General features: G+C 31.8%; 19 protein-coding genes, 1 long non-coding RNA gene and 1 pseudogene across 29 annotated transcripts; 11 read left to right on the forward strand and 10 right to left on the reverse strand.

Moving 5' to 3' along the window:
* Positions 1-27501: 27501 nt before the first annotated feature.
* Positions 27502-29384, reverse strand: LOC123199100. The gene is made up of 4 exons (XM_044613944.1): positions 29202-29384; positions 28428-28559; positions 27877-28124; positions 27502-27790 (listed from the first exon to the last, which is right to left on the reverse strand). The coding sequence occupies exons 1-4, from the start codon at positions 29382-29384 to the stop codon at positions 27502-27504; spliced, it is 852 nt and encodes a 283-aa protein (XP_044469879.1).
* A 72154-nt stretch (positions 29385-101538) lies between these two features.
* LOC123199145 (ankyrin repeat-containing protein ITN1-like) lies at positions 101539-104023 on the reverse strand. Its single transcript, XM_044614023.1, has 4 exons — positions 103885-104023; positions 103062-103550; positions 102427-102977; positions 101539-102126 (listed from the first exon to the last, which is right to left on the reverse strand). Exons 1-4 carry the CDS (start codon positions 104021-104023, stop codon positions 101539-101541), a joined length of 1767 nt encoding a protein of 588 aa, XP_044469958.1.
* Positions 104024-109536: 5513 nt separating this feature from the next.
* LOC123199153 lies at positions 109537-127946 on the reverse strand. The gene is made up of 6 exons (XM_044614032.1): positions 127781-127946; positions 127067-127558; positions 126376-126926; positions 125755-126246; positions 109826-109999; positions 109537-109683 (listed from the first exon to the last, which is right to left on the reverse strand). Exons 1-6 carry the CDS (start codon positions 127944-127946, stop codon positions 109537-109539), a joined length of 2022 nt encoding a protein of 673 aa, XP_044469967.1.
* Positions 127947-133384: 5438 nt separating this feature from the next.
* Positions 133385-137033, reverse strand: LOC123200106 (N-acylphosphatidylethanolamine synthase-like). Of its 5 annotated transcripts, XM_044615248.1 has the most exons (7): positions 136898-137033; positions 136566-136781; positions 136345-136472; positions 136155-136240; positions 135251-135388; positions 134762-135049; positions 133385-133688 (listed from the first exon to the last, which is right to left on the reverse strand). In XM_044615248.1, the coding sequence occupies exons 2-6, from the start codon at positions 136772-136774 to the stop codon at positions 134765-134767; spliced, it is 846 nt and encodes a 281-aa protein (XP_044471183.1). In that variant the 5' UTR covers positions 136775-136781; positions 136898-137033; the 3' UTR covers positions 133385-133688; positions 134762-134764. The 5 variants fall into 5 exon arrangements, with proteins under 5 accessions (XP_044471183.1, XP_044471174.1, XP_044471164.1 ...); XM_044615239.1 differs by lacking the exon at positions 133385-133688 and having other exon boundaries at positions 134231-135049; positions 136566-136776; XM_044615229.1 differs by lacking the exon at positions 133385-133688 and having other exon boundaries at positions 134231-135049.
* A 4320-nt stretch (positions 137034-141353) lies between these two features.
* LOC123199159 (mediator of RNA polymerase II transcription subunit 22a-like) lies at positions 141354-142468 on the forward strand. Its single transcript, XM_044614041.1, has 3 exons — positions 141354-141494; positions 141935-142000; positions 142155-142468. Exons 1-3 carry the CDS (start codon positions 141354-141356, stop codon positions 142374-142376), a joined length of 429 nt encoding a protein of 142 aa, XP_044469976.1. The 3' UTR covers positions 142377-142468.
* A 1061-nt stretch (positions 142469-143529) lies between these two features.
* LOC123209680 (chloride channel protein CLC-e) lies at positions 143530-149244 on the forward strand. The gene is made up of 6 exons (XM_044627811.1): positions 143530-144314; positions 144563-144772; positions 145669-146135; positions 146942-147502; positions 148084-148289; positions 148546-149244. The coding sequence occupies exons 1-6, from the start codon at positions 143600-143602 to the stop codon at positions 148574-148576; spliced, it is 2190 nt and encodes a 729-aa protein (XP_044483746.1). The 5' UTR covers positions 143530-143599; the 3' UTR covers positions 148577-149244.
* Positions 149245-149397: 153 nt separating this feature from the next.
* On the reverse strand, positions 149398-151343 carry LOC123209682 (alpha-ketoglutarate-dependent dioxygenase alkB homolog 6). The gene is made up of 7 exons (XM_044627813.1): positions 151129-151343; positions 151002-151062; positions 150852-150890; positions 150401-150513; positions 150014-150260; positions 149887-149933; positions 149398-149762 (listed from the first exon to the last, which is right to left on the reverse strand). The coding sequence occupies exons 1-7, from the start codon at positions 151234-151236 to the stop codon at positions 149577-149579; spliced, it is 801 nt and encodes a 266-aa protein (XP_044483748.1). The 5' UTR covers positions 151237-151343; the 3' UTR covers positions 149398-149576.
* Positions 151344-151514: 171 nt separating this feature from the next.
* Positions 151515-152559, forward strand: LOC123209681 (pentatricopeptide repeat-containing protein At4g38150-like). The gene has a single exon (XM_044627812.1). The coding sequence runs from the start codon at positions 151595-151597 to the stop codon at positions 152414-152416; it is 822 nt and encodes a 273-aa protein (XP_044483747.1). The 5' UTR covers positions 151515-151594; the 3' UTR covers positions 152417-152559.
* Positions 152560-153227: 668 nt separating this feature from the next.
* LOC123209679 (DEAD-box ATP-dependent RNA helicase 3, chloroplastic) lies at positions 153228-158053 on the reverse strand. The gene is made up of 10 exons (XM_044627810.1): positions 157536-158053; positions 157001-157137; positions 156503-156914; positions 156228-156326; positions 155697-155921; positions 155111-155488; positions 154617-154760; positions 154427-154522; positions 153956-154218; positions 153228-153686 (listed from the first exon to the last, which is right to left on the reverse strand). Exons 1-10 carry the CDS (start codon positions 157926-157928, stop codon positions 153611-153613), a joined length of 2223 nt encoding a protein of 740 aa, XP_044483745.1. The 5' UTR covers positions 157929-158053; the 3' UTR covers positions 153228-153610.
* A 2478-nt stretch (positions 158054-160531) lies between these two features.
* Positions 160532-167868, reverse strand: LOC123209735. Its single transcript, XR_006501120.1, has 4 exons — positions 167605-167868; positions 161117-161244; positions 160941-161036; positions 160532-160825 (listed from the first exon to the last, which is right to left on the reverse strand). It is a non-coding gene; the product is annotated as an uncharacterized LOC123209735 (long non-coding RNA).
* Positions 167869-170024: 2156 nt separating this feature from the next.
* On the forward strand, positions 170025-175519 carry LOC123209328 (transmembrane protein 184B-like). 3 transcript variants are annotated; one of them, XM_044627313.1, is made up of 8 exons: positions 170025-170135; positions 170207-170294; positions 170386-170561; positions 170820-170893; positions 173186-173335; positions 173480-173765; positions 174473-174706; positions 174815-175519. In XM_044627313.1, the coding sequence occupies exons 3-8, from the start codon at positions 170406-170408 to the stop codon at positions 175145-175147; spliced, it is 1233 nt and encodes a 410-aa protein (XP_044483248.1). In that variant the 5' UTR covers positions 170025-170135; positions 170207-170294; positions 170386-170405; the 3' UTR covers positions 175148-175519. The 3 variants fall into 3 exon arrangements, with proteins under 3 accessions (XP_044483248.1, XP_044483247.1, XP_044483249.1); XM_044627312.1 differs by having other exon boundaries at positions 170048-170294; XM_044627314.1 differs by having other exon boundaries at positions 170048-170294; positions 173480-173606.
* A 2391-nt stretch (positions 175520-177910) lies between these two features.
* On the forward strand, positions 177911-179142 carry LOC123199486. The gene has a single exon (XM_044614516.1). It carries the CDS (start codon positions 178488-178490, stop codon positions 178815-178817), a length of 330 nt encoding a protein of 109 aa, XP_044470451.1. The 5' UTR covers positions 177911-178487; the 3' UTR covers positions 178818-179142.
* A 7084-nt stretch (positions 179143-186226) lies between these two features.
* On the forward strand, positions 186227-187481 carry LOC123201604. The gene has a single exon (XM_044617181.1). The coding sequence runs from the start codon at positions 186503-186505 to the stop codon at positions 186989-186991; it is 489 nt and encodes a 162-aa protein (XP_044473116.1). The 5' UTR covers positions 186227-186502; the 3' UTR covers positions 186992-187481.
* A 3261-nt stretch (positions 187482-190742) lies between these two features.
* LOC123208390 (phytochrome A1) lies at positions 190743-199609 on the forward strand. 2 transcript variants are annotated; one of them, XR_006500776.1, is made up of 7 exons: positions 190743-191044; positions 191811-193869; positions 194237-195056; positions 196261-196551; positions 196677-196977; positions 197586-197747; positions 198135-199609. XR_006500776.1 is itself a non-coding variant. In XM_044625867.1 (5 exons), exons 2-5 carry the CDS (start codon positions 191817-191819, stop codon positions 196885-196887), a joined length of 3375 nt encoding a protein of 1124 aa, XP_044481802.1. In that variant the 5' UTR covers positions 190743-191044; positions 191811-191816; the 3' UTR covers positions 196888-197099. The 2 variants fall into 2 exon arrangements, 1 of the variants encoding a protein (XP_044481802.1); XM_044625867.1 differs by lacking the exons at positions 197586-197747; positions 198135-199609 and having other exon boundaries at positions 196677-197099.
* A 702-nt stretch (positions 199610-200311) lies between these two features.
* LOC123208391 (germin-like protein 5-1) lies at positions 200312-201580 on the reverse strand. Its single transcript, XM_044625868.1, has 2 exons — positions 201284-201580; positions 200312-200991 (listed from the first exon to the last, which is right to left on the reverse strand). The coding sequence occupies exons 1-2, from the start codon at positions 201393-201395 to the stop codon at positions 200456-200458; spliced, it is 648 nt and encodes a 215-aa protein (XP_044481803.1). The 5' UTR covers positions 201396-201580; the 3' UTR covers positions 200312-200455.
* A 9337-nt stretch (positions 201581-210917) lies between these two features.
* On the forward strand, positions 210918-211810 carry LOC123209779 (heavy metal-associated isoprenylated plant protein 43-like). The gene is made up of 3 exons (XM_044627917.1): positions 210918-210998; positions 211107-211182; positions 211353-211810. Exons 1-3 carry the CDS (start codon positions 210993-210995, stop codon positions 211646-211648), a joined length of 378 nt encoding a protein of 125 aa, XP_044483852.1. The 5' UTR covers positions 210918-210992; the 3' UTR covers positions 211649-211810.
* Positions 211811-221693: 9883 nt separating this feature from the next.
* Positions 221694-223116, forward strand: LOC123199174 (heavy metal-associated isoprenylated plant protein 2-like). Its single transcript, XM_044614057.1, has 4 exons — positions 221694-221783; positions 222505-222561; positions 222655-222730; positions 222857-223116. The coding sequence occupies exons 1-4, from the start codon at positions 221694-221696 to the stop codon at positions 223114-223116; spliced, it is 483 nt and encodes a 160-aa protein (XP_044469992.1).
* Positions 223117-226393: 3277 nt separating this feature from the next.
* Positions 226394-244125, forward strand: LOC123199182 (annotated as a pseudogene).
* Positions 244126-244139: 14 nt separating this feature from the next.
* Positions 244140-246540, reverse strand: LOC123199219 (pentatricopeptide repeat-containing protein At3g56550). Its single transcript, XM_044614151.1, has one exon. It carries the CDS (start codon positions 246246-246248, stop codon positions 244506-244508), a length of 1743 nt encoding a protein of 580 aa, XP_044470086.1. The 5' UTR covers positions 246249-246540; the 3' UTR covers positions 244140-244505.
* Positions 246541-247199: 659 nt separating this feature from the next.
* LOC123196930 (flap endonuclease 1) lies at positions 247200-252497 on the reverse strand. Of its 3 annotated transcripts, none has more exons than XM_044611093.1 (18): positions 252362-252497; positions 252141-252257; positions 251924-251982; positions 251740-251799; positions 251554-251607; positions 251409-251457; positions 250942-250989; positions 250777-250842; positions 250543-250593; positions 250178-250297; positions 250018-250102; positions 249834-249915; positions 249045-249159; positions 248892-248948; positions 248733-248779; positions 248598-248652; positions 248096-248270; positions 247200-247515 (listed from the first exon to the last, which is right to left on the reverse strand). In XM_044611093.1, the coding sequence occupies exons 1-17, from the start codon at positions 252371-252373 to the stop codon at positions 248097-248099; spliced, it is 1251 nt and encodes a 416-aa protein (XP_044467028.1). In that variant the 5' UTR covers positions 252374-252497; the 3' UTR covers positions 247200-247515; position 248096. The 3 variants fall into 3 exon arrangements, with proteins under 3 accessions (XP_044467028.1, XP_044467018.1, XP_044467035.1); XM_044611083.1 differs by having other exon boundaries at positions 248091-248270; XM_044611100.1 differs by lacking the exon at positions 248096-248270.
* Positions 252498-257961: 5464 nt separating this feature from the next.
* Positions 257962-263008, forward strand: LOC123199199 (protein NRT1/ PTR FAMILY 4.6-like). The gene is made up of 7 exons (XM_044614093.1): positions 257962-258046; positions 259437-259540; positions 259622-259694; positions 259794-260011; positions 260098-260520; positions 260601-260725; positions 261831-263008. Exons 1-7 carry the CDS (start codon positions 257962-257964, stop codon positions 263002-263004), a joined length of 2202 nt encoding a protein of 733 aa, XP_044470028.1. The 3' UTR covers positions 263005-263008.
* Positions 263009-270793: the final 7785 nt, after the last annotated feature.

The raw sequence follows: 270793 nt of genomic DNA on the forward strand, positions 1-270793 counted from the left end.
GGTTCAATACTTTGAAATATACATGTTTGACAATTAAGTTGATTGAGTTGATGTGTCACTATGACATATGTGCAAACTTATGAACAAAGAATCATTGCTATGGACGATTATAAAGTTTTGGACTATTTCCCTTTATGTAAATGTTCGCTAACTATCAGAACATTTTAATACCAATTATTCTTGCAAAACAATAGAATTTCTTTTGATAAGCAAAAATGGAACACAAAATGTTCTTAATTAAAAAATGAATTAAAAGAAAAATATATAAAATATTTAGAAATAACAAACAGAAGCTTCTATTTTCGCAAAACCCAAAATACATGTGATATTTTACTAGAGTACATTGATCCAACTTGAAACAAATTAAAACATAATATAATACGACTAGACATCATTATAACATCACACAATTCAAACACGTCTCAGTATGGTAGACACATACTGATACTTGTTAAACATGGAGCTGTTAACTGGCATGTTTAACATTATTCATTACCAGCGGGCTTTTTTGTATTTCGATATTTCATAGATTTGTCATCCCTGTGGTTCTTACGTTGGCTAGGTGAGCTTTCTGCTCTAGCTACCTTTTCTGTACCAGGAGTTTCCGTAGATTTCTCACCCTTGTTCTTATTACGTTTGCTGGATGACCATTTTCTTCCAACAACTTTTTCTGTACTTGGATTTTCAGTATGTTTGTTATCCCCAGACTTCTCACCTGGTCTGGTCATTCTTTTGGTCGAGGATATTCTTGGAATGAAGCATGAGAACGATTTTTGATGCTTATGCATGTCTGAATATATTGAAGAATCAAAAATTTTGACTATGTTTCTGGAACACTTTTGTAAATTTAATTAAAATTATCATTGATCAAATTATTTCCTAAATAATATTAACTGTTTTTTTAATTATTTTATCATACTTTAATCAGTTATGTTATGGGTTTGAGGAACCATAATTAACTCTTGGTTATGAATTATGTTATTCTGTCCTCTGTTTTATCAAATAAACTGCAACTAACTACTTTTATATTCTTTTTCCAACGTGACACACATGAACAGATTCAAATGAATATTAATCAACTATTATATTTTGACTTGACTAAGTAATAATAATAATAAAAATAAAAAGTAAAGCTTGTGTAAATGAACAAAAAGTGTTACATAGAGCGTGGATGTTATACAGCTAAAGAAATTATGTTTGACAATGAATAAGAGAAGCCACTAACATACCACTTCTCTGCGTGACCAAATAAAGTATTGATACATTAGTTTCTTTTATCAAAATGATTCCATTACTTTATTTTTTTAAAACAAAATTTCCTATTATAATTTACAATACGTTTCTTTTTTAGGGTATGTAGAACAAGTGACACATGAACGTATATGGTGGTAAACACACCCACGTTCTTTTAGATGTGAATAGTCCCTATGTAAGTGTAACATCCCATTCTAGAACAACCCCTTAACAGTAATTAATTAAAAATTTTTTTTAATAATGATAACCATCAAATACAATTTGATGTTTATGAGAAATCATCACATAATACTTATTGGAATACAAAAAGAAATTATGTCAAAATGTTTCAAAATAGAATTCAGTGAATATAAATAAATTGATAGTTTCGGAATGCATAGATTTCATAAAGTAAATTATTGTGAAAATGATCGGAATAGAATTAAAATAACTATAGCCAAAGCGCAGTTCAACGTGCTGATCGACTCGCCTCCCCGCCTGCCCCATTGTTTTTCCTACCTGTAACACCCCAAAACAAATATTTAAATTGTAAAACTCAGTAGAACTTCTTAAGGAATTCATTATTTCTTATCGATATTCTCAACAGAGTCTCACCGTCACATGTGTCTATAACGCACTCCACTGGACACCCATCCCAGGTGTATTGTATGTCTATTTTCATAAAATTTGAACACCTATCTCAGGTGTTGCTCTCATTATCACTACATATCAAAGTAATTTCTATATTCAGAATCGAAATATCTCATCAATCGATTCGATTATATATAAACCAGGATATCACATGAACTTGCTCACAATAAAAATGTATAACTATACAAGAATTTAATTCATTAAGGAGACGTAACTAATATATATATATATATATATATATATATAGCTGTCAAATTTGTTCATTAAAAAAAAACGCCTTGCCTGTCTAGAATAAATATACCAGGATGCACTGTGAGCTAATTAAATAATAAAAGAAATTAAATAGCCTGCAGCCTCACTTTTAAGAAACTAGTGCCTTGAATCCGTCTATGTTAATCTGACAAATTACAGCTATAAACAGTAACTATGCCTAGCATTCTTTTGATAATATATATATATTTTTTTTTCTTCTGTAATATAAACTTGGAAGAAAAACTGGGATTTAGGCTTTCAGAGAGGAGAAAGAAAGCGAAATATTGACGCATAGGTTTGAATTTGGAGGAAGCCGTGTGCGTTATACGACTGGAAGTGCAGTGCAACATGGCAGACCTAACACCACTGCCGACGGTAACCAAGTCAAGGCACTGCCAAGCATATCCCGACTCTCCGATAACAAGCAACACAAATCATTTCCAACACAACATGTATCACCACCATTTATATTGATCACCCAGCGTAGATAAAATATACAAACACAGCAGGTGAGATATTTTAATTAAAAATCTAAGAGCAGAAAATGGCAGAAGGTGGCCAACATTTTCTTCTTTCTGGAAACCCCTCATATTCTCTTTCGTTGCATGTTTAAGCACTATTCCCACATCCTCACCACTTAACCAACTCCAACTTACATTTGTAATCATGTTTCTAATCTTATATATATCTGTATATACACATACACGCACCTCATGCATATACAATTACTGTAACTGAACCCCTGAAAATATTCATAAACATATGCAGCAAACACAAACCAGATTTACAGATACTGATGCAAAAAAAGGAAATAATGGAATCTAAAGCCTACCTCTCCTCCAGCGTTCACGTCCGTCTTTACGTGGCAATAGCCTACTCGGTGATTTCTTTCCCCAACCGGCGAACAGAAGATTCTTCTTTCTCTTTTACTGCGCAAGAATAGATGTTGGCAATATGACAAATTCTGTAGTGGGAAAAAGAAATTTTTTTTTTCTTTTTGTGGAGAGAAAACCCACGGAAAAAAAAAACAGTCCAGTGATAAGGCTTCAGAAACTGTTTCCTTTCTTTATGCCATTTCCCCTCCAAACGCCTTCCAGAAGAATCATGCTCAGCAAGCGTTACTCATCCAAACATAAATTGAATTGAAAAAGGATGCGTTACAACACGCTTGGAGGAAGCGCTTGCACAATTAGTGAAAACAGAATCTACGTTTCCCATATAAAATCACTTTACTTAAACAAGAAACATATAAATATATATATTTATTCAAATAATTAATGAAATGACCGAATTGCCCCTTTATTAATTTAAGGGTATTACATTAAGGAGAGTGAACGAGCATGTCTTCTATTTTTGCACTAGGATGAAGCACTCCATCATTAACTCTATGTTGGATTTTTGTTCTTGAGGTGACGGATACAATGGCTACGGATTTCGATTTCTAGGCCGGAATACTGGAGGTGTTAGCCTAAAATTCTAATTCGGATTGGAGCTGGAAGCTTGATTATTCCATTAGAACGCTAGGCGATTTTTCCAATCAGGATTGTATTTGTTTGTATATGGATATCCTTGTAGAAAAAATATAATTGACTCTTTATATTTAGACTTGATCAGCAGACCAGATTTTATATATATACATATCACCGCTTTGAATTTGTAATTTAATGCATGCATGTTATACAGCTTAAGAAATTACGTTCGACAATAAATATATCATGCGATTAACATATCACTTCTCTGCATGACCAAATAAAGTATTGATAAATCAATTTCTTTTAACAAATTGATTCCATTATAGTCTTTTTCAAAACAAAATTTTCTATTACAATTTACAGTATTTTTTTAATTGCACTAATTTACACATATTTGAGTTCATGATTAATGTCTTCACATAATTTTTAATTGCTTTTAAATAAAAACCCTAACACAAAAGCTAGTAAATAGTATTAATGCCGTAGTAATCCCTTCAAGGAAAATTCTAAAATAGCATGAGAACATTTCTTTATGTGTTGCGACTGGGCATGTATTCAAATTCAAGGGCGGCCAAGCTAAATATTTCTATGATGTAATTACAAAAAAAAAAAATGGTGATGAAATATTAAGATTCATAGATAAATGTATAGGTAAAAGTTAAGGGGAAATAAAAAGTTGGATGTTGGGTTCTCCAATTGTATATAAAATAGTCAGTTTCTTCTCTTGTATATGAGTTGCATTCAACTTGACTTCATAAAGTTAAAACTCATTAGTAATAGACTTTGATCTTGACTTTTAGCGGCTTTTATCTTTATAGGCCTAATCTCTTTATTTATTTTTCTTTTAGTTTTGGTCAAAGGACAATTTCCCACCCAAGGTATGCTTTTTTTGCAAATTACCCCCTATTAACTTTGAAAAGTCCATTTACCTACCCATAGGCTATTAAAAAAAAGTCAGGTTGACAGATTCAAGGACAAAATCGTCATTTTATCTGTAATATTAAAAATAAACTGAAATTTAATTTTTTTTTACCCCCAAACCCTAACAACTAACAATTTTCTCCCAACCCAAGTTTTCAAAAACAACATTTTCCCCCCTAGGGTTTCCAAACTTTCGATTGAATTTTTTGACAATGACCAACGATCTCCAGGTGACGTCTCCTCTTTCTAACTGTGCGACGTCTTCCCCTCTTAGGCTTCATCGTCGACAAAGACGTCATACAGCGTCGGAAGTATACGACCGAAATGAGGGACCGTCAGAGAGGGAGAGTAGGTGCTTAGAGATCGCCAGTCGTCATCGAAAAAATTGGATCTTAAGGTTTAGAAACCCTAGGGGTGAAAATGCAGTTTTGAAAATTTGGGTTGGGGAAAAGTGTTAGTTTTTAGGGTTTGAGGAGAAAAAATGATATGATCAACGGACTCAGTTAAGTTTAATGGCCCATGAGTGGTTAAATGAGATTTTCAAAGTTAACGGGGGGAATTTGGAAAAAAAAAGCATATTTTGGGTGGGAAATAGTCCTTTGGCCTTTAGTTTTCAAAAACCAACACATTGGACAACGATGACATATCTTGATACTTTCTTCTCGCCTCCTCATTCAAAATAACACCCTTAACAAAGTTTATAAAACTAACCCTACTTGGAGCTTAATTTGAAGGCAAGACAATAAAAATTTTCTAAATATCCAAAAGAGCCGTAAATAGCCACAATCTGCTTTGATTTACTTAGGAATTAGGATAAAAGTGATTAATATAAATTAGGGTAGGATTTTAGTTATCAAAACTAGTCGGGCTTTACTATTAATTTTCGAGTGTAATATGACTCATTGATAATTAAGTCATTTTGGAGTCTTCTGGATTCAAGTTCTTTTTGAATTTCTTAGGTATTTTTAGAATGAATGATATGTTTTTTTGTTTCAATATGTTGTACGCATTCTCACCCTCTAAGTTACGATATAATAATAATAAAATCTCTTGGAAATTTTTTAAAAACCAAACACTTTCTTGTCGTTAATGAACTGATAGTTAACGTTGACATTTACCTTCTTGTTTCCGAAACCTCAGTTTTTATTATTTTATCAAACTTTAAGGAACTAATGCACTTACCTTGCATAACATCGGCAGCATAATAATTAGTTTGGTTCATGCAATGGCTCAAAAACATTCTGCTACATTTGATACGAACAAAACCTAGATCTACATCGGTCTGAACTTTAAAGAGTCAATTCCAAATTTGATTGAAAAATATTGTTATTTGGATAATATTTGAACTAACTCAAATTTAAATATTTGAATCACTTTAAGCTCGATTAGTTTTATGAAAATAAATTCAATCTTTGATTCAAACTTAATTTAATTAATGAACTCAAATTCAACATCGAATAATTAAGATCGAATTCAACCTATTTCTATTTATGTAAATGTTCACTAACAATTACAACATTTTAATGCCAATTATTCTTGCGAAACAATAGAATTTCCTTTGATAAGCAGAAATGGAACACAAAATGTTCTTAATTAAAAAAATAAGTAAAAGAAAAATATATGAAATATTTAGAAACAAGAAACAGAAACATTTATTTTCGCCAAATTCAAAATACATATGATCTTTTACGGGAGTACTTTGATCCATCATGAAACAAACTGAAACATAAAATGATACGACTAGACATTATTAGAACATCGCACAATTCAAACACGTATCAGTATGGTAGACACATACTGATATTTATTCAATAGAATTATGGTAGACACATACTGATACTTGTTAAACATGAAGTTGTTACCTGACATGTTTAACATTTTTTTTTTCCAACGGCTTTTTTTGAATCGTGAATTTCCGTAGGTTTGTCATCCTTGGGGTCCCTACGTTGGCCGGGTGAGATTTTTGTTCCAGCGACGCTTTCTGTATTTGCAATTTCCACAGGTTTCCGACCCTTGGGCTTATTATGTTTGCTGGATGAGCATTCTCCGCCAACCGCTTCTTGTGCACTTGGATTTTTCGTAGGTTTGTTATCCTCGGACTTCTCATTTGGTCTGGCCATTCTATATTCTTGGAATAGAGGATGAGAATGATTTTTGATGCTTATGCATGCCTATATATATTGAAGAATCAAAAATTTTGACTATGTTTCAGAAACATTTTTGTAAAGTTAAGTAATATTATAATTGATCAAATTATTTCATAAATAATATTAACTATTTTTTAAATTATTTTATCATACTTTAATCAGTTATGTTATGGGTTTGAGGAACCATAATTAAATCTTGGTTATGAATTATGTTATTGGGTCATCTGTTTTATCAAATATACTGCAACTAACCACTTTATGTTCTTTTTCTAACATAACACACACATGAACAGATTCAAATGAATATTAATCAACTATTATATTTTGACTTGACTAAGTAATAATAAAAATAAAAATAAAAAGTAAAGCTCATATAAATGAACAAAAAGTGTTACATAGAGCGTGGATGTTATACAGCTTAAGAAATTATGTTTTACAATGAATAAGAGGAGCCACTAACGTACCACTTCTCTGCATGACCCAATAAAGTATTGATACATTAATTTTTTTTTTATCAATATGATTCTACTATTTTTATTTTTTAAACAAAATTTCCTATTACAATTTACAGTATGTTTTTTCTTTAGGATATATAAAACAAGTGATACATGAACATGTATGGTGGTAAACACATCTATGTTCTTTTAGGTATGAATAGTCACTGTGTGAAGAGAGTGAACGAGCATGTCTTTTATTTTTGCACTAGGTTGAAGCTCTCCATCATTAACTCTGTGTTGGACTTTTGTTCTTGAGGTGACGGATACAATGGCTATGGATTTGGATTTCTAGGCTGGAATGCTAGAGGTGTTAGCCTAAAATTCTAATTCGGATTGGAGGTGGGAACTTGATTATTCCATTAGAAGGCTAGGTGATTTTTCCAATCAGGATTGTATTTGTTTGAATATGGATTTCATTGTAGAAAAAATATAATTAACCCCATATATTTAGACGTGATCAAGTGAACAGATTTTATACATATACATATCACCGCTTTGAATTTGTAATTTAATGCATGCATGTTATACAGCTTAAGAATTTACGTTTGACCATGAATATAACGTGCCATTAACATACCACTTCTCTGCATGACCAAATAAAGTATTGATATATCAATTTCTTTTAACAGACTGATTCCACTATAGTCTTTTTCTAAACAAAATTTTCTATTACAATTTACAGTATTTTTTAAATTACTCTAATCTACACATATTTGAGTTCATGATTAATGTCTTCACATAATTTTTAATTGCTTTTAATTAAATACCTTAAAACAAGTGCTACTAAATAGTATCTATATCGTTGTAATCCCTTCAAGGAAAATTCTAAGATAGCGTGAGAATATTTCTTTATGTGTTGTGACTGGGCATTTATTCAATATCAAGGGCGGCCAAGCTAAATATTTCTATGATGTAATTAGAAGAAAAAAATCAAATATGATGATGAAATATTAAGATTCATAGGTAAATGTATATGTAAAAGTTAAGGGGAAACAAAAAATTGGATTATTTGTTCTCTAATTGTATATAAAATAGTCAATTTCTTTTTCAGTATATGAGTTGTAATCGACTTGACTTCATAGAGTTAAACTCATTAGTAATAGACTTTGATCTTGACATGTTGTGGCTTTTATCTCCATTATTGTAATCTCTCTATTTATTTCTCTCTCGATTCTCAAATACCAATCCATTGGATTGCAATGACATATCTTGATACTTTTTTCTCATCTCTTTCAAAACAGCACCTTTGACAAGGTTCATAAAGCTAACCCATTTTGGAGCTTAATTTGTAAGCAAGACAAAAAAAATATTCTAAATATATGAAAGAGCCGTAAGTAGCTACAACCCACTTTGATTTACTTAGGAATTTGGACAGAAGTGATTAATTTAAATTAAGGTAGGATTTTAGTTATCAAAACTGGTCGGGTTTTACTCATTAATATTCTAGTATAATATTACTTATTATAATTAAGTCATTTTGGAGTCTTTTGGATTCCGGTTCCTTTTAAATTTCTTAGGTAATTTTTAGAATGAATGATATGTGTCTTTGTTTCAATGTGTTGTACGCAGTCTCGCCCTGAGTTATGGTATAATAATAAAAAAATCCCTTCGAAATTTTTTAAAAACCAAACACTTTCTTGTCATTAATGAACTGCTAGTTAACGTTGACATTTACCTTGTCGTTACCGAAAGCATATTAATTAGTTTGGTTCATGCAATGGCTCAAAAACATCATGCCGCATTTGATGCGAACAAAACCTAGTTCTACACCAGTCTGAACTTTAAAGAGTCAATTCCAAATTTGATTGAAAAATCATTGTTTTTTGGATTATTTTCAAACCAACTTAAATTTGAATATTTAAACCAATTCGAACTCGATTTATTTTATAAAAATAAATTTAATCTTTGACTCAAACTCAATTTAATTGATGAACTCAAATTCAACATTGAATAATTAAGATTGAATTCAACCTATTTCTATTTATGTGAATGTTCACTAACTTTTAGAACATTTTAATACCAATTATTCTTGCGAAACGATAGAATTTCTTTTGATAAGCAAAAATGGAACACAAAATGTTCTTAATTAAAAAATGAATTAAAAGAAAAATATATGAAATATTTAAAGACAAAAAACAGAAAAGTTTATTTTCTCTAAATCCAATATACATATGATATTTTATGGGAGTACTTTGATCCAACATGAAACAAATTAAAACATAATATAAGACGATTAGACATTATTAGAACATCCCACAATTCAAACACGTATCAGTATGGTAGACACATACTGATATTTATTCAACAAAATTATGGTAGACACATATTGATACTTGTTAAACATGAAGTTGTTACCGGACATGTTTAACATTTATTTTTTCAACGGTTTTTTTTTTATCTGGGATTTCCATAGATTTGTCATCCTTGGTGTCCTTACGTTGGCTGGGTGAGATTTTTGTTCCAGCAACGCTTTCTGAATTTGGAGTTTCCGTAGATTTCTCACCCTTGGGCTTATTATGTTTGTTGGATGAGCATTCTCTTCCAGCAGCTTTTTGTGCACTTGGATTTTCCGTAGGTTTGTTATCCTCGAACTTCTCATCTAGTCTGGTCATTCTTTTGGTAGTGGATATTCTTAGAATAGAGGATGGGAATGATTTTTAATGCTTACGCATGTCTACAAGTATTGAAGAATAAAAAATTTTGACTATGTTTCCGAAATATTTTCGTAAATTTAATTTATATTATAATTGATCAAATTCTTTCCTGAATAATACCAACTATTTTTTTAATTATTTTATCATACTTTAATCAGTTATGTTATGCGTTTGAGGAACCATAATTCAATCTAGACTGGAATACTAGAGGTGTCAGCCTAAAATTCTAGTTCGGATTGGAGGTGGAAGTTTGACTATTCCATTAGAAGACAAGATGATTTTTCCAATAAGGATCGTATTTGTTTGAATATGGATTTCCTTGTAGAAAAAATATAATTAACCCTTTATATTTAGACGTAATCAAGTTAACAGATTTTATATATATACATATCACCGCTTTGAATTTGTAATTTAATGCATGCATGTTATACCGCTTAAGAAATTACGTTTGACAACCAATATAACGTGCGATTAACATGCCACTTCTCTGCATGACCAAATAAAGTATTGATATATCAATTTACTTTAACAAATTGATTCCATTACAGTCTTTTTCTAAGCAAAATTTTCTATTACAACTTACAGTATTTTTTTAATTACACTAATTTACACAGATTTGAGTTCATGATTAAATGTCTTCACATAATTTTTAATTGCTTTTAATTAAATACATTAACACAAGTGCTACTAAATAGTATTTATACCGTTGTAATCCCTTCAAGGAAAATTATAAGATAGCATGAGAATATTTCTTCATGTGTTGTGACTGGGCATGTATTCAATTTCAAGGGCGGCCAAGCTAAATATTTCTATGATGTAATTAGAAAAAAAAATCAAATATGATGATGAAATATTAAGTTCCATAGATAAATGTATATGTAAAAGTTAAGGGAAAACAAAAACTTGGATTATTTGTTCTCTAATTGTATATAAAATAGTCAATTCCTTTTCTTGGACATTAGTTGTATTCAACTTGACTTCATAGAGTTAAAATCATTAGTAATGGACTTCGATTTTGATTTGTTGTGGCTTTTATCTCTGTAAATCTAATCTCCCTATTTGTTTCTCCCTCATTTTTCAAAAACCAATTCATTGGATTGCGATAACATATCTTGATACTTTCTTCTCATCTCTTCATTCAAAATAGCACCCTTGACAAGGTTCATAAAACTAACCCTACTTGGAACTTAATTTGTAAGCAAGACATCTAAATATACAAAAGAGCCATAAGTAGCCACAACCCACTTTAATTTACTTAGGAATTAGGATAAAAGTGATTAATTTAAATTAGGGCAGGATTTTGAGTTATCAAAACTGGTCGGGTTTTACTCATTAATATTCTAGTATAATATTACTCATTATAATTAAGTTATTTTGGAGTCTTTTGGATTCAATTTCTTAGGTATTTTTAGGATGAATGATATGTGACTTTGTTTCAATATGTTGCACGCAATCTCACCCTCTGAGTTATGATATAATAATTTCCTAGATAACATTAACTATTTTTTTCAATTATTTTATCATACTTTAATCAGTTATGTTATGGGTTTGAGGAACCATAATTAAATCTTGTTTATGAATTATGTTATTGTGTCATATGTTTTATCAAATATACTGCAACTAACTAATTTATATTCTTTTTCTAACATAACGCACACGTGAACAGATTCAAATGAATATTAATCAACTATTATATTTTGACTTGACTAAGCAATATAAATGAACAAAAAGTGTTACACAGAGCGTGCATGTTTTACAGCTTAAGAAATTATGTTTGACAATAAATAAGAGGAGCCACTAACATACCACTTCTCTGCATGACCCAATAAAGTACTGATACATTATATTCTTTTGTCAAAATGATTCTACTATTTTATTTTTTTAAACAAAATTTCCCATAACAATTTATAATATTTTTTTTAAGGGTATGTAAAACAAGTGATACATAACCGTGTATAGTTATAAACACAGCTGTGATTTTTTAGATTTGAATGGTCCCTATGTAAGGAGAGTGAACGAGCATGTCTTCTATTTTTACACTAGGATGAAGCTGTCCATCATTAACTCTGTTGGATTTTTGTTCTTGTGGTGGCAGATACAATGGCTACAGATTTGGATTTCTAGGCTGGAATACTAGAGGTGTTAGCCTAAAATTCTAATTCGGATTGGAGGTGGAAACTTGATTATTCCATTAGAAGGCTAGGTGAATTTTCCAATAAGGATTGTATTTGTTTGAACATGGATTTCGTTCTAGAAAAAATATAATTAACCCCTTATATTTAGACGTGACCAAGTGAACAGATTTTGTATATGTACATATCACCGCTTGGAATTTGTAATTTAATGCATGCACCGCTTTGAATTTGAATATGGATTTCACATAATTTTTAATTGCTTTTAATTAAATAGCTTAACACAAATGCTAGTAAAGATATCTTCTGGTTGACTAAGTTCAATGAACACGCCTACAACGTGCTCTCATATGTTGTACTAAATTGTCTACAAACAGCTTTGACGCATGAAAACTGTAGCCACCTTTCAGTAAAATCACTCAACACTATGAAAATCTAATCACCAATACAAGTGCTCTTAGTTATACTAATGTTAAAATTATGGAAGTTTCTAGAATAACGACTTAATGTGTGCACAAAATTCTTACGACCATTTTAAAGGCATATTATTCACACAATCATATAATTAAAATACATATAAATTAAATAAAAATAAACCTTTTTTTTGATAAATAATATAAAATTATAGTTATGACCATTAAAGGCGAGCAGCTCTAAAACACCTACCCTAACAATCTCTCATTTACACTGTAGTCAATCAATCATATATCTAATATGGTATCTGACTACATCTCTATCATGTTTTTACTACAATAGATGTTTTGTCAATAGGTCAACCAAATTGACATATGTGTCAATCCTCACTATTTGTATATCACTATGTTGAATGATTTCTCAAATCAAGTGTTAATGTCTAAGTATATGATTGGACCTATGATGAGACTATGGCTCTTTTGCCTAAATAATGGCTTCATTGTCATCATAAAAAGGCTTAATGTGTTTAGCAATGCTTGGAACCACTCAAGTTCTATCATGAATTTCTTCATCCATGCATACAACTTTTTTAATCGCTCCTAAAAAAACAATGTACTCGAACTTTTTTGTAGAATCAGCTATTATACTTTTCTTAGAGTTTCTTCAACATATTACACCACTATTCAAAAAAAGACAAATCTCGATTGAAATTTAAAACCATCTCGATCAGTATTAAAACTAGCATCATTGTAGCCTCCTACACTGAGTTCGAAATCTCTTTCATAAACCAAGAATGCATCATCAATTGTTTTTAGAGAAATACTTACATAATCAAGTCTTTACCGATTGCAAGTTTGGTATGTCATTTCCAATAATCAATATGTCAACAATAAACAATATTAGAAATGCTATTATAATCCCACTGGTCGTCTTATACACACAGTTCATCTTCATTTTTTTATGAATTCAAACTCATGAACAACTTCATCAAAGAGAATGTTTCCTTTAGTCAAAGCTTCCTTAAGTCTATAAATAGACCTTTATAGCTTACATACCATCCCTATGTATTTAGCAAGAACGAAACCATCAGGTTGTGTCATATGGATGGCCTTTACAAAGTTATTATTCGTCTTGACATCTATTTGAAAGATTTCATAATCATGGTAAACTACTATAGCAAGCACAATCTTGATAGACTCAAGCATAACAATTGGCAAAAATGCTTATCATAGTCAATGTTATACTTTTGAGTGAAACCTTTGGCAACCAACTATGCTTTATATGTATACACATTACCTTCTATGTAGGTTTTCTTTTTGAAAATCTACTTGCACCCTATAGGTTTTACCTTTTTAGAAATATCTACCAAAGACCATACTTAGTTCTAGTATATGAAGTTTATTTCAGATTTCTTGGGTTCCAATCATTTTTTCAAATTCTAGACTTGAAACAACTTTATTATAGGTCATGGATTCGACATTATTGATAACCAATACATCACCTACTGAGTTAGGAGAAAACCAAATCTTTTAACTCGTGACGTACTCATGTAAACCAATGTAACTCTTGCGTTCATTGAGGTGGTTCATTTTGTTCCACATGAGGTAGAGAAACCTCTTTACTATGATCAACCATCTACAATGGCACATCATCTTATATACAAACTGTGGTATCTCATGGTATTAGAACTTCATTAAATTCCACATTTTTACCACTAGTCTTATTGAGAATAAATTCTTTCTCAAGAAAGATGCTAGTATGAGCAATAAAGACTTTGTACTCTTTCAGGTGGTAGATGTAGTATCCCTTAGTTTCCTTCGAGTATCTCACAAAGATACACTTTTTGAATTTGGCACTCAACTTATTTGAAGTCAATGTCTTGACATAAGTTTCACAATCTCAAATCTTCAAATAATATAGATTGGGCTTTCACCCAATCCATAACTTGTATGGACTATTGACCATAAATTCATATGAGACATGGTTTAATGTGTAAGCATCAGTTTCCAAGGCATGACCCCAAAAAGACATAGGTAGATTAGTGAACTCATTATGAACTTAACCATTTCCATCAAGGTCTTGTTTCTCTATTCAAATACACCATTATATTGTGACATACCAAAAGGTGTGAGTTAAGACATTATCCCATTTTTCCTTAGGTATTCTCTGAATTCATCACTTTGGTACCCACCTCTTTGATCACTTTGGAGGATTTTGATTTGTTTCCCAAACTACTTTTTCACCTCGTTATTGAATTCTTTAAACATCTCAAATCATTTAAACTTATGTTTCATCAAAAACATATAGTCATATCTACTAAAAATCATCAACAAATATGATGAAGTAGGCTTCCTCATATCTACTATACACTATCATGAGTCCACACATATCGTTGTGTATGATTTCTAACAGCTCAGTCACCTTTTCACTATATCTAATAAAACGTGTTTTAGCCATCTTGCTAATAGGCATGATTCACATTCATCATATGATTAGAAGTTAAATAATCACTAGATTCTTTATTTTAAAAGTCTAGATATACATTTCAGTCCTATGTGGCCTAGCCTACAATGTCACAAATGTGTGGTATTTAGTTCATCTGATTTTATCTGTTTGTTATGTTGCACATTAAAGATTTCATTATCAAGTTTTAGAATATATAAACTATTAGACAATTCAGTTTTTTTATAGAAAATATTGTTTAGGTTGGTGGTTATAGTGGTACTAACAACCAAAAATAAAAATCACTATTTGTTTAACATAGATATAGAAACTAGGTTTCTAGAGACAAAAGTAGCACAATAACAGTTTTTTAATTCTAAAACTATTCTAATAGGCAACCTAAGATAATAAATACCTACGGCTAATGCAACAACTTGTGGTCCATTTCTAATACATTGGTCAACCTCTCTTTTGACAAGCAATCTACTTTGTTGTAGTCCTTCCATATCAAAACAAATATGAGAACTACATCTTGTGTTAACAACCTAGGATGAACAAAGAGAATAGTTCCTAAAGTAGAAGTTTCAATTGTTTTTGTCTTCTAGTTCTCTAAAAAAGTCTTACAATGTCTCCTCCAATGACCAGCTTTGCTAAAAAAAAAGTAGATAATCTTTCCTTTTTCCACACCACCCACAGCTGAATAGTAATGTCAAGCTATTTTTGGCTTTAGGCTTGGATTTGGCCCTACCTTTTCCCTTACCCTTAACTTTGGGTGCCTTGGTTTTAACCATAAGCATGTTATTGAAAATAATCTTATGCAATTCTTGTTCAACTGTCACTAACGTATACAATAAATCCTCAAGGGACTTCTCCTTTTAGTTCAAGTTAAAATTCATGGTAAAACACTAGGTTACCCTCACCCTTGACTTAAGGAGAGATTTCAACACTTGGTTAATGGCAAGTTTATCGTTTATGATGAAACCCAAGCTCACCAACCACTCGATATAGCTAATCATCTTGACCACAAAAAGGCTAACTTGGCCTCCTTTAAAGAGTTTACAATCAAAAAACATAATTGACACCTCATATCATTTGGCCCTCACATAAGTGGTGAACAACTCACAAAGGTGTGCAAGGATGGATGGCGCATCCATCTCGTCATGTTATTTCTAAAACTCAGGTGACATAGAAGTTAACATACGACACTAAGCCTCAATGAAGTCATTTAGATGCTTGTTAAAGTTATCTTTTTGCTCTTGGGTGGCATCTCGACCAGGCTCATAAGACAACAACCTTTCGAGGATTTACAACTTCTTCTCCTAACGTAGTATAATTTGAAGACTTTGGTACCAATTAGTGAAGTTGTTTCATATAAGCTTATTTTCTTTCTCGAGAATTGATCTATAAGTCAAATTGAGTATTTTGCAACTAAATAAATATTTAGCATCTAGTACAAATTAGTCGCACAATAATTGCAAAATCACTATTGAGGAAAATATATAATAACTAGTTTTAAATAGTTGCTAAAAACTGGTTTTTGCACCTAATATCTTAGTTACTAATTATAATTTAAATAGTTGCAATTGAGCCTAAATAACCATTCATTTTAGTCATTAAAGAATGTCAATAGCAACCAAAAATTTAGAAGCAAATGAATATGTTTAACAACTAAACAAATTAGACACAATTAAGTGTTGTTAACAACTAAAAAACTTGGTTGCAAATGAATGTCCTTTGCAACTAAAAAAATAAACACAAATGAATGTCACTAACAACTAAAAAATTTAATTGGAAGTGAATGTCAATAGCAACTAAAAAATTTAGCGACAGATGAACATTATTAGCAACTAAATCAATTTAGTTATATAATGTATTCTTTAATGTATTACTGGTATAAGACGAAATTATATTTATTTATTGAGCCATCTGTTTTACTATTGATTCAAGAATCCACTTGTTCCCAATGGATTTTCAACCTGGCAATAAGTCAACCAAAACTTAGAATTAGTTTGTTTTCTATGTATTTCATCTCTTCTTTCAATGCATCTCAATATTTTTCTTATCAAAGAATGAAACAACTTTTTTTTATGATTTTAGGTTCTTTATCATCTTGAGGAATGGATATGAAAATCTTGTTTTCAATTTAAAATGTCATTAGAGTACTTTCAGACGTCCACTCATATGCAATTTAGGATTTATACTCCCATTATCTGAAATATATTAAAGTTTAATTTCAATGCTTCTACTAGGATGAGATGAATGAAACAAGCAATTGAGGATCATTGCTCCTGCTATCTGAAATAGGTTAGAGCTCAATTGTATTTGCTCCTACTGTCTGAAATAAGCATAGGTATTATTTTTAAGGACTCAACTAATTATCACTAAGATGTACCTATGCTCATTATTCTCTTGTCTCATTCAAATGAAACCTTTTTATCAACGTTAGCCCTATTAAGAAAAATATCCTCTATAAATGTATCATTTCTTAATACAATTTTAGTTAATCTTCCAGCGAAATCCTCCTTAATGAATATATACCCTTTAGACTACTCAACGTATCTAATAAAGATACATTCTTTTCTTTTCAGTCCTAGTTTTTCAAACTTATGGAAAAAACTATAGATAAGAATTGCTAACCATTAAGGTTGCAATTAATTAACTCAGGTTTTCTACCTAACCATAACTCATAAGGAGTGGAAGTAACTGAATTAGTAAGTATTCGATTAAGTACAAGCAGCTGTTAATGTCATATCATCACAAAGTGATGTTAGTGTTTTGTTTGCGTCATCATTAACCTAACCATTTCTAATAGAGTTCAATTACTCTTCTTTGCTACACTATTTAGTTGCTAAGTTTTTGGAACCATTGATTGTCGTACTATTCTTTTTTCATTACTCAGTTCTTCGAACTTTTTAGACAAATACTCAAGACTTTGATCAGTTATTAAAACTCTTATTCATTTTGTCTAATTGATTCTCAACCTTAATTACATACACAGTGACTAAAGTAGTCTATTGCTTCTGACTCATAAGAGATCAAACAGACAAGACCGAATTGAGTATTATCATCAACACATGTAATGAAATTTGAGCTACCTTCTCAAACTTTACATTCAAAGGAAAAACATATACCTAAGTATGTAAATTGCAAGAAAGTCAAACTCTTATAACTTTGTCAAATGGTTTTCTAAAAGTTTTTCTTATTGGGCAATGCACACACATGGGTAGTTCTATTTATGTGAAAGTTCTTAATAAACTTTTGTAAGCTAATTTATTCAACCTATCTTAGCCACCATGCCTTAATCTAGTATATCATATATTTGCATTTATATCCATATATATAAGAGAAGCAAATAATAAAAAACTTTACATTATCAAAATGTAAGATGACAAATATCATATAACCATTCAACTGACAAACCAAATCCATAGAAATCAATTCTATATCATTTTGATAAAACACCCAAAGAAATTCAAATTATATCCTAGTTTTAAAAAGAATAAGTACTTTGACCATGATTCATCGAATATTTGGAGTATATTGGATTTTATGTAGGTATAGGATTTGACCATCTTGCAAAACTCATTTGCTCATGTCTATTCCTTTTACTATAACTCTTGTATTGTTGCCTACATACATTCAATTCACTTTCTTCAAAATTCGATGGAAATCTACTAAAGACCCTCTATCATGAGTTACTTGGTCAATGGTTTTTGTGTTTATAATCCACGTAAGATAATACTTAGTTAATTTCATCATACTAGAAAATAAAGTTTATCACTTTATGTAGAATGAGACAATTTCATTTTCAATTCTATTCATTCATAGATAAAATAATTCTCATTATTTTTATTGTAACTATTCATTTTGTTTTTGTCTCTTCTTTTAGTACTTTTGTCACTCTCTTATTTCAATTCATTGTTCTTATTCTTTGAGCATTATATGACGTCCTTCTCCTATTTGGACTTAGGCCACTTACTTCTAAAATTTTTGGAACTCAACTCTACAACGTATGCATGAGTACCATGTCTAACTACCTCAAGGGTGCTTATCCTTTATTCTATCTGGCAAGAACAACTAACAAAAGTCTTTCTATCCATATTGTGGGTCATATGCACTTCATACGCTTCTACTTTTAGAAAGAGATCACTCAACTACATTAACCTATTGTTTATTTGTTAAGTTACGCCTAACTAACTTCAGTTCCATAATCATATTGTATATTTAATCAAATTTAACAATCAACTACCTTCATTTGGGGACTGCAATTCAACACTTATGACATATGCAGTTAAGCATTACTGGTACTCATATACCAGATCGTTATTCATAAAATTGACTGAGATATCAAAACCATATTTATGGTATATGCAGTTGAGCATTACTAGTATTCATATATCAGATTGTTATTCATAAAACTGACTAAGATATCACATGAAGTGAATCTTGTTTCTTACATGCATGATGTGCATCCACATCATGTTTGCATAAGGCACCATTTGGGTTTCTATCCTTTGGTTAACTGTAACTCTATCTTAATCTAATCTACGACCTCCAAAGCCTTTTGCTTATCTAAGATATTGAGCATTTTAAAAGTCACACGTTGGATTTATCCCTATTTAGTATCATTTTCATTCAAATCAGTCATCATTTCCTATGATGCAATAATTAACTAGATCACAAAGACATATATCAAACACAACTCAATCAGTGTAATCAAAATACACATCAAATATCATAATTACACATTAAAATTTAAAATATCTCACATAAAGTACAAAACTGAAAATTTACTATATTCCCAATTATCTTCCATAACACAAATGCTTGATATTTTAAAATTTAATCTAATTGTGTCAATATTAATTTTGGATGAGAATTTCACTAAATTTTACCAATCTCATAATTCCTACATAAAAAAAATATATAATATTATTTATTATGCTGAAAAAGGGGAACAAAAGATTACGTGCCAAGAGAGTTTTAATTTTGGATTTTATTTATTTATTTATTTATGATAAAAATATTAATTCAATTTAAGTATTAATTCAAATAATAAATTTATGTGTATCTATTTTTAGTGTACAATTTATGTACACAATTGATGTATTATTATGTGATTGAATGATTTTGAATTAAAGATAAAATAACGCTTAATCACATAATAACACATCATTTGTATACATAAATTATGTACCAAAAATAGATACACATAATATTGCTCTATTTCAAATTTAAATATTAAATATTTATTGAATTAGTTAGTGTGTATATATATATATTATACAATTATTTATTTAATTCTAATTTGGTAAAATATGCATACAAGTATTTATTCAATTTAGTTACTATAATATATAAATATTTAGTCAAATCAAAGTCACGTGGTCACTAGATTTTTTAATGTTATTATTACGCTAAAGCCTTTGAGAAACATTTAGTTTAAGTAATATTTTATTATTAAAAATAAAATATTATTGAAAAAATAGATTATTTAGAAAATTATTAGTGTTTGATAAATATTTGTATATATAAATTATTATTGTGTCTGATTAGAGATAGTAAAAAAAAATAATACATTATTTTATTTAAATATCATTGATATAATTATTTTAAAATATTATTCATGTTACTTATTATATTAATTGATTACAGTGAAATTAGTAATTTTATTACTTCTTATAATACATGTTATATCACCACTGTTAATATGAAATTACCATAATTTTTAATATCAGAAATTAAAAAAAAATTACCAAAATAATATTTATTTGTCTTTAATCAAACAACCCTTTCAAATGAGGAAGGGAAATTGACATGTGCTAGAATGACTAAAAAAAAGTTGTTAAAAATTTATCATTTTGGGCCATAAAAATAAATCTTAAGTTTCCTAAGAAAAAAATTAAGGTTTCATCCCCTAAATTTATTATTTTGGGACTAAATAAAGATTTTATCCTTAAAGATAACATTGTGGGATGAAATTAAAATTATCCTAAAACATAAATCTTAGGACAAAAAAAAATCATGTCCAAAATTGTTATCCCATAAATTATTATTCTGGGATAAAAATAAAATTGTCTTCAAAATTATCATTCAAGGACAAATTAGAAATATTCTTAAAAATAAATCTTAAGTTTCTAGGATGAAATTAAGAGTTCGTCGCCTAAAATTATCAACATGAAACGAAATTAAGATTTTATTCCTAAAAGTAATATTTTAAGACAAAATTAAATTCGTTCATAAAAATAAATCCTACCTTTTTGGAGACCAAATTAAGAGTTTGTCTACTAAAATTATCATTCTAAAACAAAAATAAAATCGTTCTTAAAATTATTATTTTGAGACAATATTAAAAATATTCTTAAAAATAAATCTTTACTTATTGGGGACGAAATTAAGATTTTGTCTCATAAAATAATAATTTTGGAGCAAAATTAAAATTTCTTCCCTAAAATAACTTCTAAGATGAAATTAAAATTATCCTTAAAAATAAATCTTACATTTTTGGGGTCAAATTTAAAGTTTCATCACCTAAAATTATCATTTTTGGAGAAAAATAAAATCTTTCCCGAAAGTGACTTTTTGAAACGAAATTAAATAACCTCTAAAAATAAATTCTAAGCTTTTTGGAACGAAATTAAGATTTCGTCTCTTAAAATTATCATTTTAAGATAAAAATAAAATCATTCCTAAAATTATCATTTTGGGACGATATTAAAAATGTCTTTAAAAATAAATATTAACTTATTGAGGATGAAATTAGGATTTTGTTCCCTCAAATTATTATTTTGGAATAAATTAAGGTTTTGTCTCTAAAAATAATATTTTGAGACAAAATTAAAATCGCCTTTAAATTGAATCAATTTAACGTGCATGTTTTTTCTCTTTACTATATATATTTATTTGTTTGTTGTGATTTTTCACTTTATTGATTCTAACCTTGAAGATGTAATCATAGTTGGACTTGTGGTATTGATGATAACAATAATATTAAAAAATATATAATTTCATCTCATTTTTCTTTTAGGTTTTGAAATTTGACATTTTACCCCAAGCCTTAACCTTGAAAAGTGGCTTCCTCCTTCTCCTAAATCCCTAGGTTTTTTGTTTCACCTCTTTGGCCATTAGCAACTGTTGGTTTCCAACCTAAACCTAGCCACTATCTTCATCATTGTCTTTCTCTTCTCCTAGGGACAACAAACAATTAATTCAGCTTAAATCTAGGGATAACGCTCATCATCCAGATGAAGATTTTGCCCTTTGAGAGAGAAATTTTGGTGAGGGAGGCCATCGTTTGTTGTAGGAAGTGGCCAAATTTCATGATATCAAACCCTAGGGGAAAAGTAAATTTTTCGTAACTTAATCCTAGAAAAATTGTTAGTTTTTTAAACTAAGGAAAGAGAATGAAATAAAATTTTATTTATTTTAATATTAATAGAAAAATAACGATTTTACTCATAACTCTAATAGATTTTTCTTGGGTTTGTGGAAATAGACTAAACCTTGGATAAGTATTTAGGTTTTTCAACTCTCGCAGATGTATTTTTGTCTTTTCACCAAACCTTGGGTGGGAAAATAGTCCTTTGGCCATAAAAAAAAAATCATTCCTCACAAAATACTAAAGGAACACAAAAACTTTTGTATTTAAAAAAGAATTCAAACAATTAAAAAGAAAAGAAATATAAAAAAATTCCTTTCCACACCAAGAGTTCCTGAATCAAATACAAATATCTTTGTACAATTGAGATTTAAAGTAAATTAACTCAAATCAAGATTATATCCACCACAAAACAAATAAAAACATAAATTAACTAAAACTTGACAGAGATACATGCATACATATATGAAAATTCAAACTCGTACGAACATGGTTGAAATGATTGTTATAACCAATATTTTATTAAGAAGAAAGATCAAACTAAGAAGGTTGTAGACGCTCATGAAGAGCTTTTCTTACTAGCAAACTAACGGATAGTTACCCACGCCCCCTGTTATCAACGGGTGAAGCTATCCACTAACCATTATTGAAAACGGTTCACTTGATTCAAATATAAAGAGAGTGAGATTTAACTAGTTTGTTCATCTCTTTACAATAAATACATAAACCAATCTAGTGATTTAGAAATATCAATTTTGTGTTTTCTATAATCAGAATTGTCACTGAGAGATATTGTCAACTTATCGAAGACTGATCACCATATATACATGTGTGTGTGTGAAATAAATGAAAGATAGTAATGTTTAGAAGAACTAAAATCTTAGAATTTATTTTTCTTTATTAACATACTGACATCTATTCAATGAAAAACTTAAATAAAAGACACATAACATGAACGTACAACTTGAGAATTCACAATCACATAATACAATTTTATTTGTGTTCTCTAGCATTGTCTTTGGTGAGAGAAACCCTAAAATTGATGAGTAGTTTAATACAAATCTTAGAAGGCCATACTGTGACAAACCAAATATAAACATTGCCTTTTCTATTTATGTATATTAATCATTCAAACAAAATAACTTATATAGAATAGAAAATTTGCATATCAAATACAAGCATATAGAGTACACAATTAATTGAAAAAAAAAAATAGAGCATAGAAAAGCATCCAAATATTTATACACAAAACGAATTAAATAAAATAATTACATATGTAAATTTAGAAACTGTATCGATTAGAAAAAGCAAGGATTAACAAAGTTGAAATAGCGAGAGATGATTAAAAATGTAGAGATAAACAAATTACCAATTAGAAAAGCATTAAAACTAGGTTAAGGATACATCGTTCTACTGCTTCAATCTCTCTACCATTAGATAAACAAAGAAGGAATTAAAGAAAGAATCAAAGAAAAATAGTGTAAACTCTATTGTGTAGCCTTGAGAAAAATAATGAAGACATATTAGCATACAAAGAGAGACTTCTAAGTTTTTGAGCGTAGGAGAAACAGAGTAAAAAGGTCACAAAAGACTCCGTGACGAGAGAGTCTTAATTTTGGCTTTTATTTATTTATTTAATTTTGATAAAAATATTAATTCAATTAATAAGATTCAACTTAAGTCTTAGTTCAAATTTAAATATTAAATATTTGTTAAGTAATATTAGCATATATAAATTTTCATAATATTGAATTAGTTAGTATATATATATAGAGTACAATTATTTATTTAATTCTAGTTTAATAAAATATATAAACAAGTATTTATTCAATTTATTTACTAAAATATATGAATATTTTACTCAAATCAAAAATCACACTTGGTCACTAGATTTTTTAATGTCATTGTTTTGCTAAAGGCCAAAGGACTATTTCAAATCCAAGGTTTAGAGAAACGACAAATTCTCACATATTAACTTTTAAAAATTTAAATATTTATTCATCTATTACAATTCACTATAAAAGTTAAGAGTAAAATTGTTATTTAATTAAAAATATTAAAAAATTAAAAAATTATTACATTTCTCTTTAGGTTTAAAAGTCTAGCAATTTTTTCTTACTCAAAATTTGTAAAGTTGCATTTTGCCCTCTAGGTTTTGATTTTTCACAATAACCAGTCTCTGGTAACCACTGCAAGAAGGTCGTCGACCAGCCTTTCCACCACCTCCCTCCCCCGTGGTTTTCTAATGTGAAAACTACTAAAAATTTGGTTGAAATGATTGGATAATGTCACATAGATCTGTACAACACCACAAAGATCTGTGTGTCGCCAAACTAATGTCAAAGTGGCCAAACAATGCACAGATTTGTGCAATGTTGCCTCACCATTTTGATTGGATTTTCAGTGGTTTCCACATCGAGAAACCACTGGGGAGAGAGGCGATGGGAAGGCTAGCTGATAGCCTTCTTGGATTGGTCGCCGAAAAGTGGATATTGGAAAAAATCAAACCCTAGGAAGGAAAATACAAATTTTCAAATATTGGATTGGGGGAAGTGTTAGATTTTTAAACCGAAGAGGAAATCTGATAATTTATTAATTTTATTAATATTTTTAACTAAATAACAATTTTACTCTTAATTCTAACTGTGAATTTTAGCAGATAGGTGGATATTTGAGTTTTTAACAATTAACAGATAGAAATTTGTCTTTTCACTTAACCCTTAAAATGAGGGAGGGAAATTGATATGTCATTTGCTGGAATGAGTGAAAAAAAGTTGTTCAAAAATTATCATTTTGGGCCATCAAAATAAATCTTAAGTTTTTTGAGACGCAATTAAGATTTTGTCCCCAAACATTATTTTTTTGTGACTAAACAAAAATTTCATCTCTAAAAGTAACATTTTGAGACGAAATTAAAATCGTCCCAAAATATAAATCCTACGTTTTTAGTAACGAAATTAAAATTTCATCCTTCTAAAATTATTATTCTAAGACAAAAAAAATTCGTCCCCAAAATTATCATTCTAGGACAAAATTGAGAGTTTGTCCCATAAAATTATCATTCTAGGACAAATTGAGAGTTTGTCCACAAAATTAAGATTTCGTATGTAAAAGCAACATGTTAAGATAAAATTAAAATCATCCCTAAAAATAAATCTTACGTTTTTTTAGACTAAATTAAAATTTTTTCCACTAAAATTATCATTCTATGAGAAAAATAAAATTGTCCCTAAAATTACAATTTTGGGATGATATCAAAAATATCTTTAAAAAAGAAATCTTAACTTATTGGGATAAAATTAAAATTTTTGTCCCCTAAAATAATTATTTTAGAACAAAATTAAGATTTCATCTCTAAAAGTAACATTTGAGATAAAATTAAAATCATTCCTAAAAATAAATCATACGATGTTGGGGATGAAATTGAAGTTTCGTCCCCTAAAATTGTCATTCTGGGATAAAAATAAAGTTGTCTTTAAAAATGACATTATGAGATAAAATTAAAATAACCCCTAAAAATAAATTCTACACTCTTTGGAATGAAATTAAGTATTCATCCCTTAAAATTATCATTCTGGAATAAAAATAACATTACCTGTAAAATTATCATTTTAGGACGATATTAAAAATATCCTTAAAAATAAATCTTAACTTATTGCTGATAAAATTATGATTTCGTCCCCTAAAATTATCAATTTGGGACAAAATAAAAATTTTGTCCTTAAAAGTAACATTCTAGGATGAAATTAAAATCGTCTCTAAATTGAATAAATATAAATTGCATGTTTTTTCTCTTTACTCTATATATATTTGTTTGCTGTGACTTTTTTTACTTATTTATTCCAACCTTGAAGACATAATCATAGTTTGGCTTGTGTTATGGATGATAGGGTATAAAAAAAAGGTCAAAAGACTATTTCCTAAACACTTATCTATTCCTAAGCTTCTGTTAAAATTATCATTAAATATAAAAGTAAAATCGTGATTATAATAATAGTATTTAAAAATATATAATTTTATCTGATTATTCCCCAGGTTTTAAAATTTGACATTTCACCCCAAGCCTCAACCTTGAAAAATGACTTTCCCCTCCTCCCAAATCCCTAGGTTTTTTGCTTCACCTCTCTAGTCATTGGCAACTATCGATTTCCAACCTAAACCCAACCATCGTCTTCATCGTTGCCTTTCTCTTCTCCTAGGGACGACAAACAATTAATTCACCCTAAACCTAGGGACGATGTTCATCGTCCAGATGAGAGTTTTGTTCTTCGTTTGTCAGAGGATGTGGCCAGATCTCAAGATATCAAACCCTCGGGGGAAATGTGAATTTTTCAAAACTTAATCTTGAAAAAAATTGTTAGTTTTCTAAACCAAGGAAGGGAAATAAAATATAATTTTATTTATTTTAATATTAATGATAAATTAACGATTTTATTCATAACCCTAATAGAAATTTCTTGGGTGTGTGGAAATGGACTAAACTTTGGATAAATATTTAGGTTTTTAAACTCTCGCAAATATATTTTTGTCTTTTCACTAAACTTTAGTGGGAAAATAGTCCTTTGGCTATAAAAAAAAAAAAAGATTCATCCCACACCAAATACTAATGGAACACAAAATGTTCTATATTTTTTAAAAGAATTCAAACAATTAAAAAGAAAAGATATATAAAAATTTCCTTCCCACACCAAATAGGAACATAAGGTGTTTTACAAGAGAACCTGAATCAAATACAAATATCTTTGTACAATTGAGATTTAAAGTAAATCAATCCATAATTAACTAGAACATCACATAGATATATGCATACACATATGAAGATTCAAACTCATACCAACATGATAGAAACGACTATTATAAGCAATATTTCATTAAGAAGAAACATCAGACTAAGAAGGTTGTAGACGCTCATCAAGATATTTGCTTATTGACAAACTAACGGATAGTTAGCCGCATCCATTTTTATCACTGGGAGGTAAAGCTATCTACTAACCATTATTGAAAATGGTTGACTTGATTCAAATATAAAGAGTGCGAGATTTAACTAGTTTGTGTTTTCTATAATCAGAATTGCCATTGAGAGATATTATCAACCTATCAAAGACTGATTCACCATATATATATATATATATATATATGTGTGTGTGTGCGTGTGAAATGAATGAAATATAGCAATGTTTAGAAGAACTAAAATCTTAGAATTTATTTTTCTTCATTAACATACTGGCATCTATTCAATGAAAAATTGAAACAAAAGACACATAACATGAATGTACAACTTGAGAATTTGAAATCACATAATACAACTTTATTTGAGTTCTCTAGCATTGTCTTGGCGTAGGGAAACCCTAAAACGGACTGATGAGTAGTACAATACATCTCTTAAAAGGCCATAGTGTGACAAACTAAATATAAACACAGGAAAAATTACAAATATAGTAGCAAGAATCCGGATTACATTTGGTCTATGGTGATCATAAGCTATGAAAATGCTTGGAATGAAAGCTAGCATCATGGCTGCTATAGATATGAACAATGTCAAGACTCCAACCACCAACTTAAGTGGTAATGACCTATAAAAATCATTTTCTGTGTAACTGGACATAAGAATAGTCAAGAACATTAGTATTGAAATTGAAGAAGAAGATAACGCAGTCGCATCTGCCATGACAAAAAATGATACATAATACTTCTTCGATGAATAGGTATGCCATCATTAGAATTGTTACCTCCGGCTACATTGAAAGCCGCTGGAAAAGCAACAATAGCGATGATTGTTGCCACAAGCATGCATTGGTTAGCTGTGTCTCTCATCCACTTTTCTCCATTTTTAAGTAAATCTTCATGAATACTAGTGAACAACTCGCGCGGTGTTTTGCCAGTTTTGTTTTTTAACTCTCTAAATGAAGGCATTACAAGCCTTTCAACATCCTAAAACATAGTCAAGCATCATATTATACAACAAGTTGGTGATAAACTATATGGGATAACAACACATCATAGTATCCAACTATTTAATGAATCAAACTTTTAAATTTTCCTATAAAATGGATCAAACTTTCAGCATTTCAACAAACACGTTTAGTATTACTTGTTTTGTCTTGTCTTGATCCATAAAATGGGAAATTTTAAAATTTCAGTTCGACTTATTTAATAGGAAAATGTGATGGTTCAAACCTTTGTTATGCCTAGATAAACAAAATAAATAAATAAGCAAAAAAAGATTAAACATACCTTGAACATTTGCAACTCTCGCTGCATTTCTAGAGCTGCACCTGGCAGAGTATTGACTGGTTTTGGATTTGGGTATTTTGCAGCTAGATGCAGTAAGCTATTGCTATCCTTATCTAAATAAGATGCTAACAACTGTTTTTTAAAGCCTATGTTATGAATTAATTTGAATAAATCGTCATAACGATGCATGATTGCAATGTGAAAGATGGTGCGTTGATGATCATCCTTTTGATGAACCAGATTAGGATAAATGCTGATGAGTTCAGCTAAGAATATAAAGTTCCCTAGGTGAGCTGCATCGAAAAATATATCTCTGTGATCATTAAAGTAACTCCCGACTTGGTTGCCCTCTTTTCCAATATTTTCGTCCAAAGAAGTTGAATCAACTTTCGAGCTTGATTTAACAAGTCACTTTTGCTACTTTGGTCCAACAGATGCAAGGGCGTCAAAGCCAGCCTATGCAAGGGTGTCAAAGGACACTCGCCATGCATGTAAGAATTTGTAGCCAGTTCATTTTCATTATCATGGTTTAGCAATTCCAACGCAAGATCCGCGAAATTCATACAAATATTTGTAAGGAAACGGAAAAAAAAATGCAATTGATTTAGCAAGAAAATAAATCCGTGAATACTTACCATACAATGTAGTATCAATGCTTACAAAAAATATTTGTTTTTTGTCGAACCCAGTCAATATACTTACCGTTTTGCAGCCTGAGGTCATTATCTGTCATCAATTCAATCATCTTCTCCACAAAGTCAGTTTGTTTTGCACCTGTGCTACATGAAAAATTGTTTCTTGTCCCTCTGTGATAGCGGCACTTGTTAGCCTCATCGAAGAATTATCATTAATCAGACTTTTAGCTTCCTCTATATTTCCTTCTAGTGCAGCCTTAAGCAGACCCAAACGTAACTGGTGATTTCCTTCATTCCGTTCTTCAAAATCAGGAAGGCACATTAATTGTACAGTATGATGACAATAATAATAAATACATAACCTAGTGAAAAAATACTGTATACATATTTTTTAGTGCATAAATGATGTTATTAAAAGATTAAATGATTTTGAATCGAAAATAAAATAATAAATCATCTATATATTAAAAAATGTGTATATATAACTACTCTTTTTAAGATGCAACGTACCAAATAATCAAAATAATTTCTAAAATATTTATAACTTTAAATAAGCTCTTTTAGCTAATAGATAGGAGAGAGAGCTGACCCTCAAGCAAATTAAGGGAAGGTGACCACACATTGTGGTTCCGATTTTGCTCCGAAGAAGAACATAACCCAGGTTCACTTGATTGTGCCATATCTTGTTTCGTCCAATGAACAACAATTTCAACATGGTGGCATGCCATTACTACTACACAAATTGTATTCATTGTTAGTACATATATACTTTTAATTGTTTGCTAATGAGAAGAAAGATTTCAATCTTATTGGGTCCTAACATTGCATGCACATGTGTTATATTCTTGATAAGAGAAAATCTATACTGCAAAGGGATCATATCATTAATAACTTTTATATTAATATTTTCAAAAGAGAAACCCAAAAACTCTTCTCTATTCACACTCTCACCTTGATAGTGTTGGAATATGCAAGGTTTTTTTGTTATTTTTTATTTTTTTGGTTACTTAATTGGAATATGTAAGTTCCATATTGATAAAGAATGAATAATGAAAAGGGTATATAATATACTGGGTAATTCTAGTTAGACTAGTTTAGTCATTTTGATAATTGGGGCTCAAATATGTTAAAACCAATAATTAATAATCCTAAAGGACTTGAATTTTTTAATGACATCAAATCTGCGAACACCAAACAATTGTTCATTCAAAACTCATTTGAACATGGTTGACAGAAGTCAAACCCTTTGGTTAAAAGTCAAGTATGACTTGTTTAAGCATGGTGGGTTGAGCTGAAAGAATATACCTTGGGTTAAAACCCAAGTGAACTCATGAATTTAACCAAAAAGAGCTAGCCCTAAAGTTTAAAGGAGCCACCGCATGCAAGTAACCAGTTGCTCTATTTAAAGTTATGATTAAGGTGATAAAAGCAGAAAATGCAAGTAAATCGTTCGTATATATATCAGTTGCCAGAGTTATGAGTTTGTATTCTTGAAATCTCTGCTTCACCGATGCCCATTTCTAGCTAGTTAGTAATCTTGCCCTATTTGTCTAGCTTACCCATATTCATATTCTTAATTTCTTCATTTATCTTCAATGATATCGATGGGATTTTTCAAACTTCAAATTTAGTGAAAGAGTCTTAGAAAACCATTCTAATGTATAGGCATTGAAGTTCAATAAGTGCCGTAGTTCTTAATGTGTACCACCTTAACAAAATTGTTGAATATATCTCATTTAAAAAAAAAAAATCATAGTTTACAACTCATATCCAATGATATATATATATATATATATATAAAGAAAATTTTGTGAGGATGAAGAAGTCCATAATTGTAAAAATATAAAGCAGAATAATATTTCTAAATACTTACCTCTACAGGAGAACTGGAACTCGATAATGTGAAGTGATACCTCAAAGATGGATGGTGTTACTGAAAAAATATGAACTGTTCAGAGAAATTTATAGGGATCATTGGAAGATAAATTTAAAACAAAAACTTATCCGGGTCCTTCCAAACAGGACCACCAACGAAATTAATATTTCAACTAGCATAATAAATTTAAGGTAAGGTTGTACGCAACGTGATTGTCCTTGGTTAGCTTGAAAGTCTCTTTGTTTTTTTCCGGATTTTGAATTGGTTTGCACACTCGGACAAGAGAAAAAAAAATGACAATTAGCAATTAATCAAAGCTACACAATATTATATCGTTCAGTAACATGGTTTTGTACACTGAATATCCGTCATTATTTCTTTGAACTGTATATAATGTAAACTAAAGTTTCTCTTATTTGAATAATTCAAAATTATAACTGTAACCTAACGTAACTTCTTCATATCCTGGAACTTGAAGGGAATAGCTCTTCAAACATAAGCCACGTCTTAAAACTTTTTATCAATTAATGTTAAGTACTGTAATGCCCCTATGCAAATCTTGCATCAACAAAATGTGGAGGAAACGTTGAATTTATATGTGTATTTCATATTGCTTAAAAATGCTAAGAATACACTAGTTAAACAGACTTTAAGCTCGTGAATTGTTAATAAACATGTTGAATTATAAAATCATGATAAACTATGTGTCAAAATTGAACAATGTTTTGACAATGAACTAAAATTTTAGAATTGTAAAAGCTAGCAAGTTTGGATTTATATTTAAACTGTTCGAATTCAAATTCAGATCTGACAAGTCAAGTTCAAAGTTAAAATTGAGTATGTTTTCATATAATAAATCGAATTCAAACCAATTTTTGATTAAATTGAAAGTGGTTTAACAGGAGTTGATTTTTTTTTAAAAAAAAAAAAGCCTTATGCCTTAATTAAAAACTAATTTGATTTGAATAAGGCTGCACAATCCAAACAATAAAATTTATTTTAAAAAAATATTGCTAATTTATTATTTAAAATACTTATATTTTAAGCACCACATAACTTATTTTTATCCAAAGGTTACTCTTTTCCTAGATTCTCACCCGTTAATTTTAAAAAACTGAAACATCTACTCATATATTAAATTTTGTTGTTACAATCGGTGATTGTTTTTCCTGATGATTTACTCCAGCGCATTGTCAACCACTTCAACTATATTATAAATTTTATGTGTTTTATAAGTTGCAACAATAACTTTATCACCTGCTGTTTTGGTCAACAAGGTCCAAGTTTTATCATCATTTAAAAAGCACATCTAAAAATTATTTGTAGAATCCATCCTCTCCAGCACATCTACGTGTGTGCAAAAATATTTTTTTAGTAATATAGAAAAAAAATGGGTGATGGTGTTAGTGAGAAGAAAACTAAAAAGTAAGGTGGACAAGAAGAAACTCAAGTGAAGCCAGAGAGGAGAGCGATGACCAGGAGACTGCAGTTTCATAGCAAAATAAGGCAAGCTAAGCTTTTCTTGATAGAAAGTGCATATGCAAAGAGTGAATATAGAAGAATATGAAGCCATTTTATATCAAATACGACATCCATATACTATAGAATAATCCTAAACTTACAATGAGAGTATATTCAAATTGAGTTATAAGCTTGATTGTTAATTCTACTCAAATAAGTTTGGTTTAAGTGAGTTTGAACTCAAACTCAAATCTAATAATTTTGTATTGTTGTGTTTGAGTTAAAGTTTGAGCTTTTAAAGTGTTTTATTCTCCAAGTTTGTGAGTATAAAAATTTTAGGTCAAATTGATTAAAATGATGTCATTTTAATCATAATACATCAAAATAATATCATTTTAATCAATTTTCATTTAGTTATAGTATCAAACCGAATTTAACTCAAGTTTGACTAGATATTGTAACTGAACTTGAGCTTAACTCTATTCAAACCATATTAAATTTGTGTTATCTCAAATTCAAACTCAATTTGATTTAAATTCACCTCTATTTATGAAATGCTTATGTTTATAAATTAAGTCAATAAACCGATCCAAAACTCAAACTTGAAAATGGTTAATTCAATGTGCTGACAAGTTTGAGAAAAATCTCAAATAAAATATTATTGAATAAAGAAAATCTGGGATTGCAGTTTCACATGGCACGTGTTCAAGAGTCAACACTATCACCACTAACATAAAAAATAAATTATTGAAATAAATAAAATTATGTTTATATATTATATTAAAAAATATTTAAAATATATATTATTATGTAATTAAAAGTTTTTTAATTAAAAAATAATATTTAATTATATGATGATATATCATTCGAATATAAAATTAATGTATACAAACTTATATTTCTATACCTTAATAATATGTGGTGGCCTATCATATATTAGAAAAGATATAAATAATTTATATAAATTTACTTATATAACTTAATTTGATAATATTTAATAAATAATTTTAAAGTGGTTGGAAAATAAATATCCTCGTAATCTAATTAATTTATATAAATAAATAATATGTGGTGGCCTATCCTATCACATGCACGGAAAAAAACAAAATGAGTTGGTTTCAGTGACAGCCTGTTGGCCATCACATGCATTTAATTAATTATTGGGAAGTTTCTTTTAAGGGAAATTTTAAAAAATGGCCAAAATGCCTTCCCATTAAGCAAAAATAGCCAAAATGCCCAAAATTACTGTTCCAAAAAAAAATGCCTATGACTTTTTTTAATACCAAAACTACCCTTCACCTCATATTTATATAACTCTCCCACTTACTATGGGGTTTTAATGTAATTTTAGATAAATATGAGAGGTTTTTGGATATTTTATATTATAAAGGTATTTTTGAAATTTATTTATTTATTTCAAACTTTTTCTAAAATGTCAAAATTACCTTTCCCTTCATTTATATAACTCCTCTCACTCATTATAGGGGTTAAAATAATTTTAGATAAATATGAGGGGTTTTTGGATATTTTATATTGTAAAGGCAATTTCATTTTTCAACTTTTAGAATTCAAATTTCAGTTCCGTTTTTTCGAATTTCACCGTTTTACGATATATCGATTCGTATTTTTCAGATTTCTGAAGGATTTTCCGTTTCTTGCCATTCTAAGGTTTTTCAACTTTTACAATTCGAATTTCAGTTCCGTTTTTTCGGATTTCATCGTTTTACGAGATATCGACTCGTATTTTTCAAATTTCCGAAGGATTTTTCGTTTGTTGCCATTCTAGGGTTTTTCAACTTTTAGAATTCGACTTTCAGTTTCGTTTTTTCGGATTTTAACGTTTTACGAGATATCGACTCGTATTTTTCAGATTTCTGAAGGATTTTTCGATTGTTGCCATTCTAGGGTTTTTCAATTTTTAGAATTCGAATTTTAGTTCAGTTTTTTCGAATTTCACCGTTTGACGAGATATCGACTCGTATTTTTCAGATTTCAGAAGGATTTTCTGTTTGTTGTCATTCTAGGGTTTTTCAACTTTTAGAATTTGAATTTCAGTTCCGTTTTTTCGGATTTCACCGTTTTACGAGATATCGACTCGTATTTTTCAGATTTCTGAAGGATTTTTCGATTGTTGCCATTCTAGGGTTTTTCAACTTTTAGAATTCAAATTTTAGTTCAGTTTTTTTTAATTTCACCGTTTGACGAGATATCGACTCGTATTTTTCAGATTTCAGAAGGATTTTCTATTTGTTGCCATTATAGGGTTTTTCAACTTTTAGAATTTGAATTTCAGTTCTGTTTTTTCGGATTTCACCGTTTTACGAGATATCGACTCGTATTTTTCAGATTTCCGAAGGATTTTCTGTTTGTTGCCATTCTAGGGTTTTCAACTTTTAGAATTTGAATTTCAGTTTCGTTTTTTCGGATTTCACCATTTTACGAGATATCGACCCGTATTTTTCAGATTTCTGAAGGATTTTTTGATTGTTGCCATTCTAGGGTTTTTCAACTTTTAGAATTCGAATTTTAATTCAGTTTTTTCAAATTTCACCGTTTGACGAGATATCGACTCGTATTTTTCAGATTTCTGAAGGATTTTCCGTTTGTTGTCATTCTAAGGTTTTTCAACTTTTAGAATTTGAATTTCAGTGCCGTTTTTTTGGATTTCACCGTTTTACGAGATATCGACCCGTATTTTTCAGATTTTTGAAGGATTTTTCGATTGTTGCCATTCTAGGGTTTTTCAACTTTTATAATTCGAATTTAAGTTTAGTTTTTTTGAATTTCACTGTTTGACGAGATATCGACTCGTATTTTTCAGATTTCTGAAGGATTTTCCGTTTGTTGCCATTCTAGGGTTTTTCAACTTTTAGAATTTGAATTTCAGTTCTGTTTTTTTGGATTTCACCGTTTTACGAGATATCGACCCGTATTTTTCAGATTTTTGAAGGATTTTTCGATTGTTGTCATTCTAAGGTTTTTCAACTTTTATCATTCGAATTTAAGTTTAGTTTTTTCGAATTTCACCGTTTGACGAGATATCGACTCGTATTTTTCAGATTTCTGAAGGATTTTTCGATTGTTGTCATTCTAGGGTTTTTCAACTTTTAGAATTTGAATTTCAGTTCCGTTTTTTTGGATTTCACCGTTTTACGAGATATCGACTCGTATTTTTTAGATTTTTGAAGGATTTTCTGATTGTTTCCGTTCTAGGGTATTTCAACTTTTAGAATTCGAATTTTAACTTTTAGATAAGGATTTTATTGTTTTTTCATGACAAGATTATTTAAAAAATGAACTCAAATACGATACACATTCATATATAACCACAAATAAAGTATATCATATACATATGAAAATACAATAAATATATACATCTAAACATAGAAATAATGATAAATATACATCTGTGAGCTACTCGATACAATGAAAATACAACTGTGTCGCTAATCGTCGACGCATAGAGGTAGACGACTCTCGGGGAAAAACGTAGCTCCGTGCCAACGCCAAACACTCAAAAAATCACAACATAAAAACGCCACAGTCACCGGAGCCCAACCCCTGCTGAGGGACATCTGACGCTCGATGTAAAGTAAGGGGATCACGTCGTGGAGTCCTCCTAGAAGCTGTCCAAAAAGTCGTCGCCTTTAATAACGCGGGAATAAAGGTCATGTACGGTCGCATGCGCTGCTCCAGAGTCCCTATATTCCCCGAATATGAAACATCTGAATCATACACCGTAATCGACCACTCACAGAAATCTATAACTCCGACGACCCAATGTGCGTTCTCGAAGTTTATAGGGATGAAAACCTATAAACAATGAGACATTTTAGTTACAATTCGTTGTCGTTAACCAATTGAATATAATAGAAATATATATAAACTCTACCTGATCGACCATCCCCCATGGTTTGTACAACAATCCCGGGGTGTACGATGCATCAACCATCCTCGTGAAGAGCCCCGAAAACTCAAACTCTCCAATCGGTATGGTCTGCCAACTCTTCCAGGCCATCTCAATATGACCTCCAAAGAATGTGTGGGCAGTCGTCCAACGTTGTGAGATAGTCGACTGGTGATCGTTCTGCTGTCGACGTAATAAAGCCAAAAAGGAGTCCACATGCTAAAATGGTTTAAACAAGTTCACGTGTTAGTTAGTAATAAATATATCTAGCCTTTTATGAAATTATATAATATAGACAACTCACATCGTCAGTCAACCACTCGCGCAACTCTACAACAAGCCTCCAGAAGCTGGCCTTCGACTTCGACCCGATGAAGTAGGCATCATGTGAGTCGAAAGTCGCAGCGCTGGTGTACCAGGTGAGGAAAGATTCCTCACGCTCAGAGGCAGAGGATGGAATGGTCGTAGGTTGCCGTTTTGCCCTCCCTTTGAGTGGATTCGTATACGGGGTGCGAACCAGCGGACCCTTCCGGATGATCCGGTCACGTGTTATACGAATCATCTGCATGATCCCAAAAAAAATAATTAAATCCAAAATTCATCCTACGTAACAATTAGCATTAATCGATTTATCTTACCTTCTCCAAGTATGCGGGATGAGGTTTAGCTGGAGAATCTTGAATCACGGTCAAGTCCACCACGCGTGCTCCCTCGGCGGACTAGAAAATACAAATTTTGAACATCTCAATGACAAATATATACAACTATTTATATACTAAGTATGATTGATATACCTCAATAGGGATGGGCTCAAAATCGTCCTCCTGGAAGTCCTCCTCCTGTGAACCAATATCCACAATTTTTTTGGTCGAGCTCGGGATATCAGCAAGTAACCATAATCGCTCATCCTGAAAATCAGTCGAAACATCATTAAATAAATAATATAATTGAAAAGACAGATCAATCAATGACAATTTTAAAATAAAGTTAACCTGAACTTCCGGGGAAGGTGTTCGGGGAAAACCCTCGATCAATGCAACAGAAGGACTAGCCGGTGCATCCTCCGGGGCACTACCCTAAGATATTAGTAATAATAACTTAATTAGTGACATTTCAGATATAACAATACTATAATATAATAATGACATTTAACAATAAATATAAATTTGAAATATCATACGGACCTCGTGCGGGTGACGGGATGGTATTACGGTATCAACGGGAGATGTCGGTGGGATATCCTCGCCCCTCTCCTGTGCGAATGTAATAATAGTTGTCAGAATAATAACACTGTAGACATTTTATATAAGTAATAAATTAAAAGTGGTTTTACAACCTGAGCGGCGGAGGCTGGATATGTACGCGTGACGATGTCCTCCAAACGAGTCATATGATCCTCTAATCGAGTCATCTGGGAAGAGACATCGTCACGTAATCGGGTCATCTGGAAAGAGATATCGTCACGAAAACTCGATATCTCACGTAAAATCGTAGCACCCCAATGTGCTAATGTAGCATCTAATGTCGAAAAACTGGGTGGTACGAATGGGGGACACTGCTCGGTGGCATGATGGTCTGTCCGTGGGCTCTGAACAACAGGGGAACATATCGACTGATCCATAACAGGATGCTGAATAGGCTCCTCATGTGTCTCAGAAGTTTCGACGGGTACATCTGAAGGGCCTGAGGATGGAGAAGCCCCGTCTGTAGTAGCGATCGAAACCGAAGAAGATGAGGAAGAATCAGCATCGGGTAAACCGGTGTACTCACGAATCTCAACGTACCACGGTAAACCCTCCTCGATCGATGATGGCTCAAGAGGGAATGTAACATCCTCCTAATGATGAAGATATATAAGTGAAAATAATTGTAACATATAATGAATTAATCGACTTATTAATTAACTAGTACATACCGGATCACCACTGAAAATACGCCCTATATGAGTCCAACTAGGGACGTCTCGTGTACGCCACCTCAACATCCGAGGGGACGAATAGAGATCGACAAGATCAATCCAATCGTGTAACGTCTCTAGAGTCTCGTATATCCAAAACTGTAATATAATCATTTACGATGTAAATAAATCAATTTATATTTTTGTCAATTAATATATATAAATGATAATATAAAACTTACCTGAAATGCGAACAGAAATCCGTAAAGGTCGTATTTACGGATTTCTGGTATCCGTCCAGAACAGACTCTCTCACTCGCCTGTGACATAGAATCTTATGTCATCTGCCACACAACAACGCCCCACAGGTAGGAATTAAACCCGTCCAAATGATCAACTAACTGGAAGTAATCCGTGGACACCTTCTTTCGTCGATCGTTCCCCAACAACACAATGTGAAGAATATATAACAAGGCCATCTTGACAGCGTCAATATCGTCATCCCCCCATGGCCTCGACAAGAAAATATGCTCTAAGTCATGATACTGCACCGTCAAAAAACCTCGAAAGTAAGTATCTCTGATCCGATGTCCGGAAGAGCGAGGCATATATGAAGAGACATCAGTCCGTCGACTAAACGATAGACCTGTGACTAGTGCAAACTCGAACGAACTAAATCTGACATCAACCCCACTAACCCTGAACCAAAACTCGTCTCTGACAGAGGGTCGATGTAACTATCGGAGTAGAAACGCATGAACCAACATCCCGAAGAATTTGGTTTCGGGTAAACGAAGGAGATACCCGAAACATGTCCTCTCAAATAGTCGTAGCTGATCTGGGGTCAATGTAGCAGTAATCCGAGATAATACGGCACACTGTGCACGACATATCGCCTCTGCCCGGAAGTGTCTGGTCTCGTCGGGGATTCACAGCTCGCTGTCAACCCGTCTTCTTTTGTGAGAAATATCCTGAGACAATGTAAAAAATTCGTTAGACATAAGTAAAAACAAATATGTAAACAAATGTATACGTGAAAAAAACATAAAAAGATGAAAAATAGCAAATAATCAAAAAGGAAATGACAAAACTTTAAAAACAAGATTTAACTGCCTGATAACGGAATTGAAATTTGAATTCTGAAAATTGAAAAACCCTAAAATGGGAACAATCGAAAAATGTTTCGAAAATCGAAAAAATACGAGTCGATATATCTAAAAATAGTTAAATCTGAAAAAATGAAACTGAAATTCGAATTCTAAAAGTTGAAAAACCCTAGAATGGAAACAATCGAAAAATCCTTCAAAATTTTGGGAAATACGAGTCCATATCTCGTAAAACGGTTAAATTTGAAAAAACGAAATTGAAATTCGAATTCTAAAAGTTGAAATACCCTAGAATGGCAACAATAAAAAAATCTTTTGGAAATTTGAAAGATAAGAGTCCATATCTCGTAAAAAGGTAAAATTCAAAAAAACAGAATTGAAATTCGAATTCTAAAAGTTGAAATACCCTAGAATGATAAAAATCAAAAAATCCTTTGAAAATCTGAAAAATACGAGTCCATATCTCGTAAATGGTGAAATCTGAAAAAACATAATTGAAATTCGAATTCTAAAAGTTGGAAAACCCTAGAACGGAAACAATCAGAAAATCCTTCGAAAATCTGAAAAATACGAGTCCATATCTCGTAAAATAGTTAAATTCGAAAAACGAAATTGAAATTCGAATTCTAAAAGTTGAAAAATTCTAGAATGGGAGCAATCGAAAAATCCTTCAGAAATCTGGAAAAAACGAGCCCATATCTCGTAAAACGGTTAAATTCGAAAAAAATGAAACTGAAATTCCAATTTTAAAAGTTGAAATAACCTAGAATGACAACAATCGAAAAATTCTTCAAAAATCTGAAAGATACGAGTCCATATCTCGTAAAACGGTTAAATTCGAAGAAACGGAATTGAAATTCGAATTTTAAAAGTTGAAAAACCCTAGAATGGGAACAATCGAAAAATCCTTCGAAAATCTGAAAGATAAGAGTCCATACCTCGTAAAACGATGAAATCCGAAAAACCAAAATTGAAATTCGAATTCTAAAAGTTGAAAAACCCTAGAATGCGAATAATCGAAAAATCCTTCGAAAATCTGAAAGATAAGAGTCCATATCACGTAAAACGGTGAAATCCAAAAAAACGAAATTGAAATTCGAATTCTAAAAGTTGAAAAACCCTAGAATGGAAACAATCGAAAAATCCTTCAAAATTTTGGGAAATACGAGTCCATATCTCGTAAAACGGTTAAATTTGAAAAAACGAAATTGAAATTCGAATTCTAAAAGTTGAAATACCCTAGAATGGCAACAATAAAAAAATCTTTTGGAAATTTGAAAGATAAGAGTCCATATCTCGTAAAACGGTAAAATTCAAAAAAACAGAATTGAAATTCGAATTCTAAAAGTTGAAATACCGTAGAATGATAAAAATCAAAAAATCCTTTGAAAATCTGAAAAATACGAGTCCATATCTCGTAAATGGTGAAATCTGAAAAAACATAATTGAAATTCGAATTCTAAAAGTTGGAAAACCCTAGAACGGAAACAATCAGAAAATCCTTCGAAAATCTGAAAAATACGAGTCCATATCTCGTAAAATAGTTAAATTCGAAAAACGAAATTGAAATTCGAATTCTAAAAGTTGAAAAATTCTAGAATGGGAGCAATCGAAAAATCCTTCAGAAATCTGGAAAAAACGAGCCCATATCTCGTAAAACGGTTAAATTCGAAAAAAATGAAACTGAAATTCCAATTTTAAAAGTTGAAATAACCTAGAATGACAACAATCGAAAAATTCTTCAAAAATCTGAAAGATACAAGTCCATATCTCGTAAAACGGTTAAATTCGAAGAAACGGAATTGAAATTCGAATTTTAAAAGTTGAAAAACCCTAGAATGGGAACAATCGAAAAATCCTTCGAAAATCTGAAAGATAAGAGTCCATACCTCGTAAAACGATGAAATCCGAAAAACCAAAATTGAAATTCGAATTCTAAAAGTTGAAAAACCCTAGAATGCGAACAATCGAAAAATCCTTCGAAAATCTGAAAGATAAGAGTCCATATCACGTAAAACGGTGAAATCCAAAAAAACGAAATTGAAATTCGAATTCTAAAAGTTGAAAAACCCTAGAATGGGAACAATCGAAAAATCCTTCAGAAATCTGAAAAATACGAGTCCATATCTCGTAAAACGATGAAATCCGAAAAAACGAAATTGAAATTCGAATTCTAAAAGTTGAAAAACCCTAGAATGGGAACAATCGAAAAATTCTTCAGAAATCTGAAAAATACGAGTCTATATCTCGTAAAACGATAAAATTTGAAAAAACGGAATTAAAATTCGAATTCTAAAAGTTGAAAAACCCTAGAATGGAAACAATCAAAAAATCCTTCGGAAATCTGAAAAATACGAGTCTATATCTCGTAAAACGATGAAATTAGAAAAAACGGAATTGAAATTCGAATTCTAAAAGTTGAAAAACCCTAGAATGGGAACAATCGAAAAATCCCTCGGAAATCTGAAAAATACGAGTTCATATCTTGTAAAAAGATGAAATTCGAAAAAACGGAATTGAAATTCGAATTCTAAAAGTTGAAAAACCCTAGAACAGAAAAAATGGATATAAAATTCGAAAAGTACACAATCAAAAACCCAAGATAAGAAAAATCTTAATTTACCCCCTCATAAAAACTGAAATTCTAAAAGGTCCACTGTGTTCTAAGGAATTTCCCCAGCTTCCCAATATTTTAAAAAAGCTACTTTTCCCCCCAAAAAACAGCCAATCTTGGCTGAACGTGGGTGCACGATTTTGACGTGGGAAACACTGTTCCCACGTCGGACTGCCGATCTCTTCGGCAGTCATTTTCGGCCAAATTTTGGTCGTTTCAGCCTCCGATTTTCACATAAATCAAATCTACACGTTGTCTAACACAAAACCCCTCAATCAATTCAACAAAAACAACCAAGAATCAAAACATTTTAAGCATTATTCAAACCGTAAACCCTAAAATTTCAATCCGAAAAATCTCAATCAAATCTCTATAATATGAGCAATAATTTGATCCAAACAAGATTAAGGGAGATATACTAACCTTCTTTGCCATTTGTGGGTGCTAGAAATCAAGAAAATCGACGAAAATCAGATCGGCCGTGGGATGAACGTGGTGACGTGAAAATATTTTGAAATTTGAGAGAAATGCACAGTAAATTCGCTAATATTAACGTGGGAAATAGCAATTTTTTTCTGTGTTATATATATGGACATTTTCGTAATTTCGCAAAACTCGCGTTGACGTGATAAATTTCAAAAAAACCCCACGTGGGAAAAGGATTTCTCACGTCACCCCAATTGTTTTAAAAAGCTAATTTCCCCCCCTAAAATAGGCTGAACGTGGGATTATTGATTTTGACGTGGGAAACACTATTCACAGTCGGACTGCCGATCTCTTCGGCAGTCATTTCCGACCAAATTTTGGTCGTTTTAGCCACCGATTTTCACATAAATCGAATCTACACATTGTATAACACAAAACCACACAATTAATTCAACAAAAACAACCAAGAATCAAAACATTTTAAGAATTGTTCAAACCATAAACCCTAAAATTTTAAACCGAAAAATCTCAATCAAATCTCAATAATATGAGCAATAACTTAATCCAAACAAGATTACGGGAGATGTGATAACATTATTTTCCATTTTCGGTTGCCGGAAAGCAAGCAAATCGGCGAAAATGACGTTCGCCGTGAGATTGCCGTGGGATGCGTTAAAAATTCGAATTTTCTTTGAATTGCACAGTAAAAATTTGCTGTGTTTATATATAGGGGCATTTTCGTCATTTCACAAAATTTGGGCATTTTTGTTAAACCTGAATTTTTTGGGTAATTTCGCTTAAACCCCTTTAATTTTGCCTAATTTTTAAAATTTCCCTTCTTTTAATGATATTATTACCTTTGGAATCTGCAATAACTTCGTTTTTAAAGCAAATTCTTGTCTCATGCGAGGACAAAGTCCTATATATAAAATATGCATTCTTTTCCAAGGCGACCGTGATATCTTAGCTGCCCCGATATCTTCTCTATTAATGAATCAACTTGAATGGTAGATAAAATACAATTTACACTTTAAAAATGCATACATATATGCATTAGAAAATGAGCTACAAAATATAAGACTTTGTCCTTTGTTCACTGAAGTCAATCTGGTTTCACCAAAGCCTAGAAAAAAGGTAATAAGCCAATTACTTAACCAACCAACGATGATACCACGTAAGAAAAACAATATCGCACCTTTAAGGGGGAAAGAAAGAGAGAAAGTGAGTACATGATTCATGCACAGCACTATTTAATTACATTATTACATATATCTTTATACACCTAATTGGGAAGGGTTTTAGGTTAATTTCATTTTATTAGCGTTTCTGTTTGAGTTATTCACAACTTTTTTAAGCTGTTTAATCTAATCGTATACACCTAATTGGCATTTAAGAAAGGGAGTCACACCCTAAGTATAGACAGGTGAACAAGAAAAATATTGATCTAAACAATTTTCTTTTTGAAGAATAGAAATCAATTCACAGAATCTTTTGCTGGGAATAGGCTTTCAAAACAACCAATCACCAAAATTTGGATAGTACCTGTATTTCCTATAGGAAAATCTATATTAGTAACTCAAAATCTATGAACTGAAACACAAACATGCCGCATATAACCCCAAGAACACAATATAGAAATATACTTCAACATGAGCATACTATAAAAAGGCTAGGTTACAGACAACCCTGATTCATAAAACTAGCCCTAATGTTTCCCAACTGAGTAATTCCTGAAAACAGTGTCACTAAACAAATTTAGAAACTAATATCAAAATGATCACAACTTGGCATATGGTACTAAAAACACAAAACCCATATAGATGAATTTGTAACCAGAGAAAAGAAAGAATCTTTAGATTTAATTATATAATATTGCGTTTATTATAATCACAATTAGTGAATAAATATGTCAAGATTTATTATTTCTATGATTTCCAGTAACCCCATATTCAACTTTATTGATACATATCATTTTGTCGAAGAAAATATAATTTAATTAATTAGTATACAAGCATGTAAATCATCACACAGCAAGGAAATAGTTTTTATTTCAATGAATTATTCATGGCTAAATCAATAGTCATAAATAACATAGAATAGGGATTCGAAAGTACTCGCCACCTAAATAAAAAACCAAATGATACAAAAAAAATTTACCACCAGCTTAGGAATTCACCACACAATGGAATCCCTCCCAACCAAAGAGATGATACCAACTCACCAATCAAACAAATCTACTTAAGTTAAAAAGAAACTAACTTCTGAATTTTCTGCTCAATGATTTGGCATATGTAGTCTAAATAGTGGTGTGCATGAATCTTGTTCTCCCTTTCCATGTTCTTGTCATTATTGTCTTTCCCCTATAGCAAACTAAATAGTGAATTTTAAACTCAATGCTAGTATTATTCTTCTCCACCCGCTAGCGTTCTCCCTTTTGGTCGACTTATCTCTCCCTTGCAATCGCTTTGCCACCCTCCCTAGTCGTCTTCATCTTTGATGAAGACAACAAGTTAGACAAAAATGACGAAGACGATTTCATTTTTTTTGAGTTGAAGACCACAAGAAGATTGCCAAGAGATCAAGAGGAAGACAGAAGCCAAAAGGAAAAGAAAAAGTCATCGGTCAAAGAAGGGGTTGTCGCCAGAGAGAAGAGATCGAAACCATGAGGGGAAATAGTAACTTTTCAAACCTAGGGTGGGGGAAATTGTTAAATTTTTAAATTTAGGGGAGAAATGAGATAAATTTTTAGTTTTTTTAAATATTTTTGCTAAATAATAATTTTATTTCTAATACTAACTACAAAAATTAATAGATAGATGGTTGTTTAGGATTTTTAAAGCTAGTGGGAAACACTAATCTTTGGGAGGGAATTACTCCTTTGGCCTATCTTTTTTCTAGGTTGTCACTTTAGTGACTATTAAGGAACTGAATTTTCAGATTTTTTTTTTAATTGAAGAAATCAAACATTTATATTTTTCTTTAGAATTGATCAAACTTCCAATTCTTTCTATTAAATGTACTAAACAAATGCATATAGAATTATTTAATTTGTTTTAAAAGTAAAATAATTAGTTTAGTACTCTCAATAAAAAATATGAAAATTTGATCATTTAACAAGAAAAGAACAAAATTTGATCTCTTTAATAGAGAATATATGATAACTGGATAACTTCATGTGCTCTTATTCTAGAAATTAGGGCTTAGTATTAGAAATTGGCTCGACTTGATTCATCTTAGTTTGAATTTGGTTAATTAAAATTTAAGTCAAATCCAAGCTAAAAAATTCGACTCATTTTTTAAGCTAAGCTAAACTTAAGTTAAAAGATGTTTTGCTTGGTTTGACTTGATTTTAGTTTGAATTAATAACTCAAATTGGTAGTTGAAATTCATGTCTCAATTTGATTTGGATTCATAGTTCGAATCAATTCGAATTCATAATTCAAATCGGCTATTTGAATTCATGGTTTTGTTTGATTCAAATTCATGACTCGAATAAATAACTTTATATATTATTAGGGGGAAATAATGTTGTTTTGACAATGAGCTATTAATTCGAATAATCAATTTGAATTATGAATTCAAGTGGAACAAACCCACAAATTTGAACTATTAATTTAAGCAATGAATTCAAAATGAATTAAATTATTTTTCCACAAATACCACATTCCCTACCTAAATTATTTTCCACAAATTTCATAAAAGATCTTACTCCTTCCACATATATTTTAAACCATTTTTTCCCTTTAACTAAGTCTTATCCATGATTAATACGTATTAAGTGACAAAAATAAAACCACTTAAAAATAAAGGACTAATAAGATCAATGTAACTAGCCATTTTATATTATACAAAGAAACAAGCAAATTTAGTGAGGAAAAGATTAAGAACCAACCTGAGAATCTTCTGTTTGTTTGAAGACCTTATCCCTGCAAATAATATAGCAAGATATTTATTTTTCTAAGAGGAAAGAGATTATCATAATTTTAAATAAAAATACTCACTCTCTGGTCCAACAAGTTGCAAAAGAAAAGAAGAGGTAAAAGGCTTGTTTTATATGCAACTTTTGCATCTTAGAATAAAATACTGAGCACACAGAAGAATGTGCTACAGTGATTCTGCCTTCTTTGGTCCGGGGGAGTTCTTTCTTATACTCCACATTGTGTGGCCTCTAATTCCTAAAATGTTATGTTGTGTCATCATCATCATGACATTAGAACTTGACATTAACAAGTTTGGAAATTTTTTTGTCAATGGCTGTAAAAGGAAGCTAGTTCACCAAAATCTATTCCAACGTGACAGTGAATCAAGAAAAATACTACCTCGAGAAAATTTCAAAAAATCTTCAAACTAAAAAATACAAACATTGACAATTAAAGAAAATCAATGAAATTAAATTGTCTTCAACTCTCGGCCTCGTAAAATTGGGCACAGATGAATAAGGAAACTAAATGAACTCCACAATAACAAGTAGAAAAGCAGATATTTAACTAAAGGTAAGCAAAAATCTCTCATAATTGATATTTCACAACAAAGTCATGAAACTAGTCCTCAATTTGAATGAAGTTCAGATCTATCTAGTTATCAGCTTACTAGGGATACAGTTAGGAGGGAAATTAAACTACATTCCAAATATGCACAAGTAGATATCATATCATATGCATTTCATATAGGTGATGCAATTAAAATGAGTGAACCGTTAAATTTTAAGCAAGCTTGTAGAAGTAGTCATAATCATGATTGGACAAAAGTCATGGAACGTGAAATGACCTCTCTACTGAAAAACCAGACTTGGTCTTTATTTGACAAATGTAAGAACATGAAAGTAATAGATTGCAAACGGGTTTTTAAAAGAAAACTTACCTGATATTGGACAAGCTAGATTATGCTATTTATTTATTATTATTATTATTATTTTAATGTTGAGTTACAACAAATGGATGTTATAACTACTTTTTTGAATGTAAGACGTAAAGAACATATCTTCATGGGACAACCTAAGGGTTTTATTAAACATACTACTAAAAATAAGGTTATTTTATTACTTAAATCAATTTATGGATTAAAACAGACCCCTAGACAGTGATGTAAAAGGTTTGACAATTTTGTTTTTGTCTATTGGGTTTTTCATATGCAGTTATGATCACTCTATATATTTCAAATCTGAAAAAGGTAGTTATGTTTACTAATTAATCTATTTTGATGACATGTTTATTGCTTCTAAAGATGTGAATGCATTACATAACTTGAAACACATGTTAAAAATTGAGTTTGAAATGAAGGAGTTAGGTCTTACAAAAAGAATTCTAGGAATGGATATTCTTAGAAACATATTTAAAGGAACTCTTATCTTGTCGCAATCTGGGTATATAAAAAAGTCCCAAAATTGTATAATATGATCAATGCTAAACCTGTGAATGTTTCTACGAGTGCTCATTTTAAATTGAAATCTTTCTTCTGATGAATATGAATTTATGAAGAAAATACCATATTCTAATGTGATTGGAAGCTTAATGTATGCATTGATAGATACTAGATCTAATTAATATATGCAATTAGCTTCATTATCATATTTATGAGTAACCTTGTAAAGAACATTATAATGGAACAAAATAGCTTCTGAAATATTTGAAAGGTTTACTTGATTATGATTTGTTATATAGTTTCTTTTTTGGTAATAAAATATCTACATTTAACAAAAGAGAAGACCCATCTAAGGACGAAAATTACATCCTAAGCTCATCCAATCCGAGTATTAATAGCTAAAAAACTGGTCAGTTTCTTATTAAGGGATACTGTAATTCAGATTTTGCAACTTATCTAGATAGAAGAAGATTTCTAACAGGTTATGTTTTCACCTTTGGTGGGAATATTGTGAGTTGGAAATGTAAGTTGCAACATATTGTCGCACTGTTAGCCACTGGAGCAGATTATATTGTGCTAACTGAAGTTGTAAAAGAAGTATTGTGGCTGAATGGCATTACATTAGAACTTGATTTGATTTACAACACACCAATAGTCTTCAATCACTCACAAAGTGCTATCCCTATTATCTATAGATAATGTATTTCATAAAAGGACCAAACACATTAATGTTAGGCTACGTTTTGTACAGGATGTATTGGCTAATCAACATATGAAAGTTGAGAAAATATTGTCAAATGTCAATCCAATTGACATCCTAACAAAATTTGTGTCTGTGAGTAAGTTTTAGGAAGCCTTGACTTATTCAAAGTGTGTCCTATTTAAAACGTTGTTATGATTGCAAGTGTAGTCTCTAACTAAACTCAAACACCAGTTATAGCCAAGGTGGGGTTTTGTATTGATATAAGGGGCAAATTGTCTTTGTCCGTGGGGAGCTTTATGGTAATTACAAGTGGCAAATTTTTTGACCTAGGACCCAAGGTTGTTGGAATTCTCTAGAATTCCTTCACTCTTTATTTATTCCTCTTTTTGGTTCTTTTGCTCTCTGTTAGGGTTTGGCATTCAAGTGAGAAAACTCTCTGCTTTTGTTCGATCTATGGTACATTTGTTAGTCTATCTATTGTGTGTTTGGTAGAACTCGGTTTTGAATTGTTTTGTTGTCTTGTATACTTAGAATGAAGTCTTTTGGTGCTGTAAGTAGTAACTTTGATTCTTATAGAGACTCGAACCAAGTAAAATCCTTGTTCTTTACTGTTTCTTTATTTGTGCTATATATTCTTGATCTAAATCTTTATCGAATCTTGATTAACATTCGACTGTAGCGATCCTATAAACTAACAAATTAATTAGATTAGAACTTTAATACATGTTGGAGATACTCGATCAGGCTCTCATTTAGATTCTGTTTCTTGCTCACTTAAAATGTTTGATGTAACTTTTGTGGTTCTAATCAACACTGTTAAGGAAGGAGTTTCATACTCTCACCATGGGGGTACAAACTTTGCCTGGAATTAACCGCAATCGTTTAACCTTTTTTTTTTTGGTTTGCATCATATGAAAGCTGTTGTAAAATTTAGTCATTCTCTTTTATTTTCTTTACAACACCAATTTAAAGATATTTTGAATGCTATGCTTCTTGTTTTGAGTACACAAATAATTATCAAGAAATTAAGGGTTCAAGTTGGGATACTTTCTTGTGGTGGATTTTGGTGGATAAAATTAAAATTTCGTCCTTTAACAATGTTTTGTCCCCCAAAATTATTATTTTTTGACTAAACTAATAATCTCCCTAAAATTTAATGCTAAACCTTGGTGGATGAATTAAAATTTCATCCTCTAAAATTATCATTTTGAGATGAAGTTAATAATGTCCCTAAAATTGAATGCTAAACTTTGGTGGACAAAATCAAATTTTTGTCTCTTAAAATTATTTTTCTAGGACAAAAATGAAATTGTCCCCAAACACTATCATATTGGGATGAAACTAAAAATGTCCCTAAAATTGAATATTAAACTTTTGTTGACAAAATTAAATTTTGTCTTCTTAAATTATCATTCTCGGACAAAAATGAAATTGACCTCTAAATATTTTATCCCTAAAATTGAGTGTTAACACATTGTAGACAAAATTTAAAATTTTGACTCCTAAAAGTATTATTCTAGGATGAAACTAGAATCATTCTTAAATATTTCATTATTAAAATAAATATTTGTTGTAATGACTGTCAATTCTTGTCAAGCTTTTTGAATTCTAATTAACGAGACACGAGTTTTGGTTAACCTTTACCTCAGTACATACATTTGTAGCTATTAGGAGTAAACATCATATTGTAATTGATCTTTAACTTCTTTAGTAAAAAGGCAGTTAATAATATAACCTATAGTGGCTTACCTGATATTTGTTTTTATCACTTTTTAGATGCTTGCAGAAAATAGAAAACAGAAACAAACAGAAATGCCTAATCTCAACAACTTACTATTGAGTTAAAATATTTATTCTATATAATCTCAACAACAATAATTAGACTATCATATTGTCACATTTTATACTATATATAATGGTCCTTAGTCAACATGTTTGTATGATTTAGAAACATGGTTTTGAAATATTGATACATGTTTTCATGAGCTAGAATGAGGTATTACATGCCTTTACATGTCATAAGATCCATATAATTTGTTTCACGTGTCGATCCAAGCATTAAATAGCTATCACATACTAGAAAATGGGATTCGCATGCTCTAACATGTCAAAAATAGTGATCCACACTCTGTTATGGGCCAAAACATGGTCCAACATACTAAAAAAATGTCCTTACATGTCAAAATAGTGTTTCACACACTTGCCACGAACAAAAGCTAAGTCACACGTGCCTTGATGTGTTGCCATGCATTAGGAAAACAATCTCACACGTCGATTCAGTTACCTACCATTACTTGATCATTGATTGATGATTGGCCAATCATTGACCATTAATCGGTCAATTGACCCTTAGGTGCTGACCAGTTTAGGTCACTCAATTGATTAGGTGAGTTGACCTATTGATCATTAGGTTTGGGCAACCAAACAATCAGGTAATTGGGTTTTCTCAACCTTATTCCAACTTAGACACCATGAAGAACCCTAATTTCAGCATCTATCAATTTGCCATTCCTAACCCTCAATCAACCAATATAGTATAGAGGTTTTAAAGCCCTCTCATCGATGGTCATGTTTGTATCAACTTCTAGTGTCAATACCATCAAATCCAATGAAATGATGACTTGGGTGTCATTATGTGAGTCTCAGTTTTTGGCTTTGAATTTGTTGATTTTGGTCTATTTTCAAATGTTATTTTTTCAACAAAATATGTAAAAGACATCCAACAGTCATACTAAAATGTTTCAAAGCCTCAATGTCATGCAATTTTGTGGAATTTGATTCATACCCAAAATTTGAATTTCAATAAATTTAATCCAAAAAAACAAAAATATAGAATATGAATATACAGAATCATAGGCATACTTCAACCTAAGCTCTGATACAAATATGAAAATTAAATGCCAAATTGTACAAATTCATAACGTAGGAAATTACGTGCCTAGATTATGTCTAATCTTTCATTGGATGATCCACAACATCTGAAGCATTATTATTTCATATCCACAATACAATTTGCCTTTGAATACTTTGCATTTTTGTTAAAGGAAAAGTCTTTGTATTTGGTGTTCTTCTTTTGACAGAAGAAGAAGAATGTGTTTTGTAATCTATATTCCTAGAGAGGAAGTTTCTACAGTTTTGGGACATTTAAATATGTCACCAACTACTAGCAAGGTAGTTAATCACAAATGGGTAGGGTCGACACTTCATGGGTGGATCCTGATCCAATAATCATAAATGATGAACTTAAATCTAGACTAAGCTTATGTAAATAAAATGTCTTAAATTGGACTAGAAGGCAAAATTGTAATATTGATATAAAGGGCAAATTATCTTTGTTTATGAGAGGCTTTATGGTCATTACATGCGGCAGATTTTTTGACCTAGGCATATAAACCCAATGTTGCTGGAATTCTCAAAAGTTCCTTCACTTTTCATTTACTCTTTATAACACCTCTCTCTAGACACTTATCCCTATCTAGAATATGTACCCTGAGAGAGGTGACCTATCAGACTTCTATAATATGCTATCACAGTTATTAAACGCATTATATTGAAAACAGGCCCACAATTCCAAAAATGTATTATATTATTTAATATGATGATTAAAACACTATCTGAATAACATATATGAAACCATCTAAACATAAATACGAGTCCATACAATTCAATGCAAAACAAACATCTATCAAGTCCAAATGCATCATTACATGTAAAAGAATTCAAATGAATACAATGAATGCTTAAGTAAAGACGTCTAAGCCCTTGCCCTTATATGTCATATTGAGCCATACCGTTAATCTCCTCGCTACCACCCCACTACTCTAGAACCCTACCTAGAAAATCACATAACAAACACATGAGTGAATTTACACTCAATAAGTAGCACAAGTAATAAATGAAGTAATGTCATTTCCTTCATATGAAAATCTATGGATGTTTGACTGTTAGATGCATCATATCTAGCATAAAACAGAAAGACCAAAAACAATTTGTTTTCATATCACATACCTTAAAAATTAGAAGAAACAAACAAAAAGGATTACCTTTTATTCATTTTGTATATTATCATTCTTCTTATGGATAATGGATTCAAGCATTGTAAGGATTGGAGACTTGACTTCTTATGAGGGTAAATCTTGCATTGAAGAAACATAAATTTTGCCCGGAGTAAAAGAAAAGTCGTTAATGATCAAAAGTGTTGTATCATAAAAAAATATAATAGTAATTGGGATTTGGAGAAAATAAAAGTTTCTGTTTGTTGTTTGTAAATGTTTCATATATATTTCTTTTAATTCATGGAATTGATTTTTAAAAAAGAGAACATATTGTGTTCCGTTAATATTAAAATTCTCTGCTTATTAAAAGAATTTCTGTTGTTTCAGAAGAATAATTGATGTTAAAATGTTCTAATAGTTAGTGGACTTTTAAATAAATTGAAATAGGTTGGATTCAATTGTAGTTATTCAAAGTTGAATTCAAGTGCATTGAATAAGCTAAATTTGACGTAACGACTGAGCTCATTTTCATAAAACCAATCGAGTTCGAATTGATTCAAACATTTCAATTCGAATTGGTTTGAATCAAATCCAAATAATAATTATTTTTCCGTCGAGTTAAGAACTAACTCGTTTGAATTTAAATTGATGTAGAATTTGGTTTTGTTCCAACGGCAAAACATTAATCATAAACTCAAATACGTGTAAATTAGTGTAATTAAAAAGAAAACACATATTGTATATTGTAATAGGAAATTTTGTTTAAAAAAAATAATATAATGGAATCATTTTTGTTAAAAGAAATTGATATATCAATACTTTATTTGGTCATGCAGAGAAGTGGTATACTAGTCGCACCTCTTATTTATTGTCAATTGGTAATATTATTTAAGAAAGAATTTGATCAATGATAATATTAATTAAATTTACAAAAATGTTTCAGAAACATAGTCAAAATTTTTGATTCTTCAATATATATAGGCATGCAGAAGCATCAATGATCATACTCATCCTCTATTTCAAGAATATCCACGACCAAAAGAATGGCCAGTTCTGGCGAAAAACATGTGAATTGTCCAACTACAGACGAAGCCGTTGGAAGAGTAGGCATACGAAATCATGGGAATCCTACACAAAATGCCGCTGAAAAAAAAGCCTCAAGCAGCCAAGGTAAGAAGCCCCAAACTCAAGCCGCTGAAAATACTAGTAAGGGTTGCAATTGTGTGATATTGTAGTAATGTCTAGTCGTTTAACAACTACAGAAGAAGCCGCTTGAAATAAATAATGTTAGAGCTTCATGTTTAACAAGTATCAGTATGCGTCTACCATAATTCTATTGAATAAATATCAGTATGTGTCTACCACACTGATATGTGTTTGAATTGTCTAGTCGTATTATATTATTGTTTAATTTGTTTTTGTTGGATCGATGTACTCCGGTAAAATATCATATGTATTTTGGATTTGGAGAAAATAAAAGTTTATGTTTGTTGTTTCTAAATATTTCATATGTTTTTCTTTTAATTCATTTTTAAATTACAGAACATTTCGTACCCCAATTCTGCATATTAAAAGAAACTCTAATAATTGGTATTAAAATGTTCTGATAGTTATTGAACATTTACATAAATAGGTTGAATTTGAAGTTGAATTTAAGCTCATCAAATGAATTGAGTTTGAGTCAGGATTAAGTTTATTTTCATAAAACAAATCAAATTTGAATTAGTTCAAACATCTTAATTCAAGTTAATTCGAATATAATCTAAATGATAATAATTTTTAAGTTGGATTTAAAACTAGCTCTTTTGAGTACAAACCAGTGTAGAACTAGGATTTGTTCAAATCAAATGCAGCAGAATGTTTTTCAGACATTGCATGAACCAAACTGATTATTATGCCTTCGATGTTATGCAAGGTAAGGGCATTAACTCCTTAAAGTATGATAAAATAATAAAAAATTAGGTTTCAGAAATAACAAGGTAAATGTTAAACAGTTCATTAATGACAAGAAACTGTTTGTTTTTTCAAAAATTTCCGAGGGATTTTATTATTATCATATCATAACTCAGAGGGTGAGAGTGCATTTAACATATTGAAACAAAGACATATTATTCGTTCTAAACTACCTAGGAGATTGGGAAAAAAAAAAAAAAACAAGTTTGATGACTAACAGAGAATATCGAAGCATTTAAAAATATATTAAATGTTACGAACTCTTAAGCACTTGAATCCAAAATACTCCAAAATGACTCAATTATGAGGAGTTATATTATACTAGAATATTACTGAGTAAAACCTGATCAGTTTTAATAACTAAAATCCTACCCTCATTTAAATTAATCACTTTTATCCTAATTCCTAAGTAAATTAAATGGTGAATGGAATACTCATAAATATGATTAAATTTATCAATAAAATTAACTTTACTAATTTATCTTATATTTTAAAATAATTAAGTGATTTTGAATTAAAATTAAAAATGAATAAACAGATCACCCACTTGTATTGATATATATTAATTTATATTAATAAGTTAGTGTTATTTATATTCCTTTAAACTTGTGATTAAGGGAAAAAAGTGTCTTTTTCCATCGATGGGATAAAATAGAGAACACAACATCCAAGTTTTTGTTTCCCCTTAACTTTTACATATACATTTATTTATGAATCTTAATAGTTCATCATCATATTTGATATTTTTTTTTTTCTAATTTCATCATATAAATATTTAGGTTGGCCGCCCTTGAAATTGAATACAGGCCCAGTTACAACACATGGTGAAATACTCACATGCTATTTTGGAATTTTCCTTCAAGGGGTCACTGCGTTATAAACAATATTTACTAGAATTTGTGTTAAGGTATTTAATAAAAGGCAATTAAAAATTATGTGAAGACATTAATCATGTACTCAAATATGTGTAAATTAGTGTAATTTAAAAAATACTGTATATTGTAATAGAAAATTTTGTTTAAAAAAAGACAATAATGGAATCAATTTGTTAAAACAAACTGATATATCAATACTTTATTTGGTCATGCAGAGAAGTGGTATGTTAATGGCACTTTATATTTATTGTCAAACATATTTTCTTAAGTTGCATAACATGCATGCATTAAATAACAAATTCAAAGCTGTAATATGTATATATATAAAATCTGTTCACTTGATCACGTCTAAATATAAAGGGTTAATTATATTTTTTCTACAAGAATATGTTCATGTGTGTGTGTTTATAATTAATATATATATATATATATATGTAAATAAAATTAATTATGTTCGAAAAAGAATATAAAATTGTCGGTTCTAGTATATTTGATTCAATAGATGGCACAATACAAAGCCCAGATTCCATTGTAGTTTCTCAAGCACATAACATAACTAATTAATAAATCATTATAGTCTATTTTTTTATTAAACATGAAAAAATTTAACAATAATAGGTTACTTTTCGATATTACTTGAGTGATTTGAACACTTGCGAGTGAGATTACAACAAGTTTTTAGTGTCATCACCGAGGATAGGCATTAGTTAATATTAGTATAATTTGAGACTTTACTTTACTAGGTTTTTTTTTGCAATTTTGGTTTAGTTTTGTTTTTATTTGATCTAATTTTATTTCATTTCAAAGTTAATCACTCTCGTCTTTCTTGTAGGTACCTGAGTAGTTTATGACAAGGTCAAGAACTTCTAAGGGACTAGATTTTGATCTTGAAATTGAAAAAACTCTCAGGCATATAAGAAGAAGCAAGAAAAATAGAAAGGAGGAAGAAGAAGACATTGTCATGGACATGGAGAATCAACACATAAACATGAATAATCAGATAGCACTTTAAGACTATGAAGTTCCTACAGCTCATGACAGTTTTTCTAGTGTTATCAGACCAACAATGGGTTGTTGATAATTTTGAGATTAAGCCATCAATTATCCAGATGATCCAACAAAATCTATTTAGAGGTTTACCGACAGAAAATCCATGCGCACATCTACCAAGGTTATCGCAAATTTGCAATACATCGAAGATTAATGGCATCTCGGATGATGCTATCAAGTTGAGCTTGTTCTCATTCTCACTCAGGGACAAAGCAACGACATGGTTGGATTCAAAAGCTGTAAGAACTTTTGCAACTGGCAAGCCTTGTTGCAAGCTTTCTTGATGAAGTACTTTCCTCTAGGAAAAACAACAAAGCTTAGGAATGATATCACCACCTTTGCTCCATAAGAAAATGAGACATTATATGAAGCCTGGGAAAGATACAAAAAGCTTCAAAGACGATGTTGCATAAAATTTTGTTTTGTTGAAAAACAAACAACCAAACAAAAAGTATGTAAATTAAAAACTACTAACGAACTAAGCAATACCAATTTCTTGCAAAGGTTTGGTATTGCTCCATTATTTTCGAAAACTCTATAGACAAAAAATGAAATCTTATACATTTGTAGATGGAGCTTTAATAGCAACTATCCACATCATGGTCTACTAGACTTGTTAATTATGTAGACATTTTTTAACAAATTATCAAGACATGTTTAGAATAATCTAGAAGTTGCAGTTAGTGGTTTGATAATGGGGAAAACAACTATAGAAGCATTACAGCTCAGTGAAAAGATGACAACCAACAATTTTTGATGGGATGCTAATGGAGCAGCTCATAAGAAACATCTAAGAATCAATGAAGTAAATGGAATCATAATGGTGAATACAAAGTTGGATGCTTAAACGAAATGCTTCAAGAAATTATACATGAAAGCAATGAGTATACCAAGTTGTTAATTGTGTGGAGGACCACATATGAACCTTTAATGTCATCTAATTAATCAGCGTCTTTCAAACCCACTATCGAGTGGGTTAATCTCTTAAATTATAACCAGTGAGGGTAAGAAAATCCATATTCAAACAAATACAATCCTAATTGGAAAAATCACCTAGCTTTCTCATGGCAAGATATGTTGGTGGGAATGAGAAAGGGATGTGTATTGACACAAGTATTGATTTTGAAGGATTCATTGCAAGAATCAACTATCGTCTAAGACTCGATCGAAGTCAGTCAAATGTGCGCATATTTACACTAAGTGATATGAGTCTGATAGAGATTGTAGACGATGATGATGTGGAGTTTTTTATGATTGTAACAAGAAGTTCACAAGGATACACAACTTTAGGTTACCGAGAGTCAGATTGATGGAAAGGACAATCAACAAGGTGAAAATGTTAATGAGGAAGAAAGGGAAAATCATCCGACAGATGAGTGGGCACATCCATAAAGTTTTTAAGAGTTTGGTGAGAATTATGGTATTGATGATGATAATGACAACGACATGGATGAGGATTATGAAACAGAAGATAATGAGTATGGTGTTTTAAGCCAAGATGTTGCCAGAAGCCAAAGTCATGCTTGTAATAAGGAGGTTGAATATAGCACAAGACATCATGGCTTTATGAATATTGGAGCATATCCAAGTCACATTTATAATCCAAATCCATTTCAATAGGTTTCTAAGCCTGTTGTTGATGTTGAGAATGCAGGTATTAGTAATCAGGCAACACAAAGGGGTAACCATATACAAATGATGGATTTTTATAACTCCAAGACAAAATTGAGTGTATTATTCCGAACATATGCCTTAGAGATAGGAATTCAATAAAAGGTTGGTTATTCTAATAACATACAATATGAGCTTAAATACGTATACCCATAATGTAAATGGTGGGCACGAGCAACGAGAGAGCAAGATAAAGACTATTGGGTCTTACAACGTATGGACGAGACCTATATTTGTCCACGAGATCAAATATTGCCACACCATAGATAAGTTAGTGTAGAATCGTTAAGGAACATACTTAAGTTAATGTTTATGGTTGATTGCATTTATCAACCAAAGAAAATTATTCCAAACATGGTAGATAGGTATAGAATTGACATATCCTACATGTAAACAAGGCGTGCCAAAACATATACAATAAATGCATTACGAGGATCTCCAAAATAATCTTTCGGTCTATTACGCGAGTTTGTCATAATTTAGAGCTTAAAAGCCTAGGAACTATGACACGAATTGATATCGATCCAAAAAATATATATAAGTTTTTTTTCATGCGTATAAGGTGTTCTATAAGAGGGTTCCAACAATTATGCTGTCCGGTGATATGCATTGATATTTCACACTTAAAAGGAAAGTATCTTGGGTCTCTTTTCATTGTTGTCATGAAAGATGGTAATAATCAAATTGACCCACTCATATTCGATATTAGGCACAATGAGGGATTAGATACATGGACCCCTTTTTGACATACCTTAGCATATGCATTGGTGATTTGTCGAATTTGGCCATTACTTCATATCACCATCATTTAATAATTTCGTCAGTTATGAATGTAATGCCTCATGCCCGTCATGGGTTTTGTAATTACCACATAAAAGGTAACATGCATTTACAGTTCGAAAAAACTAAACATATTAAAAGATTATTTTGGAAAGTTGTTAATGCATATCACCTCACAGACTTTCAAGCTGCTATAAGTAGAATTTCTAGAGTAAATCCCACTATAACAGCCTATTTGATTGACATTATGTATAAAAGATGGGCGCGTGCTCATTTTAGAGGATAGTGGTACAATATTTTGATGACCAATATTGTTGAGTCCTTTAATGCTTTGACATGGACTGCTCGTGCTTTGCTTATCACCATATTGGTTAAGTTTATTCGAAGCACAATACAACATTAGTTTTTTAATAGGTGAAACATGGCTGGTTTATATGATTAAAATTTTAATGATGTTTCTATTTTTTTCATCGTATTTATGTTAGATGTTTTTTCTAGATGAGAGTTCTCACCTATTAACACCATGGGCTACAAACAAGCTTGCTCGATATGTGTTCAAATTTGTGAACACGGTTGTTAAACCAATCAACATGCAATAATATGAAGTTCATGATTCACGACAACAAGTGTTCATCGTAAATCTTCTATATCGAACATGTGATTATAGGAAATTTCAACTTTTCCAGATTTTGTGTGCACACATTGTAGCTATAGCAAGGTATAATAACTTATCGGACTGTGTAGGCTGGGTCAGTACATATTACTCTACTTAATATTTACGTAAGATGTACGAAGAAGATGTTAATCCATTAGGGGATCAATCAACTTGTGCACCATTAAATATATCTATGTTTTATCCTCCAGTGATAGAACAACGAAGGTCTAGTCATCCTTCCAATCATGTAAAAAAACCTTCATAAGAAGAAGAAGTTTGACAACAATACTATAACCGATGTCATCAACCTGACCATACTCGCTTGAAATGTCAGAGTCCAGCTCCAATGTCGGTGGTTGGCTTGTCTTGCATACCAAGTAACACATGAAGTCAAGATCCTAATAGTCACGATGCAACCCATACGACCGAATAGGTTATCACGGTTAATGTTCTGATTACATCTGATATTATAATTTCAATTATATATTGCATGTTTAATTTAATGTAATTTATTTGTTAGGTTTTGTACAAATTTTAATGTATTGATTTTTTATGTTCAGACTTTTACATGCACGCAATGGTAATGGATCAAAATAGTTGATGGAATTACCATAACATTTATTTGTTAGTCTATCATTTTATGTATATATTTGATTTTTTGCCTATACCATACATCAATAAAACAATAATAAAATGACATCCAATTCATATGCATGGTCGCCCACCTACGCCTTAATTGAATTTCTCGAAGCCTGTATTTTCAGAATCCAATTGAATTTAATAAATACAATCAATTAAGTAAAGTTTGCTAACATATAAATAAACCTATAAGCCTTAAATACTTACTGAAGGCCTTTCCTTGGAATATGGTTATAGCCACGCGTTTTCTTAACCTCCTGAAATGTTTCGATATGAATTAAATGGCTGATCTTGGACAAGTTATTCCATAAACATAAGTAAAAAAACGTCACAGTCTTCGCTTCCTACATCTTATTTTGGCACATCACGAACACACCTGTATTGTAATGTCGATAGAGTATCTGGCAGTTGAATTCTTTTTTATGTATAGAAATTATTCGCCTTCATTAAGTGTGTTAGTGTCCTATATTACATCATTAACTTCTTAACCCTCTCTAAGCTAGTGGTATATTAGGCAGAGTCGTATACATACAACTTTTAATCATTGATATCTAATACGCCACACACCTAATATTAGTTGACGATTTTGAGAGGAATGAAAACCTATCAACCAATGAAGAGAAATAAGTACCAATAATCAAATATATTGTAAACAACTTACAATTGTACACTACCTTGTTAACACTACTCCATGGCCAAAAGAATTCAGTTGACTATTGACATGAGATGCCATTAATTTGATCTAGGAAAAATGTAGGTCATTCCATATTTGCACCCAACCGTTTAAACTCATTGTAGCACTATAGGAGAAGTCCAATGAACTAGGTCAAAATAGTCGTCCAGTTACCATCTAAAAAAGATTTATAGAATATTTCCATGAGAGCTTTGATGTGTTGTGTACATAGATAAATTACATCATAAGTTAAAAGTGATAACTAATATGAACTAATACAAATGAAAGGAATATACCGTGTTTTCCAACCATTGTCTCGGTATTACAATTTAGGTCTACTATGGTTTGTGCATATAGGTAGTCATTTCGGTTAGTCCCCTGAGAAAGACACGTCGAGTGTCATTAGTTGATGTATGATGGTACCACAATAAGAACTCTGAGTAGGCCTTAGCCAATTACAGGTCTAGATGATAGTACTCAGGTATAGGTTGTTTCTTCTTTTTTGCCTTTGTTGGATCTATGAATAGACTGACCAACTGTTTTCCTTTTCATGGCACATATTCGAACGTTGACACTTTTTTAGTTGTCGTTGACTACTGAACATTTGTTGGTTGGTCTTGCACTTGTTATTAGACATAATCGTCTGATGAGTTATCCAACTGGAAAAACAAAAAAATTTATGCTTATCATTATTTTATAACACAACTAATTGAAATAAAAATTAAGTATGGTGGATAATAACCTATATTGATCCTAATGCCTGAACATAAGAATCCTCAAGTCTCGTAATTCTATTATTTAATGATGTCTAGAGTTCTTGTATCTCCCTTCGAATCATCGATGTCTGATGTTGCCATTGCTTCTGCATCTCCTTATGAAACATCGATGTTTGTTTTGCCAATGCGATTGCATATCCCTACAAAACACAGATGCCTGTCACTCCCATTTTGTGCGCATCATTGTAGCTTGCTGGTCCAGTTACTGCTACATCTAAAAGCTGATCTCTTGTCCATGTTCCATTAAGATCTGTTGAATATGGTAATATGATACACCACTCTATGACATCCTCTGAATTGAGTGTCTTGTAGGCTAGTCCCTTTAGTGCTCTCGAGGATAGGAGGCATGGATGACAATATATCTCATCACATTGTCATCACTTAAAACCTATTGTCTTTTATAACATATCTTAAATGCAACTTTTTTCCACCTTTTGGTTAAAAATAAACTTGAAATATAAAATAAATGACCTTGGATAACTAATTGGAAATTCATGAGTCCAGAAGAATGGGCTAGTGACGTCGCCAACTAGTTTTTCATGTTGTTTTTTATATAAAATTTACTTGGATCTTCGTTAACTCATTCCTAGTTTAACTATCAATACTATAACTATATTATAACAATATTAAACAATATAACAATATGAAATCACAACATTAAACAATAGTAAATTTTATTTCACAAGAAATCATAACATAAATCTAGCATATATTCTTTGATTTCCAATTGTGAAACAAGAAAAGATATAACATAAGGGGTATGGATCAACATTAACTTGAATTTGGATGATTTTCTTGCAAGATCTTTTGAAAGATATATGATTTTTTGTGTGAAAAGGCCAACTCCCCTTTTTTTTGCATTTTATAAGGTTGAAGATAAAAGTTGTTAAGGCATTTAGTCAACTTTATGGTATAAATGGTTAATATGTGAAAAGTGAGGTAAATTTGTATAGGCGGACCCATTTTATGGCAAAATTTTCAAAATCTTTTTTTTTTTTAAATTTTCTAAAGAATAAGAATCTTAGTATGGTTTAGTTTAGTAATAAGATTTTTTAATATGGTTTGTTTTAGAGATAATAATCCTAATATATATACACATGTTATTTTCTTATATGATTGTGATAATAATTAATAAGCAAATTCATTTTTTGTAACGAGAGAAGTAAAAAGATATTTAAATAATATTAACTTTATTAGACTTGCCCTTATTTTTTGTGTGCCAAAATAAATTGTGTGTTTTTTCTCTTTACTATTTATATTGATTTAAGTAATTGCTTGCTTTATTGATTATATAACCTTCCTAGTTCATTCCTTATTTATAAAAATTCTATGATATATAAGTCCATGAAAATACTATTGAGATAAATATAATCATTTTTGTTATAACTCAAATCTTAATCTAATCTAACCTAATTTAATTATAACAATAATCTAAAATAAAACAATGCATCAAACTTGGCTAATTCACTAAGGGTGTGTTTGGTTAGAAGGCATTAAAGATTATTCTAGTAATCTATATTTTATTATTTACATTACTTTATTTGATTTATAAGTAATAAAATATTCTGGTAATGTTATATTACCAATGGTAATGTGACAGATTATATAAGAGATAATCTGATTTTCACCTACACGTTAGATATTTAAAGATTATTATGGTAATTTTCATTTTATTATAACTATATTCTTATTTATTAATTTTTTTAAGGCAAAAATAATCTTATTTCAATTAATATAACAAAGGCCAAAGGACTATTTCCCACCCAAGGTATGCTGCATTCTTAAGTTTCCCTCCTTTAACTTTGATAATCCTAAATACCCACCCATGAGCAGTTAAAATTCATGGTAATAAGGGTAAAATCGTTATTTTATCTATAATATTAAAAATAAACTAAAATATAATGATTTTGCCCTCACTACCATTAATTTTAACTATTTATGGGCGGGTATTTGGGATTATCAAAGTTAAAGGAGGGAAACTTGGAAATGCAACATACCTTGGATGGGAAATAGTCCTTTGGCCTTCGTTATATTAATTGAAATAAAATTATTTTTGCCTTAAAAAAGTTAATAAATAAAAATATAGTTATAATAAAATGAAAATTACCATAGTAATCTTTTAATATCTAACGTGTAGGTGGAAATCAGATTATCTCTTATATAATCTGTCACATTACCATTGATAATATAATATTACCAGAATCTTTTATTACTTATAAATCAAATAAGGTAATATAAATAATAAAAAATAGACTACCAGAATAATCTTTAATGCCCTCAAACCAAAAACACCCTTGGTGATTAGCCAAGTTTGATCCATTGTTTTATTTTAGATTATTGTTATAATTAAATTAGGTTAGATTAGATTAAGATTTGAGTTATAACAAAAATGATTATATTTATCTCAATAGTATTTTCATGGACTTATATATCATAGAATTTTTATAAATAAGGAATGAACTAGGAAGGTTATATAATCAATAAAGCAAGCAATTATTTAAATCAATATAAATAGTAAAGAGAAAAAACACACAATTTATTTTGGTACACAAAAAATAAGGGCAAGTCTATTAAAGTTAATATTATTTCAATATCTCTTTACTTCTCTCATTACGAAAAATGAATTTGCTAATTAATTATTATCACAATCATATAAGAAAATAACATGTGTATATATATTAGGATTGTCATCTCTAAAACAACCATACTAAGATTCTTATTGTTTAGAAAATTTAAAAAAAAAAAAAAGATATTAAAAATTTTGCCATAAAATGGTCTGCCTATACAAATTTACCACACTTTTTACATATTAACCATTTATACCATAAAGTTGACTGAATGCCTAAAATACTTTTATCTTCAACCTTATAAAATGCAAAAGAAAGAGGAGTTGGCCTTTCCACACAAAAATTCATATATATTTCAAAAGATCTTGCAAGAAAATCATCCAAATTCAAGTTAATGTTGATCCATACCCCTTATGTTATATCTTTTCTTGTTTAACAATTGAAAATCAAATAATATATGTTAGATTTATGTTGTGATTTCATGTGAAATAAAATTTACTGTTGTTTAATGTTGTGATTTCATGTTGTTATATTGTTTAATATTATTATAATATAGTGATAGTATTGATAGTTAAACTAGGAATGAGTTGATGAAGATCTAGGAAAATTCTATATCAAAAACAACATGAAGAACTAGTTGGCGACGTCACCAGCCCATTCTTCTAGACTCATGAATTTCCAATTATTTATCCAAGGTTATTTATTTTATATTTCAAGTTTATTTTTAACCAAAAGGTGGAAAAAGTTGCATTTAAGATCTGTTATAAAGGACAATAGGTTTTAAGTGATGACAATGTGATGAGATATATTGGTAGGAATAATAAACCAATCTGCATTGTCATGAGTGTTGATTTCCAAGGATTTGTAGAGAAAATATGTTATCATCTCAGAATCAATTGAAGTCTATCAAATGTCCACGTATTTATCCTTGGTGATGCATCAGTGGGTTTGATTGAGATTTTATACGATGATGAACTTGAGTATTTGATCATCGTAACAAGAAGTTTACGAGGATTGACAGAACTCTATGTTATCAAGAATCCTATTGAAAAAAGAGACAATCAACAAGCCGAAGATGTTCATAAAGAAGAAAATAAAGATCATATAATAGATGATTAGACAAAACCACAAAGTTTCTAGGAGCATAGTATGCATCATAGCGATAATGATAATGATGACAATATGAATAAAGATTCTGAAACTAAGGATAATAATGATGATGACGATGATGATGAATTTCTAAGGTTTTATGCTGATGATGACATGTACTACGTGCCAAGCGAAGACGTTGGAAGAAGTCAAAGCAATACTTCTAATGATAAGATTGGATATAGAATGAGACATCATGACTATATAGATATTAAATCATATACAAGTCGCATTCATAATTTGAATTTGTTTTAGTAGGCTCCTAAGCTTGTGTGGATGTTGAGAATGTAGGTATTAATAATTAAGAAACACAAAGAGACAATCATCCAAAAGTAATGAGCTTTTATAATTCGAAGGCAAAATTGAAAACATTATTTTAAACATACACATTAGAGATAAGTACTCAAAGGAAAGTCTATCACTTTGATAAGAAGCAGTATGAGCTTTAATGCATACATGAACAATGTCAATGGCAAGCATAAGAAACTACTACATGTTACAACATATAGATCTTGTACCTATCCGCCATGGCGTATATGTGTCAATGATGTTCTTGACTTGGTTGTTATATTTGATCGTTATCATTCAATCATTATATAGGTGGTGAACATAATGTTTCACGCCTAACATGGTTTTTGTAACTACCATATAAAAAGGTAACATACGTACTTAATTAAAAAAAAAAACATATTGAAAGATTATTTTGGAGAGTTACTAATGCTAAGGCATATCAGATTAGTGACTTTCAATGTACCATGAGTAAAATTACCTAAGTAAATACCATTGCAACAGCTTATTTGGCATATCACAATAGCGACTTTCAATGTGCTAAAGCACATTGCATCAGTGACTTAATTGTCTAAGTCTAGCTCTAGTGCTCATTGTTAGCTCATCCTACGTAGTAAGTCGCAACAGAGGATAATACCATTGCAACCAATTGGACAAAATAGTTTATTGTGGTTTATTTTTTGTATTGATTCGAACTGAAATTTGATGTTCAAATAATTTGCATGTTTATGTTTTTTCTTTGGTATTGTCCATGATTTATTGTATTAATTTCTTTATGGTTTATTTCCAGGTTCTTGTATGTACGGATCACAATGTTTCACAATGAAAAAGTTACAGTCTTCTCAACATCAAGGCCACTAGTCCTACACCAGCCCATCCAAAGTTTTTTACTGATTTGGTGCAACAAACTCTAGTTGAGCTCGAGACAGAATAGTAGCTTCAATGCTTAATTATTTACTCTGTAATTAAGTTATGCAATCAAGTGGCTTAGATTATCCTCATTTATTTCTAACCAAGATTTTAGTATTTATCTTTAATTTAATGTTTTCATAAATTTTGTGATGAGTTATTATTTTGTTGTCTTGACTCGGGTACATGATCACAGGTAAAACTCTTCTTATATATAAGTCACTGAAGTCATTTTCATTTAATATAGTTTACATTTTGTCTCATAGTCACTATATATGTATGATATTTATTTAACTTATCTTATTTATGTATCTCCTCACACATCATCATTCATTATTGTTGAAAAAGTTATTGCCACTCGTCCCACATCAGCCCAGCCTGCTGGTCAAAGTGTCGTGCATTTAAGAGTTGATCATGGATGCATGCTATTTGAGACAGTCCTCTAATACACTGTTATATGAAATCCTTTGAAATAAGTGCCTTGTGAGGAAAGTCCTTTAAGACTCTTGAGGGTAGGAGGCATGAGAGGTAGATATCTGTGGAAGGGATGCCCATACATAATGGAAAGCCTTCTAAGACTCTCAGAGTTGAGAGGTGTGAGAGGTTAACACTTTTCATAAGTCGAACATTAAAGACAATGGGTTGGGAGCCCTATATATAGACAAATGCTCTAGAAACATGAGGTTAGCCACCTATATAAGTTTTAGGGTTTAGGGACCCCAGCAAAATTGAAATAGTGCTAGAGTGGTAGAGGCGTAAGATAGGTAAAAAGGAAAAGAGTTTTTTACCTTTAGCAAGCTACTACAGACACTTTGTTGAGGGATTCACTGAGTTAGCTTAACCCCTCACAGAGTTGACACATAGAGAGATTTCTTTCAGATGGTCAGAGGTTTATGAGTAAAGTTTCTATGAGTCAAATGGGAGATTGATCTTAACTCCTATCCTTCCCTTACTAGAGGAAGATGAAGACTATAATTTATACATAGATGTTTCACATCAGGGTTTGGGAGCAATATTGATATAAAAAGAGAAGATGATAGCTTTTGCTTCTCATCAATTGAAAGAATATGAAACTAGATACCCTACTCATGATCTAGAGTTAGCGATTGTGGTGTTTGCACTTAAGATATGGGTAAAGAGTAACATATACATGAATCACAAAAGCCTTAGATATTTATTCATTTAAAAAGAACTAAACATGAGACAGAAATGGTGGTTGGAGTTGGTAAAAGACTATGATTGCGAGATTAAGTACCACTTAGGTAAAGCCAATGTAGTTATTGATACCCAAAGCAAAAAAGTGTTTTTATCGTAGGTCATCACTCACCATAAGTTACAACAAAAATTAGTGAGAGAGAAGATAAAGGTAATCATTAGTTAGTCAACAAGTCTCTAGATTTAATTAACCTTTTTAGATAAGATTAGTGTAGCATAGGCTTTAAATGAGGGATGTCTACAGATCAAACAATACATGGTCAAGAATACTGAAACTGAGTTTAGTAGGGTAAAATACATTCTAAAGTTTTGAGGGAGAACTTGTGTTCCTCGAGAGCATAGTTTAAGAGATAAGATCTTAGAAGAGGTATACAGTTCCCTTTACATAACCTATCCTAAAAGTGTAAAGATGTATCAGGATCTAAAGAAGATGTTCTAATAGCCAAGAATAAAGAAAACATTGCAAATTTTGTGGCTAAATGTCTTGTATGTCAGTAGGTTAAGGTCGAACATCAGAGGTCATTTGAACTTTTGCAAACTTTTAGCATTCTTAACTAGAAGTGAGAACACATATTAATGGTTTTTGTGATCGAATTATCGAAGGTCAAAGGTGGTTATAATGTATTATAGGTTATAATAGGTCAATTGACCAAGTCAACACATTCCATAACAGTCAGAGACACCACAAGTACAGATCAAATAGTTCAGATCTATATGAGGAAGATTATCCCACTTCTTAGAGTACTAAAAATGATAGTATAAGATCGAGACACTAAATTTGTCTCAATATTTTGACAGAGTATATAGAAGTTCTTGGTTACAAAATTGGCATTTAGCACAACATATCACCCCCAAACGAATGGCCAAACTAAGAAAGTCAATTAAGTGATTGAGGACAAGTTGAAGGCTTGTTGCCAGGACAAAAGAGCAAGTTGGATAAATGTGTTACCTTTGATAGAGTTTGACTATAACAATAGTTTCCAGGCAACCATCAAGATGACTCCTTATGAAGCTTTATATGGCAAGAGATTTAGATCAATATTGCACTAGGATGAGATAAGAGAGAGAGATGTCTTAGCTTAGTTGTTGGGACCTGAGTAGACTTAGATGATGATTAAGGATGTAAGGATGATCAAGGAGAGGATAAGACAAGCCTAAGACTGTTAGAAGAGTTACACATACAAGAAGAGACGTGATTTTGAGTTTCGTGTGGGTGATGAAGTGTTTATCAAAGTAGCCCCCTATAGGCATGTTATAAGATTCAGCAAGAAAGACAAGTTAGCATTAAGATTTATGGGACCCTTTAAGGTATTAGAACATATAGAAAAGGTTGCTTATCGACTTGTGCTACCAACGAGCATAGATCACATTCATAACATGTTCCATGTATCATTATAACATAAATATATCAGAGATCCCACCCATGTGCTCAATGTTGGGGATATCAAGTTAGAGGATAATTTGGTCTATGAAGAGCATTTAGTTCAGATATTAGATAAACGAGTTAAAGAGCTCAAACATAAGCTAATTCCCCTAGTAAAAGTTCATTAGAGGAATCACCGAGTTAAATAGACCACGTGGAAGGTTAAGCTAAATATGCAACAAAGGTTCCCATACTTGTTCAAGTGAATTTTAAGGACAAAATTCATATTAGAGGAAGGATTGTAACACCTATACATAAGTCCAAGGGTATTTCAATCTTTCATTAATTTCTTACAAACCGTGTTTAATGATTTTAAAAGTACACACCCGTGTATAGAGGCATACACGACCATGTATGGTTAGCAAAAAGTTAATAAGTGGATCAAATTATGATCATGGTGAAACAGGTTGTTGCCTTTGTTGTGTAACTAGACACACAACCATGTATGGTTCTATACATACCTGTGTATCACGTCCTAGAGATAAAATAAAAACACAATTAACCCTAATTTTCTTACATTCTTTTACTTTATAGCTACTCAAAAAAGTAAAAGAGTGTAAGAGAGAAGTTTGTGGTCACCTGAAGAGTCATCATCGATTATCAAAATCATCACTTTCGATGAGAGAATCTCAATAAGCATAGAAAGACAAGTGAAATGGCTTCCCTTGTTTGATCATAAACTTTAAGAAGTTTTCTATTATATATACAACCTAAGGTGATTTTGACATAATTTTTATGATCTATTTAGTGAAAGTGATTTCATATGCAAATAAGAAGAACTATATGCATGTCTAGTTCTTGGTTATATGTTTTGGCTTGGATGTTCATTGTTCTTAGGTTTGATGCCATGTAATTTTGTATATATACGTTATGATTAAAAGCATGATGGAAACAATATGTTTATGATACTTAAAGACTATTGTTTATACATTGATTATGTGAATATCACCAAGATCATAATCAAAGAGGCATAGAGACCCTAGGGTAACATTTTCAGATTGTGACACATGGTTATGTATGGTTCTATACACACCTGTGTGTCATTCCAAAAATTTTGAAAGTTCAAAGAACCCACACTTATTCTGAGGGAAGAGATGTACAGTCATATGGTATAAGACACACTTTCATGTATGGTTTTCCAAAAGTGGATATCATGTATCAGAAGACATGTGACTAGTACACGTGAATCCAAGTGCATAGGTATGTACCCAAACCATTTTTTTGTGTGCACCTGTTCTATACATAACGATGTGCTGAGTGTCATACATTCATATAGATAGGCATGAGGCATACTGGTATAGGTAGAGAAGCACATGACCGTGTATCCTTAGAGGAAGTCAAAAGACGTTTCTATTCCTAAGCTATATGCATAAGAGGGGAAATTTACATAAGAAGAATAATGAGCTAATATAGGATAAAAAGTTCAATAAGGACATAAATGAAGTGCTCAATTGTGTGAATGAAATACAAACTCATATCCAATTAAATCCGAGTCATAAAATGCATCATACACTTGGCACCAAGGTATATAGTCACCAAATTCAGTTCAAGTATGCATAGTAAGGATGTGGCTTTTAGATATTCCTCATGTGAACAGCGAGATACACCATATATGTACCCGAGGTAAAGGTCTTCTCTAGATAGTTAGTTAATAGTTTTGATCAGCTTATATGGTAAGGAAGAGAGCTACTATCAAAGATTTTCTCGTGTGATCAGAGTGTCCCAGTTAGATAGCCCAATAAGGTGTTTGGCATGTGTGCAAGGCACTATAGTAGCTTTCACATGAGTATCAGATATGTCGATTCCAGCTTGGATATTTTTAGTTTTCGTGGATGACCCATGTCAAAACACTAAGGTGTCGTAGTGTAACAATAGTTAACTTACAAACGGAACACAAGTTTTATCATCAGATGATTTAATAGCCATGGATGCCAAAAGGTCTCCACTCACTAAGTTTTATTCATGCATTTTCTTTTGTATGTTTTACAGGTAGAGATAAGTAGTAGGGTAAAAGGGATCTAATGGTCAAACAAATAGCTATACGAGGAGAAAAGAGCTTATGTCATTTCAACTTTACCAGACATATATTTAGCATTATTATTATTATTATTACTTTTAGACACATTGGTTAACTTAAGATTTGTATAGTCATTTTATAATAAAGATTTTCATATACTTGTTATTTTATGAGTTTGATTAATAAAGTAGTTATTTTTATTACATCACTTTTTTGCACACTTTATAATTATGATCATGAATTAAAGTTTTTAGATAGTCCAGTTGTGCACGTCTCTTTTGGTATATTTCCATAAAAGATATGTATCTAAAGAAGGGTGTTATAGTTCTTCCCAAAACTATAATAACCGATAACATAATGCATGCTCATCCAACCCTTAAATCCATAAACAACAATCCATTCAACATGTCAAAAAAGGGGAAAGAAACTCACCTGTCGTATTGTCATTGTGTCGTCGGCTACCAATCCTAGATGTTGCATCATCATCGTCAACTATGATCAGTTAAGGCTTTGGCATAGTTGTTGGCTCTGATCGGTGAAGGCTTTGGCTCAATTTATTTCAACCAAAGTTTGTTGTTGCTTCAATTAACGATGAACGAATTTACTAATGACTTGTTGTATCAATCATACAAGAGAATAATGTGTTTATATACTAAGATTTTTATATTTAATTAAACATCAATTAATTATTCTTAAGAAATAATAGAATTACTTTTCATTTAAAAATCAATTCCATGAATTAAAAGAAAAAAATATGAAATATTTTTAGATACCAAACAAGAATTTTTTATTTTCTCCAAACTCTAAATACACACTATCAAGATTTCATCAAATAGTACAAGATCTCTATAGTGAAATCATGTAAAGTAAATTTGAACCCATAGTCAAAATTTCATCAGTTAAAACATAATATAATACAACAATATATTATTAGAACATCATACATACATACATACATACAAAGATGCAATTCAAACACATATAAGTATTACAACAAATTTTATAAAAGATGACAAAAATTTTCATCTCTAAAAGTCAAAAATTCATCTCAATAAGTCACTCATGATGAAAGATCAAATCATTAAAAAAAAGTGCATTACCAAAGGGTAATATCCAAGAAAAAATAAATTGTCCTTAATATTCAATCATTGTGGATGAAATGATGTTTTATCATTAAATGATACACATTTTAAGACAAAATCTTTTGTCTATAAATGAATTAAATTTGATTTCAAATAACTCTTTTTTATCCAAAATAAAAACACATTTAGAGACAAAATTTTTTGTCATTGATTATACAATGAATTGAGGATAATTTCTTTTCATCATTGAATATGTAATGAATTAAGGACAAAAATATTTCATCCTTTATTGTATATTGATTTAGGGACAATTTTTTTCATCTTTGAATGTATAATAAATTAAAGATAAAAATTTTCGCCTTTAATTATACATTGAATTGGGAATAATTTTTTTCATCCTTGAATGTATAATGAATTAGAGGCAAAATTTTTTGTCCTTGATTGTACATTAAATTGGGAACAAATTTTTTCGTCCTTGGATGTATAATGAATAATAAATTAGAAACAAAATTTTTCGTCTTTGACTATACATTGAATTATGAATAAAATTTTTCATCCTTAAATATCGTTTTTGGTTTTTTACTCGAAATCACTCCAATTAGGGTGTGTGTCATCGTCCACATAGTTAGGCACATCCATAATGGTTTCTATCACCAACAGCCTTCGTTAGGGCCTTATTAATGATTTTTTTTCCCTATATTCATTCTTTCTAAGGGTAAATTAGTCGTTTTTAAACTCTCTTACTCATATCCGAACTTCATATTTTCTTTGCTAGCTCTCATGTATTTATTCTTAAATTTTCTCAAAAGTACACAAAAGTGTATCCATCATACACAGTTGTATATGTTATTTAATCCACATAGCGAAAACCCTAAGTAAACAGGTGTGTATCTTTAAGGCAAGGCACATAATCATGTGTCTTATACCACACAGTCGTGTGTCAATTTCCACATCCACACACTAGTGGCATTATTTTAACACGGGGAGAATTTTACCCTAAAAGCACAAGGACATGTGTCCCAAACTTTTTAGACTCCAAATTATCAAAAACCATATCCTCTGACTAACCATATTCACTTTTAGATGTATCTATTACACCACCCAATCAATTAATCAAACTACAAGCATCATTTCACATTTGTGAACCAATAATCATCACAATAATCAAATTCATCCATATAAGTTATCATTACTCCATGCTTTGGCGAACAATGGCAAATAACATCATGCATATACAACCCATAAATGATTCTCATGTCAATACTACCAATCAAGACTCTACAGAACCTCTTTACATTGTCAAACAGTAATATTTCTAGTATCAACACCATATATATACAAATATATAAATTCCAATACATGTTTGAATCATTCATAACATCCTATCATGATATGAGCCAACTAATTAACAATCAATTATTAACTAACAATTCATAAACATCTTTTTTAACCAAATAATAAGTCAAAACCAACAGAATTCAACAAAACCTGCCAAGATCAAAATAGGAAAAGAAACTTCATACTTACCTTTCCTTTATTAATGTTTAGCAAGTCTTCATGTGGCTAAGATTAGTTCCCCACAAGCTTATTTGTCACCCAAGGCTCTAAATCACTCAAAACTTTTTCTTGTCTCTCTATTTTTTTGAAGAAAATATGATGAATAATGAGTCAAACATGTTTCATGATCCTTTTTATTTTCACTCTAGACAACGATGCACAGACATGTATCCTTAACACATGAGTGTGCATGTCGTTACACATTAAAGGCATATTTTGAAATTCCTTTGAAATGCATCCTTATCAATATTCAAATGCATTGACCACATACAAGCATGTAAACCATCATATACAGGCATGTGGATCAACGAAACTTAGCCAAAAATAAAGCAACAAATAAGAAAAGATGATTTTACCCTTTTTCACTATACACACGGGTATGCGGCCTCCCCACACAATCGTGTGTCACCAATTTCACACATATTCAATCACTCAAACATAAATACCAAACACAAGGCTAAAAGACAAAAAAACCTTTGGACATGCCTACAGGTGCTATAATTGTTCATAGGTGGTTCTCATTTCTTTACAACTTACAAACACAACATGACATGTCACTTGTTTTTTTTTCCCTTGGATAACCTAATTAGATCTTGAACATCGTAGTCATCTCAAATTTGATAAGGTAAATCATTTAATGTGCTTGCATTTTGCATAAATAATTATACATCATTATAACTTTGGTCAATATCCATTTGAGAATAGAAAACATCTATCAATATGTTGTAATTGGTTTATAAGTCAACTAACAACCATCTTTGAACCATACCTTCATATTTTAAAATGTTATCAGCTTTAGTAACCCACTGTCCACCATATCTGACCATAAATATTACTTTAACCATCTTCTATAATGATTTATATTCTAATACCACAGGAAAAAAATGATAAATTTACAGTTTTAAATTATAAACAATACAAAGATTGTGGTAGCATCTACAAAATTACCTAAACATGAAAATCATGTTTACTACTGGATTATTACATATTTAAAAAGAAACATAACAATTTAAAAACCTGAATTTTTGTCAAAAACGCACACCCACACACACACACACACACACACATATATATTCACACTCACACACCCACCTATACACACACACACACCATTTTCCAAGAAATCAGCACAATCTAGATTTCATTCAATCTAAACACTAAACTTGTTCATAAGTATAAAAAAAAAAAAAACAGCACATTGTATCAAAAACACAAAGATTTCATTGTGATTTGCTTGAAACTTTCAACATTAATACAAAAAAATGAAACTTCTTCTGTAAAATATAGACTGAGTAAATGAACTAACTTGGAACATGATGATCTTGTATGAAAAGTAACCCAAATTGAATATGATGATCTTGTATTGCTACGGTTGATTTTGTCAATGAAAATTAGTGAAAGAAACTAGAGTTCATAAGGCAATGCTAATGGTATAATGGCCATAAATTTTGGGATTTAGCTAGAAAGGTATAACAAAAACAAAGTTGACTAGAAAGGTATAAGCAGGTTAAAAGGGGGTTATTTTAATTAATTTCTCTTATTGCCCTATCCGACATGTTAAATTCTGCCCTTTGAATCATAAATTCAAAAGCATCTAAACATATGAGTAATTCCTCACATTCATTTACTATTTATTTTTCGCATTCTAGTAATGAAATAGTTAGAATTGTTGACGAAAGTTTCATACCAATTATTGAAAAAGTATCAATAAAAATCTCAAAAAACATTGCACTTAAATTTGTTCTTCATATGCCTAAACTTGCTAGCAAAATCTTATTTGTGAGCAAAACAACTGAAAATCCAGACAATTGTGTTGTCTTTTACAAATCTCTTTGTGAAATCTACGACTATAGCTCAGGAATGATGATTGACAATGCTAGGAAGATAAATGGTCTTTACTACCTTGATACCAATGTTTTTAGTAATAAAAAAGTTCACAACTTGAGAAGTGTTAGTTCTCTTCCTTCTTATGATCAAATAATTCTTTGGCATCATAGATTAAGACATCCTAGTTTTCTATATCTTAAACATTTATTTACATATTTGTTCAAAATAATGAATGTTTCATGCTACTTATACTTCAAAACTGTATTGTGCTTCAAAACCATTTTACTTGATTCATAGTAACATTTGGTTACCCCCCTAAGTCATCACTTTAACCCGAAAAAAATTGTTTGTAACCTTTATTAATGATCATACATGATTATGTTGGATATACTTGATAAGAGAAAAATCTAAAGTAACAAATTTATTTAAAGAATTTTTCAACATGAATGAAAGTCAATTCCAAACAAAAATTGGGATACTTTGTTCCGACAATGGGATGAAATATTTCAATAAAAGTTTAGGAAATTTTTTAAAGAAAAAAGTTATGTAACATTATCAACCTGTTGAGATACCCCTAAACAGAATGGCATTTCTAAATGAAAAAACAAACATTTACTTGAAGTTGACCATGTTATTATATATTTTAACAAATGTTCCTAAATACTTGTGGAGTGAGATTGTTTTAACATCTTATTTGTTTAACAAGATATCCAATCAAATTTTAAAATGCACAACATCATTGGAATGTTTTAAAAAAATTTTCACAAAGTCTATAATACAATTTGTCTACCATTTAAGTTATTTGACTACATGACTTATGTGCATATACATGGTAAATTCATATCTAAACTAGAGGCTAGAGTAGAAAAATTTTGTTTTTATAGGATATGCACCAAATAAAAAAGGCTACAAATGTTGCAACCCCATGTCAAAAAAAATACATGTCAGCATGGATGTCACATTTATTGAAAATGAACCATTTTCCAAAAATTCTCTTTAGAAGGAGAAAGAAAAAGAGGAAGATAATTTTTGGAATGTAGTTTTTCTACCAAACACAATTCTTGAACAAACTTCAACAAACATAAATTCATTTTTTGATCATGGAAAACAAAGCAATCCAAGTTCAACTTTGCCAAACATTATTGATTCACAATCAAGGGGGAAACACTACAACAAAAATAAATTAATTATGAGCTTCTGGTTTATAATAGGAAAAAAATTCATTCAAATGAGAGTGACCTACCTAACACATTAGAACAAGGCCAATCTAAATCTTAGAGTGATGAGCTTACAAATCTTCTAAGTAACTTTTATGCACCAACTTTCACTCTTAATAAGCCTTCAGATCTTGATATTCCTATAACTCTTTGGAAAGGCGTTCGTTCTTGTACCAATCATTCCATTACAAAATATGTGTCTTACAAAATTAAATCTCTCAAAAAACCATAGGGTTTTTACTTATATAATCTTTCACCTGTTTATTCCAAGAAACATACAAGAAGCTTTAGACGATCATAATTGGAAAGCAACAATTTTGAAAGAGATGAATGCTCTAAGGAAAATTTCTACTTGGGAGATAGTTGACTTGCCCAAAGACAAGAAGAATTGTATGATACAAATGGGTGTTCATAGTGAGGTGTGATACAAATGGGAACATAGAAAGATGCAAGACCGACTTAGTGGCCAAAGGCTTTACACAAACTTATTGGATTGATTATCAGAAGACTTTTGCCCCTATTGGAAAGTTAAATTTAATCCAAGTCATACTATCCTTAGTAACAACTTTCAATTGTCCTCTACATTAGTTGGACCATAAAAATGTATTCCCAAATGGAGACATGAAAGAGGCAGTTTTTATGAGTTTATCTCCCAAATTTGAAGAGATATTTAGCACTGGTAAGGTCTATAGGTTAAAAAAGCTCTTATATGGTCCCAAGTAGTCTTCTAAAGCATGGTTCAAATACTCTGGAAAGGCAATAAAAAGTCACATGTAAATTCAAATTCAAGTGGATCATGTAAGATTTATTTGGCAAAACATAATAAAATAAATCATCCAATTATAATCCTAAGATCTATGCATAGATTATAAAATATTGAATTAAACTTTAGGATTTTAGAAATACCTAGATCTTTATGCAATTTGAAACTGAAAAACCTATTGAAATCACCTAAAATTATCTATCAAGATCACCTCTTGATGTGACTAAGTCTTCTACTCCAGAAACCTCCCTAAATGACAACTTTGAATGGGTAAGCTATATTGTATTTATACTGTACTAGGTTTTGGAGTTAGGACCTAGCCAATTTATAGTAGGTTAATTAACCTCCCATTAAGGTCTAATAAACCTTAAGGCCCACACTTGTGCTGTCCACCCAGATCATAACCTTTAAGTGTATTGAGTTTATCTTTATTGATCACTTAAGCTCATCTTTAAACTAGCATTAGACTATTTAATTACCCGGTTTTATTAAACCAATCTTTAGCCTACATCAAGAAATTTCTAACATTCTCCCACTTGGGTAATATTAATTATTTTATTTTATTTTAAGAAAAAGAAAACAATTTTGACTCTCGGGTAATTAACATTTTTAACTTTAAGTAGCCACTATTTTAAAAAACAAAATAGTCCAAAGATAAATTATACTTTAATAAACAATCCAATTAATATGACTGTTAATAATGAACCAAGACATTACTTATGTCTTTTATCAACATAAGATTTTCCTTGATCACAATTACTACTAATCAAATCAACACGGATCAAATTTGGGAGTATGGCAAAAATAACACCCAACAATGTGATCACAAACATGTTCTATATCTCTGTCAATCATCTTTATGATTTCTCTTTAACCTTATATTTCAAGAGAAACAAGAGAAATTCTGTTACTTCCAACGAAGTCTGTATGTTTCAAACTTGCTCGAGACTCGTGAAACATATACATACAACTATCATACTCAAGAGAAACCTTATCTTGAGACACATGTTATACACATCCATAGACAAAATATGTCAATATGATCATGATCAATGAATAAAGAAATAATAAATAACAAAACATATCAATAAAACATTGATAACAAAAAACTCCTACTAACCCTACATGTCAAAAGACCTTAAATACGTTTATATTTTTAATATGACTTTATGAGTTATAGAACTTATTCCTTTGGTTAGGGGTTCAACCTTCATCAACTTTGCATTATATTTTAGCTTAATGTCTCATTTCTTTATGAGGTTTTTTATTGTAATATATTTTATTTTGTATGTTTGAATATACTAGTGGTTTTTTACTTAATTGCACTGCTTTAAAGTTGACACTGAGTAGTTTATTCAAGTAATCCTTCAACCATATGCTTAAGAAACAACTTTATGGTAAGCTACAAATTGAATGTTTATAGTTAAGGCTGCTGCACACTACTACTTAGTACTTTTCCAAATCTGGCTTATTCAACAAGTATAAGATTATATCCTGAAATAGACTTTAGATCATCTTTATAACTACCAAAATTTGATCTTTTGTAAGCATCTCATTACCTCTTAAACCACAATCTAATAATCAACCTTGGATTTGAGAGGTGTAAATCGAGAACCATAAATATAAAAGTAACTTGTATATTCATCAACCTTCAAGTAGTATCATTATAAGAGACATTTCAAATGGATTCCCTTTCAACCTCATTCTTCATACAATGTTTTATGTCAAGCTTATCTCATTTCACAACAGGAATATTGCTTGCCCTACAATTTTTCATGTTGAGCATTTTAAGCACACGTTTCAAGTATGCATTTTAGATAAACCACTAAGTTCACGAGTCCTTTCATAGTGGATCTTCATATCAAGAACAAATGATGTATTTTGAAGATCCTTCACATCATATATCTTAGATAAGATTGAGTTAATCTCATAGAACAAATTCATATTGCCACTATCAATATATTGAACCATACTATAAAATAAATTTGCTCTCACTGATTTTCATATTCCTATATTGATCTATTTCATTTTATATGAAGTTATGAGCCATTGCACTTTATTAAATCTGAGATACTATTGTCAATACATTTATTTAACTATAGATAGACTTCTCAAGATCATATACCAAATGTTTCATCCCTTATGCTTTTGATAAAACTGACTTCACCATACAAACTTCTTTACTAAAGCTTTTATTCAAAGAGACAACTTTGATAATCACCTATTATAACTCTAATCCAAATGAGCTTTCAATGTCATAGGGTCTCCTTTGTTGAGATATGAATATAAAAATTCTTGATGATAGCAAATCATCATTTTATAATAGACAATCCTATCAAAATTTTTATACCTTCATAAACTGTATTTGACTTATCTACTTTAAGATTAGCTGTCAATTATTTAAGGAAATGTCTTTTAAGGTGATCTTAGATTTCATTAGACTTTGTAATCTTTATTGACTCCCACTATTGATTTTAGCCATGACATTATCAAATCTTATAACATTTCAAGAATTGGACGTCAATCACTTTAGTACCTTAATTGGGGTAATAACTTTGACATATATATAAAGAAATCCATTAAGAAAATACTAAGTTATTTTGACAACTTTACCCCATAAACACTTACGCACATTTACTTATCATTGTAACTTTAAGCCTAAGATTAAGTTTTATAGTAATACCATTTTGGAGTCCCAAAATCTTGAAAATTTTAATAAAATATCCATTATGACCATATTTCTAACATTAATGTCCATACAATTTTCAAACCTAAACGTGGACCTCACTTACCTAGCCTTTATCTATTGATCAACTTCACATTTAAAACCTTAACCTTATTTAGTTAATCAAAACTAATACTTCTTATTATTGTTCTTCCTTCATAATTAAGGATCGTTTGAACAACCTAGTCTACCATTAAGGCTCCTTCACTTTATGCATTCTTTATTCAAGAACATTTATGAATTAGATTAATAGTACTTCATATAAGATTATAAACCATAACTAATCTTAATTTGATTGAAGTCAAAAGTAACTCTTATGGTGCCTTTTGAAAACTAACACATATCCATCAATTTTTGACTCCTTTGGGACCATCATACTTTCTTAGAGTCTTACTAATTAAAGAGTATCTCCAATATTGTGAGATATTTAGTAATCCTCAAGATAAACCTCCAATGAGGTAATCATCAAGAGATTCTTTATGACAAGCAACTTTAACTTAATGGATTTCTCCCACTCAACCTTGAATCCTTTTATTCAATTGGGCCTTCATCTTGAGCTTAAATGGTTCATTAACTCACTAGGCCGAAAATATATCCTTAATTAGCAGTGCAAAATCAACTTTTATCTTTAACTCTTTAAAGTTAAAGTCAATTAGGACCTCAATTGTGGCTTTATTATTATTGTTCACAATAATGAAATCTATCAGTGATGGGACGCAATAAGTAATATCATTGGCAACAAATAGCTTGAAAACTTTATAAGTTATTATTCATGAAGGTTCCAGACGCATCATCATATAAGCACATTTGGGTAGATAATACAACATGCAATTAGAATCCTCGAGCATAAGGTTACAAATAAGAAGAATAAATAACTTTTGGAAAGTTTATCACCTTTAGGCAAATAAACCCCCTAGGTTATTGCTCCCTTTCAGACCAATAGAGAAAACATATGTCAATTGAAAAATTACAACCACCTTTGGGTGAATTGAATTTTTCATGACCAATGCAATTTCACAAACAACTTATGCGACCATCAATTTAACACACAATAACCACCTTTGGGCAAGAAATTGTATGTGTTAATTAAAGAATGTCTCTTTCACGGAATATAGAAATTTTACAAGCTTTAATGAATACATCATTTTGGCAATTAAACATTTTGACAACTTACAATAATTTCTATCGAGACTAAATAATATTGCCAAAATTAAGATTTCATGAGATACAATACTAAATTATCTTTGACAATCTTAATTAAGTATTGCAATAAATTTGCATTGGGCAATAATTAAAATAGCTTTAAAACTATATAAGTCATACCTCATAGGGATTCCAGGTGCATCATCATTAAATCAACTTTGAGCAGAAACATGACATGCTATTAGGATCCCAAATACAAGGTTAAAGTCATATGAGGACTTTCTAAACATGTGGTTTTCAAAAGAAATATCACCTTTGGGCAGATAAAACTTTTTAAACCATTGTTCCTCTTCTATTTAATAGGGAAACACATGTTAATTGAATAAGCCCAATCACCTTTGGGTGCATGGAATTCTTTATAACCAGTACATTTTCAAAATTAACCTTACGTATCAAAATCAAAGAATGTATCATTACCAAATGAAAAATTTTGTGAGTCTCAACAATATACCACTTTGGTGATTAACATCATAAGAACTCATAAAATATTCCAATGACACTAAATATTATTGCCCTAAGTAAGATCTCATGAGACATAATACTTTATTGTTTCTAACAATCTTCTTTAAATTGTTGCATTTATCCCAATAAACAATATTTTTTTTTTTTAACTTTAAGGGGGTACTTCATGCCACAATAGTTAACTTAAAATTCAATTCATCTCAAATGGAGGCTTATAAGGTGTCCAGCATGTCTTTATATGTCACAATAAGTCATTCACATACAACCATATACCATGATAAACTATCGATGCACTCATTTGCACTCCTTAAATGCCTTTACACACCAATGTGTGCATAACCAAACTTTTGTGCTCCTACATGCACCCTAGAAAACCATTCACATACACATCAGTACTCTCAAAACCTTTAAAACTCTATCATGTGCAATAACGTGACCTAGAAAAACTTTGAAACCTTATTACATGCGTTGACATACTTTTAGAATACCCTAAAGGCTACTTACACTTACCAAAAATCTACACATTGGTTTAGAGATTGTTAGTTTGCTAATTAAACGATGTCAATATACTACACAAGCCTAAGGAGCCCTTACATACACTATATTGCACTCCAAGGATGTTTCATACACCAACACACTTCATAATCGTTATGCACGCGCTATCACATGCCTCCTATATACACCCATATGATTCACACGCTATCAGAGAGGTCTTACACGCATTAATGCACAACTTATTTACCTGCGTGATAAAACTTTACACGTGAAATACACGTGCCATCAATTGGATTCAAGTAGATAGACTCGGGTACGGTTCTAGAAGTCATTCGACCTGGTTTGACTTTGACCAAATTGATCTAACCTTATGCCATTACGAGCCAAAATTTCATGTTCATACCTGTTGACCCGAGATTTATAGAAACCCTAGGTTACCCAATTCTTCACTTTAATGTCTTAATCTCTAACCTTCGTTCATCTATTCCATCTGATTCTAAAGGGCTTTTAAGGTTTGGCAATCTGCAGTTTATATCGACTGATTAATAAGTCAGATTTGTGCTAGTAAGTAGTAGCAAATTAAGGAAGAGACAATGATGCTGACGGACAGTTTTGCTCCTTGTTCCGGTATCAATCAGTACTTTCGATTGAAGGAGTATGGGTGAGAGGTCATGACTCACCTCGACAGTGGCTCATATGCCTTCAATTTCACTAGAAATTGCACCAAAAATTTGGCTGCATGTGGCAATGATTCAAGTCCAATTTTAGTAGGTAAAAAGCTTTCGATTCAAAATTATACATACCGGATTTAAATTCAATCTCATATTACTAAAATCAGACAATTTATAACACCAATTTCAATATTTGATAGATTAATTTGAATTCCCAATTTCAAAAGTAAACCAAAATAAATCCTAATTGGATTTTAATAAACCCTAATTTGAAATTGAATCAGTCCCAAAAAAAAAAATTAAGCCTTACTCCTGAGTCAGAAAACCTTAATTCAGAAATAGAATTATTAAAGACAATAATTTAAAAAAAAAACTTTAAAACACTAGATTTAAGGTTTTGAAAATATAATTTTAGAGTTTAATTCCCAAATTCAGATTTCATAACCGAATGCATATTTGCTCTGATACCACATGTAAGATTTATTTGGCAAAACATAATAAAATAAGTCATCCAATTATAATCCTAAGATCTACGCATATATCAGAAAATACTGAATTAAACTTTAGAATTTTAGAAATACCTGGATCTTTATGCAATTTGAAACTGAAAAACCTATTGAAATCACCTGAAATTATCTGTTAAGATCATCTCTCGATGTGACTAGGTCTTCTACTCCAGAAATCTCTCTAAATGACAGCTTTGAATGGGTAAGTTATACTGCATTAGGTTTTGGAGTAGGAACCTAACCAATTTATAGTAGGTTAATTGACCCCCCAATAAACCTTAAGGCCCACACTTGTGCTGTCCACCCAGATCATAACCTTTAAATGTATTGAACTTATCTTTATTGATCACTTAAGCTCATCTTTAAACTAGCATTGGACTATTTAACTACCCGATTTTATTAAACCAAAATCATAATTAATGTTAACCCACATCAGGAAATTTCTAATAGATCATACTATGCTCTACAAATATTCAAGTGGAAGAAAAATTGTTGTCTTGATTGTGTATGTGTATGATATAATCTTAACTGGCAATGATAAGGTTGATTGAACTGTAAAAATTAAAGAAAACTCTTGCTAGTGACTTTGAAATCAAGAACTTGGTAGGCTAAAGTATTTCCTTGGGATGGAGTTTGCTAGATCCAAGGAATATATTTTCATATGTCAGTAAAAATACATGTTTGATTTACTTGGTGAGAAAAGTTTGCTAGGATATAAAGTAGTTGAAACAGTAATTGAAATATAAAACCCCCTCTAAAAGTACTATCCTTCGAAGGGAAACGTCATTAAATTGACTATTTTGAGTATCTATTTAATCTAAAACACGTAATAAATTCATGAAATAGTTGAATAAAACCTCATTTATTAAACTTTGAAATATTACTAAAATACACTTGTCAAACCAAGCCGGAAGTGTTCAAAAGTGTCCAATCTTACAAATATAAACTGAAAATCATAATACATATATATATAGTCAAATACAATCATAGAATCAAAATGAAATAAAGAATAATAAAAACTAAAATGACTAGAATGCCCTCACAGCTCTATACCCGTTACCATCACTTGTCTCATAGCCATCATAATCACATGTACCTACACAAATGAAAGTAAGTGAATAAGTAACAAAACACTTAGCAAATAGGATACTATACTATTAACTTTTATTGAATTCTCCAAAATGTCTTTGATCTCTATCCATACAATCTTTGTTATCTAGGTCAGCATTAAACTCTCTAATGATGATGGTGGGTCTTGTATGTAATCTTTGAGTTGAAATTGTACTCTAAAGAATGTCTAGCCTACATATGTTAACTTTTAGATCGAACTATATGTTGTTTGGTCACTGAGGAATCACTCCCTATAAGACACTTTATGGTAGGAGATGTTGTTCTCATTTACACGGAGAGGACCAATCAGGTGTTAGAGGATATATTAAGAGCTTGTTGTTTAGACCATAAGGCTATTTAGGTTAAGATGTTGTCTTTAATGGACTTCGTCTATAATAATAGTTATCAAACAACGATTCAGATAGTGCCCTATGAAGCACCTTATAATAGGATATGTCATTCTCCTCTACACTGGGATGAGTTCCAATGCAATATTGTGTGTCACCCAAAACTCATACCTTAAGTTTTTAATCATGGACAAAGTGGCAATGACATATGAGCATGGCCTCCCTGTATAAGGTCGTGTGTCACCCAAAACTCATACTTTGACTTTTCAATTATACTAAATCTTTCATATAATAATTAATTTTATGGGAGCTCTAAAATGTTCCTCACATTCTCCACATGAGATTATGACATTAGGTTTTACACTAGTTGATGGCAATCTTATTTTTATAATAGGGGCAAAGGATTATTTCCCACCAAAATTTTACCCTAATCTCAAAAATATACACTTGACAAATGAAAAACTCAAACACCCACTCATGGACTAACTTTCTATTAGAATTTTCTATTAGACATAAGGGTAAAATCATCATTTTACCATTAACCCTAAAACCTTAAACATTTCTATCAATTTCTCAACTTAATTTAAAAACTTACAATTTCCTCCAAAATTGAACTTTGAAAAACAGAATTCCCCCCCAGGGTCTTTTCTTACATCTTCGACGATCAAATGCCCTTCCACCGTTGGCTGACATTCCCATCATCTTTTTCTCCAGTCATCAATGTTCATCGGACCAATTTCATTAAATGAAGACAAACTATCTTCATCCAACAAAGAGATGATGATGATTCGTTGTCTTCGTCTCTTTGACTAGACGAAGACGAATCATCTTTATCTAGTTGATGGATCAACATCTAAAGATTCTTTTGATGCTTATCCATCAACCGGATGAAGTGATTCGTCTTCATTTGACCAAAGAGACAAAGACAATGAATCATCTTCGTCTCTTTATCAAACGAAGATGAATTATCTTCGTCTAACAAAATCAGTCTAGTGGGAATGTCGACCGAGGGAGAAGAAGATGATGGAAAGGCCAACCAACTATGAGAAAGGTAATTGATCGCCAAAAATGGAAGAACTTACCTTTGAGGGGGGGAAGCAGTTTTTTAAAGTTTCATAATGGGAGTAAATGTTAGTTTCTAAATTAAGGGGGGGAATGATATAAATTTTTAGGATTTTAAGGTTAAGGGATAAAATGACTATTTTACTCTTTTTTATAATAGAAATTTCTAACAAAAGTTAGTCCACGGGTGGATGTTTGAGTTTTTTATCTGTCATATGTATGTTTTTAAGATTAAGGTAAAATTTGGGTGGGAAATAGTGTTTTGCTCTTTATAATAATAATGTGCAGTAGATTAATCCATTATAATTGAATAATTTTGACTATGTTCAAGATATAGTTAATTAGAAAATTAAATTAAATACCCATTTAACCATTTTATTAAGCAAAAATGCTCATTTTTCCTATTGTTTAGATTCTTTTTTAAATTACGTACAGAACACTTTGTGTTCCATTAGTATTTGGTGAGGGATGAAAATTTTTTTCATAAAATATTATGAGCCAAACTGTGATTATGTCTTCAAGGTTGATTCCATTTAAATTATTTGAGTTTGGAGAGAACGAGTTGAGCTTGAGCTAGAAATTAGACTAGTTTTCATAATATAAGCTAAGTTCGAACCGATTTGAATATTCAAGTTTTAGTGGACTCGAATCAAATCCAAAATAAACTTGTTTTTAAATTGAGTTCAAAACTCAGTTCATTGATCTTGAACCAATCTCGAATTGACTCTTTTAACTTTAAATCGATCTCATATTGGATTTTGTTCGGGTTTAACCCAAATTGGTAATTAACATAAAATATCGAAGAAATGTCAAAACTCACATAAGAATCATAACCTAATCTAAATATTAATCACATGAATCTTCATTCATAAATAAAAAAATTTGTTAAATTAACTGGGGAAATTAAATTAAATGCCTAAAAGTGAGGGGGGCCAAGCAAAATTACCCAAAACTCTTAAAATTAAGCGAAAATGCCCTTTTTGTGAAATAACCAAATTGCCCTTATATAGAAACCAAGAATTTTACATATCTTCCCCATATTTCCCACGGATTCACTGTTGAAATTCAAAGAAAAATCAGGTCTCCCACAAGTCTTCCACAGATGTAGCATTTTTTGTCCTTTCTGTCAACTTTTAGTGTTTTTCGACAATTGAAAATAATAAAAAAGGTTAATACATCGTCCTTACTCTTGTTTAGATCAATTTATTGTTAGGATTATTGAGATTTGAGAGAGATTTTGAGGTTTGAATTTTTAGAGTTCCGATTTTGAACAATGCATAAAATGTTTTGATTCTTGGTTGTTTTGCTTGAAATTCTTGAGAGGTTTTTTGTTACAGGATGTGTAAATTTGATTTGTGTTTAAAATTGGAAACTGAAATGATGATTTTCGATCGGGAAATAGGTTAGAAATAACAAAGATTGGGTTCATAGGAACAGTGGATCCCACTGGTAGGAACAATTGTGTAATAATCTTAGGTATGTTCTAAGGGCATTTATGTCTTTTGATCCTATTTTGAGATATTTCCCATTTTAAATATATATATATATATATATATATATATATATATATAAATACAAAAAGAAAAAGAAAAAGAGATAAAGAGAGAGATAAAGAGGTATATAAAGAGAAAGAAAAAAAGACAAAACAAAAAAACTTCAAGACTTTTCCACCATCTTCCCGTCCATTCTAGTAGCCACCATTCTCCATGCTAATTGCTTTTTTTTTTGTGAAGATAAAAGAAGAACTTGAAAGGGTTTTGGAAGACAAAATAAGAAAAAGAAACAAAGAAGCACTTTGGAAGTCTTGGTAACCAAAAGATCTCCTTCATTTCCCTTCACCTATGATTATATATATTTGATACATGTTATATGAATATGTTAGTATGTTTTAGTATTGATTTAAGGTGATTTTAGTGATAAAGGAAACAAGACAAGGAAGAGGAAGCCAACTTGCAAAAATTAGCTTGAAACAAGGTGAGGGGTATTATCCTTGATATGTTTCATGTTTTATGTTTTTAGTTCCTTAGATCTATATTATAAATGATGATTTTGAAGTTAAGAAATGTTGTTTTGTCATTTGGGGTATCTATGTGTGTGATTTTGTTCATGGCAGAAAGTTTGATAATAGTTACAGTTTTGCCACTGATTTTGTCCCACGTTTTGGCTACCTTATCTAATGAATTATGGGTGCTATTATAGATTTTTAGAAAGCTCATTGAATTATCTTTTCAGTGATATATAACTTGTATGAATTAGAGATCGTTTGGGCTGTTAATTGTCATGACCAAAAAAACTGTCTTACCAAATAAACAGTGAAGATAGTTTTTTGTCACTGACTTCATCCCACATTTTGGTTGTCTTATCTGATGAATCATGAGTTCTATTATAGCTTTTTGGAAATATATTTGAATCATCTTTCAAATTATATATAGTTTGTATGAATTAGAGATCATTTTGACTGTTAAAGATTGTAGAACCAAAAGGACTGTTTTACCAAATAAATAGTGATGACAGTTTTTACCACTGATTTCATCTCATGTTTGACTGCATTATCTATTGAATTATGAGTGTTATTATAGCTTGTTGGAAAGCTCTTTGAATCCTCCTTTCAACGATATATAGCTTGTATAAATTAGAAATCGTTTGGACTGTTAAATTGTATGAAAACAAAGACTGCCCTACCAAATGACAATTCTGTAAACAGTACTTCACAGTTTTTGGAAAGAAAGAAAAGGAGGAGAAAAAGGAAAGGAAAGGAAAGAAATGAGAAAAAAAATAAAAAAAAGGAAAAAACAAGAAAAGGAATTTGGGGCCTAAGATTCAGGGGTCGTTTCAAGTGTATGGTCTAGTGAGTTATAAATAGATTTGTATGGAAGTAAGATTAGTAAGATATAAGCCACGCACGCATGCATGCCCGTAGTAAGGCACGTCCATAGCAGGACATATCCATAATAGGACATAGAGCATGCTCATAGTAGAGCTCAATTCAGATTCAAAAATGGTATAGTGAGAGAAAGGAAGAGAGCTTAAGCTTAGAAAAGTGTCAAATCTCTATAGTCAGCTTCTAAAAAGTATCAAATAAACACCAGATGGGACAAAATATGACCCAAATAGTAAAAAATAAACTAGATTATCCCCTCGATCTTTTATGGAGGTTATGATGTGAGGTTGAGTCCCGAGAGTGAGTTAGAACAGGGAATAAAATAGTTTACTTAATTTTTTCCCCTTACTGAGTGTTCTTATCTCTCATTTCTTTTCCTTTCATGATTGCAGGTACAAGTGATTGAGGTAATTGCGAGGCGGGGTCAGGTCAGCGAAGATAGACCCAGGCTAAAGCAGGTTATCTCTAGTTGTTCTTATTGATTTTTGACCTTTTTGAGATGATTGTATAGTTGTATATGATTACTCCATGTTTTCAGATGTTTTCATATGAGATATATACATCTTTTATTCGCTTCTAGATTTTCAGTTTTCTTAAAATAATTTCTAAATACTTTCAGTAATGAGTTGAGTTCCAAGTAATTTTTTTTAAATAAATAAATAATAGACGCTTCGGATATTAATTCATAACATTTCTCCTCTGATGGGCAGTACTTCTAAGGAGGGATGTTACAAATCGCCTGTAGGATCGAAAGAAATTTTGTTTTTTCAAAATATTGGGGCCCTGGATAAAAGGGGAAAATCCACGGGGGTCTGCGAGAAATTTTACAGTAAACTGTGAGGAGATCTGTAAAAGGCGGGAACTTAGGGGGTTGGGGGGAAATTAACTTTTTAAATCTATAAAGCCCATAAGAGATTAGAAAATTGATAAAGAGGCAAAGGAAAAATATTAGACCTATTTGAGAGGAAAAAAATTATAAAGGGGCAAATTGATTTTTTTCCATCTAGAGTTTTTCGACGTGTAGTTTTCAAATTTCATATCCATTTTTCCTATTTTAGGGTTTTTCGATATATAGTTTTCAAATTTGACGTCATTTTCTTGATTTTTATGCTTTTATAGACACATTTTACAATGTCATTGTGAAATCTCAGATAAATTTTTTGTGTTTTGTCATATTACGCTAATTTAACGTTTCTTTTCGAATTTTTATCATTTTAAAATATATCAATTCATACTTTTCAAATTTTCGAGCGATTTTTTGATTATTGACATTCTAGGGTTTTTTAACGTATGGAATTCGAATTTCAATTCTTTTTTTTATTTTTGTTATTTTAGGATATATCAACTCGTAATTTTTAGATTTTCAAGGGATTTTTCGATTATTGACATTTTAAGATATTTCAATTCCCTTTTTTCGGTTTTTGTTATTTTAGGATATATCAACTCGTACTTTTTAGATTCTGAGAGATTTTTCAATTGTTGACATTCTGGGGTATTTCAACGTATAGAATTTGAATTTCAGTTTTATTTTTTTTATTTTTGTAATTTTAAAATATATCGACTCATATTTTTCAGATTTCAAAGAGATTTTTTTATTATTGACATTCTAAGGTATTTCAACATATAAAATTCAAATTTCAGTTCTGTTTTTTTTATTATTTTCGGATATATCGGCTCGTACTTATCATATTTTTGAGCTATTTTTTGATTGTTCACATTCTAGAGTATTTCAACATATAGAGTTCGAATTTCAATTTCATTTTTTTATTTTTGTCATTTTAGAATATATCAACTCTTACTTTTCAGATTTATGAGGAATTTTTTAATTGTTGACATTCTAAAATATTTCAATGTATAAAATTTGAATTTTAGTTCCGTTTTTTCAATTTTTATCATTTTAGGATATATCGACTCTTACTTTTAAGATTTTCAAGCGATTTTTTGATTGTTAACATTTTAGGGTATTTTAATGTATAGAATTCAAATTTTAGTTCTTTTTTTTTCGATTTTTGTCATTTTAAGATATATCAATTTGTACTTTTCAGATTTCTGAGGGATTTTTCGATTATTGACATTCTAGGGTATTTCAACATATAAAATTCAAATTTTAGTTTAGTTTTTTTTATTTTTGTAATTTTATGATATATCAACTCGTATTTTCAAACTTCAGAAGGATTTTCTGATTGTTGACATTCTAGGTATTTCAACATAAAAAATTCGAATTTTAGTTCTGTTTTTTTTTTTTTGTCATTTTAGAATATATCAACTCGTACTTTTATATTTTTGAGCAATTTTTTTATTGTTGACATTCTAGGGTATTTCAGCGTATAAAGTTTGCATTTCAATTTCATTTTTTGATTTTTGTCATTTTAGGATATATCAACTCTTACTTTTCAGATTTCTAAGAGATTTTCGATTATTGATATTTTAGGATATTTCAATATATAAAATTCGAATTTCATTTCCGTTTTTTCAATTTTTGTCATTTTATGATATATCAACTTGTACATTTTAGATTTAAAAGTAATTTTTCGATTGTTGACATTCTCGGGGATTTCAACATATAGAATTCAAATTTCAGTTTCATTTTTTTATTTTTGTCATTTTGAAATATATCGACTTATACTTTTCAGATTTTTGAGGGATTTTCCATTTGTTGACATTCGCGAATATTTCAACATATAAAACTCGAATTTTAATTCCGTTTTTTCAATTTTTGTCATTTTATGATATATCAATTTGTACTTTTCAGATTTCTGAGCGATTTTTTGATTGTTGACATTCTAAGGTATTTCAACATATAGAATTCGAATTTCAATTTTTTTTTTTTGTAATTTTAAGATATATCAACTCATATTTTTAGATTTCAGAGGGATTTTCTGATTATTGACATTCTAAGTATTTCAACGTATAAAATTCTAATTTCAGTTTTATTTTTTTGATTTTTATCATTTTAGGATATATTGACTCGTACTTTTTAGATTTTTAGTGATTTTTTTATTGTTGACATTCTAGGGTATTTCAGCGTATAGAGTTTGAATTTCAATTTTATTTTTTGATTTTTGTCATTTTAGGATATATCAACTCTTACTTTTCTAATTTCTAAGAGATTTTTTGATTATTGGTATTCTAGGATATTTCAATGTATAGAATTCGAATTTCAGTTTTGTTTTTTCAATTTTTGTCATTTTATGATATATCAACTCGTACTTTTAGATTTAAAAGCAATTTTTTGATTGTTAACATTCTCAGATATTTCAACATATAGAATTCAAATTTCAATTTCGTTTTTTTAATTTTTGTCATTTTGACATATATCAACACATACTTTTCAGATTTTTGAGGGATTTTTCGATTATTGATGTTTTAAGATATTTTAATGTATAGAATTCAAATTTTAGTTTCGTTTTTCAATTTTTATCATTTTAGGATATATCGACTCATACTTTTCAAATTTCTAAAGGATTTTTTTATTGTTGACATTTAGGGTATTTCAATGTATAAAATTTGAATTTGAATTTCATTTTTTTGATTTTTATTATTTTACGATATATCGACTCGCACTTATCAGATTTTCGAGTGATTTTTCAATTGTTGATATTCTAGGGTATTTCAATATATAAAATTCGAATTTCAATTTTGTTTTTTCAATTTTTGTCATTTTAGGATATATTGACTCGTACTTTATAGATTTCTGAGGAATTTTTTTATTTTTTACATTCTAGGGTATTTCAATATATAGAATTCGAATTTCAGTTTTATTTTTTTAATTTTTGTCATTTTAGGATATATCAACTTGTATTTTTCAGATTTTTGATAGATTTTTTTATTATTGACATTCTAGGGTATTTCAAGGTATAGGATCCAAATTTTAGTTCCCTTTTTTTTATTTTTAGTTTCCGAATTTTACCTCTATGTTTTTTTATTTGTCATTTTTTAATCTGTTTTCAACGAAATTCTTACAAACTTTCAAAATTTTTTTCAAGATACTTCTTATAAAAGAAAACGTGTCAAAGACGAGTTATAAATCCCTGATGAGTCATGACACTTTCGAGCAGAGGTAATATGTCATGTCTAGCACACGATCATGTCAAAGATTAAGTCAACATTGACCCCAGAGCAGCTTCGATTATTTGAAAGGACATGTTTCAGACATCTCCTTCCACTCTCAGATATCAAGTTCTCCAAAGTGTTTGTACACTCATTTCTGCTACGACAGCTATACCAAGGTTTAAACAGAGATGAGTTCTAGTTCAAGGTTAATGAGGTGGACATGAGATTCAACCCATACAAGTTTGCTTTGATGACAGCGCTACCATTTAGTCAGCTCACTGCACTTTCATCATATATTCCCTGCTTATTCAAACATCATTTTATTCTAATACAAAGTTAATGTATAGAAACCTATATTTCTAAACAAATAATATTATATATATATATATATATATATATATATATATATATATATTAATCCCTATTTTGTATAAATAAATTGTATAAATTTATTTATATAATTTAATTAAATAATATTTTATTAGATAATTTTGAAGCAATAAACATTCATCACACTTAATTATAGACTGTTTATTTATTTAATAATTCTATTATTATCAAATTAATCAAATCCTAGGCATGCATTAATAATAAGTGGCGGCCACATGACATACAAAGAAAAAACAAATGAGTTGGTTTCCATTAATTATTGGGAAGTGTTTTTAAATGATATTATTACCATTGAAATCTGTTGAGTGATTATAAGCTGATTTTTAATTATAATTATATTTTAAATATTTGTATTTATTCTCAAAATTAATTAATATTTATACATATGCAAATCTCTATCTACAGAGAATTTATATAAAATATTTTATACAAAATAATATTTGTGAATTAGGTTGTCAAGTTGAATTAAACTCAAATTTAAATTTGAGGATAATCGGATGAGTGAATTCGTGAGTTTAAAGCTCCGCTTGAATAAAATATTATAGAATAAAGAAAGACTTAGACAGGTAACCAAAAAAGATGCCTCTTTTCACATGTCATATGCTCATAAGTCAACTTGATCACTGATAACATAAAAATTTTATGATTTTACCTCTGGGAAGACGACCATCTTTCGAGACGAAGACGACAGCTTCGTCTCGTCTGGGAAGACAAAGAACTTCGTCTTTCTCGACAAAGTTCTTCATCTTCCAAGGCTTTTTCGATGCCAATCGGAGGTCCAAATGGGAGAAAAGAGATCGTCGAAAGGAGAGGATGTTTCAAGAGGGAGCAGCCGTCGGCAATAGAGCCAGAGATGTCATCGGAGATTTCAAAACAAAACCCTAAGGTGAAACTGTCATTTTTTAAAACTTAGACTGGGGGAAAATTTTAGTTTTTAAAGTTTAGGAGGACAAAAGGAGAAAAAATTTCAAGGGGTTAGGGTTTTGTTAATTTTAACTGCTTATGGGTGAGTATTTGGTATTATCAAAGATAAAGGGTGGAAACTTGAGATTGCAGCATACCTTGGGTGGGACATAGTCGTTTGGCCTTTATAAAGCGGCCAAAGCACTATCTCCCACCCAAAGCATGCCTTTTTCGCATGTCCACATGTTTTAACTTTAAAAATCTTATTTATTTATCTATAAGTAGTTAAAATTAATGATTTTAAAAATAAAATTATTATTTTATCTATAATATTAAAAATAAACTTAAATTTGAATTTATTTCCCTTTCCCTAAACCCTAAAAACTAATAATATCATTTAACCAAACTTTTCAAAAACAGCGTTTTCCTCTCAGGATTTCTAAACTTTCAGATAAAGTTTTCTAACAAAGAAAAGCTTCTCCGACAATCTCCAGACAATGTACCCAACCTCCAGGGCGACCTCTTTTCGGTAGCACTCTTTCCAACTCGATGGAGATTGTCTTCGTTGACGACAACGAAGACTCAGAGACAAAGAGGGGTCGTCTTCGTTCTCCAACGAAGACCACTCCCACCAAATCAGAAGGAGTGCTGTTAAAAGGAGGACGCGTCATTATGTTCTTGATAAATTCCCCTACCCCTTGTTATGAGTATGCATTTACCTGCAACATTACAATTTTCAGTGACAAAGATGTGCAAGGAAAAACATTCAACATGTTCAAATTCAGCACAAACTTCAGATACTAATATCAGAAAATGGGACATGCCTAATTGGAAGACATATGAAAAAAGAGAATTTTTGAAGTCATATCTTCAGCAGCAAGAACCCATCGAGCCAACTTAGCATTCATGGTGGGAAAAACCTTGAATCCCCACATGACCGGATCATCTAAGTTGTTGAATCATTCATGAAAATAATAAGTAAGAAAATGGAAAAATGATTTGTTAATTTAAAAAAAAAAAACAAAGGAAGAGACCGACGTGGACATGTGATTACTAACAGTGAGGAGAGGTACCCCGCAAGGCCTAGAGTGAACAAGATGAATTAGTGTATCAGCATTGTGAACATAAGTGGTGCTGCAAAAATTGGACACCGTCTTTGCAAATGCTTAAACAGCCATGAACACTAACTTTCTTGGTAATCCTCCCATGTGGTTCGCTCGTGCCGCACATTCCATTTTCCTTCCCATCCCTTCCCTAAAAACTCTAAAACTTAATCTTATCTCTCACTAATTTTGTACCGAGTCATCCATAAAAATAATACAAAAAATAAACAGGTATTCGGAAGCGTAATAGCAGAACAAGATCACATACCAGTCCAGCAACTTTGGTTTGAAGACGATGATTATTTTTAATGTTCAGGTAATTGGCTGGGGTCTCATTCACATTGAATCTGAAGACCTCCCCTCCTTCGTATCCTTGCCTCCTAATGTAACGGAAAATGAAACCTAGAACCAGTTTTCTAGAAACCCACTTTCACTGACTCCTTTGTCTTCTTTCTCCGTTTACGGGTTTTCGGCCCATATCCAAAACACATATATCCATGTGGGCCTTCCAGGGTGCAATATAAAACCCATATAGATAAATTTGTAACCAGAGAAAAGAAAGAATCTTTAGATTTAATTATATAGAATTGCTTATATTATAATCACAATTAATGATTAAATACGTTAAGATGTATTATTTCTATGATTTCCAGCACCCCATTTGCAACTTTATTGATATATAACATTTTGTTGAAGAAAAATATAATTTAATTAATTAGTATTATTATTTCAATGATCACACAGCAACGACATAATTCTTATTTCAATGAATTATTCATGACTAAATCAATAGTCATAAATAACATAGAATAGGGTTTAGAAAGTACTCGCCACCTGAATAAAACACCAAATGATACAAAAAAATTTACCACCAGCTTAGGAATTCACCACTCAATGGAATCCCTCCCAACCAAAGAGATGATACCAACTCACCAATTAAATAAATCTACCTAAGTGAAAAAGAAACTGAAGTTCTGAATTTTCTGCTCAGTGATATGGCATACGTAGTCTGAAGAGTGGTGTGCATGAATCTTATTCTCCCTTTCCATGTTCTAGTCATTATTGTCTTTCTCCTATAGCAAACTAAATAGTAAATTTTAAACTCAATGCTAGTATTATTCTTCTCCACCCATCAGTGTTCTTCCTTCTGGTCGACTTATCTCTCCCTCGTAATCTCCTCGCCACTCTCCTTAGTTGTCTTCATCTTTGATGAAGACAACAAGTCAGGCAAAAATGACAAAGACAATTTCGTTTTTTATTTTTTGAGATGAAGACAACAAGGAGATTGCGAAGAGATCAAAAGGGAGAGAGAAGCCAAAAGGAAAAGAAAAAGTCGTCTGTCAAAAAAGGGGTTGTCGCTAGAGAGAGGAGATCAAAACCTGGAGAAAAATGATAACTTTTCTAACCTAGGGTGGGGGGATTGTTTTGTTAAATTTAGGGGGGCAAACGAGATAAAATTTTAGTTTTTTTAAATATTTTTACTAAATAATGATTTTACCTTTAAGATAAACTGCAAAAATTAACAGATAAGTGGACGTTTTATATTTTCAAAGTTGATGGGTGGGAATTTGGGAAACACTAATCCTTGGGAGGGAATAACTCCTTTGGCCTAGCTTTTTCCTAGGTTGTCACTTTAGTGATTATGATTTGAATTTTTGGATTTTTTTTATTAAAGAACGCAAATATATATATTTTTCTTTAGAATTGATCAAACTTCCAATATTTTCTATTAAATGTACTAAACAAATGCATTTAGGATTATTTAATTTGCTTCAAAAGTAAAATGATTAGTTTTGTACTCTCAATATAAAATAATGAAAATTTGATCATTTAACCAGGAAAATAGGAAAGTTTTGTTGCTTGAATAGTAAACTTTGAAAGTTTCATTGTTTTAACAAGAAAAAAACAAAATTCGATCTCTTTAATAGAGAATATATGATAATTGGATAATTTTATGTGCTCTTATTCTAGAAATTAGGGCTTAGTATTAGAAGTTGGCTCGACTTAGTTTATCCTAGTTTAAATTTGGATGATTAAAATTTGAATCGAATCCAAGCTAAAAGATTTGACTAATTTTTTAAACTAAACCAAACTCGAATTAAAAAATGTTCTACTTGGTTTGGCTTAATTTTGGTTTGAATTCATGGTTCGGATCAACTAGGATTCATGGTTTGGATCAACTCGAATTCATAGTTCAAATTAGTTGTTTGAATTCACGGCTTTGTTTGATTCAAATTCATGACTTAAATCAACAACTTTATATATTATGGGGAAACAATGTTGTTTTGACAATGAGCTACAAATTTGAGTTATAAATTCCAATTATCAATTTGAATCATGAATTTGAGTGGGACTAAACCACAAATTTGAGATATTAATTTAAGCAATGAATTCAAACCGAACTAAATTATTTTTTCCACAAATTTCATAAAAGGTCTTACTCCTTTCACATATCTTTTAGGCCATTTTTTCCCTTTAACTAAGTCTTATACGTGATTAATACCTATTAAGTGACAAAAATAAAACCACTTAAAAAATAAAGGACTAATAAGACCAATGTAAGTAGCCACTTTATATTATACAAAGAAACATGCAAATTTAGTGAGGAAAAGAATAAGAACCAACGTGAGAATCTTTCGTTTGTTTGAAGACCTTATCCCTACAAATAATATAGCAAGATATTTATTTTTCTAAGAGGGGAGAGATTATCATAATTTTAAATAAAAATACTCACTCTCTGGTCCAACAAGTTGCAAAAGAAAAGAAGAGGTGAAAAGCTTGTTTTATATGCAACTTTTGCATCTTAGAATAAAATACAAAGCACACAGAACAATGTGCTACAGTGATTCTGCCTTCTTTGGTCCAGGGGAGTTCTTCCTTACACTCCACATTGTGTGGCCTGTAATTCCTAAAATGTTATGTCGTCATCATCATGACATCAGCACTTGACCTTAACAAATTCGGAAAATTTTTTGTCAATGGCTGTAAAAGGAAGCTAGTTCACCGAAATCTATTCCAACGTGACAATGAATTCAAGAAAAACAATACCTAGAGAAATTAATAGAGCACAGGAGATATAGGAGAGATGTTGGGTTTATCTATATATCTAAGTTTATTTACTTCTCAGTCTATTTGTTTATTAAATTGTCAAAACATCAGGTTATCAGGCTAGAAATATTATATTTACACTATATATAAGATAAATAAATTGCAGAGATAAACAAAGTAGAAATAGAGAGAGATGATGGTAATTGTAGAGATAAACGAATTACGAATTAGAAAAGCACTAAAACTAAGTTAAGGATACACCGTTCTACTCCTTCAATCACTCTATCATTAGACAAACAATGAAGGAATTAAAGAAAGAATCAAATAAAAATGGTGTAAACTCTATCATGTAGCTTTGAGAAAAATAATGAAGGCAAATTAGCTTGCCGAGGAAGACTTCTAGGTTTTTGAGAGTAGGAGAAACAGAGAAAAAGGGGCACAAAAGACTCAGTGCTGAAAGAGTCTTAATTTTGGCTTTTATTTGTTTATTTAATTTGGAGAAAAAAGTTAATTAAATTTAAGTATTAATTCAAATTTAAATATTAAATATTTATGGAATTAGTTAGTGTGTACATATATATATCGTATAATTATTTATTTAATTCTATTTTAGTAAAATATGTAAACAAGTATTTATTCAATTTAATTACTAAAATATATGAATATTTTAGTCAAACTGGAAATCACGTGTGGACACCAGATTTTTTTAATGTTATTATTTTGCTAAAGTCTTTGAGGATATTTACTTTAAATAATGTTTTATTACTAAAAATAAAAGATTATTATAAAGATAAATTACTTAAAAAATTATTAGATATAAATTATTATTTTGTTTGATAAATATTTGTATGTATAAATAATTATTGTGTTTTATTAGAGATAATAAAAAATATCAATATATTATTTTACTTAAATATTTTTTATATAATTATTTTAAAATATTATTCATGTTATTTGTTATATCAATTAAAAAAATTTAATATTATCTTAGTAATTTTTTTAATATCTAATGTGAAGTTAATAATCTTATTACCTCTTATAATATATGTTACATCATCATTGCTATTATAAAATTACCGTCATTTTTAATATCAATAATAAAATATAGAATATCAAAATAATCTTTTCTTCGTCTTTAATTAAACAACCCCTTAAAGGGAGGGAGGGAAATTCACGTGTCAGAATGACTAAAAAGAATTGTTAAAAATTTTATCATTTTGGGTGCCAAAATAAATCTTATGTTTTTAGGGCTGAAAATAAATTTTTATCTCTTAAAATTATTATTCTGAAACAAAAATAAAATTATCATTCAGGGACAAATTAAAAAATCTTTAAAAATAAATCTTAAGTTTTTGGGACAAAATTAAGAGTTCGTACCTTAAAATTATCATCATAGGACAAAATTAAGATTTTGTCCCTAAAAATAATATTCTGAAACAAAATTAAAATCATTCATAAAAATAAACCCTACTTTTCTGGAGACCAAATTAAAATTTTGTCTACTAAAATTATCATTCTAGGACAAAAATAAAATCGCCCTTAAAATTATTATTTTGGAATGATATTAAAATATCCTTACAAATAAATTTTAACTTATTGAGGATAAAATTAAGATTTTTTCTCGTAAAATAATGATTTTGGAATAAAAATTAAAATTTCTTACTTAAAAGTAACATTTTAGATGAAATTAAAATTATCTCTAAACATAAATCCTATGCTTTTTGGGTCAAAATTAAAGTTTTGTTCCATAAAATTATCATTCTAGGACAAAAATAAAATTCTCTTTACAAGTGACATTTAGAAATAAAATTAAAATAGCCCCTAAAAATAAATCCTATGCTTTTTTATTCGAAATTAAGATTTTATCCTTTAAAATTATTATTCTAGGACAAAAATAAAATCATTCATAAAATTATCATTTTGAGATAAAATTAAGATTTTATCCCTAAAAGCAACATTCTAAAATAAAATGAAAATTGTCTCCAAATTGAATCAATATAAATTATGTGTTCTTTCTCACTACTCTATATACATATATATATATATATATATATATATATATATATATATATATATATATATATATATATATATATATATATATATATATATATATATATATATATTTATTTATTTATTTATTTATTTATTTATTTATTTATTTATTTATTTATTTGTATGTATGTATAAACATATTTGTTTGTTGTGATTTTTTACTTTATTGATTCCAACCTTGAAGACATAATTATAGTTTGACTTGCAGTATGGATGATATGGTAAAAGAAAATTTCATCCCACACCAAATACTAATGGAACACAAAATCTTCCGTATTTTAAAAACAATTCAAGCAATTAAAAAGAAAATATATATAAAAAAATCCTTCCCACACCAAGGGTACCTGAATCAAGTACAAATATCTTTCGTATAATTGAGATTTAAAATAGATTAACCCATAATCAAGATTATATCCACGACAAAACAAATAAAAACATAAATTAACTAGAACATAACATAAATATACATATACATATATAAAAATTCAAACTCGTACGAACAAGATAGAAACAATTGTTATAAAAACCTTTTATTAGGAAAAAAGATCAAACTTAGAAGGTTGTATACACTCATAAAAATATTTGCTTATTGACAAACTAATGGATTGTTACCTGCACCACTGTTATCAATGGGTGAAGCTATCCATTAACCGTTACTGAAAATGGTTGACTTGATTCAAATATAAAAAGAGTGAGATTTAACTAGTTTATTCATCTCTTTACAATAAATACATAAACTAATGTAGTGATTTACAAATACCGATTTTAATTTTCCTATAATTAGAATTTTCATTAAGAGATATTGTCAACCTATCAAAGACTGATCACCATATATATGTGTGTGTGCGTGTGTGTGTGAAATGAATGAAAGATAGTAATGTTTAGAAGAACTAAAATCTTAGAATTTATTTTTCTTCATTAACATACAGACATCTATTCAATGAAAAACTAAAGCAAAAGACACATAACATGAATGTACAACCTGAGATTTCAAAATCACATAATACAACTTTATTTGAGTTCTCTAGCATCATCTTGAATGGACAAATGAGTGGTATAATACATCTCTTAAAAGGCCATATTGTGACAAACCAAATATAAACACAGGAAAATTTACAAATATAGTAGCAAGAATAGGGATTACATTTGATCTATGGTGATCATAAGCCATGAAAATGCTTGGAATGAAAGCTAGCATCATGGCTGCTATAGATATGAACAACGTCAAGACTCCAACCACCAACTTAAGTGGTAATGATCTATAAAAATCATTTTCTGCATATCGGGACGTAAGGATAGACAAGAACATTAGTATTGAAATCGAAGAAGAAGATAACGCAATCGCATCTGCCATGACAAAAAAACGATACACAACATTTCTTCGATGAATAGGTATGCCATCATTAGAATTGTTACCTCCGGGTACATTGAAAGCTGCTGGAAAAGCTATAGTAGCGATGATTGTTGCAACAAGTATGCATTGGCTAGCTGTGTCTCTCATCCACTTTTCTCCATTTTTAAGTAAATCTTCATGAGTACTAGTGAACAACTCGCGTGGTGTTTTGCCATTTTTGTTCTTTAACTCTCTAAATGAAGGCATTACAAGCATTTCAACATCCTAAAACATAGGCAAGCATCATGTTATACAATAAGTTGGTGATAAACTAAATGGGATAACAACAAATCAAAGTATCCAACTATTTAATGAATCAAACTTTTAAATTTTTTTATAAAATGGATCAAACTTTCAGCATTTCAACAAACATATTTAGTATAACTTGTTTTGTTTTGTCTTGATCCATTTAATAGAAAATTTAAAATTTTAGTTCAACTCATTTTATAGGAAAATGTAATGGTTCAATACTTTGTTATTCCTAGATAAACAAAATAAATAAATAAGCAATAAAATTATACATACCTTGAAGATTTGCAACTCTCGTTGCATTTCTAGAGCTGCACCTGGCACTATATTGACTGGTTTTGGATTTGGGTATTTTGCAGCTAGATGCAGTAAGCTATTGTTATCCTTATCTAAATAAGATGCTAACAACTGTTTATTAAAGCCTATGTTATGAATTAATTTGAATAAATCGTCATAACGATGCATGATTGCAATGTGAAAGATGGTGCGTTGATGATCATCCTTTTGATGAACCAGATCAGGATAAATGCTGATGAGTTCAGCTAAGAATATGAAGTTCCCTAAGTGAGCTGCATCGAACAATAAATCTCTGTGATCATTAAAGTAACTCCCGACTTGGTTGCCCTCTTTTTCCAATATTTTCGTCCAAAGAAGTTGAACCAACTTTCGAGCTTGATTTAATAAGTCACTTTTGCTACTTCGGTCCAACAGATGCAAGGGCGTCAAAGCCAGCCTATGCAAGGGTGTTAAAGGACACTCGCCATGCATGTAAGAATTTGTAGCTAGTTCATTTTCATTATCATGGTTTAGCAATTCCAACGCAAGATCTGCGAAATTCATACAAATATTTGTAAGGAAACGGAAAAAAAATATAATTGATTTAGCAAGAAAATAAATCCGTGAATACTTACCGTACAATGTTGTATCAATGCTTACAAAAAATATTTGTTTTTTGTCCAACCCAGTCAATATACCATTATTTTTATAATGTCGACGGTATAAAGATAACGCCATTTCCCTTTCTCCAAACAATGCAGCTAAATACAGTGGAGTCATTTGTTTCCCACCACGGATTCCCAGCAGGGTAGGATCCTTTTCCAACATTTTCCCAGCAACTGATTCACTCCCAGCCATAACAGCAAAACAGAAGGCAGTGTTGCCTTTTTCGTTTTGCAGCCTGAGGTCATTATCTGTCATCAAATCAATCATCTTCTCCACAAAGTCAGTTTGTTTTGCACCTGCTGCTACATGAAAAATTGTTTCTTGTCCCTCTGTGATAGCGGCACTTGTTAGCCTCATTGAAGAATTATCATTAATCAGACGTTTAGCTTCCTCTATATTTCCTGCTAGTGCAGCCTTAAGCAGACCCAAACGTAACTGGTGATTTCCTTCATTCCGTTCTTCAAAATCAGGAAGGCACATTAATTGTACAGCATGATGACAATAATAAATACATAATCTAGTGAAAAATATTGTACGTACATATTTTTTAATACATAAATGATGTTATTAAGTAATTAAATGATTTTGAATTAAGAACAAAATAACAAATCATCTATGCATTAAATATATATATATATATATATATATATATATATATATATATATATATATATATATATATATAAAATTGCTCTTTTTAAGATGCAACGTGCCGAATAATCAAAATAATTTCTAAAATATTTATAACTTTAAATAAGCTCTTTTAGCTAATAGATAGGAGAGAGAGCTGACCCTCAAGCAAATTAAGGGAAGGTGACCACTCATTGTGGTTCCTATTTTGCTCCGAAGAAGAACATGACCCAGATTCACTTGATTGTGCCATATCTTGCTTCGTCCAATGAACAACAATTTCAACAGGGTGGCATGCCATTACTACTACACAAATTATATTCATTGTTAGTACATATATAGTTTTAATCATTTGCTAATAAAAAGAAAGATTTCGATCTTATTGGGTCCTAACATTGCATGCACATGTATTATATTCTTGATAAGAGAAACTCTATACTACAAAGGGATCATATCATTAATAACTTTTATATTAATATTTTTAAAAGAGAAACCCAAAAAGTTCAAATTTTGTGATATCGATGTTCATATTCTTAATTTCTTCATTTATCTTCAATGATATCGATGGGATTTTTCAAACTTCAAATTTAGTGAAACAATCTTAGAAAGCCATTCTAAAGTTTAGGCATTGAAGTTCAACAAGTGCTGTAGTTCTTAATGTGTACCACTTTAAGAAAATTCATGCTTAAAAATTGTTGAATATATCTCATTTAAAAAAAAAAATCGTAGTATACAACTCGTATCCAATGATATATATATATAGAAAATTTTGTGAGGATAAAGAAGTCCATAATTGTAAAAATATAAAGCAGAATAATATTTCTAAATACTTACCTCTACAAGAGAACAGGAACTCGATAATGTGAAGTGATACCTCAAAGATAGATGGATGGTGTTACTGAAAAAATATAAACTGTTCAGAGAAATTTATAGGAATCATTGGAAGATAAATTTAAAACAAAAACTTATACGGGTCCTTGCAAAGAGGACCACCAATGAAATTAATATTTCAACTAGCATAATAAATTTAAGCTAAAGTTGTATGCAACGTGATTGTCCTTGGTTAACTTGAAAGTCTCTTTGTTTTTTCCGGATTTTGAATTGGTTGGCACACTCGGACAAGAGAAAAAACAATGAGAATTAGCAATTAATTAAAGGTACACAATATTATATGGTTCAGTAACGTGGTTTTGTACACTGAATTTCCGTCAGTATTAAATTGAAGAATATTTCTTTGAACATGATATAATGTAAACTAGAGTTTCTCTTATTTGAATGACCCAAAATTATAATTGTAACCTAACTAAACTTCTTCATATCTTGGAACTTTAAGTGTATAATGTAAACTAGAGTTTCGCTTATTTGAATAGCTCTTCAAACATAAGCCATGTTTAAGAACTTTTTATCAATTAATGTTAATTATTGTAATGTTTTTATGCAAATCTTTCATCAACAAAGCATGGGAGAAAAGTTAAATTTTTATGTATATTTCACATTGTTTGAAAATACTAAGAATACACTAGTAAAACATACTTGGATAAACATTTTGACAGTTGTTAATAAACATTTTGAGTTAAAAAATCATGATAACTATATGTCAAAAATGGGTATTATTTTGACAATAAGCTAAATTAGTAGACCAAAACTAAGAATTGTAAAAGCTAACAAGTTTGGATTCATATTCAAACTATTCAAATTTGAATTCAAATTAAATAAATCAAGTTTAAAGTTAAAATTGAGTTTGTTTTCATTAAATAAATCGAATTGGAACCAATTTTTTATTCAACTGAAAGTGGTTTAACATGAGTTGAAGTTGAAAAAAGAAAGCCCTATTCCTTAATTAAAAACTAATTTGATTTGGATAAGGCTGTACAATCCAAACAACAAAATTTAAATATTACTAATTTATTATTTAAAATATATTTTATGGGCCAAAAGACTTATTCCCACCCAAGATTACTCTTCACCCAAATTTTCATTCATTAACTTTAAAAAATTTAAGCACCCACCTATATATTAAATTTTGTTATTACTGTCAAAGATAAAATTATTATTTTAAGAATTTATTTTTAAAAAGAACAATTTATTCCAATTTCCTATTTAAATTTTTAAAAACTAACAATTTCTTTCTAACTTAATTAAAAAAGTTACTTTTTTACCCCCACCATCTAGGGTTTTCATATTTTAAGGTTAATAGTTGCTTCTCTCAAAATTCAAAACATTACACTTACATCTCATAAATTCATTCCCTTTTATCCGCGATTATTCTTCTCAATAATTTACTTCAGTGTTTCACCAACCACTCTGACAACACCTTCTCTCTCTTCCCAGTGGTTTCCCGTCATGGAAACCACCAAAAATCTAATTGAAATAGTCGAATCTTGTCACATGAATCTATGCAAATCACACAAATCTGTGTAATGTCATTTGGTTGATCTATGTGTCTCACATAGATCAATGCAACAAAATTTGGTCATTTTAATCAGATTTTTTATGATTTCTATGCTAGAAAACCACCAGAGAGGGAGAGGAGATGCCACTAGAGTAGTTGACAATACGTCAGAATGAATCACTAAGAAGAACATTTGTTAGAAAGAGAGAATGAATTTTTGAGGGTATAATTATAATATGGAAACCGTAGGAACTATAGATGGTAAGGGTGAAAAAATAATTTTTTAAAATTAAGTTAATAGAAAAATTATTAATTTTCAAAACTTAAGTGAGAAATGAGAATAAATTATTTTTTCGAATAAAATCTCCAAATGACCATTTTATGTTTGACAGTAATCACAAAATTTAACAAATTAGTGGGTTTTCGAATTTTTTAAAATTAATAGATGAGAAATTAGAAAAGAGTAATCTTTGAGTGTGAATAAGTTTTTTTAGCCTATTTTAAATTACATGAGGGCATGAAAGAATTCCAACAACATGGCATGTCAGTTATTGTTTATAAAATGAACATTATTCATTAGCAGATGCACATCACAAAACAAATGTCCTCACAGAAAGTATACATTAGAACTAATGCACAACAACCCGACGCCAAATTAGAATAAGAAAGGTAGTCCCAGACATTCTCTCCTCTCTCTCTCTAATAATCGAACTTTTTAATGTTCCATGCGATCTCGTGATTAATGTTGTGAGCTTTGATATATTCTCTTGATCTGCTATCATTAATGCATGCCTTTCTTTTGAAATCCTAGGACATTGGGATGAAATTTAAAAATCCAATTACTTCAACTTCTACTTTCATTCATTTATTCATTCATGTGCTAGACAAAAGTTTTACATTAGAACTGAAATATGTGATAGGATAATGTGATTTTTTTTTTTCTTAATTTAGAATTACCTGATTTAATACTATCATATTAAAATGTATAAATAAACTAATAAGATTTATTTATATATATGTAGTATCACTCATCAAATTAATAATCAATAATAACGGTAGTGTTTAAAAAAGACAAAATAATTAATAAACAATATATCTCACCTGTCATGAGTTGTTTGATTCCATCATAGTTCTATATTAAATATCTATCATAATGGGTCTAAGTAAGTGTTTAAAATTAAAGTGTGAATTCGATATCCACGTGATGCTGCCTTAAACAATACAAGGTTTTTGTTTTAAATAAACGAAACTGAATTTAGAGATTTGAGAATAGATATACTTTTCCATCTCACATGATGCTGCAAGTAATCTATCAACGAAACACCAAAAGCTACCAACTTTACGCTTATGCATCAAAAGCAAAGGTTTAAGTTAAAGTGAATGTTTTGTGCTTTTTATATCTCAAATCATGGCTAATTATTTAATTTGAAACTCCGCTGAGCAGCATGCGTAATCAAAACCGGAAAAGCCAACCTTCAATGAACACTGTTGATTAACATATAAACTCAAACATTAATGGATACTAACCATGTTTAATAAACATATGTCTTGCTGTGGAAATTTACTGGTTATAATCCATGAATAGCAACATTGTGTGCTAAAAGATCTGTTGCGAAAGTTTTGAGCCATGGATAACTCTCAAGAAATCCAGACGTTACTATATGCACTACTTGGATGCAAGTGTACAACATAGACTAACATGTAGTCCTTATTCCTAACCACTAAATATCGCCATTGATATGCACAATCGGCTTACGTTAATTTCAATTTGTTTGCCCACTCGGACAAGAGAAAAAACAATGACAATTAACAATTAATTAAAGATATACAGTATTATATGGTTTAATAAACTGCTTTTGTACACTGAATATCGGTCATTATTAAACTGAAGAATATATCTTTGAACTGTATATAATGTAAACAAGGGTTTCTTTAATTTGAATAATCCAATATTATAATCGTAACCTAATTACACGTTTTCATATCCTAGAACTTTAAGTAATAGTTCTTCAAAAATAAGCCTCGTTTTATCAATTAATGTTAATTATTGTAATGTTCTTATATAAATCTCACATCAACAAATCGTAAGAGAAACGTTGAGTTTGTATATATATCTCATATTATTTAAAAATACTAAGAGAACACTAATTAAACAATAATTAAGCTTCTAAGCTATTAAAAAACATTTTAAACTATAAAACTATAATATATTGATTGTTCAAAGGAAGTAATATTTCAACAGTGAATTAAACTATTAAATTAAACTAAGGGTTGTATTCAAATTTAAACTATTTGAATTCAGATTCAAATCAAACTAACCAAATTCAAAAGTTAAAATTTGATGCGTTTTTATAAAGTAAACCAAATTCCAACTAATTTTAAATTAAAGTGAAAGCGGTTTAACATGAGTTGATGTTAAAAAAAAAAAAAAGCCCCATTTCTTAATTAAAAACTAATTTGATTTGAATAAGGCTGAACAACCCGAACAATCAAATTTAATTTTTTTTAGATATTACTAGTTTATTCTTTAAAACACTTATATTTTAGATGAGAAGAGGGCAACAGTTGGAGCAACATCACACATGCCAGTCATTGTCTTTGAAAAGAAAATTATTCGATAGCAGATGCAGAACCCAAGACGAATGTGCTCACAAAAGGTATATTAGAATTAATGCACAACAACCCTAAAGGGTCCAAGTATCACATGATGCTGCCATAAATAATAGCGGGTTTTTGTTCTAAATAAATGAAATTAAATTTAAAGATATAAGAATGGATGTCCCTTTCCAAACACAAAAATCAAAAGCCAACCCTAAAGAGTCTCACTAGCTACCACTACACATACAATATGCATCAAAAGCAAAAGGTTTAAGCTAAAGTGAATGTTTTATGCTTTTTTATATCTCAAAGCATGCCTAATTAATTAAGTTAAAACTCTGCTTAGCAGCATGCGTAATCAAACCGGAAAAGCCAACTTTCAATTTTTCAAATTCAGAACTCTGTTGATTAACATATAAAATAACTCTCAAGAAATCCAAACGTTACTAGATGCTCTACTTGGATGCAATAATGCAACATATACTCACATGTAGTCCTCATTCCTAACCACTAAATATTGCAATTGATATACACAATCAGCCTACTTTAATTTTACCCACTCACTCTCCGAACCGAATTTTATATATATAACAAAGTATTCCAGTTTGGATAACAATACACCACCACATTACTATACAAAGTATAAATGTTTTTTTGGTTTTGTTACTATCACAAGATGCAGGGATAAGAACAACTCAAAATATGATTTTTTTCCAAGAAACATGGAAACTGGAAATTTAATTAGAGTAACTAAAGTTTTAACGATGCTGATATTGATTCAAATAGCATAATATGCATATTACTGTCAAAGAAACGGAGGTTTGTTACCAATCAGATGATGCAAGGATAACAACAGCTGGCAATTTGAATTTATCTGGCCCACCAGAATTTCCAGTTTGGAACAATGGTGATATGCCTTGAGAAGAAAGAATTGCACCAGTATCTGCATACACCAGCACATTGGCACAGCTCTGAATGTATCTTCAGGTGCAAATAGAAGCCTCACAGTATCTGCCAATAATAGTGGCCTGTTTGCATCCTTGAAATATATATTACACATCACATACTTGTTAATTTTATAGCACGATAATGATGAAGATTTAAATACTTTACCTTCAAGAAAGAAGAAGGCCCCCTCTTGCAGATATAATAGGTCCAGATAGGACAGTTAACCTTCTTTGCTTCCATTTGTGTCAGAAAAAGCTTGACCACATAGAAAACGCCCAATATCAGCAGCCATAAATCCATTATTTCCTTGAGCTCAAAGACCAACTGCATCCATGACACCTGCACTGCAGCCAAAAAAAAAATGGAAAAGCACAATTCATGGTTAAGTTCCATCATACACTCACATCTGACTTGAACAAGTAGGTGGCACATTTGATCCCCTCCTAGTTAGTCATGTCGAACAAGGCCATAACACTCTCAATTGACTCCAACCACTCCTCAACTGCAACTAGATCCTTAGCACCTATAAATTTTTGGGGTTGGTTCATACTTGGCAAACTGTAGATAGAACGCAACTGATTTCTAATTGGGATTGTTGTCTAGGCAGATGTCTCCTCTACTAAGCCTTGTGCCTACATTTGCATTGCTTGAATCGACTTACTAGCCTGAACTAGAGCACCTCTCTACTCCCTTAGCACCTCTCTAATTAATTCTCTAACATCATCAACATTCAAGCCTATCTAAAGAATTGGGGAAACTATCCCCTCACTTTGAGTCCTTGTGGGTTCACTATCTGATCATTTTTAACAATTCTTCTTATAAATGTTATTTTCTTGGAAAACTCAAAACTATAACTCTCCACATAAACTTAGCAAATAATATAAAACTTTATTTATAGTGATCGACTGCAAGTACGGTCAGCATGACATGAGTGATTTATATTCTTACTCTACTTAGCTACACACATCCCTAGCACTTTTTTGGATATCAAAGTCATACTCTGATATCAACTTACAACACCTTTACCTAAAAGTACTTTCCAAAGGAAAATGTCACTAATTAGACCATTTGAGCATGCATACATACTTAAAATTCAATAAAAATATCATTCTTTAAGAATGAAAAAGTATAAAAATACCCTTCCATCAAAATATCAAAAATGTGTCAAAGGATGTCCAAAACACTATAAAACATTATCCATAACATAACATAGTGTCTCATAAATTAGATCTAATCAAAACATATATATACACTAAACAATAATTAAAATGATAGAAATGCCCTCAACAGCTCTATGCCTACTAACCACTTCTTGCCCTACAATCATCACAACTCATGTACTTACACACATATAAGTAGAAGAGTAAGTGATAAAACACTTCGTAAATAGAAGACTCTACTATTAACTTTTACTTATTTTCCAAAATACTCTTGTCTCGACTCATGCTATTTCTGTCATCTGGAATCTGTCACCAAATTTTCATTAGGATGATGATGGGACTTATATCTTGTATTTGTACTCATATTAATATCAAGAACATCTAAGCTACATCTTATAACTCTCAAGTCAAATTATAACTCACTCGATTCCTAAAGAACCACTCATCGGATTCCTAACCGATATGACCATATTATCTTTAGGGTCAACTGTGTCCTACTCGATCATTGATGAATCATTCTTCATATCCCTACTAGTGTGACCATTTTATCTCTCAATTAAAGAATCATCATTTGAAAGCTATGTTTCATAGTTGTACACTAGGTTGATAGGACTAGATCAAATATAAGAATTTGACATCTTAGTCATATAAGCACTCATTGTGTAGTCCACTCGCTTACACCACTATTGACTACTGAATATCATCATAACTAGGCTTTGCTATGAACTGGTACCTTACTACAAGTATGGTGTATTATTGTAGACGTGCCCTACTATAGGTAGTGTAAGGAGATTGTACTCACAATGCCTCCTTGTAATGACCTAAGATGTTTAGCATGCATACATCTCAAGCCATAGATCACCTTGGGCTCATCATAGCTATCATATTTCATGCCTTATTAGAATTTCATCTCTTGAGTACATTAGGTATTATTGCATACCTAAGATCTCTATACTATCTCTTGCGATGACCCATAAACTCTAGTCTAGTTTCTTTTTTCTTTCTTTATTTTACCTTTCATACACAAGTGTGTCATCTTGGATATATGGGCACATATCTTTTTTGTACATGAGACACAATTATCCCCTCAATGGTGTGTTTCTACTATTCTAAATAGGCGGGCATGTTACTTTTGGAACACAGGGTGTGTTAACTCGCCTTAACTTTCTAAATCATACATAACCTTCTTTCATCATGGTCTCTCCCTATGTGAATAAAATCTACCATACACGAGAGTATGTGCCTCTAGACACAAGCATGTGCCTTTTTTCTATACTTAGCATATTTCTTAACTCAACCTTACTTCGATCGTTTTACTTCTCAAGGGTATTTTAGTCATTTTGTCTCATACATAAATCATGTATGAGCAATCTTCATGCTCTAGTTGACCGCTCAATGGTCAATGATGTCCAACAATTGTCGGATCATCAAAAAACTTAATCTATATTCTAGGTTTCACAGATATAAGTGTGTGTCTCATACCATATTGTCATGTGTCAAGCCTATTTTTATTCCTTGTTTGCCTCTATGAAATCCATACTACATGAACCCCATCTCAATGACTTCCAACGAATGTGTAGTGCAAACACTAATCTAGAATTCATCTTAATGAACCACTCACATATATGATTGAAAGTCTCTACTGTAGTCAATATTATTCCATCCGATCATAAAATTCATCAACATCAATTTTAACAACTAACTCAAACATTATCACTAATTCATTCTCCTTTAAATATGAGATATCGCATTCAACCCTTACTAACTACCACATTCAATTCTAGAATCCTAAAGGTGTTGGCCTTAAATTATGACTCATATTATAGATGGTAGCTTGATTATTCCATAAAGGTTGGTTGATTTTTCCAACCAAGATTGTAGCTATTTAAATATGGATTTCCTTATTCCATCTTGTTATAATTTAGGAGATTAACCTACTCGACTATGGGGTTTGAAGGATATCGATTAAATAGATGAAATTAAAGGTTTGTTTGTCTTCCTCCATACATTTAACAACTTGGTATATTTATTGCCTTCATGTCTAATTTCTCGAATCATTTTGTTAGGGCATTCAACTTCACTTTTACCTTTGTGATTCCATTTACTTTACGAATTCCTAGACATTTCTTGTGAGCTCCTCCATCACCATCCCATCAAAAATTGTTGGTTGTCATCTTTTCAATGAAATGTAACATTTTTGTTGTCATTTTTCTCATTATCAAACCACCAATTGCAACTTCTATGTTATTCTTAAATTGTCTTAATAATCTGTAATAATATGTCTACATATTCGATAAAGTTTTTTGTATCTTTCTCAAGCTTCATATATTGTCTCATCTTCCTATAATACAAAGGTGGTAATATCATTCCTAAGCTTCGTTGTTTTTCCTAGAGGAAAGTACTTAATCAAGAAAGTTTGCGACAAGGCTTGCCATGTTATGAAAGTTCTTGGAGCTTTTGAATCCAACCATGTTATTGCTATGTCCCTAAGTGAGAATGAGGACAACCTCAACTTGATAGCATCATCTGATTTGTGAGAATCTTAACAATTGTGTATGCAGATCTTTAATTGAGAAACCTTCAAATAGGTTTTGTTGGATTATCTGGATAATTGATGGCTCAATCTCAAAATTATTAGCTACTAACATAGGCATGATGACATTAGAAAAATCATTGTGAGTTGTAGGTATTGCATAGTCCTAAAGTGTTCTTTGATTATTCATGTTTATATGTTGATTCTCCATATTTGTGACAACGTCTTCTTCTTCCTCCTCTATATTTTGCTTGCTTCTTTTTATAGGCAAGAGAGTTTTTTCAATTTTGAGATCAAAATCTAATGCTCTAGAAGTTCCCCACCTTATCATAAACTACTCAAGTAACTAAAGAAAAAGGAGAGTAATTAATTCTAAAATAAAATAAAAAATTGAATTCAAATTGCAAAAGAATAATAATAATAAATAAAACCTTAGTCTAGTAACTACCGCTAATCATCGGCAAGACATCAAAAACTTGTTGTGATCTTACTTGTAAGTGCACAAGCCAATCAAGTAATAAAGAAAAAGTAATCTACTATTGTTAAATTCCTTCATGTGTGATAGAAAAATAAACTATTGTTATATATTAATTAATGTTATGTGATTTAGAAACAATGATTGAATTTCTTCTGCTAAGCATAAATGAAACAGAAAATGTTCTATAGTTTAAAAATGAATTAAAAGAAAAATATATGAAATGTTTAGGAACAACAAACAAAAACTTTTATTTTCTCCAAAACCAAAATACATGACATTTTACCCAAGTACATCAATCCAACATAAAACAAATTAAGACATAAGATAATACGACTACACACTACCAGAACATCACACATGAATTGAAACACATATTAGTATACTGATACTTGTTCAATGCAAAACTGAAAAAATGACTAATACTCGTTAAACATAAAGTTCTTACCTACTTTGTTTAAGTTAGTTTTTTCTCAACAGCTTAACTTATACATTTAGTTTCCATAGAAGGATTTCTGGGTGGTTGACAAGAATGGAAAGGCATAACAATAGATTGACCTAGGGGTGTTGTACAAATTTCACGAAGTGTTTCCATTGTATAGGTAACACATTGAATATTAACATGGATCTACAAATTGGCATTCTTTTTTTCTTTTATAGGTAAATACATGTACAAAAACCAATTGACCATTCTTTTGGTAGCGGATATTCTTGGAATAGGTAAATACATGATCTTTAATATATATATATATATATATATACACAATAAAATTATGTGCATCCATTTTAAATACACAAATGCATACACTCTTATATATGTCATCACATGAGTGGGTACACATACTATATATATATTGAAACAATAAAATTATGTATACACATTCTTTGTACACACATATAAGGGTATCGAGACGATTGTGCAGGAACTGAATATTGTGCATATAGGGCTACAAACACATTGATTAATGTCATGTTGTGTAAGGTGCATTCGTAATGTTGTGGACAAAAACTCAAAGGCATTATCAAATTGGATGGCTTGCAGTTTACACTGAAGTTGATTCTCCACAAATTTATGAAAGGCAAGAAAAATATTGAGAAATTGAGAGTGAGAAGTAAGTGGATAACACCAAGTGAAACACGAGAAATTATCAATGCAGCACACATAATATTTATAATGATTAAATGAAGTTTCTAGAGATAGATCCCATTTATCAAAATGAACAAGCTAAAAGAGGTGAGATGACCTAGACTGGGCAGGTGGATAAGGAAAACAGTGGTTTTTATTTAGAGCACACTTAATACAAGGATATTTATTTGAGCCAGTAAAGCTTGTACGAGTAGATCACAAAAGCTAAAGTAACTTGTTAGAAGAGTCATGTCCCAAATGGTGATGCCATATAGAAATAAAGGAGGCACTGGATATAGTAAAAGCAAACATTGATGATAAGAGGTTGGATGGAAAGACACAATAGAGACCTTGATCAAGTAGACCTTAAAGAAGAATCTATCTAGCACGTAAAAAAAATAACCTTGAAATGAAAAGGATAAAATTAAAAAATAATAATTGTCATCAATGGAAAATTTAGAAACAGATAACAACTTCTTAGTAATAGAAGGAGCAACTAGCATATCTAACAAAGTAAAGGAAGAAGACTCAAGCATACTTGTGTGGGTAATAGGGAAAGAGACACCATCACCTACTGTGAGTTGCTGAGAGCCCACATATGGTGTAACAATACCTAATGTATTTTTGACAAGATAAAAAGCCCCAGAATCAATATACCATGAGGTAACAACTTTAGTTTAGGGTGAGGAAAGGATAAAAAAGGCATAATGGGCCATTACGGGAGGTAAAATAGATTAGTAAACTTATAGAGGTGGTAGAGGAGAATATGCATACGGAGATAAGAGAAATAAGGGTATTAAGACGGTTTTGTAGGAACTACATGGTATGCATATGGGGTTGTAGACACATTGATGAATGCCATGTTAGGTGAGGTACGTCCATAATGCTATGGACAAAAACTTAGGGGCACTATCACATTGGATAGCCTACAGTCTACGCCAAAGTTGACTCTCCATAAATTTATGAAAGGTGAGAAAAATATTGAGAAACTAAGAGTGAGAAGTAAATGGATAAAACCAAGTGAAATGCGAGAAATCATCAATGAAGCACACATAATATTTATAACCATTAAATGAAGTTTTTAGAGACTGACCCTATACATTAAAATGAACAAGTTGAAAAGGGTGAGATGACCTAGATTGGGTTAGTCAATAAGGAAAATTATGGCTTTTATTTAGAGCACACATAGTATATAGAGATTTATTTGAACAAGTAAAGCTTGTATGAATGGCTCGCAAAAGTTGAATTAACCTGTCAAATGAGGCATGTCTTAAACGGTGATACCATAAAAAAAAAGGGAAGGCACTAGATACAGTATAAGCAAACATTGATGATGAAAGGTTGAATGGAAAGACATGGTAGAGACCTCAACCAAGTGGACCTTGAAAAAGAATCTTTCTGATGTATACAAAAATAGCCTTGAGATAAAAGGGATAAAATAAAAAGACATAATTGTTATCAAAGGTAGTTTAGAAACAGATCGTAACTTCTTAGTAATAAAAGGAACAACTAGCACATCTGACAAAGTAAAGGAAGAAAACTCATGGGTACTTGTATGGGTGATAATAAGAGAGACACCATCACCTATTGTGAGTTGCTAAGATCCTACATATGGTGTAGCAGAAGAGTGGGTACCTAGTGTATTTGTGACATGATGAGAAGCCCTAGAGTCAATATACCATAAGGTAGAAACTTTAGTTAAGGTTGAGGAAAGGAGAGTAGAGGCATAATAGGCCATTGGGGGAGGTAAAGTAAAGTAGTATGCTTGTGGACGTGATGGAAGGGAATATGTTTATAGGGGATAAAGGAAACAAAGGCACTGAGATGGTTGTGTAGGAATTTCATGGTGTGCATGTACGGTTGTAGGAACAAATTGTGGGTTAAAAAGCTCCTTACAAGAAATTGTTACATGTCTTAGTCAATGACAAAGTTGACAAAAAGGGCCACCACCACGTCTACAACTACGCCCCCCACGATGGTTATTTTGAGTCAAGTGAGAAGGAATGGGTAATATGCCTTATCGGTATAATGTTGGAAAAGCTAATGTGGATCAAGAAGAAAAATATCTTAAAGAGTTCTAGTTAGAAAGAAATAGAGGAGGATTTGTGGTTGGGAAACCAAAGTTTTTCAAGGTAGGTAACAAAGGTTATAAGTGAAGGTGGAGTTCTATCAAGGGCAAGATCAAGTCGTCCCTTATAGGATAGCAAGAGACTATGTAAGGCATTATGACTCAATGGTTAGGTTTGGGTATGGATAGATATAGCAGTGGCAAGGCAGAAAACTTATTACTGAGCCTTTGAAAAAAATATGTATGATACTCAGTGTTAGAAATTAGCTCATCAACAGCTTGAAGTTGATCACAAATGGAAATAAACTATTGTATAAACTTCGTGACCGATTGATTACCTTTTTCGTATAAAGTTGCATCCAAAGAGAGGTAGCTCAAGCAATAGATTGAGCAACAGAGGATGTAGCCAGGTAAGACCAAACAGAGGTAGAAGTAGTATGGTTTGACAACTAGATTTTAATGGATTTCAAAGAAGTTGCTAGTAACCAACCAAGTATGATTTGATCACATGTGACCTAAATTGTGTAGGCAAGATTAAATAAGGGAAAAGTGGACAATGGATCAAAATTAGATGGGGCATGCAAAAACTGGGTTGGTGGAGGCACGAAACCATCCACAATAGACATAAGATGGTTTACTTTAAGGAATGGAATAAAAAGTGTTTTCCATACCACATAATTTGTGCCATCAAATTTTTCTTCGATAACAGAAGAGGAGACGACATAGAAAGGTGAAGGAGTAGCCAACAGTATGTTCAGTTGTGTAAAGGAAGTGTCAGTAGTTTTTTGGTTAAGGGAAGTTAGGGTGGCCATTTGAAGTAAGTTCGAAGTTGGTTGGGAAGGGCCTTGAGCGGAGTAGAACATGGCTAATAGAAGAAAGCAGAACCGACAATGGCATTTGTCATGTACTACGATACTAAGTTAAAAGGAACAAATAAGAAAAATAAAGAAAGGAATAATAGTCTAGTCTAGATGCAGTTAAATACAATAGTGCTCATATCATGCTTTTATATGTTTTGGTTTCAACCTTTTTATCTCCCTTATCCATATCCAATTTGAGTGAGGTGTTTATGGGAATGGGTTGCTCTTTGGCTTCTTGCACGTTGAACCTTTTGAAGAGGTCCTTGAAATACGTGGCTTGGTTGAGCATAATTCCTTCCTTCGTTTGTTTGATTTGTAGTCCAAAGAAGTAGTTAAACTCCCCTATTAAGCTCATTTCAAAATCACCCTACATTATCTTAGAAAATTCTCTACAAAGAGACTGATTTATAGCACTGAAGATAATGTCATCAATATAAATTCCTATGTGTTCTTTACAAAAGATTTTTCACATAATTATATACACTTTGGGGATAACATTTAATCCAATATCAAAATTTAAGCTCAGAGAAATCTAATATTTGAACTCGAACTTTAAGTTAAATCTAATATCAAAGTTTAAATTCAAATGTATTTTAATCCAAAGAATCTAAACTCAAACATTTTAAACTCACTTGATCTTATCTAACAATCTTTATAGGGAAATCATATAAAGTAAATTAAAACCATAATCAAGATTTCATCAATTGATCCAACATAAAGCAAATAAACACATAGATGCAATTCATGTTTTTATTAACTGACAGTCTCCATAGTGGATCATATGGAGGCTTTGAAATAATTATAATTAGAACATAATCAATGGCGATGATCATATTTTAAGAATCAAAATTTTATAATCAATATTGTTATATTGATGAGGATATTTATTATTAATATTATGTTTAGCAACTAATAAATATTGTTAAAATGAAGAGGATATTCATCGTTGATATTATGTTTAGTGACTAATAAATATTGTTATGACAGCATGGATATTTATAGTTGATATTATGTTTAATAACCGATAAATATTGTCGTAACAACAAGAATATTCATCATTGATATTATGCATAGTAATTAATAAATATCGCTATAATAATGAGGATATTCATCATTGATATTACTATTTTTAATGACAAGATTTGCACCTCTCACTATTTATATTAACAACGAGACTTTTCTTCTCGTCATTAATACTTTTAGCGGCTAAGGGCATAACAACGATTGATAACGGGATTTTTTCTGTCATTAAAGGTCTTTAACGACGTGAAATGAATTTTTAGCAACTAGTTTTCTTCCCGTTAGAAGTCATTTTTTTTGTAGTGTCTTACTTGTTGAATTCAAAAGAAGACTGAAGCAAAGGGCTAGTACATACTGTAATAGTTGGAGTTCTAACATGGCCTGTTTAAGTATTTTTCAGTAGCTCCTCTTATACCCTTAGTTTTCGCATAAGAACCTTCGGGTGGTGCACGGTCATGGGAAGGCACAACAGTACAATTCTGATACTGACCATTAATAAAACCTTGGGATGGTGTTACATTGTTACATAGATGTTAAGTATTTCGTTAGGACAGACAACGCAATGAATATAAACATGGATCTGCGAAGCCATTCTTCTGCTCGTTGATATGGTTGGAATGAGCTTTGCATGCTTATGCATGTCTATATATATATGTATAGTACAGAAGAAGCAAGCAATAATTTGACCAAGTTTCTGAAAAGATGGATGGTTATTGACTTATTGTATTGTATGGTTAAGTGTCACATTTTTGTAAATTTAATTAATATTACCGCTGACCAAATTAATTCTTTCTTTAATAATAACAAATTTTTTAATGAAAATTAGCTTATACAAGGCAAATTCAAATAACAGATTCCTTCGCCTTCTCTCTAAATAGCTAGTAAGATGCACATAATAATTTAACATCCAATCCATAAAGTTGAATAGTCAAATAACGCTACTTAATTTGATCAAGTCAGAGGTGTAATCAGGAAATTTTTTTCACTCGATCGGGTTAAATTTATGTTTCTTCAATGCAAGATTCACCCTCATAGGAAGTCTCCATTGGTGACAATGCTTGAATTAGTCCATAAGATGAATGATGCATCTGTGACTGAAGTGGGATAATGAGATATTGGTTACTACTCAATCTGAATTGCTGAAGGCTGCAGAGGGAAAAACATTGACAAAAATTTCAGGGCTGTTAGACCAAGTACAGAAAGAAAAGGAAGCAGCAGAAGAAATGGATAATGAAGTACTCTTACTGCAGAGAATTACAAAGTGATAAAAACAAAGATCAGGTAATCCCGTACAACATATGAGCTCGGTTCATTTGAACTCTTTAATAAAAAGAAAAGTCGACCAAAAAAAAAATCATCGATAAACCGGTTTTTTAGTGCGGTACAGAGTTTGAATAATAGTCACCACTTGAGTGAAAAATATAGAAGCATATGCGGCGGTGGTGGTCGTGGTGAGTGATTTTCTCTCATTAACAGCTGCATAAAATAATTAATTTCATAAATTTTCTTTTATACTATGTAAATCAGTAGACTTTGTTTTTGTTTTTATTTTCAAGTAGCCGTGTGGATCAGGTTATTATTGATGTTATCCCTACCCCAATCCGAATGCAGAAATTATTGGAATTAATTGTGGCTTAACTTGTTTTAGGATTGTTTTTTTTTTTCAGGTGCAAAAATTTTTAGTTTGATTTCTCTTAGGGATAGGGCTGACATTGGGTTATGCCAGACTAAGATTAAAATGGATGGGCGGGGCATGCCACAGTCTACGTCAACCCACGAAATGTTAAGCTTTCAGCCATGGATTACAACACGGTGGGTCATGCTTTTGTAGGGTGACCTATAAAAAAATTTTTTTTTTTTTTTTACAAACTGTGTTGGGCCAGCTTATAAGCCTTTCCTTAAGGTCTTGGGCCAGCTCATAAGCGTTTCTCAACTTTTATGATAGCTTTCTCAGCATTAATCTCTTATATTTTAGACAATACATATTAAACTTAATTTTTCTATAATAAATAATATCTACAGATGAAAATCAAATTAATATTTTATATAATAATTTATTCGTATATACATTTATACAATTATAAAATGATGGATATACCAAACATTTTCTCAAAATAGTACATTTTTTTTGAACGAGTGCAAAAATGTGTGAAATGATGCATGAAAGGGTACGGATACGTAAAAGGGTGCGAGAAAGGTTGCAACTGTGTGAAATGGTGCGACAATTTAGAAAGGGTGCTTGAAGGGGTACGGGTAAAAGTGCAGGTGTGTAAAGGGGTGCGAGTATATAAAAAGGTGCATGAAGGGGTGTGGGAATGAGAAAATGTGAAAAGGTGCAAAAAAAAATAATATATATATATATATATATATATATATATATATATATATATATATATATATATATATATATTATTAATTATAATATAATATATAAAATATATTATATATTATATTATTAATATAATATATATTATAAAGCCCCGCACCCTTTTTATAATTTACACACCAGTTTTATATTTTACATACTCGTTTATATTTTTATATATATATTTATATTTTCACGCACCCATTTACATTTTCACACACTCATTTGTATTTTTACGCACCCGTTTGTATTTTCACGTACCCATTTTGTAGTTTCACACACCCCTTCATATTTTTATACACCCGTTCACATTTTTATGCACCCGTTTCTATTTTTACACACCCGTTTTGTATTTTCACCCACCTGTTTTTATTTTTACCCACCCATTTGTATTTTCACGCACCCCTTTGTATTTTCAAGCGTCCGTCTATATTTTCAAGCACCTCTTTACACTTTCACGCACCCTTTCGCATTTTCACACACCCTTTTACACTTTTACGCACCCCTTCACAGTTTCACGCGCCCCTTTACAATTTCAGGCACCCTTGCATAGTTTCACGCCCTATTTATACTTTCACGCATCACTTTAGTGTTATCACACCCTTTCACACACCCCTTTAGTTTATGCCGCACCCTTTCAAAGTATCGCGCCCTTTCACGCACATTTAAAAGGGTGCGTGAAAGGGTATGGGTGTAGCAATTTGGGAAAGATGCGTGAAGGGATGTAGGTGCGAGTGCGAGAAAGAGTGCGACAATTTGAAAAATATGCGTGGAAGAGTGCGACAATTTGGAAATAGTACGTAAAGGGATACGAATGCCTGAAAGGGTACATAAAAGAGTGCGGGTGCATGGAATATAAAAATTATATATATTATATATATATATATATAAAGGGGTGTGAGAGCAAAGGGGTGCGTCCCTCTGCATTTTCCGCACCCCTTTACATATAATATATTATATATTAATAATATATTATATATATAAATATATATTATATAACCTTTATTTATAATCTATTATATATTAATAATATAATATATATATAATAGATTATATATATTATATTAATAATATTATATTATATAATATTATAAATTTGACAAATTTGCAAATTGTCGTACCCTTCACACACCCTTTCCAAATCTTTCCAAATTATCGCACCCTTTCACGCACTATTTCCAAATTTGTCGCACATTTTCACGCACCCGCACCTCTTCATGCACCCTTTCCAAATTTGTCGCACTCTTTCACACACCCACACCCCTTCACGCACCCACAACCCTTCACGCACTCGCAACCCTTCCCGCACCATTTCCAAATTTGTCGTACCCTTTCACGCACCCGCACCCACACCCACACCCCTTCCGTCGCACCCTTTCACACACCTGCAACCCTTCTGGCACCCTTTCCAAATTTTCGCATATTTTCGCACCCGCTCAAAAAAACGCACCGTTTTGAGAAAACATCCGGTATATCCATCATTTTATAATTGTATAAATGTATATAAGAATCAATTATTATATAAAAAAATTAATCTGTTTTTCATCTATAGATATTATTCATTACAGAAAAATTAAATTTAATACGTATCGTCTGAAATATAAGAGATTAATGTTGTGAAAGCTACTATAAAAGCTGAGAAATTAGAAGAGGGGTATTTTTAGAATAAAAAATATGATTTACTTAAAAAGGTAAAAACTAAGAATTCATGTTAAAAAAGGTTTACATAGCAAACAGACTACCTATTTTAATTAATTTCCCTATTTTACTTTATTGATTATATACCATCTCTAATTCTTCGCAAATAAGCTTTTTGTTTAAAGGATACTAAGAAATTATGATTAATCAAATGACATCACGTTTTAGATTAATCGATTATTGTTGAAGTTGAAGCACATTATTGTCATCATGACATGAGATTATGTTGATGGGATGACGCTTGTTACTTGAATAATTTTGATGATCTTTAGGATACGGTTTATTATACAATTTGTTTTATTTGTGAATTAAGCTTCATGTGATAAATATTTAGATTAATATAGGATTCTTCCTTGAATTTTGGCATTTCTCTCATATTTTGTGTTAGTTATCAATTTGGGTCAAATACAAATAAGATTCAATCTGAGATTGGTTTAAGATCAATAAATTGAGATTTAAACTTAGTATGAAAACAATTTTATTTTAAATGTGCTTCAAATTGATTCGAATTGAACTAAACTTGTTTTATGTAAATGAATCTAATTTTTAACTTAAACTCAACTCATTTGATTCAAGCAATTAAAAAGAAAAGATACATAAAAAATTTCGTCCCACACCAAATTCATATGATATTTTAGAAGAATAGTTGAATCAAATACAAATATCTTCATACAATTGAGATATAAAGTAAATAGAATCCATAATCAAGATTATTATATCCACCACAAAACAAATTAATTAAAATAAAGTTAACCAGAACATGACATATATATATATACATATATGAAATTCAAACTCATACCAACACGGTAGACACTGTTATAAACAACAGTTCATTAAGCTGAAAGATCAAATTAAGAAGATTGTAGTACAACTATATTTGAGTTTATCTCTAGCACTATCTTGGCTTAGAGAAATCCTAAAATGGAATTATGAGTAGTACAATACATCTCTCAAAAGACCATAATGTTACAAACCAAATATAAGTAGTGTTGAAGCTAAGTTTAGATCAGTTGCTCATGGAATATGTGCAGGCATGTGGATCAAAAGGTTGTTGAAAGAATTAAAGGTATTTGACTCTACTCTTATGAAAGTGTATTGTGACAATAAAGTTGTCATATCCATCACTCGCAACCCAACATTTCATGATAAAACAAAGCATCTAGAAGTTGACAAATACTTTATCAAAGAAAAACTTGATAATAAGCTCATATGCATGCCCTACATCTTAACTAGCGATCAAATCACTGATATTCTCACAAAGGGACTGCATAAAAGGCAATTGGACAAGTAGATGAGCAAGTTGGCCATGGAAGATATCTTCAAACTAGCTTGAGAAGGAGTGTGGAAAATAAGGAAGATTCAACTATCAAAGTGAAAAATCAAGAAGATTCAACTATCAATAATACTAAATCACTAGCTAATCAATTTTCCTTTATTCTTTTTAACCAAGTCAATTCTTATATTTTTAAGAAATCAAATATGTATATTTGTACATAGTTATTCCTCTTCCTTGGATGTAGGGTTTCGATTTCGAAACCAAAACCAAGTAAATTGTTGTTGTTTCCTCTTATTTGTTGTTTAATTGCATGATTATTGAATAATCAATGATAAAGATCTAAGATTGAACATTAACATCTCTCTTATTCAGTACTTCTATCATTATTTGACATTCTTGCTTTGATTACCTTTCGAGACATGCTAGACTTTTGGTTGTTGAGTATGTCATTAAGTTTGCATTCCATTGCAATATTTTAGCTCCAAAGAAGTAAGATTTTCCAAAGATAATGAAGGCAACAATAGAGTCATCAAATTGTGACAATACTTCGCATTTTAAATAACGAAGATTTTGCAAAATTGATTTGAATCAAATGTCTTGTTGTCAAATGCACCTGAAATTAAAAAGCTTTTGCAATTTTAGATCCTTTAATTTTGCAAGTACTCCAAAATGTTTCTTGCCTTCTGCACATAAGGTTATGACATCATGTTTTACAATTTTTTTGTAATACTGTAGGGTAAATTAATCCATTATAATTGAATAATTTTGACTACTTTCAGGATATAGTTAATTTAACAATTTTTTTTATTTATGAATTAAGATTCATGTGATTAATATTTAGATTAAGCTAGAATTCTTAACGTGAGTTTTGATGTTTCTTCGATATTTTGTGTTAATTACTAATTTAAAAATAAGTTTATTTTGGATTCAGTATGAATTGACTAAAACTTGAATCTTCAAATCAGCGCAAACTTAGCTTATATTATGAAAATTTGTTTAATTTTTAGCTCAATCTCTACTTCAGTCCAAACTCAAATAATTCAAATCGAATCTAACCTTAAAGACATAATCATAGTTTGGCTTGTTATATGGTATAAAAAAAAAATCCCACTCCAAATACTAATGAAACACAAAGTGTTTTGTACGTAATTTAAAAAAGAATCCAAACAATTAAAAAGAAAAGATGTATAGAAAATTCCATCCCACACCAATTACATATGATATTTTACAAGAGTATGTGAATCAAATACAAATATCTTCATTCAAGTAAATCAGAATCAACAATCAAAAGATTATATACACCACACAACAACATAAATCATCATGGCTAACATGAATTTAGAAATTGGGAATTGGAAATCTCATAATAGATAAAAGTTTATTTAAGTTTATCTCTAGCATTATCTTGGCTTAGAGAAGCCCTCAAATGGAATGATGAGTAATACAATACATCTCTCAAAAGATCATATTGTGACAAAGCAAATATAAACACAAGGAAGAATACAAATACAGTACCAAGAATAGGGATTACGTTTGATGTACGGTGATCATAATCCATGAAAAAGCTTGGAATGAAAGCTAGCATCATGGCTGCTATAGATATGAGCAGCGTTAAGAGTCCAGCCACCAACTTAAGTGGTAATGATTTGTAAAAATCATTTACTGCAAAACGGGATGTAAGTATGGACAAGAACAGTAGTATTGAAATCGAAGAAAAAGATAATGTAATTCCATCTGTCATGGTAAAAACACGATCCACAATATTTCTTTGATGAATAGGTATGCCCTTATCATTGTAACCTCCGGATAGTTTGGAAGTCGCCGGAAAAACTATAGTAGCGATGATTGTTGCAACAAGTATGCATTGGCTAGCTGTGGTTCTCATCCATTGTTCTCCGTTTTTCAACAAATCTTCATGTGTACTAGTGAACAACTCACGTGGTGTTTTGCCATTTCTGTTCTGCAACTCTCTATATGAAGGCATTACCAGCAATTCAACATCCTACATTATAGGCATGCATCAGTTTATACAATAAGTTAGTGATAAACTAAATGGGGTGACAACAAATCAAAGTATCCAACTATTCAATAAACCGAACTTTTAAATTTTCCTATAAAATGCCAAACTTACTTTGAATATCTGCAACTCTCGCTGCATTTCTAAAGCTGCACCCGACATAGAGTTGACCAGCTTTGGATTTGGGTATTTTGCAGCTAGATGTAATAAGCTATTGTTATCCTTATCTAAATAAGTTGCTATCAACTGTTTGTTAAAGCCTATCTTATGAATTAATTGGAATAAATCACCGTAACGATACATAATTGCAATGTGAAAGATAGTGCGCTGCTGATCATCCTTTTGATGAACCAGATCAGGATAAAGGCGGATGAGTTCAGCTAAGAATTTGAAGTTCCCTAAATGAGCTGCATCGAACAATAATTCTCTATGTTCATCAAAGTAACTCCAGACTTGGTCACCCATTTTTTCCAATATTTTCTCCCAAAGAAGTTTAACCAACTCTAGAGCCTGATTTAATAAGTCACTTCTGCTACTTTGGTCCAACATATGCAAGGGCGTCAAAGCCAGTTTATGCAACGGTGTCAAAATAGCCTCCCTATGCAGGTAAGAAGTCATAGCCAGTTCATTTTCATTATCAACTTGTAGCAATTCCAATGCAAGATCTAGGAAATTCATCCAAATATTGTAAGGAATTGATAAGGCGTTTGTAATAATTTAACAAAACACGTAAGAGATATTAATTATCGAAAGCATGAAAAAATATAATTGATATAGCAAAAAAAAGTAATCCATAAATACTTACCGTATAAGGTAGTATCAATGCTTGCAAAAAATATTTGTTTTTTGTCCTCGCCAGTCAATATTCCCTTATTTTTATAATGCTGACGGTATAAAAATAATGCCATATCCCTTTGTCCGAACAATGCAGCTAAATACAGTGGAGTCAACTGTTCCCCACCACGGATTTCCAACAGGCTGTAGTCCTTTTCCAACATTTTCTCAGCAACTGATATACTCCCAGCCATAACAGCAAAACAGAAGGCAGTGTTTCCTTTTTCGTTTTGCAGCTTGAGGTCATTATAATTTGCCATCAATTTAATCATCTTCTCCACAAAGTCAGTTTGTTTTGCTCCTGCAGCTACATGAAAAATTGTCTCTTGTCCTTCTGTGATAGCGGCACTCGATAGACTCATTGAAGAATTATCATTAATCAGTCTTTCAGCTTCCTCAGTGTCTCCTTCAAGTGCAGCCTTAAGAAGATCCAAACGTAACTGGTGCTTTACTTTATTCGGTTCTACAAAATCAGCAAGAAAGGCACTTTATTGTATCATTATTAATTCAAAATCGTATAACTGTGCACATGGACTATAAGTTTGAAAAAGGCTCAATAAATCAAAAAAATAGCTTATAAAAACAATATTAAGATGCAACCAAATAATCAAAATAACTTTTAAAAACTTTGAATAATAATAAATAAATTTAACCAAACAAGCTTGATAGGAGAGAGAGAGCTGACCGTCAAGCAAAATAAGGGAAGGTTGCCACTTATTCTGGTTCCTATTTTGCTCCGAACAAGAAGATGAACCAGATTCACTTGATTCTGCCATATCTTGCTTCGTCCAATGAACAACAATTTCAAGTTCCGCCGATAAAGGACTTGAATTTCCCCTTCTTGGCTCCATAACTCCTGTATATATAAATAATGTATAATTTAGAAAGGATAATGCTTGATATTACTCTTCTAACTTCTTTCTTTCTCTAGTCAAGGATGCAACTACCCCTTATATAGGGGCTCCAAATTGTATTAACAGCATATATAGGTAAAATATCTATAGGAGTGCTCCCATCTTATAGGATGAAGAAGATTGGGACGGGTCCTGTCACATAGGCTCAAGATTTAAGTTTTTTTTAATGGAATTGTTAGCCTATGAGTTCATTAAGTTGTCCAATAGATTCCCCCATTGAAAACTTGTGTCTTTCCAAAATTTTATTTATTTTTATCTAATTAAATGTAGAGATTCAAATAAAAGTTAAAGATAGCTGGTAGGTCAGTAGTCAATATTATATTTCAACTAGCAACCACCCACAGGAACAGCGACCAAGGAATGCGTGCCGGTGTTTCAACTTGTGACAGTAAAAAAATCTCTGTTTAACAAGAAATCTCTCTCAATTTTATTATTTATTTTAATAAAATTGTATTTTTAAATATATAAAATAAATATATAATATATAATTATATGATTTGATAATTTTAAGTTAAAGATAAAATGATATTTAATTATATAATTATATAATTATATATTATCTAAAATTGGACAAATAGTATTGCTCTATTTATCACCTGCTGTTTTGGACATCAAGGTCTAAGTTCTATCATCATTAAAAAAGCACATCTAAAAATTATTTATGGAATGGTGATAGTGTTAGTGAGAAGAAAACTGAAAAGTGAGGTGGACAAGAAGAAACTCAAGTGAAGCCAGAGAGAAGAGGGATGAACAGGAGATTGCAGTTTCATAGGAAAATAAGGCAAGCTAAGCTTTTCTTGATAGAAAGTGCATATGCAAAGAGTGAATATGGAATAATATAAAGCCATTTTATATCAAATACGGTATCCATATAAAGTTTGATTGTTAATTCTACTTAAATGAGCTCAGTTTAGATGAGTTTAAATTCAAACTCGAATCTAATAATTTTGTATTGTTGAGCTTAAGTTAAAGTTTGAGTTTTTAGGTGTTTGATTCCCCAAGTTGGTAAGTATAAAAAATTTCAATTCAAATTGATTAAAATGACGTTGTTTTAATTATAACAGATCAAAATAATATCGTTTTAGTCAATTTTCGTTCAGTTATAGTATTAAATCGAACTTGGCTCAAGTTTGATTAGATATTATAGTCGAACTCAAATTTAACTCTACTCAAATTATATCAAACTTGTATTATCTCAAACTCAAATTCAATTTGATTTAAATTCACTTTTATTTACAAAAAGTTTATATAAAATAGCGATTATAAATTAAGTCGATAAATCAAACCAAAACTCAAACTTGAAAATGGTTAATTCAGTGTGCTTACAAGTACCATATTAAGCTCAAATAAAATATTATTGAATAAAGAAAAACTTAAGCACATACTCAAATAGAATACGATGCCTCTTTTCAACACAATCACATGGCACATGCTCAAGAGTCAACACTATCACCAATAACATAAAAAATGTATTATCTAAATAAATAAAATTATATGTATCTACTATTTAAGAAGATATTTAAAAAGTGTTACAATGTAATTAAAAATTTTTAAATTAAAAATATAATAACATTTAATCACATTATGATATATCATTTAAATACAAAGTTAATAAATACAAATTTATATTTTTAAACGAATAATATATATATATATAAAAATATATAAATATATAAACTTATTTAATAATATCTTATTAAATTATTTTAAAATTAAAATAAATAAATATTTATATCACTTACCAAACAAATTGTTTATTTATATTAATAATTTTATTATTATCAAATTAATTAAATCCTTGGCATTCATCTTATATGCATTAATAATATGTGGTTAGTTGTATTGAAATCTGCAATCATTTCGTTTGTAAGGCATATTGTTGGCTCAAACAAGGATAAAGTCGTATAAAATATGTTGAGTGATTATAAGCTGATTTTTAATTATAATTATATTTTAAATATAGGAATAGGACACGAAATGATTTAAATATCAGGGTAACTATTTGTCTTTATTCTCAAATTTTATCTATCAATTATAATTAATGTTTATACATATGCAAACCTGAGCTGCTTCTAAAAATTATATCTCAGAAGGAGAAATGTCTTCCTCAAACAATCATCATCCACAGTAGGGACAAATCAAAATATCTTCAAATTTTTTAAGGTAACGAGTTAGGATTCTTTTTTTTTTATATAATATATCAAAATTAAATTTTATTTTAATAATTATAGAATCAATGATTAAATTTAAAATTTGACTTATTTAATATAATTGTTTTTGTTTTTTCAAAATAATTTGATTTGAATAAAATTTTTTATTACCAATATATATATATCCCATGACAAATTTGTGAAACATTGGAAAATTTTCATTTCTATTAATATATTATATGAGACAAAGATAAATATGACAATAAAGAAGGGGCAGGAAGGGTATCCCCATCCCCATAAGGTGTGACACATCCTCATCCCTCGTAAAAGGAATCCTCATCTTTTACTTGCAAGAGATAATTCTCTCTTCACCCTTTCTCCTTCCTGCCCCCTCTTTAGTCCCCTTGTTTAAATACTATTACAATAATAAAATTATGATAAATAATTAAATTTTTAATTGATATTACATAAATTATACTTTAAAATAGTTAAATTTAAATTGATATTACATAAATATACTTTAAAAATAGTTTTGGGGCAGAGATGAAAAAGGACAAAGATATATCTATCCGGTCGGTGTTTTTGAGGATTATTTTGATTATTATCTTCATCCCCTACTTGTATCGAAGAATAATATATTGTTTTATCAAACATTAGGTGTGAAATAGTCGTTCAACTTATGAATTATAATTATATTATAAAATAATCTTAAACTTATAAAAAAAAAATTCAAATTGAGTTAGCTTAAACTTGATTATTAATCTATTTAAATGAGTTCGTTTTATTTAAATTTGAGTTCAAACTCGAACCTAAAGATTTTGTATTGTTGAACTTGAGTTAGAGTTTGAGCTTTTGGAGTGTTCAGTTTCTTGAACATGTAAGCTTCTAAAATTTTAATTAAAATCAATTAAAATAATATCATTTTAACTAGTACATATAAAATAATATTATTTTGATCAATTTTTGTTTGATTATAATATCAAATCAAATTGAACTCAAACTTAATTTGGTATTGTAATCAAATTTGAGTTCAACTCTATTCAAATGATAACAAACTTATGTTATCCCAAACTGAAACTTCGTTTAAGTTAATTTACCCCTACTTACACAGAGTTTATATAAAATATTTTATACAAAATAATATTTGTGAATTATGCCGTTAAGCCAAACTAAACTTGAGGTTAAACTTGAGGATAGTCAAATGAGTGAACTCACATGTTCAAAGCTCTGCTCGGATAAATTATTATAGAATAAAGAAAGACTTAAGCAGGTAACCAAAAAGATGCTTTTCATGTGGCACATGCTCATGAGTCAACGTTATTACTAACAACATAAAAAATTTATTATTTAAATAAATAAAATTATTTGTATCTATTATATAATAAAATATATAAATAATATATTATTATATAATTAAATAATTTTAAATTAAAAATAAAATAATATTTAATTATATTATAATATATTATTCAAATACAAAGTTAATGTATACAAACTTATATTATTAAATAAATAATATTTTATATATAAATTTATTAATATAATTTAATTTGGTAATATTTAATTAATAATTTTGCAATAAATAACCACGGAATCTAACCAATTTATATAAATAAATCTATATAATTTATTTGTGTAGGTGATTCTGCTATTTCCAAATTAATTAATTAAATCCAGATTCATCTTCTCCAGTGCATTAATAACATGTGGTGGCCCATCACATGCATAAAAAAAAATAAAAATAAAATGATTTGGTTTCAGTGACAGCCTGTCGGCCTATCACATGCATTTAATAAATTATTGGAAAGTTTTTTTTAATGATATTATTACCTTTGCAATCGGCAATCATTTCGTTTACAAAGCATATTGTTGTCTCATGCACCGCAATGCAAGGATAAGGTCCAATAAAATATGCAAGCTGCCCCGGGTATCTTCTCTTTAATGAATCAACTTGAATGGTACATAAAATACAATTTACACTTTGAAAATGCACAAATATATGCATTAGGAAATGAGCTACAAAATATAAAGACTTTGAGCTGCTGTAGACCCACTTCCTCCTTTGTTCATTGTGTTTTCTTTATAAAACCGCCTCCATAGTCACTGAAGTCAATCTCATCTCTTTATGCCCAGCACTATTCAATTACATTATTACATATACCATATTACCATTTCTTTATACACCTAATTGGTAAGGGTTTTAGGTTAATTTTATTTTATTGGCCTTTAAGTTTGAGTTATTCACAGCCTTTTTAAGCTGCTTAATCTAATCGTCTACATCTGTTTTTTGTGATCCTTTCAGACAAATCTTAAATTTTGGGGACAACTTGTTCACTCCTTTGTGATTATGTATATTCTCAAAAGAACAAAAAAATTTGCCCCATACTAAATCCTGGCATGATAAAGCAAGGACTTGATGTCACACAAGGAGTAAGAAAATTTAATATTACTATGATTCTTTTCTCATGAACAAAGTTTACAAGGATGTTAAGACACTTGTACATTCTTATTGTGCAGATATCCAAATACAAATATTACTCTATGATAGACAGATGCATAAAATGTGATTGACTATACCCTATGGAGGGATGATTTATGCTTTTGAGTTCAAAAAAAATCAAAAAGTAAGATTATAGAATGTAAAACATCAATGTTGAATATATTCGCATGATACAATTATCAGCAAAAACACATTCTCTTAGAAAAAAAAATTCTAAATAGAGAGCTCATATGAGTGACCAATATTGGCAATGTTATCAACTGAGAACACAACAACACAGTTTATTTCTTTCTCTTGGCATAAAAATCCTACTAAGTTATAAACAACATGCAGGTCTAGAAAATCATACATGTACTCAAATAATCAGATTAAAAACATCAGGATATTCAGTTGTTTTCTCTTAATTTTATTTATATTTTTTGAAATTTCTTATTGAACTCTAGACTTGAAGAAAAGAAAGGGAGTCACACCCAAACTATAGACAGGTCAACAAGAAAAACTTACAAAGACTTATGCAATCAGGACCTACAAATATTGATCTAAACAATTTTCTTTTTGAAGAATAGAAATCAATTCTCAGAATCTTTTGCTGGGAATAGTCTTTCAAAACAACCAATCACCAAAATTTGGACAGTACCTGTATTTCCTATAGGAAAATCTATATTAATAACTCAAAATCTATGAACTGAAACACAAACATGCCGCATATAACCCCAAGAACACACTATAGAAATATACTTCAACATGAGCATACTATAAAAAGGCTAGGTTACAGACCATGCTTGCGACAACCCTGATTCATAAAACTAGGCTTAATGTTTTCCAACTGAGTAATTCCTGAAAACAGTATCACTAAAAAAAATAGAAGCTAATATCAAAATGATCAAAACTTGGCATATGGTACTAAAAACACAATTTAAATAATAAAAATATAATCCGAAAAATCTCATATGCCCATATTTCCTTATCTGAATTCCTAGATCACAAACCCTACGACTCAAATCTCCCCTTCCTTCCAATCCTTTCCTCCTAAAATCACAAAAACAAAAAAAAAAACAGAAACAAAAACAAAAACAGCAAAAAGACAATAATCTGGTTTATAACCATAAATATGATTATAGTAATAATGCTTATGGAATCAACAAAATTGTTGAATGAAAAACACTAAGCTTTACTGCAAGCAAAAAGCTAAAATCAATTAGATAAAACCCACTTTCACTTTGTCCTTTCTGTTCTTCTCTCTTTTCTCCTATATAAACATGTTTTGTTTACTCCTTTATGGGCCTTGCAGGTCTGGCCCAATACAATATCAATTTATTAAATAATAAATTACATTTATTATTGTAATAAATAGTCATAGAATTATTGAAAAATATTAATAATAACATTATGCGTATATAGCATATATAATAGGGTGACAAATTTTAAATAAGAATAATACAGATATCATTATTTCTGAATCAGGGCAACGAAAAAGATTACGTATAAGAGTTGTAACAGTAATACACATAACTTCACATAAAAAGGAAAAACCGTATACTACCAACAACAATTTTACTACTATACTGTACTCCATACAACAGCTTTCATGAGCTTAAAATTCTGGATTTATAAAATAAGATCATAATCCCACAAATAGATTTAGTTATAACTGAAATTACAATTCAGTTAAAGATATACAATGGACCATACTTCATACAGCCTTGCTTTTTGAAGATGAAACCTCTCATGTAAAAACTAAATTGGGGCTTTTATGATCATTGTTTATCCCTAAACTAAAGCAACAAAAAAAATATGAAGGCGTTATTTTTCTATGGCTCCAAGTCCTAATGTCAAGATTTGAACTTGTTCTTTGCACCAAAGAATAATAATGTGCTTCAAGCTCTTTGAAATTGCACTTATCCCCTCTCCAATTCTTATCAAAATATGTGTTCTTGTTCTAAACGGTTTCTAAGAGATGCAAATCTGGAGAAGATTGCCTTCTGTTTAACTCAGACCAACTTAAGTAGAGAATCAGCTACTATTATTGGACTAACAAGAATGACAGATAAAATACAATTAACACTTCAAAAAAATGAGCTACAATATATAAGATTTTGAACCTTTTACTTCAAAATGCTCCTGCCAAAGCTTCTCAAGTTCTCCATGATAGTCAAAATTTTATCAGAAATGGAAGAGTAAAGATATCTGCGTGCAGCTTCGTCCATTCCATGAGAGTCACTGCCAGGCCATCCCATGCTACAAAGATGTGGATCATGAGACTTGGAAATTGCCAACTGCCTCATTTTGGGAAGGTCAAATTTTATTGGCTCCCCAACAACTATGTTAATGCGCTTATTACACAATGGAAATGGAGCCCTTCGACCAAACATAAAGTTTTCAGGCATCACCTGTGAAATCATGAAGTGTAAAATAAACCAAATCAAGGAATAATGACACATGCACCAAAGTGATATTTTAGAGCTTTTGATACTACATGCCTCTAGATAAATTATTCATAAGCAATTATACAAATTCACTCCTTGATTGAGAGAACTTAATAATTATTTTTTAACCATCAAAATGGACAGAGTTTAAGGAAAAAGCATTACCTCTTGAAAACCATGATGAACAATTGGCACAACTATTGGAGTAACTGGTGCACGATCAATAAGACTAGCAGTTCCCCATTTCAACCGCCGAATTGGTGCATCTTCTTGTGACACTTTTCCTTCAGGAAAAGTATGTAACTGCCCATAAGGGATATGAAATTAAAAATAACCTCAGAGCAGCTACAAACTTGTCATTCTCAAACAAAAAAGGATTAAAGAAAAAAGATTATCACAAGTGTAAAATCTACAACAAATCAAAACAACTTAAACATTGTGAGGAACCCATAATATTAAACAAACATGAACCTTTTATATCAATATACACCAACACACTATAAAAAAAGTCAGCTCCATGTAAATCTGGAAGTTTGGTTGGCCGATCTCTCACTTAAAGATAAATAGCCACAAGATGAAAAATTACTAAAAGTAGACATTATATCTGTCCAACCAATGCTCAATGAGAAACAGAGATTATTTCTCAGCCTGAAAGTGAAAAAATAACTGGGAAAACGGATGATATAGAAAGAGTAAAAAATGTATTGATTATTGAATAATATATCATGTACCATAATATCACATTATTCCCTACTCTAATATCAGTTCCACTAAGCTAAGGTTCTTCTTGATCTCACTCACATTGGATAGAATGGCATTCCGCATGTAACCTTCTGCATAAAGCATCCAATAAGGACGAAAAGTGATAAAAGCAACGGGAAATATATGAATTAGTCGGGCAAGCTATTTATTTAGATTATCAACCAAAATAAACCCAACAACCTATGAAAAAAAATCACAAAACGCTCCTTTTCTGTTATAATTTTTTAAGTATAAATTAGAAGAAACCCGTAAGAAATAGAGCCCAGTCAATCATTGGAGTACAAATTGTGCAATCATAAGTGCATACCCATTCTCCATCACTTAAACGCTTAATTGCTTCATTCATATGTTCTTGATAAATTCCCCCACCCCTTGTGATGGGTATGCATTTACCTGCAACACTACAATTTTCAGTGACAAAATGTGCCAGGAAAAGCATCCAACATGTTCAAATTCAATACAAACTTCAGATACTAATATCAGAAAACGGGACATGCCTAATCGGAAGACATATGAAAAAAGAGGATTTTTGAAGCAAATATCTTCAGCAGCAAGAACCCATCGAGCCAACTTAGCATCCAGGGTGGGAAAACCCTTGAATCCCCACATGACCGGATCATCTAAGCTGCCGAATCATTCATGAAAATAATAATAAGAAAATGGAAAAATGGTTTGTTAATTAAAAAAAAAGAAAACAAAAACAAAGGAAGAGACCGACGTGGACATGTGATTACTAACAGTGAGGAGAGGTACCCCACAAGGCCTAGAGTGAACAAGACGAATTAGTGTATCAGCATTGTGAACATAAGTGGTGTTGAGAAAATTGGCCACCGTCTTTGCAAATGCTCCAACAGCCATGAACACTAACTTTCTTGGTAATCCTCCCATGTGTTTCGCTTGTGCCGCCCATTCCATTTTTGTTCTCATCCCTACCCTAAAATCTCTAAAACTTAATCTTATCTCTCACTAATTTGTACCGAGTCATCCATAAAAATAATACAAAAAATAAACAAGTATCCGGAAGCGTAATAGCAGAATAAGATCACATACCAGTCCAGCAACTTTGGTTTGAAGACGATGATTATTTTTAATGTTCAAGTACTTGGCTGGGGTCTCATTCACATTGAATCTGAAGACCTCCCCTCCTTCTTAACCTTGCCCCCCAAACCAGAAAGAGCCGCAAGGCATAAATGTAATTGCCTTGTCTTCTTCCTCCTTTTATGGGTTTTCGGCCCATATTCAAAATTATATATTAATGTGGGCCTTCGAGGGTGCAATGTAAAACCCATATAGAAAAATTTGTAACTAGAATAAAGAAAGAATGTTTAGATTTAATTATATAGAATTGCTTATATTATAATCACAATTAGTGATTAAATATGTTAAGATTTATTATTTCTATGATTTCCAGTAACTCCATATGCAACTTTATTGATTCATGATCATTTTGTTGAAGAAAAATATAATTTAATTAGTTAGCATACAAGCATGTAAATCATCACACAGCAAGGAAATAATCTTATTTCACTGAATTATTCATGACTAAATCAATATTCTTAAATAACATAGTACGTGCTCCAAATTTTATTTTGTTTTCTTTGTAATTTGAAGTCAAAGCATTCCTACCTAATCCTCCAATTGATAATGATGTATTTCTCTTCTCAGGAATAGGTATGATCCGAATTGTGAAATAGAGATTAGAAAGTACTCGCCACCCAAATAAATACCGAATGAAGCAAAAAACTTACCACCAGCTTAAGAATTCACCACTCAATGGAATCCCTCCCAACCAAAGAGATGATGCCAACTCAACAATCAAATAAATCTACCTAAGTGAAAAAGAAACTAAGTTCTAAATTTCCTGCTCAATGATATGGCATATGCAGTCTCAATAGTAGTGTGCATGAATCTCATTCTCCCTTTCCATGTTCTTGTCATTATTGTTTTTTCTCCTATAGCAAACAAAATAGTGAATTTTAAACACAATGCTAGTATTATTTTTCTCCACCCATCAGCGTTCTCACTTCTGGTCAGCTTATCTCTCCCTTGCCTTTCATAGTCGTTTTCATCTTCGATAAAAACAATAAGTCAGACAAAGACGATTTCATCTTTGTTTAAGATGAAGACAACAAGGAGACTGCCAAGAGACTAGGAGGGAGAGAGAAGTCAGGAGGGAAAGAAAAAGTCAACAGTCAAAGAAGAGATTATTGTTAGAGAGAGGAGATCGAAACGCTAGGGGCAAATTATGACTTTTCAAACCTGGGGTGGAGCTTAGATTTTTGCTAAATGATGATGTTAGATTTTTAGATTTTAGATTTTTAAATTTAAAGAGGGGAATGAGATTTGAAATTTGGTTGATTGAAATTTGAGTTGAATCAAAGCTAAAAGATTCAACTTATTTTTTAAACTAAATCAAACTCGAGTTAAGAGATGTTCAATTTGATTTTGGTTTAAATTCATAATTCAAATTGGTAGTTCAAATTCATGTTTTAATTTTGTTTGGATTCATGGTTCGAATCAATTTGAATTCATAGTTTAAATTGATTATTTGAATTCATGGCTCTGTTTGATTCAAATTCACGACTCAAATCAATAACTTTATATATTATTGAGGGGAAACAATGTTGTTTTGACAATAAGCTACAAATTTGAGCTAAAAATTCTAATTATCAATTCGAATTATGAATTTGAGTGGAACTAAATTACAAATTTGAACTATTGATTTAAACAATAAATTCAAATCGAATTAAATTATTTTTTATTGAAACCGCACTTGACTCACCCTTAATTTGGCTTGACAAACTTAGACTAAATCATTTTATATTTAATTTGAACTTGAGTCAAAAAATATTCATGCTTAACCTAATTTATAGCCACCCTGTCTCAAAATATTCTTAAAAGTACATGATGCATATTTCTTAATGATGTCACATATATCATGGTTGTCTTCATGGAACCCTACCACCAAAACCATGACAAAGGTCGTATATCACCATGTCAAATGCACCTGATTATATATATATAGACACAACAATAGAGCATATCAGGTTAGTTATAGCACAACCCACCATGTTTATGGGTTGTGTCAAGCCCAAGATCCACATAGTTATAGGCTATCATATTAGGTTAGCCTGCGAGTTTTTGTCAGGTTAATTTGTTAATTATATATATTTTTTAATTTTTTTCATTAATTATTTTTTAATTCTTCTTCAATTATTTTGTCACATCTTTTGTATTTCCCATATGAAATTTTTTAGTTTTCACGATAAAAATAATAACAAATAATTAATAAATTTTAACTTTTTGTCGTATCTTTTAATTTTCTCATAAAATTAATAACAAATTTTTTATTTTTTTAAATTTTTTATAACATTAATGAATACTTTTAAATTTCCTCAAGTAAATTATTTGGATATCTTATATAATAATAAATTTTTTAAAATAATTAATAAGTTTTTTTTAAATTATACATAGCATCGTGTAAAGTCAAACTAACCTATGGACCGAACTTCATAGCCTACATGGCTAGTGGGCTAACCCATAGACTGCTACAATATATGTCGAGTTCCCACTGGCCATAACAAAAAAAGGAGCTCGGTTGGGGCCGCGGGCAAACCCAACCCTTTTTAATAAGCAAGATAAGATTCAATTGAATGAACAGAACCTATATAGAGGAAAAGAAAGAAGAAGAGAAAAGTTAAAAGTGAAAGTTAGTTTAGCTAATTGATTTTAAATTTTTGCCCGCAGTAAAGCTTAGTGTTTTTCATTCAACAATTTTGTTGATTCCATAAGCATTATTACTACGATTAAATTTTTAGTTATAAACCACATCAATGTCTTTCTGTTGTTTTTTTTTTTTCCTTCAATTTCAAAAGGCAAGGATAGGAAAAAAGTGGAGATTTTGAACCATACAGAGTTTCACATCTAGGAATTCATGTAAAGAACTATGGGCATTTGAGAATTTTTGGATATTATTTTTTATCGTTTAAATTGTGTCTTCAGTACCATATGTCAAATGGAGATCATTTTGATATAAACTTCTACTTTTTATTTTTTGGTGATACTTTGTTCAGGAATTATTTTGTTAGAAAACATTGGGGCTAGTTTTATGAATCAGGGTTGTTGTAAGCATGCTACTAATATATAGTTGTAACCTGGCTTTTTTTATCTTACGCTCATGTTTAAAGTACATTTTTTTATTGTGTTCCCGGGGTTTCATGCAGTTTGTTTGTGTTTTTGTTCATGCATTTTGTGCTATTACTTGTGTTATGGATTTTTATATAGGAAATACAGGCATAGCCCTAATTTTGGTGGTTGGTTTTGGAAGACTATTCCCAGTAAAAGATTCTGGGAATTGATTTCTATTCTTCAAAAAGAAAAATGTTTAGATCAATATTTTTAGGTCCTGATTCCATAAGCCTTTGTAAATTTCACATGTTCACCTTTGTATAGTTTCGGTATGACACTACCCCTACTACCCCTTTCTTTTCTTTATCTCTGGAGTTCAATAGAAATTTCAAAAAATATAAATCAAATTCAGAGAAATTAACTGAATATCCTGATGTTTTTTATCTGATTATTTGACTACATGTATAATTTTCTAGACCTGCATCTTGTATTTAATTTAGGAATATTTTTATGCCAAGAGAAAGAAATAGACTGTTTTGTTCTCAGTTGATAACATTGTCAATTTTGGTCATTCATGTGAGCTCTCTATTTAGACTTTATATATTTTTTAATTACTTCAGTAAAATGTGTTTTTGCAGATAATTGTAGCATGTGCATATATTCAACGTTGATGTTTTACATTCTAAATCTCACTCTTAGATTGTTTGAACTCTAAAACATAATTTATCCCTCAACAAAGTTTAGTCAAGCACATTATATGCATCTGTCTGTGATAGTGTAATTTTTGCGTGTGAATAGCTGCACCATAAGAAAGTGCAAGTGTCTTAACATCTTTCTAAACTTTGTTCATGGGAAAAAAATCATAGTAATATTAAATTTTCCTATCCCTTTTTAATTTGTGTGACATCAAGTCCTCGCTTTGTCATGTCAGAATTGGTACGGGGCATTTTTTTTACTTCTGAGAATAAACATAATAACAAAAGATTGAACAAGTTATCCAAAAATGTTCTATCTAAAAGGATCGCAAATAGATCACCATATAGATTAAACAACTCAAAAGAGCTGTGAATAACTCAAACTTCAATTCCAATGAAATGAAGTTAACTAAAACCCCTTCCCCGTTTAGGTGAATAAAGAAATGGTATATGTAATTGAATATTGGTATGCATGAATATCATACTCCCATTCTCTCTTTCTTTCCCTCTTAAAGACGCACTATTGTTTTTCTCCTATGGCAAACCAAATACTGAATTTTAAACTCAAGCTAGTATCAGTGTTGGTTGGTTCTATATAAGTTTTGGCTTATTATTTTTTCTAGGCTTTGGTGAAATCAAATTAACTTCAGTGAATATTGAGGTGGCTTTTTAGAGTGAAAACAATGAATAAAGGAGGAGGAAGTGGGCCTACAGCAGCTGCGGCAGCTACAGCAGCTCAGAAGCAGAAGACTTTGATGCAAAGAGTTGAAACTGATATTGCCAATATTGTTGACAATTTTAGCCAACTTGTCAATGCTGCCAGGGTATACTATTGCTTAGAAAATTTTTTTTGTCCCTTTCTTGCATTATGGCTCACTTAAATTTTAATAAATACACTGCTGCAGTTAAAAATGTGATAGCCTAATTCTCGAGATATTCTTGAATGTATGTATGGTGACATGATAAAGAAGTACACAAAAATTTGTCGAACTGTTGTCAATGAGACCATGTTTAAGTTAATTGAATATGGTCTAGAATCCTTTGGTGAAGTAGGGATGGATAAATTTATCTTTTTACTCTGATTTTGCTCATGTATCCAGGGCTAAAGCTTTATATGCAAACGAAAAGTTGATTTTTCTTTATGAGAAAAAAATTTAGCTTCTCTTAGAGGATTTTCTGCATGTGGTTAGAAATCAGTTCTGGCATGGGTAGGAAATATCCATAAAATTCATTTTTTTCATTTGGTTGAACCTTTTATTTGCAGGTGAATGACCCACCTGTTAGAAATTTGCAAGAGGCTTTCATGATGGAGATGCGTGCATCTAGGATGGTATGTGAAATTCTTCAAAAGGAAAAAATAGTTTTGTTATGGTCTTCATTTCCTAGAAGTGACATTTATTTACTAGATAATTATGATCACTCATTTTTTGAAAGTTTAACTGTTTTCAGTTTCTCATTCCTCCTAATCACTTAATGAAGAACAGGTTCAAGCTGTTGATTCTTTACTTAAGTTGGTCTCTGAGTTAAAGCAAACTGCAATATTCTCAGAATTTGCCTCTCTTAATGACCATGTAGAACAGAGAACAAATGAGTTTAATCAACATGCAGAGAAAACAGATCGAATTATGGCTAGAACTGGAGAAGAGGCAGCGGCTAGTCTTAAAGAGCTCGAAGCACATTATTATTCTTCTGCCCAGAGAAGCTAAATTTAGGCATTATGAGTTAGTGACATGGGAAATGTAGGAGCGTATATTGCTTTAGCTTTATGATTTATTTGTGGAAATAGAAGCTGGTTTTCTAATTAAATTGTGTCAACAATTGAGATTTGGTTCTATTGCTTTTACTAAATTGTGTTTTTATATTAATATTTATTAGAGTTTGTCTGTTTGAATAATCTTTTATTATCAAAAATAAAATATTATCACAAAAATAGATTATCTTAAAAATTATTAGTTATAAATTATTATCGTATTTGATACAATTTGGTAAATATAAATAATTATTGTTTTTTATTAAAGTTTAGATAAATAATTTTGTAAATAGAAACCCATCATTATTGACTTCTCAGAAATAGAAGGTTAGAATTAGGCGAAAATGAGCATAGACGACCTGATGTTGCTTGGCTTGAGTTCAAATTGATGAGATAGACATTGGGTTTTGAGTTCGAACTCAAACCCGATGAGTTCAAGTGTTATTGGTTTGAGTTTGAGGGTAAAAGTGAGGATTTGAGTTCAATATAGTTTAATCAAATCAATTTCATAACTTTATTAATTATTTCTCATATTCAAAGTAAAAAAAGGGAGAGATTAAGAGTGCATATACAAGATATTAATTTTATTGATACCATAGATACAAATCAAAGAACTAAGTTTACCAAATTGAGGAGTAACAAATTCAAACTCAGCTTGGTACAAACAGAATTATGTGTAACTCATGACTAGTTTGGCTCCTTTGCAGTCCTAGAACTTATAATTGTTTTATGTGTTTATTATATAATTATCAATATTTTATGATATATAATATGTATCTTATAAAATGATACAATATAAATGAAAAACGATATATATTATGAGATATACAATAATTAATATAATATAGTAAACATATTTTACGGTATAAATAGATACACTTTTTTAGATAAAATAATAATGTAATAATAATATATATATAAAATTTTAAATTTTTAAAAATATTTATGATATTTTTTAATTTTTTAAAATGATGATGTGTTCATTATATTTTGTAATTATTTTATTTTTAAAAAAATTATATTATAGAATACCCAATATACCATACACAAAATTAAAAAAACTATATTATATATTTATATTAACAAACAAAACAATGGTTAGTGGGAGATTCTGACTGCTACGTGGTACGAGAACAGCAGCTATGTTATCCTTTTAGAATCAGAGCGCAAGAAGAAACTATGGAGTGTAAATTACAGTTGCTGCAATGGCAACAGCATTGGTGTTGCTCATTTCCATTGATATCTGCTTCTCAAAGCAAAAAGTTACTCACGCCGAAGCAGCGCTATTTGTCATTCTTTACCAAATCAGCAAAAATAGGTGGTGGTGGGCTGAGGCTCAGGCCGAGGCCAGTCACTGCCCTGCCTAAAAAGACTGAACAGAGACAGCAGCCGATAATAGACATAGATGGGTTTGGCCTTGGGAACTCGGGAATAATAATATCTTCTTGCTTGGTAGGTCTCTTCACTGGCATAGTTGTGGTCATATTCAATAACAGTGTACATGAAATTCGAGACATTTTCTGGGATGGTATTCCGCACCGGGGTGCTTCCTGGTTGAGAGAGGAGCCCATTGAATCCATTTGGAGTCGTGTCGTTTTAGTGCCTGCTGGTGGTGGTTTATTTGTAAGCCTTATTAAGGCTCTTCAAGCTACTCTGGAAGAAGAAAACATTTCAAATATGAATTTTTATGATTACTTGAAGGCAGCTTTGCAGCCTCTTTTGAAGGCAACAGCTGCTTGTTTCACTCTTGGCACTGGCAATTCCCTGGGGCCTGAAGGTCCAAGTGTGGAAATTGGAAAATCCATTGCCAAGGGAATTGGGAATTTATTTTATTTAAGTCCTCAAAAAAGCCTGCCTCTCGTGGCTGCAGGTGCAGCTGCTGGAATTTCTTCGGGTTGGTATACTGGTTTATCATTTAGACTCAATACAATTATTCCTTTTCCATTTTCTTGTATTATGTTTTTTTTTCTTATGATTATAATGAATTAGGTTCCTCTTTTGTTCCAAGTTCTCTAAATTTATTATAAATTAACGGAATGCTGGTTTTTTTTCAGGTAAAGGCTCGTTTAGACTCCATATCGCCACTCCCTTGTTCCATTTTCTAGTATTAAACTTGAAGTCATTTTTATGCTTTGTTCACAGGGTTCAATGCGGCTGTTGCTGGTTGCTTTTTCGCTGTAGAGTCAGTCTTGTGGCCGTCGCCGGCAACAGATACAGAATCCTCCACATCATTGCCAAATACAACTTCCATGGTCATTCTTAGCGCTGTTATAGCTTCTGTGGTGTCTGAAGTTGGTCTTGGTTCTGAACCTGCCTTTAAGGTCCCAGACTACGATTTCCGCTCCCCTGGCGGTAAATATAAATATCTCATCTTTTACACTAATAGATGCATAATCTGCACATTCAAAGGCCACTACACAACTTTGTTTGGTATTAATTGATCATAGTTTCATCTCAAATTGACGTAAATAATGCTTAAATTACATTATTGAATCTTGTGAGCCAAAAACTGGCATAATTATGTTTCCTTTCCCTTATAATTGTTCTTAGTAAATGAACGAGGTCAATCTTTTGCACATCAAATGCGTTAGCACTAAAATGCCTTATCATAACATATTCTTGTAAGCAACTTGAAACTAATGAGTGTCTTGTTTTATCCATTTTGATCATGTAGTATGGTACTAGATGTGTTTTCAATAAATATTTAATTTAAATTCAACTTTATGGTAATAACACGTCAATGCCATTCTTTACTTCATCAAAAAAAATGTAACACATTTGCGGCTAGATTAAGAGTCTAATACTGCTGCTTTTATCTCTTCTACCTCTACTCAAACCATTTTTAACACTGCCACCACCTCCTCTGCTGCTACAACCTTTCTTGTTATTCTTTTCACCATCATTGATTCCGCCAAAACTGTGGACACTTTTTGAAAACTATCATCACTACTGTCATCAAGAACGTTGGTTCTGCCATTGCTGTTCATTGTCATTGTAACTGTAACTGTAACCATAACCATAACAATATTATTATCCATGCTCAGACATTAATTAGTTGTAGTTTTTTAATTTGATGGCATATATGAAACACTATCTTCAAGGTCAACTTTGTGATGCGGACTTAGTTAAGTCACTGTTCAAGTATGAACTTCTCCAAACAAAGGCTTAATACTTCTGGAAGTAAATATTAAAGCCTTTGGTTTAAATATGATGGTTTTAACTGTGAAAACTCTTTATCTCTTTTTCAGAACTCCCACTGTATCTATTGCTTGGTATCCTTTGCGGTTTGATTTCTTGGACCTTGTCGAGATGCACAACATATATGCTGGTAATTTTCAATGATCTGCATAAAGTCTTAGGGACACCAAAGGCTGTGTTCCCTATAATGGGTGGTGTGACTGTTGGTCTGATAGCCCTGGTGTATCCTGAAATCCTTTACTGGGGTTTTGAGAATGTTGACATTTTACTAGAATCTCGACCATTTGTGAATGGTCTCTCGATCAATCTATTGCTACAGCTGGTAGTAGTCAAGATAGTTGCTTCCTCTCTGTGTCGGGCTTCTGGATTGGTTGGGGGTTACTATGCCCCATCCCTCTTTGTTGGTGCTGCAACAGGAATGGCATATGGGAAATTCATTAATATTGCAATTGCCCAATCCAATCCAGCAATTGATCTTTCCATCCTGGAAGTGGCATCGCCACAGGCTTATGGCTTGGTACTGTGCTATGGCATTTTTTATTCAAACTGGATAGTTTTTTAACTTTTAGTTTTTGAGATCTGACATACATCAATCATTTGAACGATTTATTTTTTTATTTTAACATTTTGACAGATATGTCTTACTATGCTCTTTTCTAGCAAAAATAAAAAGGATAAAAGGATTCAATGATTACCTTAGGTTGGAAAACAATAACATGATAATACAAGAAGACCAAGAAATGGGGGATAATATAGGATACATTGTCTGTTGCAAAATCTTATCTGTGATTCTATTGCTAACATAAATACATAGACACCAGGTTTAATATTCCTGCATGAACAGTTGTACTAATTAGAGTTTCTTGTAAAGATATTTCTCTAATATGGGCAGATTGCATTTTACCAAATTTTCCTACCCGAGTTCTTTATTTTGCTGCCAAACTGTGAAGATTATTGCTGATTTTTTTATTACCATATTCAGAAAGATAGATTGGTAGGCCAAAATAAAAGATTTATAGAAATTACTACTTATTTCCAGTTTGGGAAAGGTTCCAACTTTATTCTGAAAAATCACCTTTATTGTGGAAAATAATTTATTTTTTCTTTGTTAGAATGTATACCTCCCAAAGTTTGGTGTAAATAAAGCAATGGCTGAAAATTTCATTTAGTTGACACTGGGCTGTTATAGTGAGATTTGTTTGAGTTGTTCTGAGTATATTGTAATCTGTATGTTCAATACTCTTTTAATTTTCTGTTGATTAATAGGATTGATCTGTGTATCTGTAATTCATGATTGGGTGATTGTCTGCATTTCTTTTGTAGGTTGGAATGGCTGCTACTCTTGCAGGAGTGTGTCAGGTACCTCTTACTTCGGTATTGCTACTTTTCGAGTTGACACAGGATTATCGGATAGTTTTGCCCCTACTGGGAGCTGTTGGGCTATCTTCATGGATTACATCTGGGCTGAGGAGAAGAGATGTCAAAGAGACTAAAAAAGCTGTACAAGAGGAGGCTCATGCAAATCAACAATCTGAGATATATCCCAGTCGGGCAAGTGGGTTGTCTTCCAGTTATTCATTGGCTAAAGATGAATCTGATGCAAGCAACCTTTGTGCAGTTGAAAGCTCACTTTGCTTAGATGATTCAGATCTCGAAATTGAAGAGTTAGGGAAGAGAATTTTTGTTTCAGAAGCCATGAGAACCAGATATGTGACTGTTTTAATGACCACTTCACTGGTGGAAGTGGTGACTCTCATGCTGGCAGAGAAGCAGTCTTGTGCAATGATTGTTGATAATGATAACATTTTACTTGGTTTACTAACACTTGGAGACATTCAAGACTTCAGCAAATATGCAATAGCCAAAAATAGCATTAGCCATAAGGTAAGGCACCCTTTATTTATATGTATTTTGTATATTTCATAAATCAAAAATCTGTTTTGTTCAAGATTGGTCCTCAAAAGCTTCAGAATACACAAGTGTCTATCTGTTTTACTACAATTATTTCAAGGCAAGAATTCAAACTATCACTTAAACATGATCCGGGAACTCTCTGTACATTGTTTTAAAACTGCCACTGCTTTGAGCTTAAATAAATTAGCACCTCTGAAACCTTATTCCTACTAGTAGTAAGATTAGGAGAAGTGGGAAATATAAAAAATTTGGTTGCTTTGGAAAATTGCAAAGAAACTCAGCAAAATGGAACATTAGGGGAAAAATTGTGAATCAGGAATATTGTCAATGACAGAAGACAAGAGTCCATTTTTAAATTCACAATCGATTGGTAAATGGCAAGGTACTTTCCTCTATAATTGGAAATTATTAATTTTGCTTGACATTTATAAAGAAGATTTGTGAATCACTGGCATTTTGCATATATATAAACAATCTAATAAGGGATATCTTCTTCATTTTACACTCATGTCATGCATGTGATCTTGCTTACGTGGCTGATGCTGTTTCAGGAGCTGTTAGTATCTGAAATATGCTCTGATAGTGAAAAATGTCAAGTTTCATGGACAGCTACTCCCAGTATGGACCTTCTTTCTGTCTTAATGACTATGAATAGACACGGTATAAGTGAAGTTCCAGTTGTTTTGGAGCATACTGAGGATCAGAGAGGACACTTGGTTGGCCTTTTAGACAGAGAATGTATCAGCCTAACTTGCAGGTATCTTTTAACTGCCTTGATGCTGTGTATTTTTACTGTTCTATAGATGCACTTCTTGCATGCACCTTTTAATTGAATCAATCTTAGAATTTTATTTCCTGCTCTGAATTTGGAATTGATGTCAACCATAGATTTTATGATAATCTTCGTTTATACAATTTCAGATCGTGGTGTGTAATTTATTTTCCTGTTTCACTATAGGAAAGTTTCTAACTGATTATCTTTTCACATTTTTTCTTAATTTTTATGAGTGCAGAGCTCTAGCAACTAGAAAATCCCTGAGCTAGTATTCTAAGTTGTGGAAGATGAGTCTTCTTTTAGCACCATATATTTTATCAGTCAAAAGAAAGGGATGCATCATGTGGAGATTGAGATCATTATCCAATTTCTGGACACCTACCATCACCAGTCTAGTGCAGGTGTATGCTATGCGGGCATTGCAACCTTGGATTCCTCATCTACTTCAACAGAGGTTCCGGTGTTTTCTCATTTAGCAGAAACTATAAGCTCAGCGGGCTATGCAGCACAGGAAAGAAAAGATCTTTCCTTTTAGTAAATAGACTAACTGTTAAGCTTCCACAGACCATATCTACAGCCGAGGAACAACAGGTTGCATGACAAGCTTATAGAAGAATAGTACAATCTTCAATGCCACACATCTGCATATTCGGGTTCATTAGCCCCTAATTTACTTTTATAAATTTATTCCTCTTTTATATAGTAAAATAATGTTTTCATAAAAGACATGGCATGGACCAGTTCGAATTCAATAGTGGAAGCATATCACTGAAACATAAATTGCATCAGTGGAGGTCTGACAATCGCTCTGAGGGCATACAAGACTAAATGTACATTTTTGAAGTCTATAGTTTCTCTCATCAATTGTTAGATTAATGGATTCTCAGGTTGGCATAATAATATGAATAAAATCTGCCCAAAATGAAGTATGTCCCAATTCTTTCTTAGTTTATAATCTATTTGTTTCAATTTGGCTTTGGGTTGTAAACATGTGCCATTGCTACTTTGTTTAATACATAAAATAAAGTATAAACTTGAAAGAAAATGAATAGTCATATTGAGTAAAACATAAATATTAGAGGATCTGAGGTTTGCTGCTACCATTGGTGCTTATGCTTTATGTTTAAGAGATGAAGTTATGCAACTTTCGTTCAAATACATCTTTATTCTAAGTAACTAACTAATAGGCCCTGGCGAAATATTTGAAGTGAATGCTCAAATCAGTTATAAACTTGTTGACTACAAAAGCAAAGTATATTTGAGAGATTTCTAAAACTTGAACAGATTTTTGTGAACCTTCAAAACTAACCGACATGTTAACGAAACTCTTGTTGTAGTTCTAGTTATAATCTTGGCATCTTTGTCCCGCATCACTTCGACACCCTTTTCTGAGCTTTCTAATGGCAAACCAACTTCATGAGCCATCAATGCTTGAATTTCATTTACATTTACAACCTGGAAAAGGACATCAGAATTGAAAAAAGCAAAATGGACATGCCAAATCATTCAGAAACACAAGTTATTTAACTTATCAGATATCGTATTTTAAATTCATCCAGTGTATCAATCTCAGTCTTACCCCACCACATTCTTGTACATCATTATCTTTAATTCCATGCAAGTAATCTGCAAGACAAACAGTGTCATCAAATTTTCAGCATAGGCATTATCCTAAATCCCCATCCAACCATGAGTTATATCCTTGCCTAAGTATGCATTGTCCTTGAAGATCAATAAACTCCGAGGCATCAATAAGACCGAGAAAGGATGGTGATTATCCTTCCACTGATCAGTGTCAAACACTTCTTCATTAGAATTGTTGGTGTCAACAGTGTTCTTCAATTCGCTTGTGTCTAATCTAAATTTTGAATGGGGAGTGAAATCCATCACTACAGGTGATCCAAGAGACAGTATTGCTACCACTGGAAAATATGCGGGTCCATCCTGATGTGGCTGTATTGACAATAATGTTGATAAGGAACTCATGCCCAGCTCAAAAATCCAACATAACCGGAAAATATAATAATGCCATACTATCATAACTCACGTCAAAGTATGAATGAAATAAGATTATAAGAGATCTCAGTACAGACCATTATTCCTTGGTTTGGAAGGTATTCATTGATGAGAATGTGATTAATTGCGGATGGAAATAGCCCCAATTTTTCATGTATTCGTTGTGTGATATTCGTTAGCCAAGGAGGCACTGCAAGAGAGAGGAAGAAATTACTTCTGCTTTCACACAAGTAGTGTCCACAATAGGAACATGCCTTGGCTAACTATAACATATAATCACCTAAATGCCAACTATGAATGACTGCATGATTAATGAACAGCAATTATAACACTTTATAGAATCTTAAAATTATCAAGCCCTCACTCCCTGATAAGGAATGAATTGCATCTATTAATTTTTACAAATAGTTGTGCTGGTTGTTGGGAGAGGTTATCAGTTAAAATTTGAGGTTTATACATAGCCAAATTATGAGTTAAAGAATGAAACAAAATTGATAAATATCTAAACAAGTTTTATGTAATTCTTACGATCTTGAGGCAGAAGACCCTTTTCATGGACAACACCACCTGTTATCATCCATAAGCAAAAAGTAAATTGAGAAAAAGGAAATACAGCTTTACAAGAGATTATAGAGAACAAAAAGCCAAAAACAGAAGGAATGTAAATATAAAACATACCCCAATTCTGTAATCTCCTATTTTTCAAAGACTTCCATTTGGATACAGGAGCTCCATAAATCTAAGCACATTAAAAGGTTATATCATCGTTAAAATAAAAAACAATAATGAAAGAGGAGATGCTTACATTGTTAAGGAGGTGGGTTTCTTCAGTGCTGGAGATGAAGTCAGGAACATACATAACTGACGGTATATTACCAACTCTTAACTCATCAAAATCCATTCTTTCTACCATTCCCTGTTCAAAAATCACTACTCTACTTGATAAAATATAGAGACAACCCCACACCAGGGGGGTCTACTTTAATTTTTAAAAGATTGATTGGAGAGGCACCTCTACTTCTTTCTAATGTCTGTGACCGGGTAACTTGCACCGACACAATCGAGAAAGGAAAAGACTACGCTACGCTGAGTACCTGGAATGGACCACAAGCCCAAAGTTTCAACTGCGAGGCCCAAAGAATTTTTTAACAAGCCACAAAGTCCCCTTCCATTTGGTGCGATGGTTTATAACAAGAAAGTTCTGTTTGCGAACAAAGCCAACCCATTTGACCATCCGAAGTTTCGCGAAGCAGAAGCTCGTACTTCCAACAATGGCAGGAACTGTACTCTCTCGATTCATTATTCTTGCCCCTAAACCTCGATTCCACTTCCCTTTCTCTTTCTCTAAGCAGCGTTATTTCTGCTCTTCTTCTGATCAACCCACCACCAAGAAGACCTTCAATACTAAAGTTAACTTCTCTCTACCCTCCGACTCAGAACAAGACGAAGATGATTATGAAACTACCAAAACAATCCCCAAAACCAAACTCCCACCCCCTTACGATCCCTTCGATAAGAAGCCCGCTATCGAAGAGTCGGACGACCCCAAAAACCTTCAAGAAATATTCCATAAAATGAGAACAGAAGGTCTCACCAACAACGCCGTCAAGATGTTCGACGCTTTGTCTAAAGACGGACTCACCCACGAGGCCTTAGAGCTTTTCTCTCAGATCAAGGACAAAGGCCACATGCCTGACGTGGTAGCCCATACGGCCGTTGTTGAGGCCTACATGAATGCCGGTCAGAGCAAGGAGGGTGTCAAGGTGTTCTTGCGAATGTTGGCCTGTGGAGTGGCGCCTAATGCTTACACTTACAGTGTTCTCATCAAGGGTCTTGCTGGTGATGCTAGATTGGATGATACCCAGAAATATTTGATGGAAATGATGGCAAAAGGTATGCGCCCCAATGCTGGAATTTACACTGCAGTGTTTGAGGCTTTTGTGAGGGAAAAGAAGGTGGAGGAGGGGAAGGAGTTTTTGGAGCAGATGAAGAAGAAGGGGTTTGTGGCTGATGAGAAGGCTGTGAGGGAAGTTCTCAACAGCAAAAGAGATCCTGTTTTTAGGGGAGTTATGGACATTCTCTTTGGCAAGTAGATTGAGATGCGACACAGTTTTTGAGCTTTGGTTTGTTAGTTGCGACATGCATGTTCAAAAATGTGTAATCTTCTTTTTGAGGCATGTTATCACAAACTTGTACTCTTCTTTTGAGGCATATGTATTCCTTTTTGCCCTTCAAAGTTACCTTCTAGTTTAACATACGCAAGAAGATGCTGGAAACAACAAACAACAAAGAGATGGACTGAACAGTCACAAGAAAATCAAATGGAATTCAGATTTTATTATTAACAATATTTTGTCGATCTATTTCGATTATATAAATAGATATATATTATTATATAATTAAATATTATTTATTTTTAATTTAAAATTATTTAATTATATAATAGTATATATATAAATATATTTATTTATATATTTAAAATAAATATATATAATTTTAAATTTTTTTTAAGTATTAGACGAGTGCCATTATCCTAAGATTAACTTAATTTGAAATAATTTAGGCTAGAATAGTTAGCCATTCCAGGCAGAGATTCTTATTGGAAAGTAGTTCACCGTCCTGAAAATGGTTTTCTTTCTTTCTCCAGGTCCAAATTTGATGGACATTGTCTTTGTCATTCATTATAGATGATGAAAATGATTCATTTTCGTCTAAAATAAGGACCTTATTTATAGATTTTATTGGGAAGTTGACTGTCGTCCACAACAAAAAGAGAGAGAGATGGTCTTCTGATGTCAAAAAAGCTTGGGGAAATGTATAATCCCATAAAGAAAAAGTTTGGATTTTTTTTTTTAAGAAAATAGGTTTCTCATGTCAGCAATAACTTTCAAAACTGGATATATGTTGAGCAAAGGCAATATAACATTCATCGCCAGGGGATATTTAGGCAGAGTTGCAATCAAAAGGGGTGTAGGCTTGACAAATAATTGAAGTCCAAACAAACCACCAAAACGTGGTGGGGAAACAGTCAACAATACAAAGACACTGATTCTTGTGACTATAATTAGACCCAATGCGAGGCCACTGCTGCTAAGAAACTATGGAACTAACACAATGCAGAGCTTGGTATCAGCAGTAGCAACAGTGGCCTACTATTTATGAAGTCCGAAGGAACCTGTAAGCGGGGGCATACACTGATAGACCAGACAAGTCTTGATAATCAATGCATTATAGTGATCTGCTCCCAGACCGCCGATTGTTGAAACAGGAACCTTCAATGTACAAAATTAGAAGTCTGGATTGTTAGGACATTCTGATGCTCTGTGCCCCGACCTCCCACAGTTGAAACAAGAACCTCCAAATCTGCTAGTCATTTACGGATGTTGTGTTAGGGTTTATATAAATGCACTACAGTTTAAGATTGAAAGCATTTCCATAAGCTTTCCCAACACAAATAAACCATCTTCAAGAATAAATAAAAAATGTATTACGCATAATTATCAGCCAGAGGAAGACTTGACATTTTAATTTTTTTTTCTTTCCCCGGCACCCACAATTAATGCTAACATATATTTGCCTGTAGGCATTTGCGCAATAGAGCCATAAAAGTATCCTAGAAGAAAAAGATATACCTGTCCCTGGATGATGGCCTGCTTGATCTTCTGCCACCAATTAACCAGTCATCTCCACTGCTTTTTGAAAACCTAGATGAGCTATTTTGAGTTCTAGAACTTCGAACACCACGCCTAAATCCATCCTCATCATCGCTGCTCCAACCACCACGTGATGATCTAAAACCTCTCTTGTCCCTGGAACCTCCTCGGGAAAATCTATCCCTGTTAGAGAATCTGCCGTAGTTATCACTTGAAGGCCCATCATCTTGCAAGGCAGGCAACTGCAGAAACAATTACCACAGGATACAATACATTCGCAGGTAAGTAATTGAATCAAGGACTGTAAACAAGGGGAGAAAGAGAGAAGAACAAGTCTATGGAGTATATAAACTAAATGCATGTTAACCGGATCATTGCAAGTTGAAGAAACATAAGCCTATCATGAAGAAGCAACTGTATAGAAAATGGCAACTAATATGGGGTATAAACCTTGGTAATTTTGGAAATGGTGTTCCCAGGTGGTAATTGCTTATTCAGCAACTCCTTGGCAATCTCCTCTGGGAGATCGAAAACTGCTCCTTGAACCTGAAATTAACCAAATCAATGTCTTAGATTATACAAACCCGTGCATCAATGCAATAAAAGAAAAAATATGAAGACTAAAATACTCGACACAGACCCTGTCATCAGCAATTATATGTATTTTTCCTAGTTCATCAGCAGCAGCAGGATAAACATCAGAAAGGAATCCAGTGACAGATCTAGCAGATAAGAACCCTCTGGAGTAACCTGAATCCCGTGTCAATTGTAATGTCACCCATCCCTGCAATGCAGGCATCCAGTTCAAGTTACCAGCACATTACTGCAACTACTAATTAAAAATATCCAAGCAGAAGGAACAGAAAAATAGAAGAGAAAAAATATCTAATAACAAACACAGTGAAAATTGTTTATGAGCATATATGGCAAAGACGTATATATGAAGATGAAAGATTTCATCAAACCTGTATGCAACCTGAACTTGCGATACCAAAAGCACAGAGGACAAGGGTTCAAGGATAACATAGAAACTAGTCTTGAAAAATTCAATTCATGCTAAGTTATGTTCAGAATGACCAGAAGTGATGGAAAATGCAAAAGGTTCAGAATTGGAGGTGAGCACTGATACTATACCTGCTCATGGGTGATAAGAGAGCGGGATGAAGGAGGCTGTGAGAATCCACTCAACTGTGCTAGTGCAGCAGCAAGAGCATTTGTTCCGTGTTCTTCAATCAACTTTTGGGCAGTAAGGATGAAATACTCCACAGACTCAGGATGAACTCCATTAAGAGTAGCAACTACTTGCTCAGCTGATGATTCCAAAACCTCTTCAACGGCCGGCGGACTAGCAAACTCAAACTTGCACCCAACATCACGCTCAAGAGATCGAACTGTTCTCCTCTGGCTACTAGTAAACAATAGAATAGCAGTTCCTTCCTTCCCTGCACGCCCAGTACGCCCAGAGCGATGAACAAAAGTCTCCGGGTCGTTTGGAAGTTCATAGTGGATAACCTAAGAAAAGGTTGAAGAAAAACACAAAATTATCATTTATTGAAATCACAATGTGGACTTGAAAGTTTGTTTTGGGAATAAAAGGAAATGGATCACAATTCATAAACTGAAGGATCTTAAGATTGCCATGTTAGAATATGGAACTAACAATAACTCAATTTGTTTATGCTGATGTGAATAAATAAGATGTCCAAATTAGTGAACTTACCAAATCAACATTGGGGATATCAAGCCCACGAGCTGCAACATCAGTGGCAACAAGAACAGTGAATTTTCCTTGTCGAAAACCATTTAATGTTCTCTCCCTTTGGTGCTGAGAAATATCTCCATGCAAAGCCTCAGAAGCTATACTATTTGTCAATGCCATTGAGACTTCATCAGCATCTCGTTTTGTCTGTGTAAATACAATGGTCTTCCCACCCTTTGCATACACCTACATAAAAGAAGTTGGTATAACAACAATTACGTTTCATATCATCAAATTCATCTTGAAATTTACACCAGATTCTACTCTCTCATATAAAATATGATGTATCCTACATATGCTCTTCAATATAAACCAAACTATTTCCAATTAAACTAATGTATTAAATTGACGTCTCATATCTAGCAAGCTAAAAACTAAAAAAAAAAAAAAAAACACACACACACACTATTTTATTTTTTATATGATTGCTTTTTGCTCATTAGCACAATCTTAAAAGAAGTTACCAATACAAAGTGAGGTCTGTATCCATACCGTTACAAGATCACTAAGAATGGTTCGCTTTGAGGTTGCAGTTGTTGATATAGCATAAAGTTTGATCCCTTCTGCAAGCTTTTTATCTTGGTCACCAACCTGTATGAAAAGGGAAGGAATAATAAAATAACTGACAGTTCACTTTCTGCCGATATCTAACATATGAAATAAAAAGGATTTAACAAATTCTGCTTTGGCAAACATAATATATAGAGTTTACAGTTAATGCAAAAAAAATACATTCTATGATGTGGAAGAAAGGAAAAGAAATGAACCAAATCTATATTGAGAGGACTGTCCAAATATTTTCTAGACAATTTCTTGACCCAAGCAGGCATAGTTGCAGAGAAAAGCATGCTCTGTCTCTTGGGTGGAAGATTTTCCAAAATAACTTCAACATCCTCCTCAAATCCAACGGCAAGCATCTGATCAGCTTCATCAAGAACCAAAAACTCAATTTCTCCCAATCTGAGGGAGTTACTTTTAATAAGGTCAATGATTCGACCAGGTGTTCCAACAACCACATCCACCCCGCTGGCAAGAGCATTTTGTTGAGTGTTATATGAAACACCTCCATACACGCACACAGTGTTCAAATAAGGAGCAGACTCTTTAAGTTCTTTCTCTACTTGCTTCGCTAACTCACGAGTAGGTGCAAGAACCAAAACTTTTGGAAGTCGACCACGCCTAAGAAAAGAAGCAAAAGCTCTTACTATATTGTAGTTGAGGCAATATATGAAAGATAATACTAATGATAATAAAGAAAAGAGTACCTGAGAGAAGGAGCTTGATCAGCATCTTCAGTAAGACGTTTAAGTATCGGGATACCAAAGGCTAATGTCTTCCCAGTCCCAGTCTTTGCACGAGCAATCAAATCTTTACCTTGTAGAGCTGGAACTAAAACAGCTCTCTAAACCATACACCACAACAACAACACATAAATTACAGAGGGCCCAAAAGTATGAAAAAAAAAATATTTTTCAAAAACTAAACTGCAACTCGAACTTCCGAGTTATATCTGACTATATTCAAATCTGAATATGTATTTAATACATTATTCAAAATTTCTTGTCCAGGGTTCAAAACTATAATGATTTTATACTAACCTTTTAAAGATTCAATTTGAAAAATTTTAGTTATAAAACTATAATAACTGTTTAAAAATACTTACTTTCATCTCTTATTTTACACTAATTTGAGTTCTAAAACATTATAAACCAGTTATAATTCCATAAAATTTCTTAAATTCTATTTAGATAGGACATATTAATTCAAATAGAAATAGTAAGGCAAGTATTATTAGAATACCTGGATGGGGAAAAGGTGAGTAATGCCACGCTTCTCAAGAGTATCAACGAGACGGTCCGGCAAACCTAGCTTAGAAATGGCAAGTTCATCTTCGTCCGTACTAAAGCTCTCAGACTCATAATCCTCGTCAAGAGGGTCGGAATTGTCAGAGAAGTCACTGAGACCTTTGAGGGCTTCTTCACTGAGGACGTTGTTAGGAGTAGCTATAGCCGAAGGGACAAAGCTGAGGATACTGCTCCTAAGAACCAAAGGCCTATTGCTCGAAGCTATCAAAGCATTGAAGTGAGACTTGTCAGCCAACCGGAAAGAGCTAAACAAAGACGACGACGTAGCTTGTTTAGCGGAGACCTTCAAGAAGGGAGTTGAAGATAATCCGAGTAGTATAGAGGACATTTTGAAGTAAAATTAGTGAGTAAGTTTGGAAGAGAATGGAGGAGGAGGCGGCGTTAGGGTGAAGAAGAATAAGTTGAGAGATAAGGCCAGTCTTTCGAAAACGAATGGCCTTGCGCACCTCCACTTCCTCCAAAACCACCTATATAAATAGTCACACCGGTTGGATAGATAGATATTTGTTTTCGGGTCTACGGCATGCTTTCACATCGGATTCGGGTTTTACCCCTTCTAAATTATTAACTTCTTGTATATATTTAGTTGGCCAAAGGACTGTCTCTCACCCAAATTTAGATGTGATTTAAAAGCCATATTCATGAGATTTGAAAATTTTAAAATCTCACATACTGATTAATTAAAGTTAAAATTTTCAGTTAAATATAAAGGTAAAATCATCATTTTTTTAATAATATCAAAAAATATATAAAATTGATTACATTTTTCTTTCTTACGTTTTAAAAATTAACATTTCAGCCTCTAAAAGTTTTTAAACTTTGAAAAATTATATTTTCTCTTCCAAAACCTTTGAATTTTTTTCTTCTCCTCCAGCCACTTTCTTCGGTGATCTAGAAAATACGATGACGAAACTTATTTACCAACAAAGAGATCTAGATCTCTTCGTCGACAAAGAACGAAGAGATTTAGACGAAGAGATTCTAGATATCTTTGTCGACAAAGAGATCTAGATATCTTTGTCGACGAGGAGATTTAGATGCTTATCTCTTTGTCGATGAAGAGATCTGGATCTACAAAGAGATCATATCTCTTCATCGACAAAAAGTGTAGATCTCTTCGCCCAAATCTCGTCGATCTCTTCGTCTCAGACTAAGAGATCCTTTCCAGATTTGCTTATGTGCATCTACTAACAGTTTAGGGTGGAGAGTGAAAATTGTTGGCACCGGAGAGGTGAAGAAAAAATTTGGGGGAGAAATATGACTTTTCAAAGTTAGAAAACTTTAGTTATGAGTAAAGTTATTAGTTTTTAAAACTTAGAAGAAAAATATAATAAATTTTATATTTTTGATATTATTAATAAAAGACAATTTTACCTCTCTTTTTAATTGAGAATTTTAACGATAATAACATCATGGGTGAGACTTCAAGTTTTTTAAACTCCATTAGTATGATTTTGAGAACACACTTAAACTTGGATGAAAAATAATCTTTTGTCTATTTAATACTAGTATTAGTATAAGTAGCATTGGAGTGGATTTAGAAAGAGTCTCAAAAAAAGTTTTAGATTGAGATTAATTCAAATATAAAGGATTAAATTTGATTCAAAAATAATTTTATATTTTTATTTATTTTGCAACAATTCAAATGATATGATTGATGAAATTTTTATTTTAACTAAAATTTTGAAAACTAATTAAATATTTAAATTATATAAAAAATTCACTTATTTTCCTCCGTCTTACACTCGTATCTCCTCTTCATTGAGTCTCCAACCGCCACCTCTCTTATTCTGGTGACGCACTCTCTTCTCAAGCCACCCATTTTCTTGTACTATCCCTTTCCCCCCTCTTTTTTCATGATTTTAGCCCCTAAAACCTTTTCTCTCGTGGCCATCAAAGTTGTTGAGGACTCTTCTCAATCAAATTATCGAAAGTTGTTGTTGATAGTTCTAACAATCATGAGTGTGGTAAGAGCCAACAACACTGAGATCATGGCAGTGGTTAAAAAAGGTCACCAACGCCTAAGATTTTCAAAGAATTATATAAATTTAATCGTAAGTTTCTAAACCTTTTGCGTTTGATATTCAAAAGAGTTTGAATTAAATTATTATATTTAAAATATCTAAATCTAATATATAAAAGAATCATTTTTTATTTTTTCTAAATATATGGAAAGTAAAATTATTATATACAATTATTTTCTAAAACAAAAATTGATTTTGGGGAAGAAAGAATTATTTATGACATATAGGAGTGGAGAAGGTTTAGGGCAAACCTTGTGTGGGAAAGTTAAGTTGCTCTAATAATATTACAATAAAAGTATGAATACATATTTTTGGTATATATATGATATATCATCAATCATATAATGATATGTTATTTGTGTACCTAAATTATGTACAAAAAAAATATAAACACATAATATTACTACTAAGACCAAATGACTTATTTCCACCCAAGTTTTGATACGTTTTCAAAGTCTTATACACAGGATTTAAAAAACCCAAAATCACACTTATGAGCCGTTAACATTAATGACTTTTGTTATTGTATAAGCAAAATAATTGTTTTACCCTTTTTCAAGAGAAAATTATAAATTATGTATTAAATATGTAATTTAATGCAAATTACCAATTTCCCATTTAATGTAAATTAACAATTTCTTCATTTAATGCAGTTTTATGTTTACATGAAATTTATGTCCTTATATTCAATAATAATAGATTTGATTTTTAGTGGAATTCAGTTTTGCTGGTTCTGGCGCATATGAAGAATATGACAATTTTACTGTTTCAGAACATATCATACGGTTTTCAATTTGCATGCATTAAACCTGGAAAGCAATCGAAGTGCAGCACCAAATTGCATGCATTATCATGGAAAGCAATCAAAGTAAACATGTAAACTTGGAAAGCAATCAAAGTGCCTTGTTTTACATAAAATGCATCACATGTAATTTCCAGCACATGTAATTTCCGCAGCAAAAGATTCAAAGTGCAGACATCAAGTTTGTTTTACATAAAATGAACCAATTCCGTCCATCATCAAAAAATAAAAAAAAAGCCCTCCCCTTCATCAAAACTTCTAAATAAACCACATTTTGTCCACTTTGCAGCCTTTTCCATCAGCAAAACAGGATTCTATATCATCCAAACTTCATCATCAAAACCTGAATTCTACTCACTGTACAGAAACAGGTAGTATGCAGAAACTTCATTAAGAGACCTGTGAAAAACAAATGAAAGTTCAACCAATCCTCACAACAGTATGCAAACTTGAGCTGCTTTATTAAAAAAAGAAAAAACAAGAAGAGGAAGATGTAGAAATGATGCATAACTACCTGCTGCATTTTTGTTTGCTTCATGAAGGTTGTTTGGAAATGAAGCTTCTGCAAAGACCTTGCAGACAGTGTTGTCATAGTCAGAATTGTTCTTCTCTGTTTACAAATAAATATGCAGTATTAGTTAAACACAAAAATAAAAAGATGATCAATGAATTAAGATGTATCAGATGTACCTTCTGATTTCTTTCTATTTGTATACCTTTTGTTATGTCTCATCCTATAGCAGAGGCTACAATGAAGTGTGGACACTTGTTTTCTCTTTCATTCTTCATTCGGCGCACTCCTTCTGGGCTTTCTTGGCCTGCCAAATGGGATGTTTAGATGGAGGTCATAGTTTGTCTTTAATGTTGTCTGGCCAATTCTTTTTACCTAAAACTGGATAAATCATTCCAACATATGTTTACACGTATTCTGGAACCCTAAGCTTTTCATCAACAAACACATCAAATGAGGGAAAATTCATATGCAAAATGGAAACAATAGTATGATAACAGGGGACTCCACAAAGCTGCCAAATGCTACAATCACATGTTCTTTTCTGAAGATCCAATGTGTAGATTCTACTAGTTAGAATAATCATGTCAATTACCTCAAATTCCATCAAACCAACATGTAGAATTTGTACATTTCTAACTGACTCAATATTCTTATTTAGCTTGACATAGACTAATAGAGGCAATGAAGTTACCCACTAAGATGCATCCCTTGATCTACTTTGTAGTCTTGTCATGATCATCCTCATATATAGTTCCAATAAACTTAAAATTGGCAACTCTCTATCTTCCCCTCGCTAGCTATTAAAAGTTTCACTCATGTTATTTGTAATGTAGTCTGATCTGGCAGTGGTATCACAACTAAATCTAGACCATTGATCAAGCTCATTTTTTATCATCCACTTGTAAGCCCTCTCATCAACTAATCTCACTTGTGATAAGGCTTCTTGAAAATCAATCCTATTCAATACTTTACACACAAAAATTCTTTTTCTAAAGTTAGCATACACCTGCCTAGCATAGAACTTGCTCGTTGCACTAGGCCACTAAGTTTCTAGAGTATTAATTAAGTCTTTCTGCCTATCACTTTCAAAAGCTTAATGAAATAACCTCAAGTATCGTTGTTCTCCACCCCACACACAAAAATGGGTGGTGAGAAAATCCCACTATTAGCGTCTATTGAAATAGTAGACAATAGCAACACCTTCTCCCCCAAAATGTCCTTTCAAATGACAACCATCTATCCCAATTATCCTTCCAAAAAACCCTTTCTTTGTGTTGAAAAAATCACAAGAAACCTATAGAATCTAGGGTTGGATGGTATCTCTTCCCTTATTACTTTTAGAACTACCATAGACCCAAGATTACTAACCCTTTGAGTTTCACAATACTTAAACAACCAAGTGAAAGAGTGTGAATGCTCCTTCACTATTATCTCAATAGCAATTTTCCTTGTTTGATACAATTTTTTGTTATTCACTTGTATAAAATGATTCCTCTCAAGATAGTCAGCTAGAAACTTAATACTTGACTTTTTTGGGACCTTATGTAACTACCCAATTTTTCTGCAACCTAAGCAGCACTCACATCTGTGTTATTTTGCACCTATAGACAAGTGTAAGTATGTTCATGAATCCTAATTTGATAAACCTACTCATCCACCATCAAAGCAACATAAAGATGGAATGGGCAACCGTTAGATTTACAAACTTTTATTTTCCTCCTTTCATTATAAATTTTCTTCGCCTCAAAACCCCTTTAAATGTTGTAATCATCTAACACCTTCCTAAAGTGCTTTACACTTTCAAAGACCTGTCCAACCTCAAAATTTATTTTTCCATCAATAACATATATAAAGGTTTTACCTTTCATAAATTTCGATAGCCTAGCTACAAGATCATACTCCACACTTGACGATTTATAATTATCATTTTCTTCCTTACGGTTAGAAAGAGTCTCATCTCTATTTTTCCCATTCTCATCTCTATCTTCACCCTTAGCCACTGCTCTATTCTCATTTCTATTTTCCCTATCATCATTATCATTAACCACCAAATCTTCTTCAAAGACAATAATCTAATGACAGTCATCATCAGTACACTGAATATTGGATAATTATGGTTCATGCTTATCAGATTTTTCACTCTATTCATTTGCTTGGGATGGCTGAGAAGGTTGCTGGGATGGTTGGGCAAGATGTGGGGATGGACGGTTCTAAAGATTGTTTTGATGATTGGGGTTAGAATTTAATGTTTATAGGTGGCAAGACTACCCTACAACTAATTGTATCTATTAGAAGAAATTCCACAAACATCTCAATATTTTTAACTCCAGTTTCACTATACTGATCAAAGACATGACACATGTCTTCATCACTATCTATCATAAACCTTCCTACCCTATTAGGCATTTTTGCCTCAATCCTAATTTTCTCACATGGGTACAATTGTACTTTTTCATTCTCACTAGCAATATATTACTTCATATCCTTCATGAATACAATATAGTTGTACTCATCCAGGTCCACATTATTAATTTCACAGTTACAATTGAATATCTGAAATCGTATATTAAACAGCATCGATGGCAACATCCTATATAAAAAACATATCATTAATTAAGTTAAGTTGAATCAGATATTCAGTGCAACCATTTTTCAATTATGTATGCATACATTATAGGAAGCATATATTACTATTTAATATATCATACAATAAGCATATAACACAGTAACCATATATCATATAGTAAGCATATATATATTAAGGATATGCAATCATAGAATATAAAGAGTGAGCAACACAAAGAAAAGCATATAACAACATGTGAGACATAATTCGAGTAATTCATGTATAACAGTAAGCATATTCAATTTATTACACAATATTCAATCATATAATATAAACATGTAAGCATGAAACAATAATTCATATGTAACAATACGCATGTAAGAATATAATCACACAATAAACTTATAATATAAGAATTGTAACACCCGGATTCAGGTATGTCAGTGAACTCCACTTTTAAAATTATCCCTATAGTTGATTTTATAACTTATTGTTTAAAGAAATTGTAAAAGAATTATAGAAAACTACTAAATTAGCAATAATTTTTAAAGGGGGGTAAAATGGTCATTTTAGAAAGATTTAAGGGATAAAGTGGGAATGAAAATTGAATGGTACACTTAAAATTATATAGTTGTGTTAAGGGTTTTTGGTAATTGGCTAAGGATAAAATAGTCATTTATGGAAAAGGTTAAGGGCAAATTGGTCCAAAAGGCTTATAAACCCATAACCTATTCATTTTCTTCTTCATTTAGCCGGGAGCCTCCATGAATTGAACTAAATTTTTCCCTTAAGTAAAATTCATCAAAAAACCTAGCTAAACCACCTAATTTCCAGAGCTTCCAGTTATAAAAAATGTAGATCTATCAATTCTGTTTAGTTCTAAGATAAAAGAAATTAATTTTAAGAGATGTGAAATTTAGAGTTTTGATGGATGATTATATTTTTGGTTGATTAAGGGTGTTAGGAAGCACTTGGAAGCTTTGGTAACCAAAGATCTTCTTCCTTTCCCTTTTATCTATGTTTATATGTATGTTATGTGAATATGTTAGTGTGTTTTGATATTGATTTAAAGTGGTCTTGGTGATAAAGGAAGCAAAACAAAGAGAATGAAGTCAACTTGCAAAGATTTGGCTTGAAACAAGGTAAGGAGAATCATCCTTGATATGTTACATGTTTTAGGCTTTTGGTTCCTTGGATCTATGTTATAAATGATGATTTTGAAGTTGAGGAATGTTGTTTTGTCATTTGGTATGTCTATGTATATTATTTTGTTCATGGCAGAAAGTTGCATGATATTTACAGATTTTACCACTATGTTCGTCTCATGTTTTGATTGTCTTATCTGATGAATTATGAGTGCTATTATATCTTGTTGGAAATCTCTTTGAATTCTCTTTTCATTAATATATAGCTTGCATGAATTGGCAATCATTTGGATTGTTAAATATTGCATGAACCACAAGGACTGTTTTACCAAATAAACAGAGGAGACAGTTTTTGTCACTGAGTTTATCTCACGTTTTGACTGCCTTATGTATTGAATTATGAGTGCTATTATAGCTTGTTGGAAAGATCTTTGAATCCTCTTTTCAACGATATATAGCTTGTATGAATTAGAAACCGTTTGGGCTGTTAAATTGTATGAAAAGAAAGGTTGCCCTGCTAAATGATTGTTCTGTGAATAGTATTTTGTAGTTTTGGGCAAGAAAGAAAGAAAAGAAAGGAAAGAAAAGAGAGAAAAAAAAAAAAGAAAAGAAAAAGAAAGAAAAACAAGAAAAGGAATTTGGGGCTCAAGATTTAGGGGTCGTCCCAAGAGTAATGTCTAGTGAGTTATGAATAAATTTAGATGGAAGCAAAATTAGTAAGATATAAGACCCGCATGCATGCTATAAACTATGAGGGGGCACTTTATACTATACCACCCGTAGTAGGGCACGTCCGTAGTAGGACACGTCCGTATATAGACCCATAGTAGGGTCCGCTCGTAGTAGAGCACAATTCAGATCACAATTGGTGTAGTGAGAGAAAAAAAAGAGCTCGAACTTAGAAAAGTGTCAAATCCCTATAGTTAGCTTCCAGAAAGTATCAAATAGACACCAAATGGGACAAAGTATGACCCAAATAGTAAAGAATGAACTACATTACCCCTTCAATCTCTTATAGAGTTTAGGATGTGAGGTGGAGTCCCGAAAGTGAGTTAGAACAGGAAAAGAGATAGTTTACTTGATTCTTTCCCTTTACTGAGTGTTCTTATCACTCACTTCCTTTTCTTTCCTGATTGTAAGTACAGGTGATCGAGGTAGCTGTGAGGCAGGGTCATGTCAGCGAAGATAGATCTGGTTGGAGCAGGTTATCTTTGGTTTGTATTACATGCATACAGTCGCATGTTCTTGTTACTTTTGGACCTTTTTGAAATGATGGTATAGTTGTAAATGATTACTCTACGTTTTCAGATGCTTTCAGATGAGATTTCATACGAGTATATACATCTTTTGTTTACTTCCGGACTCTCAGTTTTCTTAGAATAATTTCTAAACACTTTTAGTGATACGTTTATTTTAAAGTATTTTAAAAGAAAAAAAATATAGACACTCCGGATATTAATTCGTAACATTTCTCCTTTGGTGGATAGTACTTCTAAAGGGGGATGTTACAAAAATCATATTCAATTATATCATACATTTGTTACAGTGAACAAATGTTACATAAATATAAGCTTATAATATAAGAATCATATTCATACACTTAAGTATTATTTATAATCAACAGTTAATGTAAAAGATAAGCATCATGTAACTTGCAGTTACAATAATAGCATATATATTCATATAAGCCGAAGGATTATTTCCCACCCAAGTTTTGGTGAAATGACAAATATATATCTATGATAGATAAAAAACCCAAATACCCACATAAGTTTTAGTTAGTTAGGATACATTCATAAATTTTTTGTTAGGGTTAAGGGGTAAAATTATTATTTTACTAGTAATATTAAAATAATTAAAATTATATTTCATTTTCCCTTTTAGTTTGAAAAACTAATAATTTTTCTCAAGATTAAATTTTGAAAAAATCATTTTTCCCCCTAGAATACTGAACTTGAAATCCGCCCACTTTCTCCTATGAACAGTGACCCTACAGTGGATGAAGACATCATTTTTCAAAATACAACCTCTAGACGATGAGCGTTGTCGATTTGGGCAATGAAGGTCATCCAAGGATAACGTTTCATTGCCTGATTTGGACAACAAGTGTTGTCCAATAAACGATGACGCTCGTCATCCAGCAAAGTCCAAAGTTTGGGGCCTTAAGCCACTGACGGTTGCCAATGGTTAAAGATTTGAAGAAAAACTTAGTGATTTGGGGGAAAAAGTCATTTTTCAAAATTGAGATATGGGGTAAAATATTAATTTTTAAAATTTGGGAGGAAAATGAGATGAAATTATATATATTTTAATATTATTGTTAAATGATGGTTTTACTTTATATTTAACAAAAGTTTAAAACTTAGGTTAAAAATAGTCATTTGGCCCAAGAATCACATTCATACACATAAGTATTATTTGCAATCATTGGTTGACATAAAAAATGAGCATCATGTAACTTGCATGACAGTGATAGCAAATAAACAAACCCCAGACTAGAAGAACTCAATAGCAACTACAATTTCATAGCCAACAAACTCTAAACATAAGTCTTATTTGCAATCACAGCTAATTACAAAATTTTACACATAATAGAACCATTCATACACATAATAAACACATAAGCATGATAAATAAACCTATCACAAACTACATATATTTTTTTTAATTTGAAAATCCATAATGTATAACAAGGAAAAAAATAAACCCTAAATACTGTAGCAACAATATGATGTTCCGATGTAAAACCATAGCAACAATAGTATGAGCCCTAAAAAATACATAACTACATTAGCCAAACACTAACCTTAAACCAACACAATAGAATAATAAACAAATAATCCACAAACATGAAAAAACCACAAACACCTTTTACCTTTTTTTTTTAATGCACCATACAATCTTAAATACTGTAAAAGAAAGTTCACAAACCAATTACATGGATAGAACAAACCTCAACGACACGAAATAACTTCTATAGCGCTCAATTGTAGTAATCTTTGTTCTCGTGGTTGCTTCAAACAACAAGAAAAAACACTAGCTTTGTCGCTAATGTTGTTGGTTCAAAAACCAACAACACAAAACCGTTTTGGTTGTCCTTTAGTAGAAATATTACTTCCTTCACTTTTGAGGACGTTGTTGTCAGTGTTATTGTCGTCGCCTTTGTACTTGTCGTTCACCATTCACCATTCACCATTTTGGAAGCTCACTGTTCACCTAAAATCCAAAGGAAAGTGTAAGGAAAACAAAAGGCTAGATAAACAAATGAACAAATTCTCTGCTTTTCTTCAAAACGTGATTGAAAATAGTATGCTACGTGTCGCGTTTCCATTTGTCCTCCAATGAATAAAATTATTTTTTTCACTAATTTTTTCAAATCCCCATGAAATGACCAACACGCCGTCACATGTGTCGTTATTTCATTGATTGTTTACTTCTACAACTCTCTGTAGCCGTTGATTTTTGCCCAAAAAATTTTAACTGTTGATTTCAATATCAATATTGAGCATTCAATACGCCTGCATGTGCTGCATTCAAATGCGATGACATGCGTCATCACTTCATTTTTAAATCACCGCATATTTCATATGTAGCCAATGTGTCCTGCTTACTTTGTGTAACGCCCTCCATCAAAAACAAATCGTCGCGTAACTTGCCAAAATACACCGAAAACACAAGATGTGTTGAAAAACTTTGCCACATGTCTGGACAAAAGGCATTGCGTGTACGTGAAAATTTCTCCCGCATTTATTATTTTCAGATTTTCATTTTTTCAAACGAATTTTAAATACCTTATAACGTTTATAAACTTACAAAAGCAAAAATACTAAAATACCCTTATATATTAATAGATTTTTTTAATGTTAACAGCCCATAGGTAAAATTTTGAATTTTTCAAATCTTATAAATAAAATTTTAAAAATACATCAAAACCTAGATAAAAATAAATTCTCTAACCTAATAATAATAATAATAATAATAATAATAATAATAATAATAATAATAATGTTTGATTGTTAAAATAAAAAAATAACAATTACATAAATTTCATCCGGATTTGAAATTTTGATTTGAAAATTGGAATGTGAATATAGTGATTATCGTTTGGGATTCCAGTGAAGTAGACCTGACCACGGTTCATGAACTGGTGGTTCCAATTCACGGTTCAAAAAAATAAGAACCCTACATCAAAACCGTTATAGGATGGTTTATAATCGGTTTGAAATTGATGGTTCAGATTCATAACCTCGATTCGAAACTGACATTAAACTATCAGTTCTAATTCATGACCCTAATTTATTTTTTAATTAATAATTATAATAATTAAGAATAAAAAAAATTTTTAAAAAGCTTAGACTTAATTTTTCAATTAAGTTTTTTATATATCTTTTTGAGATTTGGAAGAGTCAAAGTCTACATAGTTAGGGTTGGACTCGAGCTCGAGCTCGGCTCTGCTCGGTTGGAGCCCGAAACGAGTCGGGCTCTGTTAGGCTCGAGCTGGCTCGGTATATATTTTTTAAAAATTTTTTATACAAAACAACGTCATTTTGATCCATATATATATACAAAACGGTGCCGTTTTGATATGAAAAACGAGCCGAGCGGAGCCGAGTTTGGCTCGAGCCGAACGAGCTGGCCATTAAAAAACCGAGCCGAGCCCGAGCTGGCTGCTAGCGGAGCTCAGCTCGGCTTGAATCCAGCCCTATACATAGTTCTATTTATTATTTTTTATAATTAATTTTATTTATCATATATTATTATTTTTTCATTATCTTTCATAATTAATTATATAATTTATTTTATTTATTATAAAAAAATAGTAAATAGAACTACGTAGTCTTTGATTCTTCCAAATTTTAAGAGGAATAATTAATTATGAAATTGTATAATAAAAATAATAATAATTAAATTATAGAAATTAAAATTAGAATTGATAAAAATAAATAGAGAATTTAATTAAATTTGAGATAATTTAATTGAAGGATTGAGAGAGTATTAAGATTGAAGAGAATGAGAAATGAGAAAGTTGAAAGATTGAATAATATTTATAAGTAAAATTTTATATTAAAGAATTTAAAAAAAAAAGCCAAACAGTAGCCATGTTTTAAACATTTGCAGGGGACCCGGGCCCTGCAAATGTTTTAAAGCAAATCCTTGCCGGTTCATGCAAATTTTTTTAAATTTAAAAAATAAAAATACCGGTTTATGGATTTTTTGAACGGTCGGTTCATGCTGACGGTTAAAGGGTTCAAAATATTAAAACCGGATCCGAACCGTTAAAATCCGCTTTAATTCTGGTTCATACCGGTTCCGGTTTTGACCGGGCCGCTTTCGTTCCGGTTCACTGGGCCAAACCGGCCCGTGGCCAGGACTACAGCGAAGGCAGTGAGAGCCGTCATTGTTGGCTGCCAGTAGAAAGCGGTTTTCTGACTTTCTTAAAACACGCCTTCTCTTTCGCAGATCTCATCTACTTTCTCCTTTAAGGTTTCTTTCTTTCATTTTATCAGAACAATTCTATTCGATCACTTGTTTTGCTTAACTTTTTTGCTCCCCAGGATTAATAAAACCTAGGGCCAGGGGTAACAAATTCAATTTTCTGATCAATGTTCATCTTTTGTTGAGATTGAAACACTTCGACTCGAGGTTAGAACCGTCGTATTTCTTATCTTATCATCTTTTTCTTATGTGTTATTTGCTTTACATTGTGTGTTCTAATTGATTGTTTTTTAAATAGTGGCGTTTAGTTATTTCAAAATGGGGGGTGTTGTTCCCATTTACTACCACATCATCGCCTTTCTATGCACAGTTGGAGCTACTTCTCTGGCCGTTTTTCACATCTACAGGCACCTTTTGAATTACACTGAACCTACATACCAGAGATACATCGTTCGCATCATTTTCATGGTTCCTGTAGGTGCTTCGTTCTCCATTTTTTAATAATTTCTTATAGATGTTTGTTACTGTATTTAATGGGGCAGTTCTTGTAAGGAATGGTTTGCACTTTCATGAGTGGACAATGTGATACTTTATTCCAGGAAAACTTGCATTCCATATAGCATTACTTTCATTCATGCATTTTTGTTGAGTCTTGGAATGTTAGGAAACTGTAGTTTATATTTTTCAGTTTCTGTATTTTATCTAATACATGTGAACTTTTCTACATGGCAGGTGTATGCATTAATGTCTTTCTTGGCCCTTGTTTTACCTTATAGTGCTATATATTTCAACTCCATTAGAGAAGTGTAAGTATGTATATATTTAAATTTAATTTGAATTGTGTGCATTCAACTGTCAATATTGTTTAGTTTCATGGTTGATTGATTTTGTCTTTCTGGAAAGGTTTTTCAGATCCTTGTTTTATTGGGAAGTAACACACTATATGTGTACTCCTTAAGGTTTAGCTTTATTTTTTTTCCCTTTGATCGATAAATGAGTTATTTCGAGTTTGTATTCAAGTTGATTATTGCTCAACATCTTTAAGAGTATGCTCCAAGTTTTTGAAAATTCTATCATCTCTTTTATTTTCTGTGCCTCTAAAGCTTGTTATGGGCTCAGTTCTATTTCTTGGCTTCATCCTTTACAGTTCTAGGATAATATTTATCTTCTCTCCCAACAAAGGAAAATGGGAGAAGAGTAGGATATGTTTAATAATGTATGGTGTCCTATAGTTTTTTTCCAACTACTACAGGCCAACTAGTATCTTTATGGTTTGTAGTAGCTGGCAGAATTTCAGATTGAGCTTCTTTTCATTAAGAGTAAGGGAAGGGAGTTAATGGTGCTTCTACAGTATTTATATACCACAGTTTGCAAAGTGATGAATGAGAGTGAGAGAAAGCTCTTCTTAACTTTCATTCTTTTTCGATGTTTTTACAAAATGAATATATATATATGGTTAGCAGACATAAATGCCAACCATCCAAAGCACGGAACAACCACACTCCTAGGAATAACTAGCCTGCCTACTTTGTCTTTTTCTAATACACAATAGTCAACTCACCCACAAGATGGAGCATATATGTTTCTCTTGATCATCTTGAACACACAATCATGATAAAATTTGGAACTTATCCGTTTTGTGAGAATATTGACTAAGTGCCCCAAAAATGGAATAGAGAGTTGTCCTTGAAAGAACTTCTCATTGATGAAGTGTTTATCAAACTCTATATGTTTAATCTTGTCATGTTGAATTGGATTATTTGTAATACTAATGATTGTCTTGTTATCACAATGGAGTGGTAGAGGTCTTTCTTCCTTTTGGCCTAATTCTTCCATAATTATTCAAACCACAACAATTCACAAACACCCAAGGCCATGGCCAACTTTAGCATTAGACCTTGCAACAACATATTGTTTTTTATATCTCTATGTAACAAGGTTGCCTCCAATTATAATGCAATACCCAGAAAGTTGATCTTCTATCATTAAGGGAATTGGCCTAGTCGATGTTGGAGTATCCTTCTATTCTTAGATGTCCAAGTGTTGATTTGAGATACCCCAATGTCCGATTAGTTGCATTCATGTGAGAAGCCTTGGGTTCTTACATAAAGCAACTAACAATTTCCACAACATATGCAATGTCTGGACGATTATGGGAAAGTTAAATAATTTTCCCATTAACCATTGGTATTTTCCTTTATCCATCTTTTCACCTTCAGATTTCTCTAATACACAACAGTCAACACGAAGAAAGAACTGTAAATTTTATGAAATTAACACTGGGACATTCACATGATTCTGCTGGATATGTTGTTATTTTATCTTTTAGGAAACTGAACCTCACAAAGGTGGACGTTGTCCAAATGACTGAACAAATTGTAAACCTGTGACATTTATGTACACTGCATGGGTAAATGACTAGATACAAGCTAAAACCTCTGAACACAGCTTCTCATCACAAATAAACAAGAGCTGTGGTAAAGCATAAAGCAGAAATAGATTCAGGTCACTGCAGTTAGCGAAATATTGTGGGATGAAAAAAAAAAGTGACACAGCTTTGACTTCTATGGTTGCAGACACCTAGAACCCAATAAATTACTTTTTGCCAAAGAAAAGAGGGAGACTCCCCATAGTAATCATAAAAAAGTCCTCTTGCATTCTAGATCACCCAAAAATATAACCATCACGGCAGACTTCCATAAAACACTACCTTTCATCTTCAAAGGCTGGAGGAATTGCTCCTGAACTAAACAGCAGTGAAAAAAGTCTTTTAGGGCAAAAGATGATTAATAGAGTTAGAAGCTTAATGAAAAATTGCAAGACTTGGGAATAATGTTTATATTCATATAATATTTGTGGTTAATTTATGCTGTTAGTTGCTTGTTTTCTTCGTAGATTTTACTTTGAAATATTGAAGGTTGTAATTTTATTTGATTGATTTTCCTGTTGTCATCAACCGGTCATAGGACTTTAAACTACTTTTGAAGGTATAAAACTTGCTTTATTTATTAAAAGAAATAAAGTGATAAGTTATGGTTTTTAATGGTTTATGCCGCAGAAACCATTCTTTGCTAATACTATTCTTTGAATTGTTTCAGTTATGAAGCTTGGGTCATTTATAATTTCTTGTCATTGTGTCTCGCATGGGTGGGCGGCCCTGGAGCAGTTGTGCTAAGTTTAAGTGGTCGTGTTCTACAACCATCATTTTGTTTGATGACGTGTTGCTTCCCTCCCATACCACTTGATGGGTGAGTTTACCGTTATTATAGGCACAATGCATAAGTAATGCTTATTTTTAGAAACTGTTTAGATTCCTGATACTATTTTTGCAACTTGTTCATATACTTAGATGTTATATTACTGATGATAAACTTGTATATGTGGTTACACAGGCGTTTTATACGGAGGTGTAAGCAAGGTTGTTTACAATTTGTAATCTTAAAGCCAATCCTCGTCGTCGTAACTCTCATACTTTATGCAAAAGGAAAATATAAAGATGGAAATTTTAGTCCAGACCAGGCATATCTTTACCTTACCATCATTTATACAATCTCATACACTACCGCCCTTTATGCTTTGGCATTGTTTTATATGGCATGCAGAGATTTGCTACATCCATTCAATCCCGTCCCAAAGTTCATCATCATTAAATCTGTTGTTTTCCTAACTTATTGGCAGGTGAAGTTTAATTCTAGTTTCTTTACCATTACATATAAAATATTCTTTTTTTTTTTGTATATGCAATATGTTTTTAAACCCATGCACAGCATGAAATTTGGGGGCTGTTGGTCTCACCAGCTGGGGAAAAGCATTAATTGGTTTTATTCAGGGAAGAGAGAACTGAAGAGGTCTCAGGAGTGAATTGAAGAGATCAAATTTTCAGTTCATATCGACAACTAAAAGCAGTGCAATTTGAAAAAAGTAATGTAGTCTCATGACCAGTTATTAGATTTTTCTTGTAAACCTGAGAGTCGACTTGATGGGTTTCACGTCCCCTAGAGCCATCTACTTGATGTACCATAAGTTTCCTAACTACCAAGATACTGTGGTCCTTCACTTGTTACCAATTTTGAATTTGGTGAACTGATGAGAGATATGGGAGGATTTCTGGGAATCCAAACTAAAATTTATGGAAAGTCAACTGTTGTTTTGAATAGATCATTTGTTGTCTTAGTCAAGTTGATAGGGACTCCTTTTTGTTTCCCTTGGTTCTATTAACATCAACTGTTGATGCTGTTAGATCAAAGGCAGTGAGATACAAAATGTAATCCTGAATGTGTTTAAAGGCTGATCTGCATTTTGTGTCTTAAATTAGACTTTACCTATTATAGAAGGTTAAATTTGTAGAATATTCTTGTGTAATTTATGTATCTCATTTCTGTCAGGGTGTTCTGGTTTTTCTTGCTGCGAAGTCTGCACTCATAAAGAATGCTGATGATGCTGCTGATTTTCAAAATTTTATAGTATGTGTTGAGATGCTTATAGCTGCTGTTGGTCATTTTTTTGCATTCCCATACAAGGAGTATGCTGGAGCAAATATTGGTGGCACTTGTGGTTTAACGGGAAGCCTTGCACATGCAGTGAAGTTGAATGACTTCTACCATGACACTGTTCACCAGGTGCACCAGCGCTTTACTGTTATATCTGGAAGTTCTTCTAGTGTTTAATTCTAAATATCCTAGGTTGCTGTCCACACAACTGTGCTGATGATTGTTAATATTGTTCAGTTTGCTCCAACTTATCATGAATATGTACTCTACAACCACAGTGAGGGTGATGAGGGAACAAAGAAGTACCGTTCTCGCACTTTTGTGCCAACTGGGCAGGAAATGGAAGCTTTGAGAAGAAACAAACTGGATGACATACAGCTATCAAGTGTTTCATCTTCTGCTGCAAGCACTACTGAAAATGATTACGCAGAGTCTGATATAGCGAAGTCGTCATTGCTTGTAGATACCTCAAATTTGTTATCTGTGCCATATGACCTGTCAGTTATTGATATTGACATGTCCAGTTACCCAGCCGAAGTTCCTGCAGCAAATGAAACTGAGACTCGGTGACAAGAATGAAGATTCCATTGCAGATGGGTAAGTAGAGTGTCAATACTAGGAAACAAAAGAGTTGTGTGTCAGAAACCATATTTGCCTGCGGCAGGCCTTGTTTGTCTAATTGTGTGCTAAAATGCTGTGAAATGACTAAGAGGGTAAAGCCCTTAGTTGTCTCTCTCATGTGGTTTCAAGAATTGTGATCACCGATAGAAAGCCCCCAACAAAAATTTGGCTCCTAATATTTCTCCACTGGTGTCTAGTATTGTTACCACTTACCATTGCCATTGTAGATATGTCTTTCCATTGTCGTACTCGCTAAATCATTACTTCAGTCACAACATTAGTTTTTGAAATTACAAGATTAATCATTTAAATTTGTACTTATCCTTATGTTGGTTCGAAATTTGGACATTGCTGTAATTTCCTGTATTCTGGATTACTACTTATTTACTCGCTAGATGCATATAGTGTCCTTAGTTTTATTATTTTTTCTTCCCTTTTCCATATTTTTTTCTTTTTTTCTGGGAAATAGGGGATGGGGGATCTGGTGAGGTCTGATGTGGTAATTTCATTTTTAAAGTGTATACTTTTGTAAACAGTTTTGATACTGGATAGAATCTCAAAAATAAAGATTTTTCACCTGCAAAAGTTTCACCCTTTAGAATTTTGTTGTGTGTTGCCCACAAGCCAATGCTACAGTGAGTGAATTTAATTATATGGTTTAAGAAGAAACCCTAGTGCATGGATTTCCTGCTTGTGTTTGGGTCACTGCTGGTGTTACCGGCATCAGAGTAGTAGGGTTACCGCTCTGATTGGTAGATAGATAATTTTGTTGATGTTAGGAGAATAATATTTGATGGAAAAGCAGTGGTAGATAGAGGATCCATTCTAGACGCTAGAGGCTTAAAGAATGTGCATATTTTGCTTTTCCACAGTTGATGAAATGTTACAGGTAACGAAGTGGTTTCCTTTTCAAGTGAACCAAAATGACAGGCAACAAGCTGGGTAACCTTTGCTGTATTTTTTATGGTAGGCGAAGGAAAATTATGGGCACAGCAGACATTTTTTAGGTTGTGAGAGCTGACATTTATATGTGAAGTTTGGCACAAACTATTAGGTGCAAGACAAGTAGTAGAAACAGTGAATAGTCAATATTAGTATAGTTCTTCCTTCTAACTTAGACAAGCTTAGGTGGATGCACCTGTCTTTGATTCAGCATATTGGAGAAGCTTGCTTCTTGAAGTTAGTTGGCGTTGCGTTGTATACATGAATTCTTGATACGTTTGTCTCACTATTTTACATTATTGGATAAGCAACATATATTTTTTTTATACGGTAACTTATAATTTAATTAAGGGAGTTTTTTTATAAGGTTGATCTGATCCAAATTAGTTTGGATCAAATTCATCCTTTAGTTTAAACGAGTTGATTTTATATAAGAATTATAGTTTAGTTAAGGGTGAACAGGTTTATAAATCTTATAAAATTTTATAAAAGTACAATTGAAACTGGCTGATTTTAACAAATTGAAACCAGAACCTTAAATTTGGATCTCTCCTTTCTTCTACTTTTTTCTTCTCACAATAATTCATTTACATTATGATTCCACTAATAAGTTACACAAACTGCCGTTAAACATAAATTATGATAATAATAATAATAATATGGAGTGTGGCTTACGCTAAGCAAGTTTTCACTTTAAATAGATTGATATATTATTGAAAAGTCATTGAATTAATTAAGTCTTTGACTTTTTGGTAAGTTTTGTCTAGATTCTATCACTAAAATATTAATATTTTATCTCTTCTAAATTTAACTAACGATTATAGATAAACATAATTATTTTTATCTACTTTGTTTCCTTCAATTTTTTTATTTTTCCATTTCACTTTCTCATATTTTTCTATTCAATTGAACCATATAACCCATTTTATATTTATGTATCAGTTTTGATTTCGACTCTAATTTTTTACAAGATGAAACTAGAATCAATTGATTCTATAAAATTAAAATTAAAACATATCCGTAATAAATTGATTTTAGTTATAAATTAGAATTAAAAGTTAAATATTTATAGTCCTGGTTTCAATTTAGTTTTTCAATTTACTCTTAAATTTAGTAATTTAGTTCAAGATTTATTTATTTATTTATTTATTTAATAATATTATTTATTTTATTCACAATACTATTTATTTGATAATTCTATTTATATTATTGAAAACTTTCTAATAATATTTTACATTAATTTAAACGAATTTAAAATTAAATTCAAATTAGATACTATAGTTTCTATGTGAGTCAGTTTTAGGTTACAGTTCATTTAGGCCGAATTCACCTAAAATTTGTTCCATTTAATAGGGCAATATTGGTGAGATATTCATCTTTCAACTGCACCAAATCTTCCCTAGCATCTTATATGCTCCTGGTCTTATAGGTTTCATTTTCATGGAAAATGAGGAGAAAATCCTAACCGGTGGGATCCGCCACATAAGATGGTGATGTGTACTACCCAAATGAAACAAAACTACTCCTACCCCAAGTGATGCAATTAATCCAACCTAACCATCTAGTTCTGGCCTCTGAAGCTTTAGGAGGTTAGAAAAGACCGAGAAATAAATATAAATACATAATCACATTTAACTCCACCAAGATTTCTCTTCAATAAACAATATGTTATAGTTTGAGAATTATCACTCTTATTAATTTCTTTGACCTTAAAGACAAATAAAATCAAAGTCTTCACCTCATAAGTGACATATACAAGTAAATGGTAGTTAAAATTAAATTAAATGAAACGAACTCAAATATAAGATAACTTAAATACAATTTTAATTTGAAATAATAAGTTTAAATTCAAACCGATTTTTGAATGGTTAACAGTGAATTCGAACTTAATTTGGTTAAGTTAAAATCCACCCATACAGGAGAGATGAACTATAGTATAGCTCTCAAACTATAAGAGAGGTATCGTGATTATAAATCTTGAGGGAGGCCAATGATATTAACCCAAAATAAGAGATAACACAAAAAATCACGTGACCGTCCATCCAATCTAATCTTAAAACATATCTCACCCACGTGTAAAAGTTGGTTTATAAAAGAAGAAACTGTTTGGCTCGACATTATTTTTTATTGCGTCGACACTCTCCACCCCTTGCGGCGGCGCACTGCTCGCATTTTCAACATAGTAAGCAACCCAAAAACAAAGCCAAAGCCAAACCCCAAAAGCTATGTGAAACTCTCACCCATTTCTAGACTCAAGTTCTTTCTTTTCTTCTTCCTTATATATATTTTCATACCCTTTTGATTTTCACCGTTTTTCCATCCTTTCTCTCTTTCTTTCTAAGCCATCATGGCCTTGGTGCTGCACAATCAGGTTCAAAACCCACTCTTTAGGAGCGATTCATATGGGTACATGGAGCAGAGCAACATGATGATGGAGAAGCGACAGCTGTTCTTGAGAAGCTACCAGTTTTGCAGAAAGAAGAGTGTGAGTGAGAGAATCAAAACATCTATTATAAGAGTGAAGAGGGTGATGTGGCTGAAGCTAAGATCGGCTTTTAAAATTCGGAAGTTGGTTTGGTCAAGGCTTAGATGGAGCGTAAACTACCGGAGAAGAAGATTTGTTCGTCTTGTAAACCACAACTACCACCATTACAACTCTTCCTGCAGTTTCTGGTAGTGGTAGACAAGACAACCCCCAAACTTTTTATTTTGTCATGTTATTATTATTATTATCTTTTCTTTTTCTCTTTGTTTCTTTATGTGATTTGGAGGATTATTGCTTGCTGGTTTCAGTTTGGTGTTCTATATATAGAAAGTTTGTAATTTTCCAGCTTATATCTTATCAAATTTGTTTAGAAATTTGATAAATATGTTCTCTTTTTTCCTTTTTGTGAAAGTACTTGTGCTAGATGCTTAACATGTCCATTAATATAGACCATAAATTATGTAATTGCTGAATTATGATCAGTAAAATGTAATCGGTCATTGACTCTGTTTTGTTATGGGGAAATTTCTGAGGTTTTGATAAATTGAAAACAATTTTCAATTACCGGTCCACTCTGTACTTTTCTTACAAAAAGTAGGAACTTTCACATCTGAAAATGACCATTAGAATTTATATATATATTTGCGAACTTAAGGGATATGGACAACAAAAAGAAGAAGATAGAATGAAATTTATAAATGTAAAATTAAAAAAAAAATGTTGTTCATCCCAGTGAGAAACTAAGTGGGGTAGAATCAGTTAAGGCTTTTTTATGGAAAGCATGGTTTTGGGGGATGAAATTTGCAGTTAACTGTTGGCTTTGAAAGTTAAGATGCTCGGTTGGTGTCGTGTGGAAGGTAATGAGAGAAATGGGAAAAAGGGATTGATGAAGTTTGAAGTTCAAAGTTTGAAAATTTCAAGGGAGAGTTTAGGTTGAGCTGCCTGCCATAGACTAAAATTAAATTGAGCATACAGTTCCCAAAGATGTAAGTTTGAATGAAGAAAGAGTTTGCAGTGCATGATGATGTATAAAGATATTAGGGAACCGTGACTATTACTTTGCTATTGCTGTTTGTATTTGACTACACACACCGCACCACCCTTTTCTTTCGTTCTTTATTGATGATGACTCAGTGCCATCTTCAAGGCTTCTAGTAACGCCCATAGCTAGGTATGCATATTGGGATAATAAGATAAAATTAATTAAATAATTTATGATTTTCTAAATTATCAAAACGGGTTTTAGGTTAAAAAATCAAAAGCCAAACTGTAACGGAAACTTCCATTAAATCTTCATTGACAATGGGGAAAAAGTACCCATCTCTATTATTTGAATCATAGTTGAAAGGTTTACATCAACACTAATCCGTGTAGGTTTAGTAGCATGACATGTGCGCTTATTCTATTTATGAACAATATAATTATATACACATATTTTGGTATACGATTTGAGCATATAAATAATGTGTCATCATATGATTAGATAATTTTTAATTAAAGATAAATTAACACTTAATCATATAATGATATATCATCTTAGTAAAAAAATTATGTATAAAAAAAATATATATAGGGAACATTGTTCATTAATGATTAGTAATGACGCTCATGGAGCAAGTTGTTGAAGAATAGCTTGAAAAATGACTGCTTTTCATTCATTTATTCACGGAATTTCCATTTGGGCAGTTGTGAATGGCTGCTCCTGCTACCTATATTTATTTTAGTTTGATGAGGATGATAGGAAAATGGAAAGAAAAAACAAAGAAAATAAAAAAAGAGCTACGGCACTACTAAGCAAATCTTAAATTGACAAAAGTTTGAGAAAGACATTGTGAATATATAAGTATTTCATATCATTTGAAGATACTAATAAAAGATTAATTAATTAGTTTGTCGGTGTTAAATATGTTTAGAGTTGTAAAATACAAATAATATCTTAACATTGTGTCAAATTAAAAAGTCACATAAACTAAAAATAATCAAGCTTAATCTTCATCCTGAATATGTAAAACTCTCAACTAGTAATGAAAGGGAAGTTTCCAGGAAAGGGCATTATTCATTAACTAAAAGGAGCAAGAACTCCTGCTAATTGGGTATCTTTAGATTGACATTAGATGGCACAAAATCACTGGAAATCTGACGTCATTTGCAGGTCGAAAGTGATGCTAAGCTGACTTATCTTAATTGATAATTCTAACTAATTACTTAAGCGCTTTGTTTTCCCTTTTCTACTGGACAAATATGAACGACTTCAATAAGAAAGCATCTTCCAGGATCAGCAACTCACAGATCCTACCTATAATTTAATCAAGTTTATAACCCAAACTGGACATTCTTATTTTAACTTGAGACTTCCTCACAAGTACATGGAAAGAAATATTAGTTTAGGGATGGTTTGATTCATGATCTGAAAAATAACAATATTTAAAAACTGAGACAATCTCTGCCCTTGGTAATTTATGATTACTGCTACACAATTTTCCAATTGTTGTAAAAAATTCAATTTAAATGACGTATTCTTGTATATAACAACAACTGTAAATGATAAACTCCTGTCATTCGTGATAAAATACGTAAGTGATAAACTTATGAAATACGTGATACGGCAACTACTATAAGAAGATGAAGCCTCATTTGATAAGAAAAATATTATAAATTCTGTCATGAGTGAGTGCAGAGTGAGGAAAGTTGAGAAGCGCAAGTGATGCAATAAAAATATGTGGTTAAATTTGATTATGGGTGGATCTGATATCATTTGACGTTGACTTAAATCTATCGCTATAGTAAGATAAGTTGATCTTGCATTAAAATTTTAATTCAATAATTCAGATAAATATTAATTTATTTTTCCATATAATGATATTATTTATTTTATTAGTGAAAATATTTATCTTATCAATAATTTTTTGATAATATTGTATATTAATTTGAATAAACTCGAATTAAATATTATAAATTTAATCTAAGTCAAACTAAATCTGGGTTTAACTTAATTCGGACCGAATCTGTCTCTAAATTCAACATAGAGTTCTGGAAGTTAGTGAGAGTCATAGAGGTGGGTTATTTTTCAAAGAGATGATATGAAACGAGGAATAAAATCGTAGATTGAATCCTGATTCATGGCATGCGTTTCAAAAGTCAAACCATTGACAATATTTAACGGTCATGCTTCCTGCTTGAATCCTAAGCATGAAAGAACATGTCTGGAATTGACAATATATTTATTTATTATTTAGGAATCCGGAATGGTAATGCATAAGACATTCAGGCCTAGTAAATTTCTTATTACATTTTATTTTAATATTCTGACGGCTCCAGGCACCATGGTCCATCCAAATCTTCCTGCATGTTGATCTCACCTCTAAATATGTTATTGGCTTTTTATTTATATTGGAAAGATGTTGTGTGTGTGTGTGTGTGTGTGTGTGTGTGTGTGTGTGTGTGTGTGTATATATATATATATATATATATATATATATATATATTTCATATTACTTAAAAGTGATAAAAGATAAATGTTCAAATAATTTATAAGTATAGTTATTAGTATTTTATAATAGACAATACATATCTACGATATAATACAATATATATGGAAAACAATATATATTATGAGATATATCGAATTAATATGATACTATATGTATTACCAATATGAATTGATACATTTTTTAAGAAAATGATAATATAATAAAAGTATATATATGAAAAATCTTAATTTTTAAGAAAATTATGGTTTTGATACACGATATGATATGCGATTCGACTGTTATACTTGTAAGCATCTCAAAATATGTTTTTGTTGTGTTTAAACTTTATAATATCTTAATAATAAATCAAACTATTAAATTATTATATTACAAATGATATCATAATTATTCTGCCTATTAAACTACAATTCCAAGATAACTTATTATCTCTTACTTTACCAATAAATAGTGTTGCCAAGCAATTGTTATATTTTGCTAATAATATTATTTATTTTGTTAATAATTTTTGATAAAAAATATATTAATTTGAACAAATTTAAACCAATTATTATTATTTGAGTCAAGACTTCTGAGATAACTTGGTTTGGATAGAATCATTTGTGTCTAAAACATTCAATGTTTAGTAGTTTCATTAGCCTGGGCTTAACTTTGATCTGACACTCAGAAGTAAATGGGCCAGAAGCCCTGAAACTGAAGTTGTTGAGTTTTTTATGTGGCGGTGGATTGCTGCTTTTGGTAAACAATAAAACAATGGCTGCTGTGCTAGCTGTCTGTCTTGTTCAATAGAGACATATTAGACCACAGGTCACAAACCTGACTTCTCATTGTCTTTTAATTGGTAAAAGATTCATTCACAATCATAAACCTCACTTCATTATCTACTAATATTTGTCTCAAAGCAATTAGATCTGCTGCTTAATTGGCTAATCAACACTTTCATATATTCCTTCTTTACCTTCTCAAATGATTGGTTTTGATCCTTCAATTGTTCCCTAACATGACCCTTTCAATCATTGCACATGCATCCCATTTCACACTCCTTACAAACACTGGGGTGGTTGTATTCATGCTCTCATCCATGTGTTCTCTCTCTTTCTAAATTCAGAGAACATTCTTTTTAAAATATGCTGTAGCCGTCTGTTGCAGAACCAGCTTAATCTGCACGTTCTACTTTCTCTTTATATAAGCATACACTTCTTTCATTACCTCATGAACTCACTACTCTACTCATTTTCATTTCTTGTGCAATATGATGATGCATGTGGGTGTTCTTTCGCGACGCATAAGTTTTCGGTATGCGAAGCTTAGGGAGGAAGATGATGAGGTGAAGTTAGCAGGAAGGGCAGCTAGAAGAAGGTGCCAATGGGTGAAGAAAATGCATGGAGGGTTAAAGGGACTTCGTTTATGCCGCTCAAGGAAACTTACGTTGAAGCCATTATTGCCAGTGATCATATTTTCAAGCAAGAAGATTGGAAGGATTTATGCAGAGATAGTGCAAAGAATGAAGATGGATGATATGTGTCCCAGTATTGTCCTTTCCACTCACTGGGGACTTCCAGTTTTGTCTCATCCTTCTCTTTATAAATGTAGACAGAGTAGAAGTGTTATTTGTTAATGAAAATCTGACCTATATAAATTATTTATAGCCTAACTCTCATTGTTGGAGATCATCGATGCTATATAAAACATGTAATTTCTTAAATTGCATTTTTCATCTTGATAACTTCGTTCCATTTCCTTCCTTTTTTCCCTCTCATAGTCGGTTCTTTTCCTAAGGGAAAGGGGCCATAATGGAATAAAGTAATTATATGGAATACAATCAAAATATTACTTTGATTAAAGTGTATTTAATCCAAACTAACTTTAATTGTTATTACAGTTTAATCTATTGTTATTATTAATTCTATATAGATTATTTATTATGATTTTATTTTTAAGTTTTACAACTTAAAATACGTTTTGAAAACTTAAGAGTTCAAATACTATTTAACCAACTTATCTTAACATTTATAAACGATGCGAAACTTTTATACATATTTACTGTTTGTTTTCTTATATCGATATAAGATTTCTCTAGAGATATCATAATTAATTTTTTTAATGATATTATTTATATTGTGTTTTAACTTGAGTAAGCCCCAATGCGTGTTTTGAGTCTAGCATTATGCCATCTATCTGAGCTCCAGCTGGTCCAGAATTTATTCTTTATTAAACTAAAGGAAAAAGAATTTGTTCTCTATTGGCAAAAGAGTAGTCAAATCACTTGAGCTCTGTCCTTTCTCTGTGTGCTGCATTATCTTGATTTGTAAGCTTACTGAACTTTGTATGAATGCGTCTGGCTTAGTTGCTTGGGCTATTAAATTTCACTCCCAATAGCTTTGACATGACCAACACCTTGCGCTATAACTCTTCTCATTATTGATTTTCCTTCTACTTCTTCGGTGATTTTTTCTTTTTTTATAATTCTGTTGGAGTTGATAGATTCTTTCTTCTTTTTTTAAGATTCTTAGAAATTATTTGAATTTTTTTTTTCTAGCAATTCTTGTAAATTATTTAAAGTTCTTTTTCTTCTTCGACAATTTTTATAGATTATTTAAAATTTTTCTTTTCTAATGGTATTATTTACCAGTCATGCAAATCAAGTTTGAGCTCGAATTAACTTTTGTTTGAGATTAATTTAACTTAAATCCATTCCTACCAAGATAGTCGAACTAGAAGAAATATAAAGGTTAATCATTAATCTGAAAAGCAAATTAGGTAGGAAACTGCATAATACAGTCCACCTGCTTTCAATATTATAAGTATGACAATCCTCTAAATCTAAGCAGCGCCACCTTCAAATCATGCATATTAATTAACAAAAAATTCCCTATTCATGGATCTCCTGCTTTATAAATCATGATGTCTTGGAATGGACTTAACTAAAATCTGGTAGGTGAATAAAGGGAAGTCATTATGATTGAATACATCGCTGTAAAGGAGTTAAAGCACTAGCCATTTACAAATATATTAATAAAACTTTCCAACCTGTGCAAAAACAAATACACAAGAATCTCTACACAGTTTTCCATGATCCTTCTAAATGCAGCATTATAAATGGCAATGGAGATATATGATACATGATGAGTGTTCTTGCTGAAGTTTGATTATTCTCTCGAATGACATACAAGAGAATGTGGTGTGTGGTGCCTTGTACGAGCAGGAGCAGTTTAAGAACAGACTCCAGGAAGAACATAGAAGATATTCTGAATGCCAAGCTTTCTACCATCAAGGAAGATCCTGGTGAGATGTGCGAAGCTGCAGCAACTCTAACACCTCAGACACGCCGCCGCTTCTTCCCCAGAAAGCATAAGAAGCCTAAGAGAAAGATGACCAACATTAAGATGGGAGGCTTATTTGTTCCACATTTCACTCTCAAAGTCAAAGCTTCTCTGTAATTTAAGAGGAGGTTTCCTAATTTTACATATTAAATGTACCTCTTTGATTTAACCATATTATTTGTATAAATCACATGTTTTGTGATCAAATGAGTACAATGCAGGTGGGCATCCCATCTTTATCTTATGTAATCCATTTTTAATCTTTTCAATAAGAAATGTAAATATTATTCGTCTGGTTTGACAGGCCAGTCCCAGCTTTAAAACATTAAGGAAAAAATTTATTAAAAAGTCATAATAATAAGTCACACCTACCAACGTTAATTAGATGGATATTGATGCAGCTGTCTTACCTTACCAAGACTTTTTCACAAGTTAATTTTTCAGAATCCATTCTTAACCTTTTTAACAAGAAAGAGAGAGTAATTATCTGGGTAATCAATTCAATCTTCTGTCAAGTGTTGAAACATAAGTAACGAATTCTTTTCATGAATTGGGTGGCTTATCCTTGATTGACTTGTAATATAATAAAGTGATGTAGTGATCTGGGAAATGAGTAATTGCGGATCTTCCGATACGAAGTTGTTTTCATATTTATTTGGTTTTGTCTCTGTCAACAACTGGTATATATGCCTGCCTGGCGCTTCCCACCAAAGCCCACACGTGGAGCTTTAACTATTCTTGTCTTCCTTATGTGGCTAACGGGTAAATACTACACCATATGCATATAATTGTAGTTATATAAAACTCATATTTAACAGTGGAAGGCTTGACAGAATCAAAGTTTTTTCCTTTGGTTTTACAACTGTGGCAAAAAAAATTCAAAATTTCTCAACTTTGAATTCCATTTTCTGTGAGCAAACAGGAGAAACTTCAATTCAGCTTGATGGGTTACCCTTTTTTTATTCTCTTTTGATCTCATCTATCAAGGGCTGTATCATCCCTTGTTTCAGTTTTATGATTTTGTTCTTACTGTGGTATGTTAATAACTTAATACATATATCTGTTGATGTCCGAGTCTGATAAAGAAATTTCCAGAGTTGGTGGCACTGTTGATGATTATGATGATGATGATGATGATCAGACGATTGGAGTTGGTGGTGGCGGCGACGATGATGGTGCGGTCCTTGGGAATGATGGTGAGGAGAAGCATGGAGGGTTTGGTTGCACTCAAATTTTTAGAAGAAGAATTAAGAAGGTGGTTCTGTTTCCAGTGTCACAGGCGAAGAAGCAACTCTATAACAGAAGGCAAAGACAACAAAACAGAAGGGTTTCATTTTCTGATGCTTCTGCAAATGCTGGTGAGAAATTTGGTGGTACTAGTAGTAAAGTTTGCTCATTTTGTTTTATGCAACCTCAAACTTTGGATACATCTGATGAGTCTATCACAAGTGACCCCAATGATCCTAAGTTCTCTAATGAGATGTTGAGGTCTTTGATTGAGAATAATGATTTCTATTCTAAAGAGTGCAATCCCCACCTGAATTTTCATGGGTGAATGATTCGTGAAAATTGATATTGTTGTTTTGTGGTTGTGATTGTTGAGAAATTCCTCAAAAGCTTCAAGGAAAAGTTGCGGTTTGTGCTGAAATTGATAGGTTTTTCTAGAAAGATCAAACCTTTTCTTGCTTAATTGGTCTCAACAAATGCAAGGACTGCGTTTTGACATATATTTAGAAATTGTTCATATTATTGGTCAAATACATTGTGGACGATGATGTGGCATGTAGCATTGTTTCTTGAAGCTTTGATTGCAAAAGGATGAGCAGCTTTATGAAGTTTTATCATATTTATTTGATGAAAAGAGCACTATGATCCACTGCCCAAGCGAAAGAGGTTATTGAAGCCCCTTCTAGGTCTTCAAATGCAGAAAAATTTTGTTTACTTAAAGGTTAATATTGTTAATATCCATATTCTTAAGACATGATTTTTTTCATTTCATTCTTTGTATACCATAAAGTATGATTGAGTTTTGAGTTCAGAGTTCAGAGTTCTGTGTACTGTTTGTTGCTTCCCATGCCTAGTTTAACTGTCATGTAAAATAGGAATTTTGGAGAATTTTGAACTTAGAGCTGCCTTCTAGAGTCTTGTGAGAGTAAATATTTGTGGATGATACCACATAGCTCTTTCCCCTAGCTTTGCTTTACATAAGCTGCTTAGATCGTAAGGATCACTTATGTGTGAAACACATGGTTCACACATGGATGATGTTTAGTAAGAAAGCAACAGTCAGGCCACACAAGATAAACAGAAAAAATAGTTTAGATCTCAATTCAAAATTGTTTTCAAGTTTGATACAAATGTTGTAATATGAAAATGAACAAGTTTCTGGGGATATTTGTTCTGAGTGAATATCTAGAAATTTGAATCTTCCTGAATTTAATAACTAGTAGTAGTAGAATTCAGCCTTAAATTTGTAAAGCTTTTCTAGTTATAGGTTATTGTTTTCTTGCACACTTAGTGACCACTGAACCATGTTTAGATCAATTCTTCTACTAGTACTTCACATTTGTTCTAAAAGACTTAGCACACTTTAGCCTTCTGCAATGACAATTTCTGGACATATTCAAAATCAAGGTCTATGTTTGTTTCTTTTATCTTTCGTTCTCTCATGTATGAGTGTTGTGAACCATTGTTCATTTAGATGCAACTCATGGGTTCAGTATGACCCCTTATGGAACTTTTGAATCAGATTATTCAACCTTTCTTCTGCAAATATTTTGGCTCTTAAGCCAGAAAGACAAGGTAAGGCCACCTAACAGTATAGATCTCTACCTTCACTAATCTCCATATCGATAATAATGACATGGTCATCTGTATTCATGTTGTGATAATCATATGGATTAATATGCATACAGATTTTCATGGCTCCACTACTAGAATCTGGCAAATAACAATATCCACAGGGTGTGCATCTAGTTGCTGGGAATAGGTTGCAATTCTGTAAGATTTCAGTGGTCTTAAAGACAACTTGAAATCAGGCAAACAAGTGAATTTTCAATTTGATGATAAGTGAAACCGTGAATAGTTATTCTTTCTTCACTCTGCATGCTAAGACTTATATTTGGTTGAATACAACCTTCAACACAGGTATTGATTGTGGTTATCAATTTCCTCTGGTTCTTCCATTTAATAGCATGAGATGCTTCTGACTGCAAAACTCTTAATCTTGAGTTAAGTTCTGAATTCTGTCGCTTAGGAGACATTTAAGCTTCTTTATTGTTGAAACCATGTGATATAGGATTAGGATACATGAGAGGATATTACTTTTTGTTACACTTTCAATTTGCAGGCAGCATATTACCAGTTAACTAGATAGCAAGTAGCCAATCTTGTTCACTGTCACGTGTATATCATCCCAGACATGGCTAGCGATCTGAATTGGGGTTACATTGACAAAATTATCCAGCAAAACCTTATAGCTTGTGTCCATGGCAACAATACTTAAAGAGAAGAATGTACTTAGCCAATTATATGTTTATCAGAAGTGATTCCCAATTTCAAAATTTTTGCCAAAAAATGCTCTTGGAACTGGGAACATACATTCTTTTTTTATCAATATCAACGTGCCAGAATCAGTCTATGCTAACAGGCAGCAACAAATGCTCATGGTACTGGGTACAAACTAATTAATAGCATTTTGGCATCCTGTACAGGGAAGTAAATATTGCAGGAATCTTGGCTCCTTCTGTAGAACAGAGACTGAACGCATTCACAAAGTTTAAGCGAATCATGGCATCAAATTTTTCTGGAAAGAAAAACAAACTTCAATCTACTCAGTCTGGAATCTTAAACAGATATATTCCTACCCAATTGGTCACAGCTGAAAAGTATAGGTTCTAAATCATGCATCAATGGAGAATTCCATTAGAGCAGATTCTGAAAGAACACTGACAGCTACAGGAAGTATTGCACCTTACCATATGCAAATCTTTCCATTTACTTGTTCCCACAACTCTCAACCCCAACAACTGCAAGATATGAATGCTGCAGACACACCACATGCACTTTAATTATAGTAACTAAAAGATTGGAAACCAAAATTTCAGTACCCAATCAAACTATTATTCTATTCCAATATCCTGATATGGGGACTCGGAAGTCATGAATGTTCATTGCATTGTATCTTTGAAAATTTAAACTGTAACACCTTATGCAAATCCTACATCCCAGGTTGCTTGGGGTAACAAGAGAAGACTGAGTCTCGGCTTGGTTAAATAGTATGAGCTCCTAAAATGAAACCTTTCCTTCATACTCCCATGAACAAACGAAGTATGAGAAATTACATGATAAAATAGCATATGAATTTACAGTTACACCTTGTAGTTTTCTGTTTTAACAACAGGAACTTGAGATTCACTTCTCTACAACAGAAACAACGAAAACTTTAAAAAAGAAGTAAATAATATAAGTAAACTCTCTCTGGAATAGATAGCAGAAAAAAAGAAGTTACTAGTTTGAGTTTGTTAACATGTTGGAGACAGAGAACGGAAGTCCTGAGAAGAAGCTAAATAATATATGAGTCTGCAATAAAATGGAGATTGAAGTTAAATAAGGCAAGTGGGGTAAGAAAGCAAATGGGGCCTTGAGATAAGAGAAGTGCACTGATGGTAGCAGTAACCAACAACAAGGGATAAAGGGATAAGCATACAGATTGAGTGTATACAACTGTACTTTGTAAAGTGAAGAGGGATGGGCCAAACCGTGAATGTGGTGGCAGGTGTCAGATGCAGATGGGTCTAGCACTAAAATTACAGTAACAACACGTGAACACAATGACTCTCTTTCTTGTTTCTGTTCGACACAACTTGGAAGGCATGGACATTGTCTCATGCCGTTGGCATTGGGTTCTCAACTCAATCTACAATCTTCTCTGCTCTGGGCAGCTCATTGGATTGAAACATATTATTACTGTTCTTATCTCATCTCACTATCTCACCAATAAAAAAAATTTGTTGTATTATCTTTCTTTGGAACGAGGAAACATACCTCTTCTTGTATGTTAATATGGTAACACACTAGTGACACCGTCTCTATCTGTGTCTGTTTCTCTTGCTTCTATAATTCTCAAAAAAAGCTATCTTTTTTTATACATCTTGTAAATCTCAAAAAGATGCTTTCTTTATATATATAAAATAGAAATTTATCATTTCAAAGCCTTTTTTAATGTTACAAGTTGAGCATTTTTGTTCTATTATTACCAACTATATTTTATACATGAATGGATGGGCAGAGTGTCGAAACTGTCCCACCCTCCATCACTGTGATATTTGTGTATATAATAATATATTTGCTTTTACTGTTGTCTAAGGTGGCCCCTTCCTAGTGGTAACTACTTAGACTACCAAGCCTATGAAGTTTCAGAAACGACGAGACTCAGATGCATTAGCCAGGGAGTCGCCTTTGCCAAACTCTAACGGCTACACTTCCTCTTTAGATACATACCCATTTCCGTGCTTTTCTTTTTCTTCAACCAGTTTGGACTCGGAGGAGTACGCAGGATCTTACTTAACTCAGCTTTCTTTTGTATTGCTTTCCTCGGCCCAAGAAGGTTCGAACCTTTCCTTATCATTCTTTCAACGGTCAACTTGTTTCCTTTTCGGCTTAACTTCTATGTTTGCTCTGTGGGTTCGTTTAGTTGTTATCAAGCTTTGATCTTTCACTGTTTCTTAGCGTCTGAAGTTGTATGATGCGTGAAGTGTTTTTGGGTTGTAGTCTTGTGTGAGTTAAATTTCCTGAAGAACTGGTTTCCCCTTGTGGCTTAGCTAGTCTTTCTGATGTTTGATAATAGTAAGTTTAGCTTCGTTGTATACTGTAGAATTGGGTGAACAACATTGGATCCGAACAAGTTAGCCTATTAGAGGAATTAATCTCCTCACAATATTGGTTCTTGTAATAATGTTCACTGTGATATAGAAATATAGAAAGTTTTTTATTAATGGTATGGCAGAGTTGATTTCCTTGTGCTAATGGTCAATTTTAAGTAATTAATTATTTATTGTATATGGATAGACCATTGAATTCTTTGTTTTCTGAGTTTTCTTTCCTTGAGTGCTTGATGGGCTTTTGAATATACATATATATTTTTTGTTCAACCATCACTAGAGCATATTCAAAGAAATCCCTGAACTATTATTGTTATTTTTACCGCTGGACACTAGTGTAAGTACTGTTATGATGTTATGGTTACAATGATGATCATTAGTATGATGACGTTTATTGCTATTTTCCAGAATCAGTTCTATCAGTCCTTTTAAGTCATTAGACCATTCCCAGATTATTCTTTTAATTTCTATCTCCAACTTCTAAAAAAATAGGTGAATATGTCCTCTTCAAGGCCAAGCCAATCTTCTACCAATTCAGGGAGGTCAAGACATAGTGCTAGGATTATTGCTCAGACTACTGTAGATGCAAAGCTTCAGGCAGACTTTGAATCATCGGGTAGTTCCTTTGACTACTCGAGTACAGTGCGAGTAACCAGTTCAGTTGATGAGCAGCAACCTAGGTCTGATAAAGTAACCACAGCTTATCTTCATCACATACAGAAAGGCAAGCTGATTCAGCCATTTGGGTGCTTGCTAGCCTTGGATGAGAAAACTTTCAAGGTCATAGCATACAGTGAGAATGCCTCTGAAATGTTGACAATGGTTAGTCATGCAGTCCCAAGTGTTGGAGACCATGCAGTTCTTGGAGTTGGAACTGACATAAGGACCATCTTCACTGCCCCCAGTGCCTCCGCATTGCTGAAGGCCCTAGGATTTGGTGAGGTTTCTCTTTTGAATCCCATTTTGGTCCACTGTAAGACCTCTGGGAAGCCCTTTTATGCAATTGTCCACCGAGTAACAGGTAGCTTGATCATTGACTTTGAACCTGTGAAGCCTTATGAAGTTCCCATGACTGCTGCTGGGGCCCTGCAGTCATACAAACTTGCAGCCAAGGCAATTACCCGCTTGCAGTCTTTACCTAGTGGGAGTATGGAGAGGCTTTGTGATACTATGGTTCAGGAGGTGTTTGAACTTACAGGTTATGATAGGGTGATGACTTATAAATTTCATGATGATGACCATGGTGAAGTCGTCTCTGAGATCACAAAGCCTGGTCTGGAGCCATATTTAGGTTTGCACTATCCAGCCACTGATATTCCTCAGGCTGCACGCTTTCTGTTTATGAAGAATAAGGTCCGCATGATCGTTGATTGTCGTGCAAAACATGTCAAGGTGATTCAAGATGAGAAACTTCCCTTTGATCTAACCTTGTGTGGTTCAACCTTAAGAGCTCCTCACAGTTGCCATTTACAATATATGGAAAACATGACTTCTATTGCTTCTCTAGTGATGGCAGTTGTAGTGAATGAGGAGGGGGAAGAGGGTGACAGCCCTACTTCTGTACAACCACAGAAAAGAAAGAGACTTTGGGGTTTAGTAGTCTGTCATAACACAACTCCAAGGTTTGTTCCATTCCCTCTTAGGTATGCCTGTGAGTTTCTGGCTCAGGTATTTGCCATACATGTCAACAAGGAGCTGGAGTTAGAGAACCAAATCGTTGAGAAGAATATCCTGCGTACTCAGACTCTCTTGTGTGATATGCTTATGCGGGATGCTCCCTTGGGTATTGTGACACAGACCCCTAATATTATGGATCTTGTCAAATGTGATGGGGCTGCCCTATTGTACAAGAAAAAGATATGGAGATTGGGACTGACTCCAAGTGACTTCCAGATACATGATATAGCATCATGGCTCTCTGAGTACCATATGGATTCCACGGGTTTGAGTACAGATAGCTTATATGATGCGGGTTTCCCGGGGGCCCTGGCTCTTGGAGATGTAGTCTGTGGAATGGCAGCTGTGAGGATATCTTCCAAGGACATCATTTTCTGGTTCCGGTCACACACTGCTTCAGAGATTCGTTGGGGTGGTGCAAAGCATGAACCAGGTGAGAAGGATGATGGCAGGAGGATGCATCCAAGATCATCGTTCAAGGCTTTCCTTGAAGTTGTCAAAACAAGGAGCTTACCTTGGAAAGACTATGAAATGGATGCAATCCATTCTTTGCAGCTTATATTAAGGAATGCGTTCAAAGATGTTGAAGCTTTGGACATAGGCAGCAAATCAATCCACTCAAAGCTCAGTGACCTCAAAATAGAAGGAATGAAAGAACTTGAAGCAGTTACAAGTGAAATGGTCCGTCTCATTGAAACGGCTACAGTACCAATTTTGGCGGTTGATGTTGATGGGCTGGTTAATGGATGGAATACAAAAATCGCTGAGTTAACTGGTCTTCCCGTTGAAAAAGCAATAGGGAAGCATTTGCTCACACTTGTGGAAGATACTTCAATTGACAAAGTCAAAAGGATGCTATACTTGGCATTGCAGGGTATGTGCTAATCCATTCATCATATTATTAAGGGTTACTAAATAGTAAAGATTTGCATGAAATTGAGTGTCTTTATTCATTTGATCAGCTCAAATATGTGTATAATTTTGTTTACTCATGTGCATTAGATTGATGAAGACTGACAAAACATTGGATTGCTTAGTGATCTATTTAACCTATTCATTGTGCTAAAAAGACAGGGAAAATAAACTTACATTCTCTACCCACCTAATCCCACCCAAGAAGGGAGGGGCAGAGATGAGTTTATATTTGTAATTTATAACACAGGGATCAAGTTTCATATTTCCGGTGAAATTCTTTGATTTCTGATAGATTTTGAATGGTTTTTTCCCTCTGTTCTGATCAGGTCAAGAGGAGCATGACATTGAATTTGAGATTAAAACATATGGATCTAAGACTGACACCAGTCCCCCCATCAGTTTAGTTGTGAATGCTTGTGCAAGCAGGGACCTCCATGAAAATGTTGTTGGTGTTTGTTTTGTTGCACAGGATATAACTGGTCAGAAAACTGTCATGGACAAATTCACCAGGATTGAAGGTGATTACAAAGCAATTGTACAGAATCCAAACCCATTGATACCACCTATATTTGGTACAGATGAATTTGGATGGTGCTCTGAGTGGAATCCTGCAATGGAAAAGATAAGTGGGTGGAAAAGAGAGGAAGTGCTAGACAAATTACTTTTGGCAGAAGTTTTTGGGACCAACGTGGCATTATGCCGGCTCAAGAACCAAGAGGCTTTTATAAATCTTGGCATTGTTCTGAACAATGCCATGACTGGTCAGGATCCTGAGAAGGTTCCTTTTGGTTTCTTTGGTCGGAATGGAAAGTATGTGGAATGCTTGTTGTGTGTGAGTAAGAAATTGGACAGAGAGGGAGCTGTCACTGGTGTCTTCTGCTTCTTGCAGCTTGCCAGCCAAGAGCTGCAACAGGCACTTCATATCCAGCGATTATCAGAACAAACTGCCGTGAAGAGATTAAAAAGATTAGCTTATATTAGAAGGCAGATACGGAATCCTCTTTCCGGGATCATATTTTCTCAGAGAATGCTGGAGGGAACTGACCTAGGAGAGGAACAAAAACAAATTTTGCATACTAGTGCACAGTGCCAGCGCCAACTCAACAAGGTTCTTGATGACTCAGATCTTGATAGCATCATTGATGGGTATGATAAACTTCGATCTCTACAAATGAATATTCTTTTTCCTTTACCTAATGCAACTTCATCTTGCACTTCTCAATCACTGTCATGTAGCATGGAAGCTTTGCACCATGGTTATTGTTTCATATCGTTAATTTTACCGATGAAGATGATACACCTTTTTGAGAAGTGATGATGTAACAAAGTGTATTTAAGAAATATTTAAACTTTGAAAGTGTTTGAGATATTTTTCAAGATGATGATGTGGCTATTGCAATTTTTTTATTAATTTATTATTTTTTTAAAGATGTATCCAACTTTATGTAGGGGTGGATTTGAGTAAAGTTCGAGCTTAGACATATTTGAGCTTGACTCGCAAGAGAGAGTTGAGCTTGACGAGTTTTGAAAACCATGGGCTCGAGCTCGATTGAAAATTTTTTTTTTTCAACTTATAAAAAAAATAATTTTTTATAAGTTGAAAAATGATACGATAAGTAATTTGACTACCATGCTTTACACTGCATCCTGTCTCCTAGATTCTTAAAGAGACTGGTATACTAGTTTTATATGCACTATGTAGACAAGCTGTGTATCTTCTGGGAGTTACAAATTCACCCAGTTTCTCATTTTATCAGGGTGAAGTGGAATTATTTTTCTAAAAGTTAAAGTTTATAGGAAGGAGTCCTTCCATCACATTTTGGCACTAACAATTTTAGCTTACTCTATTACTCCTAGCATGATTATGAGACCACATTTGATCTTTATATCTTTGGTTATATCCACTAGAATTGCAGTTGAAATCAGATTATTCTATTGATCCACATTGCATAAAGAGTTTTCGGAGTCCATATGAGATTGGATTTGAAATGCACATTGGAGTGTTCAGTTCAAGGAACAAAAACAGTGATTATAGAATGAACCCTTTTCCTGGCTTTGATTGAGTTATTCTTGCTCTGGTTACTTCTGATGTTTTTTCTGACTTTCTACTACCCTATGTATTGTTTGTGGTAGGAATGAAATTCTAATTATTTGCACATTTCCTGCATAAGTGACCCTTTCCTACTGAGAGAAATTGGGTTTTGTTCATTTCATAATGTCAGAGGTTAAGCTGCCGCCCTTTGAAGACGGGCAAGAGGATGTGGGAGATCTTTGTGATATAATTCATGCTTTCTCACTTTGATCTATTCTAACCTAATTCTTATTTTTTTCTTTCTTGGATTCATAACAGCTACTTGGATCTGGAAATGGTTGAGTTTACTCTGCATGAAGTGTTGGTGGCCTCTATCAGTCAAGTTATGATAAAGAGCACTGGAAAGGGAATCCGAATAGTCAATGAAACAGCAGAAGGGTTCATGACTGAAACATTATATGGAGATAGTATTAGGCTTCAACAGGTCTTAGCTGATTTCTTGTTAGTATCAGTTAGGTTTACCCCAAATGGAGACCAGCTTACTGTTACAGCTAATTTAACCAAGGATCAGTTAGGCCAATCTGTTCATCTTGCACGATTGGAGCTCAGGTACTAACAAATTTTCATGCTTCTCCTCACCAATTGGGCTATTGCACTAACATTGTATTTTTTAAACTTTGGTGTACAAATGATTGATAATTAGTATAAATCCTTGGTTTCGTATTTTGTATCAGGATAACACATGCGGGCGGGGGCATACCTGAAGCATTGCTGAACCAAATGTTTGGAACTGATGGAGACATATCGGAGGAGGGCATCAGCCTGCTTATTAGCAGAAAGCTGGTAAAGCTTATGAATGGAGATGTGCAGTATCTGAGGGAAGAAGGGAAGTCAACTTTCATCATGGCTGTTGAACTTGCTGCAGCCCACAAATCTCAGACCTAATCAATTTTCAAGGAACTAAGTTCTGTAGCATTCTGTGTACAGATAAAAATCGAATTTGGAGTTCAATCCTGAATTTTCCCCTAGCCTGTGGTTTGAATCTGTTCCAATTTTATTGTTGGCCTGTTTGTGTTTGTTTCAAGTTGTAAATAATGCAGTTTCATTTTTCTTTGTAAACGAATTCACACTTGCTTAATCAACTGTTAGAATTGTCATCTTTCTTGTGATGAATTGCTTAAATTTTCTAATTTAAAGTTTGTGTGTGTCAATTTGAGTATTTGGTGGCTTTAAGGCTATTTTGCCGTCTCTGGTGTTTTATGGTTTTCAGCAATGATAATTTTATCTAGTTCAGAAAATATTTTTATATCTCCTTTCTCTGTAAATCAGCATATTACGACCTTCTCATTAATATTCATTGGAATTAGTGCTCTTTCACTGCAATAGCATTCTATATAATAGCTGGGGTGTTGTCTAAATAGATTAAACAACCATATGATGTGGTATGTTGAGAATCAGAATGTATGTTCATAAAATTGTGAATATGAATTTTATGGATTCCAATATGCAATAAACTTTTTGATTGTTTGCATTAGTATTACTGTTAAAAATTTCACAATATCTTCTTTCTAATGCTCTTTTCTATCCAATTTTGTATCTATACGTAGATGATTTTGTGAATAGTTTGCTGTTATCCTTTGCAGGTGCTTATGAAACTATAACTTCTAGCTCAAATCTTCTACTCTGACAGGATGGTGGTCAGTGCTTTTTGCTTTCCCTTTCAATCATTTTTCAGATATTATGCTACAACAAAGACAGAAAATAGAGAGAGACTGTCTCTGCAGACGGGGAAGCAACTATAACAGGTGCTTTTCTAATCAACTTGCAACTAGATTTATTCATTTTATTGGTGTAAGTGTGTGTGATTTTTACAGTGAATCTTTGGGGTTATTTGATTCATAAATATTCATGAGAAGTCTTTATTTAACATATATTAGGAATGTGTTTTGCTTTATTGTATTTTCATTCTGTCCGTTTACTACAAGACCGATAATTTAAAAATGAATTTGGCCTAAAGTTCAAATTGCTTATCTTGCTAGAACTATAAACTTTCAGTTTTTTGATTCACAACTTTACTTTTGCCTTTTTTTATTTGTATAGTGTTCTGTTATGAAATTGTGTGAATTGAGTTGTGAGGCAGACCATGCGTCATCCCATTTTTAGAATTCTAATCTTTTCTAACTCTCTTATAGGTGCTATTGAAGGCAGTGTTTGTTTAGTAAAGCAAAAAGCTAGTGCATTGGGGTGAGAAGGATCTGTTCCTGTCAGCAACAAGAATCAGTAAGTTATGGCTTTTGGGTGGTAGGTTCCATAGCTACTGAAAATTTTTATCTTCAGTAGAAGTTAAATTCAAAGTTTGAATCAGGTTATATATGATGCAATAGTTGACAGGGTGGTTGTTAGTGTCAGTCAGTGAACTAGTGAGGATGAGAAGTAAAGCTGAAGCTTTTCCATTTATTTTAAGGCCAAAGGACTGTTTCCCACCCAAGGTTTGGTAAAAAGACACACCCACGGGAGTTCTAAAATCTAAATACCCTTTCAAGGTTTACTTCATTACCACAAACCCAAGAATTTTTTATTAGGGTTAAGGGGTAAAATTGTCATTCTATCAGTAATATTAAAATAAATAAAATATATCTCATTTTCCCCTTTTGTTTGAAAAACTAACAATTTTCCATTAGAATTAAGTTTTGAAAAAGTTCATTTTTTCCTCTAGGGTTTTAATTTTTTGGCAAAACCTCTCCCTCTCCGGCAACTGGCACTGTTCGGCCATCTTTCCTTTTTCTAGCCTCATCTTCATTGGAGAAGATGAGTTTTCGTATAGATGAATCAACGAGGTTGTCGATTTGACTTCGTTGGTTGGAATCAACGACCATGTCTAGAACCATGGGTAGGAAAAGACCAAAAGGCAACGAATACGTGGCGGAGTGTAGCTAATTTGATAAAAACATTACAGTCTTTGATTCGTTGTCAGTCAAAGCTTTTTTGCATGTCATCAGAGTCATGGACAGTGATAGAGGGAAAACAAAGGACGGAGATGGTGGCTGTCACCGGAGAGAAGAAAACCTAGGGATTTGGGGAGGAAAAATCACTTTTCAAAGTTGAGACTTGGGGTAAAATATCAATTTTCAAAACCTGGTGGAGAGGGGAAACAAGATTAATTTATATATTTTTTTAATATTATTGTTAAAATGACAATTTTATCTTTATATTTAATGTCAATTTTAATGAAAGTTTAGGGACAGGTGGGTGTCTAGGTTTTTAAACTCTCGCGAATATGTTTTTGTCTTTTCACCGAACATTGGACAAGAAATAGTCCTTTAGCCTTTATTTTAATAGTTTTATCCTGAGGGTTGATGTTTGCAGATGTGCAATTCCTTCAGGATTTCTGGGTAATGTGATTGAGAGAAATAGCCTATCATTCATGAATTAAAGTATTGGTGAACCTGACAATTTTCCAGCTGATAATTGCAGCATTGTTAAACTGGTTGCCCCACAAGTCACCTAATATCCATTGACTATGTCACAGTGTAGTTGCAAAGTTATAATTATATCATTATCATCACAACCATGACTGTGTTGTTCTACCCTGTAGCCATAAAGTTACAATTATCATCTTTATCATAGACACGTTGTGTTATTAGTGGAATAGGTCTGCCTGTCACTTTATTCACCTTCCTCTTATTATTGGCTGGAGATAAAGCAAAAGAAGCAGAAAGATTACCTGAATGGAAAACGAAATATTAGCATCGTTATTCTCCTATATATTATATGCCATGTGTAACATCCTGTCCAACAACCCATCACATCACAGAGATGTGGGATATCCATACCCAACATGTATCCCGTGTTTTGTCGATGTGAGATTTATCTAGAGATGTTACATTATATTCACTCATAATACTGAAATTCTTTTCCTCTAGATGATGGAAACGTTATAGCATTCTTTGATTGAGAAGACAAAAAAAAAGATACTTTATGAAGTAAAAGAATGGTATCTTTATTCTGCATTAGAAAATTAATAGGTCCATGCTTGATTGCTGGCTTTGCAAGTGATAATTATATGATAAAGGCAGCGAAAGTTAGGTCTCCCATAAAGTAGCGTGGGTTACATATATTTAATGACTTTGATGTTAATACCCCAACTAATCTTCTTTAAGATTTTTGAGGATAGCTTGCCATATAAATATGACCACATTATCATAATTTGCATTATATAAGATTTTGTATTTAATCAAGTTTGGATTTCAGGGAGTCCTAGATTTTTGGAATAATATACTAATCTAATCCATAATGTGATTATCCTCCACTTTTAAAGTTATGTTTACAACTGGAGATTTGATAAATTAGGTCAAGTGTATACACTGAATAAGAAAATAGAACATGTGTTTTATTCTGAACAGAGATTGAAACTGAAATACAGAATTCCACCCACTTAGATATCACAACCTGAAAAGCCGAAGTATAGAGCAATGTATCAGTAATAGAAATAGTAAATTAAGTCTCAATATCTCTACTTGGGAGTAAGTCTGGACTTAATCTTCTCAACTTCTTTGGTACCAATCTGGAAAGCCTTGGTCAAGACATTTTCAGGCACTGATGGTTGTGCAGTAAACAATGTTAGAGCAATGGATTGAGTGCCTGGAAACTGGCTGTTAAATGCGGAAATAACAGCAGCAGGCACATTTCCATTGTTCTTCTGAAAATGTACCAACCCTTTTGGGAACACAAAAGTCTCACCCTTCTTGATGACCTTTGTGAACAGTTTGTTGGCAGTTGTTATGAAGCCAACAGTTAGCTCACCCTCCAGGACAAAAACCATTTCAGTGGCGCGAGGATGAGTGTGAGGTGGGTTAAGGCCTCCAGGGGCATAGTCAATGCGGGAAAGTGAGACACCAAGAGTGTTTAGACCTGGGATTTTCTCAACATTGGCACCCGTTACCAGTGAACCCAAGGTATTGTTTGTGCTTCCTGGTTTAGCCAAAATGTCTGAGGAGAAATCCTCTACTGTTGCATTTTCCTTGCAGGGGAATCCATTGACTTTCACAGCTGTTCATCAATAAAGGAAAAAGAAACAACTTCATGAACTAGAGATCATATCATTAAAGAAACCATAAAAGAGCTACCACCTACCAAGTATTCATTATACATGAGTGGACTACAAATAAATTATGGAAAGTTAAAAAAAAAAAGTGATTTTGAGAGCTCCCAAGTGTAATATGGAGCTAATGACAAATAAGTTGCAGAACAGCTGAAGAAGCAGGTCAACCTTAAATGGTACAATAAATGAAATTTATGAATATGTGTAACACAAATGAAGTAAGAGGACTAAGAAGTTTACTGGAACTGAGGTCGGCGACGCAAAGATCTTGGAGCAAATCAGGATCTGCAGCAGTGGTTGACAAGGCCACAGCAAAAGTGAGGACAAAGAGAGTCACCAGAGCAGCGGCCATATCTATATGTGCGCTTTTTAGCAGTTCCTATTATTGTTGCTAAAGTAGAAAGAAAAAAGAGAAGCAATCAAGAAAAGACTAAAAGAAAAACAGTGGAATCAATGAGTGAGGGAAAAAGATGGAGCCTGTAGAAACGGACATAGAGAAGTGATGGGGTTATAATTTTGAACAGTGAGAATGAGTACTTGCAAGACGCATGCCAGCTTGCTTTTTTATTCCCCAAGGAAAGGCCCAATTGGGCTTGATTGACTCCCATTTTGTGTGCTTCAAGCTTGTATATTAGGATGGCCCACATCTACTTATTTAATACTCTATAGAAGAGTAGAGTGGGGTGTCATGGCTTGTGGTTTTTTCCCTTCAAGAATGTGTTGACGTTGCTTTGCTTTGACAGGGTTCGTGCCTTTTGCGGGATGCTACCATTGCTAGCCACATGGTTCTATGCTCACGTTTAACCTCTTCGTTTGTTGAATTTATGCTCTTCAATAAGGGCGTGTATGATTTAATTTAAACCGTATCATTGGATCAAACTATTTAAAAATTATAATTTAGTTTATAAAATAATTTGGTTTAGGTTTATAAATTTTTATAAACAGTTTTCAGTTTTTTAATATATATATATATATATATATATATATATATATATATATATATATATGAAATATTTAAACTAGATCAAATCGTATTTTTTTAATTTGATTTAATTTAAAAAATTTAGTGGGTGAAGTTAGAGATGTCAATGGGCCGTGTCGGGCCTAAGGCCCAAACAGTAACAGGTCTTCGGACTGGGCCGACACATTAAAATATAAAGGTCCAAGGCCCGGCCCATATAATAACGAGCCTTAATAGGGCCGGGCTTTAATGGGGCCAGACCGGGTTGGGCTTTAATCGGGCCGGCCCGACCCATTTAATCAATTTAAAAAAAATTAATTAACATTTTTTAACATAAATTTTTTTCAATTATTAAAACCGATAACAGTATCTCAAATATTTTATTTATAATCTCTCACTTGTGATAGAGAAATACCGTAGTTATATGATGAAAAATATTATAAATTGATAACATAGTACAGATAAATTAATTTACATACGGTATAAATTACAAAACATAAATAAAATATATCTACTATATAATATTTATCTACTCATCTTTTATATTTAAATCTCTAAATTCTTCAAAAATGAATAATTATTATTTACGAATTTAGATATTTTTCGAAAGAGAGTTAATGAAATTGAAAATATAATGAAATAATTGAAATTGAGTGATTAAAAGATTTATAAATAAAAGTGAAAATAAAAAGAAATAAAATAGATTTATTTAAAAAAATAATTTTTTTTAAAATTATGCAGAGGCTTCTGCCTGGCAGTCGCAAGAAAGCTTCTGCTGTCGTTTGCTTCTGTCGCAAGGCAGCAGAAGCCTATGCTACCCAGGAAAAAATATATACATATATATATATATATATACATATATATATATATATACATATATATATATATAAACAGTATCGAGTCGGGCCGGACCAGCCCATGAGCCTAATATTAAAGCTCTAGGCCCGGTTCGGTAGGCCCATGGGCCCGGCCCGACACTGTAGAGTGTTGAGCCGGGCTTTATCATGCCTGAGCCTTTTTTCGTGCTCGGGCTAGGCCTCCATTTGACCTCGCCCAATTGACCTGTCTAGGTGAAGTTATTGAACCGTGATGTCACATATGATACTTTGTTAATGATTATTTGACAATGTTTTCATTTGATAATAAGCGATTAAGTCCTAATGTTATGGAGCAATTGCTCCTCTTGCTGCCCTGGAGTTCTGGCTGCTTGCTGGTGTGTGAGCTTCCACCTTCTTGGATGCTCCTTCTTAGTGTGTTGCCGGGCCTCCTGCTTCGCCTTGCTGTATTCTTTTTGCTATTTTGTTGTTTTGGTGCTGGTTGCTCTGGTTGCTTTGGTCTCTCTTTCTTCTCTTTGGCTTGTTTTTTCTTAAACCCTAAACAAGTCTTTTTTGTTGATCGTAATTTAGGGGTCTATTCTATGGTGCGGCATATTGTTTAGTTTCCTATTATTTTTGCCGCTTGTAGTATAGACGAGCTTAGATTGTTTCAGTCTCCTTGGCCTTTTTCTTTGTTTATATATACTTACTTACCAAAAAAATATGTATAATATGGAGCAATTTTGTCTTCACAGAGTGAGAGAGGTTTTGTTTTTAGTGTACATAGGGGAAATTTGGAAGATGACTTGGGATTTGGACATGATAATTTATAATACATGAAGAGAGATGGTGTGGCTTCACTCCAGGAGCATCTTGATTAGGCTTGGTAGGAGAAAGAAGACAATAGTTGATGATGCACACACAAGAGTTACAAGAAGAGACAAAATTAAGGCCAATAAATGAAGTATTATTATATTGGTTTTGATGTGTTTGAAACATAAATTAAGTTGAATGGAATATTGTAAACGCATGAATGGCTGGGAGTTTCTACAGTGCCTTACATGGAATGAATTCCCCATCCTTTGGTGGACTTGGAAATCCTTTACCATATTTGAAATTGAAACCTCATCATTTATGCATGTAAAATGAGTCCCATTTTGTTATGTTCTTCATATTCCATCTACATACAGGATTGTACTGCAAAATAGATGGATGCATATGCTCTACAAATTTCTCCCTGGAACTTGTTTGAAGGCCATTCTTTCCCATATTTTAATTGTTTCTCACTCCCAAAAGACATCCTTATTAGGGAGCTAACTAATCATTACATGAAATATACAACTTAATAGTTGATACAATAGCTACTTGGCCATTAACCCATTTCATTCTTCTTTTTAATAAAGAATCTTATTCGGGAAATCTAACTTATCTCTTTAGGGCGAACTTTGATTATCAAATAATAAATCTCGGGAAAACTAACTTGACAACTTATTATCACAATCTCTTACTTTAAAAAAAATATATAAAATAATATTAATAAATATATTCAAGCCTATTTATAAAAGTGTGAAGTGGGTCATTTATCCCTACATTGTTAGCCTTTAAATGTTTGATGCAATTATTTATCTGATGGGGCCAAAATCATTCATCCATGAATGGGAATGGCTCCACATACCTTGACTTTCAACGTTATCATAGCTTTCTCACACGTTTAAAATTAAGATTGTATTTTAAATTTTTCTTAATTTCATAATATATATCTTTAATTACTGTGTATCAAATTATTAACACAGTAATTGTCATTTGTTTGAAGGCTAGATTTGATCCAAACTACCTAAGCTTGAATTTGAGTTTAAATTAAATAAAACGAGTTTGAATCAAAGATTAGAGTTATCTTCATAAATGTCAAGATTGAGCAAATACAAATATTCGATTTCAAATCGATTCGGATAGAATACAAAGTAAAATAGTTTTTAAGTTAAGTTTAAATTTTAACTTATTAATCTCAAACTGATCTTAAATTAGTTTTTTTATATTCAAATTAATTCCAAACTGAAACTTAACCGGATTAAATCCAGTCTTATTTTTTTATACCCAAGATTTTCTCATCCTGGGCTATCCAGCCAAGTTTTTCTTTTGGTGTAAACAAACCAATAATATGAGCTCAAGCCTTTGGGCTAGCATTGGAGCCCAAAGACTTCCCAGTCTAAAAATTGGGCATTTGGGTCCAAGCCACCTTCATATTTATATGGGAATCCATGGATTTATTTTATTTTAGGTATTGAGCAGCTTGATATATGCATGGAATCTAATCCATACCCTTATTAAATTATATGCATTGAAATTTCCAAAGTTCAATCCACTGTTTCATTGATTTCCTATTGCATTGACACACTTATTTATTTAATTACCTCTCCTTATTAATTTATATTATTCTAGGAATATGAGGTATTCGAAGTGATCACCACTTTATCTGCACAGTGTGATGCATTCAGGGGAAAAGGGCAGTGCCGGACTTACAAATGGTTTGAATTTAATATTTGAAGAGCTTCTTCAAGAATTTTTTTTAATAATAAAAATCTTAGTATAGTTTTTCAAAGAATAATATTTTTGTGAATATTAAATATCTAATCGGTGATATATTATTTAAATATTCATATATTATTTAATTGTCTTCTAATTCGCTGGTAGTGGGACAATCCATCAACTACTCAGCTTCTTAGTGGCCGACCCAAAACTGTCATTGTCACAAAGAGGAGACTTAACAACAACTAGCTGGCCAAATCATTGTTTATCTCCTAGTTCAACTCATACATACATACATACATACATACATACATACATACATATATATATGTATGTTTGCTTCTTTAGGTTCCTGCAGTGAGAAAGAGAAGGACCAAATATTTGTTGCAGAGAGCTGCCATGAAGGTAATGTTAATTACTTGATGATTTCATGCATTTCCGTTTGAATGAAATTTGCTTCAGAAAATAGTGATTACAGATGTGCTTAAAGCAGTAACTAAGCTTACAGGTATTATCATTCCATCGAGCTTACGAAAGCGCAACTGTGATGAACTTTTTGCCCAAAATAGGCAATATCTTGGCATTTAACTCGACCGATGAACCATTATAATGAAGTGAATGTAAGTATGTGCAGGTATCAATGAATTATCGCTGGGTAGGGAGAAGGGAACATTAACAATAACAGGAGACGTTGATCCAATGTCGGTAGCTGATAGACTTAAAAAAGTGTCCGGAGAGGAGATAGTGAGTGTTGGACCTCCGAAGCCGCCGGAACCTGAGAAGAAAAAGAAATCAGACCCTCCTCCGCCCCTTCCTCCGTCATGCAAGGACTGTCAGCTTGTTGCGGTGGTTTTCTCACCCTATGAATACAGGATGTGTTCCATCCTCTGAAGAACCCAATCACAAATGCATTTGCTTCTTTCTTCATTGTTGGTATATACCTATGCTTAATGGTAATTGTTCGTGCAACAAGATCGCTTCTCTATTGCATGTTCCCGCCCAAGGTTTGCAAAAGTTACATTCCCACCCATTGATTCCGATATTACATATTTTATCCCAAGTCTAACTTGTTAACAGAAAAAGAATTATGACACTGTGTCAACAAGGTAAATTATTATATTGGGGTTTACTCTTAATTATTTTCATTTTAAAAAATTATCATGCTACCTATGAAAGCAATGATTGGTGTTTTGGACAAATTTGGTGGCCAAAATCACCAAAAAAAGGAAAATGTAATCTTCTTGAAAAACACCAACCAAGAAGCGATTTTGTTGTACTTGACTAGATTGCAACTTTTTTATGGGATTCCAACTATCACCTAGTGCAATTTGATGGTCAAAATAATAACAAATGTGTGATCTTATTAATCTCTTCCCACATGGGCAACTTGGGCCACATTCATTGAGGTGTAATTTCAATCAAATCACGTTTTTATGGTATGGTTATACCTAATTTATATTCATAGAGATGTAATTTTGTTAAATCACACTTGGTCTAGTGTGACTTGGTTAAATTGCATCTTCTCGGATGCTCACAATTTGCATTGACTTTTTTTTTTTTTCCTATAATTTGGAACTAAGGATTTTATGGATTGAAACTTTTTCTATCAAATGCAAAAAAAAAATAAAGGGCATTGAAGATATCTTACTATTATGATGTTACGCAATATTTTGTTTAAAATTTTTAAATTAGTTTTGGTCAATTTGGGTTGATTTTGTGTCAACTCGAATCTAATTCAATTTTCCAGAGTCAACCCAAACCTTACCAATTTCCTATAAAAAATCACAATCTTAATATGATTTTTTTTTGTCTCATGTAAAATCAAGTTAATAAGTTGTGTCAAAATTTATTAAGTCTAATATTTTTTAAATGATAACGTATCAAATAAATTTTTTTATTAATTTATTAATATTTTATAATGTTATTTTTATAAAACATATTTTATTATATAATATGATACACTATATAAAAAAGGTCAAAGGATTATTTCCCACTTAAGGTATAGTGAAATCTCAAACTCTCACCCTCTAATTTTTAAAAACTCAAACACCTATTCATAACCAAATTTTCGTTAAAAATTTCAGTTAAGGTTAGGAGTAAAACCATCATTTACTAAAAAATTAAAGTTCATCATATTTTTCTCTCTCATATTTAAAAACTTACATTTTCTCTCTAACACAAAGTTTGAAAAGTGACAAAACCCCCCTAAGGTTTTTCCTCTTTCTCTGACATTGATTTCTCCTTCCCCTGTTGTCAATCATCCTCCCTTCCCCCCCTTATCTCTCCTTAGGTTTCTCTCCCTTACTCTATGACTATCTTCGATCAGAGACGAAGATGCTCAGATGAAGACAAATGGTTTTTGTCAATCATCTTCGTCTAAGATGAAGTCGACGCATCTTTGTCTTGACGAAGACGATTTTATCTTCACGAAGACGATTTCGTCTTCATCTCTGACCAAAGAGAGAGACTAGGGGAGATATAAGGGGGGAAGAGAGAACGATTGACGACAGGAGAAAGAGAAATTGATGTCAAAGGAAGAGGAACAAACCTTAGGGGGATTTTCGTCACTTTTCAAACTTTGGGTTAAGGAAAAATGTAAGTTTTTAAATATGAAGAAGGAAAATGTGATGAAACTTTAATTTTTTAATAAATGATTATTTTAGCCCTAACCTTAATTGAAATTTTTTTCAAAAATTTGGTTATAGGTGGATGTTTAGGTTTTTAAAAGTAGAAGTTTGAGATTTTACTATACCTTAGATGAGAAATAGTCTTTTGGCCTATAAAAACATTAAGTTTTTAATATATAGTAAGGCACACAGCGAGCATTCACTCAAATTTCGTTAGATCCTATTCAATATGCATGAGTCACACTTGATTATTTAATTGCTTCTTATTATTTTAGAAATTGTGTCAATGATTTTTGTGGCCTTTGTTTATGACACACGAGTCATGTGATATGAGACACATCAGGTATATAAATAAAGTATTATGTTTTCTGAATTATTATGTAATTTGTTAGTAAATATATTGAAAGGTTAAAAAATATTGGAATAAAACTAATGGATTAGAGTTAGTGGCGTCAATTAGGCCGAGCCAAATAGAGGTCATCCTAAAGCATGAATTTGAAGCTCAACTTGATAAGGTTTGCTTTGATACTATAGTGTGTCAAACCTAACTCATGGGCCTTTTGAGTCGGGTTATAAGCTTTAATATTAAACCTATAAGTTAGCCTGACCCGAGGTTTTACTATTTAAAAAATTAAAAATTAAAAAAATCAAATGACAAAAGCCATTGTCATTGGCTTCTACCTTCGTGGTAGAATCTAGCTTCTGCCACAAAAGTAGAATATTCTACCACAAAGGTAGAAGCCTTTAAGCCTTTTTTTTATTTATTTATTTTTGTTTATATAAACCAATCTAACTCTTTATTAATTTCAATTTTTGTTAATCTCAATTCTTTCATTATATTCTCAGTCTTTTTTTTTTATTAACTCTCTTTTAAAAATTATCTGAATTCGCAAATAATAATTCTTTGTATTTATAATTTCATTTTCATTTCAGTTTTATCATTATAAAAAATTCAGAGATTTGGATGTTAAAAATGAATAAATAAATTGTATAGTATATATATTTTATTTATGTTTGTAATTTATATAGTATGTAAATCAATTTATTTGTACTATATTATAAACTTATAAAATTTTTCATCATATAATCATAATATTTCTTCATCACAAATAAGAGATTATAAATAAAATGGTCAAGGTATTGTTCTTGATTTTAATAATTGAAAAATAATTTGTATTTAAAAATTTTTAATTAAAATTATAAAAAATTGTTTAAATGGGTCGACCCATTTAAGGCTCGGCCCAACCCATTTATATATAGGGTTGAGCTTTGGGCCTTCAAAAATATATGGCCTTCCGCCCGAAGCCCTATAAGCCCGATGGGCCGAGTCGGAGGCAGCCCAACTTGGCCCATTGTTATATCTAGTTAGAGTAATATTAAATGATTAGATATTATTTTATTTTTAATTTAAAATTATACAAAGTCCTTAAAGGTTAGTAAAATTGGTGAAGTATTAGAATTTTTAAGGTGAACATCTGAGTTCAAGCCTATCTTGACTTACCTGATATAGTAGTTGTGAGTCTAGTCGTTGTGCTCTAGGTTTATCCGCCCAACAAATATGGTTGGGGTCCTTGGTTATGAAAAAAAATTAAAATTATACAATTATTTGATGATACATATTAAGTGTATATATATTTACATACTTGATTTTATTAAAACTTAAACTTGAACTTAGGTGAACTACTATTTATATTATATTAATTTAAGTATATTTGTTAAACAACAAAATTATATGTAAACACTTGAATATATCATTATGTAATTGAGTGATTTTAAATTAATAATAGAATAATAATGAATCATATTAGAGCTAATAATTTTCAATACAATTTGTTAACCTGATACAACACGATATAAAAAATATCGGGGTTAGGGTTAAGTTTTTTGACACGAAATTTATTTTGGATTAACCCTACTCGATCTAAAATTAAATCATGTAGTATTAGGATTCACACGAAAGTAACCAGACACAACTCAAATCAATACGAATGTTTTGGAGAAATATTACTCTAATAGATTGTATACAATTGTATCTTTATATAATTATAATTATTCATATTATTATTTATTTTTATTTAAATATTTTATTTTATTATTAAGTATTAAGAATTTGATTTTGTTAGTCAAATTATAGACGTGTTTTTTAAAGATCTTATTTATATTATAATTATATGTTGTATCGTTATAACAAAAATTTGAAATCTTTACATATTACATAGAGTTGTATATTTGTTTAATTATAATTATTCATATTATTTTTTATTTTTATTTAAATATTTTAATTTATTATTAAGTGATAAGAATTTAATTTGATTAGTAAGATTATTGATGTGTTTTAAAAGTCTTCATATATGTAAATTTTTAAACCATTTGTCAATAAGACAAAATGTTATATCATGTGTTTTATTAATAATAGGTTAGAGTAATTTGGTAAAAAAATTAAAACAATAAAAACACTTTGAAGAGTAAAAATAATCAGTAATTTTGGATCAAATTAGGTTGGATCGAGTTAATTTGAATATTAAAAGGTTGAGTTAGGGTTAGGGTTAAAAAATTTCGATAAAATTTTAATTCGGATAGGATTTGAGTTGAAAGACTCTAACACGAAACTCAAACTAACACGATATAAACATAATCTGATGATATAAACTATTAGATTTAAATCACATAGTTATACATGTATATGTGTATACATTCATATATAAAAAATACACAGAAATAATATTACAATTTGTTGAATCTATACGCAAAATACGCAATGCACGTGATACTTAATCATGCGATTGCCAACTATTTAGCTTCATATGGAAGACATATTAATGCCGCCTCCCAAAAACTGTAGTTGTCACACCTCCACAGGTCAATGTTCATTTAATTTGTTCAACCCTACCTATGTACATCTCTCTCTCTCTCTCTCTCTCTCTCTCTATATGTATATATATATATATGATTTATGCTTCTCCAGGTCTCTGCGGTAAGAGACAGAAGAGCAAAAATCTGTCGCAGAGAGGAGAGCTGCAATGAAGGTAATGTTACTTGATGAATTCATCCATTTTCATAGATGATTAATTAGTTTCTTTATCATTGAATCATACAATCTGAATTTTTGTTTGAATGAAATTAATTTGCTTCAGAAAATAGTGATTAAAGTTGCAATCTACTGCCAAATCTGCAAGAGCGATGCGCTTAGTGTCGTTACTAAGCTTACAGGTATATATGTTCGTTCCATCTTCATAATATCCTCCAAACATTTATGTATTTTACCATTTGGCTGCTAAAATAAAAATAGGTTATGTTATTTTCAGTTGCAAGTCCAAAAGTAAAATCCTGACAAATTTTATTTCTAAAACCAACAATATCTCGAACATATGTGCATGCAGGTATTAACGAGATATCGGTGGACGAGGAGAAGAGAACGTTAACAATAATAGGAGACGTTGATCCAGTGTTGGTAGTTAAAAGACTTAAGAAAAAAAGAAAGTGTCCACAGTTGGTGAGTGTTGGACCCCCGAAGCCACCGGAACCGAAGCCAGAGCCAAAACCAAAGCCAGAGCCAAAACCAAAGCCGTCGCAACCCGACCCTCCTTGTCCCTGCCTTCCTCCGTCATGCAAGAACTGTGAGCTTGTTGCGGTGGTCATCACACCCTATGAAGGCTGGACGTGTACCATCCTATGAGGATCCCAATCACAAATATATTTGCTTCTTTCTCCATTGTTGGTGTTCATTTGTTTTGTGTTAATTACAAATTTTCCCTCAAAACCTAACTCAGGTTTTGACTTAATGTCTACAAAATAAATTATAATATTATCCTTAACTATTTTCACTTAAAAAAAGTACCATATTATTTATGAAAGCAATAATTAGTGATATGGTGGCCAAAATCATATTGAAAATATGTAATTTTGTCAAATCATACCATTCAAAATACCATCTTATCAAATCCAACCAAGTTGCACTATTCTAATGTATTTCATCCATTGTCTAGTGAATTTCATAATCAAAATAACAACTAATGGGTGATGCTGTTGGATTACGTTATATTTGGCACTATTTTGACTATATTACAACAAAAAAGGTGTAATTTTAATTAGATTCAGCCTAAATTACACTAACAAATGTATAATCTTGTTGTTATAGTGTAATTTTGGCTTGATCATGTCTTTCTTAATGTAATCCAATGTTAATATTTGTTTTATGTTCTATTTTTTATCCAAAATTTCGAATCATTGATGATTTAAAATTTAGAGGAATGAGAAAATAATTTACTCAACGAAGAAAAATGCTAGATGTATAATGCAAACAAACTATACAATATCTTTGTGGATGAAATTAAGCAAATCAAAATGAGGTTGATTTGACGTGGGCATTGACTAACCATGTTAAAATAATAATGCTCTTGGATTTGGTCGGTGGCATATTGAAATTTGAAAATCACATGTCTACCTGGCGTATATTTTTTTAAATATTTCTAAAAGCCACTTTACATTTACCGAATACATATGAATGGAGAATATGTCACTCTTGTGTTGTTTACACTCAAGCAACTGAGTCAAGTCCACCATGACTAAAAGACAAAATGCCAGAGTGGCTACTTAACACATTAATAATTGTATACATTGTTCCATCTATGTGTGACCCTGGGCAATAATTTGGCTTCCAATAATACCCACTTATCTTACTTTTGTTGCAAAAGGTGGATTTTTCCACCACATGAGGAGAAAAAGGAAAAGTTTGGGTGTGAATGCGTTAAATTGACGGTGAGCTACATCATTGCCTTGGTGGACATTTGCCTTGTATTTACACACTTTCCTTGACTAAAAGGGCAGACAAATTTTCCTAGAGTTGGATTTGAGCTGAGATTGTCTTGGTGGACATTTGTTTTGTATTTAGCCACTTCCCTTAACTAAAGGGGCAGCCAAATTTTCCTAGGGTTAGATTCAAATCGAGCTAAGCTCAGCTCGTTTAAGCTCAAGCTTGACTCGGTTTATATATAGGTGGTTCAAGCTTGATCAAGCTCGGTTAAGGTCGGCTCGTTTAGGGCTCGAGCTGATTCGATTCGAGTTTAACCCTTATTTTCCTATAAATACCCTCTCATCCTTTGTAATTGTATCATCCTTCATTTCTTGTTTCATTATAAATCTCTCTCAAAGCTTCTTTCTTTTCATTTATTTTGTTATATTTATAACACGTTATCAGCACGATCAGCTTAGGTATATTATAATCTTTTCATTATGTCGTTATGCTGCTTGTATATTACAAATACGGATATCCCAGTTGTGATATCTCAGTTATCTTTTTATTTATGTTATGCATCTATTTAATTTTTCTTTATAATTATAGCCTATTTGTAACTCGAAGTTTACAAAATTATAAATCTGGACCTAAAGTCCTAAAACCCTTGAATCTAGACCTGAAGTCTGAAATATCATAAATCTAGACCCGAAGTCCTGAATATTATTTGTAATCTGAAGTTTACAAAATTATGAATCTAGATCTGAAGTCTAAAATATCATAAATCTGGACCCGAAGTTCTGCATCTTATTTGCAACTTGAAGTTTACAAAATTATGAATCTGGACCTGCAGTCTTAAATATCACGAATCTAGATCTGAAATCCTGAATATCATTCGTAACCCGAAGTTTACAAAATCATAAATTCAGACCTAAAGTCATAAATATCATTTGTGACATGAAGTCATAAATATCATTTGTGACCTAAAGTCATAAATATCATTTGTAACCTGAAGCTTACCAAAACCAAGAATCTGGATCAGAAGTTCTGATATTATTTGAATATTTATTTTTATTATAGTAATTGTATTCAATTTCTTTGAATATTTATTTATTTGCATATTTAGTTATTTGAATATTTATTTATGTAAATCTTTATTTTTATTATGATAATTATATCCAATTTACAACCTGAAGCTTGTAAAATCGTGAGAATATATATATATGGGCCCAAAGTTTCAAATTTTATGATTTATAACTTGAAGTTTGTAAAATCATGAGAATACATATATATGGGCTAAAAGTCCCTAGTTTCATCAAAGTCTTTATTTTAGAATAATGATATCACCTTTGCAACCTGAAGGTTGCATAAAGTGTGAAAAATATGGACTTGAAGTCCAAAATATAATCAAAATACATATTAGAATATTCTAAATAATAATTACAAAACTAAAAGATTTGTAAATATGAGATAACATATGAACCTAAAGTTTCTAAAAATTAGTCCCAATATTTCTTCTATAAAATCACCTATTTTGTACATATGAGATAATATTTGAACCTAAAGTTTCAAATATTAACTCATAAAGATTGTCTACAAAACCAGAAGTTTTGTAAATATGATAATAATTGAATCCGAAGTTCCTAAAATTAGATGGATAATATAAAATCAGCTTTTGCATGAGTCTCCACCTAGAATTTATGAGCCTTGAAAACTAACTAAATAAAATGTCCTAGAAGTACAAATACAAGACTATTATCTTTCGGCATCATATCCCTAAAGGATTGCAAACCGAAATATGGATATAATGATAAATCCATTAAAGTTGTGGAGAAATTTGAAAAATAGATTTGAACATTAAATTCAATAATACTCCTAATGACTCTATAATTTAGTATAACTTTGCAATGTTCAAAATTTTTTCCTGAATGTGAAAAATAAAATATTCCTCACATTTCATTTTATGCTCTTGTAGTAGTAATATCGAAAAAGAAAATTTTGAATTAATATTTTCTCATTATATCGTTCTCTAAAGTGAATGCAACTACCAAAAGTAATTATCATGAATGTGAGAAATAGTAGAAAATCTTAGTCACACCACTAGAAGTGGGCTAAGACTAAGGCAAAATAAATTATAATGCAAAGTAAACCACAAAACAATAAGTGTGGTTATAAAAGTCATTGGTAGTATACCTGTAGTATACACAAACATTGGGTGGATCTACATTAAGTACCCATAAGAATTAAATTTTTGATAAGTTAGATCCTATTAATCTAATGATTCTTGATGTTTCAAATTTTCTTTCAAAGAATAACAATATGGGTCATTTGAATAGTGACAAAGATGCCCAAAATTTTTAAATCCATCATATATATTTTGGAGTTATAAATATTATTTTATCTTTTAGTATCATGTTCTCTTCCTTTCAATATTTTGTGTATGTTATAACTAACGTAATTTTTAAATGAAAGGAAATGGACTCTAAAATTGAAACGTTGACTTCAAAAGCTGATGTAGGAGACATGTGTTTGGTGGATAGTGCAACAACGCACACAATTCTCAAGCAAAAGAATTTTTTTCTTAACTTTAACATTAATTGAAGCTAAAGTAAATACCATATTAGGATCAATTAATCTGATAGAAGGCTCCAAAAGAGCCATAATTATGTTAAATAATGAGACCAAATTAAGCATCAATGATGCATTATATTCAAGTAAATTCAGAAGAAATCTACTGAGTTTTAAAGATATAAAAAAAATGGTTATCATCTTGAAACTAGGAGTGAAAATGGTGCAAAATTCATCTCTATAACTAGTAATGCCTCTGGAAGAAGATTTATACTAGAAAAATTACCTGCTTTATCATCTAAATTATATTATACAATCATAAAGGTAATTAAAACCTATGTAGTATCGAACCAGAAGTTCATTGATCCAAAAACATTTATGTTTTGATATGATCGTTTAGGCCACCCAGGATCTACAATGATGCATAGGATTATTGAAAATTCACATGGACATACATCACAAAATCATAAAATTTTATTGTCCAGTGAACAATTTTGTACCGTCTGTTCTTAAGGCAAATTAGTAATAAGACCATCCCTCTCCAAAATTGAAAGTGAATCTTTATCATTCCTGCAAAGGATTCAAGGGGATATATGTAGACCCATTCATCCATCAAGTGGGTCATTTCGTTATTTTATGGTCTTAATTGATGCATCTGCATGATATTTTCATGTTTGTTTATTGTCTACTCAAAATATTGCATTTGCTAAACTATTAGCACAAATTATCAAATTAAAGGTACATTTCGTAGATTATTCGATCAAGTTAATACGGTTAGATAATGCTGGTGAATTTACATCCAAAGCATTTGATGATTATTGCATGTCTATAGGGATTCAGATTGAGCATTCAGTCTCGCATGTCCATACACAGAATGGATTAGTTGAGTCTCTTATCAAATGACTCCAAGTAATTGCACGTACTTTATTACTAAAAAGTCAATTACCTATTTCTATGTGGGGACATGTTATATTACATGTTGCAGCGTTAATTCACCTGCAACTTTTTTCTTATCATTAATATTCTCCCCTACAATTGGTCTTTGGTTACCAACCTGATATATCTCATTTGAGAATATTTGGTTGTGCTGTATATGTCCCTATTGTGTTGCCTCAATGCATAAAAATGGGACCCCAACATTATTTGGAATATATGTTAAATATAATTCACCATCTATTATCAGGTACCTAGAACCATTAACAGGTGATCTTTTTACTACACGATTTACAAATTGTTACTTTGATGAGACAACTTTCTCTTCTTTAGGCATGAACCTACTTGCTATGTACCTACCATGTCTCATTTAGATCCTCGCACATACCAAAGTGAAACGAAAGTGCAAAGGATAGTACGATTACAAATTATTGCCAACCAAATGCCTGATGCATTTGTAGATATGCAAAAAGTGACAAGATCACATGTTCCAACTGCTAATGCACCAGCAAGAATCAATGTGACTGCTGAATAGTTCATTCAAGTCGTAACTGATCAATCTATTATACGCTAGAAGTGTGATAAACCTGTTGGATCGAAGGATACTATTCCTTGAAAAAGAAAGACAAATAATCAAACAAATATCAATCATGATGATCCTAAGATAATTGAAAAATTCACACTCTCTAATATTCCTCCAGAAGAGGTTATGGTCCCTTAAGAGACTCAAGCCCTTAAAGTGGCACAAACCCTTGAAGTGGCACAAACCCCTGAAGTGGTACAAAATCCTGAAGAACAGGAAAATATTAATATTGAAATATCTTTAAATTATGTTCATACACGAGAGATGTGGAATCGTGAAACATTATAATTGATGATATATTCTCATTTGCAATAGCTACTGAAATTTTGAATGGTGATGATTTTGAACCATGTACTGTGGCTGAATGCAATCAAAGACATAATTGACCTAAATGAGAATAAATAATTCAAGCAGAATTAGCTTCTCTAGCAAACATCAAGTGTTTGGGTCTGTAATTCCAACACCTCAAGACATACAACCCGTTGGATATAAATGGGTATTTGTGAGAAAAAGAAATAAGAAAAATAAAATTGTTAGATATAAAGTCAGGTTTGTAGCCCAAGACTTTTCCCAAAGACCCGATATAGACTTTAATGAAACATATACACCTGTAATGGATATGATCACATTTAGATATTTAATCAGTTTAACAGTCTCTGAAAGGTTAGATCTATGTCTAATGGATATAGTTACTATTTATTTGTATGAAAATTTGGACACTAAAATTTACATGAAACTTCTTAAAGGATACAAATTGCCTGAAGCAAAAATGGTCAATTTAAGAGGTTTGTACTCAATTAAATTACAACGATTATTGTATGGATTAAAACAATTCGAACATATATGGTGCAATCGCCTCAGTGAATATTTGAAAAAAAAGGGTTATGTGAATAACCCTATATGTCCATGTGTCTTTATCAAAAGGTCAAAATCGGGATTTGTTATTATAGCAGTTTATGTTGATGACATAAATTTAATTGAGACTCTTGAAGAGTTCTCAAAAACTGCTAAATATCTGAAAAAAGAATTTGAAATGAAGGATTTGGAGAAAATAAAATATTGTCTAGGCTTACAGATCGAGCACAATTCAAATGAAATACTTATCTATTAATCAGCGTATATTGAAAAATTATTAAACTACTTTAATATGGATAAGACTTATCCTTTGAGCACCCCAATAGTTATTCGGTCTTTTGATCCAAAAAAAGACTTATTTCATCTTAAAGAAGAAGATGAAAAGATACTTAGTCCTGAAGTACCATATCTTAATGTAATTAGAGTCTTATTATATTTGACCTAATACACGAGACCGGATATATCATTTGTAGTTAATTTATTGGCCCGATTTAGCTTTGCACCAACCTGTTGCCACTAGAATAGAATCAAATATATACTCTGTTACCTATGTAGAACTAAAGATTTGAGATTTTTCTATTATGTCAAATCTCCTAAAAATCCTAGTTTGGTTGGATATGTAGATGTTGATTATCTTTCTAACCCCCATAAAGCCCGTTCACAGACGAGATATGTTTTCACTTATAATGACACAACTATATCATGACGCTCTACCAAGTAGACCTTGGTTGCAACTTCTTCAAATCAATCAGAAATTTTAGCTCTCCATAAAACCAGCCAAGAATGCATATGGTTACAGTCTGTCATCTATCATATCCAGAATGCATGCAGTCTTCCTTCTACAACAAACACTCATTCCTTATTATATAAAGATAATGCAACATGTATTACCCAAATTAGAGGTGGGTATATCAAAGGAGACAGAACCAAACATATCTCACCAAAGTTCTTTTACACTCATGAGCTCTAGCAGAGCAAAAAGATTGATATCAAGCAAATAAGATCCAGTGAGAATCTTACAGATTTGTTCACTAAGATACTACCGACATCAACATTTGAGAAGTTAGTGTATGCGACAGTTCAACAAGCAATCAAGTTAATCCTACTACAAAGAGGGGAAGCGTTCATCGGGGGAAACATTCATCAGGTAAAAGTTTGAAGTTTATCAAATATTGGATAAAAAGTGCACTGTACTCTTTTTTCCTTCATTAGATTTTGTCCCATTGGGTTTTTCTAGTAAGGTTTTTAATGAAACAGTTTAAGCAAGTCTAACATTAACTTACAGAACATTAAATAATTATATTTCTTTGCTTTGGTTTTTATCCTACTGGGTTTTTCCTTAGTAAAATTAATGTAATTATCTGTAAGTGGTGAAAATCCAAGGGGGAGTATTGCAGAAAGTGGATTTTTCCACCACATGAGGAGAAAAAGGAAAAGTTTGGGTATGAATGTATTAAATTGATGGTGAGCTACATCATTGCCTTGGTGGACATTTGCCTTGGTGGACATTTGCCTTGTATTTAGCCACTTTCCTTGACTAAAGGGACATCCAAATTTTCCTATAAATACCCCGTCATCCTTTGTAATTGTATCATCCGAAAAAATCAATCTCTCACTTTATTTTGCTTTCATTTCTTGTTTCATTATAAATCTCTCTCAAAGCTTCTTTTTTTTCATTTATTTTGTTATATTTATAACAACTTTACCCTTATATCTTAATTTATCTTTATATCAAATTATAAATAGTATTTTTTTAAACATATATATATAATTATGTTTGATATAATTTTTTAATAAATAGTTAGGTATGTATTTTTTTTATATTTATCTTATTATATATATATATATATATATATATATATATATATATATATATATATATATATATATATATATATATTGTATAGATATTTTATATTTATTTTACGTTTTAGAAAATTATTATTCAATTAATTTTATTAAATAATGTATGTTTAGAAATAAATGATTTTAATAGGTTCAAATTATAATCTAAATTGAATTAAACAATATTTTTTCAATTTGATTTGGTTTAGTTTGAAAATTTTTTAAATCATTTTTTTCACTTTGGTTTGAAAAATATATCAAATCGCACTAATCAAACTATATGTAGCCCTAATTTTTACAATTACAATATAGAGGTGTGCAATCAAAGTGACCTAAGTCAAATATACAAGAGTACTGCTAATTAAGAGATTAGCTACGTGATCAAGAGTTAGACATGTCACCTACATATAAGTCAACCTTGAATGTGGGCAAGTGACTCTTTATCCAATCAATAAGAAGAGTGACTTTCTTAATTTCAACTATTCTCATGACCTTTTCAGCATGATATTAAAGTCTTGTGATATCAAGAGATCACTCTATATTTTTATCCTCTATTAGTATCAAGAGATTGCAAAATGGTATCTTATTTCAACAAGATAACATGGTAGTTAAACGTCTTTCTTCAATGCATTTAAATCTAGGGATATTCAATTATGTAATTATTCAATAATCTTTTTCTTTTATACGATAAATTCAAGATTATATAATGTCAAATTCATACCAGAATATCAATAACATAATAGTAGATACACATTTTTGAATAATAGATTTAACTACTTTAAAAATGTTACTACCCTTATTATTTGGTGTACTTTTTATTGATGTAATTTTTTGCATTAAAAAGAGACATTACTCTTGCAAATCTTATTTTTATTTCTATAATACATGGTAAACTATATATATAAGATCAAATATGCAATTAAAATCAGGGTGTAACTTAAGTCTAGCTCGAGTTTAGGGATAGTTAGTTTGTTAAGCTTGCAAAGTCACAATTTGGCTTAAGTAATATATCAATAAAATCTGAAAAATTTTAAATCTTATACTTTTATTCTTAAAATCTTTTTTTGCTTGTGTTATAAATTAGAATAATTAATAAATATATAAGTAAAAATTTAAATTAATCATTTAAAATAAAAGGGGGTTAGATACTTTTTTGAGCTAAACTTCATCTGAGCTTGAGTTAACCAACTCTGGCTCAAGCTTAATCCCAAGTCAAGATCTCATAATTCGAGCTCAACCTCAAGGTATTCGAGCCAACTCAATTCAAACATTACTTATTTGTTTTTATTACCTTGATAGTGCAATCAAATATCATACATACATACATAATAATTAGTACATGCTAGTGTTGTAGTTTTTATTTAAGGACAATTCTTTTATAAACTTGTAAAATCAACCTTACTCGCAGTGATAGATGTTAGATAAAACTAGGTTTGAACCAAGCTAGCTCAGTCTCGAAAACCATAGTGATTTAGTTTAATTTCTTTCAAATTTGTTAAATTCAAATTTGAACAAAGTTTAAGTTGAAAATATTGACTTGTTTTTGAAATTGATCAAACTTGGATTAAAAAAAAAATTCAACTCAATATTACTCGTGAGTTGGGATGGTTTAATTTGGTTTAGAGTTGGTCTATGACTTGATTCAAATTATATCAAATAATTGTCAAAACAACATCGTTTTATTATTATTGAGTAAAACTGCAATAATTCATGAATTTAAATCAAGAATCCAAGTTATAAATTCAAATCATAAACTCAAATGAAATCAAATTAAACCAATTTCTTATTCAAGCATAACTATTTATATCCTTTTCACAGTCCAAAAACTTGTGTGTTTCTTTGTGCAATTTGATTGAAGCTATTTGAGCTCAAATTTGAGTTTAGATAGGATGAACTGAGTTCAGACCAAAAATTGAATTTATTTTCATTAATATCAAGTTCAAGTCAATTTAAATATTTTAATTCCAAACTATTTGGATTGAATTAAAATTAAATTATTTTCAATTTAATTTCATGTGCTAACTTGTTGATCTCAGGCCAATCTCAAACTTTTTTTTTTTATTCAAATTAATCTCTAATTTGACCTTATTTAATCGCTACCCAAATCAAATTCAACTCTAATTTGTTCTACCCAGGATTTTCTCATCATTGGCAAACCATTATAGTTTTTCTTTTGCTGTAAACAAACCAATAATATATGAGCTCATGCCATTAAGCCCAAAGGCTTTCAAGTCTGAAATTGGGCAATTGGGTTCCAAGTTCCAACCACCTTCATTTGCTGCAGTTTTACATGGGGTCCATCATTTTTTTTTTTTTTTAAGGTGTTGAGCAGCTTAATATATGCATGGAATCTAAACCCTATCCTCGTTAAATTATATGCATTGAAAATTTCAAAGTTCAACCCATAGTTTCATTGGCTTCTACTTGCGTTGACACTTCATTATTTAATTTCTTCTCTTTACTAATTCTTATTATTCTAGGAAATTATGGCGTTAGAAGTGACGATCATTTTATCTATAAAATTAGATATATTTGAAGATAGAGGATGATGCCTCCCACTTATTTTTTTCAAAGATAACAATTTCATATATTTTTTTTTTCAAAGAATATGACTCTTAGTTTGTTTTACAGATAAAACTCTTAGTATGTAAAAATAACATTCTCTTATATGGATAATACTGAAAGATAAGAAAACATTAAAATAATATTGACATCATTTTAAGTGAATTAAGATAAGTAATATACTTTTTTCTCTTTACAATTTATATTATTTTGAGTATGTTTGTTTACTTTTATCAATTTTATACACGCTCGAATTCATTTGACATAATTCATCAACTATTTAGCCTCTTATTGAAGATATATTGCGGCCAACCCAAAAACGTCATTGTCACACACAGGCGACTTAAGAACTACTCCCCAATTATTGTTTATATACTAGTTCAACTCTACCTATATATATATATATATATATATATGTATATGCATATGAATGTGTAAATTCTTGCTTCTCCAGGTTCCTGCGGTGAGGGAGAAGAGAAGCATATATTTGTTGCAGAGAGCTGCCATGAAGGTAATGTTAGCTCATGATTTCATGCATTTTCAGTTTCTTTATCATTGATTAATTCATGCAATCTGAATTTCTGTTTGAATCAATCCGCCTCAGAAAATAGTGATTAAAGTTTCTATCAACTGCCAAATCTGCCAGACCGAAGTGCTTAAAGCTGTTGCTAAGCTTACAGGTATTATCATTCCATCGAGCTTATGAATGTACAACTGTGATGAACTTTATATCCAAAATAGACAATATCATGCTATTCAACTTGACTGATGAACCATTATAATGAAGTGTATGTAAGTATGTGCAGGTATCAATGAGTTATCGGTGGATAGGGAGAAGGGAACATTAACAATAATAGGAGATGTTGATCCAGTGTGTGTAGTTAACAGACTTAAAAAGATAAAAAAGTGTCCGGAGATAGTGAGTGTCGGACCTCCGAAGCCGCCGGAACCTGAGAAGGAAAAGAAATCAGACCCTCCTCCGCCCCTTCCTCCGTCATGCAAGGACTGTCAGCTTGTTGCGGTGGGTTTCTCACCCTATCAATACAGGATGTGTTCCATTCTCTGAACAACCCAATCACAAATGCATTTGCTTCTTTCTCCATTGTTGGTATATATTTGTGTTGTGTTCAATTGAAATTGTTCGTGTATCGATATCACTTCTTTATTGTCTTTTCGCACCCGAGGTTTGGAAAAATTACTTTGCCCCCATTGATTCCTTTATTACATATTTTCTCCCAACCCTAACTTGTTAAAAGTGAAAGGGTTGTGACACCATGTCAACAAAGTAAATTATTATATAACTTTTAATTATTTTCACTCTAAAAAAGTATCATATTATTCATGAAAACAATAATTGGTGTTTTGGATAAATATGGCTGCCAAAATCACATAAAAAAATGTGTAATATTTCTGAAATGCACCAACTAAGGTGTCATTTTGTTGTATTTGACTAGATTGTATTTTGTGATGTGATTTCAACTATCATCTAGTGTAATCTAACAATCAAAATAACAACCAAGGTGTGATCTTACTAGATCTCTTTACATATGAGCAACTTCGACCACACCTATAGAGATACAATTTCGATCAAATCACATTTTCAAAGGTATGGTTATAACTAAATTGCATTCATAGAGATGTAATCTTATTAAATCACACTTGGTTTATTGTGACTTTGGCTAAATTGCATTTTTATGAATGCTAACAATCACAATTCACACTATCTTTTTTATTCTCCATAATTTTCAAAATATTGAATTGATAAATGATGTTTATACACTTTTATCGTTGATTTTTTATAATATATTTAAGTTTTTTTATGACCATTTGTAGTTTAAGAAATCATAGGGTGTGGATTAGTAATTTACTAAAAATGTCTGGGGGAGAACAAAAATTATGCAATAATTTGGTGGATAAAATTGAGCAAATTAAAATAAGATTGATTTGGTGCCGGCATTGACTAAGGACGTTAAAAAATACTCAAGTAGATATTTATGCTTATATAGATGAGATATTGATTCTTGGACTTGGTAGGCATATTGAAATTTTATAAATGCTTATAGTTGCCTTGATATTATTTGATTATTTCCCACTCATATATTAATGGAGAAGTTACACTGGCTATATTATTTACACCTAGGTAGTTGAGTCAACCATGACTACAAGACAAAATGCCCAAGTGGGAATCATAGCTTAGGTTTCTCAATTTGTATAGTACTAAAAAAGAAAACAAAGTAAAAATCTGAAATGGCCGACATTAATACCAAAACTATATATATTTATTCTCACTATATGATTAAATAAATTTAAATTAAAAATAAAATAATATTTAATCATATAATAATATTTTTTATCTAATTACATATTCAAAATTAGATGTATATAATATTACTTTGAAATTAAATATAAGTAATATACATATAATAATTCATCAATATAAACATATTTGGTATTGTGTGATTGAATAATTTTGAGGTGAGAAAAAAAAACAAATAATTATATTACCCATTCACATGTTATCATATCAATTTGCATGAATAAGTTGTTTGGACATATATTTTTAAGTCAAAAGACTTATTCTCACCTAAGGTTTAGTCTATTACTAAATTAATATTTGCAACTTTTTGAAAATTTAAGTATCCATCCGTCATCTAATTTCAGTTAAAATTTTTTGTTAGTTCTAACGATAAAAATGTTATTTAACTAATAATATTTAAAAAAACTAAAATTTTATCTTATTTTCACATTTTAATTTTAAAAACTAATAATTTTCACTTAACCTCATATTTTTAACTTTTAAAAAGTGACTTCCCTTTCTCCCTCCTCCCCTCCCCCCCAACCACCTCCCTCTACGGTTTCATATTTTTTCAAGTTTCTCTTTTGTAGTTGCCTCCCAAATTTTTTGAAGCTTTTATTTCACTCCCCATATAGTTCCTGTTTGCTACCTTTTTTCCAATGACCTTGTTCCATCATCTTTGACCAACTTTTTGCTTAAGATCGAGCCAGCGTCGACCCAACATCCTTCTTTGGTGAGATAGCGATGTTGGACGATGAAAATTAAAGCAACACAAAGAGTTAGTCTTTTGGCCTATAACACCTCTTACAATTTTTTTTTTTTTTGGTTTTGAATATTAATGTAATTAATAAATATATTATGAAGTTTATAATTTAAAAATTAAGCATTATTATATAATTTTTTCAGTTAAACTCAAGCTCAAACTTAATCTTGAGTCAAGATTTCATATTTCCAGCTCTACCGTAAGGTAATCGAGCTAAAGCTCAAACCAACCACTACTAAGACTTGCTAATTGAGTCAATTACACCTATGACGCTAATTTAATTATAACCAATAGCTTAAAGAACTTACATGTTAATTACATACCAATCCCGTTAGTTTTATTTGAGGATAACTCTTTTATAAACTTGTAAAATTGTCCTTATTGACACTCTAACTAACATATATTAGATAAGGTTGGACCTGAATCAAGATTTCTCAATCTCAAAAGTTGGATTAATTCAGTTTGATTTGACTTAAATTTGTGTAGTTTAAATTTGAATTGAAATGGTCAACTCGTTTTTAAAACTAAACTAAATTTGAGTTAAAGAGATTTTGACTCGGTCTAACTCGCAAGTTAGGGGATGGTTTAATTTAAATTTAAACTTAACTATTAACTTGATTCAAATTATCTTAAACAATTATCAAAACTACATTGTTTTGCCTATTATTGAATAAAATCATATTGTTTTGTCAATGATTTATAAAATGAGTCACAAATCTAAGTGATAAATTTGAGCTATAAACTCTAACTAGAGTAAATTAAATTATTTTTTTTATTCAAACTAAACGTAAATTACCTTTAATTTTAACTTAATAAATTCAAATAAAAGAATTTTTCATTTGAGTCGAAGGGGGTTTGACCATACACCCATTGTTGGATCCATTTTAACATAGTCAGGGTATTAGTGTCCATTTAAATCCTCTTCGCAGCCTAAAAATGTCTCTCTCTGCATGAATTTCCGAATTTGCCTGTTCTTGAGAACAATGGCCGCGGTAATGAGAGTTGTTTAAGATCAACGAATTTCGTCCAGTTATCATGCGTATTATTTCAAAGGGAAATTATTAAAAATAGACAAAATTAAAGGGGTCAAAGTGAAATTACCCAAAAAATTTAGGTTTAAGCAAAAATGCCCATGTTTTGTGAAATGACGAAACTGCCCCCATATATAAAGTCAGCAAATTTTCACTGTACAAGCGAGAGAAAATTCCAAAGCTTCTCACCTCCCACGACAATCCCACGCCGAACGTCATTTCCACCGATTTTCTTTCGTTCCGGTAACCGCAAATGGCAAATAAGGTTAGTATATCTCCCGTAATATTTTTTGGATCAAGTTATTGCTGATATTATTGAGATTTGATTGAGAATTTTGGGTTTGAAATTTTAGGGTTTACGGTTTGAACAATGCTTAAAATGTTTCAATTTTTGGTTGTTTTTGTTGAATTGATTGAGGGGTTTTATGTTATACAATGTGTAGATTTGATTTATGTAAAAATCGGAGGTCGAAACGACCAAAAATTGGCCGAAATTGGCTGCCGAATGGATCGGCAGTCTGCCGTGGGAAACTGGCTTTTTTAACAGTTGAATGGACAATGGGTTTGGGTGGGGGGGGGGGGGGGGGGGGTAAACTGGCTTTTTTAACACATTGGGGTGTCGGGGAAATCCTTAGCCCACGTCGGGTTTTATTGAAATTTCGCACATTGTCATGGGAAAAGCGAAATTACGAACTACCCCCTTTATAAACACAGCAAAATTTCATTTCTTCCCACGGCAAGTTCTGTTTTCACTGTGCATTTCCACGAAAATTCCACAAGTTTTCCTCCTCCCACGTCAATCCCACGGCGAAGGTCATTTCCGTCGATTTTGAAGCTTCCTAGCAACCGTAAATGACAAAGAAGGTTAGTATATCTCCCGTAATCTTGTTTGGATCAATTTATTGCTGATATAATTGAGATTTGATTGAGAATTTTGGGTTTGAAATTCTAGGGTTTACGCTTTGAATATTGCTTAAAATGTTAGGATTTTTTGTTGTTTTTGTTGAATTGATTAAGGGGTTTTATGTTATACAATGTGTAGATTTGATTTATGTAAAAATCGGAGGTCGAAACGACCAAAAATTAGTCGAAATTGGCTGCTGAATGGATCGGCAATCTGCCGTGGGAACGAAATTTCCCACGGCAGGACGAATTTTCCCACGGCAACATCTTTTGCAAGTCCTAGTTGGGGGTTAAAGTGGGTTTTTTAAAACCTTGGGGAGCCGGATAGATTCGTTACAACACAGGGAGTTTTATGGAAATTTTTGATATAACATTGGACCTTTTTAATTAAAGAATTTTCATGAGGGGTTAAATTGAGAATTTTCTTATCCACGGTTTCTGATCGTGTAGTTTTCGAATTTTATATCCGTTTTTTCTGTTTTAGGTTTTTTTATATGTATTTTTCAAATTTTAAATTCGAGTTTTCGAATTTTGGTGCTTTTTGACACAACTTACGATGTAACGACGTTATTTCAACTTAATATTTTGATTTTTCAATTATCGTCACTTTAAGGTATTTCAACGTATAGGATTCGAATTTCAACTCCGTTTTTTTGAATTTCACAATTTCAGGATATATCGAATCGTATTTTCAAGATCTCCGAACGATTTTTCAATTATCGTCACTTTAAGGTATTTCAACGTATAGAATTCGAATTTCAGTTCCGTTTTTTCTAATTTCACCATTTAAGGATATATCGATTCATATTTTCACAATTTTTGAATGATTTCCTGAGTATCGTCACTTTAAGGTATTTCAACGTATAAAATTCGAATTTCAGTCCCGTTTTTTCTAATTTCACCATTTTAGGATATATCGATTCGTATTTTCAAGATCTCTGAACGATTTTCCGATTATCGTCACTTTAAGGTATTTCAACGTATAGAATTCGAATTTCAGTTCCGTTTTTTCTAATTTCACCATTTTAGGATATATCGATTCGTATTTTCAAGATTTTCGAACGATTTTTCGATTATCGTTACTATAAGGTATTTCAACGTATAGAATTCGAATTTCAGTTCCGTTTTTTCAAATTTCACCATTTTAGGATATATCGATTTGTATTTTCAAGATTTCTGAACCATTTTTTGATTATCGTCACTTTAAGGTATTTCAACGTATAGAATTCGAATTTCAGTCCTGTTTTTTCTAATTTCACCATTTTAGGATATATCGATTCGTATTTTCAAGATCTCTGAACGATTTTCCGATTATTGTCACTTTAAGGTATTTCAACGTATAGAATTCGAATTTCAGTTCCGTTTTTTCTAATTTCACCATTTTAGGATATATCGATTTGTATTTTCAAGATTTCCGAACCATTTTCTGATTATCGTCACTTTAAGGTATTTCAACATATAGAATTCGAATTTCAGTTCTGTTTTTTCGAATTTAACCATTTTAGGATATATCGATTCGTATTTTCAAGATTCCCGAACAATTTTCTGATTATCATCACTTTAAGGTATTTCAACGTATAGAATTCGAATTTCAGTTCTGTTTTTTGAATTTCACCATTTTATGATATATCGATTCGTATTTTCAAGATTTTCGAACCATTTTCCGATTATCGTCACTTTAAGGTATTTCAACGTATAGAATTCGAATTTTAGTTTCGTTTTTTCGAATTTCACTATTTTAGGATATAGCGATTCGTATTTTCAAGATTTCTGAACGATTTTTCGATTATCATCACTTTAAGGTATTTCAACGTATAGAATTCGAATTTCAGTTTCGTTTTTTCGAATTTCACTATTTTAGGATATATCGATTTGTATTTTCAAGATTTCTGAACCATTTTCTGATTATTGTCACTTTAAGGTATTTCAACATATAGAAATCGAATTTCAGTTCTGTTTTTTTGAATTTAACCATTTTAGGATATATTGATTCGTATTTTCAAGATTCCCAAATGATTTTTTGATTATCGTCACTTTCAGGTATTTCAACGTATAGAATTCGAATTTCAGTTCTGTTTTTTCAAATTTCACCATTTTATGATATATCGATTCGTATTTTCAAGATTTTTGAACCATTTTTTGATTATCGTCACTTTAAGGTATTTCAACGATAGAATTCGAATTTCAATTTCGTTTTTTCAAATTTAACCATTTTAAGATATATCGATTCGTATTTTCAAGATTTCCAAACCATTTTCCGATTATCGTCACTTTAAGGTATTTCATTCTATAAAATTTGAATTTCAGTTTCGTTTTTCCTATTTTTCGTCATTTCAAGATAACTTTTTCGATTGTTAACATTCTACAGAAGTTGAACATACAAAACTCGAATTTCAATTCTTATTTGTTAAGTTTTGTCATTTCCTTTTTGATTATTTGAAATTTCTCATCTTTTTATGTTTTTTTCACTAATACATTTGTTTACATATTTATTTTTATGAATGTCTAACAAATTTTACGTGATTGTTATAGGATATTTTTTACAAAAGAAGACGGATTGACAGCGAGCTGCGCATTCCCGATGAGTCCAGACACTTTCGGACAGATGCGATATCTCGTGTACAACGTACTGCATTATCCCGGATTTCTTCTACATTAACCCCTCGTCAACTGCGACTATTTGAGATGACATGTTTCGGGTCCTTCCTTCGTTTACCCGAAACCAAATTCTGCGGGATATTGGTTCATGTATTTTTACTCCGCCAGTTACAACCACCCTTTGCCGGAGACGAGTTTTGGTTTAGGATTAGCAGGGTTGATGTGAGGTTTAGCCCCTTTGAGTTTGCGTTGGTGACAAGGCTTTCATTTAGCCACCGGACTGATGTTTCTTCATATATTCCTCGCTCCTCCGGATATAGGATCAGATCTACGTACTTTCGCGGTTGTCCAAAGGTGTAGTATCACAACATCGAGCATGTTTTCTTGTCGAGGCCATAGGGGGATGACGATATTGATGCTGTCAAGCTCGCCTTGTTGTATATTCTACACATGGTTTTGTTGGGCAATGATCGACGAAAGAAGGTGTCCACGGAGTACTTATAGTTAGTTGATCATTTGGACGGGTTTAATTCTTACCCTTAGGGCGTCACTGTATGACAGATGACATACGATTCTATATCACAGGCGAGTGAGAGAGTCTGTTCCGGACGAATGGAGGAAATCCGTAAATACAACCTTTACGGATTTCCTTTCGCATTTCTGGTAAGTTTTATATTATTATTTATATATATTAATTGACAAAAATATAAATTGATTTATTTACATCGTAAATGATTATATTACAGTTTTGGATATACGAGACTCTAGAGACGTTACACGATTGGATTGACCTTGTCAATCTCTATTCGTCCCCCCGGATGTTGAGGTGGCGTACGCGAGACGTCCCTAGTTGGACTCATATAGGGCGTATTTTCACTGGTGATCTGGTATGTACTAGTTAATTAATAAGTCGATTAATTCATTATATGTTACAATTATTTTGACTTATATATCTTCATCATTAGGAGGATGTCACATTCCCTCTTGAGCCATCAGCGATCGAGGAGGGTTTACCGTGGTACGCTGAGATTCGTGAGTACATCGGTTTACCCGATGCTGATTCTTCCTCATCTTTTTCGGTTCCAGTTGCTACTAGAGACGGGGTTTCTCCATCCTTAGGCCCTTCAGATGTACCTGTCGAGACTTCTGAGACACATGAGGAGCCTATTCAGCATCCTGTTATAGATCAGCCGATATGTTTCCCTATTGTTTAGAGCCCACAGACAGACCATCCTACAGTGGAGGACCACCCTAGAGTGGAGGATCATCCTAGACTGGAGGACGATTCTACCCATCATGCCACCGAGCAGCGTCCCCCATTCGTATCACCCAGTTTTTTCACATTAGATGCTACATTAGCGCATTGGGGTGCTACGATTTTACGTGAGATATCGAGTTTCTACGACGATATCTCTTCCCAGATGACCCGATTATTTGACGATGTCTCTTCCCATATGACTCGATTAGAGGATCGTATGACTCGTTTGGAGGACATCGTCACGCGTACATGTCTAGCCTCTGTCGCTCAGGTTGTAAAACCACTTTTAATTTATTACTTATATAAAATGTCTCCAGTGTTATTATTTTGACAACTATTATTACATTCGCACAGGAGAGGGACAAAGATATCCCACTGACATCCCCCGTTGATACCGCAATACCATCCCATCACCCACACGAGGTCCGTATGATATTTCAAATTTATATTTATTGTTAAATGTCATTAGTATATTATAGTACTGTTATATATAATATAACACTAATTAAGTTATTATTACTAATATCTTAGGGTAGTGGCCTAGAGGACGCACCGATTAGTCCTTCTATTGCATCGATTGAGGGTTCTCCCTAAACATCTTCTCCGAAAGTTCAGGTTAACTTTATTTTGAAATTGTCATTGATTGATCTGTCTTTTCAATTATATTATTTATTTAATAATGTTTTGACTGTTTTTCAGGACGAGTGATTATGGTTACTTATTGATATCCCGAGCTTGACCAAAAAAATTGTGGATATTAGTTCACAGGAGGACAACTTCCAAGAGGACGATTTTGAGGTCATCCCTATTGAGGTATATCACTCATACTTAGTATATAAATAGTTGTATATATTGGTCATTGAGATGTTTAAAATTTGTATTTTCTAGTCCGCCGAGGGAGCACGCATGGTGGACTTGACCGTGATTCAAGATTCTCTAGCTAAACCTCCTCCCGCATACTTGGAGAAGGTAAGATAAGTCGATTAATGCTAATTGTTACGTAGGATGAATGATGAATTAATTATTTTTTTGGGATCATGCAGATGATTCGTACAGCACGTGGTCTGATCGTCTAGAAGGGTCCGCTGATTTGCACCCCGTATACGAATCCACTCAAAAGGAGGGCGAAACAGTAACCTACGACCATTCCATCCTCTGCCTCTGAGCGTGAGGAATCTTTCCTCACGTGGTACACCAACACTGCGGCTTCCAACTCACATGATGTCTACTTCATTGGGTCGAAGTCGAAGGATAGCTTCTGGAGGCTTGTTGTAGAGTTGCGCGAGTGGCTGACTGACGATGTGAGTTGTCTATACTATATAATTTCATAAAAAGCTAGATATATTTATTAATAACTAACACGTGAACTTGTTTAAACCATTTTAGCATGTGGACTCCTTTTTGGCTTTATTACGTCGGCAGCAGGATGATCACCAGTCGACTATCTCACAGCGTTGGACGACTGCCCACACATTCTTTGGAGGCCATATTGAGATGGTTTGGAAGAGTTGGCAGTCGACACCGATTGACGAGTTTGAGTTTTTGGGGCTCTTCACGAGGATGGTTGATGCAGCGTACACTCCGGGATTATTGTACAAACCATGAGGGATGGTCAATCAGGTATAGTTAATATATATTTCTATTCATTGAATTGGTTAACGACAATGATACATAACTAAAATGTCTCACTGTTTATAGGTTTTCATCCCTATAAACTTCGAGAACGCACATTAGGTCGCCGGAGTTATAGATTTTCGTGATTGATCGATTACGTATACGATTCAGATGTTTCATATTCAGGGAATATAGGGACTCTGGAGCAGCGCATGCAACTGTACATGACCTTTATTCCCGCGTTATTAGAGGCCACGAGTTTTTGGACAGCTTCTAGGAGGACTCCACGACGTGATCCCCTCACTTTGCATCGAGTGTCGGATGTCCCTCAGCAGGGGTTGGGCTCCGGTGACTGTGGCGTCTTTATGTTTGGCGTTGGCACGGAGCTACGTTTTTCCCGGAGAGTCGTCTACCTCTATGCATTAACGATTAGCAACGCAGTTGTATTTTCATTGTATCGAGTAGCTCACGGATGTATATTTATCGTTATTCGTATGTTTAGATGTATATATTTATTGTATGTGCATATATGTATGATATACTTTATTTGTGGTTATCTATAGATGTGTATCGTATTTGATTTCATTTTTTAAATAATCTTGTCATGAAAAAACAATAAAAACGTATGATTACTCAAACATTTACACACTTGAAACAATTAGAGAAAATAAAGTAATACTGAAATAACTCATACGAAACACTAAATTTATTACATCAAATGACAATACAATTACACGTTTGAAACAATAATAAAAATACATCGGTTACATAAAACTGAAGTACAACAATAAAGAATCATATAACAAACAAAATTGAGTATAAGCATGTCAACATCTCGTTCCTTTGCCTTTTATATGTGTACGCTAGGGGGCGGAGCTCGGGACCGGTGCTGGAGATTTACATTGGGTTCATGTATGCCCCGGTTCATGGTAATGACTGCAAATCCTCGGTGTAACAATTTCTCCTTGCGATGGACATCGATTTCTATTGGATGGACGACCTGGACGACGACTATCAAGGACGGGGGGCAATATAACCCTATCATCCGGTGAGTGTAACCAATCACATTGATTTCCAAGAAGATTGATCAGTTCCTGATATATTGCACAGTAAATATCGATGCGGAAGAATGGATGAACTCATACGTGCACATTCGTCAGTCTCATATGTCGTGCAACGGCAATGGCATGCTTGCACAGAATACATGAAAGCTGAAACTTTCTACACGTGCAAGACATGTCACCAAAGTCCACAATACCCATGAATCCACCAATTCCAACAACCTGATACCGAGTAGGTATAATCGGTCGAACATCCAGACTTGCAGACTTTGATAGACGATTACTGATCTTATCTTCCGCCCACGGGGTGAGAAATTTTTGACATTCATCTGTAATTTCAAACAAATATTAAGAACACATTTGGTAATATGATTAACAAAGTGGAAAAAAGTACATGAGACAACTTTTAATTAATATCGATTTGATACTTACTTACATGAGTTCTCCTCTCGTAAAACCATCGTTGCATGGTACCACGAATAAACTCCAAAAGCATGGTTATAGGTAAGCCCCGTGCATGTCTGACAAGGGCGTTTTATGACTCAGCAATATTTGTGGTTATGATGTTGTATCGTGTCCTGGAAAGTATGCTCTACTCCAACGCTCAAATCCGACATCCCGTAGATAAGCTCCAGCTTGGGGGTTCATTGAGTCAATGGATTGCATCATCGAACCAAATTCAGACTCTGTGTATGATTTAGCGGCTTTTCAATATGCACCCGCGACCTGTAAGAGGGTAAAAAATATGAAAACTCATTGTAAGCAAAATGTTTGAAAATGATAAACTGTTATAAATTTAATTACTTGTTTACAATATACCTTTGAGTCTCGTTTATACTTTGCCCACATGTTACACAAAAGGTGATGACAACAACATCCATGGTGGACATCTAGAAAGACTTCAGCCATTGCCGAGTAGATAGCATGATGTCGATCGGAGATTATTGCAAGCTTAGAGAGGTCAGGGATGCATTCTTTAATTCTCATAAGAAACCAACACCACGTGTCGTGATCTTCTTTTTTGCCGACACCGAAACCAATAGGGTATATTTGATTATTACCATCAAGAGCCACCGCAATAAATAAATGCCTCAGATATCGACCTTTAAGGAAAGCAGCGTCAATGCAAATAACGGGACGAAGGTATTGACTAAACGCACGAACGGAACATCCTAACGCCATGAAAAAATTTGTAAATCGATGCTCATCATCTGTTTCAATAGCAGTAACGGTGCCCGAATTAGTACATTGTAAATTGTAACAATAATCTGTTAACAGCATAAAAGATTCCTCTGGTGAACCCCTTAATGAATTGATAGCCCAATTTCTTGCCCGCCAAGCCTGTGAGTAAGAAATATCAATTTTATATCGATCGATGATGTCCACAATAATTTCTTAAGGCCGATAAATTCGATCAATCATCACAAACTTTGATCTCATTAATTGACCTAAAGCTCGGGCCCCAGCTTGTCTGTGATGTGGCATAATTTGATCAACTGAACATGTGTGGGTAGGATTCATAGAGTTGATCCCCCACACATCACCGACAGTGGACTTGGTTGCATGTATATACCACTTACAATTTTTAGCCTTGCACTCAATTTCCCACCGTTTCTTGTCAGACTTTTTGACACCAAATTGAAATCCTTTAAGTAAGGCGAATTGTCTCATGACGTTTTTCAATTGGACTTTACTGTGAAAAATATCACCAATCTTGACTCCATTCTCCTCTCGGATTGATCTGGAACCACTTGATGATGCTGATGGTTGTGGAGGAAAATCAGGAAGCCACCTAAATGAATCAATGGGGACATTGTCAAAAAACGGTCCAAAATAATTTCCACCACCTGAAGTAGGATCTTCAAGCCGCAAACTATCCATACCCTCGGTTACTGATCCCATATACTCAGGCTCTACATCGTCTGAAGGAATGTCGGGCATATCATTTCCATCGAAGTCACCCCAATAGGGAACTATATCTTTTTCTCCATGAGCCCATGAGTTTGCAATATATAATGAGTCATTACTGAAATCAATCAACTTTTTCAAATCGTATTTTTTTTACCCAACTACTTTTTTTTTCATCTTCATCTTCATCTTCATCTTCATCTTTTTCCTTCTGCCCTTCAATTGGGGTATATGTAACAAAAACAGGAATACATTCCTGAAAGTACTGGGACATATCAAGAAGACCTTGTACATCTTCATCATTTTGGATCTGGATGGGACAGTCGAGCTCAATTTTTTTTGGCTTCATTGATACTTGAATGTAGTTTTTTATTGGATCAATACTGCAATACTCCGTCAAAAGCTCAATAAATCTCTCGAATGTTGTTCCATAAGGGATTTTAATCAATTGTTTGGCTCCTCCAACATATTTCATTGTGTTGTTGCGACCTTGAATCCATTCTCCCTGGTAACGAACCGATGCATAACCCTCCATTTTAAATATCAATCCTGCAATGACAAGTTTTTGAAGATAATTATTCAGGTATAAAAAAAATCAATAATAACTATGTAAATCAGTCGTACAATTATTAATAATTAAAAAAACTCCTCATATTTTTCTAATATGTTATTTATCCTCCTATAATTATTTAACAATTTATATAACACTTTCGTATGTTATCTTATATCAAAATGCATCTATCTGTTTGTAACGTTCTATTTAAAACGTTTTTATAATATCTATACTTTGAAATAAATATTCAAATTCTATACTTTGAAATACTTTAAAATGTCAATAATAAAAAATTTCTGAAGAAATCTGAAAAATACTAGTGGATATATCCTAAAACAATAAAATTCAAAAAAAAACTGAGCTTAAATTCGAATTCTAAAAATTGAAATACCCTAGAATGGTAATAATCGAACAATTCTAAAAAAACTGAAAAATACAAGTTGATATATGCTAAAACGGTGAAATTCAAAAAAATAAAACTGAAATTTGAATCCTAAAAGTTGAAATACCATAGAATGACAACAATCGAAAAATTCTTCAGAAATAAGAAAAATGTGCATTGATATATCCTAAAGCGGTGAAACTCGAAAAAACCTATAATTTTAATTATAATGCGCCTACAATGTTTAATATGAAAATACGCCCTAATTTTAATAACATTTCATTTGACACCCTTGTATGTTGTCTTGTATCAAAGCAATACTTATATATTTTTAACATGTTATATAAATCTTGTATATATTGTAAAATATCTAAAACCTCCATAACAATGTAAAATATCCAAAAACCCTCTATATTTATCCTAAATTACATTTAACCCTTCATACTTATCAAACATTGCATTTAACCCTCATATTACGACATAAAAACTAGACTTAACAAATAAAATGAAGTTTTAGGGTAAGATTGGCATAAATACCTTTTTTGATAAATAGTATTTTTTCGAGTCGAATTCAAAAATACGAACTTCCTTCATCCGAACGAATCCCTACTAATTGATGTTGAAAAAAAAAATGAAAGTGAGAGTGAGTGTTTGAGTGATATGAGAAGTGTGTGGAAATAAAATGAGTGAGGAGGGTTTATATAGATGAGGGAAAGGGTAATTTTGACATTTTAGAAAAAGTAATGAAATAAATAAATAAATATGAAAATGCCTTTACAATATAAAATATCCAAAAACCCCTATAATTATCCTAAATTACATTTAACCCCCATATTACGACGTAAAAACTAGAGTTAACAAATAAAATAAAGTTTTAGGATAAGATTGACATAAATACCTTTTTTGATGAATAGTATTTTTTCGAATTGAATTCAGAAATACGAGCTTCCTTCGTCCGAACGAATCCCTACTAATTGATGTTGAAAAAAAAAATGAAAGTGAGAGTGAGTGTTTGAGTGATATGAGAAGTGTCTGGAAATAAAATGAGTGAGGAGGGTTTATATAGATGAGGGGAAGGGTAATTTTGATATTTTAGAAAAAGTAATGAAATAAATAAATAAATATAAAAAAATGCTTTTACAATGTAAACTATCCAAAAACCTCTCATATTTATCCTAAATTACTTTAACCCCCATACTTGTCGAATATTGCATTTAACCCCCCATATTGCGACATAAAAACTAGAGTTAACAAATAAAATAAAGTTTTAAGATAAGATTGACATAAATACCTTTTTTGATGAATAGTATTTTTTCAAATCGAATTCAAAAATACGAACTTCCTTCGTTCGAACGAATCCCTACTAATTGATGTTGAAAAAAAAATGAAAGTGAGAGTGAGTGTTTGAGTGATATGAGAAGTGTGTGGAAATAAAATAAGTGAGGAGGGTTTATATAGATGAGGGGAGGGTAATTTTGACATTTTAGAAAAAGTAATGAAATAAATAAATAAATATGAAAAAACGCCTTTATAATGTAAAATATCTAAAAACCCCTCATATTTATCTAAAATTATTTTAACCCTATAGTGAGTGAGGAGAGTTATATAAATGAAGGGAGGGGTAATTTTGTCATTTTAGAAAAAGTTTTAAATAAATAAATAAATATTAAAATGCTTTTATAGTGCAAAATATCCAAAAACCCCCCATATTTATCTAAAATTTCATTAAAACCCTTATAGTGAGTGGGAGAGTTATATAAATATGAGAGGAAGGGTAATTTCGGTATTTAAAAAATGTCATAGGCATTTTTTTTTTGAAACAGTAATTTTGGGCATTTTCGCTTGAAAATAGTGATTTCGGGCATTTTAGCTGTTTTTTAAAATTTCCCTTATTCAAAGCTCATCTGGGTTTGATTCACAATTATGACTGAATCGAAGATGAAGACGAAGAAACATAATGGTTCAATCAGAGGAGAACTCTATCTTCTCTTAGCGTACGTAGTAGTCTTCTACGTTTTCATTATTCGTCGCTCTCTTCAAATCTCTAATGGTATTTCATTTCTCTATCTATGTTCATAAATTAAACTACCCATAAACGATTCTCAATTCTCAATTCGTTGTTATCTCCCTCTGCCTCAGGTCACTATAAAAACTATACGCCTTACGCCCCGGCTGGCTCTCTAATTTTCTCATTGTAATATATTTAAATCCCATTCTATTTTCATCTATCGGTTGTACTTGATTAAGGTTTATTAACCGTTTTCTTCCACTTTGTTTTAGGATGGCTCTGATGCTCAATGAAGAAACTTTCGTTCTAATGTACCTATTCTTTCCATGGTTTTTGGAGTTTTTGCCACACTGGCCAATGCCCTCAGAGATGTTTTTCATTTTAGAGCCAAAGGGATGTCAATTCTCTGGCTTTTCCTTTCTTTAGTTTACCTCTTCTATCTGCATGGAGCTTGGTATGCCCTTCTTGTTACACTCTTTATATTTTGTTTAATCTTAGGATTTCAGTAACACAATTGTTTTCATCTTCTTGTAGTGTTATATTTATCCTCTCCATTGTCTCCCTTAATTTTCTTCTGGTCAAGGTATGTTTGTCACTCCCTCAATTATCCGGTCTTTTGAAATAGGTAATTTACCTTAGAAGTTAATCTTGTTGTTGACATATTTAACTATATTTGTCTTTCTTCAGGTTTTTGCACGAACAAACTACTTCCTATTTCTACTTTGGGGTTTCAACGTATTTTTCCTTCTATTTAATCGTGTTTATGAAGGATATTTATTCTCATTATTTGGGTGCGTTGTGTATAACACATTAGTAATTGTTTGTTCTTTCATGTAGTAGTTGCATTTCCTGGTTAACACTAGACATTATCTTACTTCCTACAGAATGAACCTTTGTGTTTATGTTTTCTGTCCTGCTTAGGCAACGATGGTCATATTTGGACAACTTTCGAGGGACCTTTAGGTGGCATATTTGCTTTAACTTTGGTATGTGCTTGATTCAGTTTGTTTTTTTGTCTTCCTTTTTGCAGTTATTTTTTTTTCATGTGAAGAGTTCTTTAGCCGCGTAAATTGTTATGGGCAATTACAGAACTATGATAGTTGGACAGACTACTTCTATTACTTTAGCTGATAGTGTTACTTGGGATTCTATGAGAGACCTTGCTATTCATTGCCTCTCACACCAGGTTAGGGGTTTGGTTAATCTTCATATGGAGAAAATAAATATAGCATTGAGTTCTTGATAGAAGTTATTCTTGTAGAACGGCATTATAGTTTGGTAATCCTACATACAATATTTAATTTGTTAAAATGATGTTCTTTCTTGCCAGGTTTCTTATTTAGTTTAATTTGTTTCAGTTATTCTGCGCATGATAAGCTTTGGATATGATTACTATTTGGCCCATCAGGATTCTCGATTCAACCACAAGGTATTTGTTTCACAGAGACTCCGGTACTGCAGATGATTTATGCATTTTCTTGTTTTGTGGGGATGTTTACTTTCTGTTTGATTTCCGCTCTACTTGGGTTTTGCTACCATACCTGTTAGGAAAACAAAATTGCAAATTTGTTGGCAATGAACTAGTGCTTGACTTGTGACTCTGCTTTGACATATTTTGCACACTTTCATTTTCCTTGAAGTTTCTTTATTGAAACAACAATCTATGCCTATTCCTTAAGAAATAATTTCCCTGAATTATGTTGAACATTGATGTGGAAAATTTTCTGTTCCTACATCTACGAATTGATATTTCTTGAAAGCTTATATTTGCCCACACTCAAACAATTGTGGAAAAAAATATTTTACCCAATCAAAAGCAAAATTTTTCTGATATTTCTTCATACTGCTCAAATAACTGTAGAAGCATGTCCAACTTTGCTAAAATTGTAAATCGGGAAAAAGTTGCATGGAAGTTCTACAAGTGAGCAGCTACATAGACAAAGGCATGGTATTAGTGTTCCTGTTGCATGCTTGCTGCTGCTATCTTTTGTACTAATAGGTTTTGATGTTCGTGATTTATTTTTACTCACAGGAGAGAAGCGTCATTAAAAGTTTCACCTTTAGTGTATACCTCTGTTATTTGGTATATGCCCCTCTTTACATTGCTGGGCCTATTATAAGCTTCAATGCGTTTGCTTCACAGGTCCATGACTTTCATCCTGTTACTATGGCTTCCTTGCTTTTTTTTTTTTTTTACTGAATGATAATGTTCCAGTTGTATTTTTATCTCTCATCCTGATACTATGTTTTCATTATATTTCTCAAAAAACTTTGTCCATCTTGTTACTTTTTCACGGAATCTCATTGTGTTTTCTTCCTACGGTTAGATGTGCCTCAGAGCAACAACTCAAAAAGAAGAGATGTGGTTTGGTATGGGTTACGCTGGGTCTTTAGTCTTTTTCTAATGGAACTACTGACACATCTATTTTATTATAATGCTTTTGCAATCAGGTAAGTTTGAAATGATGAATTTGTATCCAATTTTGTTTTCAAGTAATTAATTTTATTTCTGCAACACTAGTGGCATTTGGAAACTACCATCTCCTTTGGATGCGTTCATCATTGGATTTGGGGTAAGACATGATTTTGATAGTTTTATGCTTTTCCAATTAGATTATAATTATCTTAGATTTAAATTTGAATCATCCTAGAATATGTTCTTCTGATACACAAGATATTTTTTCTATACAAAGAAGTTACATTAGCATGTTAACTGTATAAGAGTCATTGCAAAAGGAGCCTTAACTTCTGCTGTGACGAGAGATCAAACTCCCTACAGATATTTAATTGAAGTGCAACAGAGCTCATGTGCTATGTGGCTGAAACAAGTTCTGAAATTTTATTTGCCAATCATCCTCTCTTTTCACCTTCCAAGGGAATTCTATTATAGAAATGAACACTACAATTCATAAAATACATCGTACCATCAATAATCTCACTAATTACCCTTGTGAACGACCTAATTGAACTAGTGTTGGTCATAATTCCTTTTTTTTTTTTTTCTCTCTATTGCTGTAAAATTAGAAGCATTATTTTGAAAGCAAAACAAGATAAAAAGAGAGAGAGAATAAAATTTGTTTAACATCACAATTTATGGTTAAAAGTGATGTGAAGCTTAGGCTCACTTGTACTCTATTATCAGTGTATTGCCATTTTGAATTTTGTAAGATTGTAAGCTTCAATTCATGGAATGGTCATACATTGATCTTATGCTTTTATCATATGCTATCATAGGTCTTAAATTTCATGTGGTTAAAGTTTTCTCTGATCTGGCCCTATTTTAGGTTTTGGTCGCTGGTATATTTTGTTTGAATTTGTATTTTTCTCATTATGTTATTTATTCTTGAACTGTTGCCTTAATTTAGTTGTTTCCTAGGTAGTATTGGAACGGATATATCTGATTTTCAATTTTAATCTGTGGTATTGTATACAGCTGGAGATAGCTTATTTCTTTACATATATGTCATTGTAGATATGTGGCATTGAGACTTGGGAGAGTATGCCTAGATGTCTTAATAATTGCCACAACGTGGAAACGTTTTGGAAAAACTGGCATGCTTCCTTCAATAAATGGCTTGTGAGGTACATCTTTCAACTCTTCATGCAGTCTTCTCCAGCATTTTGGTTGATACTGAAATGTATAATTGAGAATGACTATAATCTTAGATACATGTATATTCCCCTTGGAGGTTCTCGAAGAAAGCTTCTTAATGTCTGGCCTATTTTCACATTTGTTGTTTTATGGCATGATTTAGAGTGGTAATTCTTTTTTCCATCAAATTCCTTTTGTTCATCTGTCATTCTGTGGACCAATTTGCTAATAAAATTTGTTCAGTTTTACCCCTTACCTGAAAGCTTATTCTCTGTTGTTTAAGGAAGCTTCTTTCATGGACATGGTTAACTTGCTTATTCTTTATTCCAGAAATGGTTGTGAAATCAACAACAAATATATTTCAGGTGATCCCTATCTTTCCCTGAATTCTTAATGTTATATGAGTTAGGATAAAAAGTGCACCTTTGGTTCAGAGTTCAACAAGCACTGGATTGCTTGATTGTGCTGACATAAAAGATGGTGCAAATACAATTAATGGATTGGAGGAAATATTCTTTAAGTGCTTTGAATTCTAATAATCTAATGAATACAATAGTAATAAGTATTTTCCTAATTAGGTTAGAGTATGAATTTTTGGTTCTTATGGATAAGACAAGCAGTTTGGTATATTGAAGATGTTCAGTTACCATAGAAGAATGAATGGAACAAGTTTTGCTTCCCCTAATGGCTCAGACAGTGCACTAAATGTGGTGCTATTGAGGATATGACAACAGTGGTATAATTCACGCTTCAGCTTTCTTTAATGCCTTGCAGTCAACAATAATCATAGTATTTGAAGTTTTATTGTCTGTAGTATATATTGCTGTCAGGCTGAGAGTGATTTTGGAGAATTTATTTTCCGAGAACTTAGTGCAGTTGCTGGTGCCATCACAATCACTTGTCTCATGGTATGTTATCGACTGCATTAAAGTAAATTTAAGATTTTATTTTGATGTACTCTTCATAACTTTCTCCTTCAAGTACATAAGATTATTGTTAATGCTTTATTTTCTTACATGCTATCATTTTCTTCTTCCAATCCTCTGAGATTCCAGATTGCAAACCTTATTGGGTATGTCATTGGACCATCAGGCTCTAATTGGTTGGTGTCTCAATTTCTTACAAGAGAAGGCAAGTTGATGCCTAGTACCCTGTTTTTCATACTTTTGGGCCATGTAGTTAGCATTATTTAATGCTATAATTCATCTTGTAGGATTGCCTATATTGGGTGGCATGTTTATAACCTTCAACATTGCGACAAAGGTAAATGGACTGAGATATAATATTTTAATTACCAAATTGGGTCCTGACCTGATCAAAGGCCCCGTCCAGGTTATTCTTTATTGGACTGGCAATCAAGCTGGAATTACAACATTCTTTAAATAAAATGATGTTTGTAACATTTTACAAATAAAATAACTGGTGCGGTGGTGTCGGTTTTGCATTTCCAAAAGCTGCGTTGCAAACGTCAGCATGACTGTGAATAGGAGATAAAACCGGGATTAAACTGTGAACTGACGTGGTTTTTCTGGCTGAACCACAGTTCAAAGCAAAATAATGGCTAAAGCCATTAGATTGCTCAACCTGATCGGAGTGGCCTGCGGGTCCTGGTCAAACCAGTTCAACCTGTTAATCCAATCTGGTCCAATTTTCGTTCCTTAAGGGGTATGATCACCATTAACTTCTTTTCAAATGAAATCTTCTTATTGTGTAGCTTATGTTCCACATCCAAGATGCCAAGCAAAGGCGGCAGTAAACGAAGTGGCTGGTTGACGCTCCCTTCTCTGGCAAATGCTCGTTACTGCTAATGTGAAGTTATGGAAATCCAGATTTCGGTTGACATTTGCACTGGCATCCATTTTGAGGACTTGGATCTACTAATCAATTTTCCCATGGCTACCATATTTCTCATTGGCTAATTGGGTCAAACTTTCATTTTACATAAAATTGTACTTTCAAAGGGGCAAATTAAATACTCCTTTGAATGCCAATTAATGAATTCAACAACATATTTGTTTCCTGAATCTGTCATACAGAAATTATGATTCGAAATTTGTACTAATGGATCAATTATTACTAACATCATAATAATATAAGCTGTTTCTCTCTGAATATCAGGAAAGACATGAAAATACGAATTCTTTGAATATATAATTTTATTATGTTCCTGACCCAGAAGACAAAAATATGATTTGAGACTTCTCCTTTCACAAAGGCTCAAAATCCATGCAACCACAGGAAATGATGTATATTGTGTGTAGATTATTGCTGGTGTTAGAGTAGAACTAACAGATTCACATTGATAGTATCAGCCTATCAGGCAATCATGGAGAATATCCCTTCGTTTTATTCCCAATTTAGCCGTTGCTGTAACAAGGGCAAGTAGGGAATTTAATCGAGGAACTAAATGACCTGAGGTTCATATGCAGAGGCTCCATCCGGTTCCTGACTAACGATAATTTCCAAGGGAGATCTCACTGCTCTTTATTCACCAATAGTCTCCACATGAACAAAGCCCATACCTGAAGTGATGGTACCGAACTCTATCTCTAACAATTATACGCCGCTTGAATGCTTTTGATACAAACTTTGTAAATGAATGGCAATCTCTACATACTCTCAGATTCTTTACTATTCGGAGATCTGTCCCTTCTAGAGTGCTTGCTAATCCGAAAGCAATGGCTAGTCTCTCACTGTGAAATGCACTTGGTGTTTCCAAACAATCTTCAGAGGAGGGTCCAGATAAGGCAAAAGGAGATTCCTCTTCCACATAACCAGCAGAGCGAGCTCGATGGATTACTTCCTTTAATTTTAGATAAATCATTTCTTTATCTGGATGAGACTTATCATCCACAACAAATCTATGCACTTTGTCACCAACTTCAATCCAGCTCCAACCAGGTGCGGTCTTGATGCCCTGACTTTTTATTAATTTCCTCATGGATGCAACTCCTTCAGTATCTTTGGAAGCAGCATATACTGTGGCAAGGAGCACATAATCCCCCGCGCTTGATGCCCTAAGCTGAACCAGATTCCTCATTGCAATTTCCCCCATTTTGACATTTTTATGTATCCTGCAAGAGCCAAGCAAGGTTCGCCACAAGACTGGATCATTGTTAAAACAAGAACTACTAATAACTTCAAGTGCCTTTTCAAGCATCCCCGCTCGTCCATACAGATCCACCAAGCATCCATAGTGCTTAATTCCAGGCTTCAAATTGAATTTGGAGATCATCATGTGAAAAAACTCAACACCCTCTTCAACCAAACCTTGGTGACTACAACCACACAACAAGCCAAGAAATGTAACGGAATTAGGCTGAAATCCTGCCATTAACATCTCCCTAAAGAAAGCAATAGCTGCATCACCACGACCGTTCACACCATACCCAACAATGATTGAGTTCCAAGTAAGCACATCCCTCTTCTTCATCCCATTAAACACACGTAGAGCACAATCCAAATCCCCACATTTCGCGTACATATCAATAAGAGCATTCCCAACAAAAACATTCCCCAGAACCCCCATCTCAGAAGCAATTCTATGCAAACAAACTCCCATGTTAAACGCACCCACATCAGCACAAGAAGAAAGCAAGCCCACAAGTGTGAAACCATCAAGACCCACATTCTCATTTCTCATTCTCTCATAAATCCTCAAAGCTTCAACATGAATACCCCCTTGAGAATAGCAAGAAATCATGCAATTCCAGGAAACCAAATCTCTTTCAGACATTTTATCAAAAACCAACCCTGCAGTTTCAATCAATCCGTTAGCAGCATAACACCTCATAAGACCGGTACAGACAACAACACATGTCTCAAACCCACATCTTATTACGGACCCATGAAGCTCTAGACACTTATTTAGCGCCTTAACTTGCTCACAGGCCTTAAGCGTGAAGGAGAAAGTGAAGGTATCAGGGCGGGAAAGAGACACCAAAAGCATGTAATTGTAATACAAAATGGCTTGCAGAGGCGAAGGGCTCTGAGCAAATCCTCTAATGACTGAATTCCAAGCTTCAGTTTGTGGGTTTTGGATTTGGTTGAAGAGCAGTTGAGCATAGGAAAGGGAGCCTGAAACTGAGACAGCACAAAAGTTGAGAAGTTTGTTGGAAATGGCGGGATGGTGTTGAAGACCGTTAACGATGACGTGTGTATGGATTCTTTTAAGCCTTTGAAGGCTGTTGCAACCTTGTAACAGAGTTAAAATTGTATTGGGTTTTGACATTTTAATCTCACATGTATAAACAACTAATTCATCTGTTGAGTGAATGAGATTAGGCTTATATAAGCCTGTGATTTGGTGGGAATTTATTTCTATTTAGACTTGAACCTTATATCATTTTCAGTTTTTCTGCCTTCAACAGAATGTATGTTGCAAATCCAGTATATGTTCTATATCTACATCTCTATCCTACTTTAGAAACTGACAATAAGTAGTTGATTCTAGGATTACAGAGCTTAAGTTTAAACCTTCTAACTTTTGTTTTAAGAAAAATGCTCATGGTTCGAGTATTGATCTGGTGGAGGGCCTGACTGATTGAATCGGCAATGAAATTGATAGACTGTTTAGAGATAACTATCTTCTCTTGTTTTATTTTGAGGTCAAACGTTATATGCTTGCCAGTGATATCATTTTAATTTTATGCAAGAACCAAATTCTTAAGTGCCAAGGGTATAAAAGAAATGTGAGAAGTCTCAACAGGGAAGGGAGCTGCATGTTAACCACACCAAACGCTGACCACAATTCTCACCAACAACAATCTCTTCGCTGATAGCTTCCTGCGACGATCCTATTTCCAACAACTCAATTCTATGGTGATTTTGACTCCAGCAGCTCTATGTCGAGCCATTCTCACCTCCAAAAACTCCATGTTACACCATTCTCATCATTTCCAGTCAGCATTGCGTCGTTCTCACTTTTGACCACTCATTCCTATGCGATGTCCTTTGAGCTGCAATTGAACCAAAGGTCAAAACAATTTTTCCTTTACTTCAAACCACTGCTACCTCCAGGTTTCAACCGAACCAGTTGAACTAACTAGTCCAATCCAAGTTTTAAAACCATGCTTTGTCTTATACGATACAATGAATTGTTATCACCTTAATAGACACATGCAGTAAATCAATAACTGCAACACTGGTTATCCTTCACGTTGTATCCGGAACTCAGAGCAAATAATCAAGCAAATTTCATATTAATTACCAAAGGCAGACATTTCAATAAGATAACAGAAACAACATAGGTATTCAGATGACATCCATATATAACATCCTCAAGTCAGCCTTGGAATGTATCAACTCTAGAGAACACAAAGCCAATACATCTGACTCAAATTTTTCTCCTCTAGCATAACTGCGAGAAACCAATGTGTGTAGCTCCTGCTATCAACATTTAAGTTAAAAGTAAAAATAAACTATTTCTTCTTCCTACCACCCCCACCAGCCTTAGACTTTTTGTTAGCTGATTCTTTCAGAGCATTCCCCGGTGTTTCCTGCCGTCAAGTTTAGAAAACAAACAATATGAATGAGAAAAACTGCTTCTCAGCAAGGTAATCAATATCCAAGCTTGAACACAAAATAACAATGATCACAACACTAAGTTCAGCTTTGCTTGGATTTATATCACGTACTTTTGAAAACCCACTCTCACCTTCTTCACTTGATTATTGATTACATGATGGTCACATTATGGAGTTGATTACCATAACCAATTATGGGACATCAAGATTAACTTCTGTGCATTAAGGCCTTAAGAATAAAATATCACTAATAACCATATTTACTCATTTTGTTATACTCAATCAATTCACTACTTCAGATCTAGGATATCAAGCACTGGTTACTTGTTACGAAAACAAGGGTTAAATTAAACTGAAAAGAAGAAAAGACATCTTGCAGCTGCTCTTTCAAATGATATATCACTAAAATAATTGTTACACCTTAATAAAAGAGCAGCATATATGATTTAGTTTTCCCATTATACCCAAGCAATTATAAAATAACTCTTGACTTTGCTCAATGAATTAAGGGTAAGAAAGAAAGAGTGCAAAAAGATCAGGAGGTTCACCCAACTTCATGCACCAAAGCATACACCTCTGGATAATGGAGGAAAGTGCTTTGAGCCCAAAGCCACAGTTGGCAGCCTTAGCCTACCAATGGACTTGGGTATGGAGGAATTACAAACTTGCAGAGAGAACATCCTAGGCTTCAATGCTGGTTTTGGGGATTGAAGCGCACATTTTGGTTCCTGTGATTCAGGGTACCAAGAAATTATGGAACCAAATAAGGTCTACATACAGACTACCTATCAGCGAAGAACAAGCTTGGGAAAACAGTAATCTTTCTACCGTTTTGTCATCAATAAAGAGAAAAGGACATCTTATACATATAGGTATTTATTTGCATGAGAATTCAAATCAAAAGGCAGTGGACAAAAAAATACAGTAAATGATTAAGATTAGCACACAACTAATTTATTTGAAGCATTACAAGTTTATCTTCAATTAATCCACAATGCATTACACCAGAAGAAAAAAAAAATCAGCAGTCAGTTCTTAATGCGAATGAAGCATACCTTCCGTTTAATGGGCACAGATGTGTTAGCAACTGGTTTAAAAAATGATTCCAGCCTGTAAAATAAAAACAAAACTCGAATAGTCAGCCAAAGAGAAACCGTTATTTCAATATAATTTATTGAAGCATTATTTACCGGCCCTGTGATGACTTGTTCTTGGCTGCCTTGATTTTTTCTATGGCCTAATAGACATAAAAGAAATAAAACACGAATCGACGGTACATATTATTTCTTGGCATGCTAAATATATATAACTTCATGGAAAGTGTAGGTTAGAACTTTGCCATAACACACCTTTGTCACTCTATCACTGTTGAACCCATTTTCACTCACCAGAAAGGTAATCAATCCCTGAGAAATAGAAAATACAAAGGAAATTTAATATTCTAAAAAGTCAGAAAGCATGCGTAATTCAACATATATATTCCAAGTTATGCCATCATTCACCTCTTCATCTGGAGGAGTCCACTTAAGATCAAGTTGCTCTTCATTAGTGAAGACTTCTGGTTCCTTAAACAACCGTCGAGCCTCTTGATATGGCCAATCTTCTGGTATTTGGTATCTAGAGAAAATAATAATATAAATGTCACAAAAGTTGTTCACCGCTCAAACAAATGAGTATATATACAGACTGATTAATCTGCATACTCTAGAAACTTAAATCTCCTTAAGAGTTAACAATCTACTATTACACTAAATAGTATCTTCTTTTTCTTTTAAGATTATTATTATTTTTTCAAATAAGAAATTAAAATTGGTACTAGTAATGTGAGAAAAGAAGAATATACAGTTTAAGAAAACATGGACAACTCACAAAAGTACAGCCTTAAAGTTGGAAAGGTTAGAGAAAGTATACACAAGATATTGAAGAAATAATGTTTACTAATCAAGACCATATCATATAATTCCCCTCAATCGGAAATTACACAAAAATGACAGCAATGGAAGAATTCATGGAAACTAATTTCAAACTAATCACTTGGCTTGCAAAGGACCAAAGTGATCCAGTCTCATAATCTGAATGATAATCTAACATGAATGAGAAAGAATGAGTTCTCTGACAACACTACCGCATCTTTCACCTTTTCTGAGAATATGATCAGCAAGGTAAAACAATCAAAGTTCCAACTTATTAACTTGGAACAATGTGATCATGCATTAAAACACCATTACACACTTTCTGAAGAAAAGGAAAAGAATTCTTGTCACTACTTTCAAGCTCAAAGAAGTACTTACCTATCTTTATTTATATTCTCCAGTATTTTCTCTATCGAGCCATGTTGACGGATGAGCTTTAGAGCAGTCTGTCCGCCAATACCTGTAGTACATATTTATTATGCCAAAAAATATAAGATTGAACTATTGAACCTTTAACCAATAATTGTCGCAAAAAACAAACTGCACTTTAAATCCCAAGTACCTCGAATGCTATCACAATAATCACAACCAGAAAGGATACACAAGTCAATAAATTGCTCCATGGTAAGATTCAGTTCCTCCAAAATCTGAAACAATTTAATCATTAGAACAGTTAAGTAATCACTCAAGTAGCCACATCCAGTGTTCAATGTTCAATGAACCTTTGCCACTTCAAACTCCATGACAGGGACTTTTCTTGAGCTAGGATCCATTAAATGTCGAAGAAATCTAGGAGCACCAAAGGTTAGGGAATCCATATCTTCAGAAGCGACTGCATAAACCTGACATATACCAGAGTTTAGATCAAATAATTAACAATATCTACTAAGGATGACAATGCTGTCATTCAAAGATTTTTACAGAGTGATCTTGTATGAATGAGAAACTGATATACTGTAAAATGATATAGAGAGTAAATTACACACATTTTACATGTTGTGGAAAGCTTAATAAAACCATTTCATTTCAATGAATTATGCTCACAGATCCAAACAGAATGACTAGTTTTCAAAAGTGAGACGCATGCCTTGTCCGATTTACAAAGTGCAGCACATTGGGCCTCTGCTTCAGAAGGAGCCTACCAAAAAAAAAAAAAAAAAGCAGAAGTCCCAAGATCAAAACCTTTTTTATTTCATAATTGGCAAAATCTAGTTATTCATAAATAAATCAAGAAAAGAGATATCAATAAAGTGGAAGAATAAATACATCTTCTCATACATGACAGACTCCCTTAAGCAACAAATTACATATCTAAACTCACCTCAACTACAGGCACTCCCATTAGTCTTAGAAGTCTTTTGCAGTCTTCATTGTGCTGCTTTGTCACCTGCAATAATAGAGAGCATATGGCCTCAAAATCTAGCTCAAGCGAACAAATTCCTTTCTATCCAGACTTATTGCATTTCTGATATAACAGATTACACACCTTCACTGTCCGTTTACTGAATTTTTCAATGTCTTCTTTATTGCCAGCCTGCAATGAAGGAACATGGCAGTTGTATAATTTATGAGTTGTAGGATACTTAGATCAAAATTTTGGCATATACAGCACTTTCAAGAACAAAACTCATGAACACCTATGTCAAAACTCCTACAGACACTTATAAGGGAACATATATTCATTTTCCTAAAACACGTATAAGATATTGAGGGTGCTACACAAACTTTCTTATGACAGCATATATGTTTTTCATTATAAATGCTCTAACTTTTATAGCCATTCCCTTGTGGCTTCATATTGGGGACCTCATCTCTGTATTAAAACAATGCACACAAGTTGTTTCCAGAAATCATAGAGTGTGATCATTTTTTTTTTTCCAATTAATGAAATGAAAGATAGAAAAATAACCAACAAAACAATCACATGATGATCAGAACAGAATATTCGTATACCTCCACAGCTTCAGCCAAATCCTCAGTAGCATCTGCCCTCTTTGTGTAACTGCATCACAAGCACAGTATGATAAGTAACATCAATGATGATACATAACCTTGAAAAATTCTAACATATTGTAGCCAAAAAATAACAAGGTTGTACCGCTTTGCCAGCTCTTGTTTTTTCAAATCTGGAGGCTTACCATCGAAAACATAGCTGATTACATAACATAAATAGATTAGCCAGAGAACAAACATTACCGAATAACATTCACAGAACATAAGATACATTATTATCTGCAAGATTTATATTTGAAAGAGAAAATAACAGAGGCAAGAAACACATTACACTGGCTTCATTCCAGCTTCAAGAAGCCTAATTGTACGAGTAAACATGCCTTGTAAGTGACTACAAACAAAACCCAACGAAACTCAATGTTAATAGTTAAACCTAATGAAAAAACTTAACAATTAAAAACAAGTAACTACAGCTAGCACTCAAATTAAATAGTTGCAGATTTTCTAATAGTTACCTAGTAACTTCACCAGCCTCATTAGTTAACGTTTCAGTCCCAGTTCTCCCCACCACAATCTGCACATTGTTCAAACAAGCACATGCAAACAAACCCATGCGGAAATTTAGCTCCAATACATAAAATTGGGTTTCTTTTTCCAAAAAAAAAAGTTTTGGTTTTTAAAATAACTAGGGTTTATCAAAGTTCTAAAAAAGAAAGACAGAAAAGTACGAACAAGGAACTGGTAGATGCTCATGCTGGCATCAATGGCAATCTTGCGACCAAAATAACTCTCAAATTTCTGTTCTTTCATGGCTTTTGGTGCATTGTCAGCCAAAAGTTTTGTTAAACCCTAAAACACACAACACAAAACAAAACAATAAACCTCAAATCATAGTAAGTTACTCGAAGAATGGCGATATAAAGGGACGAAATTTCAACTGAAACTCAACAAACCTTGATACCCATCTGATTAATTCAACCAAAAAACTGCTTCAATTTGGCGGTTTATTTTAAGAAGAAGAGAAAGATACTCTGTTTATCTTTAGCTTTCCCGCTTTCAGTATGGGCTTTGGTTTGGTAATGTATTATCAAAATAAAAAGATCTCCATAGATTATTTAAAAGATTGTTGAGTATAAATTATTTTTATATTTGATAAAATTTAAAAAATATAAATAATTATTATATTTAATTAAAAATAATGAAAGATTACTAATAAATTATTTTATTTAAATATTATTTATATTATTTATCATATTAATTAAAAATAAATTTATTTTTACCTAAAAAAATTAATAAATAATAATATAATTATAATAAAATTAAGAGTATCTTGATAATCTTTAAATATTTAAAATGAAAGCGGTAATTTAATTATCACTTATATTATCTATCATATTAATATTAATAATAAAATATTATTGTAATCTTTTATTATTGATAAATCAAATAAAAAAATAAAAAATAAATTATTAAAATAATCTTAAAAAATTGAAACCAAAATTGTTATTGTACACATTATCTGCTTTGTTACTCGTGTGAGTGCTAAATTCGGCCCGGCCGCATCCTTTTGATTCGGCGCGGCCTGTGGGCTTTGCGACAACAGTCATGGGTCTGGAAATTGGGTTTATGGGCAATCCAACACGGTCTGTTATTGTTATAGACCATGAAATAAAAATATTAAGTTTTTTTAAGAAATGAAGAAAAGTTGAATTTTTTGGATCAGTCAGACTTATATGACAACCAAAAACTGCAAAGTGCTTTTGCAAAAGTATGCCACATGCAGAGAATACAATTCAATAATTTCTTTCACCTTCTATGTATAAAAGTTAAATGTCAAGTTTTAACCAAATTAAATTACAACAAAACTTAAGTTTTAGTTGTTTTACAAAAGCCTGTTATAATAAGTTTGGTTCCTTTTTAATTACAATTCAATTTTTTAATATACTTTTTATTAGAAAATATAATAAAAAATTATTCAATAAAAAAATTATATTTTATTAAAATTAATGAGTTCACCTGTAAGCATGATAGGATTCCCTAAAACATAAGTGGTGTCATGGCTTTAGTATTTTCATGGGTTTGGTCTGTTACTGTATGGGTCTCATTATTTGTATACAAAATTATATTAATTATTTATGTATATAGTTATATTATTTATTTTTTGTAATATAATACTATAGGTAATGTTTCTTGTGATGTTGATCGAAACAACATAACTTCAAATTTTGAGCATAAGATTATCCATCTAAATTAATAATTTTATACTATGAAAATATATGAAGAGTGATAATGACATTTGATATTAATTTGAAAGGGTATAGGTCAACCTTTAAACAAAATAACATAATTTTATTTTAAGAGCTATTATTTCAATTTATATCAAATCATGGGTCAGTGTTACTAGGAATAGATTTAAGCCAAAGTTAAGTTTGAATAGGGGTCGGTTTGAGTTTAATTCAAACAAAATAAGTTTAGTTTAAGTTTGAGTTCGAGCTTGCTTAAATTGATAATAGAGTTATTGAAAAAACGGTTAAAAAATATAAAAAAAAGGGTCATCAGAATAATTAGAAAAAAAGTCGGAGATAAGGAAAAGATTGTCGAAGAAAAAGAAAAGTTATCATAAAAAATGAATTTGTCGATAACTTTTTGATAATTTATTGGTTTTAAATTGATTCCATTTGAACGTGAGTTGAAACTATCTCAACTCAAGTTTGATTCATTTGAGCTGAACATTAAATCAAGACCAAGCCCTATTGCTTTGGATTCGACCCTAAATGTACACTTAGTCTCATGACTTGTGAAACAAAATTGTTTTGTATCTCCGTCAAAGGGGTTGGATTAAGAATAGTCATTCGGTTTTGCCTAATATGGGAACAAAGAAACTTCAAACTTTGCAACTTGTAGATTGCATCAAAGTGGAAGAATCTGTTTGATTCAGTGTTAAAGGAAAACCAATGCCAAGAATCCTACAAAACCATAATAGCATTGTCCTAAAATAAAAAAGATAAAAGAAATAATCTCAAATAATTAGAAAAAAAAAGCCTAAAATGTAAAGAAGTTGTGTTAAATTGAAACCCAAACTTGAGAAAAACAAAGCATACTCAATTGAAACTCATACATAACCCAGAAATATGAATAACCAATCAAACTTTGAAAATAAAAAAGTAAATTTTTTTAATTAAAATTAACCAGAAACCAATTAAATAAATCATGAGAAAATATCGTTTTTAATGTACTAAATGGATAATTAATAATACAAAATCAAACTCTATTTCAGGATATCTCAATGCTACTGTCAAAGCAACCATTTTAATTCCCTTTGAGAGGTCAATAAAGCAATAATTATCTCCTTAAAGTATTTTCCCTTATTAAATTAAATCAAGACATATCTATATAATTGAATAATAATAAGAAGCAGGTATCAATATACTATTTTTTAAAATTAATATAAAAATAAAGTGTTTTTTATAGTAGTAATTATTATAAATATCACAATAAATTTAGAATTTTTTGATTGATTAATTGTTTAAAACACCCAAAATTTACATTTCAAGGAAATGAATAGTGACAATTTAAAATTTTGATAAAATACTTTGACCTAATTAACTATATGTAAATTACGAAACCTAGTTAATAAATATGTGAACGAAAAAAAGGGTACGGATATAATATGATAAATAATAAAAAATATGATTATAAAACAAAGTTATAAAATTTTGATACAAAAAAAATATATAATGTGTATATATGAGTTTAATATGACACATCTTCAACAATATATTTCTAAAAATACTACAATATTAATTATAGTTTTAACGTTTTTTATAATTTTTTTAATTAAAATCAATATAATAATTCACGTATAAAATATTTAATCGACTATTAAACCTAATATATAATTAAGATTTAATAATCATCACCAAAAAAATATTATTTTGATAAATTTTTTTTATCAAATACAAAAAATCTAATTGACAACTAAATAAACTTTAAATTATCATTTCATAAATTTTTTATCAAGTTATCACCAATATATTATGATTTATTGATATTTGAACTAAGAAAATAAAACGTGTATAAGAGATCCAAGGAATGACTTCATAGTACTGTTGAAAATGTAAAATATGTGTTAGAGATTTGGATGACAAAGATTGGATTTTTTGATTTTATATAGTTATGGTATTATGTTAATTAATTGAAAATGTAAGAGATATTCTTTAAAAATTCATATAAAAAGGGAAAACGTATAAAATGTTAAAAATATATGTTTAATACGGACAATATATATAAAATACGTGTTTAATATAGTTTGAGTTCAAAAACTCAAATGACATATTTAAAACGTAAATTAAATGGTAACACAAATTAAATATGAATAATTCGTATTTTTACTATGTTACGAAATGAGGGAATAGTTGAAACTCTTTAGGGTTTTTGAAATATTAGTGGTGGAGAATTTGAATGCTTGTGATGGAGTTGTGCAGCTCCTGCAGGGGGTTTTATAGGAAGAATTGGGTGACTTATGCACTTGCAGAAACCTTCAACTTGAATAAAATTTAACCTTCTGTTAATATCTTTAAGGCAAAAAATCAATATAGATTAGGGAGCTCCATAATTGTGTCAAGAGACTAAATGTAAAGGCAATAAATTACAGGTATATATGTTAAGGCAATTAAGAGATTAACTGTATTTAAATTCCTTAAAAAAAAAAAAAAAAAAAGACTAATTCTATTTATTTCCATAATTCTATTAATTCGTGATTCAATTGGGTCAATCGGAGAATCAACTGATTTATCATATTCTCAAATTATTATGTATTTTTTGAATAATATTAAACACATATGACATTTTTAAATATAAAATATATAAAACCTATAAAAATAATTTTATATATATTAATTAAACAATTGATATTCTATTATATAAATAAAGAAAAAAATCAATTGGGTTTATCAGATTTAATCAAATTTTAAACCAATCAATATTTATATATAAACTGAATTAAATTGTAAACTAATTATGGTTTAACCAGTTGAATTAATTAATTTAGTTCGGTTTTAAAACATTAGTAATATAAGTAAACAAATATTATAGTAATCTTTTATATAACAACATGACCCTAAATACTAGGTTGCAACATTGAATAAAAAAAGAAATATTATAATTGAGTAGTGTTATGAGTATAACTTTTATACATAAACAACAACTTGTCATCATGCGATTGGATAGTTGAAAATTAAAAATAAAACAATACTCAATCACATAATGATATATTATTATTTGTGTATAAAAATTATGCATGTAATTTTATTATATTATAATAATTGAAGAGGACTTCTTTTTTTTTTCCTCACAATGTTGTTTAGTTTGTAACTTAGCTTGTGATTGGCATCTTGCCAGTATCCTCACATTAGAACTTGCGGTACAACGATTCTTCTTCTTCTTGGACAATTATTCTTTCTAACAATTTTTTTTTTAATTCAAACAATTCATGTTCTTTTCTAATGACCTTTTTTCTTTTTTAATTATATTGTTCGCTAATCGAATGAGTTAAATTCAATCTCAAACTAACCATTCCAATATTTAGTCGAGTTTGAGTTACTTTTGTTTGAACTTGATTCAAATAGATTCCACTCCTAGTTTAAATCAACCTTTTAAGGTAAGATTAAAGTTATTTTATTTTATATAATATGATACCATAGGTAATGTTGGCCTTTGATGTTGATTGAAACATTATAAGTTAAAATTTTTTGCATAAGATTATCCGTCTAAATTAATAATTTTATATTGTGAACATGTATGAAGAGTGATATTGACATTTGATATTAATTTGAAACGGTATAGGTCAACCTTGAAAGCAAACTTAACTAATTTTATAGTAGGAGCTATTACTCCAATTGATATCAACTCAAATGTCAATGTTATTAGGGATAGATTCGAGATAAGTTAAGTTTGAATAGAAATTAACTTGAACTTAACCCGAATAAAAATGTTTAGTTTGAGTTTAAATTCAAATTTAAGGTCATTGGAATTGACGATGACACCATCAAAAAACTTTAAGAAAACATTGAAAAAAGAACGACTATTAAAGATGAAGGGAAACAATCAGAGAGAAGGAAAAATCGTTAAAAAAAAAGAAAAGTTATTATAAAAGATGAATTTGTTAACAACTTTCTGACGATTTGTTGAATTCAAGCCAACTTAACTTGAACTCAAACTAGAGTTATCTCATCTCGAATTTAACTTGTTCAAACTGAACATTAAATCAAAGCCGAATCAGTTTGGCTTGAACTCATGGCTTGTAAAAGAAAATCATTTTCAATCTTGGTCAAAGGGCTTGATCACGAACAGTCATTCAAGCACAAGTTTTTTTTCTAATGTAGGAACAAAGAAACTTCAAACTTTCTAACTTGTAGATTGCATCAATGTGGAAGAATTTGTTGCATGCAGAGGATGGTCATTATATATTGTTCCAGAGTTCAAGTTTCCCTATAAGAATTCCAGATTATCCCTGCATATCAGAAGCTTGATCATCACATGGTTGATTGAAATGATGGAGGGGCTTTTCTCCGCCAAGTGGCTTCATATAACAACTCGGGCAAATCAGACTAACACATTCCTTGGAAATGATAAAAAAGGTTGGTCCAATATCCTACAAGCTCCTAAATTGTCAAGATTCCTTCTCGTTTGCAAAAGCTAAAAGGAAAATCCACGGATTGGATGTCTAAAGTGGACAACATATTGACGGACTGGTTGACCACTCTCTCCAAACTTTGAACAGATTCGTAAATGGTATGTTGGTTGGAAGGGACCTCTCCTCAAGGAACTTCTTGCAAATGAAAATATGAGGACAATAATGGTCAGGAGAAATTGAATTCTATTTTGTCCAAGTTTTTCTAGTTCTTTCTTTTCTGCTATGTAAATACTTTTTGGTCACACTTTTCGTACTGATGTTTCTGGGCGATTGAAATTGCTTCAACTTTCTAATAAAATCATTTGTCATTGTGCATTAACCCAGGAATCGCAGCAACATTCACACAAGCTATAGAATAGAAGGCAGAAGCTGAAAGCAAATGCCTATAAATACAATAGTCTATTTCTTACCGGATAACTTCTGTCACCGTGTTAGGCACCCCAGCAAATAACAGGCAAACAGATTGTTAGATGAACAGATTAGTAGCAGGAAATGGTGAAATTAGATAATGAATTTGTATTGATTCAACCTGCTTTACAATGGATGAGAATTCCCTATTCGTTGACAGACAAAATAGTATACAAAAATGAACAATCCACAATTTCCTCTCTCAGGTCTGGCTTACGAGAGGCCAAAAATCTCTCTATTTAATTTTCGAGAGGCTAAAACTTTCCCACCACTGTGTTTTCTCTCAATTTTTGCGTACTCTTTCCTTCCTCAGTCCCTCTCTTAGTCTTCCCCTTTTCATTTTTGCGCTTGCCCATTATATTCACGCCCTTGTGTGCTTCTAAACTACCTATACTTATATCATATCAGCTCTTGTGTGCCATCTGTGCTCCCCATTCCCTTCTTCTGGTGATCACCTAAATATGCTTCTGCGATATAACATTTGTTTTAAACCCAGTTTTAGAATAGTTGTGGCTTTGTAAATTCCTACAAACATGATCTAACTGCATAGCTATTAGCTAGCTAGTTTCTGAAACATTCCACCTGTAAACCCTATGGTTTTGCCTGGGAATCAGGCTAACAGCAAATCGATGAGTACATAAATTCTTTTGTCTCTCAATAAAAGTAATAACATAGTGAGGATCCCAAAGATATTCTTTAACACCATTATATTAATGTTTCTACTTCCTTGAGTAATGCTTACATAAGTGGACATGGAGTTGGCCAGCCTGAACTAATTGAGTAGAGCTCTTGAAAGCTACTTGCGATAACACCAAGTGAGCTTTGCTTCGTCCGTTTATCAAATAAGATAAAAACACTCAACTTCCCACCTTAGAATTTTTAAAAGTTTATTCTCATATACGGTATAAACTATGCTGTTTTTTGAGCTATAAATGTTGCACCCTCAACATTCTGCACACATTCTATTGCTTTCTCTCCAAAACTTGTGCCTTCTAGTTCACAAATTGTTGAAAAAAGTCTCCAAAAAATGGTGAGTATCATCTTTTTTCATCCCTTTTGGTATTCTCTTTAGCCATCTCTTTGATAAGTTACATGTTTCGGGTTCATGCAGGAGACTAACAATGGAGAAGATACATTGATCACCAAGGGAAAGGGTGGATTCAGAGCCTGCATGTTTATTTTTGGTGAGGCAATTATGCATGGTTATACAACTTACATAGCTTTGAATCCAGTTATAACTTAACATTAAGATTAAATTTTTCCATTTGTTTCGAATTGTGTAGCCTTGACATCATTGGAGAACATGGGATTTGTAGCCAACATGATCACCATGGGATACTACTTCTTTTCTGTGATGAACTTCAATTCGGCAGGCTCTGCCAACACTCTCACAAACTTTATGGGCTCAACTTTCTTGCTCAGTCTAGTTGGTGGCTTCATTTCTGACACCTTGTTAACCAGATTCACCACTGCTCTGATTTTTGGAACGATCGAAATTCTGGTGAGGAAGCATAAATTCCCTACTAAATATACAGTATCAGAAACCTTAAAAATAGAGATTTAACATTGGACTTTGAATTTTTATAGGCCTTGGTGTTAGTAACAATTCAAGCTGCCACAAACAGTTTGCATGCAGATGCTTGTGGCAAGACAAGTTGTGTGAAAGGTGGTGCAGCAGTGATGCTATATGTCTCTCTGTGCTTGTTAGCATTAGGTGCAGGTGGGTCTAAGGCAGCTGTACCTCCACTTGGGGCTGATCAATTCAATCCAAATGATCCAATAGAAGCAAAATCACTTCCCACCTATTTCAATTGGCTAATGCTAAGTACCACAATTGGAGCTGCCTTTGGAGTCACTTTCATTGTGTATGTTAGCACAAAAGTAGCATGGTACAAGGGCTTTCTCATAGCAGCTGTTGCTACTTTTGTTGCCTTCATTATTTTCATCAGCGGGAAGCCTTTCTATCACCTGCAACCACCCGGAGACAGCCCCATTATAACAGTTGTTCAGGTCCATCTCCACCTCCACCTCCAAAATTGCGTATAAATGTATATTCATTTAGCTTCTAAGTATATTTGAATATGTGACAGGTTATAGTTGTGGCATTTAAAAACCGGAAGCAATCACTGCCAGAGAATCCTGAGGAATTGTATGAGATCAATGAGAAAGAAAGAGCTGCAATGGAAGAAAGACTCCTGCACACCAACCAGTTTAGGTACTGTTTCATTCTTATATATGTATAGCAAGTTGGTTTTTATTTTTTTGTAACATTGTGGATCAAGATACTGTCCCACACGTAGTCTATCATGATTTTAGGTTGAGTTGTTCCAAGGTTTTGCAATCCAAAATACCCCCTCATGATAGTTTAAAACCTAAAAATTATTTAACCGTATCTAGCATCTCTCCTATATTATATCTATGTTATATAGTGCATATAACCTAAAAGCATCTTAACAGTTTAGAAGTTCAATAACCATCTAATCAGCTTTTATTTTATTATCTTCAAACATATTTATTATTTTCATACAACATGAGATGCTCATATGAAAATCCAGTTTGCCCAATTTGTTACAATGTGACTAATTAGAATCCTAAACTAGGCCTGGAAGTCCAATAATTGCACCTTATAGAACCTGGAGCTTGCCATGATTAGCTGCGCCTTGATCCAGGAGACACGCCTCATTGAACCTGGAGCTGGCCTCTCTCAAATAATGTGTTCCTGTACTGAACATTACTTAATCAATTCTTCGAAACCTTTTAAGTAAACAACTAAGTTATAACAGTTGGGCTAATACATTAGTTTAATTCTTAACTAAGTTGACCATTGATAAAATTTAAGACTATTGACCTTAATTTATGAGATTGGTGACCACTTGGTTTATAAAACATTTAATTGATGCACACTAGATCCTGCTATCTGGTCATTAGGCAGGGTCTCGCTCCTCAATGAGCAGGCATGGTACATGGGGCAATGCCCTTGAGCTTGTTAGCAGTGTTTAACTACCTGTTTCATATCATAGAACAGAAAGGTTGTCACCCACTGCTAGTCAGCTACCTGCGGGTTGAGTTTATCTCATGAAAATTTTATGAATTTTTTAAGAAACAAGAATCCTACTAAGGTTTGATTTAAGAATGATAATTTTAGTAAAAATAAACATATTGTTCTCTTGTATGAGTGTGATAGTAATTTTATATCAAATTTATATATTGTAATGATAAAGATAAGAAAATATTGAAGGTGAACCAAGAAAATTACTTTATTGATCTTATATACAATCTCTGTTTCGTTATCAATATTAATATGTTCATTGAATTTGCAGATGGCTAGACAAGGCTGCAATTGTGAGCAAAGACTTGAAGGCAGCACCATGGACAGTCTGCACTGTGACTCAAGTCGAAGAAGTGAAAGTTCTCATAAGAATGTTACCAATTTTAGCTAGTACAATCATAATGAACACTTGTTTAGCACAACTTCAGACCTTTTCGGTCCAACAAGGCTATTTAATGGACGGCCATATGGGCAAATTTATAGTTCCTCCTCCTTCAATCCCAGTGATTCCAATACTATTCATGTCATTTCTTCTCCCTATATACGAATACGCTTTGGTCCCCTTTGCGCGCAAGATAACCAAGCATCCCTCAGGCATTACGCAGCTGCAACGTGTTGGCGTGGGGCTAGTTCTTTCCGCCATATCAATGGCGGTAGCAGGGGTTATCGAAGTTAAAAGAAGGAACCAGTTCTTCAAAAACCCTTTTAAACCTATCAGCCTGTTTTGGTTATCATTTCAGTATGGGATTTTTGGGATTGCAGACATGTTTACTCTTGTGGGATTGCTGGAATTCTTTTACAAAGAAGCTCCAGCAGGAATGAGATCACTGTCCACAGCATTTACTTGGCTTTCACTCTCATTTGGCTACTTCTTGAGCAGTGCATTTGTTAGTATTATAAATGCAGTGACAAAAAAAGTGACTCCAAGCAAACAAGGATGGCTGCATGGACTGAACATTAACGAGAATAAGCTGGATTTGTTTTACTGGTTCTTGGCCATTCTCAGTGTGCTAAATTTTGCACTTTATGTGGTGGCAGCCTCATGGTACAGGTACAAACCTGAAGATCATTCTGAGCATGCTCATGAGTCTATATTAACAGGACCTCCAGAAGAGTTGATTCTTACTAAACAAGAAGAAAAGAAGGATGAGGATGGTGGAGAAAAGGCAAAGGGAGATCATGAGGAAGCTGCAACAACAGAAAATGATAAAGGAGAAAAGGCAAAGGGGGAACATGAAGAAGCTGCAACAACAGAAAATGATAAAAGAGAAAAGGCAAAGGGCGATCATGAAGAAGCTGCAACAACAGAAAATGATAAAGGAGAAAAGGCAAAGGGAGATCATGAAGAAGCTGCAACAACAGAAAACGATGAAGGAGAAAAGGAAAACGCAGATCATGAAGAAGCTGCAACAACAGGAAATGATAAAGAAAAAGCCAATAATTGATGAAAATTAGAAGCAATTAATTCAATGCATTTTCTTTGTTTAAGTTGGTGAGACTCGCTATGTGTGTTGTAAAGGTTCAGTTACACATGTGACAAATATTTTATTATTGAAAAACATTATATATTTGTATAACAAGTATAAATATTAGCACAAACAATAATATATTATAATATAATTAAATAATTTTAAATTAAAAAAGAAATAAAATTTAATCATATAATAATATATTAGATTTTTAATCTATGTTTGTATCTATTATTAGTATTTGTGGCATTGCAGTCTCCTCTATATCTTTTTATCTGAACTTCAAGGATAATGTTGAATTAATATTAAGATTTGAAATGTTATAGCTTATGGGCTTTGAGGGTGCGGGAACGTTCAATAGTTTTTGGGATGTTTTAACACCATTCACCTTTTCAATATGTCAAGGTAAATGAACCTATTGAGATCCTTGAAATCTACACCCCAAAATCCATTGAAATCCAATTTTTTTAACTTTAATTTTATATAATTTTGTAGGCTACAACATATAACCTTCCAAGTGGGGGTTCATCCAACAATTTTTTGAGTGTTTTCGCATCATCTACCCTATCATGACTCAAGGTAAATAATCTTTCTAAGAATCCTTGAAACATGTTCCCAAAATCATCTGAAATTCACGTTTTTCCAAAAATCCCAATTTCATGAGCCATGAGAGTGGGGGATTGCCTAATAGTTTTTTTTTTTTGGTGTTTTTTGCAACATCCACACTATCATAAATTAAGATAGATGACCTCATTAAATATCTTAAAAACTTGCATCTAAAACCAATTGAAGTCTACATTTTTTTCAAAAATATTTAGTTTTGACATTTTTTATAGGCACGCCCCTGAGAGTGGAGAATACCCAACAATTTTTTGGTTATTTTTTTGGCATCATCTACCTTCTCATCAATCAAAGTGGATGACCTCATTAAATATTATTGAAACATATGTTTAAAGCCCACTAAAATCTATACTTTTCTAAAAATCTCTAGTTTTGACGATTTTTGTAGACTATAACATATGAGTTTCATATGTGAGAGAATGTCTAATAATTTTTAAGGTGTTCTTTCACACTCTACACTCTCTCACAAGTCAAGTAGATACCCGAACTCAAGATCTACAAAACTTGTGCCTAAAACCCGTCGAAATCCAAGTTTCTCCCAAAAGCTCTCAATTTTGGCCATTTCTATGAGTTATAACACACAACCCTGAGGGTGATAAATGCTCAGTGGTTTTCGGGGGCAGATTACCTGTGCATTTTACGTATATTTGACTATTCAAAAGAGACTAACATTATCTCATACTAAGCCTAACCCGAGTCATCATTTTAGATTAGGATTGAAAGGTAAGTATTTATTTGAAGCATGAAGAGACAGAAGTCAGAAATACTGAAGTCAACTTTAGAATATAAATTTAGGGGGCCGGATTGCCAGAATTGAGCCTCTCGAACCCCTCAAATTCATTCAGTTGTGTACAACCAAATTCCCCAGGTCCCAGAACAAGTTGAAATTGTCTTATAATACGAAGCTTTTGCGTTCCAGCTAGCCACGCAGCAATAATATCAGCAATTGAGAAGAAACTAGAAAGACCAAAAGCCTTAATTGTCGGCAGATTTATCATACAAATTGTTGATTTTGACTGGATACCAAGTACACAAATATAGCCACCGACAATGAGCAAAAGAAACCACTAATTCATCAAAATATAGAGTGCAACAAAATTACACATTAACATCCTCTTTAAAGGATTGGTCCAGATGTTTTTCCCATATGTAATTATCAATCATATTAAATAAAACAAATCTTAAATTTAATAATTAATTCATATTTTTTATATATAAAATCTTTTTTTTATTATTTAAATTATCTTTCGTTAAAACGAATTTTCATTTTTAACAAATATAAATAATGAAAAGAAATTAGTGTCTAATTTATAAAAAAATACATTTAATAAAATTAATATTATTTTACTATCTGATCATATATTTTTTTAATAAATGTATTTATTAATAAATTATTATACCAAGTTTATATAATAATATTTTTATATCTAAGAGAAACCTATCAGAATACTTTATTCCTAAGAGTGCTTTTGAGGTAACTCTTGATGGATTAACTCTAAACTACTTAACATTTTGAAGGCATTGCCCCTGCCTCTACCCTACCCTTAGCCCAGCCTGTTCACGGACGAGTGGAGCTTCCACCCATTGATTGAGCTATTTGTGTTGTATCTACATGCCTTATAGATGAAGTAATCACAATTCTAACATCTTCATTAAAGAGTGATCATATTAATTTCAGAGTTGGTATAATTTGTTTAATATTTTGACATCTAAAGAAAATTCATAAATGATCCTTAGTTCGACTGAAGAGCAATGTCGGTACCAGAGTTTTGTCCTATTTACTTACAAAAATACCTTAGTAATAATATATTATAAATTTCATGAGAGAAAAATTAATATTTTATAAAACTTATCATATTTAATCATATATAACTTTGAATATAAAAACATTGATATCTTTAAAACATGTTAATGAAATCTAGTTTTCAATATTGTATATCTGAAATATTGTCATATCATAAGATAAAATTTATTATATATATCTATATAAAGTCATCATTTCTCTTAAAAGATATATAATCATGAATTGTTTATATATATATATATATATATATATATATATATATATATATATATATATATATATATATTATATTGTATGATATATTTATTATATATTATATATTATAAAATGAGACTAATAACAATGCTTTGACTTAATATTGGAGCAAAACCCTAAAAAAGAAGTGGGAAACAGAAATATGTGGTGAAAGTTGAAGGTACAAGCCAGGAAGAAAATGGTGTGCTTGGTGGAATTTGAAAGCATGTGATTATGGGACCTAGCGCCTTCACATGCCCCCTCTCTGAATTGTATTGATTGAAGCCACTCCCATTGATTTCTGTGTTTTCAAATTCCATGTGATCAGATCATCACAACTCAAACTCAAACCAACCAAAGCGTCCCATTTATAATGATTTGCTTGCTGTTTGGTCAAACCCTAATTTCATTAATTACTCCACATGCATTTACCTCTTTCAATTAATCAATCACTGTACTTTCCCTCCTCTTAATTACTTTCTAATTTTCCCCTCCACCAATAAATTGCATCTGCCCGTTGATTGCTGTTCCACCAAATCGAGGCTTCTTTTAGTTTAACTTGTAATCCGCGTTTAAATACGAGTTGATCAAATTAGTTTGAGCGAGGTTTAGTGGTTGGTTCAAACTGAATCAATATTTAAAACATGATTTTAAAACTTAAATTAAATGATTCAATCATCACCTATAAGAAAAAATAGAAATGATTTGTTGAAAAATCATTTTTAAGGTTTAGATTGGATTAAATTGGACAATTTGAATAATTAAACTAAATAAAAACCTTGGTTTGTCTAGTTAGTAGAAGAAATTAATTTTTTATTAAAAATTTGTTGTTAAAATTTGAATCCAAATCTTCATCTATAAATTTTTGAATATATATATTATCAAATTCAGTTTATTTTTATATTAAAATAATTCATATCATATATTTAATAATTAATTATATAAAATTAATTTAAATATCATTTTTAAACAGTTAACTATTTTGATTGTCAATTAAATTAGACCACTCCTTTATCAGTTTGATATTAATATGATTTTAAAAATATTAGTTTAAAGTTTAAATAATTATTTGACCAAATTGACTTGCAATAGAATTTGGCAAATTACATTGTGTTGTGGCTCAAACTTTGTTCGAATTAAATTCACTCTTAATTAGGATAAGGATAATCCTTATATTTTGATCTAAAAAACTACAAAAAGAAGGTAACTATACCCTTATAGGCCTTGCTATGCACCATATATGAGTAATCGTGGACAAAGAGAGAGAGAGAGAGAGGGCATGTTACGAAGCAAAATTATTTTTGAATTTGTATGGCAGTGATGCATACACAAGTCTATTTGCATGATGGCATCAGCACTTAGCGAAGAACCCTACGATATATTTTAATATATAATTGTATAGAAATTGACCCCATATTACCAACCAGTTTTTCAAATAAATATTGTCACATGTATCCTTTTTATTGACCAAAACTTATACGTTTAACATATTAAATCCATTACTTTAAAACTTGTAACGTGATACAAATTTAACATTTCTTCTATCTTTATTGATGGATACGTACGCATGTGTGTGGTTAAGATTTTCTTATTGATTAAACCTTTTGAAAGAGATACTATTATGAAGTATTATGCCGCAAAACTTCTTTCGGTTAAATATTCGGATTTGATATCTAAATAAGTGATCAGGGATTAACAAATAAGTGTTATATCAACTTAAAGGTCAAGACAAAAGAGAAATAATGTACAATCTCGTTCAGAAGTAATAATAAAGAAATATTATCCAATAATTTAGTGTATTATTAAGAGATTATTCACTTTGGACATACAATCTATCATGATTTTGTTTCTACGTTTTATAATCCAAAACACATATTGATAACGTAAAAAGTTTACAGATTATTTAACTAGTTTCATTTTAACATTCTCAAGCAATATATGAGATACGTATATAAACCTAATATTTATCCCGTTCTTTACTGATATGAAATTAATCTAAAGTGTCATAGGTTCTTAGTTTACCAATTGAACCACATTAAAAATCTCTTCTTTTGTTTTTGTCTCTTCATCTTCTTATATTAAATTATGAATAATACTATACGTAATTATTTTAAATATATAAATTGATACATACTTAAATATATTATCATATAATTGTGTATTACTTTATTCTTAATTCAGAATCATCAATCACATAATGACATACATCAAATATTTATATATTATATACTCGACCTAAATAAGTGTAACTTTATTATTAAATTATATAATAGTAGTTTAACGTGGTTCTACTTGGTAATAATGGTATCACCATCGTAGAACAATACTGTTAGTCATTTTGTGTATAGAATAGTAAGTGTTGAATATTGAAGATTACTATAATGAAATAAAAAATAAAGGGTTTACGTGGGATGATAAACTAGCCGCAAAGAGCTCCAGAAGTCCAGAACAACGCCAAAGGTTACGTGCACGCCAAGGGAGAGATTTACGTGGACTTAATTACCAAGACAAGAATCACAAGTAGCTATCCATCCTGGGGACCTAATTCAAAAGAAAATTTAAATTCTTCAACGCCAAAACAAATTTCTAAACCTAACGAAAACGATCAATCTTTTGTTCGTTTCAAATATTCCAATCTTCAACCTCTCCCCAGACTTATCAAATAAATCAATCCTATCATTAAAGCTTCTCCATGTCCTTTAATGAATAAGTTTACGTAGAAATGATGTTCGTACACATTATATAAGTAAATATCGGATTATGTTTAAATCATAAAGATTAGAAGGTAATAATTAATTAATGAAACGTGTGTGGAATTAGGTTTAATCTATAAAGAATCATTTTTTTTTTTTAAATAAAGTTTCTCTTATGAATAATAAATTCTAGTGTGGTTTCTTTTTTGGGGATAAAACCTTAGTAAATAAAGACATTATTACCGTGTTTAAGTTATATAATTATTCATAACAAATAATTAGGTATAATTAAGAATCTTGATAGTTAAAGTAATATATAAAAACAAAATGGAGTCAACTTCAAGACCCTACAAGTAAAAAGAATCTATGATGCCAATCTTGCCATTTTATATTTTATGGCATGTCAACTTTAGAGCAAGGAATCTCTCTGTCTCACAATTTTAATTTTCAATTTAATTGGATATTTATCAATCAATGATATCTATTAGTCGCAAATCATCATCCATAATTAGGAAGGATGATGATATTGATGTGATAATATTAAATTGGATATTAAAATTATCTAATTAGGAAGGATTTAATTAATCATATAAAAATTGTGGTGTTAATATTATTATTATTTTTTTTTTTCCAAGTTGTTCTGGCTGGCATGATTAATTGAGAGAATGTGATTGTGAGTGACGCTTTACCATTCCTCAATCAAGTGAATTAAACAAGCCCAAATCTCATTTTCATCATTAATTCAATATTGAAGATTCTTTATGTAGCCATGTGCGAATAATTGGATGACCAATTTGTAGGATCGAATGGCCTAAGAGGGGGGGTGAATTAGGCAATTTAAAACAATCTTTACCTAATTAGAGAATTAGAACAATTTATTCAAATCAATTAATATTGCCTATTCTTAATCCAATTTATGAGAATAACTAAAAATATTTCAAATAACCAACACAATCAAAATAACATAACATAAAGTATGAGTTTAAGGGAAGAGAAAATCAAACACGCGATGTATAGTGGTTCGGCTCAACCCGGCCTACGTCCACTCCTCCAAGCTTTCTCCCTTGGAGTATTCCACTAATTCTTGGTTGACTAAACCTCAACCAAGCTTTTCTTCACAACCAAAATAGCTTCCAAGGTGCTATTAACCTTTACAAATGTTAAAGCTCAATTTCTCTCACTAGAAATTTGCTAATCTCTCCAAGAGTGAACCTCACTCTTTTATAGCACGAATTTTAGTATGAAATTGAAATATAACCTCTCTCAACAGTGTATATGAAAGTTAAAGCTTAGTACAACCCAATGCAAATGAAATTACAAAGTGTATGAGCAAGGGTTTTGATTAGAGAGAAGAGTTTGCAAGTCAATAGCTCAAAATAAATTTGCTCTCAAATATATGAAAATTTTTGGTGGCAAAAGTTCTTTTCGAACGAAATTGATTGGGTTTATATAGGGGAAAATAAGGAAAGTTACCGTTGTGCACAAAGATAGCCGTTTTAATTTTCCAGAAAACGCACAATTCGGTCGACCGGATGGAATTCGGTCAACCGGATGTGACGTGGCACCTCCGTGGAGCTTACGTGGCACTAGCCGTTGGAAAAATTCAAACCAAAATTCGGTCGACCGAATTCAATTCGGTTGACCGAATTTCTGAAGCCAAAATACATGGCTTCTGGACAATTCGGAAGCTGATTCGGTCGGTCAAATTCGGTCGACCGAATTTTATTACATTTTACCCCCTGGATTTTCAAAAACTGCAATTTGACCCCTAAAACTTTGAAAAGTGATAATTTAACCCATTTTTGAAAATTCTTTCAAAACCAACTTTAAGATATGAAAATGTAGTTCACAAAACTTCATCATTTTAAAAGAATTAATAAACTTTGGTGAAAGAATTGGCTTAAACCAATAAGTTTGAAAAACGACATTTTAACCCAAAATGTGAAAGATATGAAAATGAGTTTTCAAGTGAGCTATCTCATGCAAATAAATATTCTAATCAAAACGAATGCTCTAAATTACAAATATATCTACCTAACACTTGAGTTTTTCTTCAAATCTTCAATAATTCTTCAATTGACTCTTCTCTTTCATTTCCATCTTGAAACTCCTTCAAGTGCATTAGATAAATCTTTGCAATCTAAGCTCACACTCAAGTAAAATCATTAGTCAATATGCTTATGGACATATTAGTTTGTTATCATCAAAATAAGAGCATAATGACTCCTCAAGTCAACAATCTCCCCCTTTTTGATGATGACAAACACATATGCACTTCAAGGAATTTAGTAAAATATATCAATGAATGTATTTCCTTGAAGTTAAGAAACACTTGATTTTTAAAAAAAATTTTGCAAGAGTTCGCCTTAAAAAATCAAGTTTCCTCCCCCTGAATATATGCAAATAATAATAT

Source organism: Mangifera indica, chromosome 2 (genome assembly GCF_011075055.1).
Source record: "Mangifera indica cultivar Alphonso chromosome 2, CATAS_Mindica_2.1, whole genome shotgun sequence".
Lineage (NCBI taxonomy): Eukaryota > Viridiplantae > Streptophyta > Magnoliopsida > Sapindales > Anacardiaceae > Mangifera > Mangifera indica.

Coding starts and splice junctions, on each gene's coding strand:
- LOC123199159 (XM_044614041.1), top strand. CDS start 141,354: ATGAATAAAGGAGGAGGAAGTGGGCCTACAGCAGCTGCGGCAGCTACA. Junction 141,495..141,934: donor AACTTGTCAATGCTGCCAGG/GTATACTATTGC, acceptor TTTTATTTGCAG/GTGAATGACCCACCTGTTAG. Junction 142,001..142,154: donor AGATGCGTGCATCTAGGATG/GTATGTGAAATT, acceptor AATGAAGAACAG/GTTCAAGCTGTTGATTCTTT.
- LOC123200106 (XM_044615248.1), bottom strand. CDS start 136,774: ATGAGAACAAAAATGGAATGGGCGGCACAAGCGAAACACATGGGAGGA. Junction 136,473..136,565: donor GTTAGTAATCACATGTCCAC/GTCGGTCTCTTC, acceptor ATGATTCGGCAG/CTTAGATGATCCGGTCATGT. Junction 136,241..136,344: donor TTCATATGTCTTCCGATTAG/GCATGTCCCGTT, acceptor GTAGTGTTGCAG/GTAAATGCATACCCATCACA.
- LOC123199219 (XM_044614151.1), bottom strand. CDS start 246,248: ATGTCAAAACCCAATACAATTTTAACTCTGTTACAAGGTTGCAACAGC.
- LOC123199145 (XM_044614023.1), bottom strand. CDS start 104,023: ATGGCATGCCACCCTGTTGAAATTGTTGTTCATTGGACGAAGCAAGAT. Junction 103,551..103,884: donor TTCCCTTAATTTGCTTGAGG/GTCAGCTCTCTC, acceptor CTGATTTTGAAG/AACGGAATGAAGGAAATCAC. Junction 102,978..103,061: donor CATTGATACAACATTGTACG/GTAAGTATTCAC, acceptor TGAATTTCGCAG/ATCTTGCGTTGGAATTGCTA.
- LOC123196930 (XM_044611093.1), bottom strand. Junction 251,458..251,553: donor AAACAAGAGCTGGCAAAGCG/GTACAACCTTGT, acceptor CTTGTGATGCAG/TTACACAAAGAGGGCAGATG. Junction 248,653..248,732: donor AACAAGTCATCACAGGGCCG/GTAAATAATGCT, acceptor TTTATTTTACAG/GCTGGAATCATTTTTTAAAC.
- LOC123199486 (XM_044614516.1), top strand. CDS start 178,488: ATGGCCTTGGTGCTGCACAATCAGGTTCAAAACCCACTCTTTAGGAGC.
- LOC123201604 (XM_044617181.1), top strand. CDS start 186,503: ATGTCCGAGTCTGATAAAGAAATTTCCAGAGTTGGTGGCACTGTTGAT.
- LOC123209681 (XM_044627812.1), top strand. CDS start 151,595: ATGGCAGGAACTGTACTCTCTCGATTCATTATTCTTGCCCCTAAACCT.
- LOC123199153 (XM_044614032.1), bottom strand. CDS start 127,946: ATGGAGCCAAGAAGGGGAAATTCAAGTCCTTTATCGGCGGAACTTGAA. Junction 126,927..127,066: donor CATTGATACTACCTTATACG/GTAAGTATTTAT, acceptor TGAATTTCCTAG/ATCTTGCATTGGAATTGCTA. Junction 110,000..125,754: donor TAATCCCTATTCTTGGTACT/GTATTTGTATTC, acceptor GCTGCAGTGCAG/GTGTCATGGATGCAGTTGGT.
- LOC123209328 (XM_044627313.1), top strand. CDS start 170,406: ATGGGGGGTGTTGTTCCCATTTACTACCACATCATCGCCTTTCTATGC. Junction 173,336..173,479: donor CCTCCCATACCACTTGATGG/GTGAGTTTACCG, acceptor GTGGTTACACAG/GCGTTTTATACGGAGGTGTA. Junction 174,707..174,814: donor ACCATGACACTGTTCACCAG/GTGCACCAGCGC, acceptor AATATTGTTCAG/TTTGCTCCAACTTATCATGA.
- LOC123209679 (XM_044627810.1), bottom strand. CDS start 157,928: ATGTCCTCTATACTACTCGGATTATCTTCAACTCCCTTCTTGAAGGTC. Junction 154,761..155,110: donor CTCTTATCACCCATGAGCAG/GTATAGTATCAG, acceptor CCTGCATTGCAG/GGATGGGTGACATTACAATT. Junction 153,687..153,955: donor AGGCCATCATCCAGGGACAG/GTATATCTTTTT, acceptor AATGACTAGCAG/ATTTGGAGGTTCTTGTTTCA.
- LOC123209682 (XM_044627813.1), bottom strand. CDS start 151,236: ATGGTAGAAAGAATGGATTTTGATGAGTTAAGAGTTGGTAATATACCG. Junction 149,934..150,013: donor CAAGGACAATGCATACTTAG/GCAAGGATATAA, acceptor TTTGTCTTGCAG/ATTACTTGCATGGAATTAAA. Junction 149,763..149,886: donor ATGTACAAGAATGTGGTGGG/GTAAGACTGAGA, acceptor GTCCTTTTCCAG/GTTGTAAATGTAAATGAAAT.
- LOC123199100 (XM_044613944.1), bottom strand. CDS start 29,384: ATGTGCCTTCCTGATTTTGAAGAACGGAATGAAGGAAATCACCAGTTA. Junction 28,560..29,201: donor CAATTTTTCATGTAGCACAG/GTGCAAAACAAA, acceptor TTTAAAAAACAG/TTGTTAGCATCTTATTTAGA. Junction 27,791..27,876: donor ATTCATCGAAGAAGTATTAT/GTATCATTTTTT, acceptor TCTTATGTCCAG/TTACACAGAAAATGATTTTT.
- LOC123199174 (XM_044614057.1), top strand. CDS start 221,694: ATGCCATTAAGCCCAAAGGCTTTCAAGTCTGAAATTGGGCAATTGGGT. Junction 222,562..222,654: donor TGCAGAGAGCTGCCATGAAG/GTAATGTTAGCT, acceptor AATCCGCCTCAG/AAAATAGTGATTAAAGTTTC. Junction 222,731..222,856: donor AGCTGTTGCTAAGCTTACAG/GTATTATCATTC, acceptor AAGTATGTGCAG/GTATCAATGAGTTATCGGTG.
- LOC123209680 (XM_044627811.1), top strand. CDS start 143,600: ATGGAGTGTAAATTACAGTTGCTGCAATGGCAACAGCATTGGTGTTGC. Junction 147,503..148,083: donor AAAATAGCATTAGCCATAAG/GTAAGGCACCCT, acceptor ATGCTGTTTCAG/GAGCTGTTAGTATCTGAAAT. Junction 148,290..148,545: donor TGTATCAGCCTAACTTGCAG/GTATCTTTTAAC, acceptor TTATGAGTGCAG/AGCTCTAGCAACTAGAAAAT.
- LOC123199199 (XM_044614093.1), top strand. CDS start 257,962: ATGGAGGGGCTTTTCTCCGCCAAGTGGCTTCATATAACAACTCGGGCA. Junction 258,047..259,436: donor CCTTGGAAATGATAAAAAAG/GTTGGTCCAATA, acceptor CTGTTTTTTGAG/CTATAAATGTTGCACCCTCA. Junction 260,012..260,097: donor TTGGAACGATCGAAATTCTG/GTGAGGAAGCAT, acceptor GAATTTTTATAG/GCCTTGGTGTTAGTAACAAT.
- LOC123209779 (XM_044627917.1), top strand. Junction 211,183..211,352: donor TGTCGTTACTAAGCTTACAG/GTATATATGTTC, acceptor ATGTGCATGCAG/GTATTAACGAGATATCGGTG.
- LOC123208390 (XM_044625867.1), top strand. CDS start 191,817: ATGTCCTCTTCAAGGCCAAGCCAATCTTCTACCAATTCAGGGAGGTCA. Junction 193,870..194,236: donor GCTATACTTGGCATTGCAGG/GTATGTGCTAAT, acceptor TGTTCTGATCAG/GTCAAGAGGAGCATGACATT. Junction 196,552..196,676: donor CTTGCACGATTGGAGCTCAG/GTACTAACAAAT, acceptor ATTTTGTATCAG/GATAACACATGCGGGCGGGG.
- LOC123208391 (XM_044625868.1), bottom strand. CDS start 201,395: ATGGCCGCTGCTCTGGTGACTCTCTTTGTCCTCACTTTTGCTGTGGCC. Junction 200,992..201,283: donor CGTCGCCGACCTCAGTTCCA/GTAAACTTCTTA, acceptor ATTGATGAACAG/CTGTGAAAGTCAATGGATTC.